Here is a 255,881-nt window from a genome sequence, read left to right as displayed (position 1 = left end):
TTTTAAAAAGGTACTAGAATACAAACACTTGAGTTAAATTGTAAGAAAAAATACTTTAGAAGTTCAAGTCTGTGGTATTTGGGCCTTTTTTATATATCTTGAATGTCTCCTAAAATGGATTTACATGAATCCATTGTCAAAAACCCCTAAGATTCATCATGAAAATAAAAAGTTCCATGTAGCCTAATGTTTTGTATTTCTCCAGGTGAATAAAGTCCTCCGCAACCACAACATCAAGCCACACTGGATGTTTGCCCTGGATAACATCATTCGAAAGGCTGTGCAGACTGCCATCGTCATATTGGTACCTGGTAAATGAAACCTTTATTTCTAAAACAATCTGGTAACTGCACATTCATACAGTTCCTGAAAGTGGAAATGGAAGTGCACATTGTTCATGCCTGCTCTTATTAAACACTTGATGACTGGTTGATTATTATAGTAGTCAATGACCTGTGCCACTGACATACCTGAAGTGTGCAGGAACTGTACTTGAAGGGGCTGTTCATAAAACTTGACATAAACAAACACATCACAACCGGTCTCTAACTGTATTATGACGACTTGACATTATGAAGACAACATCATTAATATTGTTATGAGGCGTTATAATTGTTGCTTGAATCTTTTTTCTGATTTGTCATTAAAATGTCTTATTAATTTGATTACTCTGTCAAATAATTTTGAAGAGAGTCATTAGTATTTAATCTAAATTCAGCTGTCGTTGAGGCTAGAAAAATATTAATGATGCTATTATAATATTCATGAAATATTTATAATAGCTTTATGACAATTATGTTGATGACAGATTTATGACAAGTTTTGTTGTCTTGATAATGTTAAGCGTCATGTGAAAGACAAAACAGGTTGTGATGTACTTGTTAATGTCAAGTTGTCATAACAAACAATGTCATCTTTCCATTTAAAATTTCATAACTGACACTTAATAACAGTTGCCATAACATTTGCATTCATGTCATATCATGATCATAAAGTTTTCATGACACGTCTTAGGAACACCCCTTCAAGTAAAGTGTTACCGAACTGTTCCTTTCATGTGTTTGCCTTCAGAATTGCGTCCACACTTCACACTGGCATCAGAGAGTGACCCCGCCGAGCAGGAGGACATCGATGATGATGCAGTTCCTCAGGGAAACGCTGCACTAAAGGACATGGCACCAGCACTCGTTCATCACGACGACACTGTGGCCACGTCTGGAGTGAGCACGCTTAGTTCAACAGTTTCCCACGAGTCGCAGAGCGCGCAGAGGTCTATCAGCATGGAGCTGGGTCGCATGAAGCTAGAAACCAAAAGGCAAGTGTGTTTTATTTAGAATATATGTAATTGCAGCTGCTAGAGCGCCATCTGCTGTTTAAAAATTGTCCTAGAGCGCCGTCTGCTGTTAAAACTAGTCTAGAGCGCAATCTGCTGTTCTTAAAAACTAGCCTAGAGCGCCGTCTGCTGTTAAAAACTCTCCTAGAGCGCTGTCTGCTGTTAAAACTAGCCTAGAGTGCAGTCTGCTGTTAAAACTAGCCTAGAGTGCTGTCTGCTGTTAAAACTAGCCTAGAGTGCTGTCTGCTGTTAAAACTAGCCTAGAGTGCTGTCTGCTGTTAAAACTAGTCTAGAGCGCCATCTGCTGTTAAAACTAGCCTAGAGTGCCGTCTGCTGTTAAAACTAGCCTAGAGTGCTATCTGCTGTTAAACACTAGCCTAGAGCGCCTTCTGCTGTTAAAACTAGCCTAGAGTGCAGTCTGCTGTTAAACACTAGCCTAGAGCGCCGTCTGCTTTTAAAACTAGCCTAGAGCGCCGTCTGCTGTTAAAACTAGCCTAGAGCGCCGTCTGCTGTTAAAACTAGCCTAGAGCGCCGTCTGCTGTTAAAACTAGTCTAGAGCGCCGTCTGCTGTTAAAACTAGCCTAGAGTGCTGTCTGCTGTTAAAACTAGCCTAGAGTGCCGTCTGCTGTTAAAACTAGCCTAGAGCGCCGTCTGCTGTTAAAACTAGCCTAGAGTGCCGTCTGCTGTTAAAACTAGCCTAGAGCGCCATCTGCTGTTAAAACTAGCCTAGAGTGCCGTCTGCTGTTAAACACTATCCTAGAGTGCCGTCTGCTGTTAAAACTAGCCTAGAGTGCTGTCTGCTGTTAAAACTAGCCTAGAGTGCCGTATGCTGTTAAAACTAGCCTAGAGTGCCGTCTGCTGTTAAAACTAGCCTAGAGTGCCGTCTGCTGTTAAACACTATCCTAGAGTGCCGTCTGCTGGTAAACACTAGCCTAGAGCGCTGTCTGCTGTTAAAACTAGCCTAGAGCGCCGTCTGCTGTTAAAAACTAGCCTAGAGCGCCATCTGCTGTTAAACACTAGCCTAGAGCGCTGTCTGCTGTTAAAAACTAGCCTAGAGCGCCATCTGCTGTTAAACACTAGCCTAGAGTGCTGTCTGCTGTTAAAACTAGCCTAGAGCGCCGTCCGCTGTTAAACTCTAGCCTAGAGCACCGTCTGCTGTTAAAAACTATCCTAGAGCGCCGTCCGCTGTTAAACACTAGCCTAGAGTGTCGGCTGCTGTTAATAAACTATCCTAGAGCGACGTCTGCTGTCAAACACTATCCTAGAGCGCCGTCGGCTGTTAAACACTATCTTAGAGCGCCGTCCACAGAATCAATGCAGAATTATTCATGCGTTTCTTTTCACCAACATTTCGTCTGCTGTTTACATATGGCTGTGCTTATGTGTTCTAGGTTGTTGGAGGAATTAGTAGAAAAGGAGCGAGAATATCAGGCCATCCTGCAGCAGGTCCTAGAGGACAGAGAACAGGAGATCAAACTATTAAAGTGTCGAACCGGACCCATCGGTGAGGCTGACATTCAAATGATAAAACAGATTCTTCCTTCCATCTTGGTTTATTATTTAATTCTCCCAGTGTTCCATAGCACATGTTTCCTTATCATTGTGTGTAATACAAACTTGTTAAGCATTTGATTCTCATTGGCTAATGAGCAATATACGGTGTGGAGTTATTTTTCAGATAAATGCACCGCTAAAGTAGTTCCAGGCAGGTTTTGAGAGTTTGGGGTTTGAGTTTCACAGCGGAGGAGAAGTGCAGCGCCGTGTGTTTAAAAGTCTTCATCCATCTTTGTCCAAATATAGCAAATTTAGCAGCATACATACATGCGTCTGTTTATTATTTTCCTTTTTCTAGCACACGCCCAAACAAACCGGCATTTCACAGGGTTAATTTGAATACAGAGGTGATTCTGAACTTTGCATATATGAGGTATTTAAATACAGTAGTAGGGCACCAGCTTGTGAATATAACCATCCTCTTATGCTGTGTTTACACCAGACGCGGAACGCGCGGATAAATTGTGCTATTTGCGCGTAAATAGCCGTGTGAACATTTGAGGTTACTCGCTTCATTCGCGCGTCAAACCCCGCTTCATTCGCGTGTCAAATTAACTTCAGAACAGACGCGGATTCCACTAGATCCTTTCAGAGGTGCATCCAGCTCTTTAAGCTCATAGACTCCTCCAGAAACTGAACCTGGCTGATGGAGGTTTTCAGCAGTGCTTCTGACTGAGCCCAGGCCAGTTTGGGGGATTTCCCCTGGGACACCGACAACAGGCGATACGTCACAATCACGCCCCCACAAGAGCATGCTCCTGATTGGTTAACGTGGCGCCAATGTCCGCTGAAGTTCAGATTTTCGAACTCGAGTGATTCGTGCGAAACGCGCATTAAGCACGTCAAACGCGCAAAACGCTCAATTCACGCCACGCCATTCGCGCGTATCGTGCCATGTGGACCGCACCATTCGCGCAATTCTCGTCATTCACGCCGCGCCATTCGTGCGTATCGTGCCGCAGGATGTCTATTTGCGCGTTTGCATTGACTTAACATATAAATCACTCGCACTTGACGCACGTTCCACATCTGGTGTGAACGCAGCATTATGGTTAACATTAATTATTAGTATTGTTTATAAGCAGACTTGATAAAAACAATCTGCAGAAACACTTTAATTTGACTTTCTCCCTTTGTAGGTGTCATCAGAGGGGGAAAGCCCCGCCCACTAGTGACCATCTCTCCCTCATTAGTATAGGACGTTAGTCTTGTTTTTGAATCTGCCACTATGCTGACACACAGGCATTTGTAGCTCCGCCCTCTTCTGAAAAAAACTGAATTTAAAGTGACATCCACCAAAATGAGGATCAAAGCCTAAAAGGGTCAGTTTCAGAGTTAGAAAACATTATCTGTGTGGTATTTTGAGCTGAAGCTTCACTCACACACTCTAGGGACATCAGAGGCTTTTTATACATCTTGTAAAAAGGGGCATAATAGGTCCCCTTTAAGTTTGTCATGTTTGTTCACTTGTGTTTTGCTGTGTGGTGAATCATTATGCTGGGATACATTTTCAGTGTTGACTTGAGTGTGAATGTGATCTTGTGTTTATGACAGATGCGCCCGTGCAGCTCGTGAACACCCGCAGCTCATTGGATGGAGACGGAGACCTGCAACTTCTGGAGTGGCTCAAACTCCACGGGGCTGATGCTGATTCCATAGAGAGGGTCAGAAACTGTTCACCATCTGGACCTGTATTCGCAAACATCTTAAGGCTAAATATAGCTCCTGACTTGAAAATCTTAGAATAATGCATAGAGGTTTTCACATATAGGTAGTGCTGTCGCCTCACAACAAGAAGGTCGCTGGTTCGAGCCTCGGCTGGGTCAGTTGGCGTTTCTGTGTGGAATTTGCATGTTCTCCCTGTGTTGGTGTGGGTTTCCTCCCGGTGCTCCAGTTTCCCCCACAGTCCAAAGACATGTGGTACAGGGGAATTGGGTAGGCTAAATTGTCCGTTGTGTATCAGTGTGAATGAGTGCGTATGGATGTTTCCCAAAGATGGGTTGCAGCTGGACGGGCATTCACTGCGTAAAAAAAAAATGCTGGATAAGTTGCTGGTTTATTCCGCTTGGGTGACCCTGGATTAATAAAGGGACTAAGCCGACAAGAAAATGAATGAATGAATGTTCAAATATCATGTCTAAAAGAACGTACAAATTTAAAAAATGCTAATTTCCACGTGCATCTGCACCTGTAGAGTCTGTCATTGCTAGGCAAACATCAACCGTTCTCTCAGGAGATGACAAACTGACAAACCCTTGCTGCAGCTCTGATACAACTTTTATTTATGGAGAAAATCAAAAAGTATTGCAGTGTTTGGGTGCTTGAGGAGGCTCGTTCTTTATCCTCGCGCTGCAGATGCTCTGTTTAACGGTTTTCTCGCAAGTGAAGTGTTCAGTTTTTACATTTACAAAGTCCGTCATGTAAATAACAAATGTGCCATGACGTGACGCAACTGACTTTTAAAGGGAATGGGAGATGAGACTTTTGTTGGTTTAATGCACGTTATGCTCAAAAGACACCCAGAACTCATTAAGAGAATAAGCTCAACCCTGTTAGACCATGCGCCAGCACGCAGAGGCGTGTCTGAATCTACTTTTGGTATTTTAAGGATGGAAAAATCTGCTTTGAGCTGCTGCAAATGGCCTTACAGGGTTGAGCTTATTCTCTTAACGAGTTATAGGTGTGTATTTCGCATAAACCAATCAGAGTGTCGTCTCCCATTTCCCTATAAGAGTAATTTGCTTCGCGCTGTAGCGCATTTGATTTTTACATGGCGGACTTTGTACGTGAAAAAAAACTAAACGCTTTAATAGCGAGAAAACAGTTAAACAGAGCATCTGCAGCGCAAGAATTAGAGATGAGCCTCTTCATTCTTTACTTTCACTTTCACTCTCGTGGATAGGGAAACATGTTGAACGCACAGACATCCATTAGCCTATATATAATTTATTTTGTTTGTTTGCAAAGATTTGTTTCAAAACTATTTCTAAATTCAGTTCTAATTTCCAGCAAACGAATAAATGAACAATAATAACGAAGTGTGCTCAAAAACCTGAGTTAAATCCAAATACACATGCTGTGCCCCATATGGTCTAAAACCTGACAGGTGGGCAAATCTAAGCTTGTTTTTAATAAAACAAATATAAATATGGATATAATAAATAATACTGCTAATAATAATAACATTATACAAAATCAAATTGTCATAAATAAACTGAAAAAGCCTCCCGAGATAAAGAAGGCATGGAGGCAGTGGTTTTTATATTTATGTAGAAAATAATAATTGTAATATTTTACTCCTTTAATTCTTTTTCATATGTAAAGATATTTGCGTATTTCTGTTCAGCCTGTGTGTATTAAACAATGTTTAAGCGAGGAGCAAGACTGACGTGCTCAGCACTAGACTTTAGACCTCCTCAGCTGATCTATTGAACAGTCTATTTTAGTTCCCCAAAATAGCTACGCGCCAGCATTGCGCCTTAACACGCCTCCTTTTTTAGACCAGAATGCCTATGGGCGCAGATAAGAGCGCAAATTTAAACAGCGTGGCGCAACATGTCAAAATGAAACTAGCAAACGACAATTGCGTCGCGTCACATTGCGCCTGGTGTATGATAGGGCCCTTAGTGTTTCTGCGCCCTACACTTTAGACTTTGTGCCTAGATCCTTAAAATAAAGCCCTTAGTGTTAAGATGAAATGTTTTGGGAATACATGTAAACAAACATTCTTAAATTTGTTTAGGAATATGATCTGAAATTAACAGAAACATTTATTTTCTGCCCGTACTCACAGATAATAGCTGAAGATTACAGTCTTGATGACATCCTTCATTATGTCACCAGAGACGATTTGAAGACTTTGAGGTTACGGTATGTGAATGTTCTGTAATGTAATCTGCTTTATTACACTTTGATTTGCTCATAGTACTCAAAGAACAGCAAAGAACACGAGTAGGTTATATTCAATATGCGTCACACTACCATTCAAAAAGAACATTTAGAAACACAGTAATAAGGCTGCACAATATACTGTTTCAGCATCGATATCGCAACGTGCACGTCTGCGATAGTCACATCGCAAGATCTGCTATGTTGAGTCTGAATTACTGTTGACCGGGAGCCACAGAACACATGTGGTTTGTAGAGTCACTGCTTAGTAGAGTGAATAGTAGAGTGAACGTTTATTACTTATGAATGTCTCCGCATGTCTAGCAGGTATATAAGGCTTCCATACCATGCAGTTGACCAGCCAAACATTAAAGCGTGATTTGCGATCGACTGCACCCACATTACTATAAAGGCGCCATCTGAAGACGAATTTGCATACGTGAATCAAAAATTGACGGCAGCTAGCTCTCTGCAACTCTCACATGGTCACCCTCTAAAGCTAAGCAGGGATGCGCCCGGTCAGTACTTGGATGGGAGACCACATAGGAAAGCTAGGTTGCTGCCGGAAGTGGTGTTAGTGAGGCCAGCAGGGGGCGCGCAACCTGTGGTCTGTGTGGGTCCTAATGCCCCAGTATAGTGACGGGGACTCTATACTACTCAGTGAGCGCCGTCTTTCGGATGAGACGTTAAACCGAGGTCCCGACTCTCTGTGGTTGTTAAAAATCCCGGGTTTAACCCCGGCATCCTGGCCAAATCTGACCACTGGCCTCAGTCCATCCCCATATTCCAATTGGCTTTATCTCTGTCTCTTCTCCAAAAAAAAGGAGGTGTGTGGTGTGCCGTCTGGTGCAAAATGGCTGCCATCGCGTGATCTAGGTGGCTGCTGCACACTGGTCCCCCCCCATTGTGTCAAGCCTGGTTTATACTTCTGCGTCAAGTGACCGGCGCGTAGCTGTGCATTTATACTTCTGCGCGCTGTCTCTGTTGGTCTGCATTAACACTTCCGAAACGCTAGTGGGCAGTGAGGTGTAAATGTTTCTCTGTGTCGAGTTTTTTCGCTGCTGTTTTGCTTTTCCTGAACACTTCCGAGATGTACAAGTGGCTCAAACTCGCTCATTTTGAGGCAGGAACCGGCGGACGTGCAATAACTTTAAATATGAGGTAAACACAAAACAAAACTTTCCATCCGGAGCTCCTTCACGGGACTCCACACTTATAAACAATCGCTACATTAGGCTCGCGCCATTCGCGCGGCTCCCGGTCCCGCCCAGACTCGTCAGCGCTACCAAGCCGACCAATCACAGAGCTTGCGCTAAGCGTTGTTGCGACGTGTAGTTACATTTTTGAGAGGTGCACGTCAGTGACGGCGACGGCCACGACGAAGGGCTATGCGTCAGCGCCCTAGCATATGCCGGTGTTTGACGCAGAAGTATAAATCAGCCTTAAAGCGCTTTGAGTGTCCAGAAAAGCGCTATATAAATGTAAGGGATTATTATTATTAATTATTATTATTAAAAACATTTCCATTCAATAAATATGCAAATAATATGTGATGCTCAAATGCGCTTGGGTAGCTGAAATGCCGGTGGTGCTGCCTTGATAAGAGCAGAGGAGTGCTGCTATGCTGCCCTATCAAAGTGTTCCTCTACTACATCTGTGTCTCCCAGACACGGATACTACTCCAGACAGTAAAGTGTCGCCCAATATTGAGGCAACTCTCACCTCAAAGGGTGTTAGTTTAGCATCCCCTGCTCCCCCGCCTGTTCGCTCCACACTTTGACGGTGCGCCGCTGTTCTCCTCTTAACCTGCACCTTTACATCGGACCATTTCTTTTGTTTTGTTTAGCATTTATATGCTACCTCTTGTAAAAATTGTACAAAAATATGGCATTAATTATCAGTGCTATGCTGACGACACACAGATTTATATTAGTAGATCTCCTAATCCAGTGGTCCCCGCCCGGTACCGGTCCATGGAACAATTAGTACCGGGCCATAGATATATACACTAGATATCGCATAGAGACCCTGAGCATGCGTCAATAGCGCCGCCACATTGGTACAGTGCTCCCAGGACAAATGTCATTCAACCGCACTAGTCAAGACAGAGTTATTACGTGAAGATGCGGGACTTTAGCGCTGTCTACGGGTGTAGAAACGAGCAAACAAAGAAAACAAAGCACAAAGGCAGAACATTTCATAGGTAATATTAAGTTTTTTTCTGTTTTTGTATGTTCTGAACTTTTGTGCTTATCAGGTAACGTTATTGATGATAACAGTCACTGCATTCACCATAAGACAAATAAGCTCCAACTCGCACTAAACACTCGGCTTATGCTAGTTTTGTTGAATAAAATCAGCGCTACCCTGTAGCAAGATGGTGGCACTATTGATGCATTCCGTCCAATAGACAACAATAGGCCAGGCGACATCTAGTTTATATATCTATGGTACCGGGCCACATAAGAAATCATAAATTATTTATGTAGAAAACATTCCCCCCGCGACTTGGTTTCTTCCACTCACCCCCGCCATCTCACGTGAAATGGACTATGCCAAAATCCACCACGGAGCTGGAAGAACGATAGAATATAGCGCAGTGGTGGTTGTTGATAGTTTAAAGTTATAAAACAGGTATTATAGAGTGCAAATCAGCAGAGCATTTAAGGATTGTGCATATATGTGTGCGTGCATCGCTAAGTAAGTACATGAAATCATTGCAATATGTATCTATATGGAGTTTCACATAATCATGCTAATTATGGCTGTAACATGCCAATGCATACATTTAATTCGGCTATACGGTTGTATTATTGTCAATATGTTTGTCTGTTGAAATGTTTGGGACAGATGTTATGTATTTGATGCATATAAACCTTGATTGAAACCGAATCAGACTGCGAGAGTGCAACTAGCGCATGCGCACTGAGTTGTTCATGATTAACCTGGATGCACGAGTGCAGCAGCTGTGTTCACGTGAAGAACTGAAGAATTTTGCTTACCCCATTGGCAGATTATTTAGCTTGATTCAAGGAAAAACTCACTTTATTTTGGCATATTATTTCTTAAAACAAGACAATTTGTTTTGCTTGTCTAGAAAATGCTTCTTGATTTAGGAACTTTTAGATATTTGGACTAGAAACAAGACAAAAAATCTAAGAAAGAAAAGCTTTTTGACAGTGTAGTGTGAACTAGGCTTAAAAGGGAACTCCTAGGTGATTCTTGCGTTGTGTCTGCAGAGGTGGAGTCCTGTGTAAACTGTGGAGCGCCATCACAGAGCACAGAAAAAAGCCCGGCTGAGGACCACCGCCATCCACACACAACCAAACACCTCCAGTGGGAGCAGTTCAACTCTCGTGTGATTGTTTATATCACATAAATGTGCATTTGGAATATTATAATGTAAATATGTGTGTGCACTTTTCTTTTTTTATTGGTCTGTGAAACTGCAGTTGTACCAGGATCCACACATTCAATACGCGAGTGCTGTTACGGCATCTTTATACAGGAGGTCTGCTTTATTTTTGATATTTGTTTACAGAAACTTGTCCTGAGAAGCTTTTCCAGTCCAAATCTCTCCCGTCTGCAGTTTAAAGACGTTAAAACAAAAGACATCCATGTGTTTTATATATTTGTACATGTTTAATTTATAACCTGTGTAATGTCTCCAAATCTAATATTATTATTATTATTTTTAATCATCGCTAGTTATATTAGCAGATATTCAGAATTACAGCTATGAAAAACTCAGTTATGAGTCAAACTGTACTGTGTTTCTATGTGTAAAAGTCTTCTAGAGCTACATTCCTGAGATTATATATGTATATATATATATATATATATATATATATATATATACAAACTGCACAATGTTTTGCTATCCAGAAGCACAGAGAATATCTCAGCGTGTGTTTTAGCACTTATATCAGGTTATTCAGCAGCACAAGTTGTCGTTTTCTGGAGACTGAAGAGTTTAGCTGAAACTGATGCCAGTTTTTATATCAAGTTTAATTATAAATGAAGTACACGTCTAAAAGAATCATCCTGTGCTTTTATTTCAGTGATTATTTATTATTTTACACACACACACACACACACACACACACACACACACACACACACACACACACACACACACACACACACACACACAGGGCTATGTGAAGTTACAATCATGTTATGGACAAGTTGGATGTTTGCATGATCCGTCTTTGCATTCTGTCGCTTTCATTGTGTGCAGATCGGGATTTCACTTTTGGAGTGAATAAAAGATTTGAAAAACAATCATGCATTTTCCTTCGGCTTAGTCCCTTTATTAATTGCCTGGTTTGATGAGTCTCCATTTCTGCTGCCACATTTGGATGGTCGGGTCAGATTTTGACAACAACAACATGAAAGCATTGATCCATCCTGCCTTGTAGGATTTTTCTGGCACACTTAGTGCTCATTAGTACCAATTGAGCATCGTGTCGATGCCACAGCCTACCTGAGTGTCGCTGCTGACCATGTCCATCCCTTTATGAGCACAGTGTCTCCATCTTCTGATGGCCACTTCCAGCAGGATAATGCTCCATGTCATAAAGCATTAATTATCTCAGACTAGTTTCTTGAACATGACAATGAGTTCACTGTACTCACATGGCCTCCACAGTCTGCAGAACTCAATCCAATAGAGCACCTTTGGGATGTGGTGGAACGGGAGATTCGCATTATGGATGTGCAGCCGCTGTGTGATGCTATCGTGTCAATATGGACCAAAATCTCTGAGGAATATTTCCAATACTTTGTTGAATCTCTGCCACGAATGATTAAGGCAGTTCTGAAGGCAAAAGGTGTACCTAATAAAAGTGACCGTTGTATAATGTACACACAGTATAATACACTTTTCTAAAGCTTTAAAAACTAGAATTTACTAAACACATTAATGTGGGCTATATGCTGAAATACGCAAATACTGAAGCGACATGGCAGATTTCCACAATGAAATTCTACATTTGAGTTTTGTTTGTGAGATATGTTGAAGATTGTGATGGAGAAACTCAGTCCTGTAAGATGCTGTTCTAAAATACTCTTAAATATAACAGCACTTCCCTGCAGAAAAATCCAGCTTAAACCAGCCTAGGCTGGTTGGCTGGTTTTAGCTGGTTGACCAGGGTGGTTTTAGAGGGGTTTTGGCCACTTCCAGGCTGGTTTCCAGCCATTTACAGCCTGGTCTTAGCTGGTCTGGCTGGAAAGTGACCAGCTAAAACCATTTAAAACCAACTTGACATTCCTGGTTTAAGCTGGATATCCTGGTTTTGGCTGTGCTCCCAGCCTGGCTAGGCTGGTCAAGCTGGTTTTAGCTGGTCATCTCCCAGCCTGAACAGCTAAAACCAGGCTGGAAATGGCTGAAAACCAGCCTGGAAGTGGCCAAAACCCCTCTAAAACCAGGCTTGTCGACCAGCTAAAACCAGCCAACCAGCCTAGGCTGGTTTAAGCTGGATTTTTTTTTAGCAGGGTTGCTTCATTTATTTATTTACTACAGTGTTTATTCGTCAAGTACCGCTTATATTTAACATGTAATGAACTGCAGTAACTTTAGGAGCAAGAAGAAACCTCAGAGTCAAGTTTATTAAGGAAAAAACACGCTGGTGACTCCTGTACAGAATCTCCGACGTCATTCCCTGCGACTCTTCTCAACGCGCACGCGCAGTGTCTGTCCGGCGCGTGTTGATGAAGTAGATGCGACATGGCGGTGTTGTTGGAAACAACGTTAGGGGATATTGTGATTGATTTATACACAGAGGAGAGACCGAAAGGTAAATAATGATAATATCAGTGGTGGACCAACGATTTAAACATGGTTGCACTGTATTTAAGATTATTTGATGCAATAGCCAGAAACAATGTGAGAAATATAAGACCGCTGCAACTTTGAGTTCTTGATCAAAAATGAGTAATAATTATTATAACAGGTGGTAATTGTGTGTCCATTCCAAGCAGTTTGGTTATTATATAATAAAAAATAAGCCTAGGCTGGTTGGCTGGTTTTAGCTGGTCGGCCAGTCTGGTTTTGGAGGGGTTTTGGCCATTTCCACCCTGGTCTTAGCTGGTCAGGCTGAAAAATGACCAGCTAAAACCAGCTTGACCAGCCTGGTTTAAGCTGGTTTTGGCTGGGCTCCCAGCCTGGCTAGGCTGGTGAAGCTGGTTTTAGCTGGTCATCTCCCACCAGGCTGGAAATGGCTGGAAACCAGCCTGGAAGTTGCCAAAAACCCCTCTAAAACCAGCCTGGTCGACCAGCTAAGACCAGCCAGCCAGCCTAGGCTGGTTAAAGCTGTTTTTATCAGTAGGGATAATAGTTTAGGGCTTAAATTTGTGTGATTTAAACTTGATGTTAAAGTATAAAGTGCTTTTATATTCACAATTTTGGACTTTCTCCTTAATAAAATATAATTTTAGAAAATTATCATTTGCAAATTCTCAATAGGGAATGCCCCCAATGACTATAAAAGTATAACACTGTTCACAGTAGAGCTGTTTTGAAGTCATACTTGCATATGATTAGACCGAATAGTCAAAGTTACCATGGTAAACAATATAGTGACCGAGTCACAAGTTATCACTGAACAAATGTGCGAATATGAAACCCACTTACCTGAATGAAAATGGATTGTACTTATTAGTCCCGCTATTATGGGATGTTTTGATTCAAAGTGTTTTTCTAAATTATTAACTAAATGAATGTTCCTCTAATTTGCAGCCTCGCTGAACTTCCTGAAACTGTGCAAAATCAAATATTACAACTATTGTCTGATTCACAATGTTCAGGTAAGACATCTTTCATTCTGTCTGCACCTAAAGAGACAGTTCACCCAAAAAAAAAAAGAAAATTCTGTCATCATTTACTTTTCTTCTGTTGAATGCAAATGAAAGTTATTTTGCTGAAAGCTGGAAACTTGTAACCATTGACTCCTGTAGTATTTGTTTATCTACTGTGGAAATCAACGTTTACAGGATTTCAGCTTTCATCAAAATATCTTCTTCCGTGTTCAACCATGACATGAGGGTGAGTAAATAATGTGTAAATTAAAATTTTTGAGTGAACAGTTCCTTTTAAGAGATGTTTTTTTTTCTTATCTTAATTATTTTAGGTTTATGTTTTAGTTCCACTTCTTTAAAACCTGCTATTAAGGATAAAGCAAGTGTTTTTCTTATGGGAGGTGAAGGTTTGAGTTGTGAATGTTTTCAAAATCGCGTAAGACGAAGGTGAAATTAGATTATGGAATTTATTGCAGGTATCACTGAAATTAGATTCATTTACTGTATGATTTGTTAATGATCATTGCTGTCGTCAGTGAATGTTGTTGCATCTGTTCTTCAGAGAGATTTCATCATTCAGACGGGCGACCCCACTGGCACGGGCCGAGGAGGAGAGTCTGTGTTCTGGTAGGAACGAGCGCTTCTTGAGGATGCACAATATTGGGGGAAAAATAACTGACTAGGCAAGGGCCGGTATACGATTCTGACAGTATGATAACCCAGGATAAAAATATGGTTTTGCGGTATTGTGATTACTTCTCTAAAATATATTCTTTTTGAATGTCCGGGTAAAAAACAAAAACTTTTTTCCCTTTAAAACACAATAAATCTTATTTTAAGAAACATTTAAATATTTTGGAACAGTAGCCTAAACATGTCCGGCTAAATAAATCAAATTAATTATTGACTTCTGCTGTCTTCATTCATTTCAAAAACAATTTAAAACAGCATCTTTGGATATCTTTTATGCTGGAGATACTGTTGTCCTAAAAAAAAGTAAAGCAAAAGAGAAACTTTCACTTTATGTATTTAAATATTTTTAATTTTATATACTTTAAATATTTGTGTGTGTGTGTGTGTGTGTGTGTGCGTGTGCGCTAATTGAAGATGCATTGTATGATGGTACTGGTTTATTTGTTTCTAGTAAACTGTATGGCGATCAGGCACGCTTCTTTGAGTCTGAGAAAATGCCAAGGATCAAGCACAGAAAGAAAGGGACCGTGTCTATGGTGAACAACGGCAGTGACCAGCACGGCTCTCAGGTACACTGCACACAAATCAGTCAACCTTTAATCAGTCCACAAGCTCAGGCTGATCTCAATGGAAATTTCCTTATTTGTTTTTTGAAATGTTCCCTTCATCTCAGGGACATGAGCTACTATTAAAATCCTAAAACACACAACAAAAACTGGACTTGATTTAGTTGCCTTAAAAGTCATCATTGTTCAGGTCCACATTAAAAATGAATATGACAAGAGAATAAAAAGCATCCGCTGCATAAAACGCATGCCAGAGTAGTTGGTGGTTCATTCCGCTGTGACGACCATTGATAAATTAGAGACTAAGTCAAAGAATAAACAAATGAATAATTGAATGAATGTCTCTAATTAGTGAACGCAGTATAAATCTGAATGTTTTACATTTTTATAATGGCCTGGATCTAGAGCACAAAGCAAAGTGGAACAAACATTCTATATCTAGGCCATACACACACACACACACACACACACACACACAACCTGCAACAGAAAACTTTTTTTAGACATTGGCAAAAAAAATCTACAAAACTGGCATAACTCAAAATAAAATACTAAAGCAAATGATCTATATGGAACAAGCATGGCCACACACTCAGACGTACAGCTGTTTTAGCTGTTTTTTATTTTGTGTTGGTTTTATTTGCTGTTTTATTTAACTTTCATTACTTGTTGTAAAAAATCATAATGACCTGCAGATGGCAGCAGTTTAATTACTAAAATATGAGCCACTATCCAGAAAGCTTTTACATTGAGTTGGTTCAGAAAGCTGGTAGGTTCATAAGCCAAATTATAGTGTAGTTGCAAGTTTATGGAGTAAATGGGAAAAAGTTTATTATATAAAAATCACATTTCCTCATGTGATATCTCTGTAAAAGTCTGGGGGATGAACCAGAGGGTGATTTACCTTTTTTAATAAATGAATGAATTTATTTAATTATTATTATTATTATTATTATGCATTTTTTTCTGGGCCAATCAAAGGTTAAAGGAAATTTCCAATTGTTTTGTAAATAGGCTCATTTTACAGTAGGGCTGCCACAAAACACTAATTTATAGATTAAATTATTTATAGAATAACTAATTTATAGATTAGATCTAAAAGATTAATTTTATTTAAACAGTTGTTAATTTTATATTAATAATCAACAAAACACCACGCAGACACAGTAATAATATCACATAAAATGATAATGAATTTCATTTATGAAATATGACAAAATAGATTACTTTTCAGTTTTAATGTGGAAGCTAGTTTGCTTTTTTGTAAACAAAATGCCTGAATATTTATTATTAAAAGTGAAAAACAAATAATCTATGGCAAGAGATATGCTAAATTGGGTACAAACCATCAGTGAATTAAATATTTTCTGTTTTATTTTATTTTTTTAAGGTAGAAATGATTTATCCTGGTGGTCCATTCTGCTAAAGCGACTGCTTTATATCCAGGGTTTCCACGGGGTCTTAAAAAGTAATAAATGTTAATAAATCAATTGTAAGAAAATGAAGGCCCATAAAAGGTGTTAAAAAGCCTTAATAGTGTTTTACGAGGCCTTAAATTTTATTCAAGCACTGTCCAAAGTGTTCAAGTGTGTAGTTAACTTAACATTTAGTGTAAGCTAATTCTACTCATTTGAAAAGAGTTTTGAACTCAGTTAATTAAATACCTCATTACTTCAACTTAAATAGAGTAAGTTCACAGTACTCATATAGACTAGATTTTTAACTCAAATGGTTTGTAGCAATCGGTTTCCTCAAACGGTTTGAGTTGCCCTAACTTATTGGGTTTTACAGTACTCAGTTGGTTTGAGTTCTCTTCATTTATTGGGTTTTGCTTCGTTTACTCAAATGGAGTAAGTTCACAGTACTCATTAGGATTAGTTTTGGAACTTAAATGGTTTGTTGCAATTAGTTTCCTCAAACGGTTTGAGTTACCTTAACTTTTTTACAATGTAGATTTATTTTCCTCTTAATATTAACAACAGCGTGCTCGATCTACGCGATTGGTTCAGGCCTGCTAAGCTCCTCCATCTGGGTGATGTGACATACAGTAAATTGCAACCAACGTGGGAAGGTGATGTGACGCTCTTCACATGTACAGAAACCAAAGAGTGAAACAGACGGCAAAATAGGAAAATGCAAGTTTGCGTACTCCTGGTTGGAGAAAGACAAGTTTAAACAGCCTGCCGGTAAAACCATGTAATTTGTTTTTTCAAGCTTTGTTTCTTTCGAGCTTATCTGAGTTCTGTTGCACGATTGTGCTCCTTTTATTTATTTAACTACAGCTGTTTATTAGCAACTGTTCATTAAGTTAAAGGTTTGATACTGATTAGAACTTGAAGTGGCGACGAGGCCTTAAATTATTCTGAGAAGGTCTTTAAAAAGTCTTAAAAAGGAAGTGACATTTTCTTTAGGATTCCTGCAAATACCCTGAGATCTTAAGGAATAAGCTGAAGCACAGCCATCGAGTGCTGCTTAACATGTTTTCGCTTAGAAACAAAAATAAACTACTGCTATTAGTAATCTGTCAGGCTTCTGCTTATTAATTTCATTATCTGCAGATGATAAAATCAGATGATAGCCTACATGAGTACGAGGCCAGACAACCAAAGATTATGATTTACACACCGTGACTCTTTTTAATCTCTTTTCTTATTTACATTTACATTTAGTCATTTAGCAGATGCTTTTATCCAAAGCGACTTACAAATGAGGACAAGGAAGCAATTTACACAACTATAAGAGCAACAATGAATAAGTGCTATAGGCAAGTTTCAGGTATGTAAAGTCTAAGAAGGAAAGTATTAGTATTAGTTTTTTTTTTTTTTTTTTTGGGGTACAGTTGGTGTGATATCCAGAGAGCCAATTGCAGATTAGGAAGTGAAGTGGAGACTAAATAGTTGAGTTTTTAGTGGTTTCTTGAAGACAGCGATTGACTCTGCTGTTCTGATGCAGTTAGGGAGTTCATTCCACCAACTGGGCAGATTGAGCGTTCGCGAAAGTGATTTCTTCCCTCTTTGGGATGGAACCACGAGGCGACGTTCATTCACAGAACGCAAGTTTCTGGGGGGCACATACATCTGCAGAAGTGAGAGCAGATAAAAAGGAGCAAAGCCAGAAGTCGCTTTGTAAGCAAACATCAGAGCTTTGAATTTGATGCGAGCAGCAACTGGCAGCCAGTGCAAACGGATGAGCAGCGGAGTGACATGTGCTCGTTTAGGTTCATTAAAGACCACTCGTGCTGCTGCGTTCTGGAGCAGTTGAAGAGGCTTGATAGAGTTAGCTATTTTTAGCAAGATGCTAACTGTCTAATCAGAAATTCAATGATTTATGCTAAGCTAAGCTAAAACCGCCCCCACCAGACCTGAAGAATGGCTGAACGGATAAGAGCATGGTAAAACTCAACTGCTAAACTCTAGAGAAGATGAGCCTATTCCAAAAGAAGTGGAGTGTTCCTTTAATACACAGTCAGGGATTAGATCTGAGAGTTTTTCTTTTCTGTTTGCTCCTAGTTTCTGATCACCACAGGAGAGAATGTGGATTATTTAGATGGCGTTCACACAGTGTTCGGAGAGGTCACGGAGGGTATGGACGTGCTCGCTAAAATCAACGAGACCTTTGTAGACAACGACTTCATCCCCTTCCAGGACATCAGGTAGGAAAAAAGTGTTTAGAGAGAGATTGACTAACTTTAAATTAATATATATATATACAGTTGAAGTTATTAGCCCCTCTAAATTATTAGAGCGCTTGTTTATTTTTTCCCCAATTTCTGTTTAACGTAGAGCAGATTTTTTCAGCACATTTCTAAACATAATCATTTTAATAACTCATCTCTAATAACTGATTTATTTAATCTTTGACATGATTACATTAAATAATATTTTACTAGATATTTTTCAAGACACTTCTATACAGCTTAAAGTGACATTTAAAGGCTTCACTAGGTTAATTAGATTTACTAGGCAGGTTAGGGTAATTAGGCAAGTTGTTGTATAACGATGGTTTGTTCTGTAGACTATCAGAAAAAAATTAGCTTAAAGGGGCTAATAATTTTGTCCTTAAAATGGTGCTTAAAAAAAATTATAGGTTGGAGGAAGTTTAAAATTTTTAATTTAATTAATTAATTTATTTTTAATTTTTTTTCTGTAAATTTATTTTAATTTTATTTTCATTTTTATTAATATTAATATATTTTTTATTTAATGCATTTCCTTTTCATAAATTTTTTTTATTAATATTTAAAATAAAATTAAAACTGCTTTTATTCTAGCCGAAATAAAACAAATAAGAATTTCTCCAGCAGAAAAAATATTATCAGACATGCTGTGGAAATTTCCTTTCTCTGTTAAACATCATTGGGAAATATTTAAAAGAGAAAAAAAAAATCAAAAGGGGGCTAATACTGACTTCGACTGTGTATATATATATATATATATATATGTCTCTGTTAGTATATGACTTCTAATATGCAGAATCAATGATGATGCATTGCATGATACATGCGCATGAATGATTATTTCCAATAATCAGTGTAAGGGCTTATCATCACAATATAAGGTTTGCATGTCACGAGCAAAGGTTTTAATCCCGTTTACAAGCAAATTCCATTACTCAAATTATTCCATGGGAATTGTGGGGAATTAGATCATTTTCAGAAAATCTTACATATGTACGGTCTGGACAAATGTGCTTTATTTAGGTACTTGCAAACCAGGACCTACTTTAACAGTGAGATTAGATGTCTGGAGAATCATCCCCCCAACTTAATCGATTTAGTTATTGACGTCTGTAAGGACAAAGATTTATTCCTCCATCAAATCCACCAAGGAGCACTCAACAAATGACATCAGACTAAAATGGGAGAGAAAATCCAACCTAGTTATCTCAGAGGAAGACTGGTTGAATATCTGCTCTGTACAGGCAACTTCTTTCAGCTCTGGTATGTGGTGAGATTTTTGCTGGAGGAATCTTACCAGATACTTTATAACCTTCAAGTTAACATGGTTGCAAACACGAGAGAAGGAGAGGGGACAGTGCTGGAGGAAATGTGGGGAAGACCTAGCAAACCATTTTCACATATTTTGGAGTTGCCCAGCATATAGTCTCATATAGTTTTGTGCTGTTGTTGTTACAGGATTAATCACACAGTGATTCTGGATGACCCGTTTGATGATCCAGCAGGCCTGCCGGTTCCGGACCGCTCACCTGAGCCCACCAAACAGCAGCTGGATGTAAGTAACTTCATTTAATGTGCCTAGCCTAGAGCCCTGTTTGCTGTTAAAAACCAGCCTAGAACGCCACCTGTTGTTAAAACTATCCTAGAGTGCCGTCTGCTGTTAAAACTAGCCTAGAGCGCCGTCTGCTGTTCAAACTAGCCTAGAGCGCCGTCTGCTGTTCAAACTAGCCTAGAGCGCCGTCTGCTGTTCAAACTAGCCTTGGGCGCCGTTTGCTGTTCAAACTAGCCTAGGGCGGCGTCTGCTGTTCAAACTAGCCTAGAGCGCCGTCTGCTGTTCAAACTAGCCTAGAGCGCCGTCTGCTGTTCAAACTAGCCTAGAGCGCCGTCTGCTGTTAAACACCAGCCTAGAGCGCCGTCTGCTGTTCAAACTAGCCAAGAGCGCCGTCTGCTGTTCAAACTAGCCTAGAGCGCCGTCTGCTGTTCAAACTAGCCTAGAGCGTCGTCTGCTGTTCAAACTAGCCTAGAGCGCAGTCTGCTGTTCAAACTAGCCTAGAGCGCCGTCTGCTGTTCAAACTAGCCTAGAGCGCCGTCTGCTGTTCAAACTAGCCTAGAGCGCCGTGTGCTGTTTAAACTAGCCTAGGGCGCCGTCTGCTGTTCAAACTAGCCTAGAGCGCCGTGTGCTGTTTAAAGTAGCCTAGAGCACCGTCTGCTGTTCAAATTAGCCTGTTCAAACATGTTTGGAAGAAGCAGAGGATGAGGAACAGATAACAGAATAAACAGTTTTGGGTGAACTGTCTCTTTAAAGAGCTGTAGATGATGATGTTCAGTGAGTGATCCGTGTTTGGCCATGTTTCAGAGCGGTCGTATTGGAGCTGATGAGGCCATTAATGATGACGAGGGCAAAGATCCTGAAGAGCTGGACGAACTGATAAAGGACAAGGAAGCAAAGACTCAAGCCATTTTACTAGAGATGGTACGTGTCTTCGCTTGCACATTAACATCTCCAGTAAATAAATACACCTCTGGAAGCTGCTCTTGATGAACGTGTGAGGGCTTATGTGTGTTTCCTACTGAAAGGTGGGAGATCTTCCAGATGCCGACATCAAACCTCCAGAAAACGTGCTGTTTGTGTGTAAACTCAATCCTGTGACTACAGATGAAGATCTGGAGATCATCTTCTCTCGCTTTGGCCTCATTAAATGGTGAGATGGCACATTTCCTGCTGCATTACTTCCACTGATAATGAGACCCTCATACTTTGTCGATTAGGGCTTGCAACCTAAAACGAATCGGGGCTTTATTTTGCGCATCATTTCCTCATAGCAAATTAACGGTAAGAGAGGGTTTTAATATGCAGTTGCTATGGAAATCTTCAGGTTGACGTCAACAGAAGATGCACCACTCCAAACACAGAAGCAGACGCTCAGGCTTTGATTGAAGATGACCAAAACAAACACATTTTTTTTCAGTGAATTAATTATTCACCTCAAGAATAGCACTGTGAGCTATCTTTAAGGTAAAATAAACAGCGTAAAGTTGGATTTCAAGGGGACTTTAAGGTAGTACGTGAGTTTAGGTAGTGGGTAGGCTTAGGAAAGTAGAATAATGTTATGAAGATTATGTACTTGTAAAGCATTAATAAAGAGCCAGTATCTGTATTGTAGATTATTATATGATTGCAGATATCTGCATTATATGATTATTATATTATTATATAATTATATCCTGGTAAGAAGCCAATATTACATGTCTTTACATCTGCAGGAGTCGATCTATTAACTGGCTATTAAACTTTTAAACTAAGCACTTATCTAAATCTTATCTGGTGGTGTGTTTACTGTTTCACAAGTCTGTGATCGAGCATTAAATATTATTTTTTGCATATGATAAATATTGTCTAATGCCTAAATATTGATGGTAAACAATCATATTTCCGCCTTTTTCACAGATTTTTAATGTATAACGAGTTTTATTTTGCATTATTATTATTATGCATCCTTTTATTTATTCTGTTATATTTTTTAAATTGAGAGTGAGAGACTCTAAGGGCTGGGTTGCCAGGTTCAAGAATATTTGCCCCTTTTGATTTATTCAATTAATTAGCTTTTATTATATTTTGAGATGTATAGAAAAAGAGACACTGAGGGCAGGTTTGCCAGATCCAAGAATATGTTCACCCTTTAGTTAATTTTGTTTAATAGATTCTATTATATTTCGAGATGGATAGAAACACACTGAGAGCAGGGTTGCCAGGTCCCAGAAATGTTCCTGCAAAATAACAACTCAAAATCCACCAAAAATCGAAAAGTTGCCGAATGCAAAACAAACCAGTCATAATTGTTGTGAACTGATGTGTATACATGACTTGAGAGCTGAATACAACTATTAGAAAATAACTTTAAAGTTGCCATTAAAGTTGTGGAAATGCTAAATCATAAAAATTTGTCTCAGTCTGGAGTGTAAAAAAATATACTCGTAATGTCCGCAACATCACCTGTAGGTTTTTGAAAGGTGCAAATGAAGCTACAAGTGGGCAGGGCCTACCTCCACCATCTTGTCATCGTGCTGACCGTGCATTACTCCAGGGTTACTGAAAATGTCACTCAAGGGGCCATCCCTTAATTATGCAGAATTTTAAGGCTTAATATAAGTTAAATGAATGAGTTATTAAAAATTCACCCACTCACATTTGTCATGAAGGGCAATATTACCTATAAATATCAAAATTATTTATTTGTATGAGGCTATAAACATTTTTTTCTGTTGTGAAGTTGCTCTGTTTTGGAGCCGGCCCCCAGTGGCCAGTCAATGAATTGCAGTTTCAGTTAGTTTCATATTACTTGAGCGGGAGGTTTCCACTAGGTTTTGATGCATTGATGAAAATTATAAAGTATTTTTAAGAAACATCAGGAAATCTTTGCTGATTCAAATGATTTTGGCATTAAAGATAATGCGTCATTTTGACCCATTCATTGTATTTTCGGCTATTGGCAAAAATACACCCGTGCAACATGAGACTAGTTTTGTGCTCCAGAGTCACATTCATCTTCTCTGATAACCTCATAAACCTTCTTATAGATAGTTAATTTTTTTTTTCTCTCTTCTCTTCTGTGAGCACTAGTATCAGTCTGAAACGAAGCAGCACTGGCTGAGGCTTTAACCTGAAACACGCTCTGCTCGTACCGTTTTAGCAGTAGGCAGTATGCATGTATGTATAGCACACGCAGTATTTTCTGAATGCACGGAATGCCCAGATGACCTCGCTGAGACTGTGTTATACACTGTGGGAGAAGGCATCCCATAATGCAACGAGACTTTCCATTTCAGATATGACAGATGAACTGGATTATAATATCTGCAGTGTTTCAAGCTCACAGCATGACATTGCATTAAAATGGTTTTGATTTTTGACTCGGGATTTTGCTAACTGGATTGATCATGCTGCGTGAAGAAGTCATACAACAATAAAACCTGCATACACACACACACAGTGCTCTGCATAACTTTTTTTTTATCCACTTCTCAGTGAATATAGGCCATGTATTTTGGTGCATTTAAACAACACAGATTTATTAAACGGATATATTTATTAAAATAATTTTTTTGTCACCAAACATATTTCGAAATTGAAAGATGATACAATTAAATTCAAGCAAAATATTGCAAAACAAAAAAATTACAACCTACAAAATTTTTTAATTATTTTGCTTCTCTTGATTTTTCCCCTTTTTAAAATTTGTATTTAATATTTTTCTATAACACATATATTTGGCTTTACTAGTAATTGCAATTGTAATTTTCATTAAATGCAGGCACCAAAACAGATTGTCTAGTCTTTGAGGTGTTAATTATTAATCTCCTGGCTTTAATCTAATATGTCGATGTTTACTTGCAGCTGTGAGATCATCAGAGACTGGAAAACTGGAGAATCTCTGTGCTACGCCTTCATAGAGTTTGAAAAGGTTTGTAAAGTCTCCAGTGAAAGTTAGTTCATGTCTGCAAGCACTGAACACGTAAATGCTAACAAACTCACTCTAACAGGACATGTTAAACTTTTCTGTTTTAAAGGTTACCTATCTATTTTCTCTCGCTTTATACACTCTTTGACTACCGTTTCTGTTACTGCTTTTACTGATTAATCTGGTAGTTTTGTTTTGTAAAAATGTAAATATCAGTCACAAGTGAGCACATCATGCAGTTCATCTTTGCAAAATTGTTAAAATTCAGCCACATTGAATAGTTTTTGAGCATGGACTGTCTTTTTAAGGTCATTCCACAGCAACTCAGTTAGATTCAGGTCAGGACTTTGACTAGGCCACTCCTAAGTCTTCATTTTGTTTTTCGTAAGCGAATCAGAAGTGGACTTTACACTTTTTCCACACAGGGCTATGATTTTAGCTTTCCTTTAATAATAAAAATCTTTGTTTAATAAAAACCGCATGATGTGTTTACTTATTTTGACGAATGTTTAAATTAGTTTCATGACCTGAAACATTAAAGTTTGATAGACATGCAGAAAAATCAGAAATCAGAAAGGGGGAAACACTTTTACACAACATTGTATAATATAAAGGAATTATAACAAGTTAGGGCGAGGCAGTGGCGCAGTAGGTAGTGCTGTCGCCTCACAGCAAGAAGGTCGCTGGTTCAAACCTCGGCTCATGTGGCGTTTCTGTGTGGAGTTTGCATGTTCTCCCTGCCTTCGCGTGGGTTTCATCCGGGTGCTCCGGTTTCCCCCACAGTCCAAAGACATGCGGTACAGGTGAATTGGGTAGGCTAAATTGTCCTTAGTGTATGAGTGTGTGTGTGTGAATGTGTGTGTGGATGTTTCCCAGAGATGGGTTGCGGCTGGAAGGGCATCCGCTGTGTAAAAACTTGCTGGATAAGTTGGCGGTTCTTCCGCTGTGGCGACCCACAGATTAATAAAGGGACCAAGCCGACAAGAAAATGAATGAATAACAAGTTATTTAGTTATATACTGGATATATATTTTAGTGAAGTATATTCACATATACACATTTTATTTAACAGTAATTATCGATATTTCTGTGTTTTGTGCAGTTGTAAGCAGGAGACATCTTCTCAATGACACACATCATCAAAAAGCATGTTTAGCTTCAATCTGTCTCATTATAAGCCTAGAAGAACTAAACTACAACTGTTAGCATTAAGAAAGTCTTTGGTTAAAGTACAACAGAGCCTGATCAAACCCATTTTGTAGTGAGCTCACATCTTTAACTCTTTCCCTGCCATCTGCATTCAGGTGGTGATAAAACATATCATAAACACATCATTATAGAGTAAAATGCTTTGTTTTAGGGTGCTTTCACACTAGCGCTTTTGGTCCGCACCCGGGTTCGTTTGACATCATAGTACGGTACGTTTATCTAGTGTAAACGTGTCTTCTGAACTCAGGTGCGCACCCGTGAACTGTACCCGAGTCCACCTGAAAGAGGTGGTCTGGGGTACGATTCATGCGTACTCTGGTACAGTTCACTTCTGATGTGAATGCAATCGTACCAAATCACAGACGTGAACCGCCAACTGTACAATAAACTATCGTTTTCACAATGTTCGTACGTGTTTGTGTGTGTGTGTCACGTTTTGTACCTTGGTGACACTCGCGGGACTGAGCCAGGGCAAACACAATAATACACAGTGATGTCTGCTTGTCTCTCCGCAAGCATACCGGGGTTCAGAAGAAAAAAAGACAGTGTGAACACAAACCAACCGAGGAGGTGGCAGGGGGAGACAATCGAACTTGGGTACGGTTCAGGCAAATGAACCAAGTGTGAAAGCACCCTAAAAGCAGAGGCTTGGTTCTTTGATAAATAATATGGTTATATATTATTTATAGCCATATACATTTATATATGTCAAATTTCAGGTGAAAATCATCAAAAATGCTGACGGTGGCTGTTCTTCATCATAAACAATAGAATGTTAATGCTTGTCTTATCAGATTTGGTAGTGTTACCAGCGCAATCTCCATAAATGTAGTGCAGAAAATTCACAGAATCGCAGTCTGGAGCCCTGGTAGACTTCTGCCAGCTATAGGTTTATAGTTTTATCTTGCATATTATTTACCATTTTTGTATAACATTATTAGCTGAACACATCTTTATTTGACCTCAGAGCATATCAGCTTCTGGAACCGGATACTTAGTGAGTCATTGTGGAATAATGAATGCTTTTGTATGTATTTGCTAAGGAGGAGGACTGTGAAAAGGCGTACTTCAAAATGGACAATGTCCTGATAGATGACCGCCGCATTCATGTGGACTTCAGCCAGTCTGTCTCTAAGATCAAGTGGAAAGGCAAAGGTGAGACCGTCCCTGTTTATTAGACACACTATCCCATTAATTGCACTGCTGTTTATTTGCTGGTGACGATTCTCCCCAAAAACGTTGTCATTATTTACTCGCGCTTCACTTTATCTAGACCTGTGTGAGTTTCTTTCTTCTGTTGAACACAAAAGAAGATTTATTCTGGAAAAAAACACAGCCGTTATCTTGCATTGTATATTTTATTCCTACTATGGGTGTCAATGGCTGCTTTTTTCCAACATTATTTAGAATAATTTGCTTTGTGTTTAACAAAATGTGAAAGAGTTTTTGAAAATGTGGTAAATTTATTCACAATTAAAAAGCTGAGAAATCACATGTACATCAGTGTTCACAGCCTTTTGCGTGAAGCTCTAAATTAAGCTCAGGTACATGCTGTTTCCACTGATCATTCTTGAGATGTTTCAGCAGCTTCATTGGAGTTCAGCTGTGGTCAATTCAGTTGATTGGACATGATTTAAAAAGGCGTACACCTGTCTATATAAGATCCCAGGGTTGACAGTGCATGTCAAAGCACAAACCAAGCATGAAGACAAAGGAATTGTCTGTAGACCTCCGAGACAGGATTGTCTCGAGGCACAAGGATGGGGAAGGTTACAGAAACATTTCTGCTGCTCTGAAGGTTACAATGAGCACAGCGGCCTCCATCATCCGAAAGTGGAAGTTGTTTAACCACCAGGACTCTTCCTAGAGCTGGCCGGCCATCTAAGCTGAGTGATCAGGGAGAAGGGCCTTAGTCAGAGAGGTGATCAATAACCCAATGGTCACTTTGTCTGAGATCCAGCGTTCTTCTGTGGAGAGAGGAGAACCTTACAGAAGGACAACCATCTGTGCAGCAATCCACCAATTAGGCCTGTATGGTAGAGGGGCCAGACGGAAGACACTCCCCACCTGGAATCTGCCAAAAGGCATCTGAAGGACTCTCAGACCATAAGAAACTAAACTCTCTGGTCTGATGAGATTAAAATTGAACTCTTTGGAGTAAACGCCAGGTGTTGCGTTTGGAGAAAACCAGGCACCACTCAACACCAGGCTAATACCACCCCTACGGTGAGGCATGGTATTTGGCAGCATCATGCTGTAGGGATGTTTTTCAGCAACAGGAACTGGAAGACTAGTCAGGATAGAGGGAAAGATGAATGCAGCGATGTACAGAGACATCCTGAATGAAAACCTGCTTCAGAGTGCTCTTGACCTCAGACTGAGGCGACGGTTTATCTTCCAGCAGGACAGTGACTCAAAGCACACCGCTAAAACATCAATGGAGTGGCTTCACAACAACTCGGTGAATGTCCTTGAGTGGCCCAGCCAGAGCCCAGACCTAAATCCTATTGAACATCTCTGGAGATCTGAAAATGGCTGGACACCGTTGCTTCCCATCCAACCTGATAGAGCTTGAGAGGTGCTGCAAAGAGGAACGGGCAGAAATTCCCAAAGACAGGTGTGCGAAGCTTGTAGCCTCATATTCAGAAAGACTTGAGGCTGTAATCGCTGCCAAAGGTGCATCAACAAAGTATTAAGCAAAGGCTGTGAATACTGATGATTGTGTGTAGAATGTTGAGGAAGTCAATGAATTTAATCAATTTTGGAGTGAGGCTGTAACAAACAAATGTGGAAAAAAGTGAATCTCTATCAATACTTTCCGGATGCACTGTATCACAGACAGTTTGTTAGATGACCCCCAAACTCTGAATTTAATCTACAGCACACTGTCAAGATAAGCATCATGATATGTTGATGCTTCTACTAGTAAGGTGTCTGGCCTATTTATCACATTTTGAGGATCAATTCGAGGACACCAGAATACTTAAACAGATCATGCTGCCCTATGCTGAAGAGGAAATGTTCTTTTATATGAGTATTTCAACAAGAAAAGTGACCCCAAACACGCCAGTAAGCATGCAGCGTCTTGGTTTCTGATCAGCTAGACCAAGGGTGTCCAAACTCAGTCCTGGAGGGCCCGTTTCCTGCATAGTTTAGCTCAAACTTCCTCCAACACACCTGCCTGGAAGTCTAGTATACCTAGAAAGAGCTGGATTAGTTGGTCAGGTGTGTTTGATTGGGGTTGGAACTAAAATATGCAGAACATTGGCCCTACAGGACCGAGTTTGGACACCACTGAGCTAGACTAACATTATGGAGTGGCCAGCCCAATGTCCAAACCTTAACCCAAGAAATGCAGATGAATTGTGGTTTGTTGTGCAATCATGCACCTGTTCAAAAAAGCCAGGAGTTTAGGAAAGCTAAATCTTCAAGCATTTTTCAGTTAGTATTTGCTTTTTTACAGAAAATGCACAATGCTGCTTTTTAAAAGCCTAATATTTGATTTTCTTCACTTCCTGTAAAGTAATAATATTTGTAACCGATTGTTTTCTTCGTGCTTTGATTAAGAATGGAATGTTTTGTGTTCCCAATGTATATATTGGATGAACAGTGGTTTTATTACCAGTTTCTCTTCTCATCTTCAGGTGGGAAGTACACCAAAGATGATTTTAAGGCCTACGAGAAAGACCTGGACAACAAAGCCAAACTGGCTTTAAAAGACAAAGTGAAAAGCAAGCAAGAGTATCCTTCTGAAAACACGTTCACATTTTACTGGCTGCATTGATTTTTACAGATTTTTGCTTTTTTTTACCAATTTGCATTTGTTGAATTCTCAGCAGATTTACTGAAGTGCTGGTTTGTTTGAATCATGAATCATTTACTTAAAGGGACAGTTCACCCAAAAACGAAAACCTTCTCTTATTCTGCTCACCCACAGGTCATCTAGGTGATTTTTTTCTTTAGAAGAACAGTAAAGAAGATTTTAGCTGAAACTGATGTCCTGTTAAAAGCTTTCGCTTTATTTTTATTTATTTATTTTTAGTTTTATCAGTTGCTGAAATTTAGGAATTGCATAACAAAGACTGTATCATGCACTCTGATTAATTTAGAGTGAAACCAGAAGAGGGGGCGACATGGTGGCTTAGTGGTTAGCACTGTCGTCTCACAGCAAAAAGGTCGCTGGTTTCCTGGCTGGGTCAGTGGACATTTCTATATGGAGTTTGCATGTTCTCCCTTTGTTGGCGTGCTCCAGTTTCCCCCACAGTCCAAACATATGCACTATGAGGGAACTGATGAACTAAATTGGCCGTAGTGTATGAGTGTGTATGTGTGTTTCCCAGTACTGGGTTGCAGCTGGAAGGGCATTCGCTGTGCCAAACATATGCTGGAATATTTGGCAGTTCATTTTGCTGTGGCGACCCCAGATTAATAAAGGGACTAAGCCGAAAAGAAAATGAATGAAAGAAACCAGGAGGAATATATTAGGAATGTAAAGGCCAGAAATGCTTCTTAACGGTTTTCTAAAGCTCACGGTATGAGCTTCTCCTAGATGAGGATGAGGATGACGGAAGAAAAGACGATAGAGAGAAACGAGAGCGGAAACGCCATTCGGACAGCGAGAGGACCAAGGACAAAAGATCTAAGGTACATATGTATATGTATATGTATATGTATGTATGTGTGTATATGTATGTATGTATGTATGTATGTATATATATATATATATATATATATATATATATATATATATATATATATATATATATATATATATATATATGTGTGTGTGTGTCTGTATATATATACAGTGGGGATCGAAAGTTTGGGCACCCCAGGTAAAAATTTGTATTAATGTGCATAAAGAAGCCAAGGAAAGATGGAAAAATCTCCAGAAGGCATCAAATTACAGATTAGACATTCTTTTAATATGTCAAAAAAGTTAGATTTTATTTCCATCATTTACTCTTTCAAAATAACAGAAAACAAAAAAATGCCGTCTGCAAAAGTTTGGGAACCCTGCAGAGTTTATAGCATGCACTGCCCCCTTTGGCAAGTATCACAGCTTGTAAACGCTTTTTGTAGCCAGTCAAGAGTCTTTCAATTCTTGTTTGAGGTATCTTTGCCCATTCTTTCTTACAAAAGTCTTCCAGTTCTTTGAGATTTCTGGGCTGTCTGTCATGCACTGCTCTTTAAAGGTCTATCCATAAATTTTCAATAATGTTGAGGTCAGGAGATTGTGAAGGCCATGGCAAAACCTTCAGTTTACATCTCTTGATGTAATCCATTGTGGATTTTGAGGTGTGTTTAGGATCATTATCCATTTGTAGGAGCCATCCTCTCTTTAACTTTAGCTTTTTTACAGGTGGCATCAAGTTACCATCCAAAATTTGCTGAAATTTTATTGAATTCATTTCTCTTTCTACTCGTGAAATGTTCCCTGTGCCACTGGCTGCAATAAAAGCCCAAAGCATGACTGAACCACCTCCATGCTTAACAGTTGGACAGAGGTTTTTTTCATTAAATTCTGTGCCCTTTCTTCTCCAAACGTACCTTTGCTCATTCCGGCCAAAAAGTTCTATTTTAACCTCATCGGTCCACAGAACTTGTTTCCAAAATGTATCAGGCTTGTCTATATGTTCATTTGCAAAGTTCAAACGCTGTTTTTTTGTGGTGAGGACGTAAAAGAGGTTTTCTTTTGATGACTCCATGAAGACCATATTTGTACAAGTATCTGTTTATAGTGGAATAGTGTACCACAGTTCCAGTGTCTGCCAGATCTTTCTGGAGGGATTGTGCAGTCAAACGGGGGTTTTGACTTGTTTTTCTCACAATCCTGCGAGCTGTTCTGTCTGATATTTTTCTTGGTCTTCCAGATCTTGCTTTAACTTCAACTGTTCCTGATGACTGCCATTTCTTAATTACATTCCGTACAGATGATATTGGCATCTGAATACGCTTTGCTATCTTCTTATAGCCTTTTCCCTTTTTTGTGAGCATCAACTATTTTCAGTTTCAGTTATCTAGACAACTGCTTAGAAGAACCCATGATGCTGATTGTTGGGGCAAGGTCAGATGAGTTGGATGAGTTTGGGCATTTAAAACCTTTAAGATTGACATCACTTGGTCTTTGCTGACGATGATTGAGAACAATCCATGACACTGTCAGGTCTCAGATTTCCCAAGGGGGCAGTGCATGCTATAAACTCTGCAGGGTGCCCAAACTTTTGCAGACGCCATTTTTTTGTTTTCTGTTATTTTGAAAGTGTAAATGATGGAAATAAAATCTAACTTTTTTGACATATTAAAGGAATGTCTAATCTGTAATTTGATGCCTTTTGAAGATTTTTCCATCTTTCCTTGGCTTCTTTACGCACATTACTACAAATTTTTACCTGGGGTGCCTAAACTTTCGATCCCCACTGTATATATATATATATATATATATATATATATATATATATATATATATATATGCAGACATACATACATGCATACATACATATATATATATATATATATATATATATATATGTATGTATGTGTGTGTGTGTGTGTGTGTGTGTGTGTGTGTGTATATATATTTATATATATATATGTATGTATATGTATATATATGTATGTATATGTATGTATGTATGTATATATATATATATATATATATATATATATATATATATATATATATATATATATATATATATATATATATATATATATATATATATATATATATATATATATATTGGTTGTTAGACTGATCCTCAAAAGTCAGATGGGCTCCATCCATTTGTATAAGCAGAAAAGGTTCCGCTGTTTAAATAAAATAAATAAGATTTGGACCTTTAATATCCTCTGAGTGTTCAAGACTAGACATACAGACTGTGTTATGTTAGACTGAAGGCTGCACTCAAATCCATCAGCACGAGTTCCCGGAATCAACAGATAATAAAAGGTCATTTGCCAGTCGGAGAGACTGAGAGAAGATTCTGCACCAAGGGTATAGAATTGGCATAGACCGAGGCGACAAGTCCCCACCAATTACTGAAATGTCCCTACCAACAATCTAATCCACTTCAAAATAAAGTAATGCTCCGTCAACTCTTAACCTACACATGCACCAAGTCAAGTTCACTACGAGTTCACCGTAATACTATAAGCCAAGGCAGTGCAATTCATTAAACTCAGTTTTGATTTTGGCCTCCATGATTATAAAAAAACAATAATCGGGATAAAACAGTTCAATTGGGTCACACACGTCTCTAAATATCTCTACACTCATACCTCCTCAAAGCCCGACTGCAGTAAACTCATGTAAATAGACTGCTGCAGCGCGGGCCGAGATTGTTATTTGTATTATGAGGTGTTTATTTTATATTATTAAGTGCTTTAATCGTGTTTTTAAAAGCGGGAACTAGTGCTGTACTGCATGCGCTAGAAATCTATGACCCCACTAATGTCAAGGGCAATTGTCATGCAATGTTCTGTCTCCTAAAACCAGACTGAAATCAGTCAAAGATTCCATGATAACTGAACATGAACTTCCTTGAAAGGATGCTTGGAAATTGCCAAATATTAGAAAATCTACACGAATTTACCCATCTACGAGCGCTGGTGTGTATTTTCCTGTTTTAATTTAGCTATGTATTGTTTTCAAGTGCATTGGACTGGTGATATTTTTTTAATTTTTTAAAATCTCTGTATTTTCAATATGGTAAATTTGTTAAGAAGCTAAAAACTTTAGTTCTGTCTTCTCTTTTGTGTCTCTTTTTTTATTCTTTCTACCTCCTGTTGTTCAGGATCGTGATGAGAGTCGTAGAGAGAAAGACAGAAGCAGACAGCGCTCACGCTCCAGAGACCGAGAGAGACAGAAGGACAAACAGAGAGAGCGAGGCAGAGACCGAGACGGAGATCACAAACGCCACAGACGAGAGCGCAGCCGCAGCCCCAAGAGATCCAGACACTGAAGATGAGCAGAGAAACTCTAACTGAGGACAAACTAACATCATCATCATCATCATCATCATCATCATTATTATCTGACGTGAACAAACTATTACAGTTTGTAAACAGTTAACAGGTCAGTTCACCCAAACATCAACATTCTGGCAGCATTTACTCACCATATACTAAAACTGTCTGAGTTTCAAAAAAGAAGATATTTTGAAGAATGCTGGAAACCTGTAATCATTGACTTCAGTAGTATTTGTGTTTTCTACTATGAATGTCAGTGGTTACGGGTTTCCAGCATTCTTCAAAATATCTTCTTTTGTGGTCAACAGAAGAAAGAAACTCAAAGGTTCCCGGCTGAAAAATCCAGCTTAAAGCAGCCTAGGCTGGTTGGCTGGTTTTAGCTGGTCGACCAGGCTGGTTTTAGAGGGGTTTTGGCCATTTCCAGGCTGGTTTCCAGCCATTTCCAGCCTGGTCTTAGCTGGTTAGGCTGGAAGATGACCAGCTAAAACCAGCTTGACCAGTCTAGCCAAGCTGGGAGTCCAGCCAAAAGCAGCTATATCCAGCTTAAACCAGGCTGGTCAAGCTGGTTTTAGCTGGATTTGGCTGGTCATTTTCCAGCCTGACCATTTAAGACCAGCCTGGAAACGGCCAAAACCCCTCTAAAACCAGGCTGGTCAACCAGCTAAAACCAGCCAACCAGCCTAGGCTGGTTTAAGCTGGATTTTTTAGCAGGGTTTGGAACCATTGGAAAGTAAACAGAGTAAATGTTCATTGTTGGACTATCCATTTAAGTTTACCAGTTTGCGAACTTAAGCAGCATGTCTGTGATATACATGTCAACATGTTGGGCGACACAAATATAGGGATTTAGAGTGCAGATGGCAGCCATGTGTGTGTGTGCGCGCGCGCGCGTGTGAGAGAGAACATTCAGAGTACTATCATTCTGAGTAAGACCTGTTGCTGTTTATTTTTTATTATTTTCTAAATTGCAATATAAAAATGCATTTTGTAAGTGTGTCGAACACTTAGTCTCATTTCTAAAACACCACTGGGTTAGCAGAAGTCCAAATGGAGCAGGATGGTAGTCAAAACATGCTGTTGATTGGAGAAATCCTTCCCTTAACTGTTTTCAATAAAGAATGATTTGTAACATTGCTAATAGTTTGCTTATTTAACATCTAACATGTCACCAGCCCACATGCGGGGGACATTATTCAGTATTTATTTCTTTTGTCTAAACTTGATCTCATCTTAACAACCTATATATACAGTTGAATTCAGAATTATTAGCCCCCCTGTATATTTTTTTCCCCCAATTTCTTATTAACGTAGAGCAGATTTTTTCAGCACATTTCTAATCATAATAGTTTTAATAACTCATCTCTAATAACTGATTTATTTTGTCTTTGCCATGATGACAGTAAATAGTATTTACTAGATGTTTTTCAAGACACTTCAGCTGAAAGTGACGTTAAAGGCTTAACTAGGTTAATTAGGTTAACTAGGTGATTAGGCTGGTTATTGTATAACGATGGTTTGTTCTGTAGACTATTGAATAGAAATATAGCTTAAAGGGGCTAATCATTTTGTCATTAAAATGGTTTATAAAAAATTTAAAACTGCTTTTATTCTAGCCGAAATAAAACAAATAAGACTTTCTCCAGAAGAAAAAATATTATCAGACATACTGTGAAAATTTCCTTGCTCTGTTAAACATCATTTGGGAAATATTTAAAAAAAGAAAGAAAAAAAAAATCAAAGGGGGGGCTAATAATTCTGACCAATTGTGTGTGTGTGTGTGTGTGTGTGTGTGTATGTATGTATATATATATATATATGTATGTGTGTGTGTGTGTATGTATGTATATATATATATATATATATATATATATGTGTGTGTGTGTGTGTGTGTGTGTGTATGTATGTATATACATATATGTGTGTGTGTGTATGTATGTATGTATGTATATATATATATATATATATATATATATATATATATATATATATATATATATATACACACACACACAAATATATATGTGGGGACACGTCCCCTCTGTCCATGCCAAATCTCTTCTTGAGTGTGCGTTCACCTTTAGGGAAGCGTTCTCTGGAAATCTCCTAAATCAGACCTCAGATCAGACTATTTGGTTTCTCAAGCCAAAATAAAACGGTTGACAGAAAGCAGTTGTGGTCAGCCTGGGATGTCTTGTAATCCAGTGGTTGTGAGTGGACTAATGTCTTGACATTTCAACAGATCTATTTCAGCAGTTTTAACTGAACTACATGAGCTGCTTGTACACACATACTTGCTCAAAGCCTACCAAGCGATCTTGCCAAGCGGCAGTTTGACCCTCTAAGGCAGGGGTCACCAATCTCGGTCCTGGAGAGCCGACGTCCCTGCAGGGTTTTGCTCCAACTTGCCTCAACACACCTGCCTGGGTGTTTCAAGTATACCAAGTAAGAGCTTGATTAGCCGTGTTAGATTGGGATTGGAGCTAAAATCTGCTGGACACAGGCCCTAAAGGAGCTAGTTTGGTGAACATTGCCCTAAGGCTTGTTTAACATCTTTCTTGTAATACAGATAATTGTATCTGTATGTAGCCTACACCAATAGTTCCCAACCTTTTTTTTTTGTGCCTGTGACCCCCTTTCCCCCGGAAAATACAGTAAGGCCCCCCTCCACATACCCCTTATATAAGTTTCAGTAGGTATGACAAAAAAAGTTTGTTTTCAAACAAACCTTATGTTTATTACTATATCTAGATATGTTTATGCACAAATAATAGCACCTTGCGGTATTGGGGATGAGTCGTCTGCAAATATCTTATTCATTTGGACAGCCTCATGCATTCATCAGCAAGAGCTTTGGCACAGGTAATGCACTGTGGCTAAGTCAGGGACATTTTGCTCCGTGAGAATGAAGTAACCCCATAGTTCAGCTAACTATCTTTGTATTTCCTGCATTTCGTGTTTATTGCTAGTATTGCTAGTGCTGTGACCCGAAATGTTTGGAGCTTCATCCCCATGGGTCCAGTCAAGCGGCAACCTCCCGCTCTCCCTCAGGAAGCCAATACGGAAGTAACTAAAACTGCAATTCATCCGAAATTCCGCTAGTCCTGGCCGCTCCTGGCTCCAAAACAGAGCAAATTTCAATTGAGCCCACTGTTAGAATGGCCAACTTTACAGCAGAAAAAAAGGTGTTTACAGCCTGATACAAAAAAGATTTTGGTTAATACAGCTAATATTACCCTTCATGACAACTGTGAGGGGGGGAATTTTTTTATAAATCATCCGTTTCCTTTATATTAAATTATATTAAGTTTGCATAATTAAGGGAGTGGCCACTTGAGTGACAGCTAGGTCTCGCTGCTCGCCAACACGTCACCTGAATCCTGCAGATTAGCCACTGAACTCGGCATATTTATCGTATTTCTGTGTTGTTTTATGTGGCTTTACACAGTCAACTGCCTTTTGCACTTGTTTCCTACAATTATCAGATGATATGGGATGCAGTGTGCACTTAATTGTGCTCCCAAACCATTCACGTGGCCTCCATTTCCCATGTGAGTAAAGTTATATACTTATACACCATCTCTATACATGTATTTGTTTTATTTAAGATCATTTATCGTTAATATTTATATTTAGAGCTGTAATGCACTCCAGAATCTGTCAGATTGATTAGCTGTAGGCTCTAGATCAGTCATCTGAAGTGTTGTCATACAGTGTTATGCTGGAGTTCATCAATAGTCCTGCATTTACTAACACAGACTATATCTGAAGTGTTTGGAAGTAATTCGCATTTTCCTCCTGTTGGAAAACCTCATAAGAACAATACTTAGTGGCTCAATGTGTTACAGCAGTGTTTTTAAAAGTCTAAACACTTTATTGATATAGTGTACAGCCCAGCACAAGTGGTCAAAACACAAACGAGTCGCAGGTAATAAAGTATTAAGCATTTCTCCCAAAGTAAAGTGTGTCTGAACCAGGTCTAAGCTAAATTCCAGCAGGTGTCTGTTGCTCCGCTCACTCTCCGCCTCTTTGCCCTTGTTTGGTATCCCGCCGTGGGTGCGATGACGCGCGAACAAAATGGCGACGGTTGGCCACACCTACTTGTGGCTTCTTTTCCGCTCTTTAGAAACTTATGGGTGATGTCACGGACACTACATCCATATATTTTACAGTCTATGGGTCCAGTATGCTTGGGTCATTACTATTAGCTGCTGAAGGCGAATCAGAGAAATTTTTTTTTTGTTGAGGGCAAGTTACAAATTTGTCCATTTTTTGGTCAGTCAGGGGATAACATGAACTAAGGCAACATGATTGTTTTCCTCATTGTCCACTGCTAATTTTTTTTAATATGAAGCGACCCCCCCTCCCCCAGAGAGCTTGCTGAGGCCCCCTTGTGAGCCGGGACCCCCCCTGTTGGTACCGCAGGCCTAAACATTCTGTAAAGTCAGACATCTAAAGTCATTATGTGCATTAAAATAAAGTGAGACCAAACAAATATTTTATAAAAGGACATCAGTGTAAATGGTCAAGAACTCACGCTCACACACTGCTGATAGTTAATAACTTTATTGAAAGCATCAAGCTCTTAGTACAGATATATTTAGCACATCTTGACCAAGGAAATAGCAAGAGAATTGGAACGGCAAAGTTTCCCCTTCCCAACTTCCTGTGAGAAATCCCACAACCCTTTCTAAAGGGTTTCCTCACCAACCTACACAGGCTGGGGAATAACTAGTCGAAATAGAAAACAAGAAAATCCAAATCATCTGAAGGAGGGAAAAAAAATAAATAGAATTAAACAGTTAAACTCAGAGCGGGTCAGAAAAGGAGGGGAAGAGTTGGTCCGCAACATCAATGTTTCCCCCTCAGCTCTATACGAGCCGGTGTAGAAGATCTGAAAAGGCTTGAAATTACCAACCATTCACTGAAAAAGTGCCAGCTGTGATCTAGATATGATCATGCTTGTGATTTCTCCTAGCAGCGGTTTACATCCAATCGTTAAAACTGCCTACAGTAAACATCCGTCAACCGTACTAGACATTCATTAAAGGCTTTCTCTGGGGGAAAACCACGTTTAGGAAGAGATTTCAGCAACCAAACAGGAGACAAAACAGAAACATCATCCCCCCTCACAGCCTAACCAGCAACACAGGGAGGGAGAAAATGAAAGCAGCACGGCCATCAGATTGTCACACGACAGAAAATGAACGTTACCTAGGGGCCGAAGCAGAGACAGCGCACGGTAAACATCCTGCTGTGTGCTAGTTGCATGCAATAGCAAATGGGGGAAAATGTTGGATGATCTCCTTCAATGCACAGAGAGGATCTGGAGAGAAATCCAACAAAAGAGAGAGAGAAATCAAGTAATAAAGCTGCAGGTTATGCAGTGGCGGGGTGTGGAATGATCCGGGTCAGCCCTGACATGCTCAGATCAGTGTGTCTATTGTGTGCTTCTGCGGAGAGAGAGAGAGAAACTCTTTGTTTAGAAAAAGGAAAATGCTTTGCTGTGCGATCGGCTCACGAAAGCAAAGTGTCTGTCCAACCGTTTCAATTGAGAGGTGTCAGGCCCGGGGTCCTTCACAATGACTGAAACTAACCTAATGGCTTCTTCTGAAGCGGCTTCATTATTCAGAAAAATCCAGCTCTGCTTCTTTTATGAACACTTTCAACCAGCCGATCCCTTTGTCTTCTGTTTATACACTCAAAATAAAGGCCATTTTAGCAATGGAGGGAAGGAAGACGATGCTGGATTTCACCATGATGGTTGCGTATCGCTGATTACACTAAAGGGATCCTTCACCCAAAGATGAACTCACTGCTTACTCGCGTATTAGAAGCCTTTGAGCGTCTTCTGTTGAACACAAATAAAGATATTTTGAAGAATGCTGAAAACCTTTACTACTGAATTCTATAGTATAGGTTTTCCAACAATGGAATTCGATAGTTAAAAGTTTTCAGCATTCTTCAAACTATCTTCTTTTGTGTTCAACAGATTAAAGTTACTCGAGGTTTATAACAAATGAAGAGACCGAATTTAGAGGTGAACTGTCTCTTTAGGATTGTCTTCTGAAATATTGACTTCGAGTTTCATTTCTTCATAGGAATGGAAATTAACCGGCATGTTTTGTGTAAGGTTCACCATCAAACTACCGTTGTACTTAAACACGAACTGCATTTTTATACTAACCAATATTATTTCAGCAAAACTGTAGGTCACATGTAGGTCACTTTCAAGACTTTCGCTTCTCTAGAGCACTTAAAGAGACAGTTCTGCAAAAAACAAAAGTTCAGTCATCATTTGCTTCAAACCCCTGTACACTTTCTTCTGTCAAACATAAAGGAAGATATTTCGAAGAATGCTGAAAACCTATACAATGGACATCAATGGTTACAGCTTTCTACAAACTATCTTCTTTTGTGTTCAACAGATGAAAGATGCTCAAGGTTTGTAAGAAATGAAGATTAGATGACAGAATTTAGAGGTGAACTGTCTCTTTAAGGCCATCATCTGAAATATTGACTTTAGTATTCTGACTAAACCTGATGAAGATTATCAGATGAGAAAGGAGCGAGTTTCATTTCTTCACACAGGAATGGAAGTAGTGTAAGGTTAACCATCGAATTACCATTTTACTTAAACAAGAGCTGCATTTTTTTCAGTAACCAATATTATTTCACCAAAACTGTAGGTCACATGTAGGTCACTTTCAAGACATTTACTTCTCTAGAGCACTTAAAGAGACAGTTCTGCAAAAAAACGAAAGTTCAGTCATCATTTTTTCACCTGCTTCTAACCCCTAAACATTGTCTTCTGTCAAACACAAAAGTAGATATTTCGAAGAATGCTGAAAACCTATACTATAGACGTCAATGGTTTCCAGCTTTCTTCAAACTATCTTCTTTCGTGTTCAACAGATGGTTTGTAACAAATGAGTAAATGACAGAATTTAGAGGTGAACTGTGCCTTTAAGGCTGTCATCTGACATATTGACTTCAGTATTCTGACTAAACCTGATGGAGATTATCAGATGAGAAAGGAGCGAGTTTCATTTCTTCATAGGAATGGAAATTAACCGGCATGTTTAGTGTAAGGTTCACCATCAAACTACCGTTTTACTTAAACAAGAACTGCATTTTTTCAGTAACCAATATTATTTTACCAAAACTGTAGGTCACATGTAGGTCACTTTCAGGACATTCACTTCTCTAGTGCACTTAAAGAGACAGTTCTGCAAAAAACGAAAATGCAGTCATCTTTTGCTTCAAATCCCTACACACTTCTGTCAAACACAAAGGAAGATATTTTGAAGAATGCTGAAAACCTATACAATGGACATCAATGGTTACAGCTGTCTACAAACTATCTTCTTTTGTGTTCAACATATTAAAGATGCTCAAGGTTTGTAACAAATGAAGAGACAGAATTTAGAGGTGAACTGTCTCTTTAAGGCTTCATCTGAAATATTGTCTTCAGTATTCTGACTAAAGCTGATGAAGATTATCAGATGAGAAAGGAGCAAGTTTCATTTCTTCACAGGAATGGAAATTAACCAGCTTGTTTAGTGTAAGTTTAACTATTGATCTACCGTTTTACTTAAACAAGAGCTGCATTTTTAAAAACTGTAGGTCACATGAAGGTTACTTTCAGGACATTCACTTCTCTGGTGCACTTTAATAGACAGTTCTGCTAAAAACGTTCAATCCTCATTTGCTTGAAACACCTATACATTTCTTCGGTTAAACACAAAGTAAGATATTTAAAAAAAGATGTTTTGAAGAATGTTGAAAACCTGTAGCTATTTATTTCCATAAACACTATGGGAGTCAATGGTTGCAGGTGCAACCATCGACTTCCATAGTGTTTATGGAAGTAAATAGCTACAGGTTTTCAACATTCTTCAAAATATCTTTAGGTGTTCAACAGAAGAAATAAAACTCATAAAGGTTTGGAAACATTTAAGAGTGACTTAATGTTCATTTTTGGGTGAACTACCCCTTAATAGACAGATTACAGTCTATAAGGCTTAACTAGGTTTGTTTTCAGGAAAGCTAGCTACACACACACACTCATCAGCACTTTGATAATTCAGTCACATGAATGAAACCGACGGGAAGTGAAGCACCCAAACAATCAAGATCTGAGCATGTCAGGGTCCTGGCCTAGTGAGGTCTGAAACCCTGTCTGTGGGGGATACGAGGACACACTTGCAGGAAGGGAAGGGAGCGTTGCATGTATCGAGACGGTGTGACATGCCTGGCGCACACCGCCGCGCTCGAGAACTCTACATGCACTTCAAGATCACAGCAAGAATGGGCTAGAATATCTACGGAGACACGAGAAGAGCTTTCATGCACAGTATTATTATCTACGTCATAGGTACAAGAATGCATAAATGTTAAACTCAGGGAAGATCTACAGCCAGAAGACTCCACGCAGGAGAAACGCCCCTGCGCTACAAGACTACGCCGGCCGCCGCCGCGGAGTCGCTCCTCGCAGCAGCAGCAGGATTTCTTTTTACGCTTCTTCATGTCAGAGGATCAGCTCTGCTTCTGCTGGAGACTCTTGGCGTAACTGGTGAAGACGAAGTTGTAGTCGTTGAAGTGGGCCAACTGGCGGTCCAGCAGGCGGTAACTCTCCAGCTTCTGGGCGGAGGAGAAAACGCTGCGACATTTGGAGCTCTGTTGGGGAGGAGAGGGAGTTACGCCTGGTTTCCACGGAGCAATGCAGTAGTGCTTAATTCTGTACGGGTCATCCTGATCAGGCTAGTGTTTACACTGCCAGCAGGACCATTATAGTAGAGGTGGTGTACGCTAAATGTTGCGATCAAAATCACTAGCTTTGTTTTACAGCTGCACGATTGATTGAAAAAAAGATTGTGATCTCGATTTAACCCCCTAGTCCACGGCTAGTCAATTGGCAGGCCGAACCTGGCCCCCGAGGCTATTTGTTCTGGCCCCCCAAATAGTGTGACCAAGACATCAATAAGGGTGTCACGATCCTCCAAATCCTCGATTCGGTTATGAATAATTAATTAATTAATGACCAATTAATTATTAGTAGCCTACCATTTAAACTACCTGACCTGCATGGTCTTTGTTTTACCCATAAACAAATCATACAGTAAATGAATAAAGGCAAGATACACACATAATTACCACCTGTCAATCACTTTTTCTGCGGGACTCGTGAATATCAGTGATCTGTGTCGTTATAATGGCGTCGGTAAAAAAGACGCACAACCAACAGGAACCAGCCAACAGTATCTGAGGTGTTCGCTAAAATGACAAAGTACAAGTGAGTGAAAGATTGAAGCAGTCCTCTGACTGCCTGGACCTGCTGTCTCGAGCGCATGGCTGTGTGTGCGTCTGTGTCTGTGTGGTCACGTGATGTGCATTTTCAGAGGTAGAGAGGAAGGAGGGCTGCTCAGAAATGCTACACGCCACTGTGGATGTCAAATCGTTGTCGTTCTAAAATGCCATTTAAAAACAAAGACAAAGACAGTGTAAACAGGGCCTGAGTGTGAACTTTTCGCGAGCGGATTTGCAACGGAGGCAGGCGGAGGATCGCGATGCCGGTGTTGTCTATCAGACGAACCGTACGTAATACGTACATAGCAGAGCTTGCAAAACTGTGTTTTTTTGTCGACAACACGAACGTTGTCAACATAACTCACTGGAAATCCAAAATGCTTCCACACCGGCGACTTCATTGAAAGAGGAGAGGGTTTAAGCTCTGTCGACGGGTCTCCTGCGTCTGCAGTTTAACAAGCACTTCAACAAGCCTGTTTTTTTCCCGCTTGACAAGCCAAGCTGACGTGACATGGGGGCGTGGCAGCATCTACGATTCTATTTTTTGATTCGATAATCAAAATTGAGCATAAATTTCGATCGATTTCGATTAAAAATCTAAATCGTGACACCCCTAGACATCAAAAATAAATTTAGTTTAGTCGAAAAGCGTCCCCTATAGTTCTGAAGTGACGTGCATCTGTTCAATACAGCACGAGCTGCAGTTGAAGGCTGCGCAGAGCGCGAGTCACCTGACATTAAGCGAGTGGCGCGAGCAGCAGAAAACATTTACAGGGTTCTTACACCTTTTCCAACTTCAAATTCCAGCACTTTCAAACGTGCATTTTTATGCTTTTCCAGCACCTAACAACTACGGTAAATTACATTTATATATGCTGTATGTACTTTTTCACATTTAAATCCATTGTGCTAATTAAAAAAAAACAATATGACATCTCAACTTAAATTGTGGAATACTTTGGAACTTAAATTTATTGAGATAGTTCACCCAATAAGGGTAAAATGGGCCGTTATTTGTAACTTTAGGTGGTTTCTAAAATAAAATCTGTCAGTGTTATTTTCATTCTCTCGTTCCCAGACCTTTACATTTGTGGCTGTAGCTCCCTGTCATTTGAAGGAAGGCATTGGCTGAGTGATTGACAGCTGATATTAAATAATTCATGCGCATTCAGTTCAAGAGCAGAGGGCCAATCAGGAGAGCTTTAAGGCGGAGCAGGCATTGCAGGCTTTGTTTGCAAGTTGAAATGCCGACTGTTTTAAACTATTTCCGAGCGCTGTTTCGCATTTTTAGGTGCAATTTTGCGTGAATGTCGTCTTAAATATGTGCATGCAGTGAACATATTGCAAAAAAACTGGTCCCAAAGCAACAATTTTATACACACTCACAAAAATTGAGCTCGCGTAGATCATATATATATATATATATATTCCTTGATGCACCGCGAGAGAATTCATGAATGGGAGTGAAGCGATGCAACTGAAGCGGATAGGTCACGTGATCATGACAAAATGGTGGATGTAGTACGTCTGAGTTTCTTTCATACTGCTCACATTCATACTGTATAGAGCGTAGTTTTCTAACGGCTGAGTACGTTTAAATTAATATGCAGTACCTACTGAGGAGTAGGCGGTTTCGGACGCAGCCGATGCCTCCTTTGTCAAACCCATTACAGGTGTTTCAGTCTCTGCTAGTGAGCTGATGATCTGAATTAGGAGTTTTTGGTTTAGGAGACATGGAAAATGTGCTGAGCTGGTGGTCCTCCAAGAACGTGGTTGAGGCGCACTGCTTTAGTCAACATAACCTAGCTAAATTTGCATATGGCATGTCTGTTTAGCGGAGACGTATTCATGTGGTCAAATGTACTTAAACCTGGCCCTATATTGAAGCTGTGCAATGATGTACCTGGTTGACGAAAAGCGTAGTCACAAATTTCCCTGGTTTGAAGACGTCCACGACTCTGCAGATCAGCTCATCGTAGGACGTCTGGGAGAGGTTGGTTTCAAAGCTGACATAGGAGAACTCTGGTTCAGGGGTGATGTGAATCGTCCAGTAAGTTCCCTGAAGAGAAGCCGTCTTAATTAAGCAGGAACTTTAGATAACATGTCTCTAACAGTCTAAGCAGGCGGCACCCTTACATCTGTTTTCATTCCATTCATGGAGTATCCACAAGGGTTGAACATCGTGGCATCAATCACTGAACCTGGAATCAGGTCACGAATTCCACTCATCTGGAGAGACGGCACAGGTCACGGGAAACAATGTTAGAAACAATACATTCAGATGGAGATTTTCATCATCAATGTTAGGTCAGATACTTATATCACTTAGAAATTCATTAACCAGTTACACTCCGCGGTTTCGTTTAAAAGTGTAGAATATATATGTTATGCACATGTGCATCATTTTGGTTTTTATTCTACTGCAAAAAAGTTATTTACACTCAAATACACAGTGTTTTGGAGACCCGAGCTGGGTATTTAACATTGGTTCATTTTCATATTTTTTTATATGACATGTACAAGTTATAGCTCAAATGAAAGCTCTTGCCGGTGCTCATACGGTTCTAGTATTTGTTTTACTGAATTATATTCACATATCAAACAGCTGCCGAATGAATCGCGGTGTTTCCATAGCGTTGAAGTGACAACAATACATTCATGATCACTAAGCAGCCCCAGATAGCACAGACAGCTGTCATCTCTTACCTTATGCTGTGTGCTTCAGGGTCATTTCTCTTCTGTTTTTGAGGTGATGTGCATAAGTAATCCTTTTATATGTCTGACGTGGTTCAAACACAGTGAATTATGTTTGATCAAACAAAAGAATAGTGAAATATGAAAACAATGATCGCTCCCTGTGTCTTGTACAGCACCTCTCATCAGTTGGAATACAATAACTTTTGCATAGATTATGGTGGAGACATTTGTCTTTTTTCTTATGATTACAGACATGTGCAGGAACCACCAAAATTAATTACAGCATGCTAGAGCGCACAGAACCTAAAAGGTACACTTTCAAATTTGAGTTCATAAAAAAACAAAAAAATACAAAAAGTGCCTCTTTTTTAGGTGTTTATTATTACACAGACGACATATACAGTTATTTTAAACACTTTCAATAGTGTTTTATGAAAATTTAAAGGGTTTTCTTTAAAATGATACCATTTTTTGCATTTACCCCTCTGCATGTGGATTTGGGAAGCTTTTAAATTTAGGTAGGCAAAATCCAGGCGGAAATCCCAAAATAACAGCAGAGTTTAAGAGGTTAAAGTGGTATGTAAATTACTTTCCTAATTAGGGCTGCATGATACTGGGATGCCATGTTGCTCTTAAGTGTTGTGATAACGATACTGATCTTACAATATAACTAACTTGCTTAATGCTATTTTATCAACAATTTAAATGAATATATATTCATGTTAAGATCATAAAATATACATATATTATGTATAATAAACACGTAATAGTTTTATAAATTTAATTAGCGCAGAAAAGTGTCAAGGTGCAAATATTTAGACTTTAAAACACCAATGACTGAATACCTCAGCAGAAAATCAGATTTTATTGTTTATTTTTTAGCTCTAGATTCAGATAACAGCACCTGGAGAGGTGAGGTAAAGATCTCATCTGATTGGTCAGATTTGGATAAACATTAAAAATAATTCATCACACTTCTCTGCGATATGCATATCACATATACTATTATCGCGTAACTATTACTCAATAGGCAATTGAATTAAGTATTAATTTAACACAACTTTAAATCATTATAAATCTCAAAGCATATTAAATGCAAATTAAACTTGTTTAAAATTCGTCAAGCAGGGCCTTTTAGCTTTATTAAAAAAATGTGAAACGCAAAACATGAAACGTTTAAAATAATAATGACACCATATAAGTTTATGCGAATAGATCTGAATTTAAAAAATCTGAACGGATTTATACAGAACAGTTGAATTAATGTAGCTTTGTAGGCAAGTTTATTTTAGTAATTTAAACTAATGAAATGACCCAAAGTATTTTCAGCGGTCTTCAGTTTTGAAACTCAAGCAGGTTTGGAACAAGTGAAGGGAGAGTAAATGACTGGGTGAAAGGTACATACACGAGTGACATCATTAGCAGAAACACCGTCTTTCATGTAGAACTGGTCCATCACAGCTGGGTCGAGGTCACTCATCAGAACTTCTAGTGTCTGGTCCGCCTGCTTATTCTCCCAGAACTCCGGCAGCTCCAGCGTAAACAAATACCTGCAGCACAGAGACCAACACAGCCTTAATCGATACTCAAGTTTTAAAAACGTCCATTTCCTGCTGACATTTGAGTGCTGTTGAGCACGTTCCTGAACAGCGCTGATTTGCTATTGTGTTGACGTGCTCAACAGAAATGACTGTGATTGGCCATGAAGCTCATCAGTTCACCGAACTCATCGCTGTTACAGTGTAACCACAGATACAGGAACACTAGAGCGTTTTAAAGCCGTGATTCATCAGCAGATCGCTCGTATGTTAGCTTATAGACAAACCAGCTGATCGACGTGACTTTAAAATGCTCCAGTGTCCCTTTATCTGTGGTTACAATCAGTAAACAGCGATGAGTTTGGTGAACTGATGAGCTTCACAGCCAATCACAGTCATTTCTGTTGAACATGTGAACACAATAGCAAATCAGCGCTGTTTAGTGAGAAATGATCGTTTTAAAAACGTCAGTATTGATTGGTACCGATTTCCAGTATCGTGACAACCCTACCTCAACCTCAAATACACATCCAATTGAATATTACGATTTCAAAAACCGTTACTGTACCTCAATTTGCATACCATCCCTCCTAAATAGTAGTTGGAAAATAGAATTTGAATGTCCCAAATCACAGTATGTTGAAATGAGCATCCAAAACCTACCCGGATACTCTACTGTTTTGGGTAGAAATTAGAAGGGCAGATATGAGTGTACGTTAACAGCTAATACTACCCAGAATACATTGAGTGTTGAATATAAATTCAGTTAGAATTCATAGATTATAGTTAACCTAATTGAAAATATTTAAATCACATTTTCTTCTTTATACTACGTCCTAAAAGTATAAAGAAAAAACACATACTTTTAAGTGTTTAACAGAAGAACATGCAAGCTTTGGCACATACTACTATGTGAATTGATCCTTCTTTTGCTTGGTTACATTGACTGTCAATCATCTCAATACTACTGCAACTCTCTACTAGCCGGGCTTCCAGCTAACTCGATCAAACCTCTTCAGCTGCTTCAGAACGCAGCAGCACGAGTGGTCTTTAATGAACCTAAAAGAGCACATGTCACTCCGCTGCTCATCCGTTTGCACTGGCTGCCAGTTGCTGCTCGCATCAAATTCAAAGCTCTGATGTTTGCTTACAAAGCGACTTCTGGCTTTGCTCCTTCTGATCTGCTCTCACTTCTGCAAATGCATGTGCCCTGCAGAAACTTGCGTTCTGTGAATGAACATCGCCTCGTGGTTCCATCCCAAAGAGGGAAGAAATCACTTTACTGAACTCTCGCGTTCAATCTGCCCAGTTGGTGGAATGAACTCCCTAACTGCATCAGAACGGCAGAGTCACTCGCTTTCTTCAAGAAACGACTAAAAACTTAACTATTTACTCTCCACTTCCCTTCCTAATCTGCAATTCCCTCTCTGACCCCTCCACTAACTACATTAATAATAAAAAAAAAATTACTAATGTTTTGCTTCTTACACTTTACATACCTGAAACTTGCCTACAGCACTTATTCATTGTTGCTCTTATAGTTGTGTAAATTGCTTCCTTGTCCTCATTTGTAAGTCGCTTTGGATAAGTGTCTGCTAAATGACTAAATGTAGATGTAAATTATCACGAGTAAGCGAAATCGCATCCCTTGACTGCATCGAGGATCAAAACATGACCTCTCTAGACAGAAATTTAAAATATGGCCCAATCGCTCGCTTTTTTTTTATGTCTAACCATCTTGTTTGACCCCGCCCCTTTCCGCAGCGCCGCATGACAGAATATCGCATGCTCAAACTCTCGTGTGACCGCAGCTTTAGTGTGTTGGAGCAGGGTTGGAACCAAACTGTACAGGGCTGCGGCCCTCCAGGAATTGAGTTTGACATCGCTGCTATTAGCAGATGTAAAATGCCTCACCAGCAGTCTGAGTTCAGACGTCCCATACAGTAGGCTGCTCCATCTGCAGATGAACACAAGAGAAGCTGGTTAGGAAAAAACAAAAACGGGGACAAAAAAACATGCAGTTATTGCAGTCACACTTAGCTGCGTCTCATGATTATGATCACATACTTGGAAAAATCTGGCTGAGGAACTCGACTTCCTCCTGGAAGTTGCGGTGAGGGAACTCTTGATGGGTGGGCTTCATAAAATTTTTGCGAGAATAGAAGAAATTCTGAAAGAAAATAAGGATGATCAAGTCACATTTTCAGAAACCAGCAACTTGTGGCTATTTCATGACTAAGATTAAACCTGTTTTGTAATAGTGCTGGGCGATTAATCTAAGTGAAACCTCAAAAGCGATTGAGCAAAGCTGTGATTGTCATGCACATCTTGTCAGGAAAGCACAGTTCTGTGATGAGAAAGTTCCTCTGAAGGTGCACATGAGCCTGCATAGCACTGCATCATGAACAGAAGATGTAACTGCTTTCATTAGCAGTGATTCCATCCAAGGTGGCAAATTAGACATGCACAAAACTGGAATAGACCATTTTGAGGGATGTAAACAATAACAATGGTCCTAACGTATTTCCTGTTTTAGAGTTGATTTTCATAGCTCCCAATAATCCTAAACAGATTGATAATGTTATGACAGCTGTTTCAATGTTGAGATATGATTGACTTGCCTCTTGTTACAGTTATTAAAACAGTTTGACAACAAGCAAGAAATGTTCATGGGCCAATGGCATCACCACATTGAAATGGTCTATGGCTGTTTCTCAATACGCGTTCCTATTTGTCCTCTTGAAACGTCATCAACCGTCGCCGAAGGACTGTTCCAATTCAAAGTTCACATCTTGTCAAATACAGATAAAATTCCAAGATGTGTACTTGCTCCGCCCCTTTTGCCAAAGATGCTTCGAGAGGTGACTTGTGCAAACTTACAAAGCACAGGTATCCTAGAATGCATTGCAGCGTAACCAGCGAAAGCTAATGACAGAGGAGAAAACCCACACGGTTTTAAAAATACTCCTTTGTTGTGTTGCAAATTTAAGGTTTAGGAGTTTTTCAGGTGAGAATGAAGTTGTTTTAAACTTGGTTATAAAGATAGCGCATATTTGGCGACGTGCCTCAGACTGTCAGCGGAAGCTTCGTCATTACCTCCCCCACCGGGAGCAGCTTCAGCCAGTCCATCACGGATGTACAGCTGGATTGCATCTGTCCATTGTAGTTAAAACATAATATTTAGTACATTGAGCGCATATCTAACGGACAGTTTTTGGTCTTTTAAATCCATTATTTGTTCTCAGGTGTATTATTCTTTCAGTGTTATTTTGTTACCTTTAATAATTGTCTTTAAATATGTTACCGTGTTGTACAAGGTTTGTCTGTTTACCAAATTACTTAACATTATCTTTATTTCTAATTGTGTACGTCTTGTACAGTACGTCCATTGTAGTTTATTAAATTTGATTAAAAAAAAGACAAGAGTCTGTGTATAATAACCAGCGACAAGATGATCCCAAGGTGTCCATATCCTGGACCAGGCCGCATCCTGAGCAGCTGCTGTGGTGGTCATGGAGGAGTGGAGAGCACGAGACTGATTCCTGTGACGCTCCAGAGACAGACAAATTTTCACCGAGGCGAGCTTTGTGCCTCCGCCGCTGAGACTGCAGCTCTGCACAAGACGTTTAGCCAACAGAGAAATTAAAATGATCGTGCCCAACTGAGTCTGGTTTCTGTCAAGGTTTTTTTTTTTTCTTCACTCTCGCCAATTGTTGAAGTTTTTTCCCTCTATGCTGTCGCCACTAGCTTGCATGGTTTGGGATCGGTAGAGCTGCACATCGATGGATTTGCTGCTCAGTGTTTAGGCCTTCAATAGTGACCAAACTAAATAGTGACCAAACAGTGTGAATAAACCAGACTGAACTGAGCTGAACTTAAACACTAAATACTGAACTACACTGTTCCAATTTACCATGATCTTTTATGTGAAGCTGCTTTGACGCAATCTACATTGTAAAAGCGCTACACAAATAAAGGTGAAAGGTGAATAACCCATTTCACTCCACATTTAAGTGACATATATACGTTTACAATTTTTTTAATCAAAAATATAGATTTATAATATTATTATATTATTAATTATAAGACCGTGCTTTATGTAATTAATGATTTTATTGTTAGTGTACAGTGAAACCGATGAATCCATGATGAGGTGTGTGACGTTATAAAAGTACACAGCCGTTTCATTCCACAAGTACCCGACTTGTGTCCTCGCGTCCTTGGTAGTTCGTTCTTCGAAGTCTGAACTTGGCACTTCCGAGTCCGAACTTTACGTACTTGATATTGAGAGACCGCCTTTCTCAACAACATAAACAAACAACACTTCAGATGTTTTACAATGTGCTAGAAACATGTCTGCAAAGTACATACACCTTTTGAACTCAAAACACATGACTTTTTTGATGCACATGCTGAAATGTATGCCATGATCCAAATTGTACATAAACATCAGTGGATGGAAAGATGGCTACTGGTTCACTGAAAATAAACACACATGACTACAAAACCATCCCACAGAAGGAATCATTTCAGACACTCGACTGCAGTTCTAAAGTGAGTTTGTAGTAAAAGCACATTAATATATTTGGTCTTTCACATGCAGCATTTACCACAGAGCTGTAGTTCACTGAGAAGCTGCAAACACTTACTTGCTGTCATTATCACAGAATGCTTATCTATATGTCATTATGGACTGATTAAATTATCTGTGATTAAAAATGCAATTTCAGTAGCTTATCAGTGAACTATGACTCTCCTGTAGTAAAGCTGCAGGAGGATTACTAGTTACTTTCCTCGATTAATCACCCAGCACTATTTTGTAATAACACAGTAGCAACAATGAATGATCTATAAATAATGGCATCATGCAAACTATAGTTCGTAACTCTCTACAGTGTGATCGTTATAAAACACATGACCTCATAAAGGTGATGTGTTGCTGTCAGAGCTTCTAAAGTATGTGTCTGGTACCTCGATGGCATCAAAGCCGCAGTACTCGCGAGCCAGCTCCAGCAGTGGCACCAGTGCCTGCAGTAAGAGGGTGGTTCCGCATGTCTTCAAAATGAAACGTCTCTTGGAGACAAACATGCTACTCTCACTGACAGACACAAACACACAAGCAGAAAGGGTTAATCTCTCCCATCATCAATGCTGTTAAATGTTAAAGTCACACAGAACATGAATATTTATGAACCCGAACACAACATTTCTTCCTTTACACGGGAATATTTTTGACATTACATTGTGTGGGTCAAAATTATTTTTATTTTAAGCCAAGCATAATAGGAATATTTAAGTTGGCATTAAATCTAAATGTTCCTGTATATAGTAGTGCTTGTTATAAGGGATGTTTCTGTGCACTTCATTATTTTGTCAAAATTAATTTGCCCCTATAATCTTTCATTCAAAAAGCATAACCTTCCCTCCCCTCTCAAAAACAACGTTTCTACACTTCTGGTCACATGGAATACATTTAAGGCAGGGCTATTAATCATTTAGGGAGGGGCTATCAGTTCTTTGGGGTGGGGCTATCAATCATTTAGGGAGGGGCTATCAGTCCTTTGGGGTGGGGCTATCAATCATTACGGGAGGGGCAATCAATCATTAAGGGAAGAGCCATCAGCCCTTTAGGAAGAGGCTATCAGTCATTTAGAGCGGGGCTATCAGTTCTTTAGGGTGGAGGTATTAGTCCTTTAAGGTGGGGCTATCAGTCAGTTAGGGCGGGGCAATCATTCATTTAGGGTGGGGCAATTAGTCCTTTAGAGCGGGGCTATCAGTCCTTTGGGGTGGGGTTATCAGTCATTTAGGGCAGGGCTATCAGTTCTTTAGGGTGGAGGTATTAGTCCTTTAAGGCAGGGGTTCCCAAACTTTTCAGCCCGCGACCCCAAAAATAATCATATCAGTGGCTCGCGACCCCCATTTTTCAAGGTGGTTGTACTGTAAATATGTAAACGTTGCAGACACAACTATAGGCAAATATAAACATGAGCTTATTTACAACACAAAAATGCAACAGTCTATTAGCCATATAATGTTTTTTAAAGTCATTTATGGATTTAATTACATTTTGCTTTTAAAACCAAAGGCTGATGGCTGATTGTTATTTTTATGTTGTTGTTTCTTTAATGCAACTATTAACTATATTCTGTCAGTTATGAATAAAATATGGTAATTCTAATAGTTTCATAAAATTTATTTGAGTTTTGGATATCACCAAGCGACCCCTTGTCATTGTCCCGCGACCCCCCAGGGGGTCCCGACCCCCACTTTGAGAACCACTGCTTTAAGGTGGGGCTATCAATCAGTTAGGGTGGGGCAATCGTTCATTTAGGGTGGGGCTATCAGTCCTTCAGAGCGGGGCTAACAGTCATTTACGGCAGAGCTATCAATCCTTTAGGAGGGGTTATCAGTCATTTAGGGCAGGGCTATTAGTCCTTTAGGGCGGGGCTATCAATCCTTTAGGGCGGGGCTATCAGTCATTTACGGCAGAGCTATCAATCCTTTAGGAGGGGTTATCAGTCCTTTATTACAGACCTATCAATTCCTTTAGGGTGGGGCTATCAATACTTTAGGGAGGGGTTATCAGTCCTTTAGGGTGGGGCTATTACTGCATTTCTTGCTTTTGTCCATTCATAAATCTTCATTTTGTTAGCAACACCCATCTTAAAATGATCCAATCGGCCCCAAGGACGCAATCACGCACCGACCTGCATTTATTTTCTCATTTCAGGGCCGTTTCAATCAGATGTAGGTCCTAACTTCCATGTTGATTTTAAGTAAGGGTTGTTTCATGAAGACTTTGTGTAAATTAACTTTGATAAATATAAGAAATATTTTTAATAAATATAAGAAAACTTCAACTTGTAGAATCTCAGCCAAAACACAGTGAAGGTTATATTAATATTAAGTTTTGTAGACCAGGCTCACATTTATCATATCATTTCATAATGACAAAATCATGATGGTTTTATTTTTCTACCATTTGCTCCCTGTATTAATTTTCTACAACCAATAACAACGATGTGTACACATTTTGAAAAGCAATTCCCTTGAACTTTAAAATAAAAACACTTTTTCATTCAAGGATGACTACAGAAGCCACTGTACGGCATTGTTTTGGTGATCACTTATGTTGATAAAATTAAGTTTAACATTAAATACTATTTTTGGTTTTAATGTTAAGGAATTTTTAGATGCTTCAGCAGCAGTAGAAAACAAAAATACAACATTTGTGTATCACTTAACTTTGACGTGCTCCTACTACATTAGAGCTGTACAACACATCAAAGAATGATCTGCCAAATGTATGCTTTAAAATGCACAGTGGTTTATATTTTTATTATTAATGCTTTTAAACTTTTTTATAATTCTCTGACCTAAAATGACTGCTTTTGTGATGGATTTTCTCATTGCTCATGGCACTGTGTGCTTCAAATCTAGTGTTTTGCAATATTGACTTTCTGATCTGGAAAACCACTGGACTCAAATTCCTGGAGAGACTGATAATATGATTTTTCTTGAAAGCCAAGAGAAACAAATGCCATATTAAAAGTCCTCTGTCTCATTCGTGCTGCATGACTGAAGAGACGGAACATCCGTTCAGCCACACTTTGACGCTTGATTTGCACAAAAGCTATGTGAAACATTACCTGTATAAAATATGCCCTCTCTCTACATAATAATCACTCTGTAAGTGTAATTTGATGCAGAAACCAAGAAGACACTGTGACCCAGGTCAATGCCTATTCGTTGTTTCCAGAAGATAAGAATAGCTTTGAGCTGAACTCTCCCTTTGACCCTTGGTCTCAGACATAATAAAGGGCTTAGCGTAGCGCTTAGCATGAGCGGTTCTCCACAAGCATGACGCTGCGTCTGAATGACTCTCCGCATGACTGTGTGAATGTCACTGATGCCTTTCATGCTGCTCTTATCAGCTCTTCAGTATCTCTCCAGCTGAAGCGCTACTGTGTGCTTATCAGTTGTGACTCTACGCTCATTTAATAGCACATTAGTGAAGTATCAGTGCTGCGGTGTAAACATTCAGTGCCAAGGTTTCATTCTCACGGTGTCCGTCCAGCAGTTAGCCAGGGATATATTTCATTAAGTACTAAGCATTCTCTTAAAGAGGGTCTATTACGCAAAAAATCCGTTTACAAGGGGCTTAAACACAGTTGTGTGGCAATGTAATCCTCTTCTTATGATGCACTTATCATTTTTATTTATATTATTTTATTTATATTATATATATTATATTATTTATTTATATTTATTTTTTTATACAATTGCCTAATAGTTGAATTTATGGAGGTGCATTTTGGAGTGTTTGCATGTTTTTTACAGCATATAATTTATAGAAAGCTTCATTTTGTGGAACCAGTTTTTCCAGTTTATTAAAAAAACAGCAATAAACACACATTTCAACATTTATTTTTATCACTGAAGATTTCTTGAAGTCTAAAAATGTCTCATGTCTAGTCTCGTGGGATACGAGTCCCATCACACCCCTATAAATAGTAGAATTTTCAACGGCCCCTCAATTATATATATATTATTTAACATGCTGATTTTAATTTAAGGTGTTGAGATAGACAGTGGCTTTTAAGAAGCCTGGAGGATTACAGTGGATAGACGTACTGACGAGTCAGTAACTCACCTGAGTATATAAGCTTCCTGCTTATCAGTCTTTGTCACACTTATAATCAAACAATGCACATTCTCCAGAAGTTTGTCCCACTCAAATCTGAAAACACACACAGAAAGAGAAACATTAAAACCTCACTTCCAGCCATTACCAATCATGACTTTAATCATTACCATGTGAATCTGAGAAAGCTACTTAACATGAATATTTACTCCATTTACTCTCTTTCAAGAGGTTCCCAACCTTTTTTTTGTTTGACTCTTAAGATATTTTGAAGAATGTTTGAAACTGGTATCTATTAAAGGAGTCAATGCATAAAAGTTGTACTGTGGCTGGAAAGTGCAAAACAACCTTACAAAGTGTGAAACATTTTTAAAAAGCTCGAGACAAATTTACATTTTGTAAAACATTTTTACCATTCATAAGATACAAATATATAGTAAAAATGATTTTACCAAAAACAAAACAAATTTACAATGACAGATACTTTACGGAAAGGGAATGTACCACACACTGGAAGTGACGCGGTGATATGGTTGTGTAAATTGCTTCCTTGTCCTCATTTGTAAGTCGCTTTGGATAAAAGCGTCTGCTAAATGACTAAATGTAAATGATTAGTGTTGTCGTTGGTGGTAAGTGTGGAAAATTCATGTTGTGGAGTACATGGCGTAAATAAAGTTTATAAATACCAAACATGGACTGCTGTCGAGGGTTGTTTATCCCGTTTTGTGGCAGACATATGAGCAGCTTAACGCGGTTTTGCTTTATGTGGTCGGTGTTTGGAGTTTCTATGGGATGCAGAGCAAATGGAAACACCAGACATTCTGCATCAATGTGTTCAATAATTTGACGAGGGCCACTGGTACGCTGTAATCGTGGACTTGATGTCAAGTCTACATGATGTAAACATCTGCTTGAGGACTCTTAAAAGTACACTGAACGAAGCTGGTGTTACGGTTTGACTGGTGACCCTTTCCAGCTGTAAACTATTCAGGTTTGCAGATTGGCAGCTTTGTCACTTTTTCACAGCAACAAAACACAGACATACCAAATAAATAATATTATTACTTTGTGTCAGTGTCATTGTAAACACTATTGATTTTAACATTTGTGTAGAAGAACAGTACATAACCACAATTAATGTAAAGAAATAATTATAATTGACATGTCATCAACAGGATTCGAACTCAAGTCAAAGGGTTCAGCACGAGTATCAACCGACCCATCTAACTGAGCTATTCAGGATTACACATTGAGGTCGGTTTTGATATCTTTCAGTCAACATTTGCTGTGCTTTGGTTGTGGACTCATGTTAACTTGTTTCCATGTACTCGCATTTACATGTTTCTACATACTCTAATGCTAATATTTTTTCAGAATAGCTCTAAATGGCAAAACAATAGCCCCTTTCACACAGTGATACCGGTAAATATCCGGAAAATTTCCGGAACGACTTTACCGGTATATTCAAAAAAGCGCTGTTCACACAGGCGAGGACGTTACGGAAATTTTCCGGAAAAGAGCATTCACACATCCATTCCAAAACACCGGTAAATTCTGACATCATTCACCACAAATGAGCTTTAAACGGCTGCGCTTGTATTTGTAAACATTTGACTAAATTACAAACTCTGTGGATGATCAATATTGTGAACAACTTTCGCAGGATCACTTTCACATGTCGAGATGTTCATAATATATGCGTGTGCAGGCGCTCATAGGCACACGCAAAGCTTGAATGTTAACAAACAACGGCTTATAAGCATCTCATCGATGATTATTTACACAGTTGGCATTAAGAAGAACATATAAACATTATCTGACTAACTTCTAGCAGCTAAATGTGTCTGGAAAAATATTCAAAGGCTTTTATCCTCACAAACCGCGCGGACGTAAATGCATCTGACTGTTGTGATTGGCTAAAGCAGACGTCTCACGTCAGCACGTTCTAGAAGTGCACGTGCTTATTACGGGAATCTTCCTTCTGCATTCACACAGCGCAGCATTCCTGCAAATTGCCGGTAATGTTACAACTTCTCTTTCCGGAAAATAGCCAGAACGAATTTACCGGTATTTTCAAAAAGGACCTGTATGTGTGAAAGGGGCTAATGTCTTATCGCAGTTGGTCAAACCATGATTTTTAAAGTTGTCGACTCGTGTTAACCTGTGGCTTTGGACTTGTGCTAACCTGTGTCTACAAAGTCACACACAAGCTGATATTTTCCAGTGTGTGGTACGTTCTGTGTCACTTGCAGTGTGTGGTACATTCCATGTCACGTCCGGTGCATGGTACACATTCCATGTCCCATACAGTGTGTGGTACATTTCGCGTCATTGCTGGTGTGTGGTACATTACGTGTCACTTCCGGTGCATCGTACATTCCGCGTCACTTACGATGTGTGTTACATTCCGCGTCACTTCCGGTGTGTGTGGTACATTCCTCATCACTTCCGGTGTGTGTGGTACATTCCGCATCACTTCCGGTGTGTGTGGTACATTCCGCATCACTTCCGGTGTGTGTGGTACATTCCGTGTCACTTCCGGTGTGTGTGGTACATTCCGTGTCACTTCCGGTGTGTGTGGTACATTCCGCATCACTTCCGGTGTGTGTGGTACATTCCGTGTCACTTCCGGTGTGTGTGGTACATTCCGTGTCACTTCCGGTGTGTGTGGTACATTCCGCATCACTTCCGGTGTGTGTGGTACATTCCGCGTCACTTACGATGTGTGTTACATTCCGCGTCACTTCCGGTGTGTGTGGTACATTCCTCATCACTTCCGGTGTGTGTGGTACATTCCGCATCACTTCCGGTGTGTGTGGTACATTCCGCATCACTTCCGGTGTGTGTGGTACATTCCGTGTCACTTCCGGTGTGTGTGGTACATTCCGCATCACTTCCGGTGTGTGTGGTACATTCCGTGTCACTTCCGGTGCATCGTATATTCTGCGTCACTTACGATATGTGGTATATTCCACGTCTCTTCCAGTGTGTGTTAAATTCCCTTTCCGTAAAGAATCTGTCATTGTAAATTTGTTTCGAGAATGGTAAAAAATTTTTGCATCTTGTTAATTTTTTTTCTAAAATGTAAATGTTTCGTCCTTGGTAAAATCGTTTTTTCTATATCATTGTGTCTTATGAGAGGTAAAAATGTTTTTTAAAATGTAAATTTGTCGAGCTTCGTAAAAGTGTTTCACACTTTGTAATGTTGTTTGCACTTCCTGGCCACCGTACGATTGCCAAAATAACTTGTTTTGTGTTTAACAAAAAAAATAGAATGATAGCATAAGTAAATAATGACAGAATTCACATTTTGGGTGAGCTATCCCTTTAATGTTAGACAAAATAACACTTCCTAATCAACAACAGACAATGGCGAAACATTTTCACCAAGCTAAACAAGACATTCAGAGAGAGGATAATGAATAAAAAGTGTTTGCCAAGTTTTATTTTGTTGAACATTAAAATAGCTATTTTGAAGAATGATAGAAACTGGTAACTACTTAACCTAATAGTACGAAATACAAATACTATGGAAGTTAATAATTACAGGTTTACAACATTCTTCAGTCTATCTTACCTTCTGTTCAACAGAGGATAAAATCTCAGGCAGATAATAAAGGAGAGTAAATTGTCATTTTTGGGTGAACAATCCCTTTACTATTAGACAAAATAACACTTTCTAATCATCAGACCAACGGCGAAATGTTTTCACCAAGCCAAAACAAGACATTTGAGGGTAAGCAGAGCAGGGCAGAGTCTCGGAGGTCATTTGCTCGTGTGGCAATGTCAGCGTTCACAGCTGCCCACAGAGCTCTCAGATTACACACGTTAACCACAAGCTTGGATGGCCTGTTTGGTGGAGGGTCTGGCCCTTAAGATCATGAAATAAAAGAAGGGTATTTCTGCCGTTGAAATCTACATTATTACATGGTCTGTTGAAATTCTTGATTCTGATTGGTTGCAAGCCACTAAAAATTGCTTTAAGCAATAAACACATGTAATTCCAGTTAGTTTCTATAACAGTTCAAAACAAATGATAACCATAGCAACTCCGTGACAGTTACCAGAACTTTCAGTCATTCATCTCGAGGACACCAACATGTGCTTCACCAGGAGCTGATGAGGATTAACCAACTCACTAAATAAGCTCCAAAATATTTGCGAAGAAGTAGCGAACACAAGCAAAACAATCATTTATAATGGTAGTGATTTAGTGGGCAGTTTACATTAATCCCATGGAATAAATGCCTAGAGCGGCCTGCTGTGAAAACTAGCCTAGAGCGCCATCTGCTGTTAAGCACTAGCCTAGAGTGCCATCTGCAGTTAAAAAAACTAGCATAGAACGCCATCTGCTGTTAAAAACTAGCCTAGGTCACTGTCTGCTGTTAAAAACTAGTCTAGAGCTCCGCTGCTGATAAAAACTAGCCTAGAGCGCCGTCTGCTGTTAAAACTAACATAGAACGCTGTCTGCAGCCAAAACTAACCTAGAGCACAGTTTACTGTTAAAAACACTAGCCTAGAGCGACGTTTCCTGTTAAAAACTAGCCTAGAGTGATGTCTGCTGTTAAAAAACTAGCCTAGAGCACCATCTGCTGTTAAAAAACTAGCCTAGAGCACCATCTGCTGTTAAAAACTAGCCTAGAGCACCGTCTGCTGTTAAAAACTAGCCTAGAGCACCGTCTGCTGTTAAAAACTAGCCTAGAGCGCCGTCTGCTGTTAAAAACTAGCCTAAAGCCCCGTCTGCTGTTAAAAACTAGCCTAGAGCGCCGTCTGCTGTTAAAAACTAGCCTAGAGCGCCGTCTGCTGTTAAACACTAGCCTAGAGCACCGTCTGCTGTTAAACACTAGCCTAGAGCACCGTCTGCTGTTAAACACTAGCCTAGAGCACCGTCTGCTGTTAAACACTAGCCTAGAGCACCGTCTGCTGTTAAACACTAGCCTAGAGCACCGTCTGCTGTTAAACACTAGTCTAGAGCGCCGTCTGCTGTTAGAAACTAGCCTAGAGCACCGTCTGCTGTTAAACACTAGCCTAGAGCACCGTCTGCTGTTAAAAACTAGCCTAGAGCTCCGTCTGCTGTTAAACACTAGCCTAGAGCACCGTCTGCTGTTAAACACTAGCCTAGAGCACCGTCTGCTGTTAAAACTAGTCTAGAGCGATGTCCGCTGTTAAAATCTAGCATAGAACACAGTCTGCCATTAAAACTAGGCTAGAGTGCTGTCTGCTGTTAAAAGCTCACTTAGATTACTCGCGTAGTTAAAAACTAGCCTAGAGCACCATCTGTAGGTAAAAGCTAGCCAAGAGCGCATTCTGCAATTAAAACGAGCTTAGAGCGCCATTTGTTTTTTTAAAAAAATAGCCTAGAGCACCCTCTGCAGTTAAAACTAGCCTAGAGGGCCGTCTGCTGTTAAAAACTAGCCTACAGCGCCATCTGCTGTTAAAATTACCCTGGAGCGCCATTTGCTGTTAAACACTAATTTAAAAATACTTCTTATTTTGATCCTTAAGTTTCTGTGCGTACATTACACTTTATTAATTAATTGAAGCTTTTATTACAATATATCAAGTCACAATATTTACCTAAGCTGTAAAAAGATTACTTTAGTTTAATTTTTAATTATCATAGCTGTTATTGTATTGTATTATGGAATAGAAATATTAATGGAAATCAAATGTTTTAATCAAATTAAATTGCAAAAGGATGATACAATATGCAACAACTCACCAATAAAAGGTATCATTAGGTAATGTTACTACATTAAGATCAGATGCAGATTTATTATTATATTATTGATTACAATGTTTACGTTAGTTTAAAAAAATACAACTTAATGTTTAGTTTTTAATTTTAGTTTTTGATTTTAATGCATAATAAAGGCATCAACCAAGAGATTCATCAAAACTTTTGTAGTTTTCATTGTGAGTTTAGTTAAATTGTTTAAATAATGCATTGGGTGCTGTCATGAAAACCACTGCGAAAATAATGTGAATATTCAAAACACTCTGAAAGTTGATAATAAATAACTATTTACTGCTTTTTGAAATACCCATAATATCAATAATGTGCATGTTCATCACCACAGTAAACTGAATTATTGAATATCACCATGTGTCTAGTGTACATATGCCAAAATAAAACCGTAAAATGCTGATGACTCTCAGGGCATCTCTGGAGGTGAAGTTCGCGGCTCCTTGGCTTATATAACGAGTCTCTGAAAACACCAGCATCTCACGTGCCTCAGTACAGCAAAAGAAACTAACACAAAGAATCCCTACACAGTTTCAGGTTTCCTCTCCATACGATAATTATAAATAATTTACATTACATGGAAACCTACCGTCTCAAAGGCATATATTAAAAGTTTATTGAAATGTCCATTTTAAATTACCAGCACACATTTTACATTATATACAAAACAAAAATGGAAAGTAAAAATGTATTAAAGAAATAAAGTAGTAGGATTAATTGTGCGCCACTATACATGCCGATATAAATCTTTAGGCATTATGTGATACAACAACTAAGATAAAAGTAATCCAGATATGTTGACTGTACACCATGTTAAATTAAGCGGCAATTGTCAAAACACAGGAACGCTGCAGAAGTATCATTTGATTGTGTTTAGTATGGACACAGCGGGCATGTTTACCCCTGCTCATGTAATGCATTTTCCCTGATCGGATAGTGATCTGATTTGTAAAAACGTTTCCATTCACACTTTCCTACATAAATGTGTCTCTGCTAAATGGATCTTCAAATTCTGCACGATATGCAAATTTAGGCTAGGTTATTATGATTAAATATGCAGCATATTATATAAATAACGTTCATGTTAACGGAACGTCAACAGATTAAACACTGCTGATCGGCCATTGTGTTCACATGCTCACCAAGTATGCACTTAAATGTTAGCTAAAAAATAGCCCAGAGCACCGTCTGCTGTTAAAACTACTCTAGAACGCCATCTGCTGTTAAAACTACCCTAGAGCTCAGTCTGCTGTTAAAACTACCCTAGAGCTCAGTCTGCTGTTAAAACTACCCTAGAGCTCCGTCTGCTGTTAAACACTAAACTAGAGCTCCGTCTGCTGTTAAACACTAAACTAGAGCTCCGTCTGCTGTTAAACACTAAACTAGAGCACCATCTGCTGTTAAGACTACCCTAGAGTGTCGTCTGCTGTTAAACACTAAACTAGAGCTCCGTCTGTTGTTAAAACTACCCTAGCGTGCCGTCTGCTGTTAAAACTAGTCTAGAGCACCATCTGCTGTTAAAACTACCCTATAGTGCCATCTGCTGTTAAACACTAAACTAGAGCTCCGTCTGCTGTTAAACACAAAACTAGAGCGCCGTCTGCTGTTAAAACTAACCTAGAGTGCCACAGTCTGCTGTTAAAACTAGCCTAGAGCTCAGTCTGCTGTTACAACTAGCCTAGAGCACCGTCTGCTGTTAAAAAAACTAGCCTAGAGCGCCATTTGCTGTTAAATCTAGCCAAGAGTGCCGTCTGCTGTTAAACACTGAACTAAAGGCAATCTGCTGTTAAAACTACCCTAGAGTGCCGTCTGCTGTTAAACACTAAACTAGAGCTCCGTCTGTTGTTAAAACTACCCTAGAGCGCCGTCTGCTGTTAAAACTAGTCTAGAGCACCATCTGCTGTTAAAACTACCCTAGAGCGCCGTCTGCTGTTAAAACTGCCCTAGAGCGCCGCCTGCTGTTAAAACTAGCTTAGAGTACCACCGTCTGCTGTTAAAACTAGCCTAGATCTCAGTCTGCTGTTACAACTAGCCTAGAGCACCGTCTGCTGTTAAAAAAACTAGCCTAGAGCGCCATTTGCTGTTAAATCTAGCCAAGAGCGCTGTCTGCTGTTCAAAACTAGTCTAGAGTGCCGTCTCCTGTTAAAAACTAGTCTAAAGCTCCATCTGCTGTAAAAACTAGCCTAGAGTGCCATCTGCTGTAAAAACTAGCCTAGAGTGCCATCTGCTGTAAAAACTAGCCGAGAGTGCTGTCTGCTGTTAAAAACTCATGTAGATTCCTCACGTAGTTAAAGACTAGCCTAGAGCACCATCTGCAGGTAAAAGCTAGCAAAGAGCGCTGTCTGCAATTAAATCTAGCCTAGAACACCGTCGGCTGTTAAAACTAGCCTAGAGCGCCGTCTGCTGTTAAAACTAGCCTAGAGTGCCGTTTGCTTTTAAAACTAGTCTAGAGCGCTGTCCGCTGTTAAAACTACCCTAGAGTGCCGTCTACTGTCAAACACTAACGTAGAGCTCCGTCTGCTGTTAAAAACTAGCCTATAGCGCCCTCTGCTGTTAATACTAGCCTAGAGTGCCATCTGCTGTTAATACTAGCCTAGAGCGCAATCTACTGTTTAAAAACTAGCCTAGAGGGCCGTCTGCTATTAAAACTAGCCTTAAGCACCGTCTGCTGTTAAACACTAGCCTAAAGCATTAAATATGCAGTATATTATTTAAATAATGTTTATGTTTATAATGTGTTCATAATGTTTATGAATCTGCGCGTGCAGATTCCGTGTGGGCCTATTGATTGGCCATTGTGTTCACACGCTCACCAAGTATGCGCTCAAATGTTAGTAGGAAATGCAGGTTTTAAAAATTACAGTACCGAATGGTATCGAATTCGATACACATGACAACCCCAGTATGGTCTAATGTAGCACTTCTAATGTAGCACCCTCTTACATGTTAACTCATTTTACTTATATCAGTCTCAAATGCATTTCAGAGAGCATTTGCACCGGTCCTTTTCATGATCAGACAACGAACCAATCAGAAAAAAACTGCATGAAGTAACCAGGTGTGAACCGCCCCAGTGAATGTATTGGACAGGTCTGATCCTCCTCAGCTGGAGAGGAGGCGGTGGCGCAGCTGCTCGCCCTCATGGACTTATTTGGATGCAGGCTGTGCTCAGACGCCAATGATCCTCTTTCTAGTGTCTCTGAGAGAGTTAACGCTTTCCCGGAAGCAAACTAATACCCTTCATCACTCACTATGACAGCCGAAGCCGGAGAAACCAGAGATCAGCTTACCGTACTGAGAAAATGAAGAAACGGCCCTCCTGCAGGACACTCCTGTCCTCATTCATATTTTACACGTGTCCTACATCAACTACGCCACAGCTGAAGTCAACCAAAGTTAAGATCACACTCATCAGTGAAATGCATCAGTCGTGGCGTCATTTTAAATATAATAATTACGCTTACTGACAGACAATCTGTTTAGTGGCCTAGTACATCTGAATGAGGCGGATAACTAATAATTCTTACACTTCAGTGGACTCACCTTTTGACTGGTTTTCATCAAATTATTATATTTATGTAAAAAATCGGATTACACACACATTCATATATAAACACAAATAGATACACAAAAGGATGGATGGATAGATGGATAGATAAATGGATTGATATACAGATAGAAGGATAGATAGACAGACAGACAGATAAGATAGATAGATAGATAGATAGATAGATAGATAGATAGATAGATAGATAGATAGATAGATAGATAGATAGATAGATAGATAGATAGACGGATGGATATACACATAGATAGATAGATAGATAGATAGATAGATAGATAGATAGATAGATAGATGGATAGATAGATGGATAGATGGATAGATGGACGGATGGATTTACAGATAGATAGATGGATGGATGGATGGATGGATAGACGGATTGATATACAGATAGACGGATGGATGGATGGATGGATGGATGGATGGATATACAGATGGATATACAGATAAATAAATAGATAGATAGATAGATAGATAGATAGATAGATAGATAGATAGATAGATAGATAGATAGATAGATAGATAGATAGATAGATAGATAGATAGATAGATATTTTTGCTCAATATTTGGATGTTTAACCCTTTCATTTCAGATTTTACCTCGCCAAATGTTGTCGTATCCCAACACCACCCCCACATCAAAATGGAAGCTTATTTATTGTGCTTTTAGGTGATCTCAAAATATTCACACACATGACGCAATATAATAAATCACAATCATAAAAACAGGAGGGCTGCTGCGCGCGCGCATGAACTCATCGTTTTCTGCTGCAGCTGTCAGGCTCTGCGCACATACATATGGACCAATGAGCGGCCGGGACACTCGACCAATCACCGTGCGCGGGGCGGAGCTTACGGCATGTGACGCATACACGTGATTTTCACATGGAAGCTGCGGCGCAGGATCAACCGCCATGATACTCCCCAAAAATAGAGCCTGCACTCATTCATACTCGCGTGTGTGCACATACAGCACTGCAGATAAAGAGCAGGCCCTTGTCCAAATGCACAGCTTTGTGCGAACACACACACAAACAGAACATGCGCAGTTACAGGGGACTAATCGAATAAGTAAAGCATTTTAGACAGCAGCACTGATGCAGGGCGAGGAGGTGTGTTTGCTATGGCGCCATATCAGCTAGCGCTAGCCACTGGCTAATCGATCAGCATTCTCTGTACAGCTCATCAATAAATGAAGCAGACAGCAGCAGGGCTGAAACTCGGAGAATCATCGCTCCAGAAACTCGCTGACAGATGCAAACGGCCTCCGGAGTCACATGTTGAACGACACACCGAAAAGACAAAGTGGACGACATCAGCGTGACGATTGTTTATCATAACGAGCTGATGATTTACAACGCGCGTGCACTGCAGTGATTAACAGCACGCAGTGAACGAGCTAATACTGCCAATATGGGCAGCTCGCTGGGGCTGGAGTTGAGCTGCAGTCCTGACAGCTGAAATGAATGAGTCTAAAGGGGGATGGTGTCAAAAACGGCCAGAAGTGCTGATCACGCCACGGGTGTCAGAGCCTGCGCCACATGTCACTCCGCCAGACCTCCTGACATTATCACAGCGTTTCACACACGATTTAAGCCCCAAACGGAGCGTCTGGCTCGGTGAAATCCAGCCCCGCTCCGCCCGAGGCACCCGCGGCTCGGACGGACTCACTCACCTAGGGATTGTGCGCAGATCCCCGGTTCCTTTGGCTTCGTCCTGCCGGGAGAACCACACCTCCAGGAGCTTCTCGGTCCCCTCGAAGAAGTGTGCACTGCTCTCTTCCATCGTGAGACAAACAGACTCCAACAACAGAAAATAAACCGTCGGATGGAATCACAAATTATGTAGTCCTTCGTTGGCGGTTATAACTTAATAGCTTAGTTACAGTCCTTGAGCAGTCCAGATGTAGTTGCCTTATTTTTTTGTTTGTATTTACCGTCTTCCCTTTTACAGAGAATACCGTAGGCGAGTGCTAGCTAATATCGCCGGCCATACTGTGTAAGCGCAGAACGGCAGTCTGCGCGGAGCTTTTATTACCTACCCGACGACGTCATTCTCGTCGTTGCCAATCGCGGCGAGGGAGCCACCCTCAGGTCTACAGCGATTGGTTGAACGGATATCAGTCAAGCGGGATGTTGCGTAAAAGTATGAGTTCACGCTGTAGTAGCGCGTGTGTGAGTGTGTGTCCTTGTATAGATGAGCAAACATTTGCGTTGCTATTGACCTTATTCTAAAATGCGGAAGTGCGCCTGTTTTCGCGATTGTCTTAGAACTTCCGATTCAGTCGCCTATGGGAGAAATGACTAGGAATAATAAACGACAGAAAATGGCCAAACTACTTGCTCAACAAACAAATGTTTGCATGACTACACAGACCAAGTAGCATAATATAATAAGAAAATATTAAATTGCAACATCAAGCAGCGTAACGTGCAGTTGTTAACGTCAAAAAATGAATGGAAGTGAATGTGACCGGAAGTCGCGAGACAAAAAGATTCAAATGGCAGCGCCCGCTCGTCAGCTGAGAATAAGGTGAATAACGCTGAGCCACTGCACAAATAATTGACTCCCATTTATCTAGCACTCTCTTTGAAAAAGAAAAAAACTGTTAGGTTATGTATTCCACACATTTTATTAATTATGTTTAGTTATTATAAGCTTTTTTTCTGCCATTGTGCAAACACTCCAAGCGCTAACGTTCAGAAATGTTAGTTTTGAATCAGAGTGGAAAGACGAAAGGAGGATTTGTTCGCTGTAGTTTTTCAGATGTCCTGCCGCCGTCAACTCGAGCTGGCGCTCCATCAAACGGCACTACGCTCCCCACAATGCAACCCGCCACAATAAAATACGTCACCGAGCACGTGACCGTTAAGCGGAGCCGACCAAAATCCCAAACAAGGAAATGGTGGGGTAATAAAAACGATCGGATCATTTAATTAATGCATGTAATAATTAATATTTTATTTTCTTGTAAATTAAGAAATATTTATGGGTTAAAATGGACTACGACTTCAAAACGAAGCTCGCCGCCGAGAGGGAGAGAGTGGAAGATCTGTTTGAATATGAAGGTTGTAAAGTGGGTCGCGGCACATACGGGCATGTTTATAAAGCGAAGCGTAAAGACGGGTAAGAGACACGCGTTTGATTGACGCGTTTCACTCACTGCACGCGCTTCTGCTGTCTCTGGGTGTGCAGGAGCTTCATATGTGTCGGGGGAATTGCGCTGTTTTCTGTAGCCTGCGTGTGTGTGTGTGTGATTGTTTTTGTTTTCATGGACGCACTTCAAACGGTCCACCCCCAAACCAGCCAGCGTGATGCATGTTTCACTCTTGTGTGCAGGAGTTCACTGCAAATCAGTTCCTCTGTCCAGAAGTTGCATGCGTTTGAAGTCCACTGTGAGTTTGTGTGCTCGGATGAGAAGATGTCATGTTTACATGTGCTGGAATTCAGAGGCTCACCTGTGCACGAGTTGACATACTCATTTACGCAGTATAACAGCTGCCCACTTCTTCATAAGTGCACAAGCTCTTGCGTGCTGGAGTTTATGGAGCATCTGTGATCGAGTTCACGTGCTTGCAGTGTGTGTGTGTGTGTGTGTGCTCTTATTTATACAGGAGTCAATGTGTGCTCAATAAAGGGGTCCTCTTATGACACTTTACACAAGATGTAAAATAAGTCTCTTATGTCTCTAGAGTGTGTGTGTGAAGTTTCAGCTCAAAATACCACACAGATAATGTTTTATATCTCTCTGAAATGGACCCTTTTAGGCTTTGATCCAAATCATGCTGTTTTGGTTACTGTCACTTTAAATTTAAAGCATAGCAGCAGATTCGAAACAGGACTAAAGTTTCTTTGTGAAAAGATGAAAATGTGGTGGCGATGCAGTAAGTAGCACAACCTACTGCGCCACCGCATCTCCAATTTTTTAAATATCTGTGTGATATTATTTTCTGTGGTGGTTCATTCCGCTGCTGCAACCCCTGATAAGTACGAGAGTACAGCCTGGTTTATACTTCTGCGTCAAGTGATCGGCGTGACCCACGGCGCATGCAACGCGCGTAGCCGTGCATTCATACTTCTGCGCGCTATTTCTGATGTTCTGCAATAACACTTCCGAAAAGCTTGTCGGCAATGAGGTGTTAATGTTCCTCTGTGTTGAGTTTATTCGCTGGCGTTTTGTTTTTTCTGAACGCTCAAACTCGCTTATTTTGAGGCAGGAACCGGCGGACATGCAACAACTTTAATCATAACCCACATAGCAAAGTTTCTCTGGCCCAGCTGTGGCCCACACAATCAGGTTTTGCTTGGCCCACATGCCGCAGTGAATTACGGTACATGACTGGACCAAATCTGGCTTCCAGACAAGGGCCAAACACGGACCATATCTGGGCCAAGTCTCAGCCAAGTTAATAACTCATAACTGGGCCTGAACTGGGCCAGATAGGTTGGTGTGTCACGATTGCAATGAAATTGATAAACCCATGGAGTGATGCGCTTTAGGCACACTATGGGCACGCTTTTTCTCAAAGTGACCTGATTGGTAGAATTTATTTTCTTTACTAAAAAATGATTTTAGTGTATTTTAAATGTGGGTCAAAACTGGCCAAACTCACATGGCCCACTTATCAAATTTTTAAATCTGGGCCAAATACTACGTTTTTCATCTGGCCCAAATCTTGTGTGCCGCCTCTGCCAAACCCGGGCCATGTTTGGCCCACATGCTGTATGCCAGTGCCGGATGAATGCCTGCTGTGCCAGCTTTATGCCAAATCTGGGCCAGAATTCTTTGCTACTAGGGAAGGTAAACACAAAGCAAAACCTTTCATCCGGAGCTCCATCACGGGACTCCACACTTGTAAACAATCGCTTCATCGGCCTCGCACAGCTCTCGGTCCCGCCCACACTTGTCAGCGATTCCAAGCTAACCAATCCCAGAGCTTGCGCTACATGTCGTTGCGATGTGTAGTTCCATTTTTTGAGAGGTGCGTGTCAGCGATGGCCACGGCGTTGGGCTATGCGTCAGCGCGTAGGCTGTGCTGTAGCATACGCGTGCGCTTGATGCAGAAGTATAAACAGCCTTAAGCTGGTTTGTGTTCACACTGTTTTTTCCTTCTGAACCCCGGTACGCTTGCGTCATCGAGCTGCTGTTTTGTTTACAGCCGTTGCTAGGTGACGGTCACGAAAGCAAGAGGCGAAATGGACAAGGCCTAATTTAATGATTTACGCTTAGCTAATAGTAACTGCCAAGCTGGGAAACCCAATGACAGAGGTGAGACACAGGTCGTATATGTTTGTTTCCATGACCCACAGGGTTTGTTGCATGTTTTCCCCCCTGATCCTGTCCGGGCCGATACAGCAACGCTGTTTGTTTGCAGCAAGCATTTTTTTCAGGAAAGCGTCAGACTTTGTCTTTTATCATTTATTCATTCATTTTCTTGTCGGCTTAGTCCCTTTATTAATCCAGGGTTGCCACAGTGGAATGAACCACCAACTTATCCAGCAAGTTTTTATGCAGCGGATGCCCTTCCAGCCGCAACCCATCTCTGGAAAACATCCACACACACACACTCATACACTACGGACAATTTAGCCTACCCAATTCACCTGTACCACATGTCTTTGGACTGTGGGGGAAACCGGAGCACCCGGAGGAAACCCACGCGAAGGCAGGGAGAACATGCAAACTCCACACAGAAACGCTAACTGAGCCGAGGTTCGAACCAGCAACCTTCTTGCTGTGAGGCGACAGCACTACCTACTGCGCCACTGCCTCGCCACTTTGTCTTTTATCAGTGGAGTTAATTACCATCAGGTTACCATTGAGACACATCACCTATTTCCATGCTGCTATGTTTGCACAATTTTCAAATTAGGGTATATGCGGAGCTAGTGTTCTTCCCATACTGATAAACTTCCAGTGAACGGTTAATGTGACTTTTTTCCATTTTATACGGTTCCTTTTACAGCATGGATGTTGTAATGCAATTAAAATACAATCAGTTAAACAGACTTTGACATTTATTTAGTTGCTCAAGTGTAAAACGAGACAAAAAGTCTTTTACTCGCACGTGCCTGTCAGGATCGGCAGGCTAGCGCAGAAGCACCACTGGGGTAAAATAAGAAAATGTTAATATTTTCAAAGAATGTCGGGGAAAATGTAATTTAGTGCAGTGCTTCTTGTACAATCTGAGACCCACTTTATTCACTTTATTCTTCGCCGACGAGTGGAAGCAGCCATTTGAATCTTTTTGGCTCGAGACTTCCGGTCTCATTCACTTCCATTAATTTTTAGACATTAAAAACAGCTTGTTTTGCTGTTTGACGTTGCAAACTGATATTTTCTTATTACATTATTCTACTTGGTATAGTCATTAGGGCTGCACACAGCACGATACATCGTTTCAGCATCGAAATTGCGATGTGCGCATCCGCAATAGTCACATCGCAGGAGGTGCGATGCAAAGCAAAAAAAAAAAATATATATTTATATATATATATATATATATATATATATATATATATATATATATATATATATATATATATATATATATATATATATATATATATATATATATTTATAAATATATATTATTATATTTATTATTATATTTATATTATTTATATTTTATTTATTTATTTATTATATATATTTGTATATATATATATATATATATATATATATATATATATATATATATATGTATGTATATATATATATAAATATAAATATATATATAAATATATATATATATATATATATATATATATAAATATATATATATATATATATATATATATATATATATATATATATATATATATATATATATATATATATATATATAAAACTGCCATATTATTTTATTTATTGTAAAGTTAATTGTTGGTAATTTTTAGAACAAGTTTATCTTATCCACAATTTAATTGTGTGTAAATGTTTTATTTTTTAAACCACTCAGGGGCTGAGTGTTTAGCTGTTTTTATATATTTTTACAATTTTGTGACAAGATATTTCCTTCTGTTTTGTAATTGTTGTAATAAAAAAAGTTTGTAATTGTTTAATAAAAAGTAAAATTACTTATTTTGTCACTTATTTTTTGTGTTAATTGCTAAATGTGATAATAAAGTGTCATCTTTGCATTCACCAAATGAGCTCACCTTTATCACAGTAAAAGGAACATTTAGTATTAATATCATAACATATTAGATACTTGATTTATCTGAATTGACAGTTAAGTCATATTTTTTATATACACCACCCAAAAGAAACTATAAAAATGTTTGTTCAGTGTTTTTACTCATTCATTTTTTATATTCTATGAAAATGCTTTAAAAAAGTACCCAAATTATTATAGAATTATTGATTATTTAATTTTTGAGCAGTTCAAAACTCCCGATTCTGAATTTCTAAATATCGCAATATATATCGCAGGGAAAAAAATATCGCAATGTCAACTTTTTTCAATATCGTGCAGCCCTAATAGTCATGCAAACATTTGTTTGCAGAGCAAGTAGTTTGACCATTTTCTGCCGTTTATTATTCCTTGTCATTTCTCCCATAGGCACCTGAATCGGAAGTGCTAAAACAATCGCAAAAACAGGCGCACTTCCGCATTTTAGAATAAGGTCAATATCGGATATCCCTCAGGCATTGGAGATCGCTGATTTAAAAAAAAACAGACCTTCACCGGAAGTGCTTTACCCAGGTCACTGAGAAATTAAAAGTCCGTCCGCATATACCCTGTTGTTATCGATCTCAGATTGCATTATTAAATCTAATTATATTGAAATACCTGTGGTATGAATAATTTCGGGCTTGACTGAATATTTTGTCTATTGTTGTGATGAGTTGTAGTAGTGTGTACGCCATAATTAATGCCTTTTCTTCACATCTAGTAAATCTGTGATTGTGTTTTACAGGAAGGATGAGAAGGAGTATGCACTGAAACAGATTGAAGGAACGGGTATTTCCATGTCTGCCTGCAGGGAAATCGCTGTGAGTAACTCCAATGCTAACTTTTGAATGGCTGTTGAATGCTTGATTCTGATTGGCTGATTGACTGTTTTAAGGTGTAGTAGTAAGTAGTCCCAAAGTCCCTTTAAGACAAGTCATTTCACTCAGCGGCCATCTTTGAAACGCCTCTCGGACAGTATGCTTAGGCATTCTCTCTGAATGGAGAAACATCCAATTCTCCAAAACTACTTGCAAAGCTTATGATTGAATTTCATTGTAGATTTCACCAATAACACTAAACTACAACTGTCTCATAAGTTTAATTTCTGAATGTTCGAATCACAAAATCTGTAGAAACTCACGTCTGGTCCAAGCCCCTCCCCCGGAGTTTTGTCATTCTAGAGCAGGGGTCACCAATCTCGGTCCTGGAGGGCCGGTGTCCCTGCAGGGTTTAGCTCCATCTTGCCTCAACACACCTGCCTGGGTGTTTCAAGTATATCTAGTAAGAGCTTGATTAGCTTGTTCAGGTGTGTTTGATTAGGGTTGGAGCTAAAATCTGCAGGACACCGACCCTCCAGGAACAAGTTTGGTGACCCCTGTTATAGAACGATCGATGGTTCCCTCTTGTACTAGAAGGTGGGCTTTTTTCAGCCATATTGACTGTTACACTTTTTTTCCATTCAAAACAATACGAGTGACATGTCTTGTGTATTCTAGATTCTTAGGTAGTACCCTGTGTTTGAGTTGAGTTTTTCCGCACCACGGGGTGCGTTATCTGTTTAATCGTTCAGAACGAAAATCCAGATCTTCCTTTGTGTGTGTGTAAAGCATAAACAAAGCAGCATTTAGTACTATTATCACAGTAATCTTCACTTATCACGGAGGGATTCGCTCCTGCTAGCATGTCTGATAATCTAATAAATCGATTTTAAATGTTTGTGTAATGTGGAGAGAAATTACAGCCGGCCTTCTTGACTTGAATTGTTAACTTGCTACGTCACTTCACTAAGTCACACTCACGCTGTAATTGATTACCAGTAACCAATCAGCCAATTCTACATGCTGAATTGGGCCAACAAACTCTGATGTGAATGCAGAGGCTCCCAATTAGAGATCTGCGCGGGACTAAATTTTGAATCCCGCTCCCGCCCGCACCTGCCAGGTTTTAGCCCGAACCTGACCGCTCCCGCTTATATTAAGAATTTATTGTCCCGCTGCCCGACCCGCCCCGTTTTCTGGCCGCCGCGCCCGATCCCGCTAAAGAGCGGGGGAGAACAAAACCGAAAATCACCCAGCTATACAGTCCAGACAGCCAAGCTGTCTGTATAAACACACACACACAGCACCAAGCACACACACACAGACAAATCTCTCTCTCTCTCTCATACGCGCACGCGCACTAACACACACACAAGCACCAAGCAGACACACAGGCGTTTGCTGTTATATCAACTCAAAGGCTTTATATAAAGGTATATAAATACTGAGTTGCGCCAGCTCCGGGCCGCAGCGCACATTACTCTCGGGCCGATTCCGGCGCGGATGCGGCAGCGTCGGCTTGCTTACGGCCGCCGCTTCTGGCCTGATTGATTCGGGCCGGAATCGGGCAGTGAGTCCACAAGCATCCGGAGTCCGGCAGCCGGAGCCAGGCTGAGTGGTAAGTCTCCGGCAGGCGAGAATCTAGCCGGAACTGGCCCGAGTGGCCGAGAATATCCGCGATATTGCTAGACAGCCCGCTCCCGTCCCAAATTAAACCCGTTACCGACCGCTCCCGCGATTTATTCGGAAATTTATTCCCGCGCCGCAGAAATCTGGTCGGGCTGCAGACCTCTACTCCCAATTGCAGTCCTTGGGCCGCCCCATCCTGCACTACTTTGTATGGCTGTTTCTCAAGTCCAAGAACGCAGCGAACAGACTCGTGTTCTCGTGGAGACCGGTCTTGCCAGGCATCCTCGCAAGAACAAACTTGGGAGACCATGAGAACAGAGAATGCGTCCTGTAAGTAATGAGATGCTGCGTTTTTCCTGATGATCACATGACCTTCACGCGTTTTTGATGGAAAATCATTTGAACATTACAGCATTTATACAACGTTTTGTTGTTTTCCCCTTTTCAATAAATATAATATGCACAAAAATTTCAGCAAATAAACATCCTTAATGTGTTTATGCCTTCATAAAGATTTTCATGGTAATGTTTACGTTCATCGTCTCATTTAGGAAAATTCCTGAGATAAATAAGTTATATGACCAAACTTTAATAATAATTCTTTATAAGATCCTGCGCTTCCCACGTCCTTTATTCATTTGCAATAACTTCCGGGACAAAAGTTCCTGTCGAGCTCTGACAAAGTCCCTTACATCCATAGTCTTTTCTGATCCTTCCTTTAACAAACTCCAATAATCCCTCGTTGTAAGCGTTTAGATTGCTGAAGCACTTGTCAGAAAAATGACAGGAACACAGCACAAGGTTGGGGCTATAATGCTATGGGGCTATAATGCTGGGGTATTTTTGCAAAGATAATCTTCAGCGACTGACTCTTCACAGCCTCTTCTTTGGGTTGAGAAAATAACACTAGCTTTCCCCTCACACTTCAGAGCACAATTAATATTCTCAGGTTTGCGCACGCAACAAATGGGCGTGGCTTAACTTCCGTATCGTCGTCACGCCGACACGGCTAAAGACTCGTTATCAAGACGATTCATTTAAATAATCAATAGTTTTAAACACCATCCACTTTCAGATTTAAGCCTTAGCTGGATACCATATTCTTAGAGCTGTGCTACACACTACATGGAAGGTCATTTTCAAAAACCCATAATAGGGGCTCTTTAAGGCCCTGGTATACTTCAAATAAACAAAGTTCATGTTTTTTCTTTGTTTGTGGCAAAAATAAGTCATAAAAGAGGCTGAGAGACTGGTGTGCTGTTTTCAAACAGTACAGCACCCGCACACTGCAGTAGGTGTGGTTGTAAACGTGTCCCGCTGCTGCATGAACACCAAACACGGCAATGGCGGCTGAGAGAGAAGAACAGTTTCATAAACATCTGGCAAACAGCCTCAGGGTCACATCTTTACATTGTTTTCTATTTTCCATGGACCGACACCCAATGCAACAATGAATGCAACTTCTTCAATGAATGCAAAGTCTTTAAAATCTCAGGCCCCGTTTACACTAATGCGTTTTAGTTTGAAAACGCATAAGTTTTGCTACAGTTACGAAATCCGTCCACACTACGCCGTAGTTTTCGAGCGCCGAAAACGGATCGTTTTGAAAACACTGGAGTGGCTGTTTTCATTCTAAACACTGCTGCTTTGTCTCAGTGTGGATGCGGGAAAACGGAGACTTCTGAAAACGGAGGCGGGGCCGCTGAGATTCGCTACCTGATTGGGGCTTTTATGTTATTGTGTATCCTTCCATTATTCGTCAAGCCCCTATCACATGACTATAACACATGGCTTTAACGCTACCGGAAAACAGCAGACCAGCCTTCACTGTAAACAACAACATGGACACAGAAATGGGAGCGTTGTTTGCACTATTGTCCGTTTTAGGCGCCATTGTGCAGTTAAACTCTGCCTTTTTTTTACTACAGCAGCCAGGGCCGGCGCTTCCATAGAGGCGACCTAGGCGGCCGACTAGGGCGGCAGAATAGAAAGGACGGCGTCCCCGAAACTACCCTCGCCACCCGCGCCTACAATTATATCCGCGTCTAGGGTGGCAGAATATAGAGAGCGGCGTCCCCGAAACTACCCTCGCCACCCGCGCCTCAGTTATAGCCGCGTCTAGGGCGGCAGAATAGAGAGGGTGGCGTCCCCTAAACTACCCTCGCCACCCGCGCCTCAGTTATATCCGCGTCTAGAGCGGCAGAATAGTGAGGGCGGCGTCCCCTAAACTACCCTCGCCACCCGCGCCTCAGTTATATCCGCGTCTAGAGCGGCAGAATAGAGAGGGCGGCGTCCCCTAAACTACCCTCGCCACCCGCGCCTCAGTTATATCCGCGTCTAGGGCGGTAGAATAGAGAGGGCGGCGTCCCCTAAACTACCCTCGCCACCCGCGCCTCAGTTATATCCGCGTCTAGTGCGGCAGAATAGAGAGGGCGGCGTCCCCTAAACTACCTTCGTTACCCGCGCCTCAGTTATATCCGCGTCTAGGGCGGTAGAATAGAGAGAGCGGCGTCCCCTAAACTACCCTCGTTACCCGCGCCTCAGTTATATCCGCGTCTAGAGCGGCAGAATAGAGAGGGCGGCGTCCCCTAAACTACCCTCGTTACCCGCGCCTCAGTTATATCCGCGTCTAGAGCGGCAGAATAGAGAGGGCGGCGTCCCCTAAACTACCCTCGTTACCCGCGCCTCAGTTATATCCGCGTCTAGGGCGGTAGAATAGAGAGGGCGGCGTCCCCTAAACTACCCTCGTTACCCGCGCCTCAGTTATATCCGCGTCTAGAGCGGCAGAATAGAGAGGGCGGCGTCCCCTAAACTACCCTCGCCACCCGCGCCTGTTATAGCCGCGTCTAGGGCGGTAGAATAGAGAAGGCGGCGTCCCCTAAACTATATACTATATAGGCGGTATAGGCGGTAGAATAGACCCCCTGGTTTCACTTTAGGTTTGAGGGCGGCGTGACCGTTCTTTGCCTAGAGCGGCAGTTCAGCTTGCTCCGGCCCTGACAGCAGCTGCATATATTCGCAAGAGGCAAGCTTTGTTTGAGCTCTCGCTAATCGCTCGCGTTTGTTCACAAAAAGACCTCTCTTGCTTTATTTGCCATCGCGTTCATTGTTCAACCGGAGTTTATTGACTAACAATAACCAAATGCTGAGCGAGATGCATGCTTCCTGTTTATACTAGAATGCGCATGCCCAGAGTGTGCGAATGGTCACGTGATATACGTTTTTTGGTGGCGTAGTGTGGACAAAGATATGTTCAGAAACTCTAGGTGAAACGCTAGTGTGGACGCGAATCGTTTTTGATCTAAAATGCCGTTTTAAATTGAAAACTCACTCTCTAGCTCAAAGTTGTTTAGGAGCCAAGACTAAATCTACTCATATACATTTACTTTGTTGAACTGTTTTGAACTGCCGAACCAAAATCAAAACAAATTTAGTTTTGGCCATATTTTGTTCTAAATGATGCCTTTTTGGTTCGTTTCAATTTTGTTTGTAAGTATATAAGGGTACATCAGCATTCCTGTAACTGCTCGGGGGCCCATGGGTGGAGCACTGGAATGATAAGGGTTAAAATCAAACAAAAATGTTGACATACAACTGTGAAACTGGCTGTTTCTCAATACCAAGTACGCAAAGTTCACACAAAGATGTATTTTCACAGTGAGCCTGTGTTGCATTTATTCACCCTTTACTATAAGGGTGTCCTGCTGAGTTTAGCTCCAACTTGCTTCAAAACACCTGCCAGGAAGTTTCTAGTATATCTAGTAAGAGCTCCAGGACACTGGCCCTTCAGGACTGAGTTTGGACATGCTTCACACCTGAGTTTCTTTTATATGTTGAACACAAAGACGTACATCTTGTTTTCTGTTCAACAGAGGGAAGAAACTCAGGTTTGAAGCAGGTAAAGAGTGAATAAATGACAGTAGAGTTTTATTTTTGGGTGAATTGTCCCTCTTAAGTACACTGGGGTGTGAACAAAAGAGCAACAAACAGGTGCATACTACCAAGGAACCAAAGCAAACAAGGTTTAACCAAACACTGGAACCAGGAAACGCAATGCAACCAACAAAGCCTCCTGTAATCCTAACAGTGGATGGGCGTGCAGGAAACATTTCAAGGGTGTCAATGGTTAATTCATTCATGTGCGAAAGACATCAGATTACAGTATGTTATATTAATGTTAACAGGAGGAAGTGGGATAATAAAAACACTGTGATAACAAAGTCTCTCTCTGACCTTGTGCTCCACTTGGCCTTGTGTAGCATCTGCTGCTCTTAAAGGGACAGTTCACACAAAAACAGTTCCTCTCCCTCCTCTTGTTTCAGACTTGCTTTCTTTATTAAAAACATAAATTTGTTGGAGTCAGTGCTCACTTTATTTTAATGTACAGTTCACGCTATTAAAAAACATTAACTAAGATTTTTTAGCTCTTTAAACTAATAATTAGATGCTTATTAATAGTTATTAAGGTAGTAGTTGAGTTTGGGTATTCTCTAGGATGGGATGTAAAGTAAGATCATACTTCAACTACTAATGAACAGTTGATATTTTAATAACAGGCAAGTAATAATCTAGTAAATGGTGTTTATTGTTGCTTAACTAAAGTCTTATAAAGTCTCTTTACTTGTGTTCAACAAAAGAAGTAAAAAAAAACTCAAAAAAGGTTTGGCCCCTACTAAAAGGTTAGGATTATTTTTAGATAGAAACTATCCCTTTAATGGCTATTACTCACCCTCGTTCCAATCCAGTGTTTTTGTTCTGTTCAATACAAAAATACATCAGCTACGCTTGCATTCGCTTTTCTTCATGCACATTTTGGAAAGATTTTTTTAAAAGATTTTTTGTCAAAATTGTCTATATTTTTTCTTTCATGCTAAAAGTCATTAGAAGATTAAGTAAAGATCCTCTTAGATATTTAGCAAATTGCTTACTCTAAACATATCAAACTCAATTATTGATTAGCATTATGCAGTGCTAAGGAACTTTTTAGACAACTTTTAAGACTATATTTAGATTTGTTTGAACCCTCAGATTACTGATATTCAAATAGTTCGCATTCATTCATGGATTTTCTTTTCAGCTTAGTCCCTTTATTAATCTAGGGTCGACACAGTGGCATGAACCGCCAACTTATCCAGCATATGGTTTTCAAAGCGGATGCCCTTCCAGCCACATCCTATCACTGGGAAACACCCACACTCATTCACATACTCATACACTACGGTCAATTTTGTGGGGGAAACCGGAGCACCCGGAGGAGACCCACGCGAACACGTGGATAACATGCAAACTCCACAAAGAAATACCAACTGACCCAGCCGAGGCTCGAACCAGCGACCTTCTTGCTGTGAGGTGACAGTGCTAACCACTGAACCACTGCCTCAAATAGTTCTATCTCATACAAATATCACTCAAACAAATCAATCAATCTAACCAATCTCAAACATCAATGGAAATTATTTGTTCATATTTTAGTTGATGTATAAGGGTGAACTCACACTAGGCTCTCCGGACCGTGCTCAGGGATATCGTCACCTTGGAAAAACTAGGTTCTATATCTGCATTCTTAAAATGTAAACAACTTCCCAAAAAGCATCCCATAAAGTAAATAAGTTGTTTTTTAATAAGAATATGTCAATTACTCAATTTTGACAAAAATGTCAAATAGAACCTTATAATTCTAAGGTGACGATATTTGACTAGGGTTGGGTATCGAATACCTTTGGAACAGGTATGCACCGGACCGAATCTGCATATGAATTTCGGTGCCTAATTCCAATAGCACTGGTGCTGCGACAAGAATGTAAAGCAGGTCTCACACCAGAAGCGCTTGTTGCTCATAGAAGGCAAAGCGTGCAGTACGGCGCATGCGGTGATTGACTCCCTTCATCAACACGCATGATCACGTTCATCTAATTTGCTTAAACTAAGCATTCTAAAGTATGGCTGTATTTTACAAGCAAGGATTCTGACACACCAGCATACAGCAGATGCTTTACAAAAGTTGCGTGTAAGGGGGTAAGCACGTCAAACTTATGAAATGTGAGGGCTCATGAAATCAACTTAAAGGTGAGGAATGGACTGTCTTTGACAGCTTAGACAGACAATACTCTGATCAAGAGTCGACCACGTAAACAGTGATTTTGATTACCTTAAAGGACCACAGACACAAACTGTGGAGGAAACATTTATTGGCTGGTGACGCAATGACATTGATGGATCTATGTGCTAAAACATGTAACTGGGAATCATGAATGTAACATTCAAAAAGCAGCTCAAGTAAACACCTGAATCATGTTATAGTCTTATTCGGATTAAAGCAAATCATTATATCACTGATGTCCATGGAAAAGCCACAAACCCAGAAAAAAAGGTGTTCCCTGATTTTGATGACAACCTTTCCACAGGTTAGTAGTAAGCTAATGTAATGTTAATAGCATAATGCAAATCTTGCATCTTGTAAATGATGAAAAAGAAATATATTAATGCAATTTAATAATATAAAATAATAATTTATGTTTACTTTAAACTTATTATGAATATCTATTTATATTATTCAATTATAATGACTATATATATATATATATATATATATATATATATATATATATATATATATATATATATATATATATATATATATATATATATATATTCATAAAATTACATTTAATAACAGGTTTCACTTAAAAAATGCACACATCTAATGTTATAATGAAAGCGTTCTACTGCTTTCCTAACTTTTTATGCTCATTTAGGACAAAATTAGTTGTGTTTGAAAAAAACCCTACCAAGATCGAAACCTTTAAATGTTATTGTGATAAAGTTCACGACCCTTTGGCCGCCAGGAAGAAGGAGGCGGAGAACAGACGCAGTTTTAAAATATTTATTCATGACATGAACGGCAGCTCCTCACGGAGACTGCCGTCAAACTGAAAGCAAAAGTAAAATATGTCTGGCCTTGTCCTCTCTCGGCTTCCTCTGCCATCGTTCCTCCTTTTATAGTCCAGAGGCATTCGAGGCAGGTGCGCACCACAGGTGTATCCACTTACGCGGTGACCTCACTCCGTTCCCACGGCTCTCGGCCACGCCCCCTCGCCACAGTGATTATTATTAATTATGTGTATATGTCTGTTCAAACACGCACCCGAAACCTAAATTATCACTCCGCTTCAAAAAGCTTGTACAGAATTCGTTTGGGAAACGGCGTCTATTTATCACTATCAGCTGACAGTCACGCACCGCTACATGACTGTTTTGAGGATTGCATATGAAGGGGAGACAGCACCTGTAATGAAAAGGAAAGGAAATGCCGCCGTTTTTATGTTTATTTCAAATTGTTTTCATGCTTAAACTAAGCGAAAGCACAGAACAGACTCACATTTAAGAGCAAGGGGCGGCCCCTGGTGGTTCGGCGGTATGGGTTGCGTATAGGGAAGCTCGGCTCTTTAATGTTTATTTGACACCATTTAGAGAAAGACTGAAAATACGGGAGAAATACAGGAAAATACCTTTACAGGATGATAGCAGGATAGATCTTTAAAATACGGGAGAATCCCGGGAAAAATGGGAGGGTAGACAGGTATGGTTTAGCTGCGCATTTCAGTGTTTTATAAAATAATCCCAGTGCAATAGATTTGGATGGACTTGTGAAAGGTAAACAACACTAATAAATGCCTCATAAATGTATGCGCGTATTTGTTTTGGTCTGAGTAAAACGCTCTATATAAAGTTCAGCACACAAATACACGCTCACCCACCAGTGAATGCAGTGACGGGGCTGGAGGTTTGCTCTTGCGTGCGAACCGTTCCTTCAATTGTGCCTGGTTGATCTTTATTTTCACGCACAATCTACGTCAGCCCTGCTGTTTGTTGAGCTCATAATCATTTTACTTTGAAAAGATTGAATTGTGATCAGGGGATTTTAAGGTGTGGTGTTTTTGGACAGGGTGATCACGAAACAGGTTCTGCAGTCGGTGTTAGACAGACAAAGCAGTTTTACAGACTAGAAACAAAAACACTAATCCCCTCAAAAACATCTGCATGCTTTAATTGTTTCATATGTTTAGGAATAAAGATCAAGGCATGGGCGTTATTTTTTTACCAGCCTGATCTCATCTCATGAGTAAACGTAAGTACAGTTGAAAGAAGAAGTTTACAAACCCTGTATAAAAAGGCACCGAAAAAGCTCAGATGATGGTGTCAAGGTTTTGGAAGTTTCTGATTGGCTAATTGACAACATTTGAGTTAATGTGAGGCACAACTGTAGAATAGTATTGAAGGAAAAGCTCAAACACACTGCTTCCTTGTGTGACAACATGGGGAAATCAACAAGCCAGAATCAACAAGAAAGCCAGATTACAATTAGCTCAATTACATTGGAAAAAGAGTAATGTTTGGAGACATGTCCTGTGCTCTGATGGAGCTAAGATTGAACTGTTTGGTCATAATGGCCAGTGTTACATTTGGAGGACAAAGGGGAAAGTTTATAAGCCTAGGAACACCATCCCAACTGTGCAGTATGGGGGCGGCAGCATCATGTTGTGGGGCTGTTTTGCTGCAGGAGGAACTGGTCCACTTCACAGCATAGATGGCATCATGAGGAAACAACATTATGGAGAAATACTGAAGCAACATCTCAAGACATCAGCCAGGAAATAAAAATTGGCCACAAATGGGTCTTCCAAACAGACCATGACCCTAAGCACACTGCCAAATTAGTTCAAATGTGCTGTAAGGACAACAGAATGGATGTTTTGGAGTGGCCATCACAAAGCCCTGAACTCAATCCTATTGAAAATTTGTGGGCAGAGTTGACAAAGCTTGTGCGAGCAAGACTTTAAAGCAGTTTTTAGTTAGTCAATGGTCTATTTGAGTTGCCTCAAAATAGCAACATGACAACAATGCGCCTTAACACACGTCCTTTTCAGATCAGCAACCACATTTGTGCACAAATGAGCGCAGATGCATTTTGCTTTTTAAACGCTGTGGCACAAAAAAACGTGAGAATGAAACCTGTGACAGGCTGAAAATAGCAAAAAAAAAACAACAACAAACACTTGGGTTGCACATTGAGCTGGGTGTGTGATAGGGCTGTAAGACTTTGCGCATTCCTGGCTCACTGCTGTCCATGGAGGATGAGGGAGCTCTCGGATTTCATCTAAAATACATTGAAAAAAATATTCAAAGATTATTCCTTGGATTTACTTAAATTTTTTTTTACGTTAAGTGGTTGTAAACAATTTATTTAGGCTTAATTTAAACAAACAAATTAAGTTGAACATTATTAAACTTAATTTGTTTGTGTAAATTCAACACAAATAAATTGTTTGCAACAGTTCTGCATGCAACACTTTTTTGTCATTTTTGTCTGAAGATAAAGGAAGGGGTCGAGGGTTTGAAACGACATGAGGGTGAGTAATTAATGACAGAATTTGTCATTTTTGGGTGAACTAACGCCTTATATTTTTCTAAGGCAAAATCCAGAGCATGCCTGAGAGTCTCAGACAAAACAACAACAACAAAGTGGAAAAGCTAAAGCTCCCCAAAGCTTAAAGTGCCTGAACGCTGGAGTGATTCAGGAGCAGCAGCATCAGCACAGCTCTTTCCTGAGATTGAAAACAAGTGCATAACAGCATTGTTGTTGAGATGTAGAAATGTCTCGGGTGTACGGAGATCCCAGAAGGCCACTTTATGAGTCACGGCACTGTGCATTGTTGCTGCTTTGCTTGCTTTTTCATTGAGTCCTGTTTACATTAGTTAAGTCACAGGGCTTCTGGTGTTTTAATGACCTCAAGGTCATACTCAGATATCTGTCTGGACTTATGTTGTTACTAGCAAACTAAAATGATCAACTACTCTCTCTGTCTCTCTCTCCCTCTCAGTCTCTAAATGTCTCATCTTATTTTTTCCGCCACTGTTGGCAATGCAGAACAATAGTCATATTGTGTGAGAGCGGGGTGAAGGGTGAAAGGTATTGAAGTTTGGCTAATATGAGTTGAGAGCTGTTGACTGGGCTTTGGCTCATTAATTTGAGGTCATATTCTAGTTAAATATTTAGCTGCAAGCTGTTGTTCATTGTTGTTTTTAACTTTTAATAAGCGTTGTCATTTTTAAGTGTGGAAATCTTTGAATTTATTTAGCAATAGAGCCATCAGGAGAAGTCATTTAGATATAAAACATGTACAAATGGCAGATTTGAAAGTTAGCTTCACTTTAATATGTTAGAAGTGAATCATTTAAGAAACTTAACCATGAGGAAAAACTAATCAGGTTAATGCTGCTAATAAAAAAAAAATGAAACACCATTTAAGAAGGTAGACTACAGCATAAAATGCTAAATCTGCTTAAGCCTAGTTCACACTACAGGATTTTAAACATCAGCAGATCGCTGTGCCGTTCACACTACATGACTTGACTTTGTGTCTTTTAATCTCTGTGGTGTTCACACTACGCAACACTCCGTGAACAATCCACAAGAGGGGGGTCACACACTATATGATCTGACAACAATTCATTCCCCATCAGCTCATTCAAGCTACCAAACCACAGCCAATGAAAATTTGAGGGAGGAGTCATCAGAAAAAGCTGAACACTATTGGCTGCTTGTGTGCGGATTACATCACTGACAGCGTTTCAAGCTTTGGAGAAAGCATTTAAAAACATCGTCAAATCAGCTGATTTATCAGCGGATTAATCACTCATCTGCAAGGTTCCAGTGGATAGATACACAGAGAGTTTTTAATTTTTGTAATTTTATAACTCTTTGAAATAAAACTAACATATTTATAACACCCTGCCGCTTTCTAACTATCAGTGTATTTCTTTCTGACATTGTTAATTTTTTATTACAAAACAGTAAAGAACTGAGCATTTCTGCCTTAAATTACCATATTGGTCAACATGACTGCATGCATGTCTGATACTTTTCGCTGTGACTTTAAATGTGTGTGCATTTTCTTGCCTGGCAACTTCCTGCTAACATAAACAAAACTTTCTGATGGCAAAAACATCAATTTACTTCAGATATCTTTCAAAAAAGCATATTCTGTGCTGTGAAATAGCTCCTGTTTGAAAGTGAAAATGAAAGCCAAGACCTTTAAGTGCTTTAGTATCTTAACTACATATTTATAGGCTGTATTACCAAAAAAAGATGATATTTTTAGGGTAATGGTGTCATTAAATATGATGCCAGACATTCAAAGCTTAATTTTAATATCTCAATAATAACTTTGAATGTAAATATGTTGTGACAGTATGGCGTTTTATATGAGAACAGTCAGAATGAGCAGTATGGTAATTCTAATAGTTACAGAATTCTAGTTCCACTGTTAATATAGTCTACTCTCATGTCTGTGCTAACGCAGAATGAAGCGAGTGCACCGATGCCCATTCTGACCAATCACAGATGTTTCTGCTGAGCTCCTGAACACACAGGCATTCAGCTCATGCTGATCTGCTCTCTCATTGGCTGCAGCTCGTCACTACATCTGACCACACGTGGGGTTGAGTCGGTCGACTGCTCTGGAATATTTAGCATGCTAGATGTTGGATTTCCGTCTGCGAGGTGTCGGCGACGCGTCAGCGAGGCTCGTTGATGCGTTGTTCAGTAGTTCACACATAAAGAGCGGCGAGCGCCGAGCACCCGCAGATTTCTTCCCGATCACAGCCCGATCTGTTGGCGAGCTCGTTAACTTCCAAATCGGGCTCAAATCAGGCTTAAAATCCTCTAGTGTGAACTAGGCTTTACACTGAAACATGCTTTGAACCAACTTTAAAAGATGACTGTAAAAATTGTAGTTTTCCTAAGTGTACACCGTGTTTCAAAAAAAACAAGCGATGATAATAAATCATATGAACTAAGACTGCTTATTCTACTACAGGATTAAGAATGGCTATATTTTATACACATTGGATTAGATTACTGGTTGGGCTCTATTTTAACAGTCTAGGCGTAAAGTCAACCCGGGCTCATTGTGGAAACGTAGCCCCGCGGACGTTTCTGCGGACCGCGATTTACGTCCCGGGAGGTACGTATTCGAGCGGTTTTTGTTTTCGCAGATCCGCGAGAGGCCGCTGTGCGCGCTTTTTTGCGTCTCGGGCGCCTCTCGCGAGCGCGCGCCGTTCTCACGCAAAAAGCCGCCGGATCGGCCGACTCAGCCGCCCTCATCTTCCTCCTCCTCCTCCTTCCCTAAACCTGAGCGACGGTTCGCAAAAGCCGTCCAGAAAAAAAAAAAAAAAGCAAAAGCCCTCATCTTCGATTTCGACTGCGTTTTCGGATCCCGCCGCGTTCTTGCCCTTATTTTTCGGATTCCGTTTTTCGTCTTACCTGATTTCTGGAACCTGCTGTTCCCTGGACTCGATCCCGGTCGTCGTCCACCGCTGCTGGCTCCTCCTCCGGGGCCTCCGCTCTACCGACGCAACGCTGTGAGCTAAGCGAACAAACTGATTGCATCGGGAAAGCCCTCCATTTGGAGGTGAGCCGTCGGCCAGCGAGCGCGAAGAGGAGGGGCGGAGCGGCCCTCAGCGTTCGCTCGAAAAAACTAAACTCGGCCAAATCGCGGTCTCCAGAAACGTCCGTGGGGCTATGTTTCCAGAATGAGCTTGGGTTGCGTAAAGTCTAAAGCACAGGGCACAAAAGCAGTGGCGTGGGTTTCCTCCCAGTGCTCCGGTTTCCAAAATCCAACATCCAGTCAATATTTTCAACCAACATCATATTGACGTCAAATACTGACATTTATTCGTCAAATATGGCAACCAAAATCCAACGTCTGACAGACGTCATAGTGGTGACGTCCACACAGCTTCAAGCTGTAACATCATTTGACGTTTATATTTGGTTGATTTTAGATTGGACATCGGACATTGACGTCGGCCTGACGTTGATTTCTAATGTAAACCCGATTTTCATTTCCACACAAAATGCAACGTCCCCACAATGCTGGGGTACAATGTCAATCTGAAGTCATGTTGACGTCTTGTGACTGTTGGGTGTTTAAGACCATTACGGTCATCACACAGTAAACATTCGTCATCTTCTCATCAGTGACATGCATGTACACAATCTCTGGGTTAATGCCTGTAAAGATTTTGAACATCTTCTTGGGCACTTTTACCTTCTATGTGTGATTTGATTGGATGGGAATCACAGAACTGATTTTTCTAATCCCCATAGACAGGAAATAATAAAGCAGTGACTGCTTCATTATAAAGGAGTAAAAGTACTGATAACAGCATTAAAAATGTACTCAAGGAAGAGTAAAAGTACACATTTTTAAAACTACTAAGTAAATTACAATACAGTAATTTGAGTATTTAATTTGTAATTTGAGTATTTAATTTGTAATTTGAGTATTTAATTTGTAATTTAAGAATATTGTAATTAGTTACTTTGCACCACTGCTAATAATTCAAGTGGTTTTAGTATCAATTTAGTATCAACTGAATAATTTTGACCCACACAGTGTGTGTTGGTGTTCATGTGTGTGAGCGTTTGTGTAAACGTGCAGTAATGAAATCATTTTCCATCCAATCCAAGGCATTCACAGGGTAAATTGTAAATCCCAGTATGCATGTATGTTTGGATGTGTGCTCAAACACTGCAGATGCTGTGGTCACATGACCTTCCAATCGATTGCCTCACTCGCTCTCTTCATGCGTATTGATTAGTCAGATTACTCTGCTTCTGGCTTCCATTTGCACTTGGCCACATAAATGTGTGTCTGCAGAATGCATTTAAAGGGATAGTTCAGCCCAGAGTTAGCCTTTACACACTATTTACTCTCCCTCAAGTGCTTCTATAGTAGGAAAACTTAAATATTTGAAAGTCAATATTTACATGTCTTCAGCTTTCTTCAAAATATCCTTTCAGTTTTCAACAGAAAAAATTTCACAAAGGTTTGAAACAACACCTGACGCAAGGCGTGATGCAAATGTTGTTTGCTAGTTTCAGCTTGACGCAAGTGTCGTTTTGACGTATTGCACCACGGTGTGTAAATAGCAAGTGCATTTGCGCTAATATGTGCGCCCATAGGTGTTCTGGTCTAGGTGCATTGTTGGCGCGTTGCTATTTTGAGGATCTAAAGAGCTAAAAAAAAAAAGCTAAGAGGAGGTCTAAAGGACAGCGCAGAGCGCGTTAGTTGTGCTCCTCGCTTACACATCGCTTAATACACACAGGATGCACAGCAATGCGCAAATATCTTCACAAATGAAAAAGAATTAAAGGATTTAAATATTACAACAATTATTATTTTCTACATAGATATGAAAACCACTGCCTTCTTCATCTGGCGGGGGGCTTTTTTAGTTTATACACGACAATTTGCTTTAATGGAATTATTATTATCAGCAGTATTATTTATTATATCCATATTTATATTTGTTTTATTAAAAACAAGCCTAGATTTGTCCACCTGTCAGGTTTTAGACCATATGGGGCACAGCTTGTGTATTTGGATATAACTCCGTTTTTTGACCAGACTTCGTTATTATTGTTCATTTATTAGTTTGCTGGAAATTAGAACTGAATTTAGAAATAGTTTTGAAACAAATCTTTGCGCTTAATAAACAAAATTAATTATGTAGGCCAATGGATGTCTGTGCGTACAACACGTTTCCTTATCAATGGAAGAGAGAGAAAGTGAAAGTAAAGAATGAGAAGGCTCATTCTCTCATCCTCGCGCTGCAGATGCTCTGTTTACCTGTTTTCTTGCTAGTGAAGCGTTCAGTTTTTCCACTTACAAAGTCTGTCATCATGTAAATAGCAAATGCACCATGGCGCGACGCAACTGACTCTTAAAGGGAATGGGAAATGAGACAAAACACACATCCAGAACTCATTAAGAGAATAAGCACAACCCTGTTTGACCATGCGCCACTGCGCAGAGTAGATTTTTCAAGTATTTAAACCCCTTATAAAAGTGATTTCTGCATAATAGGCCCGCTTTAAAAAGTGAGCAGGTGATGAGCAGAATAATAAAGTGTTTGTCTTTCTGCAGTTGCTGAGAGAGCTGAAGCATCCAAACGTCATCGCGCTGCAGAAAGTGTTTCTGTCTCACAGTGACCGTAAAGTCTGGCTCCTGTTTGACTACGCCGAGCATGATCTGTGGGTGAGTTTATACTTCAATCATTACTATATATATATACAGTGGGGAAAATACGTTTTGAACACGTCATATTTTTTTCTGGGAATAATATTTCTAAAGGAGCTGTTAACATGGAATTAAAGCAGATTTTGGTGAAAAAATAAAAATAAATAAATACAAACAAAACAAACAAATAATCTGAAAATGAGTTCTGGAGAATGAAGTCACATGCATTGCTCAGGTGTGAGTTTCTCACAGACTTCAACAGAGTGCCAACATCTTGTTGGTTCTGTGGGTCTCATCTATCAAATCTTAGCTTTATTTTGTATTCTCTATTGGATTCAAGTCAGGATTTTCTTTCTCTGAAAACATCTGAGAGTCTCCTTGGCTGTGTTTTGGATCGTTGTTTTGCTGAAATGTCCACCCTGTTTTCATCTTCATCCTCCTGCTAATGTAGATGTTGGACTGAAGCAGCTGCTATTCATTTACACTGAGGAATGGCAGAGGCTTGCTGAAAAACTACTGAGAGGTTTTAGCTGCTGTCTGGGCTTTCCCTGCCGAACTACACCTCTCTTTCTTCATGTGTTCGATACTTTTTTCCTGCGTCATTTCATTTTATTACACAGAACTTCCTTTGTAATGTAATTAATATAGCTTTCTTTGCATATATGGATGTTTTTGGTTGTTATCCACATCCAGGGGAAATTTCAAGTCAACAGCACCTTTAAAAATATGTTTTCTGAGAAAAATGGTGACGTGTTCAATACTTATTTCCCCCCACTGTATTTAATTTCAGGTTTATTTGACAGGGACAATAATACAGAAATGTACAATGTGCATCAGCTGTTTTAGTGTCTGTCAGCTTTGTGTTTTTGACTGTTTGTCTCCATCTTGTGTCTGAATAATGCGCAGGTTAGTGTATACTCCATCAGCTGTTTTAGTGTCTATCAGCTTTGTGTTCTTGACTGTCTCCATCTTATGTCTGAATAATGCACAGGTTAGTGTATACTCCATCAGCTGTTTTAGTGTCTGTCAGCTTTGTGTTTTTGACTGTTTGTCTCCATCTTGTGTCTGAATAATGTGCAGGTTAGTGTATACTCCATCAGCTGTTTTAGTGTCTGTCAGCTTTGTGTTTTTGACTGTTTGTCTCCATCTTGTGTCTGAATAATGTGCAGGTTAGTGTATACTCCATCAGCTGTTTTAGTGTCTGTCAGCTTTGTGTTTTTGACTGTTTGTCTCCATCTATTGTCAGAATAATGCGCAGGTTAGTGTATACTCCATCAGCTGTTTTAGTGTCTGTCAGCTTTGTGTTTTTGACTGTTTGTCTCCATCTTGTGTCTGAATAATGTGCAGGTTAGTGTATACTCCATCAGCTGTTTTAGTGTCTGTCAGCTTTGTGTTTTTGACTGTTTGTCTCCATCTATTGTCAGAATAATGCGCAGGTTAGTGTATACTCCATCAGCTGTTTTAGTGTCTGTCAGCTTTGTGTTTTTAACTGTTTGTCTCCATCTATTGTCAGAATAATGCGCAGGTTAGTGTATACTCCATCAGCTGTTTTAGTTTCTGTCAGCTTTGTGTTTTTGACTGTTTGTCTCCATCTTGTGTCTGAATAATGCTCAGGTTAGTGTATACTCCATCAGCTGTTTTAGTGTCTGTCAGCTTTGTGTTTTTGACTGTTTGTCTTCATCTTGTGTCTGAATAATGCGCAGGTTAGTGTATACTCCATCAGCTGTTTTAGTGTCTGTCAGCTTTGTGTTTTTGGCTGTTTGTCTCCATCTTGTGTCTGAATAATGCTCAGGTTAGTGTATACTCCATCAGCTGTTTTCATCTGTCAGCTTTGTGTTTTTGGCTGTTTGTCTCCATCTTGTGACTGAATAATGTGCAGGTTAGTGTATACTCCATCAGCTGTTTTAGTTTCTGTCAGCTTTGTGTTTGTGACTGTTTGGTGCCATCTAGTGTCTGAATAATGTGCAGGTTAGTGTATACTCCATCAGCTGTTTTAGTGTCTGTCAGCTTTGTGTTTTTGACTGTTTGGTGCCATCTAGTGTCTGAATAATGCGCAGGTTAGTGTATACTCCATCAGCTGTTTTAGTGTCTGTCAGCTTTGTGTTTTTGACTGTTTGTCTCCATCTTGTGTCTGAATAATGGCCAGGTTAGTGTATACTCCATCAGCTGTTTTACTGTCTGTCAGCTTTGTGTTTTTAACTGTTTGTCTCCATCTTGTGTCTGAATAATGGCCAGGTTAGTGTATACTCCATCAGCTGTTTTAGTGTCTGTCAGCTTTGTGTTTTTAACTGTTTGTCTCCATCTTGTGTCTGAATAATGTGCAGGTTAGTGTATACTCCATCAGCTGTTTAGTGTCTGTCAGCTTTGTGTTTTTGACTGTTTGTCTCCATCTTGTGTCTGAATAATGTGCAGGTTAGTGTATACTCCATCAGCTGTTTTAGTGTCTGTCAGCTTTGTGTTTTTGACTGTTTGTCTCCATCTTGTGTCTGAATAATGTGCAGGTTAGTGTATACTCCATCAGCTGTTTTAGTGTCTGTCAGCTTTGTGTTTTTGACTGTTTGTCTCCATCTATTGTCAGAATAATGCGCAGGTTAGTGTATACTCCATCAGCTGTTTTAGTGTCTGTCAGCTTTGTGTTTTTAACTGTTTGTCTCCATCTATTGTCAGAATAATGCGCAGGTTAGTGTATACTCCATCAGCTGTTTTAGTTTCTGTCAGCTTTGTGTTTTTGACTGTTTGTCTCCATCTTGTGTCTGAATAATGCTCAGGTTAGTGTATACTCCATCAGCTGTTTTAGTGTCTGTCAGCTTTGTGTTTTTGACTGTTTGTCTCTATCTTGTGTCTGAATAATGTGCAGGTTAGTGTATACTCCATCAGCTGTTTTAGTGTCTGTCAGCTTTGTGTTTTTGACTGTTTGTCTCCATCTATTGTCAGAATAATGCGCAGGTTAGTGTATACTCCATCAGCTGTTTTAGTGTCTGTCAGCTTTGTGTTTTTGACTGTCTTCATCTTGTGTCTGAATAATGCGCAGGTTAGTGTATACTCCATCAGCTGTTTTAGTGTCTGTCAGCTTTGTGTTTTTGACTGTTTGTCTCTATCTTGTGTCTGAATAATGTGCAGGTTAGTGTATACTCCATCAGCTGTTTTAGTGTCTGTCAGCTTTGTGTTTTTGACTGTTTGTCTCCATCTATTGTCAGAATAATGCGCAGGTTAGTGTATACTCCATCAGCTGTTTTAGTTTCTGTCAGCTTTGTGTTTTTGACTGTTTGTCTCCATCTTGTGTCTGAATAATGCTCAGGTTAGTGTATACTCCATCAGCTGTTTTAGTGTCTGTCAGCTTTGTGTTTTTGACTGTTTGTCTTCATCTAGTGTCTGAATAATGGCCAGGTTAGTGTATACTCCATCAGCTGTTTTAGTGTCTGTCAGCTTTGTGTTTTTGACTGTTTGTCTCCATCTATTGTCAGAATAATGCGCAGGTTAGTGTATACTCCATCAGCTGTTTTAGTTTCTGTCAGCTTTGTGTTTTTGACTGTTTGTCTCCATCTTGTGTCTGAATAATGCTCAGGTTAGTGTATACTCCATCAGCTGTTTTAGTGTCTGTCAGCTTTGTGTTTTTGACTGTTTGTCTCCATCTTGTGTCTGAATAATGCTCAGGTTAGTGTATACTCCATCAGCTGTTTTAGTGTCTGTCAGCTTTGTGTTTTTGACTGTTTGTCTCCATCTTGTGTCTGAATAATGGCCAGGTTAGTGTATACTCCATCAGCTGTTTTAGTGTCTGTCAGCTTTGTGTTTTTGACTGTTTGTCTCCATCTTGTGTCTGAATAATGCTCAGGTTAGTGTATACTCCATCAGCTGTTTTAGTGTCTGTCAGCTTTGTGTTTTTGACTGTTTGTCTTCATCTAGTGTCTGAATAATGGCCAGGTTAGTGTATACTCCATCAGCTGTTTTAGTGTCTGTCAGCTTTGTGTTTTTGACTGTTTGTCTCCATCTTGTGTCTGAATAATGTGCAGGTTAGTGTATACTCCATCAGCTGTTTTACTGTCTGTCAGCTTTCTGTTTTTGACTGTCTCCATCTTGTGTCTGAATAATGCGCAGGTTAGTGTATACTCCATCAGCTGTTTTAGTGTCTGTCAGCTGTGTGTTTAAATAAAGAATTAAAAAGAAAAACGATTAAAGCTCTAAAAAAAGGCTATTTTATGGAAAGTACATCCAGTCGGGTGTTTTCGCAGGATTTACTCTTTAGTCTTATACAACAGTGCTACACTTTGCGTCAGGCGGCTGATAATCTTGTCGCTGTGAAATAAGATTATTTCACTTACCTAATTGGCAGATTATTTTGCTTGTTTTAACGAAGAACTCAAATTGTTTGATATTGGGACTCGAAACTGTAAGTAAGAAAAGCATTGCTTACAGTGCAGTCGAGGCATCAATAATGTAATGTCATTTCAGCAGAAACACCTATACGAACAAAACATGTGTTGTGATTATCTGAAAGCTCCTGCGTGTACACTACTCTCACATGTGTTTTTCTCATTCATCACATGCTGTAGCACATCATAAAATTTCATCGAGCATCAAAGGCCAACAAGAAGCCCATGCAGCTGCCCAGGGGGATGGTGAAGTCTCTGCTCTACCAGATCCTAGACGGCATCCATTACCTGCACGCCAACTGGGTGCTGCACAGAGACCTGGTGAGTACAAAACATCAAGCCTTTCATTCAACTCTTTAATGTTCTTCTCATACTGGGATATTACAAGGGGCCAGGGCTCTCATAAACGTGGCACAAGCACAAACGGAAATGCGCGTACGCTGCTTCCCATGCAAAAGCTACATGATGAGAGAATTTAGTAAGTTAACATTTTAACTTAAACATTGACTGAATTGAACCACTTTAAGGCCCAATCCTGATTCTATTTTTGTACCCCAACCCCTTCCCCTTGGCCCTTGAAACAGAGTGTGAAGGGGAAGGGCTTCAAAATTTTTCCCTAAGGATTGGGACAGCACTTCAGCTAGGCTTGGGCGGTAAAAAAAATATGACGTAAGGCTCAGACAGCGTCACCAAACTGTTGGCTTGTGCCTAAACCAATCAGAATCTGAATACCGTATATGCGACCTTAGATTCGCGGTCACCTGTTTGTCTTGTTCGTATTCGTCTGTGCCGGACGCTCCTACGTACGCACGCACACACACACACACACACACAGAGAGACAGCATTAAGCGACGCATAGCACAACGCTCTCTCTCGATCTCACACACACATAAAGAGAGAGCACAAAACGACGCACAGCTCTACGTTCTCTCTCTCTCTTTCTCTCACACACACACGCATAGAGAGAGAGGACCAAGCTACACGCAGCACGATGCTCTCTCTTATTGTCACACACACACACACACATAAACAGCATCCATGCGGATGCACCCGCTCCCTTTCAAATTACACCAGAGTTATCGACTGCTCCCGCGATTTATTCGAAAATATATTCCCGCACCGCAAGAAATCTGGTCGGCTCCTGCGGTACAGCAGTGGGAATGCAGACCTCTAGTTTGTATTTACCACGTCTCCCTTCTCGTTCGGTCGAAACCGAAAATACTGCCAAACTGCAGGTCACTTGGTGCGCGACTCGCCACCTCACCTCTCCCTCCCTCTCTATCTCGTCTACACTGTCTTGTGACGACAATCACGCATACATATTTGTAGGCATTAAATAAGGGATATTTAACATTTTATACTAGTCTCCTATATAAGTGCATTGTTATTATGACGGTATAACGATATTGAAACTGACACGGTTGCTATTTTTAGATCCCGCAGTATACCATTTTACAGTATTACCGCCCAAGCCTAACTACAGCACCTTCACACGTCATAATATGTCATAATCTCTCTGTCCTTGTGATGAAAAGGCTTTGTCATTGATTTGCTCGTGTCTGCATCTGTTTAAAGGATTTGAATCATTGGCCACATTTTCCTGCCATGTATTCAAATGAACATCAGAAACTATTTTACAGTCAAAGTAAGGGGAAAAGCTTTTTCTAGTGCTGTAGTGACGAAAACATGAGCAGAAGAGATTTATATTGTTGTGTTTATATCAGTGAATCCTAACCAAACTATAATACTCAGCTGATGTTAGTCTTCAGATCTAATAGTCTAAAATGGCTGAGATTTAAACAGTAAATAAATGTAGAAATGCTACAGAAAACTCTGCAGCCTGGTTAGCAGTCCCCTTCTTTAACACATACAGCGAATAACCGTATATTGACATTGGATTGAATGCAATGGAAAATGTCACACTCTCCATTGTTATGTAATCCCATCAATTCCTGCATGTGTGTGTGTGTGGGTCAATAGCGTACTCATTGTTATTAACCCAGTTGTACGCTGGAGAAATAGACTTTGTTAGACGGCTCCACTATTGACTTTGAGTCAACATGAATTATAAATGGGACTCAACAGCAGGACATTCAATGCTTTTGTGTGTTTGAGGCACATTTTGCTTGTCAGGTGACCTGCACCGAGCAGGTGGAGAGTGTGCAAGATGACTTCAGCAAGTAAAAGCAGCACATGAAATAGGGAAATGAAATAAAAGGCCACAACTGCAATAAAAGCAACTTCAAAACACAGAGAAGCATTCGCAGAAGATAAACAGCCACAATAACAGAGAACACACTTATTTCTTGATCATCTTTGTGGTTAAGTGTTTTATGTACTGATTCCATTCATATTTAGTGTTTTCTCTGAACAATGTTTACTTTCGGCAGCACGTAAACTCATTGGCTCTCGGTATGAATATCATTATAAATGTTACCTAATCATCATCCTCAAGAAGGGAACACCCACAGCGGTTTCAGTCACCACCCAGGGATGCGTTTCCCAAACAACAACGTATCTCGCAGCTGAACTATCATAGTACGATGCATCATTTGGGAAAAGAACCCGTAGTTTCTCGTAGTTTCTCTTAGTTTTTCCTGTAGTTAGGATATTGTTTATTTATTATTATTATTATTATTATTATTAATAAGTAGGATATTGTTTATTTCTTCTTCTTATTTTTTATTATTATTAAGTAGGATATTGTTTATTTCTTCTTATTATTTTTTATTATTATTAAGTAGGATATTGTTTATTTCTTCTTATTATTTTTTATTATTATTAAGTAGGATATTGTTTATTTATTATTAATATTTTTATTATTATTAAGTAGGATATTGTTTATTTATTATTATTATTATTATGAAGTAGTATATTGGTAATTATTATTATCAGAACCAGCGACCTTCTTGCTGTGAGCAGTACCTACTGCGCCGCCGTGTTGCCTCAGATTAAAAGGTTACAAAAATGATTACTTTCTACAAAAATATAAAAACCACCGCCTCCATGCCTTCATCTCGAGGGGCTTTTTTCAGTTTATGCATGACAATTTGCTTTTGTATAATGTTATTATTGTTAGCAGTATTACTGTTTATATGCATATTTATATTTATTTTATTAAAAGCAAGCAGATTTGCCCACCTGTCAGGTTTTGGACCATATGGGGCATAAGAACAGGACGTGTCTTTGTATAAAACTCAGGTTTTTGAGAACACTTTGTTATTATTGTTCATTTATTCGTTTGCTGGAAATAAGAACTGAATTTATAAATAGTTCTGAAACAAATCTTTGGTCTTCACAAACGAAATTTTGTAGGCTAATGAATGGCACAACACCGTTTTCTTATTCAAGAAAGAAAGAAATAGAAATTTAAGAGGCCGATTGGAGGAGGCTCGTTCTTTATCCTCGCGCTGCAGATGCTTTGTTTAACTGTTTTCTCGCTAGCGAAGCATCCAGTTTTTCCACTTACACAGTCGGCCATGTAAATAGCTAATGCACCATGGTGCGACGCAACTGACTCTTAAAGGGAATGGAAAAAGTAGACTTTGATTGGTTTATGCTCAAAACACACCTATAACTCATTAAGAGATTGAGCACAACCCTGTTAGACCATGCACCGCGGCACAGAGTGTATTTTTCGTCCTTAAAATAGCGAAAAAGTGAATGCGGACACGCTCTTAATGCTTTTGCCCCCTGAGCTTTAGACTTTGCACTTAGATCGTTAAAATACAGCCCAACGTGTTTTATGTACTGTTTTCATTGATATGTGGTGTTTTCTCTGAATGATGTTTACTTTCAGCGGCATGTAAACTCATTCGCATAAATGTTCAATTCAATTCAATTCAGCTTTATTTGTATAGCGCTTTTACAATGTAGATTGTGTCAAAGCAGCTTCACATAAATGGTCATAGTAACTGGAACAGTTTAGTTCAGTTTTTTAGTGTTTAAGTTCAGTTCAGTTCAGTTTAGTTTAGTTTAGCTCAGTTCAGTGCGATTTAAACATTACTGAGAGTTCAGACACTGAAGAGCAAATTCATCGATGCGTAGCTCTACCAATCCTGAACCATGCGAGGCAGTGGCGACAGCGGAGAGGGAAAAAACTTCACCTGATGGGAGTGAAGAAAATAACCTTGAGAGAACCAGACTCAGTTGGACACAACCATTTTAATTTCCCCGCTGGCCAAAAGTCTTGTGCAGAGCTTCAGTCACCGCGGTGGAGGCTGGAAGATGGCCTCAGCGAAGACTCGTCTGTCCCTGAAACGTTGCTGGAATCAGACACATGTTCTCCACTCCCCACGACCATCAGCGCAGCAGCAGCTTAGGATATGGCCTGGTCCAGGATATGGAATGCTTAGGATCATCTCGTCGCTGGTCTTGGATCCAATCAGTGACTCCGCATTATCTGAGGACCTCGGGATGAGTATCCTCAGGTGAAAATAGAGAATAAAGAGAATAATTAGAGTAGCTGCTGTTCATAGTGTATATAAGCAAGATGTAGAAGCCTGTGTGGAACCCACTAGGTGATGCATTGAGTGTATGCTTTACACATGTAACATACGCATCCTTGAGGAGGGAACACCCACATCAGTTTCAGTCGCCACCCAGAGCGGCAGGCAGCTACAGTCGCTGCTAGTGCCAATGAGGCCAAATGAACACCCATTTTAAGTACTGTTATTATCATTTTTTACTTTAAGCAGAAAAGCTGTTTGTGCAATTGGTGGAAACTTACGCAAGACTAATTATACACAAAAATCCCAAAATGTCATCTGTCACGATTTATTCACATTCTTGTCATTCCAAACATATATATATATATATATATATATATATATATATATATATATATATATATATATATATATATATATACAGTTAAAGTCAGAATTATTAGCCCCCTTTAAATGAAGTTTCATAAACTAATTTCGAGAGGAGCACGTGATATGATTGACTGCAGCCGGCCACTCATCTAAGCTCATTAGCTAGCCAATCGGAACAATCCAAACCCACTATAAATAACCTAGCTAAAATGTACACCCCTATCTTCGTTTTTCGAAGAAACCCCCCATCCACCCCTTTTCCTCCTTTCCTCTTTTGCCGAGGGGAGCTCTCGAGAACACCTGACCTCGTACTCCCCTCACATGCTTTATGGACCTGGCGGGAACCCTGGGCTCAACTATCTCCGAGCTCAGGGTTCTCTCCCGGGACAGCATGCCAAACCTGCTAACTTGCTAACAAGTTGTCAAACAGTATCTAAGTGTGAACTCTTGAAAAAAATGTTTTCTTTTTTAAATATTTCTCAAATGATGTTTAACAGAGCAAGGAAATTTTCACAGTATGTCTGATAATATTTTTTCTTCTGGAAAAAGTCTTATTTGTTTTATTTCGGCTAGAATAAAAGCAGTTTTTATTTTTTTAAAAAGCCGTTTTAAGGACAAAATTATTAGCCCCTTTAAGCTATATTTTTTCCAGATAGTCTACAGAACAAACCATCGCTATACAATAACTTGCCTAATTACCCTAACCTGCCTAGTAAACCTAATTAACCTGGTTAAGCCTTTAAATGTCACTTTAAGGAGTGTCTTGATAAATATCTAGTCAAATATTATTTACTGTCATCATGGCAAAGATAAAATAAATCAGTTATTAGAGATGAGTTATTAAAACTAATATGTTTATAAATGTGTTGAGAAAATCTGCTCTCCATTAAACAGAAATTGGGGAAAAAATAAACAGGGGGGTGAATAATTCTGACTTCAACTGTATAATTTTCGTTCTTGTGACGAACATAAGAGAAGATATTTGAAACACGTTTGTTTCTTCCTCATCTCACACTGACAGTCAGGGTGCTCAAGGCAGTTAAATACCTGAGCAGCTTCACATTGACTTCATTTCAGCATTCAATCCTTCCGGGTTTTAAAATGCGCTAGATATGTCGAGTTGTTTATTGACATTTTCACAGTCAAGTGCATATGGTGTCAGTGATATTATGCTCATTTAAATGGTAACTACTGAAATATGATTTCCGCAAAAAATGCCTTTCGTTTCCTTCAGCACGAGGCCTGCAGTTTTAGCATATAACAGACTTGATCGTTGTAATTGAATGACGGCAGCAATTTGGGGATGGCAGAGTGAATTACAGGAGCCTTATAGCTGCTGTTCCCATGGTAACTTCCATCATTAAGGCTCCCCGAGACTGAAGAGTAATTAAAGACAGCATTATTTAGTGATGCACTGATCGCTCACCCACCGCTGCCGTCTGTGTTTTCCTCTCGCTCATTTTCATTAGTGCATGTTTATTAGCAGGAATATTCATATTTGTGACTCTGCACCATAGAATCAGTCATGAGGGTCCATTTTGGGAAATGCGTGTCATAAGTCACATTGAGTTAACGCCTTTTTAAATTACAATTAATGTATTAAATAGATGTATTTAGAGTTGTTTTTATAGCTTTAATGTATATGAAAATACAGAGTTTTTAAAGGTAATTGCTAAGCTAAAAATGTCTGTAGTGTATGTATGTGAATGAGAGTGTGTGGGTGTTTCTCAGTCATGGGTTGCAGCTGGAAGAGCATCTGCTGTGTAAAACCATGCTGGATAAGTTGGCGGTTCATTCCGCTGGGGCGACCCCAGATTAATAAAGGGACTAAGCCGAAAGGAAAATGAATGAATGAATGGCGTTGTTTTCTGAGAGTGATAAGTGTGTAATAAGGTTGCTTTATTAGACAAAATCAATTGTAAATGCTTGTTTCTTGCATGAGGCACTTCATCGTGCCTCAGAAACACTAAGTAACAGTAAAATGAGAGTGACTTGCATGAATATTACATTGCGTGTGCATTAGAAGAGCCACAGCTCAACCACAGCCTCTCCAGACTCAGCTCTCCTGTGAGACTATTTCCATAAACACAATGGCTGCCATGACTGTGTGGTTCACAGGTGTGAACAGATAGAAAACTCATGACTCAACACCTTCTAGCTTTAATTACCTTCAAGGGACAGTTCATTAAAAAAGGCTAGTTCTGTCATCATTTACTAAACCTGTTCCAAACCAGTTTGTCTGTTCAACACAAAAGAAGACATTTTGAATAAAGCTGCATTGACTTCCTCAGTATGCGTTTTTCCTACTATGGAAGCCTGTGGTTTTAGGTTTTCAGCTTTCTTCAAGATGTCTTCTTTAGCGTCCAAAATAAAAAGCAAACTCATAACTATATGGTCAATCTAGGTCTATACATACTTGCAAAATACAAGAAAGTTTTGCAAATAAAGTGTTGAGCAAAAATAAATAAAAAAAAAAGAAATAAATACAAATCTCCAGAAAATCACAAAGGAAAAATTAAGTTTTGAAAAATGTAAATTAAATTTGCAAACAAAAAAAAACTGCAAATGAAAATCAATTTGTGCAAAAAAATAAAAAATAAATAAATATATATATATATATATATATATATATATATATATATATATATATATATATATATATATATATATGATATATAATAATAATAATAATAATAGTAATAATAATATATAATAATAATATTGGGGTAAACATAATAATAATAATAATAATAATAATAATATATAAATATATATACATAAAGCTGCTAAAAAAAAAAAAATATATATATATATATATATATATATATATATATATATATATATATATATATATATATATATATATATATATATTTAAAGCTGCTAATATATATATATATATATATATATATATATATATATATATATATATATATATATATATATATATATATATATAAGTTATAATATATATGCAAATATATATATATATAAGACTAAAAAGCAAATCAAAATGAGCACTGCAATTGACTATAGACTGGACGGGTTTGTAAGGGCAATAAATGTTTTGCAAATATGTATATATTTTACATTTTTATTGCAAATATATATATATATATATATATATATATATATATATATATATATATATATATATATATATACATATAAATATATATATATATACAAATAAACATTTATTGCCCTTACAAACCCGTCCAGTGTATAGTCAATTGCAGTGCTCATTTTGATTTGCTTTTCAGTCTGCCGTGAGTTTGCAATGCTGTTTTCACTTCGCACTTCATGTTTCTGCACGTTCCACTTAGTGGCCCTTTAACAAGGGTCAGCAGAGTTAAGGGAACTTGGTGGTATACGGCAGGCTCGGACCTGCCTCCATTTAAGCAATGTCATCTGGAGACACAGTATCACTGAGGTGTTCTTACAGCCAGGTTGGTCTGGGCCTGCCGTAAACGTCCAAGTTTCCTTGTAACATATGTGCAATGTGAAGTGACGCTGAGAACAGAGGTGCGGATCTCTAACTCTTCTTGAAAGTCAAGTTTACATACAATAAGATTAATCTGCCTCTGAAAAAGCTCAGATGATGATGTCAAGGTTTTGGAAGTTTCTGATTGGCTAATTGACAACATTTGAGTTAATTGGAGGCACAACTGTAGAATAGTATTGAAGGAAAAGCTCAAACACACTGCTTCCTTCTGTGACAACATGAGAAAATCAACAAGCCAGAATCAACAAGAAAGCCAGATTACAATTAGCTAAATTACACTGGAAAAAGAGTAATGTTTGGAGACATGTCCTGTGCTCTGATGGAGCTAAGATTGAGCTGTTTGGCCATAATGACCAGTGTTACATTTGGAGGACAAAGGGGAAAGCTTACAAGCCTACAACACCATCCCAACTGTGAAGTATGTGGGCGGCAGCATCATGTTGTGGGGCTGTTTTGCTGCAGGAGGGACTGGTCCACTTCACAGCATAGATGGCATCATGAAGAAAGAACATTATGGAGAAATACTGAAGCAACATCTCAAGACATCAGCCAGGAAATTAAAACTTGACCACAAATGGCTCTTCCAAACAGACCATGACCCTCAGCATACTGCCAAATTATGTAAAATGTGCTTTAAGGACAACAGAGTGAATGTTTTGAAGTGGCCATCACAAAGCCCTGATCTCAGTCCTATAGAACATTTGTAGGCAGAGTTGAAAAAGCTTGTGCGAACAAAACAAATCTGACTCAGTTACACCAATTCTGTCAGGATGAATGGGCCAAAATTGCAAAACTATTGTGAGAAGCTTGTGGAAGGATGCCCAAAACATCTGACCAAAGTTATAAAGTTTAAAGGAAAGCTAAAAAAATCCTAAAAAAATGTGTGTAAACTTTTGACTGTCTAGAAATTAATTTTAAAAAATCTTTAAAAAATTCTCTCTCTCGCTATATATCTGTATGTATGGCCCTAGATTGACTCTATATAATTTGTAAATGTTTATAATCACTTGAGGGAGAGTAAATCGTAAGTAAATTGACATTTTTCGGGTGAACTTTCTCAGTAAATGAATGACTCTACAATCATTTTACCACTAACTAGTTGAATTCTCCTGGCAGAATCACACTCTGCAGCTTTGGGTGTTTGAGTTGGTACACACGGCTACACCCGTCCCTGCCATCGGCACAATGAGCAGAACAGTACGATCTGCTTTATGGCACATGTCGCTTATTTGGCTTGTGGTCTAGGTGGAGTTTGGCAACAGTTCTGAACTTAAACTGACATTGCATTGTGGATTTGCACATTGTGATATCGATGCTGAGATTGTACGTTAAATTGCGCAGCCCTAATTATTTTTCTTTTACTATTCTACAGGCTGTCTGAGCAGTACAGCCAGACCAATTTTCTCATTTGTAAAAACAAAACCTTACAAGGCAATACAATTTAAACAAAACGAACACAAATGGCTCCGTTGTACTTTAAATGAGAACTGAAGTGACACAATTTCAAACAAAATTCAACCAAAAGTGTGGAGAGATTTACATTACAAATACACATTACATACAAATCAAGCCAACATGGATTTATATTTCAGCTATAGAAGGTGTATTTAGCAAAAGCATTAAGGAAATTGAATGAACTTCTCCACACAAATAAATAGTGACGTAACGGTATCAGAATTTCACGGTACGATAATGCCTCGGTATGAATGGCACGGTACGGTATTTACTGAATAATTTACAGGAAAAACAAAACTAATGAAAAGACGAAGGACGAAACATGGCTCACGGTTTTACCTAATATGAAGCTTTGAAAATAACGTTTTACTTTGACTTTTCACTGTTGATTGTGTCTGGAGTGTTTGTAACAAAATGTGCTGCTTTAGCTAATTTCTGTCACAGTGATTACTAGGGACGTAACGGTATTAGAATTTAATGGTACGATAATGCCTCGGTATGAATGGCACGGTACGGTATTTATTGAATAATTTACAGGAAAAACAAAACTAATGAAAAGACTCGAAAAAAGTGCCAAAAGTGTTTATTTACCTTAGCACTGAATATATCAATGACATTCAAATTAGCCATCTATCTGAAAGTTTCGAAACAGGAACTTCAATTTTTCAATTTTAATAACAAAAAAATAGTTTCAATGTAGTATTGTTGAAAACTCATCACATTCAACGTTTAATCACGCACTCACTTAGATAGAGATGTTTTTTTTTAAGGAAAATTATCATATAACTATAATCTGGTAAATCTCTGGGCATTTAAAATGTCCCCTGCAACAGAAAAAAAAACCCCTCTCATTTGGGACTGAGGTTTCTGGGACAGAGAGATATGATTTAGCCAAGGTTGACAGCAGTGGGTAACGTTGTGCATTGTCTTTCCACCACTTGAGAGGACAAGCCATGAGTGAGATAGAGATCTCTTTGCTGTACAAGTCAATGTCTGCTTCAATCTAACAAGTGTGCTGTGTTCTGCAGTCCCCATGACTGTTTTTAGTCGTATTCCCCGACTTATATTTCACCACAGTCTGGCAGTGCCTGCATACTGTTTTGTTTTCTTTGTCTGTCACTTTTTCTCCTTTTTCGTATCTTTTTAAAAAGAAACCGAAATGCTTCCACACATCCGATTTAAAACCCTCTTTAGGTTCGATCATTTCCAGCTCTTTTACTTCCCCGCTACTAGCAACACACTCCATTTCAACATTACTGGATCTGTAGTGACAACAGACCGCAAAGGATGATGGCCATGCCTAGGCTGATGGGAATTGTAGTTCCCGCTACCTCCCGTTCGCTTCATTCGCCTGAGCAAACTTTTCTCAGAAATATAGTTTTATTGAGTCATGCGCCTACGGTAATATTGAAAAAAATTACTATTGCAGTATTTACAATACCGTTACATCCCTACAAATAAATGTTTTGTTGATTTATCAATATTAAAGGCATATTCAGAAACCCAAACATGCAAATCCTGTCATTATTTACTCACTCTCAAGACGTCAGTGGTCCACACACAAGATTATAGAAATTAATACTGATTAGGGACGTCATCAGAGTGAGCAAATGTTGACAGGATTAAATTTTAGGGTGAACAACCCCTTTTCTCTTCACTCTTAACGTCCACTTTAGACACAATAACATCTGTGTTTATATGTAAATCTTGTAGGGTTTCCATTTCTGTAGTCTTCACTTTCAGCGATTTAAAGATTATTTAAAGATAATGAACACCTTGAAGGCTGCACGGTGGCGCAGTGGGTTGCACAATTGCCTTACAGCAAGAAGGTCGCTGGTTCGAGCCCCTGCTGGGTCAGTTGGTGTTTCTGTGTGGAGTTTGCTTGTTCTCCCTGTATTCGTGTGGGTTTCCTCCGAGTGGTCCGGTTTCCCCCACAGTCTAAAGACATGTGCTATAGGCTAAATTGTCTATAGTGTATGTGTGTGTATGGATGTTTTCCAGTGATGGGTTGCAGCTGGAAGGGCATCCGCTGCATAAAACATATACTGGATAAGTTGGCAGTTCATTCCACTGTGGCGACCCCTGATTAATAAAGGGACTAAGCCGGAAATAATAATAATAATAATAACACATTTTATTTGTAATGCGCTTTTCTTAAACTCAAAGCGCTGCAAGGCAAAATACTAACAATACAAGGCAAGCAAAACAGCACAACAATACAAAGATGCATTTAACCAAAAATAATATGAACCATAAGATAGAATAATAAGTTAACAAATTGATCATCTTAAGTTAAAAGCAATGCTAAAACACGAGTCTTAAGAAGTTTCTTAAAACTGTTCAGAGAGGCAGCATTTATAATGCTGATGGGTAAGGAATTACACAGCTTAGGCACACTGTATGAGAAACCCCTTCCACCCATGGTCTTGAGTTTACAGAGTGGCTGATACAGGGTAAGTCCCGATGTCGAACGAAGTCTGTGGTCTGGGGTAGCGAGAGTCACCAGGCCAAAGATGTAACCAGGTGCTAGTCCATGCACTGCTTTGAAGGTTAAAATCAAGGTCTTAAAATCAGTCCGTGATTTAATAGGAAGCCAGTGTACTTGTTGTAGTACAGGAGTAATATGGTGGCGTGATGATGTGTGTGTCAGAACCCGTGCAGCAGAATTTTCAATATGCTGTAATCTTCTGAGAGAACTTGTTGGTAAACCCCCAATAAAGTGAATTACAAAAATCAAGACGTGATGTAATAAAGGCATGGATAAGCCTCTCAGCAACAGGTCGTGAGAGAAATGGTCTAATCCGTGCAATATTGCAGAGATGAAAGAAGGCAGTTTTTGTGAAGTGTTTGAAGTTAAAACTCCCTCTTGAAAAATGAATGAAAACAAAATGAAAAAATGAATGAATGAAGACAATTGGTTATACCAAATGGTAATGATAAAAAAATACATAAAATAAAAATAATAATTGCAAAGCAAGCTAGCAAATTAAAGTAAAATGAAAGTACCTCAGGCATCCTAGTTTTGTTGTCTTTGTGTTACCCCCTTTAAATTAGTTTTTGTTGTTTTTATTCCACGACACTACATTGACCGCTATTGCTATGCTAAAACGTGATGTTTTATCCACTATATGGATTGGATAGATTACTGCTAAGACCGCAGCTCTGCACGAGACGTTTGGCCAGCGGATAAATTAAAATGGTCATTCCCAACGGAGTCTGGTTTCTCTCAAGGTTTTTAACTTCACTATCGCCAATTGGTGAAGTTTTTTTCCCCTCTCCGCTGTCGCCACTAGCTTGCATGGTTTGAGATCGGTAGAGCTACGCATCGATGGATTTGCTCTTCAGTGTTTAGACCCTCAGTAGTGATTATTAAACCACACTGAACTGAACTTAAACACTAAGTACTGAACTACACTGTTCCAATTTACTATGACCATTTATGTGAAGCTGCTTTGACACAATGTACATTGTAAAAGCGCTATACAAATAAAGCTGAATTGAATTGAATTACAGGAGCTGGATTCACTGGTCAGATGTGTTTGAAATGCAGCACACTGAGGACATCTGCTGGTACTATCATGCTACATTTCTTCAAAATGGCCAAAAATCATCATCTCGCACACGCCTAAATAGACTGCAACATCACACGACAGTCTGAGAGAAGCAGGTATGATAATCATGATCTATTGTCCTTTTTCTCTTTCAGAAACCTGCCAATATCCTGGTAATGGGGGAAGGTCCAGAGCGAGGACGAGTCAAAATTGGTAAAAACTCATTCTTTCTACATTGGATTGCTGCATGTGGGGGGTTGTCGCGGATAAAAGTTAGGATGGAGGAGGGAGGGTCGTGAATCCCGCCCTCTCTTTTCTGCCGCCCCAGGCAGCTGCCTAGGTCGCCTGTGCGGACGCGCCAGCCCTGATTAGACACTCACAGCTGAAGCTGCTTTTGCACTGATTACTGCAATTTAAATACAGCACACTTACACAGAGTTGTTGCTGAGTCTTGTTTACTGTAAAGCAACATTACAACCATTTCCTTTGTGTTGCTTTGCCGTGTTTTTGTTCCTCGTTTGTTTGTTTAATCCTGTTTGCTGCCTGTCTTTTTGACTACGACTCTGGATTGCCTGTTTGCCCCTGTATTGACCACTGCTTCCCTGACCTCGCCAATAATCCTGCATTTGGATCCGCACCCCTGTTGTCAGCGTCACATCCCTTGTTACACTAATGCAGACTTGAGCACTGTACTTGCATTAGAAATCCCAGAAGTCAATGCGGCAAAATGAAGGAGGTGGAAAGCACAGCTGCTTATATACCAAATTATATATAAGTTCAGAGATAACTTGATTGTCTCAGGAGTTGCCCCAAATGATACGGTGGTAGTAAACAATCACATGAGAATCCCAATAAAGCCATAAACACATTAAAGGTGTTTATTTGCTGAATTTCAAAGTCAAATCTGTTTTATTTATATTGTTCTAATATCTTGGTAGGACATTTGTGCGTGGTATATCTACTGAAAAACCAAAAGAAGACAATAAATCGCTGTATGAATGCTGTAATGCTTAAATAATTCCCAATTAAATTGCGTGAAGGTCATGTGACCAGGATGAACGCAGCATCTCATTTCTCACAGGACGCGTTCTCTGTTCCCACGGTCTCCTGAGGTAACTCGACAAGAATATTCTCTGTGTTCTTGGAATTGAGAAGCAGTCATGTAGTCTGATCTGTCAATGTTTAAAGTCATGTGCTGCTTCCCAATTCGCATACATATGACGTATTATAAAAATACATTTGTTTTGAGTGTGTGACAGAGGAGTGTGCAAACTTTGGGACTAACTACTTTCTAATTGCTTGGTTACATCCCCTGTAAATCATCTCGACACATCATCCACATTTCTGTCATATTTAATTACCTCCCTTATAGGAGATATGGACAAATGACCATGTTTGTAAACATTCAGGATGCGCGGGGTTGCAGAAAAAAACAGGAGCGCTAGCATTTACTGTACAGCGAGGGAATGACATCCGATGCGGTACAGAGTTTGTTGTTGTCTTAGAGATAAGTTATATTGATTACATATTATATATATATTATTTACATAGTGCTTTCAGTGTATTAGAACAGCTCGCCACCCAGTGATAAGCACAGTGATTTGGCAAAATTAACAGAGTGAGCGGCGTTCATCTGACAGGTCTATTTGCGATAGCATTCTCCCAATGGATACTGGATAGGACAAAATTGTCACGGTATGGGGGTGGTGAAGAGGAGGCGAGGACCCAAATGCAGGGAATGAAGAATTTAATGAAAAAATAAAACAAAAACAAAACTCAAATCTCCCCATGTGGGGAAAAACACAACATTATATTACACACTCAACAAGACAAGATCTGGAACTTTTCAAGACAATACTTTAAACCGCTGTTGTAGAATGGAAATCAGCAACAGGGAAGGGAACAATCAATAACGGACCAGCACAGAACAGAGCACACTAGGAGAATAAATAGGAAAGACAAACCAATAAACAGACAGGCGGACAGGTGAAAATAATAATTACAAACAAGGTAACAAGGTGGGTGGGACAAGACAATAGACGGGAGAGCGCATGACACAGAGAGACAATACAAGCCATGCGCTCACATAACACAACACTGAAGCACACGACAAAAGCACGTGACCACAATGTAAACACCGAGCCACGTGCTTTGACAAAAGACGCAAGACACGAGCACACGATGAATGAAAACACTCACCGTGCGGTCACACATGCAGCATGCATGCTTCATCCCAGCGCCGACCAAAACCGAAACCAACAAGACAATAAAACACCATGCTGCTGACAGACGAAAACACAAACACGAGTACAAGAGCGCACGCGTCTGAGGGACGCAGAGCGCGCGCGCGGCCGCGTCAAGCAGGAGCGCGCCCACTCTGCGTACACCCACGACGGCGCGCGCGCACACAGAGACAGAAACAGGACCAGACACGAGTAGTGTCCGAGATCTGCCACCAAAACAAGAATATACAAGATCAGAGTGGCAGAACCCTGACAAAAATAGCCAAGCATCCAGCCCCAAATATACAATCTCATTGAAACTCCAGGTGTTTTAACAAGAGAGAAGTTAAAGCCCTACAAGTCTTTGGATGCCAACAGTGTTCTGTGTGGTCATGTGCAAGAAATAATGCTCCATGATTGGCAGATTCAAAACTATGTAGTGCTAAAAACCGAGGTTCTGTCTAGCCAAAGACAAGGAAAGACGGAGCTGTACAAGGCCTGGGTAATCATCAACAAGCAAACTGCATTCTGACAGCGAACTGCAACTGTACGGCAGGATATGTGAACCTACACATAGAGGAAAAGTTGGTTTTATATTCGCAAATTCAGACTTTCTCCTTAATAATATATTGTCATAAAAGTATTATTTGCAAACTCTAACTAGAGAAATCATATTAGCAGCCAATGACTATCAAAGTACAACATTGTTCACAGTCAAATAACTACTACTTACATTTATATAGCACTTATCTGGGCACTCAATGCACTTTACACATAGGGGGGAATCTTCTTATCCACCACCAGTGTGCAGCATCCACCTGGATGACGCAACGGCAGCCATTTTGCGTCAGATCGCACACCACACACCAGCTGATTGGTGGAGACAGAGTGATGAAGCCAACAATGATATGGGGAGGGTTAGCGGGCTATGATGGACTGAGGCCAGTGGGCAAATTTGGGCAGGATGCCGGAGTTAAACCCGTACTCTTATTTCGAAGGACATCCTGGGATTTTTAACGACCACAGAGAGTCAGGACCTCGGTTTAATGTCTCATGCGAAAGACGGCGCTCACTGAGCAGTATAGAGTCCCCGTCACTATACTGGGGCGTTAGGACCCACATAGACCGCAGGTTGGGCGCCCCCTGCTGGCCTCACTAACACCACTTCCAGCAGCAACCCAGCTTTCCCATGTGGTTTCCCATCCAGGTACTGACCGGGCACAGCCCTGCCTTGCTTCAATGGGCAACCATGTGAGAGTTGCAAAGAACTAGCTGCCGGCTTATAAACAATGTTAATAATAAACAAAATATCCAGTGTTAATGATGTTAATGAAGTCACACTTGCTGGTTATTTCAGACCAAATATTCAAAGTGCCGTGGTAAACAATATAGGGAGTGTGTCACAAGTTGTCACTGAATGAATGTGTGTATATAAAACCAAGTTTACCTTCATAACTTACACTTTCACGTTTCATTCTTAGCTTTCAGTGTCCGCAGTTTAATTCACCATATGTGACTGTTTTTGCTGAAATTATTGCTGAATGAGTAAAATGAGTAATGAGTATGATTCAGCATAGCGTGAACTTACCTGATATGACATGAAAACTGCAGAGTCCAGCATTTTTAAATAGGTCGTCACTTCATTCAGCTCCCTTTTAGCCAAAGACGTGTGCAGTTTGCATTAAAGCAGTGTGGTGTACAGTAAAAGTTAGGTTTTCTATTTGTGGACTTTTCAAATTTGTCATCTGTAGGAAAAAAGGAATTTATTTTTATTACTTTTGTGTCTTTATTTTTTATTAGAAATATGTTTAGGCTAACAACAGATTAATCAATCTTTTCTATTGTATTATAACACATCTTGACCAGACACACTTCGTCTTTTTTACTGTGCTGCATACTTTTTAGAAGAACTGCTGACTAGTGGAAAAAGCAGAATAAGAATAAATTTAGGTTTGGTCCAGACTGCTGTCTGGACAAGTCACAAGGAGCATGATCTTTGTAGAAGTTGTGAAATATATTAAAGATGCATGTAATTGTTCAGTTCTGGTATGCAAAGAAGGGTTGCAAAAAGAGGAAGTATGTCTAGGGGTTACAAAGAGCCAAGGGACTGCAGAATGACTGATCAGTGACGTTAAACCAACACTCCACCTGTTAATATCAGTTGTGTATATATGCTGGAGTCAGGAAAAGTAAGTTAGTTGTGAACCTTTTGAATGTAATTCTTGTATTGCATGGGGGTACCATAACCCAGAGCTCTGTCATTGAATTATTCATCTGTATCTAATAAATTACTAATATTTTTGGCATTGAAGAAAACACTCTCCAGACCTTTTCTTATTGAACACACATAGAATTGCCTAGATATTCCAACACATCCTACAGCACAACACGACATGTTTGCTATTGCAACCGGTCTCTTTTTGACTCCGGGAACCTGTGTGACGTCATGTGTGACGTAGATTGGTCATTCGTCTTTTCAGATCTGTGTTAATCTGCCATTTGTGATTCTTTCATGCAGAGAGATCTTTGCAGGTGTTTGTGTAATGCATTCAGAAGTCCAAACACGTCTTTATAAAACTTCATATTATTGCTGCAGATGGTTTATAACTCAGGAAATGTGATTTAAATATCTTCCAGTTGTCTAGATATTAAGTAATAGTCATTCGAACATCTTCTCTCTACTTGACGGTTGGTCTTGCATGTCCACCATGTTTGTAGTTTGTTTACACTTTTCCCCCAAGTTTGTTGTTCTAATTGAATTCACTTCCAAAGCACAATGTATTGTGGGCGATATTGGCGAACGGTTCTACACTTTTCTGCATGCTACCGGTTGGAACAAACTAATTCTATTTTCAAATCCTATTTAGGATGGGGGACTCACGGTTGCGCAGTGGGTAGCACGATCGCCTCACGGCAAGAAGGTTTTCTGTGTGGAGTTTGCATGTTCTCCCCGTGTTCACATGGGTTACCTCCTGGTGCTCTGGTTTACCTCACAGTCCAAAGACATGCGCTATAGTGAATTGGGTAGGCTAAATTGTCCATAGTGTATGAGTGTGAATTAGGGTGTATGGATGATCACCAGTGATGGAAGGGCATCCGCTGTGTAAAACATATGCTGGATAAGTTGGCGGTTCATTCCACTGTGGCGACCCCAGATTAATAAAGGGACTAAGCCGAAAAGAAAATGAAGAATTAAGGATGGATAGCATGCGAATTGGGATGCAGCAATGTAGTGTGAACTAGGCTTTAGAGTGCTTAGGCGGCGGTCATCAGGGTCAGACTGGGTAAATGTGAAGCCATTGTTTTACATAAGACTCTATTCTGGGCGATGAGTGTTCAGGGCACTATTTTTACCACCATGTGGAATGTGTTATTGTGTTTGGTTACTGTGTGTCTTTCAGCGTTAGTTTGACTCAACGTGACCACTGCTGTTTCATCACTTAAGCAGCGAAACTAATCTTTTAATCCAGGGCTCAAGATTGGGTATAAACGTTTTCTTGCTAGTGCAACTTAAAAGGACTGGTTCATCCCAAAAAAGCGAAAGTTTCTGCCATCATTTTCTCACGCCTTGACTTGATCCAAACCATTTTGGGCTGTTTTGTTCTGTTGAACACATTCATCCATTCATTTTCTTTTCGGCTTAGTCCCTTGATTAATCTGGGGTCACCACAGCAGGATGAACCGCCAACTTTTCCAGCATATGTTTTACACAGCCCTTCCAGTTGCAACCCATCCCTGGGAAATGCCAATACACACTCATTCACTACGGACAATTTAGCTTACCCAATTCAAGTCTTTGGACTTGTGGTGGAAACTGGAGCACCCAGAGGAAACCCACGCCAACACGAGGAGAGCATGCAAACTCCACACAAACTCCATGCAGACTCCACACAGAAACGCCAACTAACCCAGCCGAGGCTTGAACCAGTGACCTTCTTGCTGTGAGGCGACAGTGCTGTGCCACCGTGCCGCCCATGTTGAACACAGAAAAAGGTGAAACCAGTAACCACTGACTTCCATAGTAGGAAAGAAACATAGTTTTGGAAGCAATTGAGGGAAAGTAAGTAAGCAAATGTTTATTTTAGGGTGAACTAGCCCTTTAAGCTCAACATACTGCTACATTCAACTCAAGATGTGCATTTCTTAGTGAGAAAGCATGAATTATTAATCGTACATGCTGCCTCGAGCACTGCTGGCCTGAAGTGGTCTTCTTGAGTCCTGTAGTCTCTGCCTGGTTATAGGACGAAACACGGCCCACGATTTTACCTTATATGAAGCTTTAAAAAATAATGTTTCACTTTGACTTTTCACTATTAATTGTGTCTGGAGTGTTTGTAACAAAATGTGCTGCTTTAGCTCATTTCTGTCACAGTGATTACTAGGGATGTAACGGTATTAGAATTTAATGGTACGATAATACCTCGGTATGAATGGCACGGTACGGTATTTATTGAAAAATTTACAGTAAAAACAAACTAATAAAAAGACTCGAAAAAAGTGCTAAAAGGGTTTATTTACCTTAGCACTGAACATATCAATGACATACAAATTAACCATCTATCTGAAAGTTTCGAAACAGGAACTTCAATTTTTCAATTTTAATAACAAAAAACTATAAAACCATATAAAAAAAATAGTTTCAATGTAGTATTGTTGAAAACTCATCACATTCAACATTTAATCACTCACTCACTTAGATAGAGATGGGTTTTTTAAGGAAAATTATCATATAACTATAATCTGGTAAAAGCTGGGATCTCTGGGCATTTACAATGTCCCCTGCAATAGAAAAAACCCTCTCATTTGGGACTGAGGTTTCTGGGACAGAGAGATATGATTTAGCCAAGGTTGACAGCAGTGGGTAACGTTGTGCATTGTCTTTCCACCACTTGAGAGGACAAACCATGAGTGAGATAGAGGTCTCTTTGCTGTACAAGTCAATGGTTGCTTCAATCTAACAAGTGTGCTGTGATGATGGCCACGCCTGGGCTGATGGGAATTGTAGTTCCCGCTACCTCCCGTTCGCTTCATTCGCCTGAGCAAACTTTTCTCAGAAATATAGTTTTATTGAGTCATGCGCCTACGGTAATATTGAAAAAAATTACTATTGCGGTATGACGGTATTTACAATATTGTTACATCCCTAGTGATTACACTTCATTTTCACTACTCTTTTAAAACAGTTATATTATACCCCAACATATAACCCAACGTTCCCAACATAGCTGGTTTTGGCTGGGCTCCCAGCCTGGCTAGGCTGGTCAAGCTGGTTTTAGCTGGTCATCTCCCATCCTGCCAAGCTAAGACCAGGCTGGAAATGGCTGGAAACCAGCCTGGAAATGGCCAAAACCCCTCTAAAACCAGGCTGGTCAACCAGCTAAAACCAGCCAACCAGCCTAGGCTGGTTTAAGCTGGATTTTTTAGCAGGGATAAAAAAGTGACACACTCACTTTCCTGACTTTTTTCAAACTAGAGGTGTGAAAACACCCTGCTGAAACAGGGGTGTTTACTGGCCCTTTAAGAGATATCTGATCTAGACATCTACATGAGAAAAGTCTTCTTTGCAGTGTAGAGTAAAAGAGCACAGCTCAGCTGAGGCTGGAGTGATCTGCAGACTGAATGGTTTATTATATGGTTTATTCACGTGTGTCTGTGCTTGTGTGTCGTAGCTGATATGGGTTTTGCTCGACTCTTCAACTCTCCGCTGAAGCCTCTGGCTGATCTGGACCCAGTGGTCGTCACCTTCTGGTACCGGGCGCCTGAACTGCTCCTCGGGGCGAGACACTACACCAAAGCAATCGGTGAGCTGTGCGTCGACTTTACTCATGGCTAGGCCCACACGGAATCTGCTTGCGTAGAATTCCGCAGATTTTCCGCAGATTTTTAGCCCATCATTAATTCTGTTTATTTACTTGAGTAAATGTGTGTAAATCTAAATTTATTCAGTTTTTAAATTAATTTCAGTAACATTATTGACTAATATGAAAATGTTAGGGTTAGGGCATCTGATTTATGCACAATGCAGTAAGTATTATTTCCGGCTTTTAGAAGAGATATTATTTAAGAGACTTGCTTTATTTACCAAAAAAGCTAAATCTAATTTGCATTTTGAACATTAAATAAAAGTTAAAAAGGTATAATTTTTTTTATTTCATATATTAAGGTTTTAGTTATGATACTCCCAAAATAATTCAGCAGAAATCCACAAATTTTTACCAAATTTCTCTGCAGAAATAGCAAAAACACATCCGCAGATTCCGTCTGGCCCTGCTCATGGCCAATCTACCCTTTGTTATCTGCACTTAACATTGTTTGACTGTGTTTGTAGATATTTGGGCAATAGGCTGTATCTTTGCGGAGCTGCTGACGTCAGAGCCAATCTTCCATTGTCGACAAGAGGACATAAAGACCAGCAATCCTTTCCATCACGACCAGTTAGATCGCATATTCAGCGTCATGGGCTTCCCAGCAGGTACACTGCAAAATATAATTCTTACTTAAAGTTTATGTCTTGTTTCTAGTCTAAATATCTCAAAATTCTTAAAGCAAGAAGCTTTTTCTAGACAAGTACAAAATAATGTCTTGTTTTAAGGAATAATATGTCAAAATTATCAACCAATGACTTTCAAAGCGAAACCAACATTATTTTGTTTACCCTTTTGGCAGATTATATAAAATAATAGTTTATTTGTAGCCATTATAATAGCAAAATTACAAGAAAATGATAATAATAGAGTGACTTTCAAACCCTGCAATGACCACCCTACTGAAAAATCCAGCTTAAACCAGCCTAGGATGGTTGGCTGGTTTTAGCTGGTCGACCAGCCTGGTTTTAGAGGGGTTTTGGCCATTTCCAGGCTGGTTTCCAGCCATTTCCACACTGAAAAAAATTATTCGAAGATGATTCCTTGGATTTACTCAATTTCTTTACATTAAGAGGTTGTAAACAATTTATTTGGGCTGAATTTAAACAAACAAATTAAGTTGAACATTAAGTTGTACTAAACTTAATTTGTTTGTTTAAATTCAACACAAACAAATTGTTTGCAACAGTTCTGCATGCAACACTTTTTTCATTGCAGCCTGGTCTTAGCTGGACAGGCTGGGGGATGACCAGCTAAAACCAGCTTGACCAGCCTAGCCAGGCTGGGAGCCCAGCCAAAACCAGCTATATCTAGCGTAAACCAGGCTGGTCAAGCTGGCTTTAGCTGGTCATTTTCCAGCCTGACCAGCTAAGACCAGGCTGGAAATAGTTGGAAAGCAGCCTGGAAATGGCCAAAACCCCTCTAAAACCAGGCTGGTCAACCAGCTAAAACCAGCCAACCAGCCTAGGCTGGTTTAAGCTGGATTTTTCAGCAGGGCAGGCAAACAAACCTTTCTCGAACTGATATATACACTTTATTAGGTGCACCTGTCCAACTGCTCGTTAACGCAAATTTCTAATCAGCCAATCACATGGCAGCAACTCAATGCATTTAAACATGTTGGCATGGGCAAGACGATCTGCTGCAGTTCAAACCGAGCATCAGAACGTCATCACTGTGCACTGTTATGTAAAGTTGATTCCTTTTTCCTATAGATAAAGACTGGGAAGATATCAGAAAAATGCCAGAGTATCCTACCTTACAGAAAGATTTCAGAAGAACCACGTAAGTGCAGTGTTTTCTTCCATACTAACACCGTTTCTTTCATCAGCCAAAACTTTATTAAGTTTATGTATTTCCAAGTCTAATCACATTTGTTGAAGTAAATCAGTCTTATTGAATATACAGCAAAGCGGCGTTGTGATTCTGTGCTGAATGAAAACAGCTGACTTCTTTTTTATAATTCACTCACCGTGCAATGTTCAGTCTCCACTGCGTTAACCGCGTCAGCTAAACTCTCCCACTCTATTTTTTTCTTTTGTTATTAATTCCGGAGGACAAACTTGCAAATAACACTGCTTTTCTGTGATCTACCTCCGATAAAAGCACCTCCAATTCACATTCTGTGAAGTTTCTCTTCTTGCTGGCTTTTCCCTACTGAAAAAAAACAGCTTAAACCAGTCTACGCTGGTTGGCTGGTTTTAGCTGGTCGACCAGCCTGGTTTTAGAGGGGTTTTGGCCATTTCCAGGCTGGTTTCCAGCCATTTCCAGTCTGGTCTTAGCTGGTCAGGCTGGAAGATGACCAGCTAAAACCAGCTTGACCAACCTAGCCAGGCTGGAAGCCAGTCAAAACCAGCTATATCCAGCTTAAACCAGACTGCTCAAGCTGGTTTTAGCTGGATTTAGCTGGTCATTTTCCAGCCAGCTAAGACCAGGCTGGAAATGGCTGGAAACCAGCCTGGAAGTGGCCAAAACCTCTCTAAAACCAGCCTGGTCGACCAGCTAAATCCAGCCAACCAGCCTAGGCTGGTTTAAGCTGTTTTTTTCAGCAGGGTTGTCATTGCTTTTTCGTTTGGTTTTGCCAAAGTGGAGTCATTACCATATTTATATAGGGTTGGAGGCCGGGAGGGTTTTGCGCTCGTGCACGTGCGCTCAGTTTAACGTTAATTGTACAAAAATGTACAAAGAGAATATGTGTGGGATTCGGCGTACGCAGTGTTTCATACATCTGAATTTTTTACTGTGTACGCACGTTTACAGCTTTGTCCGTATGCGATGTTTAGTATTATTTCAACGCAAGTCTTTGTACATGAGGCTTCTGGTTTCTCGCACGCACACTTGGTGCTTCTTTAAAGTGGTTGGTTGGCATCCACCAATCACACAATGAGTTCCTGTAAACAGGAAGATTGCATGTCAGCTAGACTGCAGCCAAAATTAATTAACCTACCCAGTAACGGACAAAAGCATTATATTGTAAGGATAACAGAGTTAATATATTTAAAAAGTAATGCGTTGTATTAGTTACTGTCAAAAGTAATGCGTAACCGTAATGCATTATAGTAGCGCATTACTAGTAACGTGTTATTGCCCAACACTGCTAAAAATGTATTCAAGGGTAAGTAAAAGTACACTACTTAGTGAATTACAATTCCTGAGAAAAACTACTCAACTACAGGAGTCTGAGTTTTTGTAGGTTGTAACTTTACATCACAGGTTTAAGGCGACACTCATAGGCTGTGTCCGAAACAGCCTACTACTCAGTAGGTACAGGGCCGGCGCGTCCATAGAGGCGACCTAGGCGGCTGCCTAGGGTGGCAGAATAGAGAGGGCGGCGTCCCTGACACTACCCTCACCTCTCGCGCCCTTAGTTATATCTGCGTCTGGGACGGCAGAATAGTGAGCGCGTCTAGGACGGCAGAATAGAGAGGGCGATGTCCGCGTCACTACCCTCACCACCCGCGCCCTCAGTTATATCCGCGTCTAGGACGGCAGAATAGTGAGCGCGTCTAGGACGGCAGAATAGAGAGGGCGATGTCCGCGTCACTACCCTCACCACCCGCGCCCTCAGTTATATCCGCGTCTAGAAAGGCAGAATAGTGAGCGCGTCTAGGACGACAGAATAGAGAGGGCGATGTCCGCGACACTACCCTCACCACCCGCGCCCTCAGTTATATCCGCGTCTAGGGTGGCAGAATAGAGAGGGCGACTTTCACTTTAGGGTTGAGGGCAGCGTGACCGTCCTTTGCCTGGAGCAGCAGTTCAGCTTGCTCCGGCCCTGAGTATGTACTCCATTTGAATTTAATCGTACTACTCGGCCGTTAGAAAAATACGTTCTATACAGTATCATTTTTGTAAAAAAGTATGAATGGATTTCGGACTTACTACATCCGCCATTTTGACATAGTCACGTGACATACCTGCGTAATTTGCGTCGCTTTACTCCCATTCATGAATTCGCTCGCGGGGCATCATGGGATAGCGCAGCATGCATGGGATGCGCACTCCAGAATCTCGCCGGAAGTAGTAAGTCATTCGGGTACTTTTCGCATACTGTTTTTCGAATTCTATGAATTCGGACGTACTACTCGGCTCGCATACTGATTTTAGCGTACTATATAGTACGCAAGTATGCGGTTTCAGATGCAGCCATAGTTTTGATGACCGAGCGTGCAGAAACGTATCATATAGTGACGTTTCTGTTGTGTTTTTCAGATATGCCAACAGCAGTCTCATCAAATACATGGAGAAGCATAAGGTCAAACCAGACAGCAAAGTGTTTCTACTGGTGAGTCTTTTCATGCTTTCACTGTATCTGATTGTTTGTTGAAAGGTCAACTTTGCCCTAATAAATAAGATATTGAAGTGAGCAAACCATCTTAGGCCAGGATTATTTATCCATTTTCTTTTCAGCTTAGTCCCTTTATTAATCCAGGGTCGCCACAGCGGAATGAACCACCAACTTATTTAACATGTTTTACGCAGCGGAGACCCTTCCAGCTGCAACCCATCACTCGGAAACATCCATACACACTCATTCCCACACACACACTACTGACAATTTAGCCTACCCAATTCACCTATACAGCATGTCTTGTTGGGGAAACAGAAGCACCTGGAGGAAACCGACGCAAATACAGAGAGAACATGCAAACGTGTTTGTTTGTTGTAAAAATTCGTAATTGGCGAGGCAGTGGCGCAGTAGGTAGTGCTGTCGCCTCACAGCAAGAAGGTCGCTGGGTTGCTGGTTCGATCCTCGGCTCAGTTGGCCATTCTGTGTGGAGTTTGCATGTTCTCCCTGCATTCGCGTGGGTTTCTTACGAGTGCTCCGGTTTCCACCACAAACCAAAGACATGCAGTACAGGTGAATTGGGTAGGCTAAATTGTCCGTAGTGTATGAGTGTGTGTGGATGTTTCCCAGAGATGGGTTGTAGCTGGAAGGGCATCCGCTGTGTAAAAATGAGCTGGATAGGTTGGTGGTTCATTCCGCTGTGGCGATTCCAGATTAATAAAGGGACTAAGCCGACAAGAAAATGAATGAATGAATAAATAATTCGTAATAATGACAAAAAAATACTAATTTGTTGATCTTCTTACTTCCGGGTGGAGCTATCCTGCCGTTGTGGCTGGTGTATTCTGGGAAATTTTCTTACCTCTTGTTTTTGAGTGTGGTCCTAAAAAATCTCCATTCGAAGGGCTATTCACCCCTTCCCCTTAGCCCTACACTTTCAAATTAACTATAATTGGGACAGCCCTACCCCTTCACGAGAACACACAAAAGGGAAGGGAAGGGATAAGGGGTAGAATTGAGATTGGGCCTAAGTTACAGCTACTACGAAATATTTTTTGGTGCACCACTGAACTTGGTTTAGTCATATCTCTGAGTTCCAGAAACATATTTACAGCAGCCTCCCCACCCATGACAAACAGTAGAAAGAGGCGACAGCAGATTAGTCTACATTGAGGAGCTCCGGGTTGATACTGAGGAAGCACATGTTCTCATCTGTCATCTCCCTCTGCTCAGTGTTTTGATTTGATTTAGTTTTTGATGTCCTGCCAAATCTCACCTTCATTCATTCTGGTTTGTGACAGACAAGGTTCGTTTTAAGGAGTGTTCTGTTTTGTTTTGTATCGCTCAATTGAAGTGAGAATTCCTTCATGTCTGAATTGTTCTTCCTGTTTATTTGCCTGTTCATCTGCGGGCTACTATTAACATGAGATCAAGTTTATTCATTCATTCATTTTCTTTTTGGCTTAGTCCCCTCATTAATCCAGGGTCGCCACGGTGGAATGAACCACCAATTTTTCCAGCACGTTTTTACGCAGCAGATACCCTTTCAGGGCGAGGCAGTGGCGCAGTAGGTAGTGCTGTCGCCTCACAGCAAGAAGGTTGCTGGTTTGAACCTCGGCTCAGTTGGCGTTTCTGTGTGGAGTTTGCATGTTCTCCCTGCCTTCGTGTGGGTTTCCTCCGGGTGCTCTGGTTTCCCCCACAGTCCAAAGACATGTGGTACAGGTGAATTAGGTAGGCTAAATTGTTCGTAGTGTATGAGTGTGTGTGTGAATATGTGTGTGGATGTTTCCCAGAGATGGGTTGTAGCTGGAAGGGCATCCGCTGCGTAAAAACTTGCTGGATAGGTCATTCCGCTGTGGCGACCCCGGATTAATAAAGGGACTAAGCCGACAAGAAAATGAATGAATGATGCCCTTTCAGCCGCAACCCATCTCTGGGAAACATCCACACACACACTCATTCACTACGGACAATTTAGCCTACCCAATTCACCTGTACCGCATGTCTTTGGACCGGAGAAACTGGAGCAGGAAACCCACGCGAATGCAGGGAGAACATGCAAACTCCACACAGAAACGCCAACTGACCCAGCCGAGGCTCGAACTAGCGACCTTCTTGCAGTGACGCGACAGCACTACCAGTGCCGATTTCAAGTTTAGTGTTATGATTTGGATAACTTCACATTAATTTCACGCATATTTCAGGCTACTTTTCCCTTTAACAATTTGAAGGATTCTGATTGGTTATGTCATTCAATGCAACTACGCATTACCTTATACCAGCGGTTCTGGATTCTGGTCCTCAGATGCTCATCCCTGCACATTCTGCACGTCTCTCTTACTTGACACACAAGAATCAGTTCATGGATCTCTCAGTTCACATGCTGATGATCTGAATCAAGTGTGTTAAATAAGGAAGACACACAAAATGTGCAGGGCAGGGGTGGCCCAGGGACTGGAATTGAGAACCACCGCCTTATACAGAGCTTACAGCCTGCTTTCAGGCTTATAGAGATTATAGTTCAGCTAAAAATGAAACTTCACTCGCTGTCTACTTACCATTGACTTGCATAGAAGGAGACAAAAACACTATGGAGGTCTATGGTTGCCGGTTTCCAACATTTTTCAAACGGACTTATTTTGCAATCAACAGATAAAATGGCTTGAGTTTTGAACTGAAGGTTGAGTAAATGATGATTTTCGGTGAACTGACCCTTTAAGAACATGTAGTGCAACCGAAGTACAATATTAGTTACAAATCATAGCTATATACAGTAGATGTCGCCTGCTCTGTTGTTGTCTATTGGAAGGAATGTGTCAATAGAGCCGCCATTTTAGTACAGAGTAGCGCTCCTTTGAAATGAATGCGGGACCAAGCTGCAGTGGAGGATTGTGGCCATCTAAAGCCAGATTATTTATTTATATATATATATATATATATATATATATATATATATATATATATATATATATATATATATATATATATATATATATATATGCATATATCTATGATTTCCCGGAGGTCAGTATGCAAATTTTTTTTTTAATCACGAAAATTAGAATTTTACATCACTTTTCTACATTGATGGATCAGTGATCGCACGGTCATTCCTGACAAAAAGCTTGTGTTTGTGTGTATAGAAATGTACTATTCACCTCCCTGTTGAATTTGATCTAATACGTGTCTTAAAACACACCTCCTCTCCTGCTTTCACTTCTCATAGTGACGGAGGGAGCGATTTGTTTGTGAATGTATCCCTGTTATAAACGACTACACTTAGCCGACAATAATACAAGTTTCTGGCAGCGCAGCATCTCGTTGTCATATTTCTTTTGCATTGTTTGCTGATTTTATTCAACAAAACTAGCATAAGCCGAGTGTTTAGTGCGAGTTGGTGCTCCTTCGCCTTATGGTAAATGCAGTATTATTATCATTACTTCTCTTACTTCTCTCTAATAAACGTTACTAGTTTAGCACAAAAGTTCATAACATACAAAAATGTAAAAAACTAAATCTTCCCTATGAAATGTTCTGCCTTTGTTTTCTTTGTTAGTGCTTAGACAGCACTAAAGTACCGCATCTTCCTGTAGTAATACTGTCTTGACTAGTGAGGTTGAATGACACTTGTCCTGGGAGCCCTGTACAAATATGGCGGCGCTATTGACGCATGCTCAGGGTCCCTATGCGACATCTAGTGCATGTATCTATGGTTACAAACTAGCTAGTAATTACTAAGCCTCTAGTGTGGACTTTATGTCCTCTTTAGGGCGTACTCACACTATGTACAGTTGCCTTGAACCAGGCTGAAGCACGCTTGTCCCCCCTCCCGTCTCCCCCGACGGCCCGCACTCACATTACATTCGGCCCTGGGCCCGCTTACGTCATCATTGATGTGCTGTTCAGTAAGCGCTCTCGCTCAGAACAGTGGACATTTCTTTATATCATTTAGGTCGTTTGGGATGCAGTGACACGCAGTCAAACATTTCGCCGTACAGATCAGCCACTTTTGACGCTCATAAACAATAATAAAGCCCTCGTGCTGCAGGAATTAGGAGGTTTGCTGAAGGTGCAGCTGTGGTGCAGTGAGGGGTTTGCGTCTTTTAATAATCTATGACAGTTTGCTTTCATTAAAAAGAATGATTAATAAATCCATATCAAACAGCCACCTAAAAGTCACATCTCCTCTTGAGTTTCTGGCTCAGGCGTGTTTTGCACTCACACACTGAGCGCCCAAGTGAACCGCGCTCTGACACACCTCTTCCAACAGGGCCAGGGCTGGCCAAGTGAACAGTGCCTGAGCCCGATTCAGAGCACTCACACTTCTCAAACGATCCGGGAAACAGACCTGCGCACGGTTCGGATAGCATAGTGTGAGTACGCCCTTATATTCCAGTTTAAGCAGGATCTTATGAACAGCTGGAACACCCTACTATGGACACCAACAAGTTGACCAATCACCATTCAGAGTAATCAGTGTGATGTGTGTTCATCTCATCCAGCTGCAGAAGTTGCTGACTATGGACCCCACCAAAAGAATCACGTCTGAACAGGCACTGCAGGACCCCTATTTCCTGGAGGACCCCTTACCTACATCTGAGTAAGTCTTGACACACTTGTTTTTATATCCTAATGGGGACTCTCATCGACGTAATGATGTTTCTGCTGTACAAACCGGATATTCTCTTCCCCTGAAATCCACCCTCACAGGAAATAATCTGCATTTGTATACTTAAATACTTCATTCTGTGTGATTTATAAGTATGCTAAGGACCAATCTTAATTTTGATCCCCGCAATGACTTAAGTCTCCATGAGTCTGTGTGCATTCAGGTTTAAGTCCCCTCTTGGATAGAAGTACACACACACACTTATACAGGGTTGCACAATACATAATTTCAGCATCTACATATGTGTATCTGCCATATTTACATTGCAGGATAGTCAATTTTGAGTCAGGATTATAATTGACCAGTAATTATAATCCTTTATATAGACCTTTTTCTTGGAACGCAAAATTACCCATTATGCTTTGCGTGTATGCGCAAGGAGAATGCGAAGAACTTCCGGTCGGCAGCTGATGCGTGTAAACAGTCACATTTGGACAGCTCTGAAATGATAGTTTTAATCTATTTTACCGGCTTTTATCCTCTTTGAACTAATACTGTTGTCCGTCAGCACCATCTCCTGGACTGATCATTTACAGAAATGCGATCTAATAGGATGGAAAACAGCTGCTGTGAGGCGTTTTCCCCTCGGTGTCAGACGGCATCTTCTGCAGTTTAAATGAAGCCTCGTCATCGCTAAAGTCAACATTTTCTCTTTATTTCAAATACATAACCAGCCCAAACAAATGTAATTCACCAAAATGTTTGACACACACACGTACCCTGTACTGTGCCACTGACACACTGATTTAATAACTGTGACAAAGTGAAAATATAGGCTAGTGTCATTTCCAAATGACAGAAAAACACAGAGTCAGTGCAGAGATGTATGGATGCAGTCCTCCAAGCTCATGATGGAGTCAGACACAATATTCATTCTGTCTCCACTGCAGCAGGACTTTATATTCTATACTGGACATTATTTCTGTTCAGTGATGAGACTTTTGTCAAAGCAGAGTTAGACTTTACTGTACTAATGAAATCATTAATAATCAGGGCATGATCAGATTTTATTTTGGTCAAATAAGTGTAATCCAAAGGCCTTTGCGTTTCATATAAGCCACTTCTGATACCAAATGACCAACTAGAAGTCAAGTTATTATTTGGTGTTCCTAAAACTTGGATAGGCAACAAAACTTTTGTCAGGTAGTTTAGATTATTTAGCTTGGTTTAAGGAAAAACTCACTTAATTTTGACTTATTATTTCTGAAAACAAGACAATGGTTTTTGCTTGTCTAGAAATTATCTCTTGGTTTAAGAATTTGTAGATATTTGGACAAAAAACAAGGCAAAAATTAAAGTAATGCCTAGTTCAGACTGTGTGATTTTAGCCCCGGTTTTGGCTCGCCGACAGGTTTTGAGAAATCGCTGACAAATGCCTGAAATCACAGGCAAATCGCTGCTCGTTCACGTGAGTGACAATCACACAGTATGAACTTTCAAAGACACCATCTTATGCCGAGTTCAGACTGCATGATTTTCAAAGTCGTCGTGTCACAGATGTTTTCACACTGCATGACTATCTGGGCTTGCGTTTCGTCGCTGCTTTGTTTACACTGCAAGATGGATCGGCGGCAGGGACATTCACATTGCATGACTTTACTATAGGAAGAATCGCCGACAACTTCGTCCAAACTACGTCTCACAGCCAAAAACACGTCGGTTATCTTTTATTTACTACATAATGAGAAAGAAGCCTTTAATGGGGTAGAACATGTACATGTTTGCTCACCTGGGTTTAAAGGGAATTAGCCATTTCTCCTCAACTTAAGTTGATAATAAACTAATTTCTTTCTGTATGAAACGTCAAACAGACACGGTTGCTCCTGAGTCCTGTCAAACCTCCACTAGTTTTTCCTCCATTTCGTGGGTCCAAATAAACCGAAAAAGAGCGCTGTTAACTTCTCCCCCAGCCTCCTGCTGGCCTGCAGCAGGTATACACACACACACACACACACACACACAAGTGAATGCCGCTCTCTCATTGGCTGTAGGCGATCGCTGATGTTATTTTCAGTCAAAACTCAATTCACACGGCATGATTTGAATCGTCGACAGCTCCAGATATTTAGCATGCCAGATATCACAGGCATCGGCGACTCATTGGCGATTCTCTAATGCCTAGTTCAGACTGCGTGATTTTAGCCCCGGTTTTGGCTCGCCGACAGGTTTTGAGAAATCGCCGACAAATGCCTGAAATCACAGGCAAATCGCTGCTCGTGCACGTGAGTGACGATCACACAGTATGAACGATCAAAGACGCCATCTGAGAGAATCGCAGATGAGTCGCCGATGCCTGTGATATCTGGCATGCTGAATATCTGGAGCTGTCGGCGATTCAAATCATGCCGTGTGAATTGAGTTTTGACTGAAAATAACATCAGCGATCGCCTACAGCCAATGAGAGAGCGGCATTCACTTGTGTGTGTGTGTGTGTATACCTGCTGCAGGCCAGCGGGAGGCTGGGGGAGAAGTTAACAGCGCTCTTTTTCGGTTTATTTGGACCCACGAAATGGAGGAAAAACTAGTGGAGGTTTGACAGGACTCAGGAGCAACCGTGTCTGTTTGACGTTTCATACAGAAAGAAATTAGTTTATTATCAACGTTGAGGAGAAATGGCTAATTCCCTTTAAACCCAGGTGAGCAAACATGTACATGTTCTACCCCATTAAAGGCTTCTTTCTCATTATGTAGTTAATAACAAAAGATATACTGCGTGTTTTTGGCTGTGAGACGTAGTTTGGACGAAGTTGTCGGCGATTCTTCCTATAGTAAAGTCATGCAATGTGAAAGCCCCTGTCGCCGATCCATCTTGCAGTGTAAACAAAGCAGCGACGAAACGCTAGCCCAGATAGTCATGCAGTGTGAAAACATCTGTGACACGACGGCTTTGAAAATCATGCAGTCTGAACTCGGCATTAGAGGCATTTTTGCAGTGTTTTCATAATAGAGCGCAGTGGCGGCTGGGTCTGACCTGCAATCACAGTAATCATCCTTAAGATCTAGCCTTTGTACAGATTCTCTGAGTTTTTTGTGATGTTGCAATACATTGACTGGCCTTCACTGAAATGACAGCTTTCAGGCAAACCCTTTAATTATAAGGGGGTGTTTGTTTGCTCTTGGCCATGTAGTCTTGCGTACAACAGATATTTTCATGTTCAAAACAGCTTTTATTGCAGCATGAACACCAGTTGCTAGGGGCGGGTGATAGCACAAAAATCTCTTATCATGATATACGTCTTTTCATATACTGATAACGATAAACAGTTGAAGTCAGAGTTATTATCCCCCTGAATTATTCACCCCCCTGTTATTTTCTCTCTCCAATTTCTTCATCTTTGCCATGATGACAGTATATAATATTTGACTAGATATTTTTCAGAACACTTCTACAGCTTAAAGTGACATTTAAAGGCTTAACTAGGTTAATTAGGTTAACTAGGCAGGGTAGTGTAATTAGGCAAGTCATTGTATAACGATGGTTTGTTCTGTAGACTATTGAAAAATGTATATAGCTTAAAGGGGCTTATTAATTACCTTAAAATGGTGTTTAAAATTAAAAGCTGCTTTTATTCTTGCCGAAATAAAACAAATAAGACTTTCTCCAAACGAAAAAATATTATCAAACATACTGTGAAAATTTCCTTACTCTGTTAAACATCATTTGGGAAATATTTTTAAAAAAATTCAAAGGGGGGCAAATAATTCTGATTTCAACTATAAATCACAATATCGTATAATTTCTAGACAGTCAAAAGTTTACACACATTTCCTTGGTATTTTTTAGCTTTGCTTTTAAACTGTATAACTTTGGTCAAATGTTTTGGGTCTCCTTCCACAAGCTTCTCACAGTAGTTTGAATGAATTCTGGCCCATTCCTCCTGACAGAATTGCTGTAACTGAGTCAGATTAGTCTCGCTCGATCAATCTTTTTCAACTCTGCCTACAAATGTTCTATAGGATTGAGTTCAGGGCTTTGTGATGGCCACTCCAAAACATTCACTCTGTTGCCCTAAAAGCACATTTGAACTAATTTGGCAGGATGCTGAGGGTCATGGTCTGTTTGGAAGAGCCATTAATGGTCAAGTTTTAATTTCCTAGCTGATGTCCTGAGATGTTGCTTCAGTATTTCTCCATAATGTTGTTTCCTCATGATGCCATCTATGCTGTGAAGTGGACCAGTCCATCCAGCAGCAAAACAGCCCCACAACATGATGCTGCCGCCCCCATACTTCACAGTTGGGATGGTGATCCTAGGCTTGTTGATTTCCCTTTTATCCTCCAAATGTAACACTGGTCATTATGGCCAAACAGTTCAATCTTAGCTCCATCAGAGCACAGGACATGTCTCCAAACATGAGTCTTTTTCCAGTGTAATTGAGCAAATTGTAATCTGGCTTTTGTGTTGATTCTGGCTTGTTGATTTTCCCATGTTGTCACACAAGGAAGCAGTGTGTTTGAGCTTTTCCTTCAATACTATTCTACAGTTTTGCCTCACATTAACTCAAATGTTGTCAATTAGCCAATCAGAAACTTCCAAAACCTTGACATCATCTGAGCTTTTTCAGAGGCAGAATAATCCTATTGTATGTAAACTTGACTGTCAAGAAGAGTTAGAACAATTTCTCAACAAATACCTCTCTCATTATTCTGCTATTAAGCAGAACAGAAACACATCTGATAATCCTCAAACTCACCTAAAAGAGAACAGGTTCAGTCACATTAACATCTGACTTTTTAAAATGGTTATGTGCCTTTTTATACAATGTATGTTCTGGTTTCAACTGTATCATCATATCACACACACCTACCAAACAGGAATCAGTGGCTGCCCCTGTAAAAAAAACGTTGTCTCTGTGTTTCAGTGTGTTTGCCGGCTGTCAGATCCCCTACCCCAAACGCGAGTTCCTGAGTGAGGATGAACCAGAGGAGAAAGCAGAGAAGGTATTGATGCCTGATTTTATTGATTTACTTCTTTAAATACAGCATACACTTCTGCATAGAGTGCACTTGGCAGGTCTGACATGGGGTGCGTCCCATCAGAAGCCTTGTTCAGTAGTCAGTGCACTGATTAGGGCATCAGCCTTTTTAATGCTGTCTCAATCACTGAATTATTGCAGTGCACTGAAATGTTTGCAGCCTGAAAAGTATTAAAATCGAATCCTTTTGTTTTTTCAGTCTAAATCAGGGGTCTCAAACTTAAATTGGTGGGGGGCATATCAGTGACTGACAGTTCATGGGTGGGAATGGAAACCTAATGTAATTGACGCACTCTGTCATTCTTCCTCAGAGGATGTGCAGTCAAAGCTCCTTCATTTTGTTTCTTGTACATATTAAAGGGGTAGTTGATATTGCTATGAAAATACTACAATTTAATAATAGGGATAATAATAATAATTACAGTTGAAGTCAGAATTATTCGCCCCCTTTTGGAATTTTTGTTTAATTTTTAAATGTTTTCCAAATTACGTTTAACAGAGCAAGGAAATTTTCACACTATGTCTGATAATATTTTTTCTTCTGAAGAAAGTCTTATTTGTTCTATTTCGGCTAGAATAAAAGCAGTTAAAAACCATTTTAAGGACAATATTATTAGCCCCTTTAAGCTATATTTTTTGATAGTCTACAAAACCATCGTTATACAATAACTTGCCTAATTACCCTAACCTGCCTAGTTACCCTAATTACCCTAGTTAAGCCTTTAAATGTCCCTTTAAGCCGTATAGAAGTGTCTTGAAAAATATCTAGTCAAATATTATTTTCTGTCATCATGACAAAGATAAAATAAATCAGTTATTAGAGATGAGTTATTAAAACTATTGTGTTTAGAAATGTGTTGACAAAATCTGCTCTCCGTTAAACAGAAATTGAGGAAAAAAAATAAACAGCGGGGCTAATGGTTCAGGGGGTTTAATAAATCTGACTTCAACTGTATATCCCAATCAATTATTGATTAACCTGTTTAACAGAAAGCGTAAGACAGCAGAATGCAGTTTGGTTAACTTTAGTGACTTTACTGGCCAGTTTTCTTCTCAATATCCCTTTTTTTGTAAAAATACAACAAAGGGAAACTATATATACAGTTGAAGTCAGAATTAATAGCCCTTTGATTTTTTTTATAATGTTTTTGTTTTTTAAATACTTCCCAAATGATGTTTAACAGAGCAAGAACATTTTCACAGCATGTCTGATAATATTTTTTCTTTTGGTGAAAGTCTTATTTGTTTTATTTTGGCTAGAATAAAGGCAGTTTTATATTTTTTTATGAACCATTTTAAGGACAAAATTATCAGCCCCTTTAAGCTATATTACTATTCTATAATCTAAAGAACAAACCCTTGTTATACAATAACCTGCCTAATTACCCTAACCTGCCTAGTAACCCTAATTAACCTAGTTAAGCCTTTAAATGGTACTCTAAGCTGTATAGAAGTGTCTTGAAAATATCTGTTAAAATATTATTTACTGTCATCATGGCAAAGATAAAATGGATCAGTTATTAGAAATGAGTTATTAAAACTATTGTGTTTAGAAATGTGTTGACAAAATATTTGCTCCATTAAACAGAAAATGAGGAAAAATAAACTGGTGGATGAAGAATTCAGGGGGGCTAATAATTCTGACTTTAACTGTATACAGTTGTAGATATGAAAAGGGATGTTTTAATGATCCTGTGGAACCTATTACGCAGAAACATTTAAATCAGTTTAATGTGTTAAAAGATTATGTTTTTACAAAAATAAACAGATTTTGGGCCAAATTCAACCCCTCCCCCACAACTAGTTTGGCTTGGGCTTGGTTTGTCTTTAAGGGCCTACTCTCACTATGCTATCAGAACCGTGCCCAGGCCTGTTCCCCGTATCGTTTGAGAAGTGTGAGTGCTCTGAATCGGGCTGCGGTTCTCTTGGGCTTTGGCGGGGTACGAGTGTGTGAGTGCAAAGCGCGCCTGAGCCCGAAACTGAAAGTAAGACGTGACTTTTAAGTGACTGTTTGATATAGATTTATTAATCATTCTTACAGTTCAATGAACGCAAACTGTCGTAGATTATTAAAGACGCAAACCCCTCACTGCACCACAGCTGCACCTTCAGCAAACCTCCTAATTCCTGCAGCACGAGGACTTTATTATTCTTTATGAGCGTCAAAAGTGGCTGATCTGTTCTGCGAAATGTTTGACTGCGTGTCACCGCATATCAAACGACTAAAGCGATATGACTGAAGAAATCTCCACTGTGCTGAGCGACAGCGCAGCATCAATGCCTTAAGTGTGCCCAGGCCCGAATGTAATGTGAGTGCGGGCCGTCGGGGGAGACGGGAGAGGGGACAAGCGTGCTTTCCCTGCTGAAAAATCCACCTTAAACCTGCCTAGGCTGGTTGGCTGGTTTTAGCTGGTCGACCAGGCTGGTTTTAGAGGGGTTTTGGCCATTTCCAGTCTGGTTTCCAGCCATTGCCAGCCTGGTCTTAGCTGGTCAGGCTGGAAGATGACCAGCTAAAACCAGCTTGATCAGCCTAGCCAAGCTGGGAGTCCAGCCATAACCAGCTAAATCCAGCTTAAACCAAGCTGGATTTAACCCCTCTAAAACCAGACTGGTCGACCAGCTAAAACCAGCCTAAGCTGGTTTAAGATGGATTTTTCAGCAGGGTTGGCCCAGTTCAAGGCAACTGTACATAGTGTGAGTACGCCCTAAGAGAAAGGCAGTGGTGGAGCAGCTCAGATAGCAGTGTTGTCAAGCTCTGCACTCGGACGCTGACGCATGAAATGTGTCCAGGCAAAATGCAAATACACAAACACACATGGACGCAGCATAAAACTTCCAACTCACTGCTGGACTAATATTTACTTTTGTGTTTAGTGTCTTTATCCACATCATATAATGCTCATGTGACGGCTGCTGTCCTGAGTAGCAGAACATGAGGAGGGCTGCGGGTGTGTTTGAGCAAACACACCCAAAACACACATCTATTATTACACAACAAAAAACCTGCAGACCTGGACTGGATTCCGAACGCACACAGGTCCTGATCTACCAATGCTCATTTGTATTTAACAAAATACATTTCATCATGTTTACCTTCTTTTCTGGTTTAATTGTACACTGTACTAATGCATGGCTGCACACGATCGATTTGTGTCAGGACAACATGAAGGAATTAAGTTAACTTAATTGTAGTGGCTTGAACGTAAAACAGTTAAGTTTCCCCCAAAGTACTCAAGATAGTGTTGTTTCAGCTGATTTTAGATGACTAGTTTGAACAAGCAGCAGACGCCAGTGTTTGAGTGGAATTTAAGTCCACATCTGAGGGTGTACTCCATTACAGAAATGTTTTTTTTAATCTTCAGGATCTTAAGATATGATCATAAATTCTATTACAGCAGCAAATCTTTATTTGATTTGGGATTTGGGTAACACTTAATAATAACTACACACTATAAATCATTTATTAAGCATTAGCAAATAGTGAATTCATTATCAGTTAAGCATTAACTCTACATTAATAAGCGCTAGTAAGCAGTTTATAACTGCAGCTACAAATGCTCTATTCTTGACTTATAAGCACCTGTATAATGTGTTCAATAATTGTATTTTCATACTTAGTTAATGATTTATTTTTCATTACTAAATTAAGTATCGCATTATTTACAAACCATTTGTAGTTGAGGGTTTTAGGATGATTCAGAATGAGTTAGTAAATGATTAATAAACTATTGAAATCAACATGTATATGTCTTATTAATCAGGTATATACTAATAGTTAACTAATAAGTTAGTAAATGCTTTATTAACTCAACTTCATGCAGTTTTGTGACCTGATCTAAAGTGAGGACTATTCATGCCTTATAAATCCCTTATAAATGACAATTAAAGGCTCTGAATCAAAGGAACAAAACATCTTTGCAATCTTTTCTAAAAAGTACAATTTTGATAAAGTTTAAACATTGTTGAATAACAGGAGAGTCAAAATACAACATCCAACTGGATAAAACAACAAAAGCAATATAGTAATTTAACAATATAATAAGATGCAGTGTTTAAACTCTACAGTGATTTTATTTTAGATTAGGTTGCACATATTTATTTTTTATTTGAAATGAATGAATAGGACATTATGAAGGACGAATAAATGAATAGGAATGAATAATCTCATTCTTTTTGTTTAGAATTTGACTGAGCCTTTATTTGTCATTTATAAGGGACTTATAAAGCATAAATAGTGCTCACTTTAGTTTAGGTCACAAAACTAGATGAAGTTGAGTTAATAAAGCATTTATTAACATACTTAGTAACCATTAATATATGCCTGAATAATAAGAAATGCATGTTGATTTCAATAGTTTATTAATCATTTACTAACTCATTCTGAATGATCCTAAAAACCTCAACTACTCTTCAATACAGCTGGTTTGTAAATAATGCAATACTTTATTTAGTAATGAAAAATAAATCATTAACAAAGTATGAAAATACGATTATTAAACACATTTTAAATATGTTTGTAAGTCAAGAATAGAGCATTTGTAGCTGCAGTTATAAACTGCTTACTAACGGTTATTAATGTAGAGTTAATGCTTAACAGATGATGAAATCACTAGATGCTAATGCTTAATAAATGGTTTATAGTGTGTAGTTATTATAAAGTGTTACCGGGATTTGTTTTATGCTATCTTCAACAGATCGTATCTTATCTCTAGTTAGAGGAGTTTTCAATAGTGTCATCAAGTTCCACAGTCCACTCTCGGGTCAGTTACCACGCAACCAACACTGCTCCGGCTGCTAATGACCTAGCCTAAACAAAATGGACAAACAAAGCCGCTAATGCATTGTAGATCTCTGCTGGTTGCATTTCCTGTGCTGCTGACTGCAATATCATGTTGCGCAGCAGCCTGTAATTACTTAGAAATGTCAGGATCCTCCATAAGCTTTTCTACCTATAAACATCTTCGCTGTTCGTATTCACTCAGGAATTGTTCTGCCACTGTTGTTGGATTGAGCAGTTTTAAAGGTTTATTAAGCTTTTGAATCATTTTGAAGTTAGGAAAGCTGTAGGACAGTACAATGCATGGTTTGGGAAAATAATGTAGTGACGAGTGTTTCCCAAAACCTGTAGTTTCTCAGTAGCAGATCCGTCGTTTGAACCACGTCAGTTAAAATGTAAAACTACAGCTCCAGAGGTGAGGTTGCAAACGTACAAGTTTGCGACGCAGTTTGCGATGTTGGTGGGAACAACGGATTTGGAAAACGCCAAATCAATGTTTGTAACGACGGAACTTGCGACCTTTGTTGGCTAACGATGGTTTTCGGAAATGCGCTCCTGTATAGTTGACATAAGATAAAACACTTAGCCTTTGACCTAAATGTGGTTCTAACTAAAATGACTGAAGTGACCAAACAGATAAGATTTTAAAGCTCCCTGATGCACAGTTGAAGTCTGAATTATTAGCCCCTCTGTATATACACCCCCCCCCCCCCCCCAAATTTCTGTTTCAAGAGTTCACACTTAGATACTGTTTGACAACTTGTTAGCAAGTTAGCAGGTTTGGCATGCTGTGCCGGGAGAGAACCCTGAGCTCGGAGATAGTTGAGCCCAGGGCTCCCGCCAGGTCCATAGAGCATGTGAGGGGAGTACGAGATCAGGTGTTCTCGAGAGCTCCCCTCGGCAAAAGAGGAAAGGAGGAGAAGGGGTGGATGGGGGGGTTTCTTCGGGAAACGAAGATAAGGGAGTAGTTCTTAGCTAGGTTACTTATAGTGAGTTTGGATGAATCTGATTGGCTAGCCAATGAGTGTAGATGTGTGGCCAGCTGCAGTCAATCATATCACATGCTCCTCTCGAAATTAGTTTGTGAAACTTCATTTAACAGAGCAGATTAGATTTTTTCAACACAATTCTGCACATAGTAAGTTTAATAACTCATCTCTAACTGATTTATTGTATCTTTGCCATGATGTCAGTAAATAATATTTAATATTCTTCAAGACACTAGTATTCAGCTTAAAATGACTTTTAAAGGCTTAACTAGGTTAATTAGGGTAAAGTTAGAGTAATTAGGCAAGTTATTGTATAACAGTGGTTTGTTCTAGAGACGATCAAACACAAATATTGCATATAGGGGCTGATAATTTTGACCTTAAAATGGCTTTAAAAATTTTTAAACTGCTTTTTTCTAGCCGAAATAAAACAAATAACACTTTCTCCAGAAAGAAAAAACATTATCAGACATACTGTGAACATTTCCTTGCTCTGTTAAACATCATTTGGAAAATATATATAAAAAAAAAAAAAAAAAAGAAATCAAATGGGGTGTATAGTTTTCATTTCAGCTGTATATTTCATTGCATTGTTTTTTTTTTTATCTTAAATCATTTCAAAATGAATCAGTTTTTTAAAAAAAAAGCTTCATAAGAATTATAAACATTTTTTCTGATGGGGAATTTTTTATTTTTATTCTGCAGTCATAGTAAAGTCTATATTTCTGGAATAGATTCATTGGTAAAACCTTTCTTCACATGAACAGATGGTCACAAGCTCCTGCTTTTTATGAAGACTACACTGAACTAAAAAAAAAACATCCGCAGGTTAAGTTTAGATTAAGACTTTCTTCAGCAAGTTTCCTCTTTGCTTCTGCAGTGGAGTAATTTGTACATGTCAGCCACACGCCCTCTGCTGGCCAACATGTAAAATATAAAACCAGCAGGAAATACACTACAAAAAAAGCTTTTTCTTAAGAGTCTTGTCTTGTTTCTAGTGCAAATGTCTGAAAGTTATTAAATCAAGAAGCATTTTTAGAAAAGTAAAAGCATTGACCTTTTCCTTAAAACAAGCAAAATAAGATTATTAATTTAGCCAGCAGCTAGCTCTCTGCAACTCTCACATGGTCGCCCACTGAAGCTAAGCAGGGACACCACATGGGAAAGTGGCGTTAGTGAGGCCAGCAGCGGGTTAGTGATGCGCTGATGGCGTTTGCCCTGCTGAAAAATCCAGCTTAAACCAGCCTAGGCTGGTTGGCTGGTTTTAGCTGGTCAACCAGGCTGGTTTTAGAGGGGTTTTGGCCACTTCCAGGCTGGTTTCCAGCCATTTCCAGCCTGGTCTTAGCTGGTCAGGCTGGAAAATTGACCAGCCTAGCTGGCTTGGGGCCCAGCCAAAACCAGCTATGTCCAGCTTAAACCAGGCTGGTCAAGCTGGTTTTAGCTGGATTTAGCTGGTCATTTTCCAGCCTGACCAGCTAAGACCAGGCTGGAAATGGCTGGAAACCAGCCTGGAAGTGGCCAAAACCCCTCTAAAACCAGCCTGGTTGACCAGCTAAAACCAGCCAACCAGCCTAGGCTGGTTTAAGCTGGATTTTTTAGCAGGGGAGCGCTGCGGAGAATCAGTGGGTCAGTCGGATAATAAAAAAAATGCATTATGATTAATTATGGGTGGATGTAGCGGGACATGGCAGTAGACCAGTGAAAAAAGCAGAATGGGAAGATAACGGATCCAGAATTATCTAATAATTCAGGGGGGCTAATAATTCTGACTTCAACTGTACAGTATATGAGGAGAAGGAAACAATGGTGTTTGGGGCTTAAGGTATGTAATTTCAGTGTATTAAACGCTTTTCAACTTTGCCTATACGTATATATACGTATAGTTTTACATTATTTGGCACCTTAAAAGTCTTTTTAAAGACATTCCAGACTTGAATTGCCCAGAAATTGCGTGATTTATTGAGTAGTGAAGTAGTAATGCTGCGTGCTTGTCCTCAGAATCAGACGCAGCAGCACCAGCAGACGGCTGCGCAGACGCAGACACAGACGCAGCAGGCTCCGACACAGCAGAGCTCAGCGCAGACCAACGGCACATCAGGCACCGCAGGGGCAAACACAGGGCCCTCCATGCAGCACGGCCAGGACCAGGGGCCACCAAACAAAAAAACTCGCACCTCAGGAACCGGTGTTCATCAAACAGACTACCAGGTAAGCAGTGGGCTAAAGAAATGAACTACAAATACTTAAATTACTGCAATTGACCCTTAGCAAAGCCCTGCGCCACTTCCCTTTGCCTGACAGACACTTATGACGCTCCCCTATCAATTTGTGCACACCGCACACCCCGGTTAGTGCACCTCACTAGTATTCAAACAGCAATACTAGGCATGAATATATAAAGCGTAGTGCAAATATAAACAGCCCTTAATTGCCCTATAGGCTGTTAAACACAGAAATGGTTGGATGTGATGACATCAGTAATATGCAAATTGACGTAAGACTTAATCTAGTGGCATTTAGCGACTTTTTGGGCAGAACTTTGCACCTTTTCATTGTTGGCAACATTGAGTGTAATGATAAGAAGCTTGCATCATTATTTGAATATAATTAAAATATTACATTATTGTAGGGATGGAACACAGTTTAACCCAAAGAATGAGCAGTCTGGTAGATGAAGAAGAGCCGGAGTCAGAGATTTAAATAAATAAATCAAGTTTACTGAAGATAGTTTGCAGTTTCATCAGCAGAAGCTAGCTTCAACACTCGCAATGAGCTCCTAGGCCGCTTTGCTTACAATCACCAATCAACAACAATTACTGTGTCACACATATAGGTGTTCTAACCTGATTGGTTAAAACAAATAGACAAGGAAGATTTCCACGTGGGGTTCATGCGTATATTCTGAACAATATCTTAAGCATAAACGTCAGACATGCCAGACTGATTAGAGCTGACTCCAGACCTGTGAAACGGATCAACAATCAAATGGAACACACACTTTGGGCTCTATTTTGACGGTTCATGCGCAAAGCGCAAAACGCAGAGCGCAAACGCTTTCAGGGCGTCAGGACGTGTTTTTGCTAATTTAAGGACGGGAAATCTGCCTTGCGCCATGGCGCATCGTCTAAAAGGGTTGAGTTTATTTTCTTAATGAGTTATAGGTGTGTTTTGAGAATAAACCAATTAGAGTCTCATCTCCCATTACCTTTAAGAGTCAGCTGCGTCGCGCCAAGAGCGCATTCGCTATTTACAGGACGCAAAGTAAGTCTAAGTGGAAAAAATTAGCATTTCACAAGCAAACAGTTCACAGTTTATTAACAGAAAACAGTTAAACAGAGCATCTACTGCGTGAGAATGAGAGATAATGGATCTACTTTCACATTCGCTCTTGGATAGGGAAACCTTTACGCACAGACATCCATTAGTCTATAAATAAATAATTTTGTTTGTTAAGCGCAAATATTTGTTTCAAAACTATTTCTAAATTCAGTTCTAATTTCCAGCAAATGAATAAATGAACAATAATAACAAAGTGTGCTCAAAAACCTGAGTTATATCCTAAAACACATGCTGTGCCCCATATGGTCTAAAACCTGCAGGTGGACAAATCTAAGCTTGTTTTTAATAAAACAAATATAAATATGGATATAATAAATAATACTGCTAATAATAATAACATTATACAAAAGCAAATTGTTATGAATGAACTGAAAAAGCCTCCCGAGATGAAGAAGACATAAAAGCAGTGGTTTTTCATATTTATGTAGGCTAGAAAATAATATGTTTTGTAATATTTGAATCCTTTATATTTATATTCTATATCTATTCTTATTATATCCTATATATATATATATATATATATATATCCTTAATATTTACATTTTTTTATATGTAAAGATATTTGCCTATTGCTCTCTTGTGCGTATTAAGCAGTGTGTAAGCGCAGCTCTGCGCCGGAGTTTAGACCGGGTTTGTTTTAGTCTAATGAAAAATCAATTATAGATTCTCAAAATAGCAACACGCCAGCGGTCCACCTCAGAACGCCTCCTTTTTAGACCAGAACGCCTATGGGCTTAGATATGAGCGCTAATGCATTTGCTATTTAAACAGCGTAGGGCAACGCCTCAAAACGACTCTTGCGCCAAGCTGAAACTACCAAAAGACTACTGCGCCGCGCCTTGCGCCACACTGCGCCGGGTGTATGATAGGGCCCTTAAAGTTTAATCTGTTTCTTACCCAAGGCTGAGTGTACTCTCAGCCGTCTTTATCAAAACTGGTTAAAAACCGGTATAATCTACATTCAGGCCGTTGTAATCCTTACTACACAAAGTCTATTTTAAATAAAAAAATAGAATCACTTTAAAATAATTAACCGTAAGAACATCAAAATCACTTTAGACATTTTAGATAGTGTTAACTACTAGAAATAACAATAGAAACAGTTGATTCCAGTCCTCAGCCCTAGTTTAGGCCCTTAAACACAAATTCAGCGTCATAATGAACATATCACAAAAAGGAAACTAGCCAATCCTGTAGATCGTTCATCATCAGGATATCCACTCCTACACCATCTACAACAGACAAGCAAGTTTCAGTTCAATGCTGCCAACATCATCGTGTGAAATCCTAACACAACCTCTTTTCTCTCGTTCTCTTTCTTTACAGCACTCCAGCTCCCGACTTGGCTACCAGAGCAACATCCAAGGCTCCACCCAGTCGCAAAGCACTATGGGATATTCATCCTCATCTCAGCACTCTCATCAGTCTCACCGATACTGAGACTCAAGAACATGCACTCAAATACTTAACATATTTACCACAAGCAGAAGACCAGGCAAATCAGCATTGTCATTCAGTCGGAGTGTCGGGTCAGCCCCGCATTCGAGCCAGCATATCCAAAACAACACAGTTACACAACGCCACTCCAACCAAAGCACAACTCTGCAACCCTTTCCATTGAGCAGAACTTCTCTGAAGGACCAGAGCCATAATCATCCATCAGAACTGGACATCTCAGCAGATTTAATCATCCTCCATCGCCAACCATGCCTAAAGATCCGTAATACTCACACGGTCTTATTTAATGACCATTAGACCAAACCAGTCTCAAGACATAAGTGGAATGCTGCGCAGGTCATGGTTACAGAAGGAAGTGACTTTTTAAACTGTAGTTTCTTAAAGGGGCAGTACACACAATAATGAATTTTCCTCAGCGTTTACTCACACTGGTCCTACACAGAGTTTCTCTCTTCTGTTGAAGACAAAGGAAGATATACTGAAGACTGTTAAAAAAAAAAGCAGCCAATAGCCGTGTTTCCATACAAATATGCAAATTGGGTTCATGCGCAAAACTGCAACATTGCATAAAACATTAGCAAATAAGGGTGCTTTCACACCTGCCTTATTTAGTTGGGTTGAATCGCACTAGAGTTCGTTTCCCCTTTTGGTGCGGTTCGTTTGGGCCGGTGTGAATGCAGCAATCGTACTCGAGTGCGCACCAAAAGCGCAACAAATAAGCGTGCCGAGACCTGCTTGAAGAGGTGGTCTCGGTACACTTTCAAACGAACCCTGGAACGGTTCGTTTGTGGTGAGAATATGATCCGAACTAAAACAGGTCCAACCGCAAAAAGTACTGCGCCTTTTGGACTAATCCAGCTGCCGTAGGCTGATGCGCTGTGCATTATGGGATATGGAGGAAAAATATTTGTTGACAGCGCTTTACCAACAGAGAGAGAGAGAGAGAGAGGGGAAAACATTACCTGATGGATCGTTGGTAATATTTCCGCTAGATGTCGCAGTTTAGCTAAATTATTCACGCCTCCTCCTGAAGTGACGAGTGATGCATTTAAACATTGTTTTCCAGCTGCGGCCGCGCTTCATTGTCGAAATGTATAGTTTGTCTAAAGCGCAGTCGTCCCTCCAGAGTAAAACGACATTTTGTGTCTGCCGGTTTGTTTACTTGCGGGAGTTCATTGGCATTTTCCCGCATGTGAATTCTAACCAATCAATAGGGATTCATACATCTGAATTTTTTACTGCGTACGCACATTTACAGCTTTGTCCGTTTTAGTACTAATTTAACTCTAGTCTTCGTACATGAGGCGCCTGGACACTTTTTGCTTGCACATTTTGCTGACGTGTGCCATCTAAACTGCAAAAAATGCTTTTCTTACTTAGATTTTTTGTCTTGTTTCTAGTCCAAATATCTGAAAATTCTTAACTCAAGAAGAATTTTCTAGACAAGAACAACATATTTTCTTGTTTTGAGAAATAATATGCCAATAATAAGTGAGTTTTTCCTTAAAACAAGCAAAATAATCTGCCAATGGGGTAAGCAAAATAATCTTACGTCAAAAGAAAAAAACAAGTTTATTTTGCTTACCCCATTGGCAGATTATTTTGCTTGTTTTAAGGAAAAACTCACTTATTATTGGCATATTATTTCTCAAAACGAGACAATATGTTTTGCTTGTCTAGAAAATGCCTCTTGATATTAGAAATTTTAGATATTTAGACTAGAAACAAGACAAAAAATCTAAGCAAGAAAAGCATTTTTTGCAGTGTATAGCACTTTTACAATGTAGATTGTGTCAAAGGAGCTTAACATCGAAGTTCACGTTAGATCGTTATTTAAAAAATAATTGATGTTTATTCTTCTACAATTGTTTTTGTTTGTTTTGATGAGACTGGCACTTTTTGTGCCTTTTCAGCAGAGATGTATAAAGTACTAGAGACCCAGACTTAAGTAAAAGTACAAGTGCTCTATCAAAAAAGTGACTTGAGTAGAAGTTAATTCAGTTCAATTCAGCTTTATTTGTATTGCGCTTTTACAATGTAGATTGTGTCAAAGCAGCTGAACATAAATGGTCGTAGTAACTGGATCAGGGTAGTTCAGTTTTTAGGGTTTAAGTTCAGTTCAGTTTAGCTCAGTTCAGTGTGGTTTAAAGGGCCATGACACCCCCCACTTTCGGTTAAAGTCTACTTCAGAATTTTTTCAAAAGATGCATGATTAATGGGCGTGGAGCTCCGCGAGCATCGGGCAGGAGTGGGCGTGGCCAGCAGGGGAGAACTCGAGTGAACAACTGTTGTTGTCAGTTAGCTCATAAAATGACACAAACCGTGAGGAGACCATAGACTGTAACATATAGGAGACGCATGAGTTTATAGTTCCCAAAGTTAAAATGCAAAGAAATGAACAGTGATTTAATGCCCTGCTACATTTGTTATTCGTAATTTCATAAACACATAACCACAATTTATATCATTATAAAGAATAATGTGTTCATGTAAACCCTATAAATGAGGATTCTCCCTCAATCCCCGTATCCAGCAGACTCAGTGCAGCAGGTCTCCTGACCTGTCTATTTTAACCATTAGCCCTGCTGGTAATCTGGAGGATTTAGGCGAACACAGCAGCACAGTGATGTGTCTAAATGTGAACTAACTCCTGATAAAAGACAGCGTCCGCCATTCTCTAATTCTCGTGCTGCTCTCCCGACAAAAATGCTAGCAGCACACACAGCTTTGCTGTATGATCGGCCCTGACAAGATCGCGGGGGAAAACATGCAACAAACCCCGTGGATCATGGAAACAAACGCATATGAGCCTTCATGAACGGCTAAATACTGTCGGTCTGTGTCTCACAGCTCGGGCTTGACTCTGGCAGGTCTCATGAATAATTAAGCAGCCGGCTCTTCTCATAGGATAAGAACACGCCGCTATGAATAATAATGAGAAACCGACGCGTCATCATTGCACTTGCAGTTCTGCGCTACGTCGCCGATTTTGATCCCGCCCCAAAAATCATTTTAAACCCGGAAGCTGAAATGAGCTGACAAAAGCTCAAAATTATCCAGTTTTCCCCACAATTAAAGCTGACAGGTGCTAACATTGTCTTAACTGATGCTCAACACACACACATCTGTTAATATACAAAAAAAAAAGTTCTCCAGGGTGTCCTGAACCTTGAAAGTCATTACTGAGAGATCAAACACTGAAGAGCAAATTCATCGATGCGTAGCTCTACCGATCCTGACCCATGCAAGCCAGTGGGAACAGCGGAGAGGCAAAAAAACTTCATCGATAGGAGAGTGAAGAGGAAAAAACAATACTCCAGTAGATCACAGATACAGCCTTTTACTGCTTAAGTACATTAGTGAAGTAGTTCTACTTCGTAACTATACATCTCTGCTCTCAGCACACTTCAGTTTAGCTTCCTTGGTGTTCAAATAAGGACAAAAGCTGAAACCGGTTTGGACCAGCTGAGTAAATGATGACAGATAGTCATGATGGCGGAAGTGTCCCTTTGAAGGCGGTGTCCCGCTGGGCCTATTTCAAAATAAAAGTGTTTCTTCAGGGGTGTCACAGCTAGCGAACCTCCCTTCTTTCATTCATCGAGCGGCCATTTGCCCATCCTCGCTGTACAGTAATGAGGAGTGTGGCCCAGCGAGCGCAGTGTTTTGTTACGGTTGTGACTGGATCTCAGATTAACTCGGGGGTCTGAGGTGGCAGTGTTATTTAAGGAATCAGTCTGCTCAGTAGATGTGTGCGGTCCCTTACGCACGGTCAGTAGCACGATCCAAACTTCCACATTGCCGGCGGCATCTCTGTTTGTATTTATTTATTTTTTTTTGTATTCTATTTCCTATGAGTGTGGGTTTATCAGCCGAGACGGCGCCCCTGAAGCTAAGCAGAGACTTTTATGGTATACAAAGCAATTGTACATAGGAAGTTCCCTCTTATCTTTCTTCTCCTAAGCCTGCATGTGCGGACAGTCGAGCAGAGACTGGATTTCTGTATGATAACCTGTGCATATTATAAAGACTGAAGAACAAAGAGCACTTACTGAGAGAACGGAAGCCCCAGCATGACTCTGTGTGTCGTCTCTCGTAGCTATCACTGCGTTACTACACACATCTCCTTTGGTTATGGAAGAGAGTTTTTATTTAATTTTATTTTTGTAAAATATAGACGTACAGAATCGAGTATATGAGAGGAAACCCTGGGACATTCGTCTTCATCAAAGTTTTTTTGTTTCGCGTTCGTTATAATAACAACAACAACAACCAATAAAAGTAATAACAGCTATCAAAGAGCAAGGACATGGTTTACTCTGTCCCATACCTGTTAGCCCTGCTGAAAAATCCAGCTTAAACCAGCCTAGGCTGGTTTTAGCTGGTCGACCAGGCTGGTTTTAGAGGGGTTTTGGCCATTTCCAGGCTGGTTTCCAGCCATTTCCAGCCTGGTCTTAGCTGGTCAGGCTGGGAGATGACCAGCTAAAACCAGCTTGACCAGCCTAGCCAGGCTGGGAGCCCATCCAAAACCAGCTATGTCTAGCTTAAACCAGGCTGGTCAAGCTGGTTTTAGCTGGATTTAGCTGGTCATTTTCCAGCCTGACCAGCTAAGACCAGGCTGGAAATGGCTGGAAACCAGCCTGGAAATGGCCAAAACCCCTCTAAAACCAGCCTGGTTGACCAGCTAAAACCAGCCAACCAGCCTAGGCTGGTTTAAGCTGGATTTTTCAGCAGGGAGGATTTTGTGCAGGACTCAAATCTCTAAATGTGAAAAGGTTTGGACACCCTACTGAATGTCATGCTGTATCAGGACATCACAATACAACTCTACATGGTTCTTGGCAGGTCTCAACATTTCTAAGACATCGCATGACGCATCTCATTATTTCAATCATTCATTTTACTTCAGCTTAGTCCAGGGGTGCCCAATCCTGCTCCTGGAGATCTACCTTCCTACAGGGGTCCGTTCTTCGTACCTCGCTTAAATGATCTAAGATGATTTGGCAGATCCTGGATCTTTTAATCTTGATAACTGATCTCTGGCTAATTTGGTTCTTTAAACAAGTTCGCGAATCAGATTAGAATGTCTGGATAAACTGATCTGAGATCGCTGCGTGTGTTGTGAAGGACAGATCTAACGATCCTCGAAATCATGATCAGCAATGCAACGATTGGCTGACGGCACAGCAGCGTAATGACATCATCTGATTAATATTCAATTATCCATGTGAGCAAAATTACATCAAATTAGCAGTAAACGGCTTGTTAAATATGACACGCTCGAAAATGACCAGCTAAAACCAGCTTGACCAGCCTGGTTTAAGCTGGACATAGCTGGTTTTGGCTGGGCCCTCAGCCAGCTTGGCTGGTCAAGCTGGTTTTAGCTGGTCATCTCCCAGCCTAACCAGCTAAGACCAGGCTGGAAATGGCTGGAAACCAGCCTGGAAGTGGCCAAAACCCCTGTAAAATCAGCCTGGTTGACCAGCTAAAACCAGCCAACCAGCCTAGGCTGGTTTAAGCTGGATTTTTCAGCAGGGATAGCATAGCACAAGGGGGCAGTTCATGGAAATGTGGCGGTTTGCTGCCGAGTGTGATGTGGCTGGAATGAGAATCCGCACCTCCAAATCCGAGGCCATGGTGCTTCACCGGAAAAAGGGGGTTTGCCATCTCCAGGTTGGAGGAAAGTCCCTACCCCAGGTGGAGGAGTTCAAGTATCCTGTTTTTTTTTTATTGAGTCTTGGGGTCTGAGGTGGCAGTGTTATTTATGGAATCAGTCTGCTCAGTAGATGTGTGCGATGCAGATGCTGTTTCTGTTTCTTCGGGACTGAAATGGGACCTTACGCACGATCAGTAGCACGATCCAACCTTCCACATTGCCGGCGGCATCTCTGTATTTAACAAATGTAAACATTAGCTGTGCAGCTAACAGCGTAAGACTCGATTGTCAGGCACATTACTCTTGTTTGTGTCCTCAATCTGGCAACCTGTGTTAGTGTGAAGTCGTTGTCGGAGGGGTCAGGTGGAAAAAAAAACCTTTCAAGTATTTTGAATTTGCACTGCAATACCTAGTTCAGCCACTAGGTCAAAGATGTTACATCTGATATGGAACATTTCTAACTTCAAAGGGTGTCCTAGCTTTTTCACATGAATGTATGTGTGTGTGTGCGTGTGCGCATGCGTGTGTGTGTCATCATATGGGCAGCTAGCAGTTGAACTGCTCTGTGACTGTTATTTCATGCCTCCTGTCCGTTTTGTATGCTTTTATATTATGTTTATTGTTGGTTATTGTTTTGAAGTGAACTTAATCCCTTTTTGTTATTTGAGCTCAGTATGAGGACTGTGAGTGTTGATTCTGACAAGGACAACCCCATTCACACGTGGTGTCAGCATCAATGCTTCCCATTCACTTTGAATGGGTGATGTCAAGCGTTGCCGAACTGCATTGTGGATCCATCGGCGCTGCTTCAGAGGCGTTGCTCGCTGCAGAAGTTGGGACTAGCTGAACTTTTCAAACGCCGACGGAAGCGTCAGCCAATCAGTTCGCTGTATGTAAATACACCAGCTAGACAGTGGCCTATTGCTGGCTAAATTTCATTGGCTGACGCTTCTATGACGTTCGCTTCAGCCCCAACTTCAGACCCGCCTTCAGTCAAGCGTTGACGCTGAAGCCCCGTGTTAATGGGGCGTAAAAAGATCCCCCAAAGCCTGGTCTGAAACACTGAAACTGTGGGCTGTTAGTCAGAAAGCTGCAGGTCATTTCTGTTGCACGGTTACAGATGCAACCCGGAGGAATGTACAAGCTGGAACTGGATTCTGAGGACATTTGACAGCAGAGTTTATTTTGAATGTCACTTGTTTTAATCTGTATTAAAGTGAGTCGGTTTGAAGGACTCTGGCTAGCATAAAACTGTATCACAGTCACCCAGCGTGAAGTGTTGATTTCACCTGCTGCCGCTGTCCCATCCTAATGTTTCTGCATTGCTTGTTTTCCTGTGATACACTCTGTATTTCTATGAAACCAATCAAAGTTTTTTCAACCCTATTTTGAGGTGCTTCAAACATGACAGCCAGCTACACAACTGTGTTTAAAAAGGAAAAACCTGAGACCAAACCCTGAATTGAACATGATATCCGCTTGTTAAGTGGTGACGTGTTTGTGACGTATGTCATACTGTTTCCGGGTCCAAGCCGCCATTCATTTGAGTGGAGAAATCATTCGTTTATGATCACGTTTTATTCCTATCACGCATTAAAGTTAATTTGACATAAAATCATAGTGTACACAACAATCTCTGGGCGTGCTGCATATCAAATACCAAAAATGAAACCATTTATAAAAAAAATAATCACTTTCCAGCCATCGGATATTAGGCATGGACATATATACTGCGATCGTGATTTTCGAAAGCCTTAAATCGCTTTGTAAACGTTTATTATCACCATTTCATGAGTCTCCCCATTCAGTTGAATAGAGCGCTTGGACCCGGAAGCCGCTCCGCGTGACGTCACACTTAACAAGCGGATTATGGACTTGTATTTTGACAAGACGGTGAAAATCAGCATCTTAAATCCTTGAAAGTTTTTCCAATCTTGACTGGTTTTAAAAAAGTATGTACATTTATAAAGCTTTTCTTTGTATTATATCATACCTGCATCAAATTATAAATAATAATCACTGCTAATGGTGTTTCTAATGGAGGCTCTATGGGTGGGACAGTAAGTTAGACAGTGTTCTCTCTTCTCTCACACCCCTGCTAAAAAATCCAGCTTAAACCAGCCTAGGCTGGTTGGCTGGTTTTAGCTGGTTAACCAGGCTGGTTTTAGAGGGGTTTTGGCCACTTCCAGGCTGGTTTCCAGCCATTTCCAGCCTGGTCTTAGCTGGTCAGGCTGGAAAATGACCAGCTAAATCCAGCTAAAACCAGCTTGACCAGCCTGGTTTAAGCTGGACATAGCTGGTTTTAGCTGGTCATCTCCCAGCCTAACCAGCTAAGACCAGGCTGGAAATGGCTGGAAACCAGCCTGGAAGTGGCCAAAACCCCTCTAAAACCAGCCTGGTTGACCAGCTAAAACCAGCCAACCAGCCTAGGCTGGTTTAAGCTGGATGTTTCAGCAGGGACAGTTTATTTCCTTGTATGTATATATGTATGTATGTATGTATGTATATATATATATATATATATGTATATATATATATATATATATATATATATATATATGTATATATATATATATATATGTATATATATATATATGTGTGTATATATATATATATATATATATATATATATATATATATATATATATATATATGTATATATATATGTATATATATGTATATATATATGTATATATATATGTATATATATATGTATATATATATATATGTATATATATATGTATATATATATATATATATATATATGTGTATATATATATATATGTATATATATATGTATATATATATATATATATGTGTATATATATATATATATATATATATATATATATATATATATATGTGTATGTATATATATATATATATATATATATATATATATATATATATATATATATATATATATATATATATATATATATATATATATATATATATATATATATTAGTGATAGTTGTGTGTGTACTTGTATTAACCAGGTTGCAGGCATAAAAATATCCCAAAATTATAGTAGTGGGAGTAATTTTGGACCTTAAGGCTCATAAATCACACAGAATTTTTAATAAATTAAAGCAGATTTTAAAATCCAGATTGTGGTAAAATGCAGCAGAAACATAATTTCAGTTATGGGAATTCTAAATTAAAACTAAACACATAGACTTCTCCTATTATAGTCAATTAGACCATGGCTTTAAAAAACTTGATGTATTTTTAAACCACTTGCACTTACTAAAATGTCTATTAATGCTTAGTAAATTAGGAATGAGCTGTTTGCTTATACGTAAATGATTCATAGGTGAGCTGAGAAAGAATTGTAAACTCAGTTTCAAGAGTTCACACTTAGATATTGCTTGACAACTGTAAGCAGGTTTGGCATGCTGTCCCGGGAGAGAACCCTGAGCTCGGAGATAGTTGAGCCCAGGGCTCCCGCCAGGTTCATAGAGCATGTGAGGGGAGTACGAGATCAGGTGGTTTTCGAGAGCTCCCCTTTTTGTAAAGGAGGAAAGGAGGAGAGAGGGGGTGGATGGGGGGTTTCTTCGGAAAACGAAGATAAGGAAGTAATATCTAGCTAGGCTACTTATAGTGAGTTAGGATAGATCTGATTGGCTAACTAATGAGTGTAGATAGGTGGCCAGCTGCAGTCAATCATATCACGTGCTCCTCTCGAAATTAGTTTAAAAACTTCACTTAAATGCAAGCTGTTGGTTATAAAATAGCATTAACAGGACACTTAATAAAAGTGTAAAAAGCAGAGGTTAGGACCAAATTGTTGTGCGTTAAAGAAGAGAGCAGCAGGTCTAAGATCAGTGGTTTTAAGCCCAATATGATACCCGTACTTCTTCCTAGTCGCCACCAGAGGGCATCATCTCCCAAGTTCTAGCCCTCCATTGGTGAAGTAGAAGGGATACAGCTGTGGCTAGCATGAATATAGCATGATTTTTCCAACACTGTAGTTCATATTTTTACATTAATGTGAGGGTACATGTTAATCAAATACATTCAACAGGTAATTTAATAATTAATATTAATAATGATTAATTTAATTACTGTTGGTGATGTGGTGGCACAGTAGGTAGTGCTGTCGCTTTACAGCAAGAAGGTTGCTAGTTTGTGCCTCAGCTGGGTCAGTTGGCATTTCTGTGTGGAGTTTGCATGCTCTCCCCATGTTCGTGTGGGTGATCCAGTTTCCCCCACAGTCCAAACACATGCGCTATTGGGGAATTGATTAACTAAATTGTCTGTAGAGTATTTGTTTGAATGAGTGTGTATGGATGTTTCCCAGTGATGGGTTGCAGCTGGAAGGGAATCCGCTGCATAAAACATATGCTGGATAAGTTGGCAGTTCATTCCGCTGTGGCGTCCCAAGATTGATAAAGGGAGTAAGCTGAAAAGAAAATGAAGAATTTCTGTTTTACTTTAATGTGATGATGGGTTTAGGGTTGTAGTAAATGTTAATAAAATACAATTAATGGATAATTTAATAAATAATTCTTATTAGCTTTCGGCTGCAGCTGTATACAGTATAGTGGCTGGTGATCAAAAAAGTTAATGTCAAGCCCTGCATACAAGGTATGCACATGCACGCACACACACACACACACACACACACACACACTCAAAATACTCAATTCTGTGTACAAGGACTGCACACACGCTCTCATGTCTCATGTGTTTTTACAGGTTTGTGGCCTGCTCCGTGTGTGTGTGTGTGTGTGCGTGTTTGACACCCCAGTGTTGAGGACACTACAAAAGAGGGCCTGTGATCTCCACTAATGAGCCTGTTGATTAAATCCATCTGCCAATAAACAGGTGTGCTGCTGTGTGTGATCAAAAAACAAACTGCTGTGACGTCATTCAGGCCAGAACAGAGCTCGTACAAAACAAAACTTGCAGCATGAGTTTAGGCTAGCTGTCCATTCGCTAGGCAGGACTTGTGTTATATAAATCACCGTTAGCCCAGATTCAGCTATATTGACGTTTCACTGAAGTAAAAAGTTAGCGACATCTTGGATACAGAAATCATACAAGTTCATTTTTGATTTCATTTCAACATATGGTCATATCTGAACGTCTAAACATATGCTGTATATACACTACCTGACCGAAGTCCTGTCATCTATCTCAGTTGTAAGAGCAACAAATAATATCTTGACGTGTAGTTGATAATTTGGTGGATTTCACCATGAATCCTCTGTTGATCTGCATCCCAATCATCACTAATACTGCAGAAGACCTACTGGAACCAGCATAGACCAAGGTTCTCATTGAAATCAGTCAAGTTTGGTTAAGGAGAACGCATGGTTTGGGGTTACATAACAGCCTGAGGTATCAAGACATTTGTGCTGCCCATTACATTACAAACCACAGGAGAGGGACAATTCTCCAGCAGGATAGCGCTCCTTCTCATACTTCAGCCTCCACATCAAAGCTCCTGAAAGCAAAGAAGGTCAAGCTGCTCCAGGATTGGCCAGCCCAGACACCAGACATGGACATTATTGAGCATGTCTGGGGTAAGATGAAGGAGGAGGCGTTGAAGATGAACACAGAGTCTGGATGAACTCTGGGAGTCTTAATCAGTGATGTGAGTCAGTGCAGAGATGTATGGATGCAGTCCTCCAAGCTCATGATGGAGTCAGACACAATATTCATTCTGTCTCCACTGCAGCAGGACTTTATATTCTATACTGGACATTATTTCTGTTCAGTGATGAGACTTTAGTCTAAGCAGAGTCAGACCTTACTGTCCTAATGAAATCATTAATAATCAGGGCATGATCAGATTTTATTATGGAAAAATTGGTATAATCTGGAGGCCTTTGCCTTTCATTTAAGCCACTTCTGATACCAAATGACCAACTAGAAGTCAAGTGATTATTTGGTGTTCCTAAAACCTGGATAGGCAACAAAACTTTTGTCAGGTAGTGTGAAACATATTTTAAATATATGAAATTCGACGATATACGCAAATTGCCTATATGTCCAGGTTTCTATGTCGGATCTGGGCTGAGGGTGAGTAAATCAGCAGCAAATATAAATATATGTGTCTTGTCTGGACATTGTGTTCCTGAGCTCCCACACACAGACCACACCACTGACAGTGACAACAGATTGGCTGCAGCTACACAAATGCTCTTTAGATGTGCAAACATGACACATAACTAAAGAAGACAGCAGGAATAACAGCACCAGTGCAAAAACATTATTAAAGCTGAAATATTGAACGTCACATGATCAAACCCGAACCCTGACATCATAGCCTCTGCTCGCCGGACACCAGCAGCAATTGTACAGTATTATTATTGGGTTGACTTTCATAGCATTGAAGTGACAGGTAAACGGCTTGGCCATTTGGTGTCTGGAGGTTTAGATGTCAGTCAGAATAGTGTTTTCAGTCGGCCATATTGGAGGCACAGAATGTAGAATAAGTCAGAAGTATTAGCCCCCCCTGTTTATTTTCCTTCCCAATTTCTGTTTAACGGAGAGCAAATGTTTTCAGTACATTTCTAATCATAATAGTGTTAATAACTCATCTCTAATAACTGATTTATTTTATCTTTGCCGTGATGACAGTGAATAATATTAGACTACATATTTTTCAAGACACTTCTATACAGCTTAAAGTGACATTTAAAGGCTTAACTAGGTTAATTAAGTAAACTAGGCAGGATAGGGTAATTAAGCAGGTTATTGTATAACGATGGTTCGTTCTGTAGATAGTCGATTAACAAATTAACTAATGATTTTGTCCTTAAAATGGTTTTAAAAATTAAAAACTGCTTTTATTCAAGGCGAAATACAACAAATAAGACTTTCTCCAGAAGAAAAAATATTATCAGACATACTGTGAACATTTCCTTGCTCTGTTAAACATCATTTGGGAAAAAAAATAAAATTAATTAAATCAAAGGGGGGTGAATACTTCTGACTTCAACTGTATATATATGTATATATATATATATATATATATATATATATATATATTTTTTTTTTTTTTTTTCTGGTTCTAATATTTTAATACGTTTCTTTTACCACTTAATAAATTAAATCTATTAAAATATTACACCCTAAATGTAACTCAGTCCTTCTCCATATGATTTAGCAGCATTCACGCAATTTCTCTGTTGTTTAATCAGCTTAATTATGCAGATCCACCTATTGAGTTGAGCATTAACTGTGCAACACATGCTGTTGTTTACATCAGAATATCTCCAGTATGGCCACACTTACAGGTAACTGAGCTTATCTTGACTTAAGGTCAAACACTCTTCATCTGATGGACACTGGGTAACAGATTTTGTGTAGGACTATAGAAAGCACAGCTCTTCTTGAATCGTCTTCCTCTTAATTACCAAACTCTCACGTCTCACAGTACGAATCCACATTTGTCTTAACTTTTGGTCCTTAGGGAAGCGATGAACTCATGCGCACACTAATCTACACAGTAGGAATCTCTGTTCCCACTTCTGCTTTTACAGAAAAGCATTTTCATGCTTTTAAGTACTTTTTGACAAGCATAAAAATACCATAATATATTTGCAGATGTTTAAGAGACATGCTAACTGAACACTTGCTAATCTAAAAAGACATTGCTGGAGTCAGTTGTTCTGCTTTGAGGATGAGTGTTCAGTGACTGAATGTCTGTCTTTGTTTTGACCTCTATAACCAGCCCACTACCAGTTTACCCAGTTATGTTTTATGGTTATATTACAATCGGGCCAGTTGAAAAAATCCTTAGCGTTGAATATTAAAAACGTAAACATTAGCAGCTTATTGTCAGGCATGCTCTATCCTGTTGGTGTTGTCAATCTGGCAACCTGTGTGTGCGTCAGAAAAACCTCTCACCAATATTTTGAGTTTGACTGCAATACCCTATCATACGGCCGGTACAATGAGGCGCAATTGTTGTTTGCTAGTTTTAGCTCGGTGCAAGAGTCATTTTGACATCATTTTGACGTAACTGACTCTTAAAGGGAATGGGAAATTAAACTCTGATTGGTTTATAGGGGTGTCAAAATTAATCGTTTCTTCGGTGCATAGCGATGCAGACGAGGACAATTCGGTATCAGTTCAGTAATAATCATAACCTGTTATTATGTACTGACGTCATTTATCTCCTATGCGCTCTGTCGCGAGGGAGGTGAGCGCGAGTATTTACAACACTCAGCCAACTCACTGCCGGCCCGTGGCATAGGCACCATATGCAAATGCTAAGGGCGCTGTATATCCAGGGGGGGGCCAGAAATGAGCGCGGTTCAGTTGGTTTTGTTTTCGATAATCCTGACACTCATTCAGTTATAGCGGCAATAACTCAAAAACCTCTTACCCTAAAAAGATCTAAAGTGTGTTTTCTACAAAAAGACAAAGCTGGTTATGTTTCACAGCTGTCTTTCTTTTTTTTCACTCGACATTACAAGCACTGCTCCATTTGAGCTCTCGCAATATGTGTTTAGCCGGGAGAGCTCGCGCTGAGAGGAGCTCTCAGTAAGGGACCGTCGGAAAAGTGCTTCTTTTTTTCGTTTTTTTTTTTTTTTTTTCGTTTTTCTGCTCCGCTCAGCGCGAGATCTCCCTGTTGCGAGGGCTTAAGTGTGTGTGTGTGTGTGTGTGTTTGTTTCTTTGGTGCTGTCTATGTTTGTTTATGTGTTTGAATAAGGACAGTGTGGTGCTGTGTGTCTGTGTGTTTATACAGACAGCTTGTTATAGCCTCCCCCCTAAAATATAACACTGTATATAGAAAGCATCGTCAATGCACCGAGATATCGAATTGAACCAAATCGAAGGCATAATAATTGTAACCGAACTGAACCGTGAGACCAGTATAGGTTCACACCTCTATTGGTTTATTCTTAAAACACATCTATAACTCATTAAGAGAATAAGCTCAACCCTGTTAGACCATGCGCCAAGCGGATTTTTTTCATCTTTAAAATAGCAGAAGTGGATTCATACACACCCTTATTGTTTTTGCGCCCAGCGCTTTAGTCTTTGCGCATGGATTGTCAAAATAGAGCCCTTGATGTCTTACATGCTGCACCTTTAATGCTCGGTTAACACTTAATCACCTTATTATCTAGGTTCAACATTGCCTTAGTGTGTGTGAACCCATTTTAATCATCGAAATAACATTACTCAAGGTCCAAACCTAATAAAAATTCTGTGTTAAGTGTACATTTTTCTTCTGTCGATTCAGTGTTGATTCAATGCTGGACCTCTATTAGGGAGTTCAGCTGAAGAATCCACTGAGGCTGCAGGACAGTAAAGAGCGGGATTTGCGGGGAGGGAGGGTGCTTGTTGCAATTGTTAAAATTGCTGCTCGTCGCAGGGCTCCTAAATGGCTGGTGCCCTATACACTCTGCCCCCCTTTCCCCCCCCACTGGCGATGTCCCTGCTCCAGGGTACTCACAGCTTATAAGACCACAATACCTAATGCTACAAGAAAGATGACTGAAAAATTAACTGAACATACTGTATTTGTGTAGACTTATTAATAACTTTAATTTAACAATAATCAAAGGGTACATGTAGCAGGTCATCGAAAATACTTATAGACTTCAATGTCTTCAACCTAAAAATAGGCAAACAGTTCTGTTAGCATAGTGAGGGTTACATTGTGGGTTTGTTTATTGTCTTGACTTCCTGAAAAAACAGATTAAAATAGGATGACTCATGTTGTACCACACAGATGTAGACCAATCAAATTCTCCATCGAATGAGAATGCCCAGCCCCCCAAGCCTATTGGATACACAAAAATAACACCAGACAAGTTTTTGGATGAGTCCAAACCTTTTGTTTCAGTGGGTATGTTGGTACTCAGTACATCAGAAGTGTTTGCTCAGTAATTGAACGGTAATGTGCTATGGAAAAAGGGATTTACAATTTATTACACCAATTTATGGGTGACATTAGGGGGGCTAGGTGGGTAAAGGAGAGGAGAGGGGTTCAGATGCCTCCTTATAATGTCATCATGGAGTTTCAGCCATCAGAAAGGCAGCCAGCCAGTGCTCAGCAGTATTTGGTTATGGCTCTGAAAGCATTCACTAGAGCAAGGGTCACTAAACTTGTTCCTGGAGGGTCGGTGTCCTGCAGACTTAATCATTCATTCATTCATTCATTGTGTTTTCTGCTTCGTCCCTTTATTAATCCGGGGTCACCACAGCGGAATGAACCGCCAACTAATCCAGCACATTTTTACGCAGCCGATGCCCTTCCAGCCGCAACCCATCTCTGGGAAACACCCACACACACTCATTCACACATACTCGTACACTACGGGAAATTCCCCTGTACCGCATGTCTTTAGACTGTGAGGGAAACCGGAGCACCCGGAGGAAACCCACGTGAATGCAGGGAGAACATGCAAACTCCACACAGAAACGCCAACTGACCCAGCCGAGGCTCGAACCAGCGACGCCGCAGACTTAATCAGACATACAAAATCAAGGTCTTACTAGGTATATTTCAAGTACCCAGGCAGGTGTGTTAAGACAAGTAGGAGCTAATCTCTGCGGGGACATGGGCCCTCCAGTACCAAGCCTGGTGACCCCTGCACTAGAGCATCTGCAGGTGTATCAATCAGCTGATCCATCAGAGGATCACCCATACCTGTGCACAGCTCTGATCTGATAGATGTGGTTATAAACTCTCTCGCATCCGTGCCGCTTAGTGGGGAACATGAATCAATGATATTCTAACCCAGGGATCACCAATCTCGCTCCTGAAGGGCCGGTGTCCCTGCAGGGTTTAGCTCCAACCTCCTCAACACACCTGCCTGGGTGTTTCAAGTATACCTAGTAAGACATTGATTAGCTTGTTCAGGTGTGTTTGATTAGGGTTGGAGCTAAAATCTGCAGGACACCGGCCCTCCAGGAACAAGTTTGGTGACCCCTGTTCTAACCAATCAAAGACATTTCTGTTGAGTGCATGAGCGCAATGGTCAACCCATCCCTTGTTCTCTTATTGGAGGCAGTCCATCTCTACACCTGATGTAATCGATGTCAGGTAAGCTGACCGGTCCAGATATTTGACCTGCTAGATGTTGTTTTTCGTGATGCTTAGTAGTTCACAGTTAAATACTGCAGCACACAAATCACCCTCTGATTTTTCCCAGACCACAGCTCTTTTGGAGAGCTTGTTCACTTGGAAATCAGGCTAAATCCTGTATATGTGAACTAGGCAAAAAGTAGGATGTTGTTTTGCTATATTGTTGTGCAGACCCCCCCTTCAACTCAAGAGTCAAATGTCACCCATGCACCAATGTAATCAGCTCTTCCCGAAGAACATCATCTGTTGTCGTTTTGTGTACTGCAGCTTATTGAATCCAGTTAAAAAAGTCCTGAACGCTCCGCAGTATTTGTCTGTGAAGGGATGTGAGTCTATGTGTGCTCCTTCCGCCTGATCAATCTCTTGAAGGCCTGCTTGAAGTCCTCGTTGAAGCTGGTGTAGAGCAGCGGGTTCACCAGAGAGTTGATGTAGCCCAGCCAGGTGAGGGCGTCTGACACCTGAGGCGAGGGGGTCATGAGCACCTTCAGGCCCACCAGCAGCTCCTTCAGGAAGAAAGGCAGCCAGCACAGGATGAAGGCCCCCAGGATGAGACCCAGGATGCGAGCCGCTTTCCTCTCCCGAGACGTGCAGATCTGGTTTCTCTCATCCAGCTCCGGCGTCTCCGTATCAAACGTTGGCATTCGCACAATAGTGACGTTGTTTCTCTCGAACTCCATGGTGTGGTCAGAAGTCGAGACGTCGGAGACACAGAAGGCATGCTTGACGCGGCAGTGATTGAATGAGGTCTGGCTGTCGGTGCTGCGGCTGCTGAGGTGTCGCGATGAGCCACGTTTCTGGTACAGAGTCTTGGCAGCGCTGTATATGCGCGAGTACAGAATGAGGATCAGAGTCATGGGGATGTAGAACGCACCAAACGTGGAGAAGATGGTGTAGCCCACGTGGTCGTGCTCGATGATGCATTGCTGCGGGCCATTTGCGTCCCCGCGCTGCCTCCAGAACAGAGGCGGGATGGAGATGAAGATGGAGATCACCCAGACGATGGCCACCATGACTCCGGCGCGGCGGGCCGTCCTCTTGCGGGCGTACTCGATGGCTTTAGTGATGGCCCAGTATCGATCCAGTGCGATTACACACAGGTGCAGGATGGAGCAGGTGCAGCAGGTCACATCGACGCTCAGCCAGGCCTCGCACACGTACGTCCCCAGCAGCCACTCCTCTGTGGTGATGTACAGGATGCTGATGGGCATGACCAGCACCGACACTAGAAAATCTGTCACCGCCAGTGAGCAAATGAGGTAGTTTGCGGGCAGGTGGAGCTTCCGCGTGGTGCAAATGGCGGCGATGACAGCTCCGTTCACCACGGCTGTCAGCAAGGTCAGCAGTGACAGCAGAGCCACGATGGCCAGTCGCTCCGTCAGCGCCTCCACCTGAGACGCTGCTTCTGAGCTGGTGTTGGTGGCGTTGGCTGGAGAACTGGTGCTTTCCCCCAGGTAACGCTCCATCTCCATCCCGCTGCTCCAGAACTAGAGCCTCACAGACTTCTGCACTGGATCAGTGGCGTTCTGTCAAAAAACAAAGGCAAGCTTAATTAGCTGTGCATTAAAATTTATTCATGATGATCTAATGAAGGGGTATGTGTGTACAGGCACTAGGGGTGTCAAAATTTATTCTTGGTAACAATTCGGTATCAGTTCAGTAATAGATCATAACCAGTTATTATGTACTGACGTCATTTGTCTCATATGTGCAATGTCACATTAGCTTACTGTTAGAGCTGCACAATTAATCGTAAAAAGATCGCGATCTCGATTCGACCCCCTAGACCAGGGATCACCAATCTCGATCCTGGAGGGCCGGTGTCCCTGCAGGGTTTAGCTCCAACTTGCCTGATTGTTTCAAGTACACCTAGTAAGACCTTGATTATCTTGCTCAGGTGTACTGATTGGGGTTGGAGCTAAAATCTGCAGGACACCGGCCCTCTAGGACCGAGATTGGTGACCCCTGCCCTAGACAATCTTAATCCAGCATTGCTATGATTCTGTCAATCATATTTTCAAGTTCAGGAGAGAAGCAATTGTGGCCGCACAAGTCCCCACATTGTTTTACCTGCGTTGTTCAGCAACGTGAACACCTCTAAATGGTGTTGAAAGAGTCAAATACTGTATTTATAAGATATAATTCACCTCAGAAATGTCATTTCTGTCTTCATGTAATGTATTTGCGACCGCAAAATCACACATGACGTAAGCTGACTGTAAGCTGTTACCACAGAGAGGGCGCGCGCACTGAATGAAGTCTACTTTAGTGAACAGAACCTGCATAGGCTGTGAATAACAGGTAATAAAGTTACAAATAAATAACATTCAGTTTGTGGCACAGAGTGATCGTTTGGGAGCCGCGCAGGAAGTGAACCGCTTTTAGCAGAGAAAATGAAACTGAAAGCGCACACAGTGTTGCCAGATGTAGCTGACTGATTCCAGCCCAAAGAGTATCCAAAACCCGCCGAAATGCAAAAACACTCACCCAGTCTTCTGTATTCAGTGACAGATTTTAAGCAGAAAATGACAGATTGTAAGCATATGTCTCAAACACAGTAATTCAACAGCATTAATGACCAGGACAAATCTAAAGTCTGTTCAAGTCCACCATTCCAAGTCTATACATAATTTAGCATTTTAACCAACAGTACAGCTACACAAAGCCTATTGCTGTTTTACCACATGTTTGAGAAAAACAATAATAACAGCCCACTCATGTTAACCTTTATCTTATATCTACAGAATCGTGAGAAAATCATGATCTTTATTTTAGGCAATAAAAATTGTGATTCTCATTTTAGCCAGAATGGGTGGGTTTGAGGTGAGTAATTACAACACTACGACTACCTAAGAAAAGCAGACAACTGTGCACAATTCACTGCTTGTGGGTTTCCTGGGAGTCTTTCACTGACACTGAAGTTACAGCAAAACCCAGGAGACCCTATTCCACTGCAATGGAGAAAATCCATCTCTCCTCTATCGCTCTCAGTGTGTACCTTTGACCTGTTGGCAGGAAGTAACGTTTCCTCTCATTTCTCAGAGGAGACTAAGGGTGCGTTCACACCTGTGAATCGATTCAGTTGTTCCGAAACAGAGATTACAATTGTTACATTGTTGTTCTTTGCTCTTGGAGCGGTTCACTTTCACACTGCAAAGTTTATAAACGGACCAAAAGAGCTAAAACAAGTCACGTGCGAGTAAACTCTCCTCACATTGGTCAGAGTGTCAGGGTTTATTTTGCCGAGTCCCGCTAAGCTGTCAGGAGAGGTGGTGGTTTGGTGGTGATTGACAGGGTGCGCGCGCGCGACGTGTCTGAGAGGAGAGATGCGGTGGGGAGGGGTGAGAAGGGTGCGCGACGATGCTTATTTGAGGACCGGGAGGGAGACGCGAGATTACCGGGAGATCATCACTCGTTTGCGGGCACCCGGAGACTCGCGAAACTTCCCGCCATGCTCATATTTCTCTCTTAATATAGCCGTATGCCTATTACATATCCATAAAACACTGTGATATAACCACACTCGGATCGGATCACTTTCTCACTGCAATCGAACTGCTCCAGGGTTTGTTTCAATCTAGCCGAGACCACCTCGATCAAGCGATCTCGGAGCGATTACTTTGGCGCGGAACAGAGCGCGATTGCCCTGTTCACATATGCCAAACGAACCGCGCTAACTGGGCAAACGAGATACGTTCCGAAACAAAAGTGTAGGTGTGAAAGCACCCTAAGACCAACGATAGCCATTTATGAACTTATTTGACAACACTCAAAAAGCAAGCAGGATTTATGTTTTGTTTTTTTGCTATAACTGTTCACGTTGGGTCCGTTTCAGAAAGGAGGGTAAGTGAAAACTCCGAGTATTTTAACTCTGAAACGAGACAAACTCTTTCAAAATGGCAGGTTTGTCAAACTCGAGATAGCAAGGTAAGTCAAGCCTGTTTCTGAAAGAGCGGTAACTTTAACTCAGAGTCAGTGGTAACTTACTTTGTAAACCTAACCTGGTCAGGAGCAGGTTTTATTCCCTAAACTCTGAGTTTCTGTTGGTCTCCTCCCCTTTCCAAATAGCACACGAAAGTGGGCCACTTTAGGCAGTTATACGGCACCGGTGGTCTTCCTTTGGCCCAGAAAAATGAATGTGAGCCTGAAGTGGCCCACCTGTACAATGGTCAAGTGGGCCAACGATTCAAATTCATATATGGGCCATTCAAGGCAAAGATTTGGCACTTATGGCAAAATGTAATCTGAATGTGAACCTAATGTAGAAAATGGTAAATTTGGTCTAAATCTAAAGTGGCTCACACGTGTAAGTGCAAATGTGGCCCAGTTATCTTAAGAGATATCTGGGCCACTTTTGGCAAATATTCGGCACAGTAAACTCTGGCTAATACAGATAGATAGTGGCCCAGAGAAGATCTGGAAAATATGGTTCAGTTATCTTAAAACATATCTGAGCCACTTTTGATGAATATTCAGCGCAGTAAGCTCTGGTTAATGTGGATTTGAGCCTATAGTGGCCAAATGGCAAATATGGGTGAGTATCTCTAGCAAAAGATGGTGTGAGCTCAAAGCAGCCGAGGTAAGATGTGGCAAGTATGGTACTGTTATCCTAAAACAAGGTCACTTTTGGTAAAGATAAAGTACAGTAATAATTTGATAATTACAGGGGTCAAATCATAGCTTTTTGGCATGGCGGATATGAGTGGTAATTTGTGGCCCAGATCTTGCAAACAGGAGCGGATCACCCTCCAGCGAGCCATCATTCCATTCAGTGAGTGGTCCGGATGTAAGTGTCAGAATAAAAGCAAACTGTGGCCCAAAATAGGCTCAGTTCTGGTTCATTTGGTTGAATGTTGGATGATATGTGATATTGCTATGGCTTAATTGTAGCCCAGATCTGGCAAACAGGAGCCGCCCAGGTGACATCATTCCATGTGGTATGTGGGCCGGATGTAAGTGTCTGATGTGGGCCGGATTTGAGCCACATGAATTTTGCTGGCTGGGTAACAATGAATTGATTTCCATTAACGTTAACAGAAGAGAATACATTTATTGTTTATTATTTGTTCATGTTAGTAAATCATAAACCAACATTGACTGATACAATCTTACTGTAAATATCATGTTATTTAAGATTTATGCAGTAACAAATTTTGAAACAGATGTAAATTGACTGTATTATTTACATTATTTACATTATTATTACATTATTTTCATTATTGTCAGAATAGCGATGTGCTGTTTGCATGTGTTTGGTCTTCTAGTGTTGTGTGGTAACTGAAGATGAATTTGCGCTTCTGCTTGGATTTATTTTTCTCTAGTCAGAGTCGCTCTGACCGACGGCCCCGCGGCTTTAAAAACACCAACAGATGAAGTGAATTTAACGCAGGGGTTGTGTCTCAAGGGCAAAGTCAGCAGCGGTGAACACATTTATTTTAATGCATTTATTTAGAGGGAGCAGAAATATCTTCACAGAGTTGAAGTTGCTGTGCTGCAGCGAGCTTTTACAGACAAACACAAGCAAACACATGCAGGAACACATTTAAGTAATGCGGAGCAGATTCAAACCAAAGAGCAGAACCAGTTAACCCTGTCGACTTCAGTTTCAGAGAGGAGCATCGGCCCGCCTGCTAAATATAACCTTTAACATGCGAATTTAATGAAGACATAGGCCATTACTGGTCGCTAAATGAAGAACAGGAGGAAAATATTCAGACGTTTCTGAACACTAAAAAACTTCCCTTTACACAGAAGCACATCAAATAACGTACTCTCAAGATCCAGAACTGTTTTTAAAGCACGATGCAAACCGAAAACCATTCATTTCATGCATTCCCAACACAAAAGGCCTTAGTTCCTCTCTAACAGATGTAATAAACAGTAGTGAGGTTCAGCGTACATGACGCCAAAGGCACAACATTCAAAAATTCAATTACTTTTACTCCACTCAACAACAATAACAGTCACAGTATACAACTGTAGATCTTGAGAAAACCTGTAGGAGCCTGTAAGAACTCCCCCTCCATTCACAAGCAGGTTTATTTTCTTATATTAGTGAGGACTCTATATAGAGCAGTGTTTCCCAACCCCGTTCCTGAAGGTACACCAGCAGTACACATTTCAACCTCTCCCTAATCAAACACACTTGAATCAACTCATCAGATCATTAGAAGAAACTTTAAAACCTGACGTTAATGGTGCAGATAAGTGAAGTTTATTCATAAACAAATGTCGAGAGGATCACGTGCTTATGATTGTTCACAGCTGTTCCAACTTTAGCTAATGACTGATTATCCTATCAGACAATCCTTAACTCACCATAAATAACCAGACTTTTCTCATCTCAATATCTTCGTCTTGAAGAAACCTCCCCACCCAACCCTACTTTCCCTCCTTTCAAACGGGCGTCACGGTGGCCAGTGATTAGCGCTGTTGCCTCACAGCAAGAATGCCCCTGGTTTAATTCCTTTCCAAACCAGACGACAATTGTGTGCGGAGTTTGCTCGTTCTCCCCGTGGTCGCGTGGGTTTTCCCCGGGTCCTCCGGTTTCCTCCCACAGTTCAAAAACAAGCACTCTAAACAATTAATCCAAAATACTTTAGCTAAACTCTGAGTACACCTTTCAGCATACATATCCGACACTTAGCTACAACAAGCAAGAAGGGGAGTCATCGAGATCTACCTGAGCTCAAACTCCCCTCTCGCCTTGCAACGGGGGGGAGCCCAGGGCTCGAGGATCTTATAAGCTCAGGGCTCTCTCCCGGGACAGCACGCCAAACTAGCCTTATTATCAATCATCAGCTAAGTGTGAACTCTTGAAAGGAGAGCAAATCCAAAATACTGTATGCACTTTGAGTGTGCCTCCAGGGTTGGGAAACACGGGTATACAGAGATGGCACAAGTACACACATCCTTTACCTAAGTAGAAGTACAGATGTTTAAAACGACGTGAAAGTTACTCAAGGTACTCAAGTAAAAGTAAAGAAAAATGTAAAAAAAGTATCCATTACTACCACATGGTTTAGTTTCACTAGGTAGGTAATCCGGTTTCAACCACAGTCCAAAGACATGCGTTATAGGTGAATAATAGGTAACTAAATTGGAAGTAGTGTATAGGTGTTTGTAAAGTACTGGTGTGTAAAGTACTGGGTGGTTCTCAGTACTGGGTTGCAGTTGGAAGGGTATATGCTGGAATAATTGGTGGTTCATTCTACTGTGGCGGATTATATGACAAATTATTAGCCCCCCTCTTTATTTTTCCCCCAATTTCTGTTTAACGGACAGCAGATTTTTTCAACACATTTCTAATCATAATAGTTTTAAACATCCACACACACTCATTCACACTCGTACACTACGGACAATTTAGCCAACCCAATTCACCTATAACGCATGTCTTTGGACTGTGGGGGAAATCAGAGCACCCAGAGGAAACCTACGTGAACGCAGGGAGAACATGCAAACTCCTCACAGAAACGCCAACTGACCCAGCCGAGGCTCGAACCAGCAACCTTTTTTGCTGTAAGGCGGCAGCACTACCTCACCCTGACCAGAAATAGCACAAATAATTATATTACAACAATTATATTACAACAGAAGTCCAAACTGCCTTTCAAAAAAGTGCAAAACCAGCCATCTTCAGCTCTAACTAGGGTATAAGTGCTAACTTTTCAATGGTGCTGTAGCAACTCTATCTCTCTCTCTATAGCTCTGTCCCTGCCCATAACCCAGACCATTTCCTGTATATTTAATCCTTCTAAAGGCAGGTGCCAGTATACATAACCTTGGCTAGCATATGCACATAGCCGATCCTATATGCATAGTAACCCCAAACCACCAGGGGGCCCCTTTACTCTCAATATTTGCCCTTATATATGAAATAAACTCAGCTTTTGTTTGCAAAGATCTGATTTCACCTTCCGTCTCCACAGCACAGAGTGTGTTTCTCACATGTGTTTTCTGAAGCCTGAGCATCTGTGGTGGTTTAGTGTCTCCTTGGGGTCCAGTGCAATCACACTGATGATTGATAAAGGCATGAATGAGCAATCACAGCGGGCTGTAATTGCGCAGGTTTGATTGACAGCTGGGCCGCTCCTAGAGTTCGGAGGTCACTGCGAAATCCTTCAGAAGAGGCTTGAGCCTCACAATAACACAATCACCTGCTGCGCTCTTCAAGACCAGTCCCTCCATCTTTACGTGTTTGCGTAGGCGACTCGTTACGCGCAGTTGGTGGGTTATTTGTAAAGCGCCTGTCGTCATGAGCCCTCATCTGTCCACACGTCTCCACAAAAATAACTGCATGATGGTGAATAAGGGGAGACCATTAAAGAGCACAGGGAATTCATAGAGAAATAATGCAGGTTTAATTATTTAAGTGTGCATTATCACCTGAAAAGGAAACAATAAGACTGAGACTTTGATTAAAGAAATAGGTAATGAATAAAACACAATGGTTCGCTGAGAGGAAGCAGGAGACACAGCCCCATGCAGAAACCTCTTTCTCAGAATAATGACGTCCATCTGCATCACTGTAAACCTTTATAGGGCCATGACACCCCCCACTTTCGGTTAAAGTCTACTTCAGAATTTTTTCAAAAGATGCATGATTAATGGGCGTGGAGCTCCGCGAGCATCGGGCAGGAGTGGGCGTGGCCAGCAGGGGAGAACGTGAGCAAACAACTGTTGTTGTCGTCAGTTAGCTCACAAAATGAGACAGACCGTGAGGAGACGCATGAGTTTATAGTTCACAAAGTTAAAATACAGTGATTTAATGCCCTGCTACATTTGTTATTCGTAATTTCATATACACATAACCATAATTTATATAATTATAAAGATAAGTGTGTTCATGTAAACACTATAAATGAGGATTCTCCCTCAATCCCCGTATCCAGCAGACTCAGTGCAGCAGGTCTCCTGACCTGTCTATTTTAACCATTAGTCCTGCTGGTAATCTGGAGGATTTAGGCGAACACAGCAGCACAGTGATGTGTCTGAATGTGAACGAACTCCTGATAAAAGACAGCGTCCGCCATTCTCTAATTCTCGTGCTGCTCTCCCGACAAAAATGCTAGCAACACACACAGCTTTGCTGTATGATCGGCCCTGACAAGATCGCGTGGGAAAACATGCAACAAACCCCGTGGATCATGGAAAAAAGGCATATGAGCCTTCATGAACGGCTAAATACTGTCGGTCTGTGTCTCACAGCTCGGGCTTGACTCTGGCAGGTCTCATGAATAATTAAGCAGCCGTCTCTTCTCATAGGATAAGAACACGCCGCTATGAATAATAATGAGAAACCGACGCGTCATCATTGCACTTGCAGTTCTGCGCTACGTCGCCGATTTTGATCCCACCCCAAAAATCATTTTAAACCCGGAAGCTGAAATGAGCTGACAAAAGCTCAAAATTATCCAGTTTTCCCCACAATTAAAGCTGACAGGTGCTAACATTGTCTTAACTCAGTGGTTCTCAAACTGTGGTACGTGTACCACTAGTGGTACGCAGGCTTCCTTCTAGTGGTACAGGGAAGAATGAAATATGTCATGTACATGCCTCATACATTTCAAAATGGATTAAAAATTATGTATATAATATGCCATATATGATGTATAGCCTAAATTTCTGAGCTAATCTGCCAGGTTTTTTAACTGTGCAGAGTTGTAGCTGATTTACTGGGCCTACTATGCTACTGTATTTCAATACTGCTCATTTTAGTGGTACTTGGAGAGACAATTTTTTTCTAAGGAGGTACTTGATGAAAAACGTTTGAGAACCAGTGTCTTCACTGATGCTCAACACACACAAATCTGTTAATATAAAAAAAAAAGTTCTCCAGGGTGTCCTGAAGCTTTAAGGCCAATTATGATCATGCATATTTAACACCGCACTAGAAGCTTGATATAATAGATTTTTTTAAGTTTGAGCACAAAATTCTGTGCAAAAAATGTGCACAGATTCTGTCTGGCTCTAGTAATCGCCAAGTGCTTTATGATCAATCATTATATGATTATATAGGATCAATTTTAGGCCCTTTGTTGTTTAAAATATACATGCTACCCCTGGGAGACATTAACAGAAGACATGGAATTAGCTTTCACTGCTATGCAGATGATACTCAGTTATATATTTCTACCAAACCTGATGAGATGTCTGAACTGTCTAAGCTAACTGAGTGTATTAAAGTTGTTAAAGACTGGATGACCAACAATATCCTTCTCTTAAACTCAGACAAAACAGATTTATTGTTTATTGGGCCTATATTCTGCACACAGCAGATCTCACAATTCAACCTGCAATAAGAGGGATACAAAGTTAGCGTTAGCTCTACTGTAAAAGATCTGGGTGTCATATTAGACAGCAATTTAACTTTTGAAAATCATATATCCCATGTCACAAAAACTGCCTTCTTTCATCTGAGAAATATCGCTAAGTTACGAAGTATGCTGTTTACCTCAGAAGCAGGAAAGCTAGCTCATGCTTTTATGACTTCTAGACTGGATTACTGTAATGCTCTGTTCCCCAGCATCCTCTATTTACAAGCTTCAGCAAGTACAATATGCAGCTGCCAGAGTTCTTACCAGGTCTAGAAATTATGATCATATCACCCCAATGCTATCCTCCTTACACTGGCTGCCTGTTAAATTTCCTATTGATTATAAAATACTACTTCTTACCTATAAAGCTTTAAATATTCTAGCTCCTGTTTATCTAACCAACCTTCTGTCTCGCTAGAATCCAACCCGCTCTTTAAGATCTCAAAACTCAGGGCTTCTGGTAGTACCTCGAAAAGCAAAATCGAATAAAGAGGGTTTGAGCTTTCTCCGTTATGGCTCCTAAACTCTAGAATAGCCTTCCTGATAACGTCCGAGGCTCAGACACACTCTCCTAATTCAAATCTAGATTAAAGACCTATCTGTTTAGTAAGGCATACAATCAGTGCATCACTTAGCGGTATGATACATGAATGTGCTCCATGCATCTCGTTTATATACATTATGAACAGCAGCTACGCTGATTATTCTCTTTATTCTCTATTTGCACCTGGGGATACTCATCCTGAGGTCCTCTAACTATGCAGCGCCACTGATTGATCCAAGACCAGCGACGAGATGATCCCAAGGTTTCCATATCCTGGACCAGGCCGCATCCTGAGCAGCTGCTGTGGTGATCTTGGAGGAGTGGAGAGCATGAGACCTGTGACGCTCCGGGGATAGACGAGTCTCGCTGACGTCCAGCTTCTCCAGCGCCAAGACTGCAGCTCTGCCCATACATTTGGCCATGGGAGAAATGTTCATGCCCAACTGAGCCTGGTTTCTCTGGAGGCTTTTTAATTCTTCACTTTCGCCAATTGGTAGAGTTTTTTCCTCGTCGCTGTTACCACTGACTTGCATGGTTCTGTGCATCAAGGGATTCGCGCTTCAGTCTTTGGACTCTCAGTAGTGATTATAAAACAACACACCTTAACCCTTCCACGAGTACCTTTCAAGCAGTTCTGCTGATGGCCCTGCACGTTTTTTTAATGATATTTAAAATGCTTTACTTTTATATACTCATGGCAATGCAACCGGGTCATTAATCTGCTAAGAGTTGGAGGCAGCACATCCACCTTCTGAATTAACCAACAATGAGTGTATGTAGTCACAAAATCCGATATTACCTTCAGCAGGTATTCAAATAACAATGATAATAATAAGCATTGCTGCCCCTATACAACTTTATTAAATAAGAAGAAGCGTCTCTGCCAGTTATAGTCCTAATTTATTTTGTGATATATTGGATAAAGTTGATTGGTCCGGGGTATGGGGATCCAAGGATGTGGAGGCAGCATGGGATTGTTTTAAGGATCTGTTCAGTAATGCTTTGAATAAAATAGCACCATATAAAAAAATAAGAGTTAAACAAAGATCAGACCCTTGGATTACAGATGAAATTTTACAACTGTTAAAGATAAGAGATGAGAGTTTTGCCAAGTTTAGGAAGGATAGTGATTGTAGCAGTTATGAGTTTTATAAATTAAAGAGAAATGAGGTTAGGAACAAAATAAGAGAAGCAAAAAGGGTTTTTTTTAAGGATAAGATCAATGAAAATAAATTTGATCCAAAAAAACTTTGGGGTGTACTGAGAAATTTAGGTTATTCAAATGCTAAAAGTAGGAAATCATCTAAAATTAATTTAAAGGTAGAAGACAAATTAATAGTTCATCCGAAGGATATTGCCGAATCTTTTAATCAGTATTTTATATTGTTAGCAAAAAAATTATGTGGTCAGCTTCCAGGGCAACCTGATATTTACAATGAAGATAGAGTGTTTTCTTTTTATAGACAACAGGACATTTTGCCGGATTCTTTTAGTCTGAGACCTGTTACAGAAAGTGAAGTTTTAAAAATTATTAGTGAGTTAAAATTAAATAAGGCTCCTGGAGTTGATAATATTCCTGCTAGATTTTTTAAAGACTCTGTTAAAGTGATTGCCCCCTTGGTGTCACATATTTTAAATTTATCTATTGAACAAGGGAAAATACCATGTGATTTTAAAAGTGCTAGAGTTATACCATTATATAAAAAAGGAAGTACGTTAGATATGATTAACTATAGACCTGTATCAATCTTGGGGGTTATGTCTAAAATTCTGGAAAAAATTGTACACGAACAGATAGTCAACTACATTACTAAAAAACATATTTTGTATGAGTTACAGTCAGGTTTTAGAGCATTGCATTCCACCGAGACATGTATATTACATATGACAGACAAAATACGGAGAGCTGTAGATGGTGGCAACTATTGTGGAATGGTGCTGCTGGACCTTCAGAAGGCTTTTGACACTGTGGACCATCAAATTTTACTATATAAATTAAAGGCAATTGGATTTGATAAAGTGTCTTTAAAGTGGGTTCAGTCATATCTGCATGATAGAAACCAGAGAGTCGATATAAAGGGTATATTATCTGCTCCCTTATCAATCAACTGTGGAGTACCTCAAGGAAGTATTTTAGGTCCATTATTTTTTCTTTTATATATTAATGATTTAAAAATAGCGTGTTCAGAGGAGCTCTATCTTTATGCTGATGATGCCGCAATTTTAGTATCTCATCATGACAAAAGGGCCCTGGAAGAAATTATGAGTTCACAGTTAAAAAGTGTTTACAACTGGTTTTTAGACAACAAACTTTCTTTACACATGGGTAAAACAGAGGCTATTTTATTTGCTTCAAGAGTGAAATTAAAAAAAGATGATAATTTGGTAGTTAAGATTAATGATTGGAAAATTCAGTCAAAAAATGTGATAAACTATTTGGGTTGCTTAATAGATAATAAATTATCAGGAGATGCTATGGCAAAAAAAGTTATTACGAAGATTTGTGGAAAAATTAGGTTTTTAGCAAGGCAATCTGATCTTTTGGATGTTCATTCTTTACAACTGTTGGCAGGAGCTTTAATTCAACCCCATTTTGATTATGCTACGTCATTTTGGTACAGTAGCTGCTCACAAAATTTGAAGGAGAAATTGCAAAAGGCACAAAATAAATTAGTACGAATAATTTTAAAAATGCATCCTAGAGCACATTTGCACAAAGAGTCTTTTAATAAATTAGGTATGTTAACTGTTAGTAATAGAGTGTGTTTTTTAAAACTGGGAATGGTACGTAAAATGTTTAATAATGTGGTTCCTAGCTATTTGATGAACTATTTTCAAATGGTGAGGCAACAGCATTCATACAGTACTAGGAGTTGGGATTTTAATATTTGTTTATTTAAATTTAGAAGTTTAGTGGGGAAAAATATGTTTTTATATACAAGTGCAATCATGTGGAACAAACTACCAAAAGCAATCAAGAAAATAAAAGATTTAAGGTTGTTCAAAAAAGCTATTAAAAGATGGTTGTTTGATGAGGATAATTAGTTTTGCATGGTGGATGAGGATCTTTTAAATTATGTTACTTGAGTGTGAATTAGGTTGGCGGCTGGAGGGACATTGTGCTGGATAGGTTGGCTGTTTGTACCGCTGTGGCGACTGTTTGTTTTATTCTTCATTAGTATTATGAAGCCATACATTGTTTTAATTTAACAGAGGACCACAATGGAAATAAGCCCAGGGCTTTATTGTGTTTTTATCCTCGACAGTTTTTTTTTTAACAAAGTGTATGGAATACTTTTTGTACAGTTTGTCTAAAATCTGTCAAATAAAATTCAATTCAATTCAATTCAGTACACAACAGTATCAAACAAAGAAATCCATCAATAAATGAAGATGCTCGCCATGCTAGTGTTAATACCGGCATCAGAATAGCTACACAAATACCAGCCTCAGTCAAACAAACAAGAGCAGACTGTGCGCTCAGGTTTTAATATTTCACTGTGGGCGGTGGATCAAACACTTCTCTAGACAGCATCTATATCCACCACGTAGCATTTATCAGTCTACTTTATTATATAGTGATTTTACAATGTATAGAGAGTCAAGGCTGATGTACATAGATAAAGATAATGAAAATTCACAACAATATTTCAGATCATGGAACATATTCAGCATATCAGGCTGGCAGCAGAGTATGCTGATGTACTTCTAGTCAGGTTAATACTAACTTCAGTTTAATTCACACGTTGAACACACACGTTGAACCGCTGAACGTTTAACTGTTGAACCGTTGAACGTTTAACTGATGAAGGATGATCCTCAAACATGCAAACAAGAGGTGACAGTGGCAAGAAAACAAAACTTTACCAATTTACAGAAGCGGAGTAAAAACCTGAAGAAAAGCCTGGCTCAGTCTGGGGACCAGTTCTCCTCTGGCCAAATGGAAAAGGGGCAGAGATGCAGTGTAAATGCAGGCGTATATGGTGTAATTTTAGCTGCAGTACAAAATTTTACTCTATTCTTTCATATCGGGAAAAATCGTGTGGACATACAGTACAGTTGAAGTGAGAATTATTAGCTCCCCTGTTTATTTTTTCCACAATTTCTGTTTAATGGAGAGCAGATTTTGTCAACACATTTCTAAACATAATAGTTTTAATAACTCATCTCTAATAACTGATTTATTTTATCTTTGCCATGATGACAGTAAATAATATTTGACTAGATATCTTTCAAGACTTCTATACAGCTTAAAGGCTTAACTAGGTTAATTAGGGTAACTAGGCAGGTTAGGGTAATTAGGCAAGTCATTGTATAACGATGGTTTGATCTGTAGACTGTTGAAAAATATAGCATTAAGGGGATAATAATTTTGTCCATAAAATGGTGTTTGAAAAATTAAAAACTGCTTTTAATCTAGTCGAAATAAAACAAATGAGACTTTCTCCAGAAGAAAAAACATTATCAGACATACTGTGAAAATTTCCTTGCTCTGTTAAACATCATTTGTGAAATATTTAAAAAAGAAAACAAATTCAAAGGGAGGCTAATAAATCTGACTTCAACTGCATTTGATGCTCAAATGGTGCAAGATTTAATACATCTCAGACACTTTGATGCTTTCGCATATGGACAATACAAACGATGTGTATAAACACAGAGATAATTGCTTCTACACTCCATAGGAGTGTGAATGAGGGAAAGCTCATCCTCCCGCACTCCTTTCCCCACCCACCCTCCTCTTCACCCAACTCTTCTCTTCTGTATCAATTGCAAGTGACTTTTTCCATCATGTTTGATATTATTTAAAATGTCTCAGTGTGACTGGTACAATGGTCTCATTCTCTCACAAAAAGACATAATTAATTTATAAAATAGGTATTTTTTGGACCCACTGATTACGGGCACACCTCGCACACACACAGGAGTTTCTTAATTAAGGAGTTTCTTTTCTTGGTCTGACAACTTGATTCTGCAACCTCGTTTAGCTCGTACTATGTATATTTTGAAGTTGGGTATGCATCTTTTGCTCTTAGATCTATATTTGAGAATTTGATGTCTTGTACTGATTGTTTATGAATTGACTGAATAATTGGCATAATACACATTTACCTGATTATTAAATTGTTGTTTGAATGCATTCTGCTTACTCTATAATTATTCATTTTAGTGGATTACACCAGGGGTGGCCAACCCTGTTCCTGGAGAGCACCTTCCTGCAGATTTCAGTTGCAACCCATATAAAACACACCTGAACCGATTAATTACGCCCAGGGCCAGAGCAAGCTTAACTGCCGCTCTAGGCAGAGGACGATCACGCCGCCCTCAACCCCAATGTGAAAACGAAAATGACTGGTTTTGAAAATAAAGTGAGGTGTCGCGGACCTTTATTCTGCCGCACTATGCGCGGATATAACTGAGGACGCGCGGGTGCTGAGGGAGGTGTCGCCAACGCTGCCCTCTCTATACTGCTGCCCTATGCGTGGAAATAACTGAGGACGCGCGGTTGTCGCAGACCTCGAATCTGCCGCCCTACACGCGGATTTAACTGAGGATGCGCGGGTGCTGATGGAGGTGTCACTGACGCTGCCCTGCCCTCTCTATTCTGTCGCCCATGCGCGAATATATCTGAGGACGCGGGTGGTGAGGGACGTGTCGCGGACATAACTGAGGACGCGGGTGGTAAGGGGGGTGTTGCGGACGCCGCCCTCTCTATACTGCCGCCCTAGGCGGCCGCCTAGGTCGCCTCTATGAACGCGCCAGCCCTGATTACGACATGAACACCACGTGATAATTTGATGGAGCATCAGGCACATTAACTGTATTTTAAAGATCTGACTGACTCTTGATATTGATATTGAAGTGTACTTAGCTGAAAAAGGAGTTCTTTCCATCTAGGGCAGGGATCACCAAACTAGTTCCTGGAGGGCCGGTGTCCTGGAGATTTTAGCTCCAACCCTAATCAAACACACCTGAACAAGCTAATCAAGGTCTAACTAGGTATACTTGAAACACCCAGGCAGGTGTGTTGAGGCAAGTTGGAGCCAAACCTTGCAGGGCACCGGACCTTCTGGAACGAGATTGGTGACCTCTGATCTAGGGCAACAAAGTGTTGCATGACTAACTATGCACTATTCTACACCATTTTGTAGTATAAATAGTGTAAGTAGTGTGTTCACACTGAAAACTCAATAAAATAATAAGTGCACTTTAATTATCCGGATGATGCACTCATCCAGCCGCTAAAATGAAGTGTGTAATGATGGACACTTCACGCACTCAACGACCGCAGGTTTGCTTACGTAGCGGAAGGGGCGGAGCTATCGGACGCACATGTTGGATAACTTTTTTTTATTTTGGACGGTGAAAGCAAAATTCTTCTACGAGAGTGATTATAGCGCCTCCCGATGGTGAATGCGGCAATACTCGCGGCAGGTATTATTTGATAATTCGGTCGTTTATTTCACTGATTTGGCGACCGTCAAACGTTATCAGGGAAACGGTTTGAATTTCCGCTTAGTAAAAAAACATTAGTGTGCCATTTGGGACAACACTACATACATGTACTATCCTGTTGAGTGTGTAAGTGCATAAGTAAATAGTGCATGAGTGCATAGTGTATAGTGTGCCATTTGGGACGCAGCACTAGATAGGGTGCTAACCTAGATACCTTGTGTGAGCTAAAACAATGCCATGGACAACCTAGTTAGAAAAGGTGTGTTTTTGTTACATTTCCTGCCACTGAACCTACCTTCTTGGGCAAATATCTGCAGCATTGCCACCTGTAACCACATTAGGCAAAAAGCCATGTCTAGACTTGCTGCCCAAACTCTAAAATAAGCAGGCTTAATGGACGAGTCTCTTTCTCACTTTCCCCATGCTTTAGCAAGCAAAAGTGCAATATTAAGTCAGAGCACTTGCAGCTGAGCAGAGTAAAGTGTTTCTAGTGGTTTGAGAGCACCCTCAGAACCAACGCTGAAGCCCTAAAGAGCCAATAAAGAAGGAAGAGAGGGTTCAGTCGCCTTGCTCTCTTCAAAAAGTCTATAACTAATGTGTACCTCCCAATCAAGGATAGGATTGTCTAAATATGAAATGCTGCAAACTATGTTCATCTCGAGTGTAGAAAAGCAAACCACTGAGTCTTCAATATGCACTTCACACTAATCAACAAACCCTTTTCGTTTATGAGAATACAGGCATGGAGTAGATTGAGCCTAATCGTCTGCTTTAGGCCCCGTTTACACTAGTGCGTTTTAGTTTTAAAACGGCGTTTTAGAATAAAAACGATCCGCGTCCACACTCGCGTTTTACCCAGCGTTTCTGAACTGCTCTCCGTCCACACCAAAACGCTGAAAACGCACATCACGTGACCACACAGACACTCTCGGGCAAGCGCTGGAGCCCATCTACCCAGATGAGAGCTCTGCTAGTCGGACTTCTCATCAAGCATCTCCCGCTGGATCTAATATCTCACTATATTTATTAAACGGGATATTTCATTCATCTTGTTGTCTTTATCTAACGACATATTCCCTGACTTTGGTCATTAGAATCTTACTTGTTCTCAGGTAACGTGTTTTGGCTGAGCGCAAAGATAAGTTAATGATTGATGAAACCACGTAGCCTATTATGTATATTGACTGATCGCTTGCCTTTATTTCCTATAATGTAAAGACTTATTGTATGTTATACTTTTATAATGGCCATTATCGATTATTAAAACTGATATTCAGCAAAAGAGAGGCTGTGTATTTTCACTGAAATTGAAAGGAGACAGTTGTTATCGGCTCCGTTTTGTTATAAATATCCACACAGTGAAGATGACGCTCATGCAGCACGGCGCCTCAACATTTCTGCCGTCTGTTTAGTTGTTAATATTAAAATAAAAATAGGCAGTTCCTTAAATCATGTATACAATTTATTGTTGAGAAAGTGAAACAACGTAGCCAGGATGATGTGAATGAAGTTATAAAGTACACTGTTCCCTTTGAAAATTTACCCGTGTCCTCGGTATAATCTGTTTTCCATATCAAACTGAGAAGAAGAGACTGCAGCCTTGATCAAACATGCGAAGTCTGAACTTACACGGAGAGAATGCAGGACTGAACTGTGTGTGTTAGGCTACTTAGTATTCAGGAAAAGCCCCAATCAGAGAGGCGAACGTCTGCAGTCCCGCCTCCGTTTTCAGATGTCTCCGTTTTCCATCATCCACACTGAGACGGAGCAGCAGCGTTTCAGAATGAAAACGGCCTCTCCAGCGTTTTCGAAACGCTCCGTTTTCGGCGCTCGAGAACTCCGGCGTAGTGTGGACGGTTGGCGTAACCGTAGCAAAACTTATGCGTTTTCAAACTAAGACGCATTAGTGTAAACGGGGCCTTAGTGTTCATTGCCCTCTGCGACACATTTGTGGTCTTTGGGCTTATCTGTCACAAATTCAGCCAATCTCACCTGAGATAAAGATTCTCTCTGAACAGGCCCGGATTTGCTAATCGGGAGGACCGGGAGAATTCCCGGTGGGCCGGTCCGTTTTTTGGCCGCAAGGGCCGGTGTCCCTAGCTCCAGAATGTGTTGCCCTCAGCAGTCGCACTTTTTTAAAAAATAATTTATTTATTTACTTGACCACAGCCTTCTTATTCATTATTTTACCGCAGCTCTGCTCTTTTTATCTATTTTCTCGTAGCCTCATGAGCAGGATACAGCCTGCAGGTTAATGATGATATAAGTAGATAAGTCAACTCTCAATGTACAGCTGTTGTGGTACAGTGGTTAGCACGTTAGATTATGATGCTGCCATCCTGGGTTCCTGACTAACATATTTTTTTTTTTTTAATTTTTATTGTTAAGACATATAATACTGTAAGGTTTGTTGAACATTTGAAGTTCTAAAACAGCTGTTTTCTCAAAAAAAGACGTGATAGTGTAATTAGAAACTGAATTGGAAATGACCTTATTTTAATATAGTCAGTGGTGAACTGAAGTGGGCCGGTCTAAGGCTTGAAACTCCAGGGCTGAAAAAGAGTCCCACTCCGGCCCTGTCTCTGAAGATGGGTTTTCTACAGGGACAGCGTTAAGAGAGTCAACAACTCTGGAAACCACCGCTGGTTGGGCTAGTGGCAAGAGTTGAATGAGGGAAATGCATGTCATGGCCCGGTCATTTCCACTTTCAAAAGTACCAAAAAAGCACTGGGCCAAAAAAGTACTGTACCACTTTTTTTGGCCCATTTTTACTGAGTGGTACGGTACGATTCGGTACGCTTTTATGGCCGTTTCCACTGGGCTTTTCCTCCCATAGACTTCCATTCATATGCACGCGAATACGTCAGACCGGAAACGCAGGATCATGCGTTAAAGATGAAATTACATCACTTTACTGCGTGAGACCAACTGAGGATCAAAACATGACCTCTCTGGAGAGAAATTTAAAACATGGAGCAATCGCTTACTTTTTTTAATGACTAATAATCTTATTGGCAAGGCAGTGGCGCAGTAGGTAGTGCTGTCGCCTCACAGCAAGAAGGTCGCTGGGTCGCTGGTTCGAACCTTGGCTCAGTTGGCATTTCTGTGTGGAGTTTGCATGTTCTCCCTGCCTTCGAGTGGGTTTCCTCCGGGTGCTCTGGTTTCCCCCACAGTCCAAAGACATGCGGTACAGGTGAATTGGGTAGGCTAAATTGTCCGTAGTGTGTGAATGTGTCTGTGGGTGTTTCCCAGAGATGGATTGGGGCTGGAAGGGCATCCGCTGCGTAAAAACTTGCTGGATAAGTTGGCGGTTCATTCTGCTGTGGTGACCCTGGATTAATAAAGGGACTAAGCCAACAAGAAAATGATTATAATAATCTTATTTATTCCCGCCCCTTTTTGCAGCGCCGCACGACAGAATTTCGCACACACAAACCGTAGAGTGACCGCAGCTTCAGTTGTAATTTAAGTACACACTGCAAGAATCCACACAAGCTGAAGAAGTTTACCAAATAAGCAGGAGATTGACTAAAATGTAATTGTTCTTCTCCTATTTTTAGCACTTCGAGTAGGCTGTAACCTCTACAGCGCAGCATTCGTGTGTGTGCAGAAGCTGCAGATCTGTGTTTGTTCTCTCGGCCTTAATTTATTCTAATTTATTCAATTCTTTGACATTTTTTGTAATCGTTGAATAAATCTATCATTTTCTTCCGAATATATTAAAGGCTGTTCATAGAGACAATGCACGAACACAGCTTTTTAGTTTTGATATTTGCAGGGAATGAATTAAACAAAAAAAAGTCTAAAGATTTTTTAATCATGATATTTATTTATTGAATCCTCTTCACCTTGAAAAACATGTTTATCAAAAAGAAATGGCTGAGCTCAAAGCTGTAAAGAAAATATTTGTTTACTTGACTGCTCTGAAGCACTTGACAGAGTCATTAAAGCAAAACTTTCGTTAAGAACGTGAATAAATGTTGTTCAGAAACCTATCAAACAAACATGAATAGTAATAGCTCGACCTTGGCCGAGGTGTTTTTTAAAGGCTTTCCTTTCACTGCCTCTGACATCTTCATTTGTCATGTGCTCGTCTGTCAGCGTCTGTGCGTTTGTTGTGACTGCTTTCACAACGCTGTGATGACAGTGAGAATGAGCTTTGGAAACTCAGTGACACCGCCTAAAAAACATCTTAACAAAACACCAGGATTTGCTAGGTTTATACCCAGAGGACTCAAACTATAGTGGAAGCGAACAAATATTTATAGACCTCAGCTTGCTTTATGCCAAAAGATGTGTAGCTTTGCTATGGACAAAGATGCAGAGACCAAACGCTACTCAATGGATAAAACAAATGTTGTCAAGTCTGCCATTAGAAAAAATAGCTTATATAGTAAAAGCTAAACAACGTGTATTTGAAAACATATGGAGCCCTTTCATTAGTTATATTTACATTTACATTTACATTTAGTCATTTAGCAGACGCTTTTATCCAAAGCGACTTACAAATGAGGACAAGGAAGCAAATATACACAACTAAGAGCAACAATGAATAAGTGCTATAGGCAAGTTTCAGGTCTGTTATATCAAAGAAGTGGAATTAACAGAGGAAGAAGTTGATGAATAATATTTGATGGATAATGCAGTTCCAGCTTTATAGTTCTGCATTGATACATTGCTTAATATATATTTGCTTTGCCTAGTACTTAGTATGATTATAATTGTCATGTTTGAATAGATTACCATAATTTAAAACAAAAAAAGAGGAGCAGTTTTATTTTATTTATTTATTTATTTTTTGTTGTTGTTTGCTCGTTTGTTGTTTGCTTTTAGTTTTTATTATAAATATATATATATCCTTATATTTTGTATAATTTGTAAATGCGACAAGGTTATTATTGTTGTAAAATGTATGTATAATGTTGTATTTCAATGTGTACAAACTGAAAACGAAAAATAAAAATATTATGGTAAAAAAAAAACACCAGGATGATGAGCTTCAGTGGAGCCTTTTCACGTTTCCTCGGTTTCTCAGCGGCAGAAGTCGTCATAGTTGGTTAACTTACAGTGCAGTAAATGAGAGGGTACAACTAATATTTTTTTAAAACATCCTAATTGCTGAAATAATGAAAGAAAAACTACACAATGAGGTTTTTAAAGAGCCTCTATTATGGGTTTTTGAAAAGCTTGCGAGGCGAGGCAGTGGCGCAGTAGGTAGTGCTGTCGCCTCAAAGCAAGAAAGTCGCTGGGTCGCTGGTTCGAATCTCGGTTCAGTTGGTGTTTCTGTGTGGAGTTTGCATGTTCTCCCTGCCTTTGTGTGGGTTTCCTCCGGGTGCTCCGGTTTCCCCCACAGTCCAAAGACATGCGGTACAGGTGAATTGGGTAGGCTAAATTGTTCGTAGTGTGTGTGTGGATTTTTCCCAGAGATGGGTTGCGGCTGGAAGGGCATCCGCTGCGTAAAAACTAGCTGGATAAGTTAACGGTTCATTCTGCTGCGGCAACCCCGGATTAATAAAGGGACTAAGCGGACAAGAAAATTAATGAATGAAATGCTAAACTTTGCATGCAGTGTGTAACACAGCTCCAAGTGAATGAAAACATCCAGCTGAGGTTTAAATCTTTTATTCAAAATTAAGCATAAACTAATGTGGTAATCAATACATTAACAGGGTGTTCATGGTGTCTTAAAAAGTATTAAGGGCCTACTCACACTACCGTGCCCAGGCCCCTTTCCAGGATTGTTTGAGAAATGTGTGCTCTGAATCGGGCACGGTTCACTTGAGCTCGGTACGCTTGTGTGAGATTGCAAAATGCGCCTGAGCCCAAAACTGAAAGCGAGACGTGACTTTTAAGGCACTGTTTCATATGGATTTATTAATCATTCTTACCGTTCAATAAACACAAACTGTCGTAGATTATTAAAGACGCAAACTCCTCACTGCACCACAGCTGCACCTTCAGCAAACCTCCTAATTCCTGCAGCACAAGGACTTTATTATCGTTTATGAGCGCCAAAAGTGGCGGATCTGTTCTGTGAAATATTTAACAGCGTGTCTCTGCATATCAAACAGCTTAAACGATTATAACTAGAGAAATCTATTTTACATTTTTGCTTCTGTTTTTGTCTTACCTGCTTTCTGGAACCATCCTCTCAAAATGTTTGTTTGTTTGTTTTGTTTGTTTGTTTGGTGCTGTCTATGTTTGTGTATGTGTGTGTATGAGAGACAGTGTGGTGCTTTGTGTCTGTGTGTTTATACAGACAGCTTGTTATAGCCTCCCCCCAATATATAACACTGTGTATGGAAAGCATCGACAATGCACCTTATGCACCGAAATATCGAATTGAACCGAATCGATGGCATGATAATCATAACCAAACCGAACCGTGAGAACAGTATAGGTTCACACCTCTAATTTGCGTATAGCTGTACACCCTGTCTGTATTAATCAATGTGTAAGCGAGGCGCACAACTAACGCACTCTGCGCTGGACAATAGTCCAGCTTTGGTCTGATCTATTTGAACCTTCTATTTAAGTTCCTCAAAATAGCAACGCTCCAGCAATCGATACGCCTTCTTTTTTAGACCAGAAGGCCTATGGGCGCACATACAGTATGAGCGCAAATGCATTTGCTATTTAAACAACGTGGCGCAAATTGTCAAAACGCCGGGTGTATGATAGAGCCCTCTATGTTATTTCACATTTTTGGCGCACCAGCTGCCATTTCATTTTACCGCTTTTAATTTTCACACTGCACGTTTGAACAGAATGAGTGTATGATTCATATCAATTACTTGTAAGACTTTTATTCTGGAGTGAAATGCTTTTTATCCCCTTTTCATTCAGCGACAGTTCACCGTGCAGCACTAGAGCAGTATCAAAAAGACCCATTATACTGGTTCTGATGAATTAGAGTCATACTTGTTGCTTTCACCTCTTGCTGTTTTCAGCTTTCAACTTTCGGTGCCGCTTCACTTCAATAGACGAAACACTAATCAGACCTCAATCATTATTTAAGCACAACATTCATGGACACGTATTCAATAACTGCTCTCAGTGTTCTTACAGTTTTGGTAGGATGAATGAGAGATTTCATGGTCATGAACCGCATCATCAGAACTCATGAAGCCGTGTGGAGGACTCAGACGGGTTAAGATCTGATTGTGGTGCTTCAATCAGCAGCAGTAGATAAATGCAGGGCAAGGTGAAACGCAGACAGGAACAGGCTCAAGGTCAGCAGAAGCACAAAACAATCACTGTAGTGTCCAGGCAAAAAAAGAGAGGCGGTCAGGAGTTGGCAAAGGTGCAAAACATGGTAAACTGCGAGGTCAAACACAGTGTGAATACTCAGAAATGTCAGGCAAGACTTTAAACTTGTTTTCTTTGAAAGAGTGGTTTCAAGAGTTCACACTTAGCTGATGATTGACTATAAAGCTTGTTTGGCATGCTGTCCTGGGAGAAAGCCCTGAGCTCATAAGATCCTCAAGCCCGGGGCTTCCTTCCGTTTGCAGGATGAGAGGGGAGTTTGAGCTCAGGTAGACCTTGAGAACTCCCCTGCTGTAGTAGCTAATACATAGATGGTGATTGCTCTTAAGAGATAACTACTTACTAGGAGCATGTCTATGGTGCCAATTTGCATTAGTCAATTACCTTAAGTTGCATGTTTAAGAGGAAAACAAGGGGAACCCGGGGGAAACCCATGTGATCACAGAGAGAACGTGTAAACTTCGCACAGAAGCAGTAAGGACTAGAATCAGTGATGTTCTTGCTGTGAGGCAACAGTGCTAACCACTGGGCCACCGTGCCACCCATCTAGGAAAGCAGGAGGAGTAGGGGTGGAAGGGGGGATTCTTCAAGAAGAAGATGGCTGTCATATGGAACTGAGGGTATTTATAGTGGCTTAGGAATTGTCTGATTGGTAAATCATTAATTCAATAACGCAGGACAGGCTGCAAGCAATCATAAGCATGTGATCCTCTCGAAATTACTTTATAAATAAACTTCACTTAAATTGTCCAATTAAATAGTGGGCCACTTTAGGCAGTTATGCAGCACTGGTGGTCTTCCCTCAGCCCAGACAAAATGAATGTGAGCCTGAAGTGGCCCACCTGTACAATGGCAAAGGGAGGCCAAAGATTCAACTTCATATATGGGCCATTTAAGACAAAGATTTGGCACTTATGGCTAAATGTAATCTGAATGTGAGCCTAATGTGGCCCATGTGGAAAATGACAAATTTGGCCCAAATGATGGAGGACAAATGTGGGCAAAATTCATGTGGCTCAAATCCGGCCCATAGCAGACACTTATATCCGGCCCACATACCGCATATAATGATAGCACTTGGGCAGTCCGCTCCTGTTTGCCAGATCTGGGCCATAATGAAGCCATAGCAATATCACATATCAGCCAGAATTCAACCAAATGAACCAGAACTAATCCCAATTCTGGGCCACAGTTTGCTTTTATTCTGGGCCAGATCCTGCTTACATCAGACACTTACATCTGGTGCACATACCTCATGGAATGATGGCTGTAGGGCGGTCCGCTCCTGTTTGTCAGATCTGGGCCACAAATAAGCCAAAGCAATACCACATATCAGCCAGAATTCAATAATATGAAACAGAATTAACCCTATTCTGGGCCGCAGTTTGCTTTTATTATGGCCCAGATCTGGCCTACATCCTACAATTGCTGGGTGTGGCAAAGTACAAAAATCCCAGCATGCACTGCAGTATAAATACATTCTACAGCTTATTGATGCTCCAGTTTTCATTATTTGCTGTTGATTCTGCTGGTAATGTTGACATTGTTGATTTTGTCACTTTTAGTCTCCTGTTTGTAATGATTGTGAGTTTTTTTTTAACTTGGCTATTTTGCTGTAAAATTATTAAAGGTTACAGCAACACAAAATAAAATGTATATAAGAGATTCAGGGCTATGAGCCTAACTAAAGCAAACACTTTTCTCCATCATGGTAACTTTAGTCTATGTGGTCCACATTTGTTTTAGGATAACTGGGCCGCTTTAGGCTCACAGCCACATTAGCCAGAGCTACGTGTGCCAAATATTTGCCAAAAGTGGCCCACATTTGTTTTAGGATAACTGGGCCATTATAGGCTAACCACTGCATTAGCCAGAGTTTACTGTGCAAAATATTTGCCAAAAGTGGACCATATATGTTTTAAGATAACTGGGCCACACTCGCCATATCTTCTCTGGGCCACATTAGGCTCACAGCTATATTAGCCAGAGCTTGCTGTCCCAAATATTTGCCAAATTGGCCCACATATGTCTTAAGATAGCTGGACCACATTTGCACTTACACGTGTGAGCCACTTTAGGTTTAGACCCAGATTACTCTTAAATGACTATGCCAAATTTTTGCTAACTGTGGCCCACATTTGTCCTCCATCATTTGGGCCAAATTGATCATTTTCCACATGGGCCACATTAGGTTCACATTCTGATTACATTTTGCCATAAGTGCCAAATCTTTGCCTTAAATGGCCCATGTATGAATTGAAATTGGCCCCTCTTTGCCATTGTACAGGTGGGCCACTTCAGGCTCACATTCGTTTTGTGTGTGCTGAAAGAAGACCACCAGTGCCGCATAACACCGACAGCTTCAGTTTCTTTTCGTGCTTACCAGCTGACAGCTTACCTCCATGTGGATGGCTTTTCTAATGTTACCAGTTTACCCATTAGCTTGCCACATAAGTCGACAGACTTGAGGCGTAGAGAGGAGTTGACTGCAATGACAGGGTTTAAGTCTGGCGAAGAACGGTTCCAGAAAGCAGGTAAGACAAAAACAGAAGCAAAAATGTAAAATAAACGTAAGTAAATGACAGAGTGATGACGTGGTAAAGTCTGAAAACATGGTAAAAATCAGACGAGGGCTTTTGAAAACACTATTGGTTGGGTTTAGTGAAGTGGGTATTCAGGTCAAACAGTGCTTTTGAACACAGTATTGGTTGGGTTTAGGGAAGGGGGTGGGTGAGGATCTCAGTCGATCAGTCAGTCGACAGCGGCCCCTGGTGGATTTATGTAAACAGGTGCGAATGGCACTCGCAAGAGAAATTTGAGATCTGAAAAAGCGAACACAGCAGCTTCTGGTGGACTCGCGAAAACAAAAACTGCAAAGTCCAGAGACATATTTGGCCAGAAATGTATATAGGGGTACGTTTCAATAACGAGTCTGGGTTGTGATCAGCGATCTGTTGTGACTGGGACTTGTAGTCCATATAATGGCAGATTTGTAGTCCGTTGTGATCTTTGTGTTTACCAGCGCTCTGCAGCCACTCAATCCCGGGTGATCGTGACACCCTTTTACAAGATGAAAGATGGTGTCTATAAAATGTGTCTGTAAAGTTTCAGCTCAAAATACCCATCAGATCATTTATGATAGGCTCCAGATTCTGTCCATTTTAGACAGCATAGCTGATTTTGTTAACTGTTAGTGGAGAGAACCCTGAGCTCATAAAATCCTCGAGCCCGGGGCTTCCTCCTGTTTGCAAGGTGAGAGGGGAGTTTGAGCTCAGGTAGATCTCGAGAACTCCCCTGCTGTAGTAGCTAATGAAGAGATAGCGATTTCTCTTAAGAGATAACTATTACTTGGAGCATGTCTATGTTGCTGATTTGGATTAGTCAATTAACTTAAGTTGCATGTTTTTGGACGGTGAGAGGAACCCGGGGGAAACCCACGTGAGTATGGGGAGAATGTGTAAACTCCGCACAGAAACGTCAGCTGGATTGGTAAGACTAGAACCAGTGTCGTTCTTGCTGTGAGGCAACAGTGCTTACCACTAGGCCACCATGCCACCCATCTAGGAAAGGAGGAGGAGTAAGGGTGGAAGGGGGGATTCTTCAAAATGAAGATGACTGTTAAATGGAGGTTAGGGTATTTATAGTGGCTTAGGAATCATCTGATTGGTGAATCATACATTGAATAATGCAAGGCCGGCTGCAAGCAATCATGAGCACGTGATCCTCTCGAAATTACTTATCATTAAAACATTATGAGTTTATGACAGATGAAGCAGATCCAGGATAATTTTATGAGTTTATAAGTCAAATATAGTAAGTAAGTTTATTTGATATATTTGTGGTGGAGTTTATCCAAGCAAACGACGCAATGGTGCATCCTTTTCTGCAACGATGAGCCACACACAAATGCCATTACAAAGTTTGCAGTACACACACTTTGGTTTTTGCACATCTACTTGAAGCAGCCTCATATTGCCTTTATGTCTTTACATCACTACAAACATGCTGTTTTAGAAACACAGAAACAAACTTTAGGCTTGTAAAACTGCAGCTGATCACAGAGGGTTGAACAGATCTTTTAATCCTAGTTTCTTTGCAAATCCTGTTGTGTCGACAGGTATAAACGCGTCACTACAGAGACATGTTAATGTCAATCAATTTAGGGGGGTGGGGAAAACAGCACGCTACAGTGCAGTGGGCCTCAAAACTAATGAGATTTGGATTCTATATTAACATCTGGATGTGAAGTTTATTTATAAACAAATGTCGAGAGGATCACGTGCTTATGATTGTTCACAGCTGATCCAACTTCAGCTAATGACTGATTATCCTATCAGACGATCCTTAACTCACTATAAATAACCAGACTTTTCTCATCTCAATATCTTCGTCTTGAAGAAACCCCCCCACCCAACCCTACTTTCCCTCCTTTTTCCTCCTTTTCAGATAAAGCAGATCCAGGATAATTTTATGAGTTTATGAGTCAAATATAGTAAGTAAGTTTATTTGATATATTTGTGGTGGAGTTTATCCAAGCAAACGACGCAATGGTGCATCCTTTTCTGCAACGATGAGCCACACACAAATGCCATTACAAAGTTTGCAGTACACACACTTTGGTTTTTGCACATCTACTTGAAGCAGCCTCATATTGCCTTTATGTCTTTACATCACTACAAACATGCTGTTTTAGAAACACAGAAACAAACTTTAGGCTTGTAAAACTGCAGCTGATCACAGAGGGTTGAACAGATCTTTTAATCCTAGTTTCTTTGCAAATCCTGTTGTGTCGACAGGTATAAACGCGTCACTACAGAGACATGTTAATGTCAATCAATTTAGGGGGGTGGGGAAAACAGCACGCTACAGTGCAGTGGGCCTCAAAACTAATGAGATTTGGATTCTATATTAACATCTGGATGTGAAGTTTATTTATAAACAAATGTCGAGAGGATCACGTGCTTATGATTGTTCAGAGCTGATCCAACTTCAGCTAATGACTGATTATCCTATCAGATGATCCTTAACTCACTATAAATAACCAGACTTTTCTCATCTCAATATCTTCGTCTTGAAGAAACCCCCCCTACCCAACCCTACTTTCCCTCCTTTTTCCTCCTTTTCAGATAAAGCAGATCCAGGATAATTTTATGAGTTTATGAGTCAAATATAGTAAGTAAGTTTATTTGATATATTTGTGGTGGAGTTTATCCAAGCAAACGACGCAATGGTGCATCCTTTTCTGCAACGATGAGCCACACACAAATGCCATTACAAAGTTTGCAGTACACACACTTTGGTTTTTGCACATCTACTTGAAGCAGCCTCATATTGCCTTTATGTCTTTACATCACTACAAACATGCTGTTTTAGAAACACAGAAACAAACTTTAGGCTTGTAAAACTGCAGCTGATCACAGAGGGTTGAACAGATCTTTTAATCCTAGTTTCTTTGCAAATCCTGTTGTGTCGACAGGTATAAACGCGTCACTACAGAGACATGTTAATGTCAATCAATTTAGGGGGGTGGGGAAAACAGCACGCTACAGTGCAGTGGGCCTCAAAACTAATGAGATTTGGATTCTATATTAACATCTGGATGTGAAGTTTATTTATAAACAAATGTCGAGAGGATCACGTGCTTATGATTGTTCAGAGCTGATCCAACTTCAGCTAATGACTGATTATCCTATCAGATGATCCTTAACTCACTATAAATAACCAGACTTTTCTCATCTCAATATCTTCGTCTTGAAGAAACCCCCCCTACCCAACCCTACTTTCCCTCCTTTTTCCTCCTTTTCAGATAAAGCAGATCCAGGATAATTTTATGAGTTTATGAGTCAAATATAGTAAGTAAGTTTATTTGATATATTTGTGGTGGAGTTTATCCAAGCAAACGACGCAATGGTGCATCCTTTTCTGCAACGATGAGCCACACACAAATGCCATTACAAAGTTTGCAGTACACACACTTTGGTTTTTGCACATCTACTTGAAGCAGCCTCATATTGCCTTTATGTCTTTACATCACTACAAACATGCTGTTTTAGAAACACAGAAACAAACTTTAGGCAGTCTTGAGCTGCAGCTGATCACAGAGGGTTGAACAGATCTTTTAATCCTAGTTTCTTTGCAAATCCTGTTGTGTCGACAGGTATAAATGCGTCACTACAGAGACATGTTAATGCACACCTGTCAATCAATTTAGGTGGGTGGGGAAAACAGCACGCTACAGTGCAGTGGGCCTCAAAACTAATGGGATTTGGATTCTATTTTAACATCTGGATGTGAAGTTTATTTATAAACAAATGTCGAGAGGATCACGTGCTTATGATTGTTCAGAGCTGATCCAACTTCAGCTAATGACAATCCTATCCGATCCTTAACTCACTATAAATAACCAAACTTTTCTCATCTCAATATCTTCGTCTTGAAGAAACCCCGCCACCCAACCCTACTTTCCCTCCTTTCAAACGGGCGTCACGGTGGCCAACGATTAGCGCTGTTGCCTTACAGCAAGAATGCCCCTGGTTTAATTCCTTTCCAAACCAGACGACATTTCTGTGCGCAGTTTGCTCGTTCTCCCCGTGGTCGCGTGGGTTTTCCCCGGGTCCTCCGGTTTCCTCCCACAGTTCAAAAACAAGCACTCTAAACAATTAATCCAAATACTTTAGCTAAACTCTGAGTACACCTTTCAGCATACATATCCGACACTTAGCTACAACAAGCAAGAGCGGGAGTCATCGAGATCTACCTGAGCTCAAACTCCCCTCTCGCCTTGCAACGGGAGGGAGCCCAGGGCTCGAGGATCTTATAAGCTCAGGGCTCTCTCCCGGGACAGCACGCCAAACTAGCTTTACCATCAATGATCAGCTAAGTGTGAACTCTTGAAATTAAAAAAAGAGACTTGTTGTGTTTCTATCACTCCAAAATGACTGGGGGCACACGATAGCTACACACAGTTCTGTCTAAACAGCTTACAAAAGATGAATTAATCCGATTCACAGATGATAAATCTTAATAATGTGCATTTCTATCTGTAAGTAACTAATTTGCCTATGCTAAAACGCATGGAAGTTTAATTAATATAGGACTCCGTTGAATAAAACTCAAAAATGTAAGTCTATATTTGTTTGGTACGAACATCCTTCAGGACGTCTCTCTGCTGTGTTCGTGTGGTGATGAGTGTGTCCATGTCTGCAATGAGCAGCGTCTCCTGATCTCTGAATGAAGGAGATGAAGCCGTGCGGCTGTCAGCGAGTGTGTCGCAGTGACGAATCCTCCATCAGTGTCTGTAAGAGCACAGCTGCCTCCTTCAGCGCTCAATCACATCACATCAGCCCGGTCCTTCTGGCTGACCGACCGCACCAGTGGAGACTAAAGGCATGTAAATGAGCCTGAGGACCAGCTGAATTCACACTCACACATAAGTCTGCTCGCAGTGGACTAAAGCCCCTGGTATACTTTAAACAGCTCTTTCTCATAAGTGACGTTAGGGCTGCATGATATTTGGAAAAAACTGACATTAGGGATGCTCAGAATAACCGATTAACCGTTAACCGAAAGAGTGCGTTTGTAACCTTTTAATGGTAACGATTAAAAAAATTATGTTATATATTTTTATAGTTTTTCTGCATAAGGGGCCGATCACAGCGAACGCACTTTTTGCGACGAGAGGAGCATCTTTTCAATGGTCTACTAACGACCTTGAGTGTTTTACACGCTGCTTATGCGCCCTGCACACCTCGCGTTTTGGCATTGCGCACTCGAATGGAAAAAACGTGTTAAGTCAGTCGCGTCTTTTTCATTCTTCAATCAAATGAAAGCAGAGGCGGGGTCCATTTGAGGTGACAGCAGGGTTTGTGTTGTCAAGAAGACTACGGTGAACTTTTAATGATGGAGGAGAGACTTGTGGTTGCTGTTTCAAGTCATCCAGTACTGTATGACTTCACAAATCTTGAATAAAAGGGCGTGTCCATGCCGGCATGACAAACCTTAGTGTTTCGCCATGGAACAGGAAGTACTTATAACTCAACCAAACAATGTCCGATCTGCCTGAAACTTTAAATGGTCGATATGATTCATCTCCTGAAGACATCTACATGCCAATATTGAGTGAGTCATAGCGCCACCTGCTGAAAGAAGGTAGTTTGGCTTATAACTCAGCCACACAATGGCTGTTTCGTGTTCTCATGTAACGTCATCATCAGCTGCCAAAGTTCAGTTCCGATACTCAAGACCACAAGAACAGAGGACGCGTGAAACGTCCCGGATGTGTTCTTGAAATCAAGGATTGCACCGATGCAGACTTGGCACTGATCTCACTCTAGAAGTCCCCGAAGTCATTGCAACTGGAGGTAGGATGCGCAGCATTTTATATAGATTTCAAGAGTTCACACTTAGCTGATGATTTACAAAGCTTATTTGGCATGCTGTCCCGGGAGAGAGCCCCGAGCTCAAGGGCTCCTCGAGCCCGGGGCTTCCTCCCGTTGGCAGAGCAAGAAGGGAGCCCGAGCTCGGTGGATCTCAGAACTCCCCTGCTGCTGTAGCTAAGGGAACGTAAGGAATTAAACAAGCTTGATTGTTATGTATGTTGAATGTCTTTGGATGGTGGGAGGAAACCGGAGAACCCGGGGAAAACCCACGCGGACACAGGAAGGACATACAAACTCCCCACAGAAACACCCACCGGTCCTATGGAACTAGGACCGGCAGTATTCTTGCTGTGTGGTTCGCAGTGCTAACCACTGGACCGCCGTGCCGCCCAATCACAGGTAAAGGAGGAGAATAGGGGAGGAGGGGGGTTTCTTCCAAACGAAGATAAAGTGAACTGAGAACTGAGGCTATTTATGGTGCCTTAGGGCTCATATGATTGGAAGATTAGTGATTAGCAAATACGAGACTGGCCGTGATAAATCATAAGCACGTGATCCTCTCGAAATTAGTTTATGAATAAACTTCACTTATTATTAAAGTTCAGAGATATCACTTATTTACCTTGAATATAAAGATTAGCATGGACATCTTAATAAAGGAATAAACACATTAAGGGTGTTTATTTTCTGAAATTCGTTTTAAAATCTGTTTTATTTGTATTGTGCTACGTATATTTATAATGTTTTTATGCATAGTATATAATTTGAAAAGGGAAAAAACAATAAATCGCTGTATGAATGCTGTAATGTTTAAATAATTTTTATAATAATAATTAAATAATAATTTAGGTCATGTTTCCATCACGAAGAACGCAGCATCTCATTTCTCACAGGATGCGTTCTCTGTCCTCGCAGTCTCCTGAGTTCGTTCTTCCTAAGACTGGTCTCCACAAGAACCCAAGTCCGTTCTCTGCATTCTTGGACTTGAGAAACAGCCAATGTCTTGACCTGCCTGAAACTTCACGTTCGATTAGATTCCTCTCCTAAAGACGTCTACCTGCCAATATTGAGTTATAGTCATTGCGCCACCTGCTGACAGAAGGAAATTTGGCATAAATCTGGGATTTTCTCAGGTATATATATATATATATATATGGCGACGCAGTGGCGCAGTGGGTAACATGTTTGCCTCACAGCAAGAAGGTCGCTGGGTGACTGGTTCGATCCTCGGCTCAGTTGGCATTTCTGTGTGGAGTTTGCATGTTCTCCCTGCGTTTGCGTGGGATTCCTCTGGGTGCTCTGGTTTCCCCCACAGTCCATTGGGTAGGCTAAATTGTGTGTGTGTGTGCCCCCAAGAGATGGGTTGTGGCTGGAAGGGCTTCTGCTGTGTAAAAACTTGCTGGATAAGTTGGCAGTTCATTCTGCTGTGGTGACCCGTGATTAATAAAGGGACTAAGCTGACAAGAAAATGAAATAGGCTGACAAGAAAATGAAATATATATATATACAAGAAAAAAAAAAAAAAATATATATATATATATATATATATATATATATATATATATATATATAATTTTTTTTTTTTTTTTAAATCAGCTTAAATTAATATTGTCCACTGTTCTCTGTCATCCTAAGGCGATGAGCATGGGTGTGAGGTCCCTTTCATTGCTGCTTGCAGCTTTAGTTATCATTATTATTGTAACTACTGTATGTTTGTATTGCATGTTTTTACTGAATGTCTGCAGCAATATGGTGATGTCCATAACAAATTTCCTGTCAAAGACAATAAAAGCATACTACTACTTTACTTCTACTCAGTGCTCATGGCGTGACGGCACTTCTTCTTTCTCATCCAGCTGTCCTACAGTGAATAATCAGCCACAAGGAACAGTTCAGGTACTGAACAACAACAGGCTATTACATCAGTCAGAAGACTGCATCATCGAGCCCAGCTCAAGAGCGCACTGTTAGTCCACCCGCAATCACAGAACTCTACATAATCCTCTGAGAGACATCCTCTGTCCCGTCCGACCCCTATGGAGAGCAGCAGGTCCGCGGAGCCAACGGTTAAATTTGCTTCTCGTTTCAGGTTTGGTCTTGTGTTATGAGGAAGATCTGTTTGCAGTGTGCATGAAAGAGTCAGCGAAACGACTGATCAGCACTGTGTGAATGCAGAAGCAAGGATTAGTAAAGTCTGCCCGCTGAGTAATGAGCGCCAGCACAAACCTGACATCAACAGAAGCAGCTGGACACACAGTTCACCCAGCAGCACAACATTACACTGGAGGACCATTAGCTGTGACAAGAAATGTGCTGGAGACCCAGAAATAGTTTGTCTGAAAAATAACACGAAACGAGAGATGTGTGCCAGAGACAGACTGCGGTGTGTGAACCTGCTTAACTAAATATACAAAGCATGGAGAGTGACATTGTTTTTACATTGTTCACGCAGCAGGTGTGTGTGTGTGCCTTGTAATCCCTTAGATTGTGACAAAAGTTCCCCACTAGGGTTGAGCCGATAGACGATGCCGTGATCCATCACCGATATCCGACAGACACCACGATGCTGAGCCGGCATCGTGATCCTCCACCCCACCCCGGGAGCAAATCCGCTCGAGAAAAATACACATTCAGGCCCCGTTTACACTGGTGCTCCGGTTAAACGGGCCATAGTGTGTGTGTGTGTGTGTGTGTGTGTGTGTGTGTGTGTGTGTGTGTGTGTGTGTGTGTGTGTGTGTAAATGAGTGTGTATGGATGTTTCCCAGCATTGGGTTGCAGCTGGAAAGGCATCCCCTGAGTAAAACATATGCTGGATAAGTTGATGGTTCATTCCACTGTGGCGACCCCAGATAAATAAAGTGACTAAGCCGAAGGAAAATGAATGAATGAATGAATCCTTACGTTTCCCAGAGATGGGTTGAGGCTGGAAGGGCATCCGCTGCGTAAAAACGTGCTGGATAAGTTGGTGGTTCATTCCACTGTGGCGACCCCGGATAAATAAAGTGACTAAGCCGAAGGAAAATGAATGAATGAATGAATCCTTACGTTTCCCAGAGATGGGTTGCTGCTGGAAGGGCATCCGCTGCTTAAAAACTTGCTGGATAAGTTGGTGGTTCATTCCACTGTGGCGGCCCCGGATTAATGAAGGGACTAAGCCGAAGGAAAATGAATGAATGAATGAATCCTTACGTTTCCCAGAGATGGGTTGCTGCTGGAAGGGCATCCGCTGCATAAAAATGTGCTGGATAAGTTGGTGGTTCATTCCACTGTGGCGACCCCAGATAAATAAAGTGACTAAGCCGAAGGAAAATGAATGAATGAATGAATCCTTACGTTTCCCAAAGATGGGTTGCTACTGGAAGGGCATCCGCTGCGTAAAAACTTGCTGGATAAGTTGGTGGTTCATTCCACTGTGGCGGCCCCGGATTAATGAAGGGACTAAGCCGAAGGAAAATTAATGAATGAATGAATCCTTACGTTTCCCAGAGATGGGTTGCTGCTGGAAGGGCATCCGCTGCGTAAAAATGTGCTGGATAAGTTGGTGGTTCATTCCACTGTGGCGACCCCAGATAAATAAAGTGACTAAGCCGAAGGAAAATGAATGAATGAATGAATCCTTACGTTTCCCAAAGATGGGTTGCTACTGGAAGGGCATCCGCTGCGTAAAAACTTGCTGGATAAGTTGGTGGTTCATTCTGCTGTGGCGACCCCAGATAAATAAAGTGACTAAGCCGAAGGAAAATGAATGAATGAATGAATCCTTACATTTCCCAGAGATGGGTTGCTGCTGGAAGGGCATCCGCTGTGTGAAAACGTGCTGGATAAGTTGGTGGTTCATTCCACTGTGGCGGCCCCGGATTAATAAAGGGACTAAGCCGACAAGAAAATGAATGAATCCTTACATAAAAAACACACATAATGTCCATATACGTAGAATATGTACTTATGTACAGTAGTGAAGTAAAATAGGTAATATCCACCACAGCTTGAGGAGACATTTCGTCCCTACAATGTGATGAATACCAGGTAACACACACACACTTCTTGGTCTTGCAAAGAGCACAAAGTCACAGTCCACCCGAGGGCTTGAACGGTGATCTGCCCAAACAGCCTCCCAGAAGCCCAGAAGTGCTGGAGAGACATTAGTCAAGTTGTCGTTCCCTTCTGCTGCGACTGGTGTGTAACCTCAATCGCTCACATGACCTGATAAAAGCCTGCCGCATTCAAGTTTGAGACCTCGCTAAGCTGCACTGAATGACAGCAGAAAAACCAGTGTATAGCTCATACCTGTCAACATTGGGATGTGAAAAGGGATAAAGGATATATCCAACATAAGGGATATGCCCAACATAGCACTAATATGTTCACTTGAAGCTGTTTCATTGTAAATAAACAGTTAAACGGTCAGTAATCAGAAAAAATCAATAGTATGCATTAGAGCTGAAGATCTTTGCCTGAACCTGTCAGGACCCGGTGGGTTCAGGCTTTATTTTTAACATTTTAGATGGGGTCGGGCCGGGCTTAGGCTTGCGCAGTAAATGAACATGATGATGTATTTGGATTACCGCGAGAAAGTAATCTATTCGTTTGTTACAACATTTAAATCCATCCCTGCAAAGATGAAACAAACAATGACGACAGACATCAAAAACGAGCGAATTTTGACTGCGGTCAGGCCAGCTGCCAGTTCAAGAAGAACGGTCATTCTAGCCGCTAAAGTATTTCGATGGTCGCTCATACACTGCGTTTTACGGTAGAGCTGGGAAAGTAATCCCAATAATATCGTTCCTCTACATCTGCATCATTATAGCTGTGGTCTGAACTCTGCTGTTGATTTACATTTTTTATTTTTATATGTTTTATTATTATTATTATTATTATTATTATTATTTACAAAAGAAAAAAAAATTAGTATGCATTAGAGCTGAAGATCTTTGCCCGAATCCGTCAGGACCCGGTGGGTTCAGGCTTTATTTCTAACATTTTAGATGGGGTGTTGCCAGGCTTGGGCTTGCGCAGTAAATGAACATGTGATGTATTTGGATTAGCATGAGAAAGTAATCTATTCGTTTGTTACAACATTAAAACCCATCCCTGCAAAGGTGAAACAAACAGACGTCAAAAAGAGTGAATTTTGACTGCGGTCAGGCCAGCCGCCAGTTCAAAAAGAACGGTCATTCTAGCCGCATCAAAGTATTTCGATGGTCGCTCATACACTGCGTATTACGGTAGAGCTGGGAAAGTAATCCCAATGATATCTTTCCTCAACATCTGCATCATTATAGCTGAACTCTGCTGTTGGTTTACATTGAGAATGACTTTTATATTTACAGTTACTGTATCCTCCTTGGTGTGAATAGGCCTTTAGGCCGTCAGCAAAAGCTTGAGCACAGTTTGCTACTGTAAAACAAACACTTCTTCTTGTGTTTCATTTGGGAAAACACTTACTTTCAAAATATCCCACTCATTTATTGGTTACCTACCCCAAATGTGCCTATGTGTGAAAACTCTAACAGCAGATTTGTTCACAAATTGTGTCGTTGAAAGATGTTTACGATCACCAGCTCGTAGCACACAGGGACGCTTTCCGTTTGCGTTTATCGGCAGCGTATTACGAGACGTTTTTCCGTATTCAAACCCAAGCGGTTTTTACTGGCGTCAAGCAGAAGAGCATGCAAAATCACTCCTTGACGTTAGATGGCGCTACACAACTTTAAGCTTTCTACACCCGCTTATAACACAGGAGAAGAGGACAGTTACGATCATATTGCCACATTAGATCATTATGATAACATGTTAAACGCCTTCAGTGATTTACATTTACATTTACATTTAGTCATTTAGCAGACGCTTTTATCCAAAGCGACTTACAAATGAGGACAAGGAAGCAATTTACACAACCAAGAGCAACAATGAATAAGTACTAAAGGCAAGTTTCAGGTCTGTAAAGTCTAAGAAGGGAAGTGTTAGTAGTTTTTTTTTTTTTTTTTTTTTTTTTTTGTACAGTTAGTGTGATATTCAAAGAGGTAATTGCAGCTTAGGAAGTGAAGTGGAGACTAAATAGTTGAGTTTTTAGTCGTTTCTTGAAAATAGCGATTTCCTGAAGATAAACACCAAAAAACAACACAACTGGAATAACGACAGCAGTCGCGATTGTCTGATCTCAAAAGAAGCAGGAGCTCATGATGACATATGATGTTGTGTGTTGTAGTGCTGTCCCATTTCTCAGGGGTAAATTTTGAAGCCCTTCCTCTTCACACTCTGTTTCAAGAGCCAAGGGGAAGTGGAAGGGGTACACAAATAGAATTGGGATTGGGCCTAACTCCTTCTACAAGAGACATATGAGTGCCCATGAAAACAGTACTCCAGACACTCTTTAAAGGGCACCTATGGTAAAAAATCTACTTTTCAGGCTGTTTGGACAGATCTGTGTGTTGGTATAGTGTATAGACCGTCATACTGGGGTGATTTGAACACAACCAGTACTTTTTTTTTCAATTTAACTACAAAAAAAAGGGTTGGCCAATTGGAGCTGTTTTCAAATCGATCGCACCATTACGTAGGTGTGCGATTTCCCCCCGCCCACCGAATTGATTGACAGCTGCGCGCATTAACATGTTCCGGTAGTCGCGTGTATGTCAACAAGACCAGGCAGACATATGCAAAGCAACCGGGAATAAAAGCTCTGTTCTGTTCGCTAGGATCAGCGATCATCATCAAATGTGATCAAGAGTAAGTTTCACATGTTTAAAGTGTTTTAAAACAGAGTATGTGTGTAATTAATTACAGCGTTTTACTTCATCAGCACAGCGGCGTGTCAGAACAATTATAAAAGAAGACGCTTCAATCCCGGTTTGTGGAAGTTAAATCAGGTTTATTTTGTACATTAGCATAACAGATATCCACACTTGAGGTTAGCCTTAACTAGGCTAAGCGCGCTCTGTCTGTCTGCCTGCCTGCATGTGTGTGTGCATCATCTGCGGTGTGTGTGTGTGTTTGTGTGTGTGCACGCGCGTTAACTTTGTAACGATATTGTGTGTGACTCATCAATGCAACTTCACAACACTGATTATTAAAGGTTAGTTCTTACTTTAGTATCTCACAAACGCTACGTGAGACCTTCTTCCTTTAAGTCTGTCTGTTGTCTGACGCAGCTGAGGGAGGAGGCATGTAGAAACAGAGGGCGGGAAAGAAAAAGCTTAAAGGCGCAGTACGACAAAACCACCCCCTGCTGGAAATCAGTATAAAACAGCATCTTGTAAAAGGTATAATGAAAAATCTGATGGGTGTTTTGATCTGAAACTTTATATACACATTTTAGAGACGTAAAAGACTTATATTAAATCTGAAAAAAGGGGTAACCTAGGTGCCCTTTAATACGAGAGAAAATTGATAGTGATGTTGATTTTGTGGCCGAACCCAAACAAGATGCAATACTGTTTTAGTGGTCCTGAAATGCCTGAGTCAAAGTCATTAAAATTGATTCAGTCAAATGACTCCCGGATCTGATGTTTGGAGCAGCCATCATCTCCAGCTCAGTGAAAGAGTCTGCTGTGGTCAGAGACCTCAGTGACATCAGAAAAGCTGAACGCAATTGGGCAAAACTACTGAACAAGACAAAATCCTTCTGCAGTGATGCTCTGAGGACAGATGAGAGCAAATTGCAGCCTTCTGGTGACCCACGCCACCTCTGTGTTTACAGAAAACAAAATCCAGCTTTCAGAGAGATGAGGAAAGAACAAAGACGAACATGTAGGAGCTGCTGGATGCTTTCTTCGGGTTTAGCAGAGATGTTTGATTGTAATTTCTGTGGGGTAACGTCATGGTTTTCCCTGGGGATGATATTTCTAAAGGAGCTGTTGACATGGAATTGATCCAGTTTTTGGTAAAAACCATAGACTGTAAAATATATGGATGTAGTATCCCCATCCATGACGTCACCCATAGGTGAAGAGCGCAAAAGAAGCCATAAGTAGGTGTGGCCAACCGTTGCCCTTTTGTTCGCGCGTCATCACACCCACGGCGGGATACCAAACAAGGGCAAAAAGGAGGAGAGTGAGCGGAGCTACAGACACCTGCTGGCATTTTGCTTGGACCTGGTTCAGACACACTTTACTTTGGGAGAACGCTTAATACTTTATAACCTGTGACTCGTTTGTTTTCTGACCACTTGTGCTTGGTTGTACACTATATCAATAAAGTGTTTAGTCTTTTAAAATCACTGCTGTAACACATTGAGCCACTAAGTATTGTTCTTATGACGTTTTTCAACAGGAGGAAAATGCGAATTACTTCCAAACACTTCAGATATAGTCTGTGTTAGCTAATGCAAGACTATTGATGAAACCCAGCATAACACTGTATGACAACGCTTCAGATGACTGATCTAGAGCCTACAGCTAATCAATCTGACAGATTCTGGAGTGCATTACAGCTCTAAATATAAATATAAACGATAAATGATCTTAAATAAAACAAATACATGTATAGAGATGGTATATAAGTATATAACTTTACTCACATGGGAAACGGAGGCCACGTGAATGGTTTGTGAGCACAATTAAGTGCACACTGCATCCCATATCATCTGATAATTGTAGGAAACAAGTCCAAAAGGCTGTTGACTGTGTAAAGCCACATACTGTAAAACAACACAGAAATACGATGAATATGCCGAGTTCAGTGGCTAATCTGCAGGATTCAGCTGAGGTGACGTGACGGCGACCAACAAGACCTAGCTGTCACTCAAGTGGCCACGCCCTTAATTATGCAAACTTAATATAATTTAATATAAAGGAAACGGATGAGTTATAAAAAAATTCACCCCCTCACAGTTGTCATGAAGGGTAATATTAGCTGTATTAACCAAAATCTTTTTTTGTACCAGGCTGTAAACACCTTTTTTTCTGCTGTAAAGTTGGCCATTCTAACAGTGGGCTCAATTGAAATATGCTCTATTATGGAGCCAGGAGCAGATACGACTAGCGGAATTTCGGATGAATTGCAGTTTTAGTTACTTCCGTATTGGCTTCCCGAGGGAGAGCGGGAGGTTGCCGCTTGGTAAAAACCCAAACAATACAAACATAAAAATAAAACAACACAAAAGACAAAACTGAGTTCTGTGCAATAACCATGAAATGACAGAAGTATAAGGTTCTGAACTACGGAAACATATTTAATACTTTATATAAAAGACTTTTTTGGTGATGAAATAAATAAATAAATAAATAAAGGCTTTCTGTCAATTGGCACGGTGGCTCAGTGGCTAGCCTGACCAGCTAAGACTACATAGATATATACATTAGATGTCGCCTGGCCTATTGTTGTCTATTGGATGGAATGCGTCAATAGTGCCGCCATCTTGCTACAGGGTAGCGCTCCTTTGTAATGAATGCGGGACCAAGGTACAGTGGAGGACTGTGGCCATCCAAAGCCAGAGATATACACATATCCACATATATCTATGATCGGGAGTTTTCCTGGATGTTAGTATGTAATTTTTTTTTTTTCTAATTAAGAAAATGATCATTTTACATCACTTTTCTACATTGATGGATCGGTGACCGCACGGACATTCCTGACAAAAAGCTTGTGTTTGTGTGTACAGAAATGTACTATTCACCCTCCCTGTTAAATTTAATCTAATCCGTGTCCTGAAACACAGCTCCTCTCCTGCTTTCACTTCTCATACTGACGGAGAGAGCGATTCGTTTGTGAATAAATCCCCCGTTATGAACGACTTGTTCACTATATAACGTTAGCCGACAATAATACAAGTTTCTGGCAGCGCAGCATCTCGTTGTAATATTTATTTTGCATTGTTTGCTGATTTTATTCAACAAAACTAGCATAAGCCGAGTGTTTAGTGCGAGTTGGAGCTGCTTTGCCGTATGGTGAATGCAGTAAGTGACTGTTATCCTCAATAACGTTACCTGATTAGCACAAAAGTTCAGAACATACAAAAACAGAAAAAAATTTAATATTACCTATGTATTGTTCTGCCTTTGTGCTTTGATTTCTTTGTTTGCTCGTTTCTACACCCGTAGACAGCGCTAAAGTCCCGCATCTTCACGTAATAACACTGTCTTAACTAGTGCGGTTGAATGACATTTGTCCTGGGAGCACTGTACAAATATGGCGGCGCTATTGACGCATGCTCAGGGTCCCTATGCGATATCTAGTGTATATATCTATGCTAAGACTAGGCTGGAAACAGCTGGAACCCAGCCTGGAAATAGCCAAAACCCCTCTAAAACCAGGCTGGTCGACCAGCTAAAACCAGCCAACCAACCTAGGCTGGTTTAAGCTGGATTTTTCAGCAGGGATGGAAGTCGCTGGGATAATTAGGCAAGAGTAAATGCATATTATAAAACAACGAAAGTGTATTTTGACCTTGCACGGAGATCAGCCTGTTGTTGGAGACCCTTAAAACCAAAATATGAATCTTTTTAGTGTACAATGGGGGCTCTTTAAAAACAGAAAAAAATGTAATGATATCAAATAAATCTGTTTTTTTTTTTTTTGCTTCCTGATTTCAGAATCATGAGAGTTGTTCTGGTTGTCAGACTGAATTGTTGACTGGATGTCAGAATCAGCAAATACACTCACACTGTCTTCTGCTCATCTCCAGCTGTTCTGTCTATCTGTGCATGACAAACTTCTCACATGCTAGAGCTGCTGTTTATCTTACACGATTACTGCAGTATCTTTGCGAAATGTAAAAGCATGGCTGAATTCTGAAGCTAAAAGCAGGACTCGTGATCTGCTTTCATGAGCTCTGTGTTTCTCTGAGTGTTTGTTAGTACAGCAAGAGGTCAAAACATGACTTCAAATATTGATTTTTCTGATTGAAAAGGTTCTCTGCAACCAGGCAAAACTATAGGTCAGGTTGTGGATAGCAGGTCAAGAAAAGCGCATACGGGTGGAAAAATACTTTAGTCCCTGCACTAGAGCTGATCTGAGATCTGCAGGAGCCCATGCACATACAGGAGAACAGCAGTACTCACAAGTGGGACTTTAGACTGCATGGCCCCTTTTCACAAGACTGTGATGATGCGTTTAACCATCATCAGCATCTTAAATCCTTGAGTGTTTTTAATACTTCTTTTTTTTTTTAAACATACAAACATTCACGCATTACAAGCATAACTCATCTTAGACGGGTTTCTTGAACATGAGTTCACTGTACTCAAATGGCCTCCACAGTCACCAGAGCTCAATCCAATAGAGCACCATTGGGATGTGGTGGAAAGGGAGATTGGCATCATGGATGTGCAGCCGACAAATCTGCAGCAACTGTGTGATGCAGCAACTGTGTGATGCTATCATGTCAATATGGAGCAAAATCTCTGAGGAGTCTTTCCGGTACCTTGTTGAATCTCTGCCATGAAGGATTAAGGCAGTACTGTAGGCAAAACGGGGTCCAACGCGGTACTAGTAAGGTGTACCTAATAAAGTGGCCGGTTAGTGTATTTTATATATTATTATTCATTTATTAATTTTCTTGTCGGCTTAGTCCCTTTATTAATCCGGGGTCCCCACAGCCGAATGAACCACCAACTTATTCAGCAAGTTGTTACGCAGCGGATGCCCTTCCAGCCGCAACCCATCTCTGGGAAATACATTATTCTGCCATTTATATATTTTGAAATACATGCTGCATATAGGACATTTTATATAGGTGAAATCTAAATATAAACATATATATGTAGTTTGCATATATTTCCATGTATCAGATTACAATATGTGAATGACAGAATCTTCAGTTCCCTTTAACTGCAGGTTTTTTTTTACCTTCCTCGTCTGGTCAGTTTCCCAGCATGCCTCTGAATTTCACACTGTATTATGTATTGGTATTTTCACATTATTATTAATACCTAAAGTGAAGGCAGCTTAGATCCACACGTCTGACTGAATCACTCAGCGAGAGTCATCTGGAGCATTCTGAGTCATCAGCCCTTCATCCAACAAAAGACACCTATACAACCACTCCACAGAAAAGCATGCCTCCATTACTTATACGTCTGCCTAGCATGTACTTACAGTGTGCTCGCGTGTAAGAACAGTTCTGGTATGTTAATGGTAACTACATGACTAATGATAGGTTCAGGGACACCACCTAGATATTACCCACTTTATGTAATGACTACTGTGACTTAAATGTAACAGGAATGTAAAAAAATTAAATAAGGCAAGGCAAGGCAAACTTTATTTATAGAGCACAATTTTAAACAACCATAGTTGCTCCAAAGTGCTTTAGAAAGAGATAAAATATTTAAGAAAATGAAATAAAACTTGTATTAAAAATCAAAGGAAATATATATGTACTGTATATACAATATGAAATACTAAAATACAGATAGGAAATTACATGGATGAGTCACTCAAAGGCAAGGGAGTAAACATAAGTCTTTAATGGCCCGTTTCCACTGAGTGGTACGGTACGGTTCGGTTTGGTACGCTTTTATGGCCGTTTCCACTGTCAAAATGCGTACCGAACCAAACCGTACCGTACCACTTTTCCGGGACCCTTTCGAAAGTATTGGTTTACAGAGATACGTCATTCGTAGACTCAACAAGCCAGAATGTAAACAAAGGACCCGCCATGTTTGAAATACACAGCGAGAGATTACAGCGGAATTATAAATACATATGCAGCCATGGTCGATCCTGCAAACAAACCCTGTCGTCGTCATGATAAACAGCCACAAAGCCATGGAGAAGAGCGGATTCACCCTGTGCCGCGTAGTTTTTTACGAGCCAGTCTGAAGCCCGAGTGGTTTCGCTTTCTTCCTTGTGCTCCCCGCGCGTCTCTATCTAAAATAACAAACTTCTTGAGCTGATGATAATAACGTGCGCTTGATTATTGACAAGCTTTTGGAAACCCGATCCTGTGAGAAGCTGACAAACAAGAGTGACACATTCAGAAAGAAAAGGACAAACGCGAGAGTGGGGCGCGGAAAAAAGGCGAAGCCAAGGAGCAGGTTATTTCTTCAGCAAACGTGAACAAACTGCCTTGTTTTAATCTTTATTATCACCTTTTGGACTAATATGAACTGGGAATGATGGAATGACTCTCTAACAGAGGCTGCTGAAGATTACAGACACAGATGAGGGGTTTTCACTGACTGTAGGCTATAATTTGTGTTGTTTTGAACCTAATTAACGATGAAATGTCTGCTTTGTGTAGTTCTTCTGTAGTTGGTAACATATCGGAGACTGTAAGGGTCTGTATGTGTTCATATATGTTCATTTATTTATTTATTTAATATAATTACAGACGTTACAGTAGGCTATTTCGCATCGTCATTGATCTGCAGTTATAAACAACTCCTGTTTATAGAAAAGTTAGTAATAAACATTTATACACAAGTATTTATGTGTGTAAAGCATCTGTTTTGTGAGAAGTGCTTTTTATATGATATGTGAGCGACCTGTGCAGCTTTATTGTAGACATTTTCTCGAGCGAAAATGACGTTGACTGAAACTTTGTCATACACCACGCCCACCAAAAGGGGACCCTTGGTAGTGGAAACGCAAGCCTGATAAAAGTGACCCGTACCGACCCGAACCGTACCGTACTGTACCAGTCAGTGGAAACGAGCCATAAGTTAGATTTCTGATGTTCAACAGGAGACTGTTCCAGAGCCTTGAGGCCCCAACACAGAAAGCTCGATCACCTTTTGATTTGCAGCGAGACCGAGGGATCGTCAAAAGAAACTGATCATGGGACCTTAATGGTGTCCAAGCTATATATGGCCTAATAAGCTCGCTGACATAAACCGGGGCAGAATTGTGCAAAACTTTATATGTAAAAAGAAGGATTTTAAAATAGAAAAAGCCAGTGCAATGAGGCGAGGACGGGGGAGATGCAATCTCTTTTCTTAGTTCCTGTTATCAATCTGGCGGCTGCATTCTGGACCAACTGTAACCGAGAGAGTGTTGACTGAGGCAAACCAATGTACAAGGAGCTGCAGTAGTCTAACCGAGAGGAAATTAAAGCATGGGTTACAGCTTCTAGATCTTTTTTTTTTTAGAAAGAAATGGTTTAACTTTTGCCACCAATCTAAGTTGATAAAAGCTGCTCTTCACAACTGCAAAAGTGGATCAAAAATTACCCCGAGATTCTTGGAGTGAGAGTGCAGAAGCACAATATATTAAAATTTTAAGCAAGGTGGCGCAGTGGGTAGCACAATCGCCTTACAGCAAGAAGGTCGCTGATTCAAGTCTCAGCTGGGTCAGTTGGCCTTTCTGTATGGAGTTTGCATGTTCTCCCCGTGTTGCTTTGGTTTCCTCCGGGTGCTCTGGTTTCCCCCACAACTCCAAAGTCAAAGACATGTGGTATAGGTGAATTGGGTAAGCTAAATTGTCAGTAGTGTATGTGTGTGAATGAGATGGTATGGGTGTTTCCCAGTGATGGCTTGCAGCTGGAAGGGCATCCTCTGCGTAAAACATGCTGAATAAGACGGCGGTTCTTTCCACTGTGTCACTTATGAGACAGTACGATCAGACCCCCATCTCTCTCACCTTCCTGACAAGGGGAATAACATAAGTTAGGGTGTCTTTCTGAGCTCAGAGAGCCCTCTGCCAAATATACATTATTCTGTTCATTTAAAATATCTGTAAGTTTGAACTTGTAATTTCCAAGTTCTTGTAACTAAGTAATATTGAAAGAATTATCCATTATCCATCCACAAGTGATGTCTCACAGTCCTGAGGTGAATCACTGTGCACAATGGTCTGTAAGTGAATAAGAATGTGCTGACCACTGTGTGATAATTACAGTCGACATCGATATTAGTGCATTCTCAGGGCTCTCGAGGAACAGCTAAAGAGCAGCCGGCGTGCAGATGAAGTGTACAACAATCCAGCCATTTAATTTATATCAGATCATAACCCTAGCAGCATCATTACTGTAGCATGAGCGCATCCTCTGAGTTTGCTATTCTGAAGCAATGCTAATTATCGTTTAATCATTTTCAATTGAAATAATCATCAACCACACACAAGTATGATGTAATCAGCAGACTTCAAGCATAATGGCTGATGGCCCAAAGACAACACGATGCTGAGCCGGCATTGCTGATCCTCCGCCCCACCCCCATCACATTCCCACCCGCTCGCGAAAAACACTCAATAAGGCCCTGTTTAAACTAAGGGCTCTATTTTGATGGTCCAAGCGCAGAGCGCAAACACTTTCAGGGCTTGTCAGAATGCATTTTTGCTAATTTAAGGACGGAAAAATCCGCTTTGGTCTAAAAGGGTTGAGTTTATTTCCTTAATGAGTTATAGGTGTGTTTTGAGAATAAACCAATCAGAGTCTCATCTCCCATTCCCTTTAAGAGTCAGCTGCGTCGCGCCATAAGCGCATTCGCTATTTACAGGACGCAAAGTAAGTGTAAGAGGAAAAACTGAGGATTTCACTAGAGAGAAAACAGTTAAACAGAGCATCTGCAGCGTGAGATCTAAATGATCTACTTTCATTATCGCTCTCGTGGATAGGGAACTTTTTACGCACAGACATCAGTTAGCCTATAAATAATTCAATTAATTTCTTAAGCGCAAATATTTGTTTTAAAACTATTTCTAAATTCAGTTCTAATTTCCAGCAATCGAATAATTGAACAATAATAATGAAGTGTGTTCAAAAAGTTATATTCTAAAACACATGCTGTGCCCCATATGGTCTAAAACCTGACAGGTGGGCAAATCTAAGCTTGTTTTTAATAAAACAAATATAAATATGGATATAATAAATAATACTGCTAATAATAATAACATTATACAAAAGCAAATTGTTATGAATGAACTGAAAAAGCCCCCCGAGATGAAGAAGACATAAATGCAGTGATTTTTCATATTTATGTAGGCTAGAAAATAATATGTTTTGTAATATTTTAATCCTTTATATTTATATCCTATATCTTTTCTTATTATATCCTATATATATCCTTAATATTTAAATTTTTTTCATATGTAAAGATATTTGCGTATTGCTCTACATCTTGTGTGTATTAAGCAGTGTGTAAGCGAGGCGCAACTCTGCGCTGGACTTTAGACCTGGTTTGTTTTGATCTTATAAAAAATCTATTATAGTTTTTCAAAATAGCAATGCGCCTCAGAACGCCTCCTTTTTAGAGCAGAACGCCTATGCACGCACATATGAGCGCTAATGCATTTGCTATTTAAACAGCGTAGCGCAACGCCTCAAAACGACTCTTGCGCCAAGCTGAAACTAGCAAACAACTATTGCGTTGCGCCTTGCGCCACACTGCGCCGGGTGTATAATAGGGCCCTAATAGTTGAAGTCAGAATAATTAGCCCCCCTTTGAATTTTTTTCTTTTTTAAATATTCGCCAAAATATGTTTAACAGAGCGAGAAAATGTTCACAGTATGTCTGATAATATTTTTTCTTCTGGAGAAAGTCTTATTTGTTTTATTTCGGCTAGAATAAAAGCAGTTTTTAATTAAAAAAAACAAACATTTTAAGGTCAATATTATTAGCCTCTTTAAGCTATTTCTTTTTCGATAGTCTACAGAACAAACCATCATTATACAATAACTTGCCTAATTACCCTAACCTGCCTAATTCACCTAATTACCCTAGTTAAGCCTTTAAATGTCACCTTAAACTGTATAGAAGTGTCTTGAAAAATATCTAGTAAAATATTATTTACTGTCATCATGGCAAAGATAAAATAAATCAGTTATTAGAGATGAGTTATTAAAACTATTATGTTTAGAAATGTGCTGAAAAAATCTCTCCGTTAAACAGAATTAAACAAAAATTGGGGAAAAAATAAACGGGGGGGGGGGGGGGGGGGGGCCTAATAATTCTGACTTCAACTATATATATAGCCAGAAATATGTTTAATGTCACAATTAATTGAGATGATGATACATTTAAAGTAGAACTGGGCAAACATTAATCGCATTCAAAATAAAAGTTTGTTTTGACATATATGTGTGTATTTATATTTATAATTAGCCCTCCTGCAATTATCCCCCCCCCCCCCGCCTTATTTTTCCCCAATTTCTATTAAACGGAAATGAAACACATTTCTAAACATAATAGTTTTAATAACTCATTTCTAATGACTGATTTCTTTTATCTTTATTAGACTAGATTTTCTTCAAGACACTAGTATTCACCTTAAAATGCCATTTAAAGGCTTAACTAGGTTATTTAGGGTAAAGTTAGGGTAATTAGGCAAGTCATTGTATAACAGTGGTTTGTTCTGTGGACAATCGAAAACAAATATAGCTTAAGTTGAATAATTCTGACTGCAACACCTCAACTGTATACAGTATAAACACTTCAACTGTGAACATAAAACTATACAAAACTATAGTGTTATATAGATATTTAAATGTATGTATAATTCGTATCATATACACATATATTTTATATCTAAATATAAACATTTTCTCAAATATGCATGTGTCCATTAAGATATAGAAAATAAATATACACAGTACACACATGTGATGACCCCTGATGAATAAAGGGACTGAGCACAGGAAAGTGAATGAATGAAGTACACACACATATTTTAAGTCAAAACAAACTTCTATTTTGGGTGCGATTAATCATGATTAATGTGTGCCCAGCACTAATTTAAAGTTCACAGAGTGATTTCTGCATTTCTAGAAATTAAATATAGCATTAGATCTGAAATATATCCAACTATACTTGTGATAGTTTGTTCATTACCCTCAAATAATCCATGCTTCACTCACTGTACATTAGAGTGAGCAGTTTCAACAAGCCCCTGACCTCAAGTAAACCACTAGCAAACACCATGGTAACAATCTCCCAGAACTAGCATCACAAGCATCTTACAAACAGAATCGCATTTTCTTTAAGAATTACAAGAACTGATCAGTAAATCACGTGATGATTGAATATCTGCAGGAACACAGTGCCAAAGCAGCTCTGGATGGTGACTCAAAGTATCAGATCTTTTTTAATTAATTGATTAAGAGACAAATGAACACCAGATCTACTGAATTACACTACTTTACATCAATAGTTCCTGTGTGTACCTTAATAAAAACACTGTTTAGCAGGGAAAAGTTGAATGAAAAGGTTTGAATGATGTGCCCTTGACCTAGCTGGACAGCGACTGAAACCTGAAAGATGCCGTCAGGACTGATGTTTCCTTAAAGGAATAGGAAAATAACCTACAGTGCTCATCATATATGAGTTCACCCTATACAAATCTCTCATTTAAATTCATATTTTCTAAAGGGAGCTTTGCTGTATTTTGTTTGTGCTTATATATGGAACAAAATCAATGCCAAAAGTCTTGAATTAAAAAGCTTGTTGAATATCACAAACTGAAAAAAATAATACACCGAATTAACAAGTTCTTGCATTTTAATGACTTGAATTCCAGGGTTTGTATTTTTAGGTCCTGAAATTTAACATATCTGTTTATTTAAGCTGTGAATATTTCAACGAAAAATATTTCAAACACGTTTTCATACTTAAAATTCAATAATTCATATTCAATTTTCAGATTTCACTTACAAAATATTCAATACCCTTTAAAAATACGATGTATAATATTCAAAAGGTCATTTTCAGTTCATTTTATTTCAGTTCTAATATTCGCTTCCATAAATTCAGTGGATCAAATTCGACTGATAAAATTCAACATTACATCCGGGAACTGCAGGAGAAGCAATAGATTGCAGATTGAAGATCGCCAGCTGCTCTAGCTTTCACCATCAGGTGGAGATGGAATAATGTAAGATTTTTAACCCAGTAAACAGGCGAGAAAAAGGCTAATAAAGGCACAAAAGTAGCATTCAATTTTAATATCAATGCCTTGGACATTATAAATAATAAAAAGTATGAGTAAAATGAGTAAATGAGGTTTTAGTCATCTATATTTGCCCTTATGTAACGGAAGCCAGCTGGTGATCGCGTAAAGCTCACCCCTCGGATCCAGTGACAGACGTTGTTCTGCAATCTTATCGGAGCTTGTCTCCCATGCCGGCTCGTTATATTTGGTGACTAAAACATTATTTTAATAAATATATCCATTTATTAAATCTGTTTTGTTCAAATCCATCAAAAATATACGACCTATATTCATTGAGAAATGAATAAAAATATTAATTTCCGAAATAAGGTGTGCTCAGTTATGCTGAGTACTGTACACACTGCTTTACAAGGGTAAAAATTGGCAGATGTGGATTATTATGTGTTGTTTGTAACCTGAACTGCATTAAAGAGCATTACAGACTCTTACAGATCATAGTGATTGAAAGTAGATAAATGCATTCAAGTAATTTCATATAAACTAATACTTTGAATGAAAACCAGCCGTCAGGACTGATGTTTCTTTAAAAGAATAGGAAAGCAATGTACAGTGCTCAGCATATATGAGTTCACCCCTTACAAATCTCTTATTTAAATGAATATTTTCTAAAGGGAGCTTTACAGTATGTTTGTGCTTATACGTTAGATTAGTCAGTGCTAAAGCCAAATCTGGAGCTAATCTAACAAAGTAACTTATGATAATGATCCAAAATTAGCACACCCAAATTTATATGTTAGGGGAAAAAATGTAAATAAAATGCTTTTTAAAAATTTTAAGATTCAAGAGAAACAAAAATTGTCTAAAATTTTGTAGCTTGTAATTTCCCCCCTAATATTTCGCATTAATTTAAAGTAATTATCTTCCTATTTCTGAAGACATTTGGTGACTAAAACAATATTCAAATAAAAATATCCATTTAATAAATCTGTTTTGTTTAAATGCATCAAAAATATACGACCTATATTCATTGAGAAATGGATAAAAATTTACCAATGAGCAATTCCGTGCAAATGTCAACATTGCCATGAGAAAAATTGAGTTTTCATCCAAATACGGGAACCACTTTTGCTTTTTTGTTTAAGCAAGTATTTTACAGTACTTTAGCAACACTCAAAAATGCATCTGTCAATGTTTTCAGACTATTCTATTTGATTTACCAAAGTCACACAAGTGGCAATTCCACATCTGTCACATCCATAACAGAGATGTCACATCCATAACGACACTTTTTCCTCATAAATGTGAAAATGTTAAATAAAATAAAACCAATCATGTTTGTTTTATAGAGAGCTAACTCCTTCTCCTTTTGATTATCATTGTTTCTTTTGGGTTGTGCAGATTAATTCACAGAATTTCTACAAAGGATGTTGTGTACTGTAAACCCGCAGACTTTTTTTTGTCACGTCCATAACACGTTTATTTTCCTAATTTAAAGTACAAAACATGTTTACAGATTGATATTTTTCTGCTCCCTTAACTCTGTGTTCAGTTGCTCTGTAAAATATCAACAAAAGTTTCAATATAATGTTATCATATACTTTCTGTGCGATTTTATGCTTTGAGTTTTTACTGCAAATGTCACATCCATAACGCTGCAATTGCTCCAACTCATTCGTAATAATCCTAAAACCCCCAACTTCTCTTTAATACAAATAAATAATGCAGTAGTTCATTTAGCAATGAAAGATCAACCAGTCACAAATTATGAAAGTACAATTATTATGCACATTATAAATGTGGTTATAAGTCAAGAATACAGCATTTGTAGCTGCAGTTATGAACTGCTTACTAACGTTAATTAAAGTAAAGTTAATGCTTAACAGATAATGAAATTACTAGATGCTAATGCTTGACAAATGATTCTTTGTGCACCATTGTGGAGAATAGTAGCATCTGTGTGCAAGTCCAATATGATCCAAGGATAGCTGATATTGTGCTGCATCTTCTTTTGTTTAAAGGTAACTGTATAGTTACTAATGCAGTGAAGATCTGTTTGCTAATTGTACACACATGAACACATTAGTGCATTCAATGAGTTTACGTTCTTGTGAGCTAAACTAGGTTTTTGTGAGCTGAGCATTGTATCAGTTGATGAAATACGGTTATTTTCTGTAAATTTTAACAGTCCTATAAAACTTCCGTATTTTTACAGAAAATTCCTGGCAACCACTGCCCGTATTTTTCCGTAAATTCAACGGATTTTTTTAACAGTGTAAATAAATTAAAGCTAAATTATAAATGTTGTGTTGATTGAACTAAACAACATTACATTACATTTATGTAACTAACTTAAATTCACTCAAATAAATATTCTTTCTTTAAGGTTAACTCGGTTACGTGGAACCTGTTGACATAAAACAGTTAATTAAAGCCAACATATCATTTTTTTTAGTGTAACAAAATGTGTTTCAAGCTATCCCTTTACAAAAAGGCAGGACTGTCAGGAAAGATGCAATATGAAAGCAACCTACATACTGTTTTACAAGAGTAAAAAGTGGATTTTTATGTCTTGCTTGTTGTTTAAAACATCATTAAAGAGCATTACAGACTATAATAGCAAATGACAGTAGATAAATGCATCTCAATAACTGTCAAATCTAACCAATAATGTCAGATAATCAACAATATGACACATTAAACCAACAACCTTGGAGGAAACGTCCTCATAGTTCCACATTAATGAGCTGTTACTAGAAAGTTCGACGGTTTATTCGATAGCATGTTGTTTTATTGTAGTCGAAGCACTAATAGCACTTCATTATCACACAGAATTAATGAAGGATGGATTAAAGCGGAAATAAAACTCTCTGAAACTTGGACACTGCTGTCTTTCAGCCTCATTCTCATCACTATCACCAGCGACGAGTCTCGGAGAAGCGTCTGTGTTTTTAACATTCGTCAAGTCCACTCGTTTGTCTGTAACTCGAATTAAGTTTTGCTATTCAATCCGCAGCTCGTATAAAGTCATAGTAAAGAAATGCTGGATGGAGAAACTTGACTGACCTGCATCTCACGGTCCGCGTCCTTCTGTGGGGAGCATCAGATACTATCCATCATCATCAGTGTGTGTGTGTGTTCGTGTGTGTTTATGCTCGTCCCTCACACACCTGTGCAGTTTCCTCCAGCAGCTCCATCCTTACACTCATCTCCATGCGCGTCCTCATCGGCTCTGAGCGCGCGTACTATAGAACTGAAGCTGCGGTCGGTAACCATGGCGACACTTCACGTCACGACACTCTCGGACACGGTCAAATGTTCACTGTACAGATCCCGCTGATTATGAAAAGCAAACAAACAAACCGACCAACAACTACTGTTCGCCTATTCTGCAGTGTGATTGTTGGGTTAGAACTTCTGATTCAGTCTCCTATAGGAGAAATGACTTGTATCCAAAATCGCCTCATTCACTATTCCCTACACTAGTCCACTTAGGCTATAGTGCACTTGAGGGAGTGAGTGAATTCTACAGTGTTGGGCAAGCTACTTGAAAAATGTAGTAAGCTATTAGCTATATATTCTACTTAAAATGTAGCTTAACGCCACTTAAAACTATCCTCTGGGAAATGTAGCAAGCTAAGCTACGTCTAAGCTATTTTTTCAATGTTATTTTTAAATCGAAGCAACTTAAATCCAAGTCAATCATATCTTAGAGATCAATAAAACTGTCAATGAAACGAGTTTTCATTCAACAAGTTTTTTTTTATTGATCTAAGATATGATTGACTTGGATTTAAGTTGCTTCGATTTAAAAATAACATTGACAAAATAGCTTAGACGTAGCTTAGCTTGCTACATTTCCCAGAGGATAGTTTTAAGTGGCGTTAAGCTACATTTTAAGTAGAATATATAGCTAATAGCTTTTTTTTCCAGTGAGGGAAGTATGGAGAGTGAGATTGACATGTGGATTGGTGCAGCAGTAATGCGGTCAATGTACGGGTCCGTTGTGGTAAAGAAGGAGCTGAGCCGAAAGGCAAAGCTCTCGATTTACCAGTCAATCTAAGTTCCTACGCTCACCTATATGGTCAGGAGCTTTGGGTCATCACCAAAAAGACAAGATCTCAGATACAACCAGCCTAAATGACTTTTCTTTGTAGGGTGGCAGGGCACACCCTTGTAGACAGGGTGAGGAGCTCGGAGTAGAGCCGCTGCTCCTCCACATCGAGAGAAGTCAGCTGAGGTGGCTTGAGCATCTGCTGGACGCCTACCTAGGGAGGTGTTCCAGGCATGTCCCACCGGGAGGAGGTCTCAAGGAAGACCCAGGACACGCTGAAGGGACTATGTCTCTCGGCTGGCCTGGGAACGCCTCGGGATCCGCACAGAGGAGATGGAGGAAGTGTCTGGGGAGATGGAAGTCTGGAGTTAAGCGGATGAAAATGACATGACATGACTATAAAAGCAAATTGTTACAGGATTTTATGTTTCTTCAAAATGTGGAGGATTGGAACCACTTGAGGGTGAGTAAACCGTGAGTAAACATGTTCTAAATAGGCTACTAATAAATAGTATAATACAATTCCTATAGTATGATTCAGTAACAATAGTATTTACTGCTGTATATTCATTCATCCATTTTATTGTCGGGTTAGTCACTTTATTAATCCGGGGTCGCCACAGCGGAATGAACCGCCAACTTATCCAGCAAGTTTTTACGCAGCGGATGCCCTTCCAGCCGCAACCCATCTCTGGGAATCATCCACACACACATTCACACACACACTCATACACTATGGACAATTTAGCCTACTCAATTCACCTGTACCGCATGTCTTTGGACTGTGGGGGAAACCGGAGCACCCGGAGGAAACCCACGCGAAGGCAAGGAGAACATGCAAACTCCACACAGAAACGCCAACTGAGCCGAGGCTCAAACCAGCGACCTTCTTGGTGTGAGGCGACAGCACTACCTACTGCGCCACTGCCTCGCCCCACTGCTGTATATATTTATATAATATTTTTTTTCCTTTTGAATGGTATAGTGTAATAGTAGCCTATAATCATCTTGCTTGGGCTCTCTCTTTTTGTTGGCTCCTAGTGTTTTCATACTTGCAGTGATGTTTTCTGTTGTAAGCGGTCAGATGCATTGATTACATCTGATCTTCACTGAACATGAGAACTTAATGTTATGATGCTTCTCTTCCAGCGGTTTACCATCAGCTTCTGAATTAAATCTAAAGTTAGCTACAGTAACATCGTGGCTAACAAAAATATCACTTCAGCATCAGTAGGCCAGCGTTCACAAGTGCTTATGAAACTCCATTTACATTGTGATAAACAAATGCAGAAACTTCCCACCGTACAAAAAAAATACTATAATTACTACATAGTAAATACAGTATATTTTGGAACCATACTATTGTAAAATACTTGAATTAATCTGTTGTGATTATTCTATAGTTACTGTGGTAATAAAACAATTACAGTAAACATGTAATATGAACATGTACAGTCAAGGAACTTGACTGTATAAAATCATACACACTCACTGGCCACTTTATTAGGTACACCTTACTTATACCGAGTGGGACCCAAAATTGCCTTCAGAACTGTCTCTGACATAGATTTAACAAATTACTGGAAATATTCCTCAGAGATTTTGCCCCACATTGACATGATAGCATCATGCAGTTGCTGCAGATTTGTGAGCTGCACATCCATGATGGGAATCTCAAAACAAAAATTATCTTAGTATTTACTAGCAGCCTACTAGTATTTAGGTGTCGCATTTTATTCAACTTTCACTTTTAAAAAAACATGTTTGAGGCATCGTTCATGTATTTATGCTCAGTGATATTGTCGTTTTCAGTCTTGTGCTGTGAATAGCTGCTCGCAGGCGTGCAAAACTGTTTTAAAGTCTGTTGAATCATTTTATGAATATGCAATCAAGATTAAGAGACCTTTACAGTATTGCCACTCTCCTATTCTTGTTAATAATAATTTGGCTGAGATGCAACTGTTGGATAATCTGGAATCGGAGGCTTAAAAAAATCTAAATACAGAGAAAAGTACTTAAAAAATCCTTTAAAGTTATCCTAGAGAAGTGCTTAATTCATACTAAAAATGAAAAAATATTATAGATTTGATATATTTACAGTTGCAACAACAACTTAATATGTAATATTTGACCATTTTTCTGCACATTTCATTGTAATTAAAGCATGAATTTTGCCATTATCTGTTTTGAATCAGTTTATAACACTCTGTCGTAAGGTGAAATATACAAAAGGTGATGATGTGCTGCAAATGTTTGGTTTGTTAGAGGTGGTGGAGATGGTGGATTGTGGAAAATGTGTATTCATTTTGAGCAAATAATGAAAAGTGGTTTGCAGTTTGACATCTGTTTTGCTGTGTAAAGAGTGTTGACCATGACTTTTATAAACACAAAAGCATGCTAGCAATCGGAAAAACAAAAGTGCTGTAAAATCTCTAAAATATGATGACAGTGGTTGACTCTTCCCAGAATTGCAGACACATGTCAAGCATTTTCCATTCGCTTTTCTTAAACTGGAATGATATACAACAAAAGTGTTATTTACATTAAGCTTAATCGATTATTAACATATGATTCTGTTACTAATCACTGTTTAATTTATTGTCAAATTTAGAAACCACTAACAGAGTTGACTAAAGGAGTTGACAATAACAGAGTTGATGGTAACAATGGTAGAGTTGACAATAACGGAGTTGGCAATAACAAAGTTGACAGTAACAGAGTTGCCAATTATAGAGTTGGCAATGATTGAGTTCGCAATGACAAAGTTGACAATAACAGAGTTGACAGTAACCAAGTTGACAGTAACAGAGTTGACAATAATGGAGTTGACAATAATAGAGCTGACAATAACAGAGTTGACAGTAACAGAGTTGACAATAATGGAGTTGACAATAATAGAGCTGACAATAACAGAGTTGACAGTAACAGAGTTGAAAATAATAGAGTTGACAGTAATGGAGTTGACAATAATAGAGTTGACAATAATAGAGTTGACAATAACAGAGTTGACAATAATAGAGTTGACAGTAACAGAGTTGACAGTAACAGAGTTGACAGTAACAGAGTTGACAATAATAGAGTTGACAGTAACAGAGTTGACAATAATAGAGTTGACAATAACAGAGTTGACAGTAACAGAGTTGACAGTAACAGAGTTGACAATAATAGAGTTGACAGTAACAGAGTTGACAATAACAGAGTTGACAATAACAGAGTTGACAATAATAGAGTTGACAATAACAGAGTTGACAATAATAGAGTTGACAATAACAGAGTTGACAATAACAGAGTTGACAGTAACAGAGTTGACAGTAACAGAGTTGACAATAACAGAGTTGACAATAACAGAGTTGACAGTAACAGAGTTGACAATAACAGAGTTGACAGTAGTGTTGTTGATAGTAACAGAGTTGACAATAATAGAGTTGACAGTAACAGAGTTGACAGTAACAGAGTTGACAATAATAGAGTTGACAATAACAGAGTTGACAGTAACAGAGTTGACAATAACAGAGTTGACAGTAGTGTTGTTGATAGTAACAGAGTCGACAATAATAGAGTTGACAATAACAGAGTTGACAATAACAGAGTTGACAATAATAGAGTTGACAATAATAGAGTTGACAGTAATAGAGTTGACAGTAACAGAGTTGACAATAATAGAGTTGACAATAATAGAGTTGACAATAATAGAGTTGACAATAATAGAGTTGACAATAATAGAGTTGACAGTAGTGTTGTTGATAGTAACAGAGTTGACAATAATAGAGTTGACAGTAACAGAGTTGACAGTAATGGAGTTGACAATAATAGAGTTGACAATAATAGAGTTGACAATAATAGAGTTGACAATAATAGAGTTGACAGTAGTGTTGTTGATAGTAACAGAGTTGACAATAATAGAGTTGACAGTAACAGAGTTGACAGTAATGGAGTTGACAATAATAGAGTTGACAATAATAGAGTTGACAATAACAGAGTTGACAATAATAGAGTTGACAGTAACAGAGTTGACAGTAACAGAGTTGACAGTAACAGAGTTGACAATAATAGAGTTGACAGTAACAGAGTTGACAATAATAGAGTTGACAATAACAGAGTTGACAGTAACAGAGTTGACAGTAACAGAGTTGACAATAATAGAGTTGACAGTAACAGAGTTGACAATAACAGAGTTGACAATAACAGAGTTGACAATAATAGAGTTGACAATAATAGAGTTGACAATAATAGAGTTGACAATAACAGAGTTGACAATAACAGAGTTGACAGTAACAGAGTTGACAATAACTGAGTTGACAGTAACAGAGTTGACAGTAACAGAGTTGACAATAACAGAGTTGACAATAACAGAGTTGACAGTAACAGAGTTGACAATAACAGAGTTGACAGTAGTGTTGTTGATAGTAACAGAGTTGACAATAATAGAGTTGACAGTAACAGAGTTGACAGTAACAGAGTTGACAATAATAGAGTTGACAATAACAGAGTTGACAGTAACAGAGTTGACAATAACAGAGTTGACAGTAGTGTTGTTGATAGTAACAGAGTTGACAATAATAGAGTTGACAATAATAGAGTTGACAATAATAGAGTTGACAATAATAGAGTTGACAGTAATAGAGTTGACAGTAACAGAGTTGACAATAATAGAGTTGACAATAATAGAGTTGACAATAATAGAGTTGACAATAATAGAGTTGACAGTAGTGTTGTTGACAGTAACAGAGTTGACAATAATAGAGTTGACAATAACAGAGTTGACAATAATAGAGTTGACAGTAACAGAGTTGACAATAACAGAGTTGACAGTAGTGTTGTTGATAGTAACAGAGTTGACAATAATAGAGTTGACAGTAACAGAGTTGACAATAATAGAGTTGACAGTAGTGTTGTTGATAGTAACAGAGTTGACAATAATAGAGTTGACAGTAACAGAGTTGACAATAACAGAGTTGGCAATAATAGAGTTGACAATAATAGAGTTGACAGAAACAGAGTTGACAGTAACAGAGTTGAAAGTAATGGAGTTGACAATAACAGAGTTGACAATAATAGAGTTGACAATAACAGAGTTGACAATAATAGAGTTGACAATAATAGAGTTGACAGTAAAAGAGTTGACAGTAACAGAGTTGACAGTAACAGAGTTGAAAGTAATGGAGTTGACAATAACAGAGTTGACAATAATAGAGTTGACAATAATAGAGTTGACAATAATAGAGTTGACAGTAACAGAGTTGACAGTAACAGAGTTGACAGTAACAGAGTTGACAGTAATAGAGTTGACAGTAACAGAGTTGACAATAACAGAGTTGACAATAATAGAGTTGACAATAATAGAGTTGACAGTAACAGAGTTGACAATAATAGAGTTGACAATAATAGAGTTGACAGTAACAGAGTTGACAGTAACAGAGTTGACAGTAATGGAGTTGATAGTAACAGAGTTGACAATAATGGAGTTGACAGTAGCAGAGTTGACAATAACAGAGTTGACATTATTTCATGATGCCAAGCAACGGCAAATAAAGCCATGCCATATCTCAACAGGGTTCGTCACGGATTTAGGTGCCCTAGAAACATTTCCGTTATGTTACGTGGATATTTGCAAGTGTTGTGACGAATTTGCTCCACGTTTCTTCAGTTGTTTGTGTCGTGACCAATTTGCAACGCGTGTGCTGTCAAATTGATGAAGATTGTTTCTTTATTAGCTGGTGTTTTTTTTTTGTAATTGCATTTGCTTTCTTGAATTGCAGCGCGTTAAGCTTTCTCGACCACCATATATACCGCACGTCTTTGGACTGTAAGGGAAACTGGAGCATCCAGAGGATACCCACGTGATCAAGGGAAGAACATGCAAACTCCACACAGAAATGCCAACTGACCCAGCCGAGGCTCGAACGAGCGACCTTCTTGCTATGAAGGCGATCATGCTACCCACTGTGCCACCATGACACATTGTACTGCTACTGTAAAAAGTAAATAAATTGCAGTAAAAGTACTGTAAAAATGGTCATACTATAAAATTAAAATGTGGTAAAGGGCATTTTACCTTAAAAATAACTTGCGGAAAGGCTATTTTACTGTAAAATGAAATTGCGGTAGGACCCTGCTACTGTAAAACACATTTACACAGTTACTATAAAGACCCAGTTCCCATAAATTGCAGAAAGCACTGTAAAAAAACCAATAAAAACAGTGTATCTAAAAGCCAAGTATGACCATGGGTTCACAACACCATGGTTGAGTATTTGCTTGTTAATAGTCCATTATTAATCAAGTTTTGCATAAATTTATTGATGGTACTGTTATTTACACGTGCCATGTTTGGCTTTTAGGAATGGACGAGCTGTAAAATAAAGTAAGAATGATCAAACTCAGTCTAGCTATCAGTGAGTCTTTGACTTATTAAAAACTAAAGATTACACATTATTAATATTCATTGTTGCAAAAAACCGCACCTCCCGAAAGCGTACATTATTTATACTGCATGCTTTAATTAAACCTGCTGAGTTCTTTTAAAGAGAAGCTTTGATTAAGATTCAGTGCTGAATTATCTCAGCTGTTGAGAGGCCCCGCGAGCACTTTAAACAGAAAGGGCCAATGTAATTACCAGGGCCACAGAAAAACCCAAATCTGCAGCTTAAAGGCTCATAATGACAAGTGTAATTATAAGTGTGTGTGTGTGTGTTTAGATGTGCAGATGATTCATTACTGTTCAAGAAACCTGCACCGTTTGTGTGTTTTACAGCCTCATCTGATATATTTACTGTTACTTGATTCTATACTGCTACTGATATACAGCTTTTTAAATGTGTGTGTGTGTGATGTTTTACTTGGGTTGTGTGGACCAAATGTCTTTTCTTGTGTTCTTTGTTTGGATCCTCATGAGTAAAATGGCTCCTTTCACACACAATAAAGTATTTTGAGAATGTAAGAGTGCAGAATGTTTCCTCAGAAGGTTTGGTTTAGGGATTGAGTTGAGGTAGCAGGACAGAATATACAGTTTGTACAGTTTAAAATCTATAGGAAAGTCTATAGGATGTCCCCCTTAAGATACCCTCATAGCAATTCCCTAGTAGCAAAGAATTCTGGCCCAGATTTGGCATAAAGCTGGCACAGCAGGCATTCATCCGGCACTGGCATACAGCATGTGGGCCAAACATGGCCCGGGTTTGGCAGAGGTGGCACCGTCTTTAAGGCAGCACACAAGATTTGGGCCAGATGAAAAACTTAGTATTTGGCCCGGATTTAAAAATTTGATAAGTGGGCCATGTGAGTTTGGCCAGTTTTGACCCACATTTAAAATACACTAAAATCATTTTTGAGTAAAGAAAATAAATTCTACCAATCAGGTCACTTTGAGAAAAAGCGTGCCCATAGTGTGCCTAAAGCGCATCACTCCATGGGTTTATCAATTTCATTGCAATCGTGACACACCAACCTATCTGGCCCAGTTCAGGCCCAGTTATGAGTTATTAACTTGGCTGAGACTTGGCCCAGATATGGTCCGTGTTTGGCCTTTGTCTGGAAGCCAGATTTGGTCCAGTCATGTACCGTAATTCACTGCGGCATGTGGGCCAAGCAAAACCTGATTGTGTGGGCCAGAGCTGGGCCAGAGAAGTTTTGCTATGTGGGAACATTTCTCTTTTGAGTCCCATAAGAGCCGAGAATATACTCCTGTCGCTCAGATGCCAAGATAAAATCAAAAGAAAGCAATCCCTACTGAAAAACTAATCAACAGAAACACTCCCAGAGTTCATAATGGTTCTTTCAAGAGTTAGCTGATGATAAAGCTACTTTGGCATGCTGTCCCGGGAGAGAGCCCTGAGCTCAGAAGATTCTCAAGCCCGGTGCTCCCACCTGTTGCAAGGCAAGAGGGGAGTTTGAGCTCAGGTAGATCTGGAGAACTCCCCTGCTGTAGTAGCTAATGAACAGATAGTGATTGCTCTTAAGAGATAACTACTTACTAAGTGCATGTTTATGGTGCTGATTTAAATTATTCAACTAACTTAAAGGGTCACGAAACACCAAAACACATTTTTTGAGCTGTTGACAGTCGTATATGTGTCCCACACTGCTAAAAACACTGTTAGGACACCTATATTTCACTAAAAAGTGTAAATTGGTTGTTTTTGCGTTATTTCAAGCAAATTCGTACTTCCGGTTTGAAACTAATTTTTGAAGCTACGTCACGGTCATGACATAATATCGTGTATTCCAGCGTGCAGACTGGACGTCTGTGCCAGAGTGTGTCTTATTACGTCTTACAGTGTGCTGCATTAATGCATGAGTAAGGCTTGGTTCAAACCAATCAGCGCGCTCTATTGTGCAACTTCATTTATATTCATTACTGTCACAGTGTTTAGACGACAGAGACGCCACGTTGTGTTGGCAAAACAAGCGTGAAGTGTTGCTTTTATAGTTTGCTGCCGTTAAGTTTTGTTTTCATTTTCTCTCTGTGAGAGCTCAGCTGGAGTCATGTGTGGATTAACAGTGTACGCGACGCTCGACAACAATAACTTACGTGTCTAAGGAGGATTATTGTTAACCTGAGAGCTGTTCTCATCTGCAAATGCTGAGATCCGGAGTCGCTTTAGTCTCCTCTTCATTTCCTCCTCTTCGTGATTGTCCTGTCTCCACAGATTTGGGAAGTGAGCGACCAGTGCTCTTTGTTTATTCAGTTTGTTCGTATCAAACTAACTATTGCACCGTGTAAACATGTTAGCACCACAACCAAACTTTAACCTCGTGTAGGATTTTCTCCGCATTTAGTGACCGGAATAACACACACGGCTTTCTGACGCTACCTGCCGTGTGCATCTAAGTTTCTGGGAAATGCGGAGGGTTTTTTTCTCTCATTCACCGTGCGGTATCAAACATTGCATGAAAAATACACGCTTAGAGCAGTTCCTCTAATCAAATATCTCGTTTGTCGCGAGGGACATGAATAAATTCCCTGAATGAAAGAGCCAAACTGCAGTTAAAGTCCACCATTTAATAATTTGGCAAATAATTCGACTACAGATGTCCATGTAGGTTAAACACCATCACTTTATACTGTGTGTGTGTGTGTGTGTGTGTGTGTGTGTATGTATTTTGACTCTGAAACTCGCGCGTGCCCAAATAGACACTCCCACACCATCCCACTTTAGTTCCTCCGACACTCCTCCCTAAACAGAGCTGGACACGCCCACTTTTCTGACTTTTTCCAAAGTAGAGGTGTGAAAACACCCTGCTGAAACGAGGGGGTTTCATGGCCCTTTAAGTAAGCATGGGGAGAATGTGCAAACAGAATCAGATCATGCCTAAAGGTTTTCGCAAGACAGTATTCATAAATGTTAAATCCTTACCAGCATTGGGAAAATAATACTAAAATCTCTGCAAACACATCCTCAGGCGTGAGTCGTTTTTGATTCCAAATTCTAAAAACACAGTATTTATAAATGATTTAACTATACTATAAACAAAAAGAGTATGATTTGATTTGGTTAGGCACATATAAGTTGATATAACCACGACTGTGGCTACAAATGGAGAAGCGCTAACCAACTGTCAAAAAACCATCAGCGCCGATGTTTCACTCAGGTCAGTAATAATTGTGATTGGAGCAGAGCGTGTGCTGTTCGCAGCTGCAGGAGGTTTTATTCAGACATCTGCCTCCACCAACAGCTGTGGCTTTCAGGACTCTCCGCTTTCATTTTGAATCTTCCTATACTTTTGATGGGTTGTCAAATTATTTCCTTGTAAATTAAGACTTTATGCAAAACATTCCATAATCTGGATAAGCTTGTAACGGACAGAGAATTTGTTAACTCAGCATAACAGATGTGACATTATTTCAAGAGTTCACACTTAGCTGATGAGTGATTATAAGCAAGTTTGACATGCTGTCCCGGGAGAGAGCCCTGGGCTCCCTCCCGTTTGCAGGGCGAGAGGGGAGCCTTGTGCTCAGGTAGATCTCGACAGCTCCCCCCTTGATAAGAGCTGATGACTAAAAATTGAATGCTATGGAGAGATATGCTGCAGGATGAGATATTGACTGTAGTGTAAAATTTCGCTTCCTTTTTCTTCTATTCCTCCCCTTTTCTGTTTTTATTATTTATTTTTTCTTACCCTTCTTTTCTTTTCCTCTCTTTCCTCTTCTTACTACTACTATTATTATTATTGTTATTATTATTGTTATTTGTCCTCTCCCTGATTTCCCAACCTCCCCCCACCTCATCACTTTTATTAATGGTAACACTTTACAATAAAAGTACATGAATAATGATGTGTTAATATGTAAACTAAACATTACTGTATTATGAATTAATGATGAGTTAAGGTATGCACTAATTATAAAACAAAAACTGCAGCCGTACGTACCCGCCGGGACGGATTCCGCGGTCTCCAGAAACGTCCGCCGGACTAGGTTTCCACAATGAGCCTGGGTTGTTAACTACTGTTAGCTTGCTAGGAGGGAATAATGCACAAAAACAGCCCCACTCCTAAATCAATATTTCGTTTCAGTTGGAAGTTCATCAACATACTGAAATAAAAGTCTCAGCAACTTCTGGTCCATGCGGTCTTCAATATTGATTTGCCTGCCCTTTGCAGCTATAACAGCTTCAGCTCTTCTGGGATGGCTTTCCACATGGTTCAGTGGTGCGTTTCTGATCATTCTTCTAGAAGTGTGTTCGTGAGTTAAAGCACTGATGTTGGATGAGAAGGCCTGGTTTGCGGTCCCTGCTATAATTCATCCCAAGGGGGTTCAGAGGGCTTGAGGTCAGGAAGTGTTGCCAACTTAGCAGTTTTGTGTCTAGATTTAGCAACTGCAGGCTTAGCTCAGTCTAGTTGGGTATCGTTTAGGGTTATTTCGATACTGGTGCTAAATCAGTACTTTTAAAACGGTACCAGTGCCTGAACCGAACTTTCGAGCCACCAAATTATGGTGGACGACTCCAGAGAAATCTTTTATTTGACAAAATCTTTAAAAACAATTAGTGTAATAGAACAACATGATTAAAGTTTAAAGTAAGCATCAGTTCATATTTTATATATTTGAATTACATTAATGTGGAGTTTGCATGTTCTTCCTGTGTGGGTGATTTGGACGAACTAAACTGGCCGTATAGTGTGTGTGCATGAGTGTGTATGGATTTTTCCCAATACTGGAATGTGGCTGGAAGGGCATCTGCTGTGTAAAACATAAGCTAGAATAATTGGCGGTTTATTCCACTGTGGCAACTTATGAAATAGAGACTAAGCCGATGGAAAATGAATGAATGAATGTCTTTTCCATACATAACAGTTTCAACAAATGTCACCTTATTTCTCATGCATTTCTTATAACACATTGGTTGTTTATTCAGGCCACCTCTTTTATATAACTCTGCACATAACACTATGGTTATTTTTAATGGTACATAAATCTTTGAGTAGTTTCTACACAAACATTTTTGCTATAAAGGGTCACTTCATATTTTAAAGAGTAAAAAAATCGACTTCAATATGCTGTCTAATTTTTGGCATGTTTCCCAGAGATGGGTTGCGGCTTGAAGGGCATCCGCTGCGTAAAAACTTGCTGGATAATTGGAGGTTCATTCCGCTGTGGCGGCCCCGGATTAATAAAGGGACTAAGCCGACAAGAAAATGAATGAATGAATGAATTTTTGGCATTAAATATACAACTCGATGTGAGTTTTACAAAGCATAACAGATACTCTAGACAGACAGATCGAGCGAGTGTTCAGACGGTACAGCGTGGTTTGGAGTGGTGTGCCGATGCTCTGCCGTCTCTGAGGACTCTTCACTCCTCATTCATGAAGTGCTCCCTTACTCTGAATGCAGGCGCTGAGAGGACGAGCCATCCGTCTTTTCCGGACTCATGCTTTTCATGAGAGCTGGAGTAGAGCAAGGAAATGTCTCCAAATGAGAGGGTCATGCTTGAGTGTTCGTGTGGCTGGTGTGAGCTCAGCAGCTGGGAAATGAGCCGCTTTATTCTGGATCATAGAGACAGCAGCAGCCCTCTCTCCTTCTGCATTACACTGCAGTTCATTCCTCACAGCTCACACATTCCCATCGTCTTCGAGGGAGCTGACGGGTGCCTCTTGAAACCATTTCCTAAAAATGGCTGTGATGAGGGTGCGTCTGATGGAGAGAAGTTTAGTTTCATTAGCTCTTCACTATTTTTTAATGCTGAATTTTTAAGAGATGTGTCCATGCTGCGGGTATACATCCGCTGACATCCAGCGCATATTTGATATACACAACGTAGGCTCATCCTGAAAAAATACATTTCGGAGACCGCAAATTATGTGGCCAGAGGTACGTATGGCTGCTTTAAATTTTTTTAACGGACACTACGAGTGGACGGCTTTCCCGCTGTATCCAGTTTGTCCCGTTAGCTCGTCATTTACGCCAGCGGACTTGAGACGCAGAGAGGAATTGACCACTATGACAGGGTTTGAGTCCGGTGAAGAACGGTTCTAGAAAGCGGGTAAGACAAAAACAGAATCTGTAAAATAAACAAGTAAATAACAGGGTGAGAATGTGGTAAAATCTTTTTAAAAATCAGACGAGGGCTTTTCTTTTTCTGGATTGCTTTTGAAAATTGTTGTTTGGGTTTAGGGAAGTGGGTGGGCAGGTCAGTCAGTAAAATTGGTTGGGTTTGGTTGGTTAAGGAGAGTGGGTCAGTCAATTGGTCTGTCAGTCAAACAGTAACTCGGCCTCTGGTGGGTTTATGCGAGAACAGCAGGCGTGAATGGGAATCGTGAGAGAAATTTAAGTTCTGAAAAAGCATTCACATCGGCCTCTCGTGGATTAGCGAAAACAAAACGGCAAAAATACGTACCTCCTGTGATGTATTTCTCATGCTGCCTTTACACTTGACGCGGAACGTGCGTCAAGCGCGAGTGATTTACATGTTAATTCAATGCAAACGCGCGAATAGACATACTGCAGTGCGATACGCGCAAATGGTGCTGCGCGAATGACGCGAATTGCGCAAATGATACGCGCGAATGGCGCGGCGCGAATGACGCGAATTGCGCAAATGATACGCGCAAATGGCGCGACGCGAATGACGCGAATTGCGCAAATGATACGCGCGAATGGCGTGGCGCAAAAAAAAAAATTTTTTTAAAATAAATTAAAAAAAGAAATGGCGTGGCGCAAATTAATCGTTTTTAATTTGCGCGTTTGACCACCAATAGCTGCGCTATCTGAAAATCTGAACTTCAGCAGACATTCGCACTGCGTTAACCAATCAGAAGCTTGCTCTTGTGGGGGCGTGATTGTGACGTAGAACCTGTTGATGGTGTCCCGGGGGAAATCCTCGAGCCGACACCGACAACAAGTCATCAAATTGGGCTTGGTTCAGTCAGAAGCACCACTGAAGGTCTCCGTCATCCAGGTTCAGTTTCTGGAGGAGTTTATGAGCTCACAGAGCTGGATGCACCTCTGAAAGGATGTAGTGGACTCAGACACGACCCTAAACGTATCGACGCTGTTTTTCAGCCTTCATAAAGTACATAAACACTGTTATTTTCTTCATAAAATCCATGTTAGCCTTTTAGCAACGAAGCTACAGTCACAGCCAGAAGCCCTGCCCATCACGCGAATCCGCGTCTGTTCTGAAGTGAATTTGACACGCGAATGAAGCGGATTTCACGCCTAAATGAAGCGGGGTTTGACGCGCGAATGAAGCGAGTAAACTCAAATGTTCACGCGGCTATTTACGCGCAAATTATCCGTTCGTTCCGTGTCTGGTGTGAACACAGCATCAGCCTCCAGAAATATATATAGAGGTTCATTTTCAAAATGAGTCTGGGTTGGATATACAAGTTGCATCCCAAATGACTATGCACACGTTAAGAACAATGTTTATTTATTTTGTTGCACCTTGCATGTGTTTTCTGTCCCCCTTCCCTTTGTCATCCCATGGGTTCACTGTGGTAATGTGCTCCACAGCCTCCACAGCTCACCAGCCTGGAGCTGGACATAGCTGGTTTTGGCTGGACTCCTAGCCTGGCTAGGCTGGTCAAGCTGGTTTTAGCTGGATTTGGCTGGTCATTTTCCAGCCTGACCAACTAAGACCAAAACGGCCAAAACCCCTCTAAAACCAGGCTGGTTGACCAGCTAAAACCAGCCAACCAGCCTACCCAGCTAACAGGGAACGTTCCCAGAACATTCACTAACATTCTTTAAAAGTTGTGGAAATGTTAGCACAAAAAGTTATCAATAGAACGTTTTTAGAAGAGTGTCATAACGTTGTTAACGTTCTTGTAACGTTGTAAAAACGTTCTTAGAACAAAGTTCTTATGAAGTTATTTGTAATTCATAAACGTTGTCATAATGTTGAGGCAAAACGTTTTTAGAACGTTATATTTTGGTGGAAATTTAGGTTTTTAAAATGTTGTAACAACATTATCCTAACCATAAAAAAACGTTCTATCAACATTAAGCAAACTGGACAATTTAACGTTCTTGGAACATTCCAAATAAACGTTCTTAGAACGTTATATTTTAGTGGAAATTTAGGTTTTAGGAATGTTGTAACAACGTTATCCTAACCCTCAAAAAACGTTCTAGCAACATTAAGCAAACTGGACATTTCAACATTCTTGGAACGTTGCAGATAACCAGGGCCGGATTAACCAATGGGCCTTATGGGCACAGGCCCAGGGGCCCGTGCGCACTAGGGGCCCCTGCGAGGGGGGAGAAAAAAAGACAATTTCGGAGAGTCTTTTTAGGCTAATTGCAAATAGCGCATCTAGTTGGACTAAGCTATTCAGGGTTTACGCCCATCAATGCCTGATTGATAGAGACAAGATGAGCAAGATGAGACGAAATAACACAGCCGCAGTGGCGCACCTTGTAAGGCACACGGCATCATCTTTTGACGCGATTAATCATAACATCGGTTCGAATCCATCAGTTGAACTCGTGCTACTTTTTTTTCTCCCCATTACATATCAGATTAGAAATATATTTATTTTTAACAGGAAAGAAACATTTTAAAAAAATAATGCAAATGTGATATAAAGTCACAAGTGTCTCGTGGGTATTTAATAATGTTTAGCCTTATTAAAGGCGCCTGCCGCGCCTCCCTCTCTTCAAAAACTTTATTGCTCAGACAACTGTATTTCCTCTGAGCAAAAAAATCGCGATCACATATCAATATTATTATTATATTTAAATTGCCTTTCTTTCTTTAACTAAACAGAATGCTGTAATTGGTCAAGTGCGGAAACGTCAGTTTTGTAATAACCCGCACTGAACTGAGCGGACTTTAGTGTAACGTTATATCTGTCATAGATCAAAAATGAGTGGACAAGTGGATTTAGCAAACGCGAGAGAAAGAGGAGAGGAGGCATCTTTATTAGGGCATTTTCCATACACACCTTCTTTAAACAGACCCGTGATCAGGAGAATGAGGGTACAGAAGAAGACGTTAACTTTAAATGATGAGTAGCTAGCATTAACCAGGCAGAGGAGGCTAACGGCAGCGCAGCGCGGACTGGATTCATCGTGTGAGAGACAGACAGAAAGGGAGAGAGAAAGAGAGAGAGAGAGGGAGAGAGAAAAGCCCAGAAGAGGAGAGAGAGGGGAGAGAAGAGGTATAGTGTCTGTGATTTCGGATACTTTTAGGTTTATAATCAAGTCTTCATCACGAGAAGAGTAGAGAAAATACAGGGAGAGGAGGAGAGAGACAGTAAATCAGTGTTTGAATTATGAAAGACTCAGATTGATAGAACTCAGATTCATAGAACTGGATTGGAGAAGCATTGTGCGTTATATGCCATGGCAATAATATGCTTTATAAGTTTGTAAAAGCAATACACTAAATTACCCTTAAAAAATTATATATATATATATATATATATATATATATATATATATATATATATATATATATATATATATATGTAGTTTTATTAGTATTTTTATTTAATGCTTTGAAAAATAATTTAAATCTTTGCAGACTATAAATACATATGTACTATATATCATTTATTTAAATATGTGGGCAACAAATTATAGATTCATTTTATTTAAAAATTATTATATTATTCTTATTTTTTAAATTCAACTTTAGGGGTGCGGCCAGGTAGGGGGCCTTACAAGATAATGTGCCCAGGGGCCCCTGAGTTCTTAATCCGGGCCTGCAGATAACGTTATGAGAACGTTCTTACAACCTAAATTTGTTAGCTGGGTAGGCTGGTTTAAGCTGGATTTTTTTGTAGGGAACAGATGCTGATTTGCGTCCTGGGCAGGGCTTCTGTCTGCCCGGTGACTGTAGCTTCATTGCTAAATGGCTAACATGGATTTTATTGAGAGAATAGCTTTGTTGTATTATACAATAAGTTGTTTATGTGCTTTATGAAGGCTGATGAACAGCGTTGTGTCGTTTGGAGCCGTGTCTGAGTCCGCTAGATTCTTTCTGAGGTGCACCCAGCTCTGTGAGCCTCTGATGCGAAACACATGTAACGGTGGTCACACACACAAAAAAAAAATTTTATTAATAACTCTTAGGTTAGATTCGAACCCGGGCCTCCCGCATGGCAGGCGAGATTTCTACCACTGAACCACGGAAGGCGCTGTCGGGGCGGTGCGTCTGGTAGTATCTCCCACTAACGCAGTCACCCTCGGGCAAAAAAAATAAAATAAAATATATTATAATATAACATACATATATTAACAAATTTTAAGCATGATTTCGGGTGCCAGACAAGTTTTAAACCTTGCCACAAATAAATCTAACTATAATTAATTACCCAGGATAGCGAAAACAAAACTTATACAAGACCCTCCGTTACATACAGTAACATAGAACCATACGAAATAAGAACAAGAAAATCGAATTCCACTTAGAAAGATTTAATGAATTAATTTAAATGGCAAATACAACTACAAGTAACAACAATACCAAAAATAAATATTTATATAGTCAAAATCCTACAATCATTTTAAGTAACCCAAAACAAGATTCCTCTCAAAAAACAACAACAAATACACCAAGAAATAAATAAACAAAACTTTTCAAATTTCTCAAATAACTAATTAAATGAAAATAAAGGGAGGTTGGGTGGAGAATGTATGTATGTAAGTGTATGAGTGAAACTGACCCAAGAGGCTTGCAGTGGTGACGTCAGGAGGTTACACGTCAGCAGTTCACTGGCTGGCAGGTGACTTGGCAGAACGGACAGAAATGATAAACAGGCAGCCGTTTTCGGAGGTGTCCGTGGCTATAAAGGACAAGTCAGTGAAAACTTGAGCATCGCCGCATCTCTTCCTCAGCTTCCTCAGACCCAGGCAGAGCCACACCCGCAACGCAACTTGGTGACGCAAACACCACTCCCACACTGGAGGTCAGAACTCTCTCTCCCAGAAGAAAGAAAAAAACCCTTTTATATAATTTCCCATCATTGTAATTGGTTGTAGCATCCAATGGGGTTGAACTCATTATAAAAGGCAGTGACAAAGGAAGTAAACATAAAATAGGGGCAGTACAGAAAGTTTCTGTATTGTCACATTCTCCCCCCCTTGACAAAACAACCCATGGTTGTTAAAAGAAATACAATCAAAATCCAAAAAATTCCTCCTCTTCAGAGGTTTCTTCAAACAATTCCCGAAGTCGTTTTTTTTCTTGGACTTCCAACTCCTCAGCTGTTGGGAAACATTCTTTAAGATTACACACATGTACTGTGCGCACATCTTCTCCAGTTTCCTCCAAGGCTATACGATAATTTAAAGGTCCCAGTTGTTTTAAAACTCGGTAAGGTCCTTTCCATTTTGGTGCCAGCTTGGCACTGAACTTGTGCTGTGCACTGGACTGAGGGAAATTGCGCAACCATACTCTGTCTTTATTTTTGAAACCGGCCTCTCTTCTCTTTTTGTTGTAGTTTCGGAGTTGGCGTTGTTGTGCCCTTCGGCAATTCTCTTGAACTTGTGACTTCAGTTGTTGTATGTGACAGACTACATCATAAGAGGTATTATCGGGGATAAGATTCTGACCATGAAGTATTTTATCCATTGGTCCATGCAGTTTTCGTCCAATCTGCAGTTCTGCTGGAGTTACTCCCATGGTTTCCTGGATGGCAGTATTCATTGCGAATCTCATCTCAGGTAAGAACTGATCCCATTTGCTGTGGTTGTCATCCACATATGACGCAATCATACTTTTGACAGTTCTATTCACCCGTTCTGTCATATTGGTCTGAGGGTGATAAGCCGTTGTTAGCTTCTGTGTAACTCCCCACTTTTCACATACATTCTTAAACACAGATGAGATGAACTGTGTTCCTCGATCAGAGAGAATGAAGTCTGGAACCCCCCAACGGGTTAAGATTTCTCTTCTAAAAATCACAGCAACACTCTGAGCATTTGCCTGACGCATGGGAAAGAACTCAACCCATTTGGAGTAATAGTCAACAAACACCAACAAATACTCGTTTTGCTGTGTACTCCGAGGTAGGGGTCCCATAATATCAACTCCAAGCATTTGATTAGGTCGAGAGGTGATGGTTGATTGAAGTTTTCCTGCTGGTTTCTGATTATCATACTTGATCGTTTGACACTTCACACATTCTTTAACGTGTCTCTTCACATCAGTCCATAAGCCTGGCCAAAAAGCAACTGCTTGGATTCGTTTATAAGTTTTGTATATTCCATGATGGCCACTTAGCGGGTGTGAATGATAGTGATGAAGTAGTGTCGGCCGAAGACGGTTTGGAACATACACACGATAATGTACTTGGTCATTCTTCAGGTAAGTTTTATGGTACAGCTTGTCCTCTATCACTTCATATTGTTCCAATTGATTTGGTTCTTCTGCTACAGCCTGTAGTAGTTTTGTTGTTTCTTCATCTGAATGTTGTTCCTCCCATAGGACAACATCAGAAACTGGAAGCTCTGTGTGCTGGTCTGTTTGCTGCTTCGTGTAAACTGCTGTAACAGGAGAAATTGTAGTGAGAGGTGATCTGGACAAAGCATCAGGAGCTACATTTAACTTCCCTTTTCGGTATTCAATGATGAAGTTGAATTTCTGCAGTCTCAAGACCCATCGAATAAGGCGGCTGTTAGTTTTTGTGGATCCCATCACCCACTGAAGAGCAGAATGGTCCGTTACTACTGTGAAGAGCTTGTACTCTAGGTAATGTTGCCACTTCTCCAATGCCCAAACAACAGCTAAACATTCTTTTTCTGTTGCAGTGTAATTTATCTCAGCCCCAGTTAAGGTGCGACTGGCATAGGCAATGACCTCTTCACTACCTGGATCCTTTCTTTGAGTGAGAATAGCACCCAGTCCTGTATCGCTGGCATCAGTGTATACAATGAAAGGTATTTTGAGGTCAGGGTGGCCAAGAATGGGAGGTGAGGTAAGGCATGATCTTAACTGGTCAAATGATTGTTGACACTGTGCTGTCCATTTAAACACCTGTCCTTTTTTCTTCAGGGCATTGAGGGGCTCAGCAATTTTTGAAAAGTTTTGCACAAACCGGTGGTACCAGCCGGCTAGTCCCAGGAATCGCTGAACTTCCTTCAGATTGTTGGGTGTAGGAAAAGAGAGAATGGCCTCAACTTTGCTCGGATCTGCCGTGATACCTTTAGCATTTACCACATGCCCTAGAAACATGATCTCTGGTAGGAAAAACTTGCATTTTTCCAGGTTGATGGTCAGTCCAGCAGCTTCTAGCCTGTGGAGGATGGTTTGCAGATCACAGAAGTGTTGGGTCACTGAGGGAGAATACACAATTATGTCATCAATGTAGACAAGGCATATCTTTCGTCTTAGTTCCCCTAGTACGGTCTCCATTAACCTCTGGAATGTAGCAGGTGCATTTTTTAATCCAAAAGGCATAACATTAAATTGATATAGCCCATCAGACACAATAAAAGCAGTCTTTGCTTTGCTGTCAGGATCCATCATCACTTGCCAATACCCACTGTTTAAATCGATGGTAGAAAAAATTGTTGATCCAGAGAGAGATTCTAGTATCTCTGTGATGTTTGGAAGAGGGTAAGCATCATTTTCCGTTATTGCATTTACTTTGCGGTAGTCCACACAGAATCTTAACTTGCCATTTTTCTTAGGAACCAACACCACCGGTGAAGCCCAAGAAGAATGTGATGGTTCTACAATACCTTCTCTCAACATTTGTTCCAATTGCTCCTCCATCACCTGTTGTTTTACAGGAGACAAACGATATGGCTTTTGTTTGATAGGTACCTGACTGGTGGTGTAGATACGGTGTTGAAGTAACTTGGTTTTTCCAGTTCTTTGAGTACATACCCTGGGGTTATTCTGCAGGATCTGTAGTAACTGTTGCTTTTCTTCTTTGGGAAGCTGTGCTTCACTTACAGCATTCCAGATCTGTGTTGCATCATCGACATGATCAGTTTGTAGCATACCCAATGAGGTTTGAGGTGGAGGGACAGCACTTAACAAGGTGAGATTGAGTTTGTTCTTTCTGAGCGTCTTTTTTTCTGTCATGGGTGTCATTTTAACTAGAGGTTCACTTGCATATCCAGGTTGAAATGGGTGTTCTTCAGTAGGATCAGACGTAAAAGAATACTTGCGTTCACTAACATGAATTTTCAGACCACTAAAGAATATGAAGTCCAAACCCAAGATGATGGCATATGCAAGAGCTTGAGATGGGAGGACAACAGCAGGTACTACAAAGGATTTACCATGTATTTGAATAGTGATGTTTAACCATCCTAAGGGTATCTCCGCTTTTCCATTAGCCAAGTAAAGAGGTCCACTCGACCAGTTTTGTAGCTGGGCAGAGGTATCAAAATGCTGCATTAGACTTTCATGTATTAGCGTGTAGCTTGCTCCGGTGTCCAGTATGGCTTTTCCAAACCATGATCCAATACTAATTGGGACAACTAATTGTTGTGGAATGGCCAGAGATGACATAGTTGTAGATGGAAGGAAAACATTTGGAACTTCTTTTGTTGATTGGGGTGTTTCTGAGGCTGCTACAATGATGTTCGTAGGTCGACCTCCTGACTTTGCAGCATGAAAACTCTTTCCATGGTTTGGGTGATGTTGCGTGGAAGATTGCTGGGAAGGTGGAGTTAAATACATTGGGCAATTTCCCGGTGGATGTGGACCACTGCACCTCCAACACTGAATAGGCTGTTTCTCAACAGGTCGATTGGAGAAAGATTTTTGTGAACTTGCTTGTTTGTGAGCCATTCGACTTTCATACCGTCTTTGTTCTTCATAGTCTCGTTCCAATAGATATCCCAATTTAACTAGATCCTCCACGGTGTTCACTCTACTGCGCAGTTGGCTGGCAAGGTATGGTTTGATATTTTTTAGGATCATTTTTACAATTTCAGTCTCTGTTAGAGTGGATTTCCATCTTTTACAAAGTGCTCGATAAGTAAATGCAAAATCTCGAATTGACTCTCTGTCTCCTTGAACTCTAGTACGAACACGCTCAGCAAGCTCATCTTCGTAGTCTTCAGACAGGAATGCAGAAAGAAATGCAGACTCAAATTCCTTCCAAGTCGCAATATTGGAGCGACTCACTTCCCACCAGTCCCGAGCTGTGCCATATAAGACAGTGCGAAAGGTAGCCAAAAGATCTGCATCTGTCAAAGGATGAAGTGCCAGGAAATCTTGACATTTTGTTAGGTACAATAAAGGGTCAGTATCATCTGTATGTCGTCCAAAGGTGGGAAAAGTTAATTTAAGGTGATCACTTTTGACCATGGTATTTGGTAAAGTTGAAACAGTCTCAGTGGAGAGTGTACTTGTAACTGGAGCAGCTTTTGTTTCTGTTTGAGGTTCAACATCTTTCACATTGTGCACTTGTAAATCCTTTTTCAACTGTGTAACACAGGTCTGACATTTACTAATTTTTTCTTCACATTGCTGAAGATTTGTAGTAAGCTGATCCAAACTTCCCTGGAGGGTTTGCTGGATTGATTTGAGATCATGGTGGACATCTCTCCGGAGTTTTTCCACTTTGTCAACAACTGCTGAGGTAAGGGTTGATTCAAATTTCTGAAACTCAGTTGCAAGCATCAATTGTACAGCTTTGACCAACTGGTCAGCATCTGCAGCCTCTTGTTGCTTAGCTCCAGTGAGTATGGTGACAATCTCTTGCTTATTGGACTCTATTTTGGCTGTAAGGGTGGTGATTTGATTCACATGCTGGGATGATGAAGTTTTCAGCTTTTGAGTAAGTTCATGCAAACATTTCTCTTGTTTTTTCATTGTTACCATCAGATTGTCCAAATTACCTTGCACATAAGAACTGACCTGCTGAATTTCTCTCCTAGGAGTTGGAAGGTTCCCAGGCAGATCATGCTGTTCCATTGTAGAAGGTGATGAAACATCTGCAGACGTGCACAGTTGCATGCTAACATGTTCCTGGGACAAAGAAAGAGGTTGCATTAGAATATGACCTCCCAGAGCAGTAGGAAGTGTCTGTACTGGAGTTGCATGGCTTGGGAAACTATGGCCCGGTGAAATATTATGCATAATTTGGTCATGAGGTGGAAGTCCAGAAAGTGTTTGAGTTTGCACTGGAGGTGACCACACTGGCGTGGAAATTGTTGGGACATCAGGTGCATCAATATCAACATATGTTGACGTTGAATGGGAAAAGAACTGGGCCATGACTTGTGTTGGTTGTGGGTGTGATTAGGATTTGTGTGTGTTTGGGACAGCAGGAAAAAAATAAATAAATAAATAAATAAACCCAATAAAACAAAAAATACTCACAAAGAAACTGTTCTCTGCAATCAATTACATCATGTCCATACTATCAATGTAAGAGAAACCTTTCAAATGCATGTACAAAAATACAAGACAGATGACGATCACATTTTCTAGTTCAAGTTCCCACACACTTTGATACAAAAAATAAATTCAGCTTACACTGGTTGCTCAAGCAAATTTTCACAATAAACTCAAATCATTATACCAAAAACTACATACATGACAAGTTTTTTTTTTTTTTTTTTTTTTTTTTACACAATTTCAGTTATTTGATGATTTTTGTCAATAGTTCTCACATTCAGCAAGAAAAAAACAATTTTAAACTATTAAACATTCACAAACAAAACCCTGTCCAGTAATTCAGGTCAGTCAGTCAGTCAAAGAAATTTTCAGTTATTCAAGTCAATCAATGAAAGTTTCAATTATTCAAGTCCCTTAAAGTGTTCATGTCCCTGTTCGGGTGCCATTTCTGTAACGGTGGTCACACACACAAAAAAAAAAAATTTATTAATAACTCTTAGGTTAGATTCGAACCCGGGCCTCCCGCATGGCAGGCGAGATTTCTACCACTGAACCACGGAAGGCGCTGTCGGGGCGGTGCGTCTGGTAGTATCTCCCACTAACGCAGTCACCCTCGGGCAAAAAAAATAAAATAAAATATATTATAATATAACATACATATATTAACAAATTTTAAGCATGATTTCGGGTGCCAGACAAGTTTTAAACCTTGCCACAAATAAATCTAACTATAATTAATTACCCAGGATAGCGAAAACAAAACTTATACAAGACCCTCCGTTACATACAGTAACATAGAACCATACGAAATAAGAACAAGAAAATCGAATTCCACTTAGAAAGATTTAATGAATTAATTTAAATGGCAAATACAACTACAAGTAACAACAATACCAAAAATAAATATTTATATAGTCAAAATCCTACAATCATTTTAAGTAACCCAAAACAAGATTCCTCTCAAAAAACAACAACAAATACACCAAGAAATAAATAAACAAAACTTTTCAAATTTCTCAAATAACTAATTAAATGAAAATAAAGGGAGGTTGGGTGGAGAATGTATGTATGTAAGTGTATGAGTGAAACTGACCCAAGAGGCTTGCAGTGGTGACGTCAGGAGGTTACACGTCAGCAGTTCACTGGCTGGCAGGTGACTTGGCAGAACGGACAGAAATGATAAACAGGCAGCCGTTTTCGGAGGTGTCCGTGGCTATAAAGGACAAGTCAGTGAAAACTTGAGCATCGCCGCATCTCTTCCTCAGCTTCCTCAGACCCAGGCAGAGCCACACCCGCAACGCAACTTGGTGACGCAAACACCACTCCCACACTGGAGGTCAGAACTCTCTCTCCCAGAAGAAAGAAAAAAACCCTTTTATATAATTTCCCATCATTGTAATTGGTTGTAGCATCCAATGGGGTTGAACTCATTATAAAAGGCAGTGACAAAGGAAGTAAACATAAAATAGGGGCAGTACAGAAAGTTTCTGTATTGTCACACACACGATACACGCAAAAGCTCAACTCGCGCTGCGTCATTCACACATATCATGCCGCAGGATGTCTATTCATGCCTTTGCATTGACTTAGCATGTAAATAACTCACGCCTGACGCTTCTTCCGCGTCTGGTGTGAACGCAGCATTAGACTGACTGACCAGTGTTTTCAGTATATCTGATCATCATGTATAACTGTAACAGTACCGTTTGCATTTTAGTGTATATTCAGAAGTGAGGGAATGCTTATCTGCAGAGCTTATTTATGGTTTCATGCATCACATCAATTATTCAAAAAAAAATGTCTAAGATTTATCACATGTAGATCTCCAGTTCACACTGTCCTTGACAACTGTAGATTTGCAGATATTTTTATATATATTTTCCTTGGCTCATTTGTCCTGTAGTAAGAGCTGGCGCCTGGTTTCCATGGAAATCAAGCAACGATGCATCAGAGCAACAGGGGCATCATCATCATCATCATCATTCACTGCGGTTTGTCAGACATTCTGAAAGATTTTCCATTCGACTTAAAAACAGACTCACAATCCAAGGGCATTCGCTGATCAATTATGGGTTGGATGTTTGAGGCGGCAGACTGGTTTTATGAATGTCAAATCTAATCTGATCTTTATTTCTGTTAATGGAGCAGTGAGACTATCCTGTTTCATTGAGTTGTGCTAGAAATGTCGAAGGACGGCTACTTCATAGTCAAATAAGAAGTAACACTTTATGACAATAGGTGGCACAAATCACTTAAAAAATCATCCCAGCTAACAAAATTCATGTGGTTTACATCCGGTCCACATAACACATGAAATTGATGGCACTTGGGCGGTCGGCTCCTGTTTGCCCGATCCAGATCTTTATGGTCCACATATGTTTTAAGATAACTGGGCCACATTTGCCATATCTTCTCTGGACCGGTATAGGCTCAAATCCACTTTAGCCATAGCTTACTCTGCTGAATATTCACCAAAAGTGGCCCACATGTGTTTTAAGATAACTGGGCCACATTTTTCATATCTTCTCTGGGCCACTATAGGCTAACGGCTGCATTAGCCAGAGTTTACTGTGCCGAATATTTGCCTAAGGTGGCCCACATGTGTTTTAAGATAACTGGGCCACATTTGCACCAACACATGTGAGCCACTTTAGGTTTAGACCCAGATTAGCCTTAAATGACTATGCTACATTTTTTACCAACTGTGGCCCACATGTGTCCTCCATCATTTGGGACAAATTGATCATTTTCCACATGGGCCACTTTAGGTTAATATTCTGATTACATTTTGCCATAAGTGCCAAATTTTTGCCTTAAATGGCCCATATATGAATCTGAATCTTTGGCTCCCCTTTGTCATTGTACATGTGGGCAATTTCAGGCTCACATTCATTTTGTCTGGGCCGAAGGAAGACCACCAGTGCCGCATAACTGCCTAAAGTGGCCCACATTTGTACGCTATCTGGGAATGCATTGATGAATTTAACAATTGATGTGCCAAAATTTTCTTCAGTTAAACAAAGAGAAAATTTAAGTTATTGCATTTGGGAACAGAGATGAGGTTCTCAAGGTGAATGTGTACCCTGGCTCTAAAGGTCAAACAGCAAACAATAAGGTCAAGAATCTTGATTCTGCAGTCATGTCAAAGCAGTTAGTAAGTCAACATACTATCATCTCAAAAACATTGCAGGAATTAGATGCTTTGTTTTCAGGGAGAGAAACTTGTTGATGCTTTTATCAGCAGCAGGATGGATTACTGTAATGGACTCCTCAATGGCCTTTCCAAAAAGACAGTCAGACAGTTGCAGCTCATCCAAAACGCTGCAGGCAGGATTCTGACCAGAAGCAGAAAATCAGAGCACATCACACCTGTCCTCAGGTCTTTACACTGGCTCCCATTTACATTCAGAATAGATTTTTAAGTATTACTACTGGTGTATAAATCACTAAATGGCCTAGATATTACATTACAGATATGCTCCCTGAATACAAACCGAACAGATCACTCAGATCATTAGGATCATATAAATTAAGTTTCAAAAGTTCAGTCAAAGCAGGGTGAATCTGCCTCCAGCTACTAACGGTGTTACCAAATAACCTTGTTTATTTAAAACAAAATGATTTCATTGAACGTTTTTGTCAGATTAGCTTGTTTTAAGGGGAAAAAAATCACCAAATACATATTTCTAAAAAAATGACAATATATTGCTTTTCTAGAAAATGCCTTGTTTTAAGATTTCTTAGATACTTGTTCTAGAAACTAGACAGAATCTCTAAGTGGGGTTTATTCATAAACTAATTTCAAGAGGATCACGTGCTTGTGATCAACACTGCTGGCACCTCATTAGCTCCGTAATCTGCCCTATTAGATGATTACGGAGGCATTGTAAATAACCTGAGTTTTTCACTCCTGTTATCTTCGTCTTGAAGCTTCCCCCCCCCCCCTTTTTTTTTTCCCCGATAGGGCGACAAGGTGGCCCAGTGGCTAGCACTGTTGCCTCACAGCAAGAACACTGCTGGTCCAAGCTCCTATCGGGCTGGTCGTTGTTTCTGTGCAGAGTTTACATGTTCTCCCCGTGTTCGCGTGGGTTTCCCCCGGGTTCCCCGGTTTCATCCCACCGTCCAAAAACATAAACCATAGCAATCAATTAATCCAAATTATCACCTAAGACAACCTTAGTTTACACTTCTCACACGGCGACAAGCAGGGGAGTACTCGAGACCTACCTGAACTCGAATTCCCCTCTCGCCCTTCTTACGGGAGGGAGCCCCAGGCTCGAGGATATTACGAGCTCAGGGCTCTCTCCCGGAACAGCATGCCAAATACGCTTTATTGATTATCAGCTAAGTGTGAACTCTTGAAAGTAAGAAAAGTATATTTTTTTGCAGTCCATCATTACATTGCCCTTAATATCCATGCTTCATCTCTACTATTTTTTACAGGCTGAAAAAAATGCGTGTGCTTTCCTGCATTGGTTCTGTATGGAATAACGTTCAGGTAATAAAGCGTGTGCGGCGAGATGCAGGCCGTGATCCGCTCGTCTGGAGGAGGAGCAGAGTCTGAGAGCCGCTGCGGGCTACAACAGCTGGAGAAATGGAAAAGCATTAGTCCCGATGAACTCCAGAGATCCGGAGACGGCAATTACTCGCCCTCACAAAGGAGCGACTGCAGAGGCATTATGGGTCACTGCGACTCCTGCTTTATCACAGCCAACAAAACAAGCACTAGCTGCTTATTATGGTCACACTCATGGAAATAAAGAGGAATTTCAAGCGTCTGTGTGCAGTGACTGGGGGAAATGATATGGTCTGGAGACGGACAGGAGTGAGAAACCTTTATGTGTGTGTGTGTTTGACCAAATGTCCCCAGAAGTATAGCAATAAATGCATTCATTCATTTTCCTTTGGCTTAGTCCTTTTATTTATCACGGGTCACCACAGCGGAATGAACCGTCAACTTATCCTGCATATGTTTTACACAACAGATGCCCTTCCTGTCGCAACCCAGTACTGGGAAACACCCATACACTCTCACAATCGCACACTAATGCCTATTTAGTTCATCAACTCCCCTATAGCGCATGTGTTTGGATTGTGGGGGAAACCGGAGCAGCCGGAGGAAACGCACACCATCACAGGGAGAGCATGCAAACTCCACACAGAAATGCCAACTGACCCAGCCGAGACGTAAACTAGTGACTTTGCTGTGAGGTGACAGTGCTAACCACTAAGCCACCATGTCGCCCTCAATAAATACATATTTACCTTCATTTTTTTTGTCCTCATTAGGAAAATCTGTCCAGCAGCCTTTTGGAAATAACTGCACACACACACACATACACACTTCACACCATCACCTGTGTGTCCCTCTTTCTTCAGGGAGACTTCCAGAATTCCCGGCGTTTAAAGCTCAGAATAATGAGTTCATCTCAGGTCACTCCTCTCAGCTTAGTGTGGGGTGCGCACACACACACACACACACACACACACACACACACACACACACACACACACAGGTTTGTTTTTGTGAATTGTGGGGACATTCCATAGGCTTTCATCATTTTTATTCTGTACTTCAAGAGTTCACACATAGCTGATGATTGATAATTAAATGACCAGCTGTGGTCCATCAGAAGCATGTGATCCTCTCGAAATTAGTTTATAAATAAACTTCACTTGTAAAAATACCTGTGTAAGTGTGCACATGTATCCGAGGCCAGCTAGAGAGTGCTGTGCAGGTAAACCTCACTCCTCTGACCTCTAAAAGTGCTCTAGCGACAGACGCTAGAGGTAATGGTCTTTAGCCTTCTTGGTAGAGCACCCGACTCCCATGCAGAAGGTCGCTGGTTCGATACCAGCTCGGAGCAGGTTGGGTGGTGTAGGACCAGCGGGGTTACATTGGTGCCGTGACCCGGATTGGAGTGAGGTTTAGGGGGGTGAGTGTAACGGAGGCCAGCTAGAGAGTGCTGTGCAGGTAAACCTCACTCCTCTGACCTCTAAAGGTGCTCTATTGACAGTTAAACACATGCCCTAAGAATTAAGCTGCCGTCACACTGGGCTTTTCCTCCCATAGACCTCCATTCATACGCACACGAATGCGTCAGACCGGAAGCGCGGGGTCATGCGCAGCGGTGCAAAGTTCAAGCTTGGAAAACTCTGACTTGCGAAATCGCATCTCTCGACTGCATGAGATCAATCAAGGAACATGAAGCAATCGCTTGCTTTTTTTAAATGTCTAATTATCTTGTTTAATCCCGCCCCTTTTCGCAACGCCGCACGACAGAATATTGCATGCTCAAACTCAAGTGTGACCGCAGCTTTAAGGAACAGAACTCTGCATTTAAAACTGACTGCTCACTACACCTTCAGCGTCTGCTGCCCTTCAGAAGACCCACAGTGGACCCTCAGGGACAGGAATCAGACGGAAGTGAAATCAATCACTATTGAAGGGTTCACATACTATTGCTTTCATATTTCACAGCTCCGGGTCCCATGACGGTGATTGAGAGGTTATAATTGTGAACAAATGAATCACCTTAACGCAAAAGGACTCTACAGCAATCAGTCAGAACAGCCGGTGACGGGAGTCTTAGAGGTGACCGTGGTCAGTCCTAATTCAATGATTCACTAACTCACACACACACATTTCCACAAACTGTATTACATCTTGCCACATTCATAAATACTAAAGCCATTTTTAGTAAAAAAAAAAAAATTGTGTTTCTAACATACTATAAAAAAGTATATTATACTGTCAATGTATTATAGTATTTACAACATTGTGTTAAATGAAAGCAACATCAGACTGTAGTATTAACAAGTAAACTGTTTGTAAGTTGGCGTTTCTGTGTGGAGTTTGCATGTTCTCCCTGCCTTCGCGTGGGTTTCCTCCGGGTGCTCCGGTTTCTCCTACAGTCCAAAGACATGCGGTACAGGTGAATTGGGTAGGCTAAATTGTCCGTAGTGTATGAGTGTGTGTGTGAATGTGTGTGTGGATGTTTCCCAGAAATGGTTGCGGCTGGAATGGCATCCGCTGTGTAAAAACTTGCTGGATAAGTTGGCAGTTCATTCCGCTGTGGCGACCCCGGATTAGTAAAGGGACTAAGCCGACAAGAAAATAAATGAATGAATGAATAAACTGTGATGTAATGCAGTTTTTTATACCCTGTTGAAAACTACAGTATTGGGTCATTTGTTTATATTACTATAGTTTGTGTGTTAGCATAAGAACTATAGACACACCACACCAAATTCAAGTAGTTTTACCTAGGCTGCGTCTACACTAAACTGGATAAATTTAAGAAAGGCTCCATGTACACACTACTGTTTTCCATTCTTTCCATTATCCACACTAAAACCCCAGAAAACACTAAACAAACATACACTGTAAAAAATGCAGGGTTCCACACAAATCATTCATGTTGTCCCAACGCAAATCGATTAACAAATTTAGTGAAGTTTAATTTATTAAACTAATTCCGAGAGGAGTACGTGCTCATGATTAAACCAGCTGGCTCACATTAGCTAATCACGATCCTCCAATCAAGGATCCCTATATATATCTCCTCCTTTTCCACTTACAACTATCTTCGTCTTGAAGAACCCCCCCTCCTCCCCCTTCTTCCACCTTTATCCAAAATAGGTGGCTCGACGGCCCAGCAACCCGCAGGAATTTCTATAGCTCTTGCTCCCTACTTGAGCTTCTGGTATCTCATATCCCCCCCCTCAACAAATATAGACCTCTTAACCTTAAGTCTCTTTTACTAGTCGTCTCGCTCTCAGGAAGTGTGGAGATCGCCCTGAGCTCACTCTCCCCTCGCCCCACAAAGGGAGGGAGCCCTGGACCCGAGGAATGCCTTGAGCTCAGGGCTCTCTCCCGGGACAGCATGCCAAATGAGCTTTCGTAAGTCATGAGCTAAGCGTGAACTCTTGAATGTGGATTGAACATAAAAAAATTAAGTTGCCCCAATGAAACCTCAAGAATTGTGTTGTTTCAGCTCATTTTAATTAAGTAGTTTAGTCGAATTTCGAGTGTAAGACACTTTTACCTGCATCATATCTGTCTGCTGTACTTACTGGCAACTGTGGTCTGCTTCTGTAACCCACCTATCAAGTTGATTTAACTGAAAAGGGGAAAATTATCTACTGGGTCTGACCTTTCCAAATGATATATGAATTCACACCACAATTTACTTGGGATATCTCACACCCACAATGTATTTTTGAATAGCGTGGCTGAATTTGCATATTACTCATATTATAATCTCTAACTGCTCAAATAAAAATAAATACCCATACACAAGAAAATATTTTTGAGTTTGCAGTGTTGGAATTTTCTGTGCTGTATCTGAACTGCTTTTCAGCCCTGATGAAAACGTCCTCAGGCATTAAAAACACAAAAACAAAAAAATTAAATTAAATGCAATATTATGTTCACAGCAATTCAGCTCGTTTAAAAGTAAAAACATCAAACTATACAGAAGTATAAAACAGTTTTAAACAGTCTAAACGTCCCAATTTCAATATCTGAATAGAAAAGTCTTGAATGTAATGTAAAACGTAATGCAATGAATGTGAATCAGTGTATGTGTTCCTACGAAAATCCTCGACAATTGAATGATGTAATGCGTCTATCTAAATTGGCAGGAATCCTAACTTCTAAATATAAAAATACATCTATAATTTATTTTGCATGCCCAAATGTTGTGCATCAAGTAAGGCGAAAAAAAAAAATAAATAAAAAAAAAATATATATATATATATATATATATATATATATATATATATATATATAAAACAAAACAAAATATAAATGTATATTTATGAATAAATTTATCATTTTTTTTATTTGTCAGAATATATATATATTTATATGTATGTATGTATGTATGTATGTATATATATATATATATATATATATATATATATATATATATATATATATATATATATATATATATATATATATATATATATATTCTGACAAATAAAAAAAAGAGAAACTGTCAATTACATATAAAAATAAAAAACAATATTTAATACTCAAATATTAGAGTGGGTTACACTTCCACCACTAAACAGCAGCTCCCAGTAAACATTACCTGTCCTTTGATGAAAGGCACTACAAAGCTTGTATAAAATGACATTAATCTTCAATAAAGCTGTCAAACGTACAGCATCCAAAACATCTGCTTTGCAATGTCGTCCACCATGTCAGCTGTATTGTTTATATGTCTGTGTCACATGACTAAAATGCATCATCGTTTTCAAAAACGAATAATTCAAGGGGGACTAATAACTCTGACTTTAACTGTAAATAAATCCATATAATTTTAGTACAAATTAAGAAAGAAAAAAAATTAAAACACAAAAATACTATACACGAATAAGGGCACACAGCAGGTAGAGCTGCACACCAGAGTTGAGTTATGAATAAAGGCTGGAGCTGCAGTTAAACTGAATGGATGTAAAGCAACGGGATGATGACTTTATGAGTCATTTAACCACACGCAGCGTGTTTCTCTCATGCTCTGCGGTGTCCTGTCTAATCAGAGCAGCGCCTGTCATTCATTCGCACTGCTGTTGTTTGGAGGCCGTGAACTGCTGGAAATGATGGTACTCAGCCTCTCTCTTCTCATCTGACAGTTGTTGGCTCTCATTCATGACAACTCACCGAACTGGAGTTGAAAAACTGAAAAAAATTAAGCAAACAAGTGCCCTGAAGTACACACTGGGTTCTAGAGGCAGTGCAGGCATGAATCTGCCACCTGCTGCACATTAAACCTTCAACCCGGTGTCAGTGCCTACAATGACTGACTACATTTGTGTAAAACACATCTATTAGTACATCTGTGTTTTGTTTTTTGTGGATAGATCTATCCCAGCTAGCAAAATTCATATGGCTCAAATCCGGCCCACACCAGACACTTACATCCGGCCCACATACCGCATGGAATGATGGCACTTAAGCGGTCCGCTCCTGTTTTCCAGATCTGGGCCACAATTAAGCCATAGCAATATCACATATCAACCAGAATTCAACCAAATGAACCAGAACTGACCCTATTCTGGGCCACAGTTTGCTTTTATTCTGGCCCAGATCCGGCCCACATCAGACACTTATATCTGGAGCACATACCTCATGGAATGATGGCTCTAGGGCGGTCTGCTCCTGTTTTCCAGATCTGGGCCACAATTAAGCCATCGCAATATCAAGAATTTAACCAAATGAGCCAGAACTGACCCTATTCTGGGCCACAGTTTGCTTTTATTCTGGCCCAGATCTGGCCCACACCAGACACTTACATCTAGACCACATACCTCATGGAATGATGGCACTTGGGTGGTCCGCTCCTGTTTGTCAGATCTGTGCCACAAATAAGTCAAAGCAATACCACATATCAGCCAGAATTCAACCAAATAAACCAGAACTGACCCTATTCTGGGCCACAGTTTGCTTTTATTCTGTCCCAGATTCGGCCCACACCAGACACTTACATCTAGACCACATACCTCATGGAATGATGGCTCTAGAGCGGTCCGCTGCTGTTTGTCAGGTCTGGGTCACAAATAGGCCCAAGCAATACCACATATCAGCCAGAATTCAACCTAATAAACCAAAACTGACCCTATTCTGGGCCACAGTTTGCTTTTATTCTGGCCCAGATCTGGCCTACACCAGACACTTACATCTGGACCACATACCTCATGGAATGATGGCTCTAGGGCGGTCCGCTCCTGTTTACCAGATCAGGGCCACAATTAAGCCATCGCAATATCAAGAATTCAAACAAATGAGCTAGAACTGACCCTATTCTGGGCCACAGTTTGCTTTTATTCTGGCCCAGATCTGGCCTACTCTTTACACTTGCTGGGTACGGCAACCTTCTTGCTGTGAGGCGACAGCATTATCTGCTGTGACACTGCATCGCTAAGGAGTGGTTTGGGAACAAATGAATTGCTGAACGAATCAAATGGGAGTCGCTAGAATAATCAAGTACACATGAATGCATATTATAAGACATTGAAAGTGTTTTTTTTTTACCTCGCATGCAGATCAGTTGATGGAGACCAGGGGTCACCAATCTCGGTCCTGGAGGGTCGGTGTCCCTGCAGGGTTTAGCTCCAACTTGCCTCAGCACACCTATCTGGATGTTTCAAGTATACCTAGTAAGAGCTTGATTAGCTTGTTCAGGTGTGTTTGATTAGGGTTGGAGCTAAAATCTGCAGGAAACCGGCCCTCCAGGAACAAGTTTGGTGACCACTGATGGAGACCCTCAAAACCAAAATATGACCTTTCATAATGCATAATAAGGGATCCTTAAAAGAAACTTAAGCTTACTGTATTGTGCATGAGAGTGGAGTAAACAATGAGCTCCAGCAGGTTCTGATTTATCCAGAGACCTTGATATTATCATTAGCGTCTCACAGGAGCTCTGTCTCTAAATGGGCTTCTTATGCCGTTCACACAAGCGGATAAATCACGATATTGGTGCATAAATAGACTCGTAAACATTTTGAGTTTATTGGCTTCATTTGCGTGTCAAATCAGAGTCATTCGTGCATCAAATTTACTGAGCAACAGATTTGCACACACACACACACACAGAGCAGAACTGCTGGAGGAGTGTCAACATTTTATCTACCTGTCCTGTATTTATTTACTGTGTGTGTGTGTGTGTGTGTGTTTGTGTGTGTGTTGAGGTCTCTCTAGGGCCAAGAATGTGAGCGAGACTTTGTGTGTGTGTGTGTGTGCGTGCGTGCGTGCGTGCGTGCGTGCGTGCGTGCGTGTGTGTGTGTGTGTATGTGTTGAGGTCTCTCTAGGGCCAAGAATGTGAGCGAGATTTTGTGTGTGTGTGTGTGTGTGTGTTTCTAGGGCCAAGAATATGAGCGAGTCTTCTTGTTAGTGTGTGTGTGTGGAGCAGAGGAAGTGTGCGTGAAGCCTCATCTGCTGTTCCTCCACAGGCATGCTGGGAAAAACACAGCATCTGAGAGAGCATCATTCCCAAAAATCTCATTACCTCAGTGTTTAATGCACTGCGATCAAGCCATCTTTAAACCTCTCAGTCAAAAAAACAGCCCAAAAAGAGGAGCGGCACAGCTTTGTTCATTAGCGGTTGTTATTACAAAGCAGAAGCGACATGCACAGATACAATCCAGTCAAATGAAAAAGAAATAACGGGAAATCATTTAAAGCTGATTGGTTTTCTGCTTGCCTGAAGCAGAACTGATCCAAGAGACTTGAGAGACTCTAGTTATGCGGCACATGGAGACTTGTGAAGCAAAGTCAAACGTTTCCTTCAGAGATTTACAGCACACCAATATAAACTGCTACCCAGACAGCATATGAATGTGGGCCACTTTAGGCAGTTATGCAGCACTGGTGGTCTTCCTTCGGCCCAGAAAAAATGAATGAGAGCCTGAAGTGGCCCACCTGTACAATGGCAAAGCGGGGCCAAAGGTTCAACTTCAAATATGGGCCATTTAAGGCAAATGGACAAATGTGGGTTACAGTTGGTAAAAATGTGGCAAAGCCATTTAAGGGTAGGGATGTAACGGTATTGTAAATACCCTCGTACCGCAATAGCAATTTTTTTTAATATTACTGTAGTCGCATGACTCAATAAAACTATATTTCTGAGAAAAGTTTGCTCAGGCGAATGAAGCGAACGGGAGGTAGCGGGAACTAAAATTCACATCAACCCAAGCCTGGCCATCATCCTTTGTGGTCAGTAATGCGGAAATGGAGTGTGTTGCTAGTAGCGAGAAGAAAAAGAGCTGGAAATGATCGAACCTAAAGCGGGTTTTAAATCAGATGTGTGGAAGCATTTCGGTTTCCTTCTAAAAAGATACGAAAAAGGAGAAAAGGTGACCAACAAAGAAAAAAACAATATGCAGGCACTGCCAGACTGTGGTGAAATATAAGTCGGGGAATACGACTAATAACAGTCATGGAGACTGCAGAACACAGCACACTGCTCAGATTAAAGCAGACATTAGCCCCTTTCACACATACAGACCTTTCCGGAAAATTGCCGGCAATTTTCCGGAAAGGTTGTATGTGTGAACAGGTCCTTTTTGAAAATACCGGTAAATTCGTTCTGGCTATTTTCCGGAAAGAGAAGTTGTAACATTACCGGCCATTTGCCGGAATGCTGCGCTGTGTGAATGCAGAAGGAAGATTCCCGTAATAAGCGCGTGCACGTCTAGAACGTGCTGACGTGAGACATCTGCTTTAGCCAATCACAACAGTCAGACGCATTTACGTCCGCGCGGTTTGTGAGGATAAAAGCCTTTGAATATTTTTCCAGACACATTTAGCTGCTAGAAGTTAGTCAGATCACGTTTATATGTTCTTCTTAATGCCAACTGTGTAAATAATCATCGATGAGATGCTTATGATAAGCCGTTGTTTGTTTACCTTCAAGCTTTGCGTGCGCCTATGAGCGCCTGCATAGTGCATACGCACATATTATGAACATCTGAAGTGATCCTGCAAAAGTTGTTCACAATATTGATCATCCACAGAGTTTGTAATTTAGTCAAATGTTTACAAACACAAGCGCAGCCGTTTAAAGCTCATTTGTGGTGAATGATGTCAGAATTTACCGGTGTTTTGGAATGGATGTGTGAATGCTCTTTTCCGGAAAAATTCCGTAACGTCCTCGCCTGTGTGAACAGTGCTGTTTTGAATATACCGGTAAAGTCGTTCCGGAAATTTTCCGGATATTTACCGGTATCACTGTGTGAAAGGGGCTATTGACTTGTACAACAAAGAGACCTCCATCTCACTCATTGCTTGTCCTCTCAGTTTTCGACAATACTAAATTTTACATGGTTTACATGGTTTAATAATTTTTTTGTTATTAAAATTGAAAAACTGTATTTAATACAGTTCCTGTATTAAAGCTTAAAGATTAATTTCTATGTCATTGATATGTTCAGTGCCAGGCCCGGATTGGCTAATCGGGAGGACCGGGAGAATTCCCGGTGGGCCGGTCCGTTTTTTGGCCGCGAGGGCCGGTGTCCCTAGCTCCAGAATCTGTTGCTCTCAGCAGTCACACTTTTTAAATTAATTTATTTACTTACTTGACTACAGTCTTCTTATTCATTATTTTACCGCAGCTCTGCTCTTATAACCAGCCTACAGGTTAATGATTATATACAACTATAATTATATTACATACAACTGTTGTGGTCCAGTGGTTAGCACGTTAGATTGCGACGCTGCCGACCCGGGTTTGATTGTTGTCTGAGTATGTTGTTTTTTTTTATTATAGTTTTATTGTTAAGACATATAATACTGTTAGGGTTTTTGAACATTTAAAGTTCTAAAGCAGCTGTTTTCTCAAAAAAAAAAAAAAAAAAAGATGTGATAGTGTAATTAGAAACTGAATTGGAAATGACCTTATTTTAATATAGTCAGTCGTGAACTGAGGTGGGCCGGTCTAAGGCTTGAAACTCCAGGGCTGAAAAAGAGTCCCACTCCGGCCCTGTTGAGTGCTAAGGTGAATAAACACTTTTGGCACTTTTTTCGAGTCTTTTCATTAGTTTTGTTTTTTCCTGTAAATGATTCAATAAATCATGCCTTTCATACCAAGGTATTACAGTACCGTGAAATTCTGATACCGTTACATACCTATTTAAGGGTCCGGTAAAGTGGCTCACACGTGTTGGTGCAAATGTGGCCCAGTTATCTTAAGACGTATGTGGCAAATATTTGGCACAGTTAGCTCTGGCTAAAGAGGCTGTGAGCCTAATGTGGCCCAGAGAAAATATGGCAAATGTGACCCAGTTATTTTAAAACATATGTGGGCCACTTTGGCAAATATTTGGAAGAGTAAAATCTGGCTAATGCAGCCGTTAGCCTATAGTGGCCCAGAGAAGATATGGCAAATGTGGCCTAGTTATCCTAAAACAAATGTGGGCCACTTTTGGCAAATATTTGGCACGGTTATCTCTGGCTAATGTGGCTGTGAGCCTAAAGCGGCCCATAGAAGATTTGGCACATGTGGACCACATAGACTAACGTCACCATCATGGAGAAAAGTGTTTGCTTTAGTTAGGGTAGAAGTGCCGTAGGTGTAAGATGTAGGCCGGATCTAGACCAGAATAAAAGCAAACTGTGGCCCAGAATAGGGTCAGTTCTGGTTTATTTGGTTGAAATCTGGCTAATTTGTGGTATTGCTTTGACTTATTTGTGGCCCAGATCTGACAAACAGGAGCGGACCGCCCTAGAGCCATCATTCCATGAGGTATGTGGTCTAGATGTAAGTGTCTGGTGTGGGCCGGATCTGGGCCAGAATAAAAGCAAACTGTGGCCCAGAATAGGGTCAGTTCTGGTTCATTTGGTTGAACTCTGGCTGATTTGTTATATTGCTATGGCTTCATTGTGGCCCAGATCTGGAAAACAGGAGCGGACCGCCCAAGTGCCATTATTCCATGCAGTATGTGGGCCGGATATAAGTGTCTGGTATGGGCTGGATTTGAGCCACATTAATTTTGCTTGCTGGGTACAGTTAAACACCATTTACTGAGAAATCCTGCGCTCGCTGCCTGTAGTGTTAACTTACATTATGCTCACTATCCTCAGCCCGTTCTGAATTTTGATTCAGTAAAATGTCCAAGAAACACAGCAAAAATGGACCTCGTTAAGTCTCAACCTTTATTACAGCTCATGACGGACATTTCTCAAAGACGGAATAACAAAACTCTCACCTGAGACGGTGTGTGTGAGCTCGAGTGTCCTGCAAGCGCACTGTTGTAATAGATGGCTCTCGTTTGTTTATTAATGCATGTTACAGCAGTGACGTAATTTTGACAGTGGAGTGATGCTTTTTGATTCGTACTCGTAATCCGGTTGTCGTGTCCGTGGTAAAACTGTATTTCGTGTTTGTAAAGTACACCCATTGTAAATTTATCAGTTATATAGAAAGCAGACATGAAAGTGTCATATCTGTGTCTGTTCTTATCGCAGAGTTTAGAATTGTACTCATGTAAAATTACGAGTGTGCTCCGATTTCCTAAACGTTTTTATAATTACAGATGCGTGAACTTTATTTATGCATGAAATATTTATGACAGCAATTTTATTCCATACTCTTCTAATGTCTACTAAAGTATCTCTCATCTTTTACAGTGAAGATCTTTTTATTGACCAACTTTAAGGTTACATCAATGACTTTCAAAACACAGATGCAATAACCACATATAATCAATAACACAGATCAATATCACACCATATGTGCTTCATCAGATCCTTTCCTAATGGTAGATATTAAGTGTTTATTAACATATGCTGTCTCTCAGAATCAAATCCCGTTTCCGAGGTCAAGCACTGAGATATTTCGGTCTTTTTGGAAAGTCATGGTGTCTTCAGTCGGCTGGGGTCCAGATCTCAAGCAACGTGAGGACTACCGATATCCAACCCATCTGTCCAATACACACAACATTAAATTAGCACCGTACACTGTAACCTAATCATGATTGATGTGACATCGTGATGAAATGTTCTCAACATGAAGTCCCACCGCCAGTGAAAACCTGTCCTTCATCAAAGTCAGGCTTATTTATCTCTCATTAAATGGTAACAATGGTGACAGTGCCACTGATGGCAACCTTTGAAGTACAGTAATTACAAACAGAGCCTCAAAAGGGAAAAAAGCATGCCTGCCTGTGGGTTTCTGAATCAGTACATCGTCAAGGGCTGATGAAATGATGAATGATTCAGGATATGTGTATCTTCAGTCTCGTTAATTCCTCTGTTTTTCATGATACTATATTGCAGAGGGATTTATGAATTCATAGAAAAACATTATAACACAGCCTTGAGTGTGTTTGATCCATTTAAACACAGAGACAAAGAAAGCCTTGTACAGATCAATATGTCTATGGCAAATTGTTCAATAGATTCCGGCTGCAGATTTGCACTTGCACCTTCAGGCTTGCACGCTCGGACTTGCACGCTCTTCCTCTGCAAGTGACATCATTTACAATTGCCAATCTGTGGCCACTTGCGTGATAGTTCTTAGGTCATTTAATTTAAGGGTGTCCCTGAGGGGAAAAATCCCTGAGGTAAGGGATTTCATTAAGATCTTTGCAACAAACTTCTTATCTGTCGCCCTGACTCAAGTACCTTTTTTCTACGCATTTCACTTCTGTGGTCTCTGGCAAAATACTGTATGGCGGCGAGTGCCGCAGTTGCTATAGTTACGTAAACAGATCGTACCGAACCATGAATGCTTTCCTTAAAACAGCTCTGCGGTAACGTTACACATCATCTGTGTCGATTTCTTTCCGATAAGCGAGTCGAGACGTTCTCTTATCCACAATAAAAGACTGATAGCCAAGCCCTAAAGGACTAGTAGTTCCATTCTAAATGACTGATAGTTCCACCCTAAAAGACTGATAGCCCCACCCTAAAAGACTGATAGCACCACCATAAAGAACTGATAGCCCCGCCCTAAAAGACTGATAGCCAAGCCCTAAAGAACTGATAACTCCACAATAAAGAACTGATAGCCCCGCCCTAAAAGACTGATAGCACCGCCCTAAAGAACTGATAACTCCACAATAAAGAACTGATAGCCCCACCCTAAAGAACTGATAACTCTGCCCTAAAGGACTGATAGCCCCACCCTAAAGGACTGATAGCCCCACCCTAAAGGACTGATAGCCCCACCCTAAAGGACTGATAGCACCGCCCTAAAGAACTGATAACTCCACAATAAGGAACTGATAGCCCCACCCTAAAGGACTGATAGCCCCACCCTAAAATACTGATAGCACCGCCCTAAAGAACTGATAACTCCACAATAAGGAACTGATAGCCCCACCCTAAAGGACTGATAGCCCCACCCTAAAATACTGATAGCACCGCCCTAAAGAACTGATAACTTCACAATAAAGAACTAATAGCCCCGCCCTAAAGGACTGATGGCACCGCCCTAAAGGACTGATAGCACCGCCCTAAAGGACTTATAGCACCGCCCTAAAGGACTGATAACTCTACAATAAAGAACTGATAGCCCCGCCCTAAAGGACTTATAGCACCGCCCTAAAGGACTGATAACTCTACAATAAAGAACTGATAGCCCCGCCCTAAAGGACTGATAGCACCGCCCTAAAGAACTGATAACTCTACAATAAAGCTGCGGTCACATTAGAATTTGAGCATGCGATATTCTGCCGTGTGGCGCTGCGAAAAGGGGCGGGATTAAACAAGATGATTAGACATTTAAAAAGCAAGCGATTGCTCCATGTTTTAAATTTCTGTCCAGAGAAGTCATGTTTTTGTCCTAGGTTGGTCTCAAGCAGTTAAGTGATGCGATTTCGCAGGTCAGAGTTCACCAAGCTTGAACTTTGCACTGCAGCAAACTTGAAACTTGAAACTTGACGCATGACCCTGCGTTTCGGGTTTGACGCATTCGTGTGCGTATGAATAGAAGTCTATGGGAAGAAAAGCCCAGTGTGACCGCAGCCTGAAGGACTGATAGCCACGCCCTAAAGGACTGATAGCCCCGCCCTAAAGGACTGATAGCTCCAAATTAAAGGACTGATAGCCCCACCCTAAAGAGCTAATAGCTCCTCCCTAAAGGACTGATAACTCCACAATACAGGACTCTGAAGGACTGATAGCCCATCCTGATGGACTGAAAGCTCCGCCCTAAATACATTGATATCTCTGCCCCAAACATTTTACAAAATAACAGTGCACAGATCCATCATCTACATTAAGCAACGCTATATAATTGTAAACAATATGAAAAGTTTTAATTTCATTGCAACTCTAATCCAGCACCTCTGCAAGTGCAGTAATGTCAGAGCGCAGCTTGTCCAGTGATGATCTCTCCATTTTCTGCCTCTCTCAGACTGAACCGAGTGCCCAGTGAGTTGGCCGAGTCCTGCGCTCCTGCCCTCTGCTCCTCAGCTTTGTCATGTTTCTGATCTGTATGAGAGGAAGTGGGCAGAAAGGAGAAACTGAAAAGCTTCTTCCAGTCACTGTACTTCACTGTGAGCGCCGCATGACTCAGAAGAGCAGAGGCACAAACAAAAGAGAGCGTTAATCCGCTTTCTCTGCACTTGCTTCATTCAGTGTCTCTAATTCAAGTGTGCTGGATACAAGGTCATTTCTTTCAGCTTCTGACGGGGTGCGAAACGGCCTCCGCTTTAATGCCACTGACTCACTAGTGCAGGTTTCTGTCCTCCTGATCCTGACACCTTTGCATTTTCCGACAGTTTTCGCGGCTCATGTCATGACAGTTGAGCTGCTCCGGTCACTGGAGCGAGCCATCAGGACACACTTGTTCATCAGGTTTACTTGTGTATCACAGTTATCAGACCATCTTTGAGTCATTAACAGGCCAAGACCTGAGTGTTTCATACACACACACAATACATTCACCCCAGCTAACAAATTTAGGTTGTAGGAACGTTCTCATAACGTTATCTGTAACGTTCCAAGAATGTTGAAATGTCCAGTTTGCTTAATGTTGCTAGAACGTTTTTTGAGGGTTAGGATAACGTTGTTACAATGTTCCTAAAACCTAAATTTCCACTAAAATATAACGTTCTAAGAACGTTTATTTGGAATGTTCCAAGAACGTTAAATTGTCCAGTTTGCTTAATGTTGATAGAACGTTTTTTTATGGTTAGGATAATGTTGTTACAACATTTTAAAAACCTAAATTTCCACCAAAATATAACGTTCTAAAAACGTTTTGCATCAACATTATGACAACGTTTATGAAGTACAAATAACTTCGTAAGAACTTTGTTCTAAGAGCGTTTTTTACAACGTTACAAGAACGTTAACAACATTATGACACCCTTCTAAAAACGTTCTATTGATAACTTTTTGTGCTAACATTTCCACAACTTTTAAAGAACGTTAGTGAATGTTCTGGGAACGTTCCCTGTTAGCTGGGACAGAGTGTCTCGGTCACGGTTCGGGATTCAAACAGGAACAAAAACCGGTGTAGGATCCAATTGCAGATTTTAATGTGAGAGTGCAGCGACGGTGACAAAAATCCAAAAATCAAAGTGACAAAATAACAAACGAGGAACTCAAACAGATTAAACTAGACTTAGACAACTATGACAAGATACAAAACTGGATTCAGGATGACAAGATACAAAACTGGATTCAGGAAACACATACCAACAAGACGAGCGACCAACAGAGGATGAATGGTTGAATATATAGTCCAGGTAATCAACGGGGAACGGAGACAGCTGTGGTTGCAAATCAGTGCATATGACTGTATATGGGTGTGTGCGCGAAAGAATGTATGGATTTGTAGTTCTTTTCACCACTGTAGTTCACAGGGAGTTGCAGCCGAGCTACAGTGGCATCTAGTGGACATACACAGTCATGACAGTCTGGTTTTCAAACCAGAACGCATTACATTATATAAAGCATTGATGCTGCTTTTCAATACTTGACAAGAGGAAACTAAATAGAAAACAAAACACCAAAATCTGCTTTAAAAGACAGCCGAAGGTTTAATGGCGATGTAGCATTGAAGATGTAACTCATTGTCTTTAATGTTTTATTCTAAGTCACTTTTTCCCTTTCCCTATTTACCAGCAAAACTTTCCAGCCAACTTATCCAGCATATGTTTTTACGCAACGGATGCCCTTCCAGCTGCAAACCAACACTGGGAAACACCCATTCACTCTTGCATTTAAGAGCTAAGAGCCCAACTAAAGCAAACACTTAAGTGTTTTACATAGTCTATGTGGTCCACATATGTTTTAGGATAACAAGGCCACATGTGTCATTTCTTCTCTGGGCCACTATAGGCTAAAGGCTTCATTAGTCAGAGTTTACTGTGCCAAATATTTGCCAAAAGTGGCCCATATATGTCTTAAGAAAACTGGGCCACATTTGCACTTACACATGTGAGCCACTTTAGGTTTAGACCCAGATGAAACCCAGAACTGTGACCCACATTTGTCCTCCGTCATTTGGGCCATATTTATTATTGTCCACATGGGCCA

The 255,881-nt window shown here is 40.2% G+C and overlaps 5 protein-coding genes across 42 annotated transcripts in view; 3 read left to right on the top strand and 2 right to left on the bottom strand.

Annotated features, from left to right (window-relative positions):
* map3k5 (mitogen-activated protein kinase kinase kinase 5) overlaps positions 1-11,059 on the top strand; it is an 81,574-nt gene extending 70,515 nt beyond the window's left edge. Inside the window, exons 24-29 of one of the 2 annotated variants that reach the window (XM_021468422.2) lie at positions 206-311; positions 1,072-1,315; positions 2,725-2,837; positions 4,442-4,551; positions 6,681-6,757; positions 10,015-11,059. In XM_021468422.2, coding sequence (XP_021324097.1) covers positions 206-311; positions 1,072-1,315; positions 2,725-2,837; positions 4,442-4,551; positions 6,681-6,757; positions 10,015-10,075 — 711 coding nt within the window. In that variant the 3' untranslated portion in view covers positions 10,076-11,059. The remainder of the gene's footprint in view (positions 1-205; positions 312-1,071; positions 1,316-2,724; positions 2,838-4,441; positions 4,552-6,680; positions 6,758-10,014) is intronic. The other variant, NM_001161750.1, reaches the window with a different exon arrangement.
* A 1,417-nt stretch (positions 11,060-12,476) lies between these two features.
* On the top strand, positions 12,477-34,280 carry ppil4 (peptidylprolyl isomerase (cyclophilin)-like 4). 30 transcript variants are annotated; one of them, XR_012395524.1, is made up of 15 exons: positions 12,477-12,573; positions 13,515-13,582; positions 14,136-14,200; positions 14,718-14,835; positions 18,342-18,484; positions 19,967-20,063; positions 20,865-20,981; positions 21,086-21,210; positions 23,904-23,970; positions 26,220-26,331; positions 28,821-28,917; positions 29,703-29,820; positions 32,973-33,316; positions 33,422-33,479; positions 33,832-34,280. XR_012395524.1 is itself a non-coding variant. In NM_001128330.1 (13 exons), exons 1-13 carry the CDS (start codon positions 12,504-12,506, stop codon positions 33,138-33,140), a joined length of 1,365 nt encoding a protein of 454 aa, NP_001121802.1. In that variant the 5' UTR covers positions 12,477-12,503; the 3' UTR covers positions 33,141-34,280. The 30 variants fall into 30 exon arrangements, 2 of the variants coding, with proteins under 2 accessions (NP_001121802.1, XP_073788624.1); XR_012395527.1 differs by having other exon boundaries at positions 33,819-34,280; XR_012395517.1 differs by having other exon boundaries at positions 33,809-34,280.
* A 3,414-nt stretch (positions 34,281-37,694) lies between these two features.
* Positions 37,695-66,662, bottom strand: amd1 (adenosylmethionine decarboxylase 1). Of its 2 annotated transcripts, XR_012395692.1 has the most exons (10): positions 66,316-66,644; positions 55,342-55,428; positions 51,660-51,786; positions 48,756-48,858; positions 48,603-48,645; positions 46,556-46,700; positions 44,590-44,682; positions 44,357-44,512; positions 41,081-41,823; positions 37,695-40,934 (listed from the first exon to the last, which is right to left on the bottom strand). XR_012395692.1 is itself a non-coding variant. In NM_001161601.1 (9 exons), the coding sequence occupies exons 1-9, from the start codon at positions 66,423-66,425 to the stop codon at positions 41,683-41,685; spliced, it is 1,005 nt and encodes a 334-aa protein (NP_001155073.1). In that variant the 5' UTR covers positions 66,426-66,662; the 3' UTR covers positions 37,695-41,682. The 2 variants fall into 2 exon arrangements, 1 of the variants encoding a protein (NP_001155073.1); NM_001161601.1 differs by having other exon boundaries at positions 37,695-41,823; positions 66,316-66,662.
* On the top strand, positions 65,555-146,550 carry cdk19 (cyclin dependent kinase 19). 7 transcript variants are annotated; one of them, XR_012396315.1, is made up of 14 exons: positions 67,511-67,766; positions 72,564-72,639; positions 89,259-89,369; positions 93,902-94,042; positions 107,206-107,263; positions 114,942-115,073; positions 115,601-115,744; positions 116,852-116,921; positions 119,349-119,421; positions 123,927-124,024; positions 128,956-129,034; positions 136,834-137,043; positions 139,501-140,972; positions 141,397-143,197. XR_012396315.1 is itself a non-coding variant. In XM_073934046.1 (13 exons), exons 2-13 carry the CDS (start codon positions 72,616-72,618, stop codon positions 139,612-139,614), a joined length of 1,254 nt encoding a protein of 417 aa, XP_073790147.1. In that variant the 5' UTR covers positions 65,555-66,785; positions 72,564-72,615; the 3' UTR covers positions 139,615-143,197. The 7 variants fall into 7 exon arrangements, 2 of the variants coding, with proteins under 2 accessions (XP_073790147.1, XP_001923353.4); XR_012396313.1 differs by having other exon boundaries at positions 139,501-141,123; positions 141,229-143,197; XR_012396314.1 differs by having other exon boundaries at positions 139,501-141,144; positions 141,229-143,197.
* A 5,754-nt stretch (positions 146,551-152,304) lies between these two features.
* On the bottom strand, positions 152,305-211,576 carry htr1e (5-hydroxytryptamine receptor 1E). Its single transcript, XM_021468587.3, has 3 exons — positions 211,140-211,576; positions 154,135-157,868; positions 152,305-153,295 (listed from the first exon to the last, which is right to left on the bottom strand). Exon 2 carries the CDS (start codon positions 157,812-157,814, stop codon positions 156,678-156,680), a length of 1,137 nt encoding a protein of 378 aa, XP_021324262.1. The 5' UTR covers positions 157,815-157,868; positions 211,140-211,576; the 3' UTR covers positions 152,305-153,295; positions 154,135-156,677.
* Between the last annotated feature and the right edge of the window lie 44,305 nt (positions 211,577-255,881).

The sequence above is a fragment of the Danio rerio genome, chromosome 20 (assembly GCF_049306965.1).
Source record: "Danio rerio strain Tuebingen ecotype United States chromosome 20, GRCz12tu, whole genome shotgun sequence".
Taxonomy (NCBI): Eukaryota; Metazoa; Chordata; class Actinopteri; order Cypriniformes; family Danionidae; genus Danio; species Danio rerio.
This window is presented reverse-complemented; position numbering and strand designations above follow the sequence as displayed.

Coding starts and splice junctions, on each gene's coding strand:
- cdk19 (XM_001923318.9), top strand. CDS start 67,639: ATGGACTACGACTTCAAAACGAAGCTCGCCGCCGAGAGGGAGAGAGTG. Junction 72,640..89,258: donor CTGCCTGCAGGGAAATCGCT/GTGAGTAACTCC, acceptor GTCTTTCTGCAG/TTGCTGAGAGAGCTGAAGCA. Junction 116,922..119,348: donor AAAGATTTCAGAAGAACCAC/GTAAGTGCAGTG, acceptor TGTGTTTTTCAG/ATATGCCAACAGCAGTCTCA.
- htr1e (XM_021468587.3), bottom strand. CDS start 157,814: ATGGAGATGGAGCGTTACCTGGGGGAAAGCACCAGTTCTCCAGCCAAC.
- amd1 (NM_001161601.1), bottom strand. CDS start 66,425: ATGGAAGAGAGCAGTGCACACTTCTTCGAGGGGACCGAGAAGCTCCTG. Junction 48,646..48,755: donor CCTCAGCCAGATTTTTCCAA/GTATGTGATCAT, acceptor GTTCATCTGCAG/ATGGAGCAGCCTACTGTATG. Junction 44,513..44,589: donor TGAATGGAATGAAAACAGAT/GTAAGGGTGCCG, acceptor GCTTCTCTTCAG/GGAACTTACTGGACGATTCA.
- ppil4 (NM_001128330.1), top strand. CDS start 12,504: ATGGCGGTGTTGTTGGAAACAACGTTAGGGGATATTGTGATTGATTTA. Junction 14,836..18,341: donor GTGACCAGCACGGCTCTCAG/GTACACTGCACA, acceptor GTTTGCTCCTAG/TTTCTGATCACCACAGGAGA. Junction 29,821..32,972: donor CCAAGGACAAAAGATCTAAG/GTACATATGTAT, acceptor CCTGTTGTTCAG/GATCGTGATGAGAGTCGTAG.